Raw genomic sequence first — 265908 nt, 5'->3', positions numbered from 1 at the left:
CAATCTAGGGATCAGGAAATGCCCGCAGTCTCAACTGCCTGGAGAACCACAGAGCTAAAGGTTGCACCCTGGAACACCTGAAGAAAACCCCCCACGTGCTGAGCGCCCTCTGTGTGCTAGGTACAGTTCAAGCGTAGTATTTGTCAGTGACAAAACAGAAAGGTCTCTGTCCTGGTAGAACTTGCATTCTAGTGAGGGAGACAGACAATAAGTTACGTAGTATTTAGAAGGTGATGAGTGCTTGCGAATTTTTTTTTAAAAGGGTAAGGGGAGTCTATGGGTGGTAGTATCACAGTAAGTAGGGTAGGCTTCATTGAAAAAAATGTTTGAAGTGAAGCAGCAGGGTCAGTAGGCAGTGGGGACAGCTAGGAGCTGACGCTGTGAGAGGGGGGACAGCATCAGAGGTGGGGTGGGCAGCCCAGGTCCTGCAGGGCTTCGAAACCATCGTAAGGACTTTGGCTTTATTCTAAGGGAAATGATTAGCTGTTGCAAGTGTCTCTTAGGTTTCAAAAGGCTCCCATTAGCTGCTGGGTTGAGACAAGGGTAGAAGCAGAGGCACCAGTTTGGAGGCTGCTACCCAGGCAACAGACGGCAGTGGCTTGGACCAGGGTTAATGGTGGAGGTGTTGGGAAGTGGTTGGATGCTAGATACTTATTGCAAAGGTAGAGCCACCTCGATCTGCTGATAGAGTAGATGTGGGGTGTGAAAGAGCAGACTCAAACAGCCAAAGCAGTAGGAAGGTGGGCCGTACTTCCACCTCTCAAATCAATTGGTAGAACCTAACTCACACCCAGCATCCTCGCGCAAGCGATTTTGGGAAATGTAGCATCCCCCTTCTAGCCCCGGTAATCCAGGCTGGCACTTTATTAAGTGGTGGTTGATACGTCTATGTTCAACCACATTCAGCAGAGTTGGCTTAAGGATCCAAAATTTGAAGGTAAAGCTTTCTGTGGCCATGTCGTGCTGCCAATACAAAGTTCTCTGATTCATTTCCTCAAAACAGTATACTCCAAATGAAAACACAGTACCTAAAACTGACTGTACTCTGTGACTCACGCATTTTCCCAGGGCAAGATAATACAGGAATTCTTTTGGAAACAGCTCTTACGCTGTACAACATAACATTAATGGCCACATTAGAATGCATCTTTGGACTATCAAAATTGACCCAAATATTCCCTGATTGCTGGACAATTTTGGTTTTTCCAATTTTTCACGATTTTAAAAATGATGTGATAAACAATTTTGTAGTTAAATTGTTTCTGATATCCTCATTATTTCCTTAGGGTGTTTTTAAATTAAAAATGGCTTTTTTGACATTAAAAGTGTCAAATTCTATGCCATCTTTAAGACTTTTGGTAGATAACGCCCTCCAGAATGCTTGCGCCTGCCCACATGCCCAGCAACAGTGTGTAAAAGTTGCTTGTGCATTTGTAAAGTTAACGTATAATCAAGATTCTGGTTTTGAACTATGTAAATGTAAAAAGATGCTGAGTAGAGACCTGACCTGTACTCAGCTGACCTTCAGGGTAGATAACTAATGTTTTCTCTCTTCGCTCTGTCAGGCATCAAAGGGGGTTGATGTGTAAAGAACACGCTGCCCCCGCGGTTTGGTTATATGCTTTCCCAAAGTCAGTTGTGTTTTTCCCAAGCTTGCTTTTGCCAGTTGTGTTCACTATTGTACTTACATAGTTCAGTTAAACATGGTATAAACTAATAAAATATGAGGATTAGAAGGAAGTATTTCTGATGAAAATAAGGTAAGTACATAATTTAAGTATATAAACTGATGAAATATAAGTGCTAAAATAAAGTTCTTACTTCTGTGTAAACCAAGGTAAATGCTTTGGAAAGAATAAACGTGAGTCACTAAATACTACCATTGAATTAAGTTGGGGGGCAATCATAATTATCTAAAGTAATTCTGCATTCACATTTCTCCGCAAGTTCTCTAGTGCTTTGACTTCACATTCTGCTTTTGGAGATATCAAAACTGGTGATCTTAGCAGTGCATTGTAGGTGTGTGTAGTTTTCATGGAATGCTAATCAGTGGACCCATACTCAAAGAAAAGGACTTGTCCCTACACCAAAAGGGGATGACTGTCCATTTATAAGTGTTAAGTTAAAATATTTTAAATAGATACATTTCTTGTATTAAAAATTTTCCCCAAAATATCAGTTAAGATTAGGTTCAGCTAAGAGAAATAGAGCCCCCAAATAACAGTGGCTTAACCAAATAGACTTTTGTCTCTCATAAAAATCTAAAGATGCACAGTCTGAGCTGGTATGGCAGCTCTTCTCTACAGAGCCCCAAGGGTCTCCGCTCCTTCCAGCTTACCTTCCCATGGTGTCTAGGGTGTGGCTCTTATCCTCAACTTCTAAATTGAAACCAGACCTCTGTTCATTGCATCCCCACCCCTGGCAGCCAGATGAATGAAAGGTTTACATACTTCCCCATCCCCCCACCCTTTGCCAGATGACAGGGCATGTATTCAATATTATATCTTCTTTAAGGAAGACACCTAAGAGCTGTCCCATAACGTTTATGATTACAGTTGACCCTTGAACAACACAGGTTTGAACTGTATGGGTCCACTTATGTGGGGATATGGAAGGGACTTGAGCTGACTGTAAGGGACTTGAGCATCCATGGAGCTAGATATCAGCAGGGGGTCCTGGAGCCAATTCCCCTGGGATATGGAGGGGTGATTATACACACCGTTGTCCAGAAAGTAGTGACATAGCCTCAGCCTCCAAGGAGGCTGAGAAATGTGGTCTTGATCTGGAATGAGCAGGTACCCTCCTAAAAATCAAGATTCACTGTCATGAAAGAAGGAAACTGGATACTAAGGATCAACCAGCAGCCTCTGGCACATCTATTTCACTTACTTGGAGAATAACTGAACATCTACTGGTCTCAATTGTGACAGAGAAGAGCTTCCAATTTACATCACTTGTGTAAGCAAACCCTCAACTGCCAGCACAGATATCGTGTGCTGTTGTTATAACCACTTCCTTGTATACACTCTCAGTGTCCTTGCCCCTCTCTCCTGTTTTACTCATAGGACAAAAGCCCACTTCTGGGTAAATCTACACCTCTGCCTACTCTGCATCTCTCCTGAGGGCTTAAACCTGGCTGGAGAAGCACCTGACACCAAGCTGAATCATCTCACTTTAAGACCAATAATCTAGTACATTTTCCTTGTCCATTTACTCCTCCCACTCCCCAGAGAGTACTGTGCTCTCACACCTCCAACACCTCTCCTCACTCTCAGCTGGTGACCCTGCTTCTTATCGCAGTAAGAAAATAGAAGCAGTCAGAAAGAACACCACGTGTTCCCACTACTGCATCTGTCTGCAGCTGTGTCCAGGTGCACAGTCTGGCCTGTTACTATGGATGAACTGTCTGCCCTCCTCCAGGAGATCAGACCCTTCACAGGAGCCCTAGATTCCATCCCTCTTACCTACTCAAAGGTTAGTGTTCCAGCAACCCCCTACACACACATCTATTTCCCTGTATTAGGTCAGTCTCACATGATCAAAATAGGCTCTTAGGGATCCATCTTGAAAACAAATTTTCCTTTGAGGTTGCATTCATCTCCAATTATCTTCTCTTTTCTCTACTTCCCTTTGCAGCAAAACTCTTTTGTTTTTTTAAAGATGTATGTATTTCTAATTATTATTTATTTATTTTTTTGGCTGTGTTGGGTCTTTGTTTCTGTGCGAGGGCTTCCTCTAGTTGCGGCAAGCGGGGGCCACTCTTCATCGCGGTGCGCGGGCCTCTAACTATCGTGGCCTCTCTCTTGTTGCGGAGCACAGGCTCCAGACGCTCAGGCTCAGTAATTGTGGCTCACGGGCCTAGTTGCTCCGCGGCATGTGGGATCTTCCCAGACCAGGGCTCGAACCCGTGTGCCTTGCATTAGCAGGCAGACTCTCAACCACTGCGCCACCAGGGAAGCCCTTTTTTTTTTTATACATTTATTTATTTATTTATTTTGGCTGCGTTGGGTCTTCGTTGCTGCACACGGGCTTTCTCTAGTTGAGGCGAGCAAGGGCTACTGTTCGTTGCGGTGCACGGGCTTATTGCGGTGGCTTCTCTTGTTGCGGAGTATGGGCTCTAGGTGCATGGGCTTCAGTAGTTGTGGCATGCAGGCTCAGTAGTTGTGGCTCGTGGGCTCTAGAGCGCAGGCTCAGTCGTTGTGGCGCACGGGCTTAGTTGCTCCTCGGCCTGTGGAGTTTTCCTGGACCAGGGCTCGAACCCGTGTCCCCTGCATTGGCAGGCGGGTTCTTAACCACTGCGCCACCAGGGAAGCCCTGCAGCAAAACTTCATGAAAGAGTTGTCTTTGTTTATCTCCACTTCCTCTCATCCATTCTCTCTTGCACCCATTCCAATCCGCCTTCACCACTCCTCCCAACGGCTCTTCTCAAGGTCACCAGTGCCGAACTCAATAGTAAACTTGCCATCCTTATGTTACTGAATCTATTATCACATTTGACATAGTTGATCACTCTTCCCTTCCTTAAATACCTTCCTTTCTTGGCTTCAGGGTCACTGTCCTAACTGTTCCTTCTTGTCTCACTGGATGTGCTCTCCATCTCCTTTCCTGGTACCTCCCCATCAGGCCTTAGAGCGTTTCTCTTGCCTGTCTACTCTCGTTCCCTCAGCCATCTCACTTAGAATCATAGCTTTAAACTCTCCATGCCTATGACTCCCAACTGATTATCTGCAGCTGAGACCCCTCTCCTAACCTTATATCCAACTGCCACTCCCTCATCTCTTCTTGCATGTCTGGTAGGCAATTCACCCCTGACTACCAATTTTGGGACATACAGGGACAAAGAAACATATTAAAATAACCCATGAGAGTCCCATCAGCAAAGCCTTGAATCTGTGGGACAAATGACTCAGGTCCTTCGACAAATTGTAAGGGAAAAAAGAAGGATGAAGGAGGAACCTACAGATAAAATGAGATTTAGGACATAATGTCAATCGGTTGCAATGTATGAACCTTATTTGTATTATTTTTATTTTTTATTTTTTAAAATTTATTTGATTGAAGCATAGTTGATTTACAATGTTGTGTTAGCTTCTGGTATATGGCAAAGTGATTCAGTTATATATATATATATATATATATATATATATATATATATATATACATTCTTTTTCATATTCTTTCTCATTACAGTTTATTACATAATATTGAACATAGTTCCCTGTGCTATACAATAGGACCTTGTTGTTTATCCATTCTATATATAATAGTTTGCATCTGCTAATCCCAAACTCCTAAACTATCCCTCCCCCAACCCTCTCCCTTGGCAACCACAAGTCTGTTCTCTATGTCTGTGAGTCTGCTTCTGTTTTGTAGATAAGTTCATTTGTGTCATATTTTAGATCCACATATAAGTGATATATGGTATTTGTCTTTTTCTGACTTACTTCACTTAGTATGATAATCTCTAGGTCCATCCATGTTGCTGCAAATGGCATTATTTGTATGAACCTTATTTGGATAGCGATTCTGAGAACTGCAATGAATCTCAGCGTGAAGACTCCATTCAAACTCCTGCACTGGGAATTCCCTGGTGGTCCAGTGGTTAGGACACTGCTTTTCCATTGCAGGGGGCACCGGTTCCAAGCTGCATGGCGCGGCCAAACCAAAACAAACAAACAAACAAAAAAACCCTGCACTAAGAGAGTCTCGACCAAACTTTAACATGACTTCTAGCAGTTTAAGGCCATGTCTCTGGGACCACCCAGCCCCTTTTGAGTTCCTGTTTGGAAAAGCTCAGAGCTGTCAAAAAATTTATTGTTTGTCAAAAAAATTTGCTGTTTGTTTTAGCTAACACCTGACATAGTCTCCTGGCCTCCCTTTATTAGAGCATTTGCTCAAAAAGGGCTTATAATTGTGAATCCTTCCTCTGTCCCTTTGAGATGATATGTATCTTCTATAACTGTGGAGTGTCTTGTCTGAAGGACCCGAAAGCCATTCCTTTGAAATGTAATTATCAGGAAGGAGAAGGCTTCCAGTCTCTGGGAGGATAGAATCCTAACTTCCATAATCGCCAGCAGACACTGCTGGCCTAATCACGTTTACAGTGACCAACCCTTTGTAATTTTTCACTTGAGTCCTGTCCCCATTCTCCCTTTACAATTCCTCTTTGCAAAGCAGGATGGAGCTCCACTTTTTCGCCTACTGTCAGTAGTTACTGAATAAAATCTGTTTTCACCATTTTAACTAATACCTGGCTTTGTTTATCTTTAGTATTTTTAACAAATTTTTTAAAAAATCTTGAGGCAATCAGGAATGTTGGCATGTTGACTAAATATTGGATGATATTAAATTATTATTGGGTTTTTTTTGGTGTGATAATGGTGTTGTGGTTATATTTTCATAATAATCATTTAAAAAATCTATATCAAATGTTATCACTTCTTACTACTTATCCAGCATTATTACCCTTGACCAAACTAGCATCCTCTCTTGTGGGATTTTTTTACAATTGCTTCTTAAATGATCTGCCTGCTTCTACCCGCCTCCCCACGCCACCAGTCTGTTCTTAGCACAGCAGCCAGAGACATCCTGGTAAAATGTGCCATATTATACCACTTCCCATCTCATTCAGAGTAAAAGCCAAGTCTGTTCAAGCTACAAGACCTCATGGGATCCTCCTATGATCCCTGTGACCTCGTGTCCAGCTCTTCTGGGTCATTCCACTCTGTCCATTTCTTATGTAAAAGAGTAGGCAGGCTCCAGCTTCAGGGGTTTTGCATTATTTTCCCCCTGCCTAGAAGCCACTTTCCCCAGAAACCTTCATGTCTTGTTTCCTCATTCCCTTCAGGTCTCTGAGACTCTCCCTGACCATCCTGCTTAAATTAGGAGAGTTCCACTCCTGATACTCCTTTTGCCCCTTTCCTTGCTCTTTTTCTCCATAGCATTTATCACCATCTGACATATTATCTATTTCCTTTTTTTGTCTGATATTCCCATTAGAACATAAGCTATGAGAGACTGTTTTGTTCATTACTGTGTCTCCAGAACTTAAAATAGTGCCTTGTACATAATAGACACCAAACAAATGTTAGTTGAAAGAGTGAAGGAGTGACTGCTATTGTGTGAAGGCTGTGTGTGCTAAAGTATAGATAACTGCATTTCTGAGCAAGTGCAAAAAAGACTTTTGTAGTCTTCCAGGCTTCCTCCCAAGGGAAGAATGGCCCTCACTTTTCCAGGGACAAGAAAGGAGCTGGCCAACCTTGTGGGCAGGGCTTTGGGCCAGTTCAGTGGACTGTCCTCGTGGCTTCCGCTGCTGGGTGTGTAATTGACATTGGTGTTTTCCATGAACATTCTGTGAACGCTCATAAACGCCAGGAGGGATGATACCTGTGGGGAGCTGCTGCATGTAGAGAGGTGCTAGTGTCTTTGAGACCCCGCAACCCTATGATCCCTTTGAGCTAAAATTCTTTCTGATTGATCATTTTTCTGATCAGAACATTTGGGAGGCAGCCTCCCCTGGGAGGCGTCCATTGATGGGGTTTGTTGCCTCCCTAATGATGCTAAGAGGTACACCTCTTTTGAAAAGCATCTCTTACCTTGCTCTTGGGTTCTTGTCAAAACTGAACACCCGAGAGTGTTAAACACACATAGCGGCCTTGTGACTGATATTTTGAGGGGTAGGGTAATTGGGACTCAATAACTAACAATGTGGGGAGGGCCCAATAAACCTCCCTTGTCAGATGGAAATGGTGTATTTAGGTCTCCAGCTGGCCTGGCCCCAGTGGCGTTTTCAGCTTTACATGACAGACAGGCAGCCATCCCTTTGGGGGAAATGTTATCCTCCATTCCACAGCCTGAAGCAAAGTCGCTTGCTCAGTGGGGCTTTCATTCCACAGTGGTTCTTCTAAATGCCTGGGCCTGGTTCGCTGATGGTTCAGCTAAAACCCATGGTGTCCACTGGGTAGACACCACGCTGTGGCTGTTCAGCATCCGTGCCATCTACTTGGAACAGAAAACAGACGTGGTCTCTCTGCTCGGTAGGCAGAACGCAAAGCTGTCCTCACAGCTCCAGCCGATACTCCTCGATGAAGCTTGTTATATTTTTGCTAACTCTTGTTTGGGCTGTTGACAATGGCCTAGCCATTTGGTCTGCCACTTGGAAAACTACAGAGTGGCAGATTAAAAATTTCCCTCTTCGGGGCCATCAACTATGGAAAAAAATCATGGCTGCTAATGGAACCATCTGGGTCACTCCTATAGGTGCCCATGGTGAGGACCCATTCTCTGATGGGACCGACTGGAATCAAGCGGTGGATTGAGCCTGCACTGCCCAGGAAGCCACCTTTGCTGCCTGGACCCATCACTGAACCAGACATGCAACATACCCACCACCGTAGACCGGGCACCAGGCAAAGGACTCTATGTTTAAGATGCACACATTACTACTGTGTGCTGGGCCCGCATGTCCTAATAAAAGTTGAACTGTTGGTCTCGGTGAGGGAGGCCAATTGCACAGGGCAAAGCCATTGAACCTGTGCCCCACTCCCGGGGCTCACCACTGTCGACAGTTTTTCAGGTTGCAGTGTTGCTGTCTCAGTACAGTCAGCTGACTCTGCCCAGACCACTGTGGTCCTTGAAACTAATCTTTGCTACATTTCTGGATTTCCAGACGTTTGCAGTCTGATGATGGTGCATCTTTGATTGCAATGGACTCTCAAGCCAGTCAAGGTATTTGATGGACTTTCTGCACAGGCCACCATCCACAGGCAACTGGGCTTGTTAAGCATTGGAAGGGCCTCCTCAAAAATCAACTCAAAGGGATTTCTGACCCTATGTCTATCACCTCTTCCTGATCCGTGTGTGTTAACAAAGCAGCGTGGCCACTAACTATGACTATTCTTAGAAAGCGATCTTTTGTTCTTGGCCACTCCCTGGGTACCAATCAGTATGAAAAGGTGGAGTGTTATGTAGACCTATTTTGAGAAATTGGGATTCCCTTCTATGTCCAATGTTTCTTTCTTTCACCTAATGGCAACCCCAGCAGGCCTGATTGCTTCACCCTCTAGTAGCTGCCCAGCCAAAAGAAAGACCTAGGGAATTCAAACTTAATGCTAAGTTTTTAAAAACATATTAACTCTTTGTGCGATTTGTTGACATTCAAACTACTAAGTAATATCAAGTGTGACAATCTGATTTTGAATTTTTCCCCCAAGAATTTTGTCCCCAAAACTGAATAATAATTCTGTACTAGACCCACAGTTCCTAAACTGTGTTCTGAGGCACCCCAGGGTGCCTCGGCAGCAAGCCCATGGAGCACCATAGAATACAGTTGACCCTTGAATAAATGGGCTTGAACTGCACTGGTCCACGTGTATGTGGGTTTTTTTCAATAGTAAATACTATGGTACTGTGCAATCTGTGGTTGGTTGGATCCATGGATATGGAATCTCGGGTACAGATGGATCACGTATAGAGAAGACTGACTATAAATTACACGCAGATTTTCGAATGTGCAGAGGGTTGGTGCCCCAGCCCCACATGTTGTTCAAGGGTCAACTGTATTTTAAAAGTGCAAGGGAAACACAGTGATACTCATCATCTGTCGGAAACTATGCAAATTACTAGTACAAGGTAGATCATGACTGCAACATTAGATTGTTTTCCTTTTGATAATGTCATATCTTTGCAAAGTTGGGTTTTCTGCAGTTGGTGTGATAAAAAGCAAATACTGCATGAATATCAGTGTGGTACAGGAAATGAGTATGATAGTGCCCAATCTGATTCCAAGGTTTGAGAAGTTGTATGGCACCCAGCACATCCCAGGGAAGTAAATATGATTACAGTAGTCTCCCTTATCCTCAGGAGACATGTTCCAAGTGGATGCCGGAAATCTAAGATAGTACTCAACTTTATATATACTATGTTTTTTCCTATACTAACAGGCAGTGTATACAGCATGAATATGCTGGACAAAGGGATGATTCACATCCTGGTAGAACAGAGCGAGGTGGTGTGAGATTTCATCATACTATTCATTTAATGGTGCACAATTTAAAACTTATGAATTGTTTATTTCTGGAATTTTCTGTTTAACATTTTGAGACAGCAGTTGCCAGAGGGTAACTGAAACTGTAGAAAGTGAAACTGTGGATAAGGGGAGATTACTGTTCTTTAAAATAGAATAAACGTATTATTTTTTTCTTTCAATTTATATGTATTTTTTTTCAAATGGCTACAAAACTGTGACAACATAAATATGTGTTAAGATAATTGGATCTGACAACTTAATAAATGGAATTTTTAGATATTTCTTTTGTCCTGAGTTGCTGTAAAAAATTAATGAGACACTAGAAGCACAACGGATTAAATTTTATTAAAAATACACTTGTCCCTCTTTTACCTGATCCTTCTGAACAAAAGGTCTGGGTGTGACAAATGGTAAATTTATAGTTATTGGAATGGGACACAGTGGAAGGAGAGTACTGACTTAGGTACCAGGGAGGACCACTTTGGTCCCCGGAATGGGGGCATGGGACAGGGAGGGACATTAATGATTTGTCTCTGGAGAATTGCCTCTGGAGATTCCTCAGAAAAGAAGACACCCTGGTTCTCTCCAACTGTGGCAAGCCCTTTAAGTTGACCTGACTGCTGAGTTGGCCATTCCCTGCAAGATGGTTGGACCTTGATTTAATCACCGTTCTCTTTAATCTCAGCTGAGAGCCTGTTGGAAACAGCAGGGCTTGGTCCTAGCTCCTGTCTCTTCTACACAAAACACCCATCAGATCTCACCATCATTCCCCTGGCCATTGCTCAGTCATTCCATTGGTTGGATGAATGCCAGTTGGCTCATAGCAAAGAAGAACTGTTCACCAAAGTCATTGTGACTTGCACTTCCTCCCTTCCTTCTTTCCTTCCTCCCTTCCTTCCTTCCTTGCCTGCTCCATTCCTTTTAACCATTTGACTTGCAGTCTTTCTCTATTATTATGTTTTATGTCTATCTTTTTCTGTTAAACACCATATAGGTGGATTTTGTTTTTAAATCTAGTTTGGTAATCTTTGCCTTTTACCTGGAAAGTTCAGCCCTCTTATGTTTATTGTAATTATTAACACTGTTAGATTTATTTCTACCACTTATTTTGTGCTTTCTCTTTGTCCAGATTTTTCTGTGACTTATTTTTCTTCTTTCTCACCTTTTTTATTTGGATTGATTGAGTTTTTCTCATTTTATTATTTTTTTCCCTCTGCTGATTGGATAGATATGCATTTTATTTCTTTTTAAAAAATTTTAAAATAGAACAACCATATAATCCAGCAATTCGATTTCTGGGTATTTATCCAAAGAAAACAAAAATGCTAACTCCAAAAGATGTATGCACCCCCATGTTCATTGCAGCATTATTTAAATAGCCAAGATATGGAAACAACCTAAGTATCTACTGATGGATGAATGGATAAAGAAAATGTGATACACACACACACACAATGGAATATTACTCATTCATAAGAAAGGATGAAATCTTGCCATCTGTGACATGGTTGGACCTTGAGGACATTATGCTAAGTGAAATAAGTCAGACAAAAACGAATACTGTATGACTTCACTTATATGTGGTATCTAAAAAGACAAACAAATAAAAACAAAAAAACAAGCACATAGATGAAAAGAACAGATTGGTGGTTGCCAGGAAGTGGGAGAAATGATTGAACAGGGTCAAAAGGTATAAACGTCCAGTTATAAAATAAAAAGTCCTGAGGATGTAATGTACAGCATGGCAACTATAGTTAAAAATACTGTATTGCATATTCACATATGTATTCAAATATGTATTGCATATTGCTGCTGAAAGAGTAAATCTTTTTTTTTTTCAGTTAACACATTTAATCATTCCTTACTATGAAAGTAATATATAATCAATATACAAAATTTTGAAACAACAGATTTGTGACTTGCCTAAGGTCATGCTGGTCTAATAAGTGGCACAGTCAAGGCTTAACCTTCCCTGGGAATCTATGCTGTCAACCACAGTTTTGTATGAAACCATTTCCCTATGTTTGTCTCCTTTGGCTGACTCACATACAGTGTCAAATTCATTGTTATTTAACATACTGGCACATCTCAGTTCAGGGCGTTTGTTTGTTTTGCACAGTTCCATCTGTCTTTAACATAGGTTAACAGTATGGAACTTCTCTTGGCCAAAAAGGCAGCCAATAGTACTAGTATTGGGGGATAGTAGTAACATCCCCATGATAGCAAATGTAACTGGAGAAGCTATTGAGGCAAATGGAATGATACATGATAAACTGGCTCATTTCAGAGACTATCTAGTGATCTGAAAACTTACGTCTAGCTTGATGGTAATGCTGTCTTATTATACGCAAATTAGTAAATTTTTGGCATACTGTTTGGCCAGGGGAGGTCCCAGGTCACCTCCTCCTTTCCTTATGTTTCCCCAAGCTCTACTTCTGCTGATGGGGGTGTTTGTTTGCTTTGTTGAGAATCATACTTTAAGATGATGCCTGCATAAATACATCATTGCATTTGTTTACTTGGTAAATATTGGCTTACTTCTCTTTTTAGTTTACATTTAAGTTCAAAGTAAGCCCTATAAAGTGATGGAGAAACTATGTATCAGGGTCTCAGCCCCTTCATCCATAATATTAAGGGTTAGGCGAGATGATAACTGAAGATTTTTCCAACTCTCAGGTTCCTTAAACTTTCCGTTAGTCACAATGGAAGAAATTTCAGGACCTGGGATCACATGAACAAAATTTTTTTTTCAGCGAATTTGGGTGTATTCCAGGAAATGTTGCTAATTCATTTCCTGCCAGCTGCAGAGAGTGGAATTTGTGATTTTCATCAATTGATGAGTGTCAGATAATATTCATGACAAACTGAAATCAGAAGGGAAGCTGACTTTTAGTAAGGACATCAAAATGATCGGAGGTTAGGAACTGGACCCCGTTTCTCATGCGTGAAGTGGAATAAAGTGAAATAAAGTTCTCTGCCACAAACATGTTCAGTGAAGTATACAAAAATCTCCAGTTACAATTTTGGCTTATAAAAATAGTATCGCACTCCTTTCCTTTACTCTCAGAGCCTGAATGGAATGTAGACAGAATAATGACTGTCCAATTAGGCGCCACAGTGGTGCTCCTTTGAGGAGGTGTGGTAGGAAAGGCACAGATGGTAGATGCAGAGAGCCTTCCTTCGATTCTTGATTACCCCTCTTACTGGTGTGTGAGCTTAGTCATGTTATTCAATTTCTTTGAGCCTACATTTTCTCATCTATAAAATGAAAATAATAAAATGTTCCTGAGAGGTTTATTGAAAATATTAAATTTTAACATATTGGTAATGGCTACTGCTCAACCAATCTAGGTCCACAGCTTCGTATTCAAAAGTTTGCAATCTAAAAGTTGTAAAAATTATTTTCTTGAAACCTCCTTGGTGGCAAAACCTCAACTGTCTGATCTGATTTCACTTGGTAGAAATTTTTACCTGATCATGTGAAGCTATTTACAGTCTTTACCCTACTTGAGGTGAATATTCATATATATATATATTTTTTAGACACCAATTGTACTTGAACATTTGTTTTTTTTTTTTTTAATTTTATTTCTAATTAATTAATTTATTTTTGGCTGTGTTGGGTCTTCGTTTCTGTGTGAGGGCTTTCTCTAGTTGTGGCAAGCGGGGGCCACTCTTCATTGCGGTGTGTGGGCCTCTCACTGTCATGGCCTCTCTTGTTGTGGAGCACAGGCTCCAGACGCGCAGGCTCAGTAATTGTGGCTCACGGGCCTAGTTGCTCCGCAGCATGTGGGATCTTCCCAGACCAGGGCTCGAACCCATGTCCCCTGCATTGGCAGGCAGATTCCCAACCACTGCGCCACCAGGGAAGCCCTATTCATATGTTTTACTGCATAAATATGTGTTTGATTATTTGTGCTGTCTCAGACCATTCTAGGGGAGGTATACAATGTACAATTTAATTATCTTTTTAAAATTTAAAATTTCCTGAATTCTGAAATGTACGTGGCCCCAAGGATTTCTGATAAGGGATTTTAAGCCTACTGAGAGAGTAAATCTTAAAAGTTCTCATGACACACAAAATTTTTTGTAATTGTGTAAGGTGATGGATGTTAACTAGATTTATTGTGGTGAGTATTTTGCAAAGTATACAAATATTGAATCCTTACGTTGTGCACCTGAAACTAATATACCATTATGTCAATTATACCTCAATTAAAATATTTTAAATATATATTTAAAAAATTTAATATGCATGCTGAGAGAGTGTAGAGTTAATTATTATTACCCTCCTCCAGAACCTTATAATGTTTTTATTCTAATTACCTCCCTCCTGACTTATATGCTATTTTTCTTAACCTCTTAGCTCTATCATTTTTTTTTTTCTTGAGAAGTCAAGCTTCATTAATTATTTATAATCTGCCTTTCTCCAAGAAGTTCTGACATGTTCTAACAAATTTTGTACTGCAAGAAGACTTTAACAAATATGTAAGGAAATGAAGGTAAAGGGAAAACAAGAGTAGGAACAATAAGTTGACGCCAAGCGGTGAACAGATGAATGCCTCAGGGGGTCACACTCATGACTCTGAGTTTCCGGACCACCACGGCAAGGCAGTTAGCTCTATCATTTTTTAAAAAAATTTCACTGTATTGGACACCTCTTATGCTCCATTACAGATCCTCTTGGTCTTACCTGTCCCTTTATATAGCCAGTACTATGGTGAACAGTTTTCTGTGAGCACTCACCAGGTCTACAGGGATACAAGCTGATAATGCCTAGCCTCAGGCTTGCCCTGTGCACCTCCTGCTTTCTGCCCTGAGGCTTCTGTTTTTGTTTTGTTTTTTTTTTTAATTTATTTATTTATTTATTTTATTTATGGCTGTGTTGGGTCTTCGTTTCTGTGCGAGGGCTTTCTCTACTTGCGGCAAGCGGGGGCCACTCTTCATCGCGGTGCGCGGGCCTCTCACCATCGCGGCCTCTCTTGTTGCGGAGCACAGGCTCCAGACGCGCAGGCTCAGTAGTTGTGGCTCACGGGCCCAGTTGCTCCGCGGCATGTGGGATCCTCCCAGACCAGGGCTCGAACCCGTGTCGCCTGCACTGGCAGGCAGATTCTCAACCACTGCGCCACCAGGGAAGCCCGAGGCTTCTGTTTTGATGCCAAGGCATGGAGTAGCATGGGAACATCGTGGTGCACCTAGAAAGTATAAGGGGTTAATACTCCTTGAGGTGAGCCTTTGACCAAGGGAGAGGAGAGAGTCAATGGATACATGCATCCCCCCAACTCCCCCAGGTAACATCCTGCAGGACTAGTAGTCTTTTTTTTTTTTTAATATTTATTTATTTAGTTAGTTAGTTGCGTCGAGCCTTAGTTGCGGCTTGTGGGCTCCCCAGTTGTGGCTCGCCAGCTCCTTAGTTGTGGCATGCGAACTCTTAGTTGTGGCATGCATGTGGGATCTAGTTCCTGGACCAGGGATCAAACCCAGGCCCCCTGCATTGGGAGCACGGAGTCTTAACCACTGTGCCACCAGGGAAGTCCCAGGACTAGTAGTCTTGACGTGTACTTCCTATGGCTTCTCAAATGGTCCCCAGAGATGGAGCAACCAGAACTCTGTAGCGGTGACAAACTTGGGAATCTTATTTTCCTGACCAGGGATCGAACCTGCGCCCCCTGCAGTGGAAGTACAGAGTCTTAACCACTGGACCACCAGGGAAGTCCCGGTAATGCATCCTTGAATGAATTTTCTCTCCCTCCCTGCATCATTCTCTCTCCCTCCATTCCTCACTCCTGTTCCTTGGGATCACACTTTCCAATAAGATCCTTGTGCTAAACCTTTGTCTCAGTCTCTGCCTCCTGAGGAATCTAGGATAAGCCATCCTCCTCTTATACATTATTATTATTACTTTATTCAATCAACTACTTTACTTACGATTCCTTTTTTCATCTCAGACTTTCCCTCTGGGGTCATTTTTCTTCATTTTAGTGTTTGGAAAGTCCTTTACAGAGGGTTTATTAGAGGTAAATCTCTGTGTTTGTCCAAAAATGCTTTATTTTACTATTGTTCTAGGAAGAAAATTTCACTGGATATGCATTTTCTAGGTTGACAGTTCTTTTTTTCCCTTAAACTTTCAGGCCTGTGGAGATGTGTGTGTGTGTGTGTGTGTGTGTGTGTGTGTGTGTGTGTGTGCGCGCGCCAATGTCTTCCAGGCTTTTTCTTTTTCTTTTTAAAAAATATTTATTTATTTATATTGGCTGCGTCATGTCTTAGTTGCGGCACACGGGATCTTTTGCCGTGGCATGCAGGCTTCTCTCTAGTTGTGGTGCACGGGCTTAGTTGCCCTGTGGCATGTGGGATCTTAGTTTCCAGACCAGGGATCGAACCCACATCCCCTGCTTTGGAAGGAGGATTCTCAACCACTGGACCACCAGGAAAGTCCCCAGGCTTTTTCTATTGAGCCAGTTTTCATTCATTTATAGGAAATGTGTTTTTTCTCTGTGATTGTTTTTTTAAATCTTTTCTTTAGCTTTGATATTCTGCAGTACAGCTATGATGTGCTAAGTGTAGATTTCTTTTTACTTTTCTATTTGAGATTCACTGGGCTTCCTGATTCTAAAGATTTGTATCTTTCACTGATTCTGAAAATTCTGTTATTACTTCTTTAAATATTGTCTTTCCTCTTTTCTCCATATACTCTCCTTCTCAAACTCTATGGGACCTTTTATTCTAACTCTATTCTCCATGTCTCTCAACCTCTTTTTCATATTTTACTTTTTTTTTTTTTGGTACCTCTGTTCTACAGTATGGGTAAATACTTCAGATTTATCTTTTTTAAAAAATTTATTTTATTTTATTTATTTTATTTTTGGCTGCGTTGGCTCTTTGCCGCTACGCTCAGGCTTTTCTCTGGTTGCAGCGAGCGGGGGCTACTCTTCGTTGTGGTGTGCAGGCTTCTCATTGTGGTGGCTTCTCTTGTTGTGGAGCATGGGCTCTAGGCACATGGGCTTCAGTAGTTGTGGCACACGGGTTCAGTAGTTGTGGCTCACGGGCTCTAGAGTGCAGGCTCAGTAGTTGTGGCACATGGGCCTTGTTGCTCTGCGGCATGTGGGATCCTCCCAGACCAGGGCTCGAACCCATGTCCCCTGCATTGGCAGGCGGACTCCCAACCACTGCACCACCAGATTTATCTTCTAATTCACAACGTCTTCCTTCAGCTGTGTCTTTTTTCTTGTGTAACTTTTATTCTGAATATTTAATTTCAATTTTTATATTACTCATTTGTAGAAGTCCTATTTTGGTTCTTTTTCAAATCTGCCTAGTCAATTTTGATAACCTTTGCTCTTACTCATGGTTTTAATTGCCACCTTTATTTCTTAAAATGTATTCAAGATTTATTTATATTCTGGGTCCAGTGATTCTTTTTTTGAAATTTTTGTGGATCTGGTTCTATTCACTGTATTTTCTGCTTGTTTGCTAATGTTTTTAAAGGAGGTTTTATTAAGATCTATTTTACATATCATAAAACTTACCCTATTAGAGTATTCAATAATTTTTGGTAAATTTAATGAGTGGTATAGACATCACCACAAATCAGTTTTAGAACATTGTTATCACCCTAATAAAATCCCTCAGGCCCAGTAACAGTTCATCCTCATTCCCACTTCCAGCCCCAGACAACCACTTGTCTACATTCTGTCTCTATATATTTGTCTTTTCTAGACTTTTCATATAAATGGAATCATACAATATATGGTTTCTTGTGTCTGGCTTCATCTTTTAACATAACGTGTTTTGAGGTTCCTCCATGGCATAGCATAGTAGTTTGTTCCTTTTTAATGCTGAATCTGTCCATTGTATGAACACACTACATTTTGCTTATCCATTCACCAGTTGATGAGCATTTAATTGGTTTTCAGGTTTTGGCTCTCATAGAAATTGATGCTATGAATGTATGCATGCAAGTTTTGTGGGAGCATATGTTTTCATTCCTCTTAGGTAGTTACCAAGAAGTGGAACTCTTGGTTCCTAGGAAATTTTTTGTTTAACTTTTTGAGAAACTGCCAAATGTTTTCCAAAGTGGTGCACCCCCTAACCTATCTGCTTATATGACCTGAGCCACTGCTGTGGCTGGACTGGCCGTTGGGTTCTTATTATGACTGCAGGATGCACCACAGCAGCAACCATCAGGGAACTTTGAAAAATCAAGTGCTGGAGGGTACATGGCATGCCTGAGGGCCACACAGCAAGGTCATGGGGAAATATATACATATATATATATATAGAGAGAGAGAGAAACAGAGAGACAGACAGACAGACAGATAGAGAGAGACAGAAGAGAGAGACAGAGACAGAGACAGAGACACAGAGAGAGAAAGACAGAGACACAGAGAGAGAAAGACACACAGAGAAAGACAGAGACAGAGACACAGAGACAGAGAGAGAAACAGAGAGACAGAGACACAGAGATACAGAGACAGAGACAGACACAGAGACAGATAGAAAGTGAGAACCTGCAGTTCTGCCTTTATTAAGGTTGAGAGTGGGGTGGCTAGGGTTTTGCAGGTTCACTCTTCATTGGTGAATTTAAAACCTAAGAGCATGGACTCCCACAGGAACCTGCAGCAACAGCAGACATGGTGGGGGGTGCACCTGGCCAGGCGCTAGCTGGGTGATGCACTGGGGGAGCCTGACCCCCTCCAGATGCCCACCTTCCCAGCCAACTATGGCTTCCTCAGGTGCAAGGAGCATGGGATGGTAGCCCCTCAGCTGCAGGTGGAGCAAGGCGCAGCTGGTGCTTCATCAGCATGACTACTGCGCTCACTAGCTCACTAACTCATCGGGCTTCTCAGGTGTAAGCTGTCACATTCCCCGACTTCCTGGCCTGCAAGCACGACAGCACAGCTGGGACTACTGCGAGCACATGGACTACGGGGAACGCATGAAGGAGTTTGAGTCAGAGCCCCGGCTGCTCCAACAACAGCAGGAGCAGAAGAAGGCAGACACAGCCAGAGCCAGGGGCCCGGTGAGGTGGCCTGTAGTGCAACTTCCTACCACCCCGTGGACCAGTCAAGAAACAAAACCTGCAGGCCCCGCCACCCAAAATAAATGAGTGAATGAATGAATCCCAAGAGCAGGAATTAGGGCATGGGGAGGAAAAAGCAGGAGCACTCAAGAGGTCAGCATCACCCAGGGCTTTCTACAAGGGGAACTTCGTGGGTGGAGGTGTCCTGGTTCCTTATCTAGTTATTTAGATGGCAGCATGTTTATTTGAGATGGACGTCTTTGAAACGGGTGTCTTGGCAATGAGAAGCTTAATATCAGGCACTTGAATTACAATGAAAAAAAAGCTTAATGTCAGGCACTTACAGCACAACATCCTTGCTGACTTTATTACTGCATTAATCAGCTAGGGCTGCCATTACAAAATACCGCAGACAAGGTGGCTTAAACAACAGACATTTATTTTCTCACAGTTCTGGAGGCTAGAAGTCCATGACCAAGGCGCTGGCAAATTTGGTTTCTGGTGAGGGCTCATCTTCCTGACTTGTAGACAGCTACCTTCTTGTAGTATTGTGTTTTCACATGGCCTTTCCTCTTTGCTCACAGGGAAAGAAAGAGATCTCTGGTGTCTCTTCTTCTAAGGACACCAATGCTATGAGATGGGCCCTACCTTATGACTTCATTTAACCTTAGTTACCTCCCCAGAGGCCCTGCTCCAAATACAGTGACGTTGGGGGTTAGGTTTCAACATATGACTCTTGGGGGGACAAAATTCAGTTCATAACATCCTGCCCTCCGGTCCCGCCAAATTCATGTCCTTCTCACATTCAAAATACATTCACCCCATCCCAATAGCTCCAAAAGTTTTAACCTACTCCAGCATTAATTCCAAGTCCAAAATCTCATCTAGACATCATCTAAATCAGATATTGGTGAGACTTGAGGTATGATTCATCCTGGAGCAATATTCCTCTCCAGCTGTGAAGCTATGAAGAGGAAATAGCTTTGTCACATAGGCTTGTGGTGACAGTGGCAGCACTGGTGATGGCTGAATCACCTTTGGGGTTATTCTTCCCTTTTCTTAAAGGATTAAGCATGTTGAATCGCTCTATTGTCCTGTCCTGTAGAATCCCAGAAGTCCAAAAGCCATCCTTTAGAAAGCCTTCCTTTATTTCATCCAGTCTCTGTTCCTTTTGGTCCAAACTGGCAGTGTCTCTGCTGCTGTTCAACATAATCTTATTTTTGCTTCTAGCTTCTGCTGAGATAGCTGATTAACTCCATAGTTAACCATGGATAATCTCCTAATAGAGCGATTGTCTAGCCACACCCTTGGGTGTTCTCTCCAGAACAAACTTTCTCACTTTTGCACTATAGATAGGCTGAGAACTTCCCAAATCTTCAAACTCTGATTCTTTTTTGCTTAATCTTTCTTTCAATTTATCTTTCTCCTCTTACATTTTACTATAAGCAGGAAGGAGAGGCCAGGTCACGCCTCAACAGTTTGCTTAGATATCTCCTTAGCTACATATCCAAGTTCATTGCTTGTGAGTTCTACCTGCCACAAAGCACAAGACTACAATTCAGCCAGTTCTTTCCCAGTTTATAACAAGGATGACCTTTCTCCCAGTTTCCAATAACATGTTCCTCATTTCTGTCTGAGACCTCACCAGAAGCACCTTTAACATCCATATTTCTACCAAGAGTCCCTTCAAGGAAATCTAGGCTTTTTCTACCATGTACCTCAAAAGTCTTCCAATTATACCCATCACCCAGCTCCAAAACCACTTCCACATTTTTATGTATTTTTTACATCAGCACCCTACTTCATGGTACCACAGTCTGTATTAGTCAGGGTTCTCCACTGAAACAGAACCATTAGGAGATTATATATATATATATATATATATATATATATATATATATATATATATATATACACACACACACACATACATATATTTTTATTTATTTATTTATTTATATATACATACACTTTCTACTAAGGAATTATAATATGTGATTATGGAGGTTGACAAATCCCAAGATCTTCAGTGGAGTTGCAGGAGAGCCAATGGTGTAGTTCTAGTCCAAATCCAAAGGCCTGAAAACCGGGAGAGCCAGTGGTGGTGTTCCAATCTGAAGGCTTGCAGACTTAAGACCCAGAAGAGCCAATGCTTTCGTTTGAGTCAGAAGGCAGGAAAAAGGTGATATTTCAGTTCAATGGCAGTCAGGTGAGAAAAATTCTCTCTTAATCCAGAGAGGGTAAGCCTTCTTGTCCTAGTTAGGCCTTCAATTGATTGGATGAGGCCATCCACAATAGGGAGGGCAGTCTGTTTTACCCCGTCTCCCAATTCAAATGTTAATTTCATCCAAAACACCTTCCAAGAAACACAGAATAATGTCTGACCAAATATCTGGGTACCTGTTGGCCAAACTGATACATAAAAGTAACTATCATAGTTATTATCTGTCCTATTTATTATAGCCATTCTAGTGGGTGTGAAATATCTTACTGTGTTTTTGTCTGTTTGCATTTCCGTAATGACTAATGGTGTTGAGCACATTTTCATGTGATTTTTACCCATTTGTATATCTTCTTTGGTGAAAGATCAGTTCATATCTGTTGCCCATTTAAAAAATTGTGTTGTTTGTCTTCTTATTGAGCCTAATGTGTGTTTTTAAAATTAATTTAAACAAAACAACCCAACAAACAATCAAAACAGTTCACCCATTTTATTGACCCTAATGTGTTTTGTGATTTATTTTTTCTTGTGAGTTCCTGTGCGGAAATTTTGAGTGCCAGGTGGAGGGTGTATTTCTCCTGGGAGGATCTGTGTTTACCTCTGCCTGGAACCCAGAGGTACTATAAATGTAAGTCCAATTTCAATTAAATCCTCCCTGTAGTTTCTAGGCCAAACAGGTAATGTCATTTTCTGCCATTAGTCTTGCTGTGGCTCTGGTGACTTTATTTTCTCAACAACAATAACAACAACAAATCAGGATTTATGGTCAGAATGGAAATACTTACTGGGGACAAAGGGCCAGACTCTTTGATGTCATGACTACCTGGGAAAATCCAGATTGTATATAGTGACAGGGCCATACTCACCCTGAATTTTAAAGCCTGGCAAGGCCAAGTGGACAGAATTTGGCGTTATGAAAATATCATCTGTAATTTAATTTTAAATACTTTAAACAGTACAATATGTGTGTGCTCTTTTAAATCAATATCCTAGGTATGGTTAATTAACAACTGAAGTGTCCTGTTGGGGAATGTAAACCCAGGAGAGGTTGATTAGCTTTTGAAAGCTTCTAAGCAGATGTCCACACTTTAGAGAGCTTCAACTATCTTAATTTCCAGTCAACACTGAGACTATGTGGATTTTCCTTTGGTGAAATAACTAGTATTCATTATGTGTGGGTTGGTTAGAAATATTGTACAGGGTATTTCTCTATCCTGTCTACTCTTGCATGACATGTATAGAAATCTAGGGAACCCAATGTGTATATCCTTTGTAATGGTGCTGGGTTTAGATTCAAAAACTGACAGCTTCAGAAAATTACCTGAGAATTGCTGTTGTAAAGAGCTGCTGAAATATTGTTTCCTAGGTATGGAATTAATCTTTCATGCAAGGTTTGGTCAGAGTACATATAAGGACAGGGAACTGGGACTTTTATCAAGTTTACAAAACAGTTTGTATAACTATTTTTGAGTGCACTTGCTACTAAATGTTGGCATGAACAACAGAATTCAGTATCCATGTTATTATAACATAACATTGTAACATTGTAAAGTAGGAAGGCTGTGAGGTAGAAGAACTCACATATAATGTTAAACAAACAACATATACAAAGAGGGAAGGGCTATCCCGCCAATTAGATTCCCGCTTTGGAAATTATCCTGCTCCAATGATTTTCAAACTATTCTGTTTTGGGAAGGAGAGGAGAGTCCTTGATTGTATGGATTAAAACGAGGTATGAGATAACTGAGGCTTGGAAAAGCCGCGTCTAGCCCTATTCCATATAGAGTATTTACATATCTCTACAACATCAGCCAAGGTCTCTGGAAGCTTGACCCCAACCACCTCAGAAAACTTGGGGTTGGAGAGTGGTGCAGTTATTTGCCAAAATGATTGGAGAGGGAGAGAAATCTTTATTTATTTGGAAAATATACCGTAGCTGCAGAGTTAACCACCAATGCTTTTACATAGTTTGAAGAAAGCTCTTCTTGGCTCACAGATTCAGGCATCAATAAATAATAACGATAGGCAAAATTTATTGCAGGCAATCTTCTCCTTGTGCCAGGTATTTTACACGCATCATCTCATTAAAGTATGTACATTTCCATACAATCCTATGAATGGATGATTTTCTTCCAGTTTTATATATAAGTACAGTGAGGCTTAGAGATCACGTAATTAGGTGTTTGAACGTCAACTCAAGCTCTTTCCTATTCATCAGCCACATCCTTATATCCTCTAACTGGGAAGGATGGGGCAAGTCAATCTCTACATGAGCGTGTAAGCTAACTCTGTTTACAGGAGTTGCCCACGGCATGGGAGTCAGGATCTTAAAAACGTAACACATTTTAATGCTTAGCTTCACTCCTAGCTTCTGGACCCCGACTTGGAGCACCCCTTTCGGATGAACCTAGTGATAGAGCGAAGCTGCTGGAACGGGAGAGGGAGGCACTCTTTACAGAAGAGCCAATGAGACCGCTGGCTCTTGTGAGTGGCACGTTGTTTGGCCAATGGGTTCAGCCCCTGAGGCCCCGCGAGAGTACGGGAACTTGGGGTCTGGAACATGTGGGCCCGTAGCGCTGCGCGAGCGCTGAGCGCAGGGTTCTCTTGAGGCCCCGCTGAGCTGCGCGAGGGCTCGAATGCTGGTGAGAGGAGGGGACGCAGGTGTGGAAGGCCGGGGAAGCCGAGGTCGCTCTGCTACAGGCCAGGTGCGCTTTCGCTCAAGCTCTTGGTGGTGAACGGGGGCCCCTCCGGCCCACTCGGACCCTCCCCTGTCTTCTCACCCCATATCCCTGGGTAGCCGCGAGGGGCTGTGGGCCCCTGGGTGGAGCCTGGGCCTGGGGCGGGGGCGGGGAGTGGTTATTTGAAGCTGGGGGGTGGGGGGGTAGGAGGAACGCAGGACCTCGGAGAGGTGGGAAGGTGGTGCCTGGGGAGCGAGGGGACTCTGATGGGGAGAGGGGTTTGGGCGGGCGTGAGTGTTACTCGCGCACAAGGGGTGGGCAGGACGCCCAGGGGAGTTTTGGTTTGGGGAATGATGCTTTCTCCAGGGTGGAAGGGGTGTAGTATTTGCCTTCAGGAACCTCTTTTCTGGTTAGGCCCAGTCTATATGCCCCAGCCCGGAGCTTGCACCTGGAGGGGTGGGGAACCTAGGCCTCGCCGGTCCTGGGACCTGCCTGTCCTTGGACTCTCCTCGCTTGTACCTTATAGTCAGCCAGCCACCTGCTAACTAAGCAAAGGAGAAAATCCACATTAAGGGAGGGCCTGAATCTGTAGAAGTGATGGTGGAGGTGAGGAGGGGTGGAGAAAGAAGAGGATTCCAGAAATCCTGTAATTGGTAGGTGTTACAGTGCCTCTCAGTGTGTACCAGTTAGGCTACTGATTGTTCTGGTTTCTTCCAGTGGTGGCAAGAAGGTGTGAGTCAGGAGGCCAAGCTAACTGAAAAGGAGTTTAAACAATTAAAGGGGAGAACTGTAGTAGCCTTTGAGTAAGGGAGGCATATCCTCCCATTTTAGTGTAAAAGATAATAATTTATTTAAAAAATTTTTGCCAGATCCTGAACTGCCTTCACCTATAGTTGACTTAGGAATTGTGTGTCAGTCTTTTCCTTATACGCATGGCCTGATTTCTCTGTAGCTAATACTTAAGACACATTTGCAAAAGTTAAGAAGAGGCTTACTTGTTGGTTACAAAAGATTCTTCAGGGATCCGGGGTGAGTCCAGACAATGAAGGGAGCCCCTGAAAGAAGGAGTCCTGAAGTCTACAGATAATGAAGTGAGTTTGAAGAAGCTTAGTGAGTCTGAGACTTGAGGGGCGAGAAGAGCATCATCCCTGGTTACCTTGGGGGGTGGGGGGAGGTGTTAAATGTCACCTGTGAGACTCAGCAGGAATCATAGACTCAAACCAGAAAGGGTCTGTACCCTGGAGACCTCAGTTCTGGTAGAGTTTGAAAGAAGAGTTTTATAGAAAGGAATTGGATAAAGATTCAGAGAAGCAGCTAAGGAACCAAGGAGGAGATGGAAAAGTTTAATGTGAAAATAGACTGGAAAAATATTAGGACTCTGGTAGAAGAGTGGCCCAAAACAAAGCAAAACCCATAAATATTTATGGACAAAAAAATTTTATGATATGGCTATGTTAACTATAAGCTTACTTATAAAGCAAAATCATGCCCATACATAAAAAGCGTTTCCGTCTACAACTGGTAGTTAACTTACAGGACTGAGTTCTCTAAGAGGCCGTTTGGGTAGAAAATATAAGTAAATTCAAGGAGGGCTTGGCCTTTAAGAGATTGCTGATGGAGAGTGTTTAGAATATTCTGGGCTAAACAGAAACTTTTGAAGTGAACATAATATAGGAGGCTGGTAGTATCACTGCTCTGATCCAAAGTAGCTTTTTTTTTTTTTTTTTTTTTTAAATGCTTTGTGAGTCTGTCTTGAAGGAAAAGGAAAACAGTTGGGAATCATTTAAATTATAAAATGATGGCAGATAATTAACCAGAACAAATGGACACCTGTGTCCTCTGCAGCCTTGCAATGGATCCTGTCCGACCACCCTTCAGGGGCCCGTCTCCTGTGCACCCATCTCAGTCTGTGCGGATGCCGGGCTCTTGGCAACAGGCTCCAAAACCTTTGGACCCAGCTCTGGGCAGGGCAGGACCTGCAGGCAGAGGCCATGTATTTGGAAAGCGAGAGGAGCCAGGCCCACAGAGTGGGCCAGTGCAAAAGGTAAGACTGTGTCTGCCTACATAGTAGCAGCATACAGCTTATCATCAGGGCAAATAAGGGATTTCAAGGTACTTAGGAAACTGGGAAGCCCTATATGAAAGCAAGGGTTTGTTTTTTTTTCCCCTTGAACAAGTGGTCGCCTCTTGGAATATATTTCAAATTCTTGAGTTGCAAGTCTAGAAAAAGGGCCTCGTAATGAATGTTAGATGGACCTGGGTAAATGCCTTAGTTCTCTAGCTTCTATAAATATAAGTATATACATACATAAATGATAGGTTTAAAGGTACAGTCTTTTGGTTTTTTGTGAGTGTTTAGATTTCCACTCTGGGTTTGACTCTATGGTATTAGCAGCCACTCTTGCCTCTAAGGTCATAATTGTTAAGAATGGTTCCTTTCAGAAGGCTCTTTGCCTAAATCTTAAAGAAAAAGAGGATCTTCAGCTATTGTTAGTGCTGTGTGTATACTCGCATGGACATGCATTCTTAATCTCCTAATTATATAGTAATTTTAAGAATGGTATTTGTCTATAATTAATGTCAAAGAATAAAGAGTTAGCAAATACAGGAAGAACCTAATAGTGCAGTTATGACAATTTTAAGTAGGTTGACGATGTCAGATGTAATGTTCTGTAAGAAGAAACGTTATTGACAGTAATCCTGTATTTTTACTCAAATGGATTGCTTGAGTCTATATGTGGCAACTCTAATTGGTGTAACAGTAGTGAATTTCCAAGACTGCTACAGGAAAACAGTAGCAAGTTATGTTGAGGTTGTTTAAAAAAAACCCAAAATTCTGATACCCTTAAATGATCCATTTTTTGGGAAAATTTATTAGCCAGTACACTTGTTCTCTCTTACCTTAGGTGTACAGGAAATGAACTAGAAAAATAATTCTGTTGCATTTGTTACACTGTATATCAAATCATGAACTGTAACTGTTTATGCTTGAAAACCTAATATGACATAAGTGGGTTTTTTTTTTTTTACATAAATTTATTTATTTTTGGCTGCATTGGGTCTTCGTTGCTGCACGTGGGCTTTCTCTAGTTGCAGAGAGCGAGGGCTGCTCTTTGTTTTGGTGCATGGGCTTCTCATTGCGGTGGCTTCTTCTGTTGCAGATCATGGGCTCTAGGTGCGCGGGCTTCAGTAGTTGTGGCTTGTGGGCTCCAGAGCGCAGGCTCAGTAGTTGTAGCGCACGAGCTTAGTTGCTCCGCAGTATGTGGGATCTTCCCGGACCAGGGATCGAACCCGTGTCCCCTGCATTGGCAGGTGGATTCTTAACCACTGTGCCACCAGGGAAGTCCGACAGAAGTGGTTTTTTCTAAGACCATAAGGATTTAAACAATTTTTATAAGGTATTTTTATTCTTGTAACATTTATAGAATTTGAAGTGGATGATTTTTATTATTTACCAAGACTTGAAGAAAACCAACAGTGTTTCTGGGGTTTTAAACTACATCTTAGAATAACTTTATTCTTTGACTTTCTGTAGGAATCTGTGGGTTTGGTCTCAATGTTCCGAGGACTGGACCTTGAAACAGTGTCCCGGACCCCTGTGGAACAGGAAATGCCTCCTTTAGGTATGTGGAAAACTAACTTGAGAAAACGTGGTGTTATATATGTTTGCTTTGTTCTTAAATTCACACAGTTTATCTTCAGAAAAATTACTGTTCTTTATAAAATGTTCAGCTCACGGTTACAGCTGGGGTTTGACCCTTCCGTTTAGGTAGAGGCATTTTAGGTCGAGGCTTGTCTACCAGTATGGCACGCAAGGACAAAGAAGAACCCCATCCCACTTTTCTGGATCCTTCAGTGTTGGCATCTGGAGATAGCAAGATGGCAGAGGCCTCCGTTGGTTGGAATAGGTGGGTAAAGTTGCCTTCTTGGGTAGCCATCAAATTCAGGTGAAATATCTCTAAGTCTAGAGAGAAACTCTAAAGTGGGTTGTGTTATCTCACAAAGAAGCAATGCATGGTTTCCTGGTAAGAATGGGTATTTTCCAAGAGTAGTCAGCAGCTACTCATGCAGTCAGTCTTTGGACGAGGGTAAAAGCAGTACTCCACTGCACAGTTCACCACCCTGTTTGTCCTCTTAAGAGTTCAGCCTGATGGTAGTGGTTCTTTAACCCAGGTGGGTCAAACTTCCATCTCAATTTCTGCTATGGAAGTTGGCCCTGAGAGTCAATATTAATAACAATTGATGAATGAGTCATGTTGGCATATTGGATTTGGAGAGAATCCCAATGCTTGGGTCCCTTTTGCTGACTCCTCCAGGAAGAGAGTGTAGATTTGGGGGACTCATTTAGATGGGGCATAGATAGAAGCATGATTGAGAAAGTTCTGATTTGCCTCCTTTCAACATTTCAGAATGCTTGGAAGAGGGAATTTGGATGCCTTTTTACTACCGATGGGAAGAGCAGCTGGTGGTATAGGCAGAGGAGTATACAAGGCTCCCGGTGCTCTCAGCCTGAATCCTCAGGATCCTGCCCAGCTGTCATCTCCGCCACCTCTGCCCCCGGCCCCACTGCACTCCCTGGATCGCCGTCCACTTGGGACTGCAGAACACAAGGAAAAGTAAGTCAGGAGTGCTGCCTTCCCTGCTTGGTGATGATGTGGAGGAGGGCTTCGCATAGTATTGCAAACTCTGTTCTGTTGTGTCTAAAGTCCTCCTTGGGTGGTAGGTACTGCAGGGTTGTTTTGTTTTTTGCCAGTGGGGAGAATGACAGAGGTGGGGCAATTCCTGGTGAGGTGAAATGGGGTTAGTGATGATAGTATGTATCTATCTAGAGTCTACTCATGGCTTTTCATTTCCTTCCCAATTCAGACATAGATAATTCTTTGTCATGTTGAAGATAAGGAAATTATCTAGGAAATACATTGCAGCAGTTCATTTTTCTCTATAGAACTAATTCTTATGTTCTTAGTTAGCTGGCCTAGTTATTCTAGTGATATTACTAGGACAAATAGGGTGACCTTGCTTCTCTAATTAGAGATTGCTAAGAATTTACCTTCTGGCTTTCAAAGCTTCTTTTGTATGTCTTGATTCTTGGTCTGTGTACCTGTAAGCAAAGTGTGAAATACTACTTCCCCCAATCTATCTTTCCTTTCCTTTTCTTTCTTTGTATTTTTGTGGCATGGGTTATTTGTTGTTTTTGGCATATGTGGGTGCTTTTGTTTTTTATTTTTATTTTCTAGAGAGCCTTTTGTGAAGCAAGGATCAAAAGGAACACCTGAATCTTTGGGATTGAACCTTATCAAAATACAGTGTCATAATGAAGCAGTTTATCAATATCATGTGACTTTCAGGTATTCACAGCTTATTTTCCCCCCTGTATTGTTCACTTCTTAGAGAGCAGTAATGAAGTAGTTCCACAGGAATAACTGAATTGTTTTTCTGTATAACTCCTGATGCACCTCCCCCTACAATAATTCATATATTCAGATCCTTGCAATAAGTTTAAAGTTAACATTTTTTGTGTGTGTTTAGCTATATTACCAATCCAGATTTTAACTTAATAGGTGCAATTTTATGCATGAGGTTAGAGGTGGATTTTCTGTGAAGTTAATGAAACTTAAGTTCAGGGCCTTGTACTTGCATAGATCCCTTCATAACCTTTTTAACTTATCTTGTATCTGTAATTTTGTATTCCTCTTCTTAAAGAGACCCCCCCCCCACAGTGGTATCAGATACACACCCCACGATACCTGGATCCTCCCTGCATGAGTGCTGTACCAGCATTTGATGGCTCTCCAGTGATAGTCTAGGGTTAAATTTGAGGGTGAAAAAACCAGAGAAAATAACTTTAATTTTATATCAGTAACTTTAGGATTTATCATACTTCTTTAAAAGTTAAGAATTTATATTAGTCTGTGTTCTTTTTTAAAATCTCAGGGGAGCCATTAGCTGGAGGTTATTAGCTGGAATTGTGAAAATAAATGAGTGTTCTGGAATATTTATGGAGAAAATAGGAAGATGAAAGACTGAATTTTTGAAGCACAGCTATTAAGTGGTACAAGAAGAAGAAGTGGAATGAAAGAGAGAAGAAAGGAACAGTTAGGGGAAAAATACCCTGAAGACAGGTTATAAAGCCAGAAAGAAGGACCCATTTCAATGAGGGGGAGGTGGTTGACTTTGGCCACAGGGAAAAAAGTTATTGAATTTGCTTTCAAGAGGCACCCTTGGTGATTTTCTAGTAGCTTTATTAGTGTTATGGGGAAAAAAACGAGATTAAAAGAACAAAGGAGAGCCTGGGCCATGAGAAATAGCCAGTGGATTGGCCACTTATTTTAAAAGTATGTAAGAGGAATGAGAAATGGAATGAAAATTGCTTTAAAGGTTTCTGTGAGGTAAGAAACTGGAGGTGAACACATATGACAAGTGAAGAGAAGGAGTCAGGAAACTGGGTGAAATTGAACTAGCAAGAGGGGAAGGTGGTGGGAATGGGCCTGTTCTGGAATGTAAGGGATGGAGATGGGTGTTAATGAGAGGGAAGAGTACTTGCTCTGGAAATGGACTGACAACTGATGATGAAACAGAAAGCAGTGTGAGACGCCTCACGGGTCTCTGCATTGACCAGGCTGTGGAGAAGACATGGATTCTATAAATTTCGAGATTGTAGATGGCGGACCTTTGAAGCCACAATGTGAAGAGGATGAGAGAATACCGAGAGGATGTATTACAGTGACTGGTCATCCTGTAGCTTCCTTGACATCATGGGGCTCTAAAAAGACAAATTTAAATATAGTGTCTTGGGCATAATGCCATGTATTTGTGAATTTTTTAGAAGAAGCATTTTGAAATGTGATGTTAGCATGTGAGTGCTTAGTTTTGGCGATGACTATATTGGATTACCGCTTGATTTTTTTGTTGATGTTATCTTTCTTCATGTACTTGAACATGCTTGACCCTTTTTAGCCTTGGATTTGTTTAAACTTCGAAGTTGTAGAATAGGTTGTGTGTTACTGTGATCTAATGGGACAATCATTGTACAAAGTAGCTACTGGACTTTTTCAAAGCTGTAAGATTTGTGACAGTGAATGGATAAAAAGTTGAAATTGCTGTGAGTGAAAAATGGTTAGAGTAAAATCCTATATTTTTTTAAAATATATTTTTAAGAGTGTATATTTCTATAGACGCTAGAGCAGGGATTAGCAAACTGTGGCAGGCCTGCTGGGTAAATCTGGCCCACTGCCTGTTTTTGTAATAAAGTTTCGCTGGAACATAACCATACTTATTGGTTTACATATTGTCTACGAGGCTTTTGTGCTATGTTAGCAGAGTTGAGTAGTTGTAGCAGAGACCATATGACCTGTAAAATCTTTCCATAAAAGTTTTCTGACCCTCTGGTCTAAACTCTCGAAGAATGTACACTGACATGATAAGGCAGTTGTGTTTGGGTGGTGGAATTATGGATTGTTTTTATTTTGTGAGCCAGTATCCTTGGGTCAGAGTTCTATTTTTAGTCAGATGTATTTCAATTTTTTAATGTGACCACTAGATGGAGCAGTAGTCATAAGTGACTGCGTCTCTAACAGACCTACCGCACAGCTGTAAAGTCAAACTGAAATAAAATCGTCTTTATCATTTTCTAGCCCCAATGTGGAGTGCAAAAGGATGAGGTTTGGCATGTTGAAGGACCATCAAGCTGTCACCGGAAACATCACTGCTTTCGATGGATCCATTCTCTATCTGCCTGTTAAGCTTCAACAAGTGAGACCAAATAGGAAGTGCACTTTGGGACGAAGCATGGGTGGTGGGAAATCATAGTGTCCCTGAACATTTGAGTTGTACTTTCCTATTCTGAGAGGAAAGGCAGACTTCTCCATAACAAAGAAATTGCAAACTGAGAAACTTTTACATTTGAGTCCTTTCTAGTCCCTTCTCTCTTAAGAGGAGTGGTTGGAAGCCTTGGACCTCAGTGACAAAGAATAGTTCAAGATTGCAAATTTAAAGAGCTCTATTGCTAGTTCTCCATTGGGTTTCTCTTACCAAATCCTTTCGTAAATCCTACTTGTCATGCTGTGATTTTGTCTAGTGTGGACAGCAAAGTAACAGTAAAGAATAAAACATGTTTACGATATTATAGTGTTCTAGAACACAGTTGGATTAGATTAGCGCTTGGTGGTGTTGTCATTTTTCTTTACTTGCATATGTTTATTTGTTAGGTTCTTGAGTTAAAAAGTCAAAGGAAAACTGACAGTGCCGAGATCACCATTAAGATTCAGTTGACAAAGATCCTGGAGCCCTGTTCTGACTTGTGCATTCCGTTCTACAATGTTGTTTTCCGTCGGTGAGAAACGGCTGAAGTCTTATTTTCTTTAACCTCAGTCTTGTATTTGTAACAAAGCTCTTCAGGAAGCTTGGATGGTATTAAAATATAGTGCATATATAGATGAGTTTGGAAACATTTAATAAATAAATGGATGACATTAAGGCTAACTTATTAAAAGTTATCTCAAGTGATTGTCCAGATTTGGGTATATGAAAGTAGGTTTGAAGTAGCTGGAGAGAGGGAGATAGTTTCCTTCCATTCATTCAGGAACTTTAAAAGCAAATGTTTATGGTACATATTTAATGGTGTCAGTGATGGGGCTACTTGAAGAGGTAGCATGTAAAAATTTTTGCTAGAATTTTTCCCAGTCTTTTGAATTTTTGGATACAGACAGCTCATAATTTTTAAACTTTTCTGCAGACTCCCAAATTTTCATAAAACTGTTATTCCCAAACCACCTTTTTTAAAATGAAACATAGAACCTGATTTCTACTTAGTAAGCTGAACTGCCAGAAACAAACATAACTTCCTATGCCTGACTGATATTCACAAATTTGGAAATGGACTTTCTTGTGCTCTGTTTAGTTAATGGGGAAAAGTAATGTAAATTGAGCTTGGGAAGTCAACTTGATTTTTGGTTACCTAGTTAGTAGAAAAATCTGCAGTCAGTTGCATATACTGCAAGATAAATACTTTGGTAATTTTTATTTTTCTTTTGGCAAGAGTGTTCTCAGCATAAAAGGTATATTGTGCAAAGCATCAACGTTTCTGCTCTTTTAGGCTTCCAAAGGAAAATGTAGCTAAGAGCAATTGAACTTAATTATTTTTAATTCTTCTACTAGAAAACCCATTCTTGCTCTTTATTTCAGGGTAATGAAACTTTTAGATATGAAGCTGGTGGGGAGAAACTTCTTTGACCCTACAAGTCCTATGGTACTACAGCAACACAGGTTGGTGGTGTTTTCTTCTTCCTCACTTTTGAATGTTCTGGAAATTTTCATTGCAATCACCATATTAGTATTTTATGATAGTGAGTACAGTTTATGAGTTAATTATTTTCCATAATTTAGGTTTTTAGTAAGTTCACAATGATGTTGACTTAATTTGTTTCCTGTTGCTTTCTCATTGTTATTGGGGAGGGGCAGTATCTGCTCAAAGTATTGCCTCAAACGGTGGCATGGAAATATCTGTGGTTCTTATTAGAACCGCAGCATAAATGCCACCTATGTCTTCAGATTGCAGATCTGGCCGGGCTATGCAGCTAGCATCCGGAGGACAGATGGAGGTCTTTTCCTGCTAGCTGATGTCTCCCATAAGGTCATTCGGAATGATTCTGTGCTGGACGTCATGTGAGTGGATGGTGGCATCTACGTTTAACAAACTAACAATTTTCTGAGAAGTTCAGTAATAGCTGGTAATAAATACAGATAAGCCATTGTTCCATTTGGGTTTTAAATTGTAGAATAGATTGAGAATGCTGAATTGATGTGCTCTTTCTGTGAGTCCTACCAGAATAGGCATCTGGATAGAGACCTGCTGCACTTAGACTGAGGAGGAATGTATGTTAAGTCTCCGGTTACGAAGACTTGGTTTAATATACACATACCCTGAGTTCTTGTTTAAGTGTATTTCTCTAGTAAATATTTACTGTAGTAAATATAGATGTGTATAATTTGTAATCGTTACATGAAATCCTATCTTATACATAAATCTGTGTGCATCTATGATTTTTTTAGGTTGTGTACCCAAAAGTGGAATTACTTAATGAAAAGGCTGAACATTTTAAAGACTTGAAATATTTACTATAATAAGATGTTTAAATATATATTGACCGATGACCCTCTAGAAAATTTACTTAGTTTATTTTCTCACCAGCTATGTATAACTACTGGGTGTTAGCAAGCTTATGAATCTTTGTTTATCTGATAAATTCATTCATTCCATCAACATATATTTATAGAGCTCCAGTTTGTACCAGAGTTTTGGAACTTATCAGTTAACAAAACAAAGATCCCTCTCCTCATGGAGTTTGCATTGTAGTCAGGCGAGATAAATAGTAAATAATAAGCATGATAAGTAAATTGCATAGGGTACTACAAGTGATAAGAGGTATGGAGGAAAGAAAAGGTAGAACACAGGGCAGGAGAGATCAGGAGTACTAGGGGTGGGATGGAAAGGGGAGAGAGCTGTCATTTCAGTAACATGTCAAGCTCATTTGAACCAACACTTGGAACAGGTGAGGGAGTTAGCCAGGTAAATATATGGGCTAAGGGAATTCTTGTTAGAGGGACAGCTGAGGTAAAGGCCTAAGCCAGAAATATGCCTGGCTCTTCAAGGAGCAGCAGGGAAGCCAGCGTGGCTAGAGCAGAGCAAGTGAGGTGAGGGCAGTGGAAGGATGGAGTAGATGGAAGGAAGAGCTGAGGATACAGAGCTTTGTAAGTCTGTTGGCAAGAGTTTCGGTTTTAGTGTGAGTGAAACATAGGGCTTGTAGCCAACGAGTGACACGATGTGACTTAAGTTGTGAAAGGATCCCTCTTGTTACTTACTGCGTGGAGAATAGGCTTGGTGGGATGGGGTAGAAGTGGGGAGACCAGCCAGGAAGCTCTTGTAGTAATCCAGTGGAGAAATGAGGGGGTGGCAGCAGTAAAGATGGTGAGAAGTGGTTGGCCTCTGGATATGTTCTCAAAGTAGCGTTCAGTCGATTTCCCAACTGGGTGGTGGAGTGTGAGAGAAAGAGAGAGGTTAAGGATGACTCAGACTTTTTTGACTGAGTTTGTAATTATTTATTTTCTTTCTCCTAGACTCTCTCTCCTTGATGGTAGGGACCATCTCTCTTTCTCTCACATGGTACACCCAGACGTAGTTTATTCCTGGCCTATAGTAAGTGTTCAAGAATGTTTATTAAATAAAAATAGATGTCTTTAAATTTGCTCTTTCTTTCTTTATGGTTACTGTCTTTGTTTTTCTACTTAGAAAGGTCTACTTGTTTTAATTTCCAATGTTTTAAACCTTCTGGAACTTGGTGTGATGTTAGGATCATCATGATTGTTTTGGTACGGTTACACAATTTATTGAAAAACATTTTTCTTTAGATTTAAATCACTATCTTTATCAAATGCTAAAATACTTGGATTTATTTCATTTTGAACCACTGGTTAAAACCAGTGTGATACTGTTTTAATTATTGCAGTTTTATTAGGTTTTAATATTTGTCGAGGAATTCTGTTTTCAGAATTTTTATTCTGTACCCCCCCTTACTCTTTCATGTGAAACTTTGAATAATTTAGTGAAAATAAGACAAAAAGTCAATTGGCAATTTGATTGATATTGACTAGGGAGAGTGTTTAGTGAGGCTTCCTATTCATAAATATGGCGTGTCTTTTCATTTATTGAAATTTATTTTTATTAAAGTTTTACTTTTATTAAAGTTTTAGTCATATTATGACTACACAGAAACTACAGGTGAGCTATATAGTATGTACTATGATTATTTTTGTTTTCTGCACAATTACCTTGGATATAAAAGTTGTCTTTTAAAAAATTTTTCTAAGTGCATAATTTTATATGTACTTACCATTAATTCAACTTCAGATTCACATCCATTTGTGTAATCTCACTGTACATTCAGACACTAGGTATTTTGTCAGTTTCATCCTCCCTGTCCCCTCCCCCCTCCCCCCAAAAATCATATTTCTTGGATTATTTAAATCAAATTATATCTAGCTTTGAGCTCCTGTTCTCCAAGACAGAAGTCCTAAGTCAGACATAACCGCATTATGTTACATACGAGACCCTGAGGTGTTCATGGTCCTGGTCCTAGTCTGGCTGTAGTGCCTAGCACTCAGCCTTGGAGAGCATGACTCAGGTGTGGGGCTCTGCACTTCTTAGTTTTCCCTTGCAGCGGTTACACACTTGGGACTTTGCCACCTTTCTTTCCCTGTGCACTTTATGTTGTTATGAACCACTGGAAACCACAGAAGAGCAGTTATTTTCCTGGAAGTTAGGTCTTAAGGCTAAAAGCTGCTGCATTTCTAATCAGGAATGCTTGGCTACCTAAATGTCCATTGAGACATGAATGGATAAAGAAGATGTGTGTGTGTGTATATATATGTGTATACACACGCACATACCACATACACACCATGGAGTACTACTCAGCCATAAGAAATAATGAATTAATGCCGTTTGCAGCAACATGGAGGGACCTAGAGATTATCCTATAAGTGAAGTAAGTCAGAAAGAGAAAAACAAATACCATATGATATCACTTATATGTGGAATCTAAAATATGACACAAATGAACTTATTTACAAAAGAAAATAGACTCAGACATAGAAAACAAACTTATGGTTACCAAAGGGGAACGGGGGTAGGGGAGGGGTAAATTAGGAGTTTGGGACTAGCAGATTCCAACCACTATACATAAAACAGATAACAAGGTCCTACTGTATAGCACAGGGAACTATATTCAGTGTCCTGCAATAAACCACAATGGAAAAGAATATGAAAAAGAATATGTACATATATATATAACTGAATCACTTTGCTGTACACCAGAATCTAACACAACATTGTAAATCAACTATACTTCCATAAAAAGAAAAAAAAAGAATGGTTGGCTTATTTCTCAAAGGGTAATGAACAAAGAAGGTTAGGTTTCATATGTTGCTATTAAGTTCTCAATAACGCATTTAACGACCCACAGAATTCAGTATCATCTTAGAAATCTCTGTGAAAACCTGAGTGGCTTCAGTTTGGACTGGTTGCTCTCCAGCGTAGCTGATAGTTACTGTCTGGGGTTCCCCTTCACTGTGGTGAAGACTCCCTTTCCCTCTCACCACAGGTATCCTGTAGTTCGATTCCATGACGACTTCCTTCTGGTTTACTCTCTTGTTTCTCAGCTCTTACGTGTTTGAAATCTCTTTATTTTACCTTAGTTTGATTGGGCATAAAATTTGAGATTGGAGATAATTTTCCCTTGGAATTTAAAAATCATGGTTCCTTTGTTTTTTTTTTTCTCTTCAGTATAATCTTTATTCATGTTCACATATTCTTTCACAGTGAGACTATTTCCTTATTTAAATTTAACTCTTTGGGTGTTCTCATAGTAACGCTGTATTTGAATACACCTTACTTCTGAATTTTTCCACTTTTTCATTCTGTAGATGAGTAAACAACCACCTCCTACACCATCCTTATATGTTTTTTACCTTACTTGTACCTTTTGAGCAAGCCCAAACTTGATTTTAATATTGCTTCATCCCTTCTTTTTTTCATATTTTAATTTTAGATTTGATATGTTAAATGCTGTGTAGGTACTACACTTCTAAAAAATTATTATGGTTAGTACTATATTTTAGTATTGGTAAGGCAAGTCCTTCCACCTTGCTCTTATATCCACTATCTTCCTTTTTCTTTCCTATAACTATTTTTCACATTTATTTTCCAGATTAATTTCAGAATATTTTTGTTGAGCTCTCCAGAAAATGCCACTGCAGTTTTGCTCCATTTTCTTTTTGCTTTCAGACTTACTGTTGAAAAAAATCTAAAGCCATTCTGATTTCTTTTTTGAAATTAAGTTTATTTTTTATTGAGGTATAGTTGATTTACAATATTATATTAGTTTCAGATGTACAACGAAGTGATTCAAAATTTTTATAGATTATACTCCATTTAAAATTATTATAAAATATTGACTATGTTCCCTGTGCTGTATGGTATATCCTTGTAGCTTATTTATTTTGTACATAATAGTTTGGACCCCCTTAATCCCATACCCTTATCTTGCCCTCCCCCCTTCCCTCTACCCACTGGTAACCGCTAGTTTGTTCTAACTGTGAGTCTCTTTCTTTTTTGTTATATTCACTAGTCTGTTTTTTTAGATTCCACATGTAAGTGATAAAATGCAGTATTTGTCTTTCTCTGACTTACTTCACTAAGCATAATACCCTCCAGGTCCATCCATATTGTTGCAAATGGCAAAATTTAATTCTTTTTTCATGGCTAAGTAGTATTCCAGTGTGTGTGTGCGTGCGTGTGCACGCGCGCTCGTGTGTGTATGTGTGTGTGTATGTGTATGTATGTATCTCAGTTCTTCCTTATCCATTCATTTGTTCATGGACACTTAGGTTACTTCCATATCTTGGCTATTGTAAATAATAATAATAATAATGCTGTTGTGAACAATGGTGTGCATGCATCTTTATGAATTAGTGTTTTCTTTGGATATGTACCCAGGAGTGGAATTGCTGGCTCATATGATATATTTTTAGTTTTTTGAGGAACCTCAATACTGTTTTCTTCAGAGGCTGCACAAATTTATATTCTCACCAACAGTGTACAGAGGTTCCCTTTTCTCCACATCCTTGCCAACATTTGTTATCTGTGGTCTTTTTTTTTTCTTTTTTAAATTTATTTTATTTATTTATTATTTTTGGCTGCATTGGGTCTTCTTTGCTACACGCGGGCTCTCTCTAGTTACGGCGAGTGGGGGCTACTCTTTGTTGTGCATGGGCTTCTCACTGCAGTGGCTTGTCTTGTTGCGGAGCACGGGCTCTAGGCATGCAGGCTTCAGTAGTTGTGGCACACGGGCTTCAGTAGTTGTGGCTCGTGGGCTCTGGAGCGCAGGCTCAGTAGTTGTGGCTCAGTAGTTGTGGCTCAGTAGTTGTGGCACTCAGGCTTAGTTGCTCTGCGGCATGTGGGATGTTCCTGGACCAGGGCTCGAGCACGTGTCGCCTGCATCGGCAGGCAGATTCTTAACCACTCTGCCACCAGGGAAGCCCCATCTGTGGTCTTTTTGATGATAGCCATTTTGACAAGTGTGAGGTGCTATCTCATTGTATTTTCTGTGTTTTTTTTAACATCTTTATTGGAGTATAATTGCTTTACAGTGTTGTGTTAGTTCCTGCTGTGTAACAAAATGAATCAGCTATATGTATACGTATATCCCCATATCTGCTTCCTCTTGCATCTGCCTCCTACCCTCCTTATCCCTCCCCTCTAGGTGGTCGTAAAGCACTGAGCTGATCTCCCTGTGCGATGCAGCTGCTTCCCACTAACTATCTGTTTTACATTTGGTAGTGTATATATGTCAGTGCTATTCTCTCACTTCGTCCCAGCTTACCCTTCCCCCTCCCCGTGTCCTCAAGTCTATTTTCTACGTCTGTGTCTTTATTCCTGTCCTGCCCCTAGGTTCATCAGAACCAATTTTTTTTTTTAGATTCCATATATATGTGTTAGCATATGATATTTGTTTTTCTCTTTCTGACTTCCTTCACTCTGTATGACAGACTCTAGGTCCATCCACCTCACTACAAAGAACTCAATTTCGTTTCTTTTTATGGCTGAGTAATATTTCATTGTATATATGTGCCACACCTTCTTTATCCATTCATCTGTCGATGGACACTTCCATGTCCTGGCTATTGTAAATAGTGCTGCAATAAACATTGTGGTACATGACTGTTTTTGAATTATGGTTTTCTCAGGGTATATGCCCAGTAGTGGGATTGCTGGATCATATGGTAGTTCTATTTTTAGTTTTTTAAGGAACCTCCATGCTGTTCTCCATAGTGGCTGTATCAATTTACATTCCCACCAACAGTGCAAGAGGGTTCCCTTTTCTCCACACCCTCCCCAGCATTTATTGTTTGTAGATTTTTTGATGATGGCCATTCTGCCCAGTGTGAGGTGATACCTCATTGTAGTTTTGATTTGCATTTCTCTAATGATTAGTGATGTTGAGCATCTTTTCATGTGTTTGTTGGCAATCTGCATATCTTCTTTGGAGAAATGTCTGTTTAGGTCTTCTGTCCATTTTTGGATTGAGTTGTTTGTTTTTTTGATGTTGAGCTGCATGAGCTGCTTGTATATTTTGGAGATTATTCCTTTCTCAGTTGCTCTGTTTGCAAATATTTTCTCCCATTCTGAGGGCTGTCTTTTCGTCTTGTTTATGGCTTCCTTTGCTGTGCAAAAGCTTTTAAGTTTCATTAGGTCCCATTTGTGATTGTCCCTTGCTGTGATTTATGTCATAGAGTGTTCTGCCTCTGTTTTCCGCTAAGAGTTTTATAGCATCTGGCCTTACATTTAAGTCTTTAATCCATTTTGAGTTTATTTTTGTGTATGGTGTTCGGGAATGTTCTAATTTCATTCTTTGACATGTAGCTGTTCAGTTTTCCCAGCACCACTTACTTAAGAGGCTGTCTTTTCTCCACCGTATATTCTTGCCTCCTTTATCAAAGATAAAGTGACCATATGTGCGTGGGTTTATCTGTGGGCTTTCTATCCTGTTCCACTGATCTTTATTTCTGTTTTTGTGCCAGTACCATACTGTCTTGATTACTGTAGCTTTGTAGTATAGTCTGAAGTCAGGGAGCCTGATTCCTCCAGCTCCATTTTTCTTTCTCAAGATTGCTTTGGCTATTCGGGGTCTTTTGTGTTTCCATACAAATGGTGAAATTTCTTGTTCTAGTTCTGTGAAAAATGCCATTGGTAGTTTGATAGGGATTCCATTGAATCTGTAGATTGCTTTGGGTAGTAGAGTCATTTTCACAATGTTGATTCTTCCTCTCCAAGAACATAGTATATCTCTCCATCTGTTTGTATCATCTTTAATTTCTTTCATCAGTGTCTTATAGTTTTCTGCATACAGGTCTTTTGTCTCTTTAGGTAGGTTTATTCTTAGGTATTTTATTCTTTTTGTTGCAATGGTAAATGGGAGTGTTTCCTTAATTTCTCTGTCAGATTTTTCATCATTAGTGTATAGGAATGCGAGAGATTTCTGTGCATTAATTTTGTATCCTGCTACTTACCAAATTCATTGATTAGCTCTAGTAGTTTTCTGGTAGCATCTTTAGGGTTCTCTATGTATAGTATCATGTCATCTGCAGACAGTTACAGTTTTACTTCTTCTTTTCTGATTTGGATTCCTTTTATTTCTTTTTCTTCTCTGATTGCTGTGGCTAGGACTTCCAAAACTATGTTGAAAAATAGTGGTGAGATTGGGCAACCTTGTCTTTTTCCTGATCTTAGAGGAAATGGTTTCAGTTTTTCACCATTGAGAACAGTGGTGGCTGTGGGTTTGTCATATATGGCCTTTATTGTGTTGAGGTAGGTTCCCTCTATGCCTACTTTCTAGAGAGTTTTTATCATAAGTGGGTGTTGAATTTTGTCAAAAGCTTTTTCTGCATCTACTGAGATGATCATATGATTTTTATTCTTCAGTTTGTTAATGTGGTGTGTCACACTGATTGATTTGTGGATATTGAACCATCCCTGGAATAAAGCCCACTTGATCATGGTGTATACATCCTTTTAATGTATTGTTGAATTCAGTTTGCTAATATCTTGTTGAGAATTTTTGTATCTACATTTTTCAGTGATATTGGTCTATAATTTTCTTTTTTTGGGATATCTTGTGTGGATTTGGTATCAGGGTGATACTGGCCTTATAGAATGAGTTCAGAATTTGCCTTCCTTTGCAAGTTTTTGCAGCAATTTGGGAAGGATAGGTGTTAACTCTTATATAAATTTTTGGTAGAATTCACCTGTGAAGCCATCTGGTCCTGGACTTTTGTTTGTTGTGAGTTTTTTTATTATTGAAATTTCATTACTGGTAATTGGTCTGCTCAGATTGTCCATTTCTTCCTGGTTCAGTCTTGGGAAATTGTACATTTCTAGGAATTTGTCTATTTCATCTATGTTGTCCATTTTATTCACATAGTTGTTTGTAATAATCTCTTGTAATCCTTTGTATTTCTGTGGTGATGGTGTAACTTCTTTTTCACTTCTGATTTTATTGATCTGGGCACTCTTTTTTTTCTTGATGTGTCTAGCTAAAGGTTTATCACTTTTGTTTATCTTTTCAGAGAACCAGCTCTTAGTTTCATTAATCCTTTCTGTTGCCTTTTTAGTCTCTATTTCGTTTATTTCTGCTGTGTTCTTTATGGTTTCTCTCCTTCTACTAACTTTGGGTTTTGTCTGTTCTTCTTTTTCTAGTTCCTTTAGGTGTAGGGTTAGGTTGTTTCTTTGAGATTTTTCTTGTTTCTTGAGATAGGCTTGTATCACTATAAACTTTCCTGTTAGAACTACTTTTGCCGTGTCCCATAGATTTTGGATCATTGTGGTTTTTTTTCATTTGTCTCCAGGTATTTTTAAAATTTCTTCAGTGACGCCTTTTTTAGTAGCTTATTGTTTAGCCTCTACGTGTTTGGTTTTTTGCAGTTTTTTTTCTCTGTAGTTGATTTCTAGTCTCATAGTGTTATAGTCAGAAAATATGCTTGATATGATTTCAGTTTTCTTAAATTTACTGAGAATTGTTCTGTAGCCTAGCATGTGATCTACCCTGGAGAATGTTCCATATACACTTGAAAAGAATGTGTATTCTGCTGCTCTTGGATGGAATGTTCTATGTATATCTATTAAATTCATCAGGTGTAATGTGTCATTTAAGGCCAGTGTTTCCTTACTAATTTTCTTTCTGGATGATGTGTCCATTGATGTACGTGGGGTGTTAAAATCTCCTACTGTTATCATGTTACTGCCAATTTCTCCCTTTATGTCTGTTCATATTTTTTTTATGTGTTTAGGTGCTCCCATGTTGGTTGCATATATATTTATAATTGTTTTATCTTCTCCTTGGCTTGATCCCTTGATCATTATGTAGTGTTCTTCTTTGTCTCTTTTAACAGTCTGTTTTAAAGTCTGTTTTGTCTGATATATGTATTGCTACCCTGGCTTTCTTTTGATTTCCGTTTGCACAGAATACTTTTCCATCGTCTCACTTTCAGTCTATGTATGTCTGTAGATCTAAAGTGAGTGTCTTGTAAGCAACGTATATATGGGTCTTGTTTTTGTATCCACTGAGCTCCTCTGTCTTTTGATTGGATCATTTGGTGCCTTTACATTTAAAGTAATTATTGGTAGGTATGTACATATTGCCATTCTGTTAATTGTTTTGCGTTGTTTTTGTAGTTCTTTTTTGTTACTTTTTTCTGCTTTTGTTCTTTTCCCTTGTGATTTAATGACTATCTTTAGTGTTATGTTTGGATTCCTTTTTCTTTTTTGTGTATATCTATTATGGATTTTTGGTTTGTGTTTATCATGAGGTTTATATATATGATTATATATATGATTATTTTAAGTTGCTGCTGTCTTAATTTCAAACACATTTTTTTTTTTAATTTTTTTTTTTTTAATGCTATTCTTCTCTGCTTACATTCTTTTTATTTATGTATGTATGTATGTATGGCTTTGTTGGGTCTTCGTTTCTGTGCGAGGGCTTTCTCTAGTTGTGGCAAGCGGGGGCCACTCTTCATTGCGGTGCGGGGGCCACTCTTCATCGCGGTGCGCGGGCCTCTCACTATCGCTGCTTCTCGTTGCCGAGCACAGGCTCCAGACGCGCAGGCTCAGTAATTGTGGCTCACGGGCCGAGTTGCTCCGCGGCATGTGGGATCTTCCCAGACCAAGGCTCGAACCCGTGTGCCCTGCATTGGCAGGCAGATTCTCAACCACTGCGCCACCAGGGAAGCGCTCAAACACATTTTAATAACTCTGCATTTTTTACTCCTCTCCCCCAATGATTACTGTTTTTGATATCATATTTTTATCTTTTTGTTTTGTGTATCACTTAACTACTTATTGTGGATATAGCTGATTTTACTGCTTTTGTCTTTTAACCTTCCTACTAGCTTTGTATGTGGTTGATTTACTACTTTTACTGTATATTTACCTTTACCAGTGAGCTTTCTTCTTTCATAATTTTCATGTTTCTAGTTGTAGCTTTTTCTTTTTTGCTTAGAGAAATCCCTTTAACATTTCTTGTAAAGCTGGTTTGGTGGTGCTGAACTCTTTTAGCTTTTGCTTGTCTATAAAGCTTTTGATCTCTGCATCAAATCTGAACAAGAGCCTTGCTGGTCAGAGTGTTCTTGGTTTTAGATTTTCCCCTTTCATCACTTTAGATATATTATGCCACTCCCCCCCTTTTTTTTTTCTGGGAGAGGGAAGGATTTATTATTACTTGCAGCAAGTAAGGAGAACACTGGGGTTGTTTCCCAAAGCAGTGTCTCCTGTGCCACTCCCTTCTGGCTTGCAGAGTTTCTGCTGAAAAGTCAGTTGATAACCTTACGGGAGTTCCTTTGTATGTAACTTGTTGCTTTTCCCTTACTGCTTTTAGTATTCTCTTTTTATCTTTAATTTTTGCCATTTTAATTACAGTGTGTCTTGGTATGGTCCTCTTTGGGTTGATCTTGTTTGGGACTCTCTGGTGCTTCCTGGACCTGGATGTCTGTTTCCTTTCCCACATTAGGGGGATTTTCAGCTATTATGTGTTAAGATATGTTCTCTGCCCCCTTTCTTTCTCTCTTCTCCTTCTGGGGCCCCTATAATGCGAATGTTATTGCAATTGATGTTGTCCCAGAGGTCTCTTAAATTGTCCTCATTTCTTTTTATTCTTTTTGCTTTTTTTTGGTTCATCTTCAGTGATTTGCACTACTCAGACTTATAGCTTGCTGATCCATTTCTCTGTATCATTTAAGCTACTGTTGATTCCGTCTAGTGTATATTTCATCTCAGTTACTGTATTCTTCAGCTCCTTTTGGTTTTCCTTTATGTATTCTAACTCGTTTTTAAACTTCTCACTCTGTTCATCCATTCTTCTACTGAGTTCTTTGATCATCTTTATGGTCATTACCTTGAACTATTTACTGGGTGGATTGCCTGTCTGCACTTCACTTAGTTCTTCTGGTTTTATCTTGTTCCTTCATTTGGGCCATGTTCCTCTGTCACCTCATTTTGCCTAACTTGCTGTTTTTATTTCTATGTATCTGGTAGGTTGGTTATATTTCCTGACTTCGGTGGAGTGGCTTTTTTTGGAGACATTCTGTGTGTCCCAGCAGCTTGGTCCCCTCTGGTCACCAGAGCTATATGCCCTATGGGTGTCCCCATGTGGGCTGCATGGGTCCTTCAGTTGTGGTGGACTGACTATTGTGGGTGGTCTGGTAGGCGTGGTTGGCCCTGGTCCAGTTGGTTGCCAGGCCCTGCATTGTGCAGAGGCCGCCAGCCTCTGATTGGCATGACCAGTCACAAGGTGGCTGGCTGTGGAACTCCAGGGTGTCCTGGGACGAGTGCTGGCTCACTGGTGAGCACAGCTAGCTTCTGGCATGGGTGTTTGTGAGACTGGTGTTCCCAGATGATTGGGGCTGGTTCCTGACACAGCTGACTGCAGGTTCTGGGGTGTCCTAAGGCCGATGCCAGCCTATTGGTGAGTGGGACTGGATCTCGGAGTGATTGGCTGAAGAGTCCAAGGTATCTTAGAGCTGGTGTTGGCCTGCTAGTGGGTAGGGCTGGGGCCCAGGACTTCCTGGGGCTGGTGTCAGCCTGCTGGTATGCAGGAATGGGGCCCAGGGGGTCCTAGGGGTAGTGCTGGCTCACTGGTGTGTGGAGCCAGGTCATAGGCCATCTGGTGGAGAAGGTCATGTCCAGTGGTGGCTGTGAGCTCAGGCAGGTCTTAAGGTAGCCTGCCTGCTGGTGGATGTGGCTGTTTCCCTGCCTGGGTAGTTGCCAGGTCTGAGGCGTCCCAGTACTGGTGCCTACAGGCTGGTGGGTGAGGTGTGGGGTTGGGTCCTGAGGCTAACAAGCTAGAGGGAGGATTCCAAAGTGGTGCTTACCAGCACCAGTGTTCATGCGATAGAACAAGCTCCCCAAAATGCTGCCAGTGTCCATGTGCCTAGTGTGAGCTGCAGTTGCTTCCTGCCTCTCTGGGAGACTCTCCAGATCAGAAGGTATGTCTGGTCCAGGCTCCTTTCAAATTACTGCTTCTGCCCTGGGTCCTAGAGTATGTGAGATTTTGTGTGAGCCCTTTAAGAGTGGAGTCTCTATTCCCCACAGCCCTTTGGATCGCCTGAATAAGCCCCACTGGCCTTCTAAGCGAAACATTCTGGGTGCTCATCTTCCTGGTGTAGGACCCTTGTGCAGGGAAGCCCAATGCAGGGCTCAGACCTTCACTCCTTGGGGAGAACCTCTGCAATTGTAATTATCCTCCTGTTTGTGGGCCACCCACCCAGGGGTATGGGACTTGATTATATCAGAACTCCATTCCTCCTACCCATCTCATTGTGCTCCCTTCTTTATATTGTCAGTTGTAGAAGATATTTTCTGGTAGATTCTGGTCTTTCTCATCACTAGTGCTCTGTAAATATTTGTAATATTGGTGTGTCCATGAGAGGAGGTGAGCTCAGAGTCTTCCGTCTCTGCCATCTTCCATTCTGATTTCTGATTCCAGAATCTATGTTTCTCCCACATGCTCCCTTGGGAGTTTTGGGAGCCCCTCTTTACTCCAGTATTCTGAAATTTTATTGGTTCTTCATTTCTTCTGCATCTCTTAGGATTCTATCTTATTTTCCCTTTGCTTGAAGAACCCCCTGTAGTATTTCCTTTAGTGTGGAATCTGCTAATGACTTATCTTTTTTTTTTTTTTAAGGTATTATATCTTTTTTTTTTTTTTTTGGCCTTTGGTTTTCAGCAGTCTCGCTATTCAGGCATACATCATTTTATTGCACTATGCATTATGGTGTTTTTCCTTCTTCCCTTCTTCCTTCCTTCTTCCCTCCCTCTCTCCCTCCCTTCCTTTCTGTTAGATTTTACACATACATGAAATCATACAGTATTTGTCTTTCTCTGTCTGCCTTATTTCACTTAACATAAATGCCCTTGAGGTCCATTCGTGTTATCACAAATGGCAGGATTTCCTTCTTTTCTTTATAGCTGAATAATATTGCATTGTGTGTGTGTGTGTGTGTGTGTGTGTGTGTGTGTGTATACATATATATAAATTTTCTTTTTCCATTCATCTATTCATGGACACTTAGGATGCTTCCAGGTCTTGGCTTTTGTAAATAATGCAGCAAATATGGGAGTGCATATGTCTTTTTGAGTTGGTGTTTTTATTTCCTTCAGATAAATTCCCAGAAGTGGAATTGCTGAATCATATGGTAGTTCTGTTTTTAGTTTTTTGAGGACCCTCCATACTGTTTTTCATAGTGGCTGCACCAATTTACATTCCCAGCAAAGTGTATAAGGGTTCCCTTTTCTGCACATCCTCACCAACTCTTGTTTCTTGTATTGTTGATAATAGCCATTCTAACAGGTGTGAGGTGATCTCGTGGTTTTGATTTGCATTTCCTTGATGATTAGTGATGTTGAGCACGTTTTCATGTACCTGTTGGCCATCTGTATGTCTTCTTTGGAAGAATATCTGTTCAGATTCTTTGCCCATTCTTTAATCAGATTGTTTGCTTTTTTTTTTGCTATTGAGTTATGTGAGTTTTTTATATATGTTGGATATTAACCCCTTATCAGATATGTGATTTGCAAATACTTTCTCCCATTTTGTAGGTTGTCTTTTCATTTTGTTGATGGTTTCCTTTGCTGTGCAGAAGCTTTTGGGTTTGTTTTTTTTTTAAGAGAAATGGGTGGGTTTTTTAAAAAAATTTATTTATTTTATTTATTTTTGGCTGCATTGGGTCTGTCTTTGTTGCTGCGCGTGGGCTTTCTCTAGTTGTGAGCGGGGGCTACTCTTCGTTGTGGTGCGCGGGCTTCTCATTGCAGTGGCTTCTCTTGTTGCGGAGCATGGGCTCTAGGCGTGCGGGCTTCAGTAGTTGTGGCTCGCGGGCTCTAGAGCGCAGGCTCGGTAGTTGTGGCGCACGGGCTTATTTGCTCCAGGCATGTGGGATCTTCCCGGACCAGGGATTGAACCCGTGTCCCCTGCATTGGCAGGCGGATTCTTAACCACTGCGCCACCAGGGAAGTCCCAAGCTTTTTGGTTTGATGTAGTCCTACTTGTTAATTTTGCCTTTGTTGCCTTTGCTTTTGGTGTCAATGGATGTCACTTCTGAAGTGAGATTATAAACAGACTATGGTGTCTGTTTTGGGTGCTCTCTCTTGCTGTCTCAGGTCACTCACCCTGGGGAAGCCAGCTGCCAGGTTGTGGAGCACCCCAATGAAGTGAGCTTAGAACCAGATCCTCCTTCAGTTGAGGCTTGAGATGTCTGTAGCCCTGGTTGACACCTTGCTTGCAGCCTTGTGCAAGATGCAGAACCAGAGGCACCCAACTAAGCCACACCCAAATTACTGACCCACTGAAATTGTGAAGTAATTAATATGTGTGATCTTTTTTAACAGCTTTATTAAGACATGATTCACATACCATTCAATTCATCCATTTTAACTGTGGCTTAATATATTCACATAGCTGTACATCCATCTGAACAGTCAATTTTAGAACATTTTCATGGCCTCAAAAAAATCCTAGGGCTTCCCTAGTGGCACAGTGGTTAAGAATCCGCCTGCCAATGCAGGGGACACGGGTTCGAGCCCCGGTCTGGGAAGATCCCACATGCTGCGGAGCAGCTAAGCCTGTGCGCCACAACTACTGAAGCCCGCGTGCCTAGAGCCCGTGCTCCACAGCAAGAGAAGCCACCGCAATGAGATGCCCGCACACCGCAACAAAGAGTAGCCCCCGCTCACCACAACTAGAGAAAAGCCCGTGCGCAGCAACAAAGACCCAACGCAGCCAAAAATAAATAAAATAAATAAATTTATTTAAAAAAAGAAAAAGAAATCCTGCACCCCTTAGCCATCACTTCTTAATTCCCTCATTTTCCCCCAGACATAGGCAACCACTGATATACTTTCTGTATCTATAGATTGGCCTATTATGGACATTTCATGTAAATAGGATCACATAATATATGTGTAATAATCTTTCACTTAGCAATGTTTTCAGGGTTCATACGTGTTGTGGCTTGTATAGGTACTTCATTCCTTTTCAGTGGCTGAATAATATTGCATTGAATGGTTGTATCTTATTTTGTTTTATACATTCGTTTATAGATAGACATTTGAGTTGTTTTCACTTCGGGGGCTATTACGAATAATGCTGCTATGAACATTCACGTGCAAGTGTTTCTTGTAGACTTATGTTTTCATCTCTCTTCTGTAGATACCTACAAGTGGAATTGCTGGATCATGTGTTAGCTTTATGTTTCACCATTTGAGGAACCGCCAGACTGTTTTCCAAAGTGGCTGTACTGTTTTACATTCCCATCAGCAGTGTGTGAGGGTTCCGATTTGTCCATATCCTCATCAACACTTATTATTATCTGTGTTTATGATTCTAATCATCCAAGTGGATAGGAAATGGTGTGGTTTTGATTTGCATTTCCCTGATTATTAATGATGTTGAAAATCTGTTTATGTGCTTATTGGCTATTTGTGTATCTTCTTTGAAGAAATGTCTATTCACATCCTTTGCCTGCTTTTTAAATTGAGTCATTTGCCTTTTTATTATTGAGTTGCAAGATTTCTTTATACATTCAAGATACAAGTCTCTTACCAGATACATGATTTGGAAATTTTTTCTTATTCTGTAGATTTTCTTCAGTTTCTTGATAATGTCATTTGAAACACAAAAATTTTCAATCTCATGAAGTCCAGTTTATCTGTTTTCTCTTTTGCTGCTTGTGTTCCTGGTGTCATGTAAAAATCCATTGCAAAATCTGAGGTCATAAAGATTTACCCCTATGTTTTCTTCTAAGAGTTTTACAGTTTTAGCTCTTATATTTAGGTCTTTTCTCCACTGAATGTTCTTGGCACCCTTGTTGAAAATCAGTTCAACACATGGGTTTATTTCTGGACTCTCAGTTCTGTTCCACTGGTTTATATGACTATCTTTAATCCAGTGCCACACTGTCTTATTACTGTTACTTTGTATTAAGTTTTGAAATTGGGAAATACGAGTCTTCCAACCTTGTTCTTTTTCAAGATTGTTTTGACAGTTCTGGATCTCTTGCACTCTATATGAATTCTAGAATCAGCTTGTCAAACTCCACCAATATGTCAACTGGGATTCTGATAGGGATCTGTTGAATCGGTAGATTAATTTGAAGAGTATTGCCATCTTAACAATATTAAGTCTTCTGATCTATGAACACAGAGTTTTTCCATTTATTTAGATCTTCTTTAATTTCTTTAAACAGTGTTTTGTAGTTTTCAGAGTATAAGTTTCACATTTATTCCTAAGTACAGGTATTTTAGTCTTTTTGAGGATTTTGTAAATTGAATTTTTAAATTTCATTTTTGGATTGTTCATTGCAGGTGTATAGAAATACAGTTGATTTTTGTATATTGATCTTTTATCCTTCAGCCTCTTTGAATTCATTTATTCTAATAGTTCTTTCATGGATACCTTGGAATTTTCTATATAAGAGATCATGTCATCTGAAAATAGAGATATTTTTACTTCTTCCTTTCCAATATGGATGTCTTTTATTTTTTTCTTGCTGAATTGCCCTGCTGGGACCTCTAGTACAATGCTGAATAGAAGTGGTGAGAGTGGACATCCTTTTCCTGTTCTGATTTTAGGGGGGAAAAGCATCCAGTCTTTCATTATTAAGTATGACGTTAGTTATGGGTTTTTGAAGATGCCCTTTATCAAGTTGAGGAAGTTCCTTTTTATTCTTAGTTTGATGAGTGTTTTTATCATGAAAGGCTATTGGATTTTGTTGACTGCTTTTCCTGTGTCTATAGAGATGACCACTTTAAAAATTCTATCTGATTTTTAAATTGAGTTTTGGATATTAAATCAACCTTACATTCTTGGGATAAATCCCACTTGGTCATATTGTTTAATTCTTTTCCTATGTTGCTGGATTTGGTTTGCTTGTATTTTGTTGGGAATTTTTGTGTCTATATTCATAAGAGGTATTGGTCTGTAGTTTTCTTGTGATGCCTTTGTCTGGTTTTGATATCTGGGTAATACTGACCTTATAGGAAAAAATGGGAAGTATTCCCTCCCTGTTCTATTTTTTTGAAGAGTTGTAAAGGATGGGTATTCATTCTTCTTTGAATGCTCAGTAGAAATTCAGCAGTGAAGCCATCTGGGCTTGGGTTTTTCTTTGTGTTCAGCTTTTCAATTACTAATTCATTGTCTTGTTAGAGGTTTCTTCACATTTTTAATTTATTCTTGGGTCAGTTTTGGTAGTTTATGACTTTCTAGGAATTTATCCATTTCATTTAATGGGATCTAATTTGTTGGCATACTTTTGTTCAAAGTATTCCCTTATAATCCTTTTTATTTCTGTGAGGCCAGTAGTGATGTCCCCTCTTTCATTCCTGATTTTAGCAATCTGGATCTCCTTTTTTTCATAGGTGGTCTAGCTAAAGGTTTGTCAGTGTTGTTGACCTCTTAAAAAAACCAGCGTTTGGTTTTGTTGATGTCCCTGTTTCATTACTTTCCACTCATATTTATTATTTCCTTCCTTCTGCTTGCTTTATTTTTAAATGTTTTAAACCTTACTACTACTGGTTCATTATAAAGGGTGCAAACTCAGGAAGAGCCAAATGGAAGAAATGCTTGGAGCAGTGGAGGAGAATAGGGAGTTGGGGGCTTCCATGCTCTCTCCAGGCACACCCACCCTCCCAGCACTTCCATGAATTGAGCAGTCAAGAAGCTCCCCCAAACCCATCAGTTAGAGGTTTTTATGGAGGTTCTGTTATGTAGGCATTATTGGTTAGATCATTGGTCTTTGGTGACCAAGTTCAATCTGCAGCCCCCTCTCCCCTCCCCAGAAATTGAGGGGTGGGGCTGAAAGTTCTAAGTTATGGAACTGAAAGACTAGGTTATGCCTTAGTCTTTCTGGGGACCATCGCCAATCCTGAAGCTACTCATGGGCTCCCAGCCCCCTGTCATCTCATCTTCTGCTTGTTTCAGGTTTAGTTTGCTCTTCTTTTTCCAGTGTCTCAAGGTAGAAGTTTAGGTTATTTGTTTGAGATATTTTTTCTTTTTAATGTAGGAATTTACAGCTATAAATTCTCCTGTAAGTATTGCTTTAGCTGTATCCCGTAAGTTTGATTATGTTGTGTTTTCATTTTCATCTAACTCAAAGTATTTTTTAATTTCCCTTGTTATGTCTTGTTTGACCCATTGATTATCTAGGGTAATATGTTGTTTAATTTCCACATACTTGTGTACTTCCCAAATTTCTTCCTGTTATTTATTTCTAATTTCATTCTGTGGTTGTCAGAGGACTTACTTTGTATATTTCTATCCTTTTATTGAGGTTTGTTTTATGATTTAGCATGTGATCTATACTGGAGAATGTCACATGTGCACTTTGGGCATTTTAACTTTAACTCAAAAAATTTTTTTTTGTATTTACCAAGGAAAGTGCAAGAGTTAGGATTGTAGTTGTCTTTATATCAGAAGCAGGGAGACGTTGAGACTTTGACACTAGCAAACCCATGACAAACAAGAGAAAGAAGCGCTAAGGTCGTCTAAGGATGTGTGTTTGTGAACCGTATCTCAGGTTCCAACCACAGATAGGAAGGGGCCATGAGATCAGTGACCCAACTATCATTGACCCTGGAATTTGAACTAAATAAACAAAGTCACCTTCTTTCACAAATTGACAAGACAAGGAATGCCTTCATGACATTTGAGAAATTTGCTTTTTTACAACTTGGTCGCTGATCTAATGGACCTCCAACCATAATGTCTCAGGAGTAGGTTGGCTTGGTTTCAAGACTTATCTGGCTTATGCCTCTATCCATTCCGTATAGAACACTCCCTTGTACATTTAACAGAGACAAGGAAATCCAGGACAAAACAAAAACAAATGAAAGAAGACTTTATGCATATTGACAAGTAATAGCAAAAGTAAAATAAGCAAATGAAGAATAATCAGTTTAATAGCAAAAATATTTTCAAGTAGTATATCTTCAAAACAAAAAGCCTAAAAACCTTGTACAAAGAGCTAGGTCTAATTATATACCAGGTAATGCACTTTTAAACTGAAAGGTCAATATTATTAAAGCAACCAGAGTCTAATGAAACTAGTTAGACCTCAGATGGTTGTTGGGATTGACTAAATTGGCAGCAGATCTGTAGGACAGTGGAATTAAGCATAAGGGGCCCAATGAGTGCATCTATTGGTTTGAGACTCCCTGGAGTGTTGCCTGGGAAGAGTTTTCACAGTTATCTTGCTGAGACCTCCAGAATTATCAAAGGATGATGAGACCTCTTAGAGAAAGCTGATTTACTGCTTACTACAGTAAGAGACTGTTGATCTTATATAGAGTACTGTATTTGAGAAGTGTGTAGTTCAGGACTGCAGACTTACAACAGGCCAAGTAGGTCAACATCGTCTGTAAAAGCTTTGTTGCTCAGGTGAGACTATCAATTGATTAGCGCTTGGTGGGATGCTTATTGGATTATCATTCCCTCATTTCCAGAAACAAGGGGATGACAGTGGTTGAGTTGGCTTGCAAAAGTGTGTTTTCTGAGGTGAGTTGATGTAGATTAATTAAGCAGGTTTAAAATTGGTTCTTATGACTACTTGTTACCATTACTACAGAACAATCCATCTTTTCTGAAGTTTGTGGGGATTTTTTTTATTCCCAAGAGTGTATGAATATCTGTGTTTTCATCCTGTTTTATTGTTTAATTTTTTACAAATTAATTTTTTAAAATATTTTTAAAATTTATTTATTTATTCTTGGTTGTGTTGGGTCTTTGTTGCCGCATGTGGGCTTTCTCTAGTTGCAGCGAGTGGGGGCTACTCTTCGTTGTGGTGCGCAGGCTTCTCATTGTGGTGGCTTCTCTTGTTGTGGAGCATGGGCTCTAGAGTGCAGGCTCAGTAGTTGTGGCGTGCGGGCTTAGTTGCTCCACGGCATGTGGGATCTTCCTGGACCAGGGCTCGAACCCGTGTCCCCTGCATTGGCAGGTAGATTCTTAACCACTGTGCTACCAGGGCAGCCTCTACATATTAATTTTAAATTCATAAAGAATTTTATTTTTTAAATGATTAGGAAATCATTCTATTTATTTTTTTCTTTTCTTTTTTTAAAATTGAAGTATAGTTGATTTACCGTATTGTGTTAGTTTCAGGTGTACAGCATCGTGATTCTTCTTTTTCGCAGATTATAGTCCATTATAAGTTATTACAAGATATTAGGTATAATTCCCTGTGCTATACAGTAAATTCTTGTTTCTTATCTATTTTATGTATAGTAGTTTGTATCTGTTAACCTCATACTCCTAATTTGTTCCTCTCCCCCTCTCTCTCCCCTTTGGTACCCAAAAGTTTATTTTCTATGTCTGTGAGTCTGTTTCTGTTTTGTATATAGATGCATTTGTATATTTTTTTAGATTCCATATACAAGTGATTTATGTTTCTCTGCCTGACTTACTTCACTAAGTGTAATATTCTCTAGGTGCATCCTTATCGCTGCAGATGGCAATATTTCATTCTTTTTTATGGCTGAGTATTTTTCCATTGTGTATATATACTACATCTTCTTAAACCAATCATCTGTTAATGGGAATTTGGGTTGTTTCCATGTCTTGGCTATTGAAAATAGTGCCACTATGAACATTAGGGTAAATGTATATTTTCAAATTAGAGTGTTTGTTTTTTTCTGGATATATACCCAGGATTGGAATTGCTTGATTATATGGTAGTTCCATTTCTGGTTTTTTAAGGAACCTCCATACTGTTCTCCATAGTGGCTGAACCAATTTACATTCCCACCAACAGTGTAGAAGAGGGTGCGTTTTTCTCCACACACTCTCCAGCATTTATTATTTATAGACTTTTTGATGATGGCCATTCTGACCAGAGTGAGGTGATACCTCATTGTAGTTTTGATTTGCATTTCTCTGATAATTAATGATTTTGAGCATCTTTTCATGTGTCTGTTGGCCATCTGTATGTCTTCTTTGGAGAAATGTCTATTTAGCTCTTCCCATTTTTTGATAAGATTGTTTATTTTTTTCATATTGAGCTGTTTGTATATTGGAAATTAATCACTTGGCAGTAGCATTGTTTGCATATGTTTTCTCCCATTCTGTAGGTTGTCTATATGTATTGTTGATGGTTTCCTTTGCTATGCAAAAGCTTTTAAGTTTGATTAGGTCCCATTTCTTTATTTTTGCTTTTATTTATTTATTTTTTTGCCTTGGGAGACTGATCTAAGAAAATATTGCTACAGTTTATGTCAAAGTTTCACCTGTGTTCTCTTCTAGGAGTTTTATGGTGTCATGTCTTACATTTAGATCTTTAAACCATTTTGAGTTTTTTTTTGTATATGGTGTGAGAAAGTGTTCTAATTTCATTGTTTTCCATGTAGGCCAGTTTTCCCCAACACCATTGTTGAAGAGACTGTCCTTTCTCCATTGTATATTCTTGCTTCCTTTGTCATAGATTAATTGACTCTAGCTGCATGGGGTTATTTCTTGGCTCTCTGATCTATTGATCTATGTTTATTGATCTATAGTCTGTTTTTGTGCCAGTGTCACACTGTTTTGATTACTGTAGCTTTGTAGTATAGTCTCAGGTCTGGGAGAGTGATACCCCAGCTTGTTCTTTTTTCTCAAGATTGCTTTGGCAGTTTGGGGTCTTTTGTGGTTCCATATAAATTTTAGGATTATTTGTTCTAGTTCTGTGAAAAATGTTATGGGTATTTTGATAGGAATTGCATTAAATCTGTAGGTTGCTTTGAGTAGTATGGCCACTTTAACAATATTAATTCTTCTAGTCCAAGAGCATGGGATAGCTTTCCATTTTCTTTGAATCATCTTTTATTTCCTTTATCATTATTTTATAGTTTTCAGAGTGTAGGTCTTTCACCTCCTTGGTTAAGTTTATTCCTAGCTATTTTACCTTTTTTATGACGTAGTTTTAAAAGAGGTTTTTTTTTAGTTTCTGCTTCTGATATTTCACTATTAGTATATGTAATGCAACAGATGTCTGTGTATTGATCTTATACCCTGCTACCTTGCTCACTTCATATATTAGTTCTGATAGTTTTTGTGTGGAGACTTTAGCATTCTGAAAATGGAGTATCATATCATCTGCAGGTAGAGACAGTTTTACTTCTTCCCTTCCAATTTGGATACCTTTTATTTATTTTTCTTGTCTGATTGCTGTGGCTAGGACTTCCGATATTATGTTGAATGTAAGCAGTGAGAGTGGGCACCCTTGTCTTGTTCCTGAATTTAGTGAAAAGGCTTTCAGCTCAATACCATTGAGTATTATGTTGGCTGTGGGTTTGTTGTAAATGACCTTTATTATGTTGAGATATGTTCCCTCTGTACCACTTTGATGAGCAGTTTTATCATGAATGGATGTTGAATTTTTTCACATACTTTTTCTGTGTCTATTGAGATGATCATGTGGTTTTTGGCTTTCTTTTGGTTAATGTGGTGTATCCCATTGATTCATTTGCGTATATTGAACCATCCTTCTGACCCTGGAATGAATCCAGCTTGGTCATAGTGTATGATCCTTTTTATATATTGTTGGATTTGGTTTGCTAATATTTTGTTGAGGATTTTTGCATCTATATTCATCAAAGGTATTGGCCTGTAATTTTGTTTTTTTGTAGTGTCTTTGTCTGGTTTTGGTATCAGGGTAATGGTTGCCTCGTAGAATGATTATGGGAGTGTTCCCTCCTCTTCAATTTTTTTGGAGTAGCTTGAGAAGGATAGGTATAAGTTCTTTATAAGTTGGAAAGAATTCCCCAGTGAAGCAGTCTGGTCCTGGACTTCTGTTTGCAGGGAGTTTTTTAAATTACAGATTCAATTTCACTTCTAGTGATCAGTCTGTTTAAATTGTTTCTTATTTTTTTATATATAAATTTATTTGCTTATTAATTTTTGGCTGCATTAGGTCTTCATTGCTGTACGTAGGCTTTCTCTAGTTGTGGCGAGCAGGGGCTACTCTTCATTGCAGTGTGCAGGCTTCTCCTTGCAGTGGCTTTTCTTGTTGTGGAACACGGGCTCTAGGCATGCGGGCTTCAGTAGTTGTGGCGCACAGGCTAGGTAGTTGTGGCTCGTGGGCTCTAGAGCGCAGGCTCAGTAGCTGTGGGGCACGGGCTTAGTTACTCCATGGCACGTGGGGTCTTCCTGGACCAGGGATCGAACCTGTGTCCCCTGCATTGGCAGGCGGATTCTTATCCACTGTGCCACCAGGGAGATCGCTCTATTGTTTTTTTATCTCTATTTTATTTATTTCCTCTCAGATCTTTATTATTTTCTTCCTTCTGCTGACTTTGGGCTTTGTTTATTCTTCTTTTTCTAATCCTTTTAGGTGGTAGGTTAGGTTGTTTATTTGAGATTTTTCTTGTTTCTTGAGGAAGACCTGTATCACTATGAACCTCCATCTTAGAACTGCATTTGCTGCATCCCATACATTTTGTAAAGTTGCGGTTTCATTTTCATTTGTCTCTATCCATTTTTTAATGATCCTTTTTTTTCTCACTAATTTGAAATGCCACCAGTAATTACTGTGTACTCAATCCTAATCTGTATTTCAGTCTAGTTCTGGCTCCTTTATTCTATTATTTATTTTTTTCACATTTGTTAAGGCACAATTGACACACAGTAAACTGCACACATTTAAAGTATACACTTTGATGAGTTTTGACATATTTTTGTATCTATGACACATCATAATGAAGAAAATGAACATATCCATTGTCGTCTCAAAATTTACTCATGTTTCTTTGAAACCTCTTCTCACTTTTACTTTTCTTCTGCCCTGTGGGCAGCAAATGCTGATCTTCTCTCTGACACTAGAGATTAGTTTTCATTTTCTAGAATTTTATATAAATGGAATCATATAGTATATACTTTTTTTTTTTTGACATGCCACGTGGCTTGTGGGATCTTAGTTCCCCGACCAGGAATTGAACCCAGGCCCTCAGCAGTGACAGCACAGAGTCCTAACCACTGGACTGCCAGGAAAATCCCAGTATGTACTTAGTTGTAGTTGTATGTATCAAAAGTTTGTTCCTTTTTTATTGCTGAGTAGTATTCTTTTGTATGAATATACCATGGTTTTTAAAATCTACTCACCTGTTGTTCCCACTTGTTGGCTATTACACATAAAGTTGCTGTAAATATTAGGGCACAAGTCTTTCAATGGACACATACTTTTATTTCTCTTAGTTAATACCTGGAAAGTGGAATGGTGGGTCATGTGATAGGTGTACATTTAACTTTCTAAGAAACTGTGTTCCAAAGTAGCTGTACCATTTTACATTCCCACCAGCAGTGTATGAGATTTCAGTTTGTTCTACGTTCTCACCAACACTTGATATAGTCAGTCTTTTTTTTTTTTTTTTAATTTATTTATTATTTATGGCTGTGTTGGGTCTTCGTTTCTGTGCGAGGGCTTTCTCTAGTTGTGGCAAGTGGAGGCCACTCTTCATCGTGGTGCGCGGGCCTCTCATTATCGTGGCCTCTCTTGTTGCGGAGCACAGGCTCCAGACGCGCAGGCTCAGTAATTGTGCCTCACGGGCCTAGTTGCTCCGCGGCATATGGGATCTTCCCAGACCAGGGCTTGAACCCATGTCCCCTGCATTGGCAGGCAGATTCTCAACCACTGCGCCACCAGGGAAGCCCAGTCAGTCTTTTTAATATTAGAAAATCTGATCAGTATAGTGGTATCCTGTTGTGGTTTTATTTTGTTTTATTTTATTTCTTTTTGTGGTAAGAACATTTAAGATCCTGTGTTTAATTTTAATGCTTTCTAAAGTTTTTTTTAAAAATTTTTATTTTATATTGGAGTACAGTTGATTAACAATGTTGTGTTAATTTCAGGTGTACAACAAAGTAATTCAGTTATACATATACATGTATCTATTCTTTTTCAAATTCTTTTCCCATTTAGGTTATTACAGAATATCGTGGTTTTAATTTGCATTTCCCTAGTGACTAATGATGTTGAGCATCTTTTCCTGTGCTTATTTGCCATTCATTTACCTACTTCGATGAAATGTCTGTTCAAAATTTTCGCCTATTTTTTTTGGTGTTATTTTTTCACTGAGTTGTGTAACAGTTCTTATATGTGAGAAATATAATCCCTTTATCAAGATACATTATTTGCAAAACTTTTCTCTCAGTCTGTGGCTTGTCTTTTCATTTTTATTAATGGTGTCTTTTAAGGATAGAGCATTTTTATTTTGATGAAGTCTATTATTAGTTTTTTCTTTCATGGATTGTGTTTTTGGTGTCATATCTAAGAAATTGTTGCCTAACTCAAGGTCATAAAGGTTTTCTGTGTTTTATTTTAAGAGGCATATTGTTTAGCTGTTACATTTAGGTCTGTGATCCATTTTGAGTTAACTTTTGTGGACAGTATGAGATAGTGGTCTAAGTTCATTTTGTTGCATATAAATACCCAATTATCATAACACTGTTTCTTGAAAAAGACTTTCCTTTCTTATAATTTACCTATGACACCTTTATCATAAACATGTAGGTTTATTTCTGCCTTTCTTTCTCAGATAATTTAAAGCTATAAACTTCCCTCTGACTGCTGCATTAGCTATAACTCATGATATTTTGATATATTGGTTTTTTTGTTTTCTTTTAGTTTGAGATATTTCCTAATTTCTCTTGTGCTGCCTTCTTTGAATTATTTAGAGGGTGAAGTTTAATTTCTTGATATTTGGATATTTCCTATTCTCTCTGTTTTTAGTTTCTAGTCTTATTCTGATGTATTTGGAGAACGTATTTTGTATTATTTCAGGTGTTTTAATTTTACTGAAACTTGTTTTATGGCCTAGTATAGAATCTGTCCTAGAGAAGGTTCCATTTGTAATTGAAAAGGATATGCATTCTGCTGTTTTTGGGTGGACTTTTTTATATACGTCAGTTAGGTTCAGTTGGTTTAATAGCGTTGTTCAAGTCTTCCATATCTTTCCTCATTTTCTACTTATGGTATCAATTACTAAGAGAGGGATATTGAAATCTTGTCAAGTTGTTTAATTCTTCTTTAAATTTCAGTTTTTCCTTCGGATATTTTCCTTTGGATACACACACACATCTATATTTACATAAATATGTATATTTATAATTGCTATGTCTTACTGATGTGTTAACCCCTTTATCATTGTGAAATGTGCCTGTTCGTCTCTAGTAATGATTTTGTCTTGAAGTCTATTTTGTCTGACATTAATGTAGCCAATCTAGCTTTTTTATGGTTACTGTTTGGTATATATTTTCTGTTCCTCTATTTTCAACCTGTTTATGTCTTTGAATATAAAACGTGTATCTTGTAGACAGCATATATCTGGATTTTGGGCTTTTAATCCAGTCTGACAATCTCTGCTTTTGGATTGGCCTGTTTAATACTTTTTTAAAAATAAATTTATTTATTTATTTATTTATGACTGCCTTGGGTCTTTGTTGCTGCGCACGGGCTTTCTCTAGTTGTGGCGAGCGGGGACTACTCTTCGATGCGGTGTGTGGGTTTCTCATTGCAGTGGCTTCTCTTTTTGCAGAGCACGGGCTCTAGGTGCGTGGGCTTCAGTAGTTGTGGCACGCTGGCTCAGTAGTTGTGGCTCGCAGGCTTTAGAGCGCAGGCTCAGTAGCTGTGGTGCATCGGCTTAGTTGCTCCGCGGCATGTGGGATCTTCCTGGGCCAGGGCTCTTACCCGTGTCCCCTGCGTTGGCAGGCGGATTCTTAACCACTGTGCCCCCAGGGAAGCCCTGTTTAATTCCTTTATATTAAACATTAGTATTTACATTGTTGGCTGTATGTCTGTCATTTGCTATTTGTTTTCTGTATGTCTCCTGTCTTTTTTCCCCTTCATTCCTTCTTTATTGCCTTCTTCTGTGTTAAATATTTTTTAGTGTACCATTTAAATTCCTCTGTTGATTGTGTGTGTGTGTTTGTTCTAAGGACTTCAGTAAGTATCTTACGTGTATCATAGTCTATTTTACATTAATACATAATTCCAATAAAACATAGAAATTTTGCTCCAGTATAATTCCATATTTTTCCCTTCTTTATGCATACACACACACACACACACACACACACACACAGACACACACACAGTATATATGTTATAAACCCAACAGTACAGTATTTTAATTATTGCTTTAAACAATCAATGTAAACAGTCTTATGATTTTTTAAGAAATGAAGAAAAAATATATTCATATATAGTCTTTTTATATTTACCTACACATATATCATTTCCAGTATTCTTCCTTCCTGTGGATCCAGGTTGCCATCTGGTATTGTTTTCTTTTAGCCTGAGGGACTTCCTTTAGTATTTCCTGTAGAGCAGGTCTTCCAGCAATATGTTCTCTTAGTTTTTGTTTACCTGAGAATGATTTTATGTCACCTTCAATTTTTTTAAACAGCTTTATTGAGATTTAACTATATACCATACAGTTCATTCATTTAAAGGATACCATTAATGGCTTTTAGTATATTCATTATGCATCCATCACTACAGTCAATTTTAGAACATTTCCATTACCCCCAGAAGAAACCCTACACCCCTTAGCCATTATCCACCCCTACTCCCTATCAAATTTCCCTCCCTAGTTCTAGGCAACCACTAACCTATTTTCTATATCTATAGATTTACCTGTTCTGGACATTTCATATAGGAATCATACAGTATATGGTCCTTTGTGACTGCCTTCTTCATTTTCATTTTTGAAAAATAGTTTCGGGAGTTCCCTGGAGGTCCAGTGGTTAGGACTCCATGCTCTCACTGCTGAGGGCCCAGGTTCGATCCCTGGTCAGGGAACTAAAATCCCATAAGCCGCAAGGCATGGTCAAAAAAAAAAAACGGATATAGATTTTTCTGTTAGACATTTTTTTTTTCCTGCCCTTTCCTGCCCTTTGAGCATTTCATTACACTGCCTTCTGGCCTCCGTTGTTTCAGATGAGAGGTAGGTTGTTTGTTTGTTTATTTATTTATTTATTTATTTATGGGTGCGTTGGGTCTTTGTTGCTGTGCGGGGGCTTCTCATTGCAGTGGCTTCTCTTGCTGCAGAGCATGGGCTCTAGGGGCCCAGGCTTCAGTAGTTGTGGCACGTGGGCTGGGCTCAGTAGTTGTGGCTCGCAGACTCTGTAGCTCAGGCTCAGCAATTGTGGCGCACGGGCTTAGTTGCTCCACGGCATGTGGGATATTCCTGGACCAGGGCTCAAGCCCCTGTCCCCTACATAGGCAGGCGGATTCTTAACCACTGCGCCACCAGGGAAGCCCAAGAAGTAGGTTTTTAACCATATTGTTGTTCTCCTGTATACGATGCATCATTTTTCTCTTGCTGCTATCAAAATTTTTCTCTTTGGCTTTGGATTTTGGCAGGTTGTCCATGATGTGTTTAGGTGTGGTTCTCATTGTGTTTGTCATACTTAAGATTCATTGAGGTTATGGATTTACAAGTAATTTCTTTAATCAAATTTGGGAAGTTTTAGGCCACTGTTTCTTTTAATATTTTTCTTTCCTCTCTTGTCCGCCTTCTGGGACTCTCAGTTTATTTACGTTGGCACTCTTTATATTGTCTCATAAGATTTTGTGTCATTTGTCTTTAATATCTTTCTCTGTCTTCTTTGCACTGAGTACTTTCTATTGATCTATCTTTATGTTGTTGGCTATTTATTCTGCCATTTCAAATCTGCTGGTGAGTTCATCTTAACAATTTTTCATTTTGATTGTATTTTCCAACTTTACAGGTTCTTTTTCCTTTCCCCCTCCCTCTCCCCCTCCTCCTTCTTCTTCCCTTCCGTTTCCCCTCCTCCTTCTCCTGTTTTTTTTTTTTTTTCAGTTTCTGTTTCTCTATCGAGATGTGCCCTATTTGTCAATTTGTCATATTTTCCTTTAGTTATTTGAACATACTTATAATAGCTGCTTTGAATTCTTTGTGTGCAAAGTCCATCATGTAAACCCTCTTGTATAAGTTTCTGTTGACTGCTTTTTTTCATGATTATTGGCCATGCTTTCCTGTTTCTTTGCACATTTAATTGTAATTGAAAAGTCAACATTTCAGATAACATATTGTAGCAAATCTGGATCTTGTTTTATTTTTCTGAGTTTTGAAAAATTATGACTTGTTCATACTTAAACTGTGGACTCTGTATCCTCTGTGGAGTGCAGCTGCTGATGTTTCTGCTCAATTTTTCTATTCTTATTTTGATATTTTAGCCTAGCTTCCTTGGGATCACACCTTTGTATAGTTTAGAGGTTCAGGCAATAATTTGGGTAGAGGTTGTACCTTATAGGTTGAACCCATAAGGCTTTCATTCTCTGATGATGAATCTATGTGTGGGTTGAAAAACTCAAAGTTATGGGTAGTTCTCACATGTGTCTTGGCTTTCACTTTTAGCAAGTCTCTCCTGGCTTTCTCCTGAGCATATGTAAGTTTCCTAGTCAGCCAAAGATGTGTGGTGAGCTTATCTTAAACCCTTCTATTGCTTTCTGATTTCCAGAATCTATTCGTTAAATTTCTAGCTACTCTGCTCCTTGTACTTGGGGTACAACCTTGGACTAGCAAAACTTTGGTTTTCCCCATTACCATTGGTAGCTGGCTTGCTATCCATTTCCACTCCATCCTCAGGTTGTATTTTCCCACTCAGGCCGGTAAAACTACCCTTTCTCAGTGACTGAAGGGGTGGGATAGAAAAGATGGGGACTGTCTCAGGCAAGGTCACAAATTTCTGCTGTTCTTACCAGAAACTTTAGGTGTTTAAAAAAAAAAAATGCTTCTCAATTTGTTGTCTGTCTTTGGTTGATTTCCAGTGTATTAAAATGTTTGTTTTTGATAATTTTGTCTAGTTTTATACTTGATTTTTATAGAAAGGAATTGCTGACATCTTCATACTGCTGTAATGAGAGGTCGTTTTTTTAATTTCAGTTTTTGTTATTGAGGTATAATTAACATGCCATAAAATTAGCCACTTTTAAAATTCACTGGTTTTTAGTATATACACAAATCACTGTATGTAAAAAATAGTGAAAGCTAAATAAGGTTACTATCTTATTCTAGAACATTTTCATCACCCCCCACAAAAGAAACCCCTTACTTATCACCCCTTTTTATATTTGAAATGTAAATTTTTTCAGAACTTTCAGATTCAGGTTCCTTTACATTAATTTGCCAGCCATTTTTTGAGCTCTTTCAACTGGACCCAACTCTTTCTTCAGCTTTTAAAAAAATTTTCTTTGTTTCCCTTCTGTAAATTATTTTGTATTTATCTTTTATCCCTTGGACTTGTCTTCTGTGTCTGGATATCCTTCATTTTATCATACTCATCTCTTTATTTCCTCAGAGTACTAAAACAATTTATTTTTTTTTTTTCATGGAAAGGCATTTTATTTTAAATATAGCAGGGTGTACATGTCAATCCCAAACTCCCAATCTATTCCTCCCCCACAGCCCTCCACCCTGGTAGCCATAAATTTGTTTTCTAAGTCTGTGAGTCTGATTCTGTTTTGTAAATCAGTTCATTTGTATCTGTTTTTTTAGATTCTGCATATAAGCAGTATCTCACATTTGTCTTTCTCTGTCGGGCTTCACTTAAGTATGATAATCTTCAGGTCCGTCCATGTTGCTATACATGGCATTATTTCATTCTTTTTAATGGCTGAGTAATATTCCATTGTATATATATATGTACCACATCTTCTTTATCCATTCATCTGTCGATGGACATTTAGGTTGCTTAAAACAACTTCTTAAGCCCAATTTTTAATTCATAAATTTGATTTTCTAGGCCAAGATTTGCTGCCTCTGTTACCTTTGCTAAAATTTCTAATGGTTGGCACTCTTGATTTATTTATATTTTTAATAAATTTATTTATCTATTTATTTATTTTGGCTGCCTTGGGTCTTCGTTGCTGTGCGCGGGCTTTCTCTAGTTGCGTCGAGCAGGGGGGCTACTCTTCGTTGCAGTGCACAGGCTTCTCATTGCGGTGGCTTCTCTTGTTGCAGAGCACAAGCTCTAGGCATGCGGGCTTCAGTAGTTGTGGCACGCAGGCTCAGTAGTTGTGGCTCGTCGGCTCTAGAGGGCAGGCTCAGTAGTTGTGGCTTATTTGGTCCGCGGCATGTGGGCTCAAACCTGGGTCCCCTGCATTGGCAGGTGGATTCTTAACCACTGTACCACCAGGGAAGCCCCGCTTTATTTTTCATTAAAGCAATCTCTACTGCTTTCAAATTATTGTCCTTTCATAAATTCAGTAGTCTTTTGAATATCATTAAAAATAAGAATTACTGTTAAAATATTTTTTATTTTATACATGCTTTTTTCTTTTCTAGAAAACTTAGTGTTGAGTTTATTTTTCCCTCTTTCCAGTGTTTGTATTTATGTTTGAATTATTATTATATATTTTTAATTTATTTTTTTGTTTTTCTTTTTTCTTCATATTTTTTATGTTTAAAAGAGTTTAGTTATGAAAAATTTTTAACATTTGCAAAAATAGAGAGAATAGTATAATAAACCCCCTCATTCCTATTTTATAGATTCAACAATTACTAATTCATGAACAACCTGTTTCATGTGGTCTTCTACCACTTTTTCCCACTAAACTTAATTATTTTGAAGCAAATCCTGGACATCTTATTTCTTTCACAGATATTTCAGTATTTATCTCCTAAATTGACTCTCTCTTTAAAACATAACCATAATGTCATTATTACACCTCAATTTTAAATTTCTTATGATCATTATTATATTGTTATATCCATAGGTTCTTCCTGTACCAGATTCTCTTCATAAATCAAAACCAAAACTGGCAAATGTCAGTTCTTTGAGATCTAAAACAATTTGTTTAAAAGTAGTCCTTTGTTTTAAGAACCTTATGTATTTGTATTTACATGGAAGACTATCTAAACTATATTAAGTTAAAAATCAAGTTGCAAAACAGCGTATCTGGTATGATTATACACTTCGGGGGGAAATTATTAGTATTCACAAATTTAAGAAAAGCTGAGGGAAAGTGGGTCTCTCACGAATGGATTACAAACCATGTTCAGTTTCTGTTTTTTTATAGTAACACTTTTATTTTATAAGCAACATATAACACTTTTAAAGCAAAACCATGGTAAAGATTAAAGAAAAACAATGATCCATTAAAAATTGGGCAAAAGATATGAACTGACATTTTACCAAAGAGCTGATTTGTAAGGTAAATATGTACATGGAAAGGTGTTCAACATCATTAGCCATTAGGGAAATGCAAATTATAACTACAGTGAGATACCAGTATGCATCTATTAGAGTAACTAAAATAAAAACTAGTGAAAATACCAAATACTGGTAAGGATGTAGAGAAACTGTCCCTCATGTACTTTGTGTGGGAATGTAAAATGGTTCAGCTATGCCAGAGAATTTTTTGGCAGTTTCTTATAAAACTAAGCATATACTTATAAAACTAAGCATGCACTTAACCATATGACCCCACAGTCACACACTTGGGCATTTTTCCCAGAAAAATGAAAATTTAAGTTCACACAAAACTAATACACAGATAGATGTTCATAGCAGCTTTTATTTGTAATAGCAAAAAAGTGGAAACAACCAAAATGGCCTTCAGCAGGTTAATGGTTAAACTCTAGTACCTCCATACAGTGGAATACTACTCAGCGTTAAAAACAAATGCGCCGTTAATACAACAAACTGAATGGATCTCAGGGGCATTACGCTTAGTGGAAAATGTCAATCTCAAAAGGTTGCATAATAAAGTTCCATTTATATGGCATTCTCAAAATGACAAAACTGTAGTAGAAAACAGATCTGTGGCTTCCAGGGCACAGGGAAGGGGAAGGAGTGTGACCATGATGGGATGGCATGAAATAGTTCCCTTTATGATGATATGGAACAGTTCTGTGACTGATTGTGGTGGTATCTACACAAACCTATCAATGAGATAAAATTGCATAGAACCGCACACACACACAAGTCAACGTGTGCAAGAAATGGTGAAAATGGAATAAGGTCTGCAGTCCAGTTAATGATATTGTAACCAGTGCCAATTCCATACATGAAGTTCTCTGTACAAATTTTACAACTTCCTTTGATTTTATAATTATTTAAAAGTAAGAAAATTTTTTAAAAAGATAATTTTTAATGCCACTAGGCTTTCATTACAAGAATCTTAAAGTTCTAATCTTTTATTTATTTATTTATTTTTTAATTAATTAATTAATTTATTTTTGGCTACGTTGGGTCTTCGTTGCTGTGCGCGGGCTTTCTCTGGTTGCGGCGAGCGGGGACTACTCTTCGTTGCGGTGCGCGGGCTTCTCATTGCGTTGGCTTCTCTTGTTGCGGAGCACGGGCTCTAGGTGCTCGGGCTTCAGTAGTTGTGGCACGCGGGCTCAGTAGTTGTGGTTTGTGGGCTCTAGAGCACAGGCTCAGTCGTTGTGGTGCACAGGCTTAGTTGCTCCGTGGCATGTGGGAGCTTCCCAGACCAGGGCTCGAACCCGTGTCCCCTGCACTGGCAGGCGGATTCTTAACCACTGTGCCAACAGGGAAGTCCAGTTCTAATCTTTTAATCTAGTGATTTCACTTATGGGAAATCTGTCTCAAGCAATTTTAAGTATAGAAGAATCTTTATAAAAGATGTTCATCCAGAATTATTTGTAAGAGTGAAACAATAGAACTATTATTTAAAAAGTAAAACCAGTGAATTAATGTACCCTCCACTTAGTGAAATAGTATTATGGAACCATTAACATAGTTGAAGGTTTTGATTAAAAATACTTATAATTTTTCTACAATGTTGCATGCATTTACTAGACAGTAGTGAGTTAGACAAGCATAAGATGTATTGATGAATAAAACTGTGCAAATAGGAAGCAAAAATTCATGAAACTATCTGAGATAAAATCTCTAACCTTATTTCAAAACAACTTTATGTTCTAAGTGCTTTATGTGTATAAAGTCATGGAGTTCTCTCAGCAACACTGTGAGTTAGGTGTTTTTTTCTGACTCCACTTTCACACAGGGAAACTGAGGCACAAGGAGGTTAAATAACTTGCTCAGGGTCCCACGTGCTGCTATGTGGCAGAGCCAAGATTTGAACCCAGGCTTCGGCTCCAGGGTCTGTAGTCAGTGTTGAACTGTTTCAAGTTTCTGATGGTTTTTCATCCCTTACTGCAGCAAGTTCTGCAGGATACTAATTGCCTACAATGGTAATAGATGTTCAGTGAGCTAAAAGGGAAAAGGGAAGGAGGAGTCTGTGGTTCAATAAATTTGTAGGTAAATGAAACTAAATATGTTTCTCCTTTTTATCAGCCTGATGTGGTAATGTATGTTGTGAACCTCTAAGAAGGGGTTATATTATGCAGAATGGACTCAACTTTTTTGATTGTGGAACCTTTTTCACCCCCCCCCTCAAGACCTCTCAAGGGACCAGTGTTCCTGAAGAATGTACCCTAGTTGACACTGGCCCATAGAAGAGTCCATGCTCTGACCCACAAAGGAATTCATATCTGGTCCCTGTCTGTCTTCAGCCTACACTGACCATCTTCTGACCCTTCTTCACCTCCTTGCTCGCCCCAGTCCCAGATCCCTGATTGTGCCCTGCATACCTACGCCTCTGCCTAGGGTGTTACTTACCAGCTGCCGTGGCGTCTCTGCCTGGCAGGTTGCTCCTTCAAGTATCACCTGCCTCTGTAAACTTTCCTTGACTCCCTGTGCATGCTCAGACATGCTTTCTGTGAGTATCTGTTGTTACCTTGTTCACGGCACTGTTATAGAGGTTGCCTTGAGAGTACATTTGTCTGTGGTGAGTCTTTTCATCTCTTCATATTTAGCATCTTCACCAGTGGTGTCTTCTGATAGGTAGTTGTAATTTCTTCCTTCAGCTAGAAAGGGCAAATATAGTTTAAAGAATGTTTTATTGTTCCTCTGTAGACTATCTCCTAATAACGATACAAATTATTTTGATGATTAGTGTACCTTATTTTAAGGAATACAGTGAATTTTATCAATTTATAGTTGCTGTTTTTAATTTCATTTTTATCCTTTCACTTTTTTTGGGTAATGTTAAAAAGAAAAGAGATGAGGGTCCTATCTCTTCAAAGAGACAGCTGGAGCCTTTTGGTGCTATATAGTTGCGATTGTAACCCTAAAGTACTTATTTGCATCCCCTATGCCTTTCATGCTGCTCTGTGTGTACTGCATATGATCCAAAGGTCTTTTGTCTCTTTCCAAAGGCATGCCATGTACCAACAGAACAAAGAAGACTTCCAGGACGAGTGCACCAAGCTTCTGGTTGGCAGTATTGTCATAACCCGATACAACAATCGTACCTATCGTATTGATGATGTGGATTGGAATAAGACTCCAAGAGATAGCTTCACGATGTCTGATGGGAAGGAGATTACATTCTTGGAATACTACAGGTAGAGGGAAGAGACTGGGCTTGGGCCTGCGGGTTGGGGCCATAGTCTCCTGTTCTCTAGCAGGAGTGGCACACAGCAGGACACTTCAAAAATAATTGGATTGGTAATGGCATCCAAGATTGATGAGCTCATTTGTGGGATTTGACGTGAATTTGCTACCCTTACAGTTTTATTTCTTTCAGTACTTTTTGGAAGTTATTTCATAAATTAATCTCAGGACTTCGAATTGTGCTTCCTTTGCTGTTTTGGTTACAAGTCTGTTTGGAGAGATTAAATTCAAGTCATTAATCATTTGACTATCATTTTGCCTGTCTAGTTACCTAAGCCCTTTAACCTGATACAGTTTTTAAACAAATTCTTTCCTGGACTGTTATCCTATTCCTCCTCTATTTAATTGCAACGTTAACTTGAGCCTGCTTTTTCCAGTTATGTATATGCTATGGTGAGTTTCTGATGGATCCTTGACAAGGGTATAATGCAGATTGTGTACCTCAGTCCTGGTTAACACTTTGACTGTGATGCTGTAAGAGTGGTGATACTGCTTCTGACTTTTTCCCCTGCCTCTTTTCGGCTCTAGCAAAAACTATGGGATCACAATAAAGGAGAAGGACCAGCCACTGCTGATCCACAGGCCCAGTGAGCGACAGAATAACCAAGGGATGGTGAGTTGGAGGTGGGGGGCAGGGTGTCAGGCTGATGCTTCCATCTAAGTTCTCCACCCATCAGCCCCGGGAGCCGTGGGACCTATGATTACAGTGGAGCTACAATTACAGTGTGGTTGGGGAAAGCTGTGTAGGGTTTTGTCTGTCTCCTCTAGCCAGAGTTGCTTTTGCAGTCCCCTTAGTGAGGAACTAAACATCCATAGAGCGAGTTAGGTTAAGGAATAAGGAGAATTTACTGCTAAAGAAGATGAAAACACTGGGTCCATTAGGGAAGTTACAGACATTTTAACAGAACTGGGGGCCAGGGAAAAGTGCCTCAGTACCTGACTCCTCTGTCTTCAGAGTAGAGACTGAAGATCAGTAGGTTAAGATGAGACAGAGACACCAGCTTGATAGGAGGTATTGTCTCAGCTTATCTGGAGGCCGAAGTGGAACAAAACTTTTAGTTTTTCTAGTTTTTTCTCTCCTTTTGACAATTTGAATATTTTTCTCTTTACCTAATACAACAGGCTATCGTGACTTGAGGGAGAAAAGGGTAAAACACTTGTAGTGTTTCCTGCCCTCTTCTCTGGGGTTTTGTGTTCCTTAGTGTGCCAGTGATACACCTGCAAGACCAGCTCTGGGCCTGGGAGGTCTTGTACTGGTCAGGGGAAGAAGATCCTCTTTTACTGCCTTGCTTTCCCTCTGTTCTCTCCTCAAAGCTGCTAAAAGGTGAAATCCTGCTGCTGCCTGAGCTTTCCTTCATGACTGGAATCCCTGAGAAGATGAAGAAGGACTTTAGAGCCATGAGGGTGAGAAGTGCCTGCTTTGAACCGAAGACCTTTTTGATAGCAGATATAGCTAGAACTGGGCCAGGTTTCCACGTCATCTGGGCAGGTTCATTTTTCCTCTGTATAAAGCATAATCTGTGTCCCTTCCCACACACTGTGAAAAAGCCGATCAGAACTTTCTTTGGAATGTTGTTACAATAGTAGAACGACTGAATTATAAGGTAAAAGGAAACAAATAGTTCTGGCATCACCCTCGCCAATGAGATGGATGACTGTAAGCTGGTCATATGACCATAAATGAGCTTCTTTGAGAGCACTGAATTTTTTTAACATTTCTGTAAACCTTCAGTTTATTTGAAGGGAGGAGGAGATAATGTAGCAAAAAGTCAACAAGTGAGAGGATGAAATTGAAGAATAGAAGTTTACACTGTGGGGCTCGGGGTGTCCTGGAAGTCTCATGTTGGGCACAGTCTTGTAGGAAATAGCTGGGAGGCAGAGATGTGTGCAGCAGCGTGGGTCCGGACCCCAAGGGCTTCACCTCCACACTGTCTGCTTGGGGCTTTCCACCCTCACACTGCTCTGCTGCCTCTCTCTCAGTCCTTGTCTGTCCTAGTTTTGGAACCCCGGCCCTGTCTCAGATGCCACGTATTGTTTTTAGTAACATAAAGAGCTAAAGTGAATTTCTGTAAGAAATGTCTTTCATGTTTACCTTCTGATACTTCTGCTTTTAGTACGTAGGTCAAGGCTCCTTCCTTACAACTCTCAGTAACGTAATGATTTTATTATCTATCTATCTATCTGTATAGCCCCGTAGACTCACTGCCCTAATGACTGCCACACAGGGAGCAACAGCTGCACAGTTCATTAGTCCCAGAAGAATGAAGAAAGAACTCACTTACGTGATTCAGAATCTTCATACACACCTATTAGATATTCATTCAACAATAAATATTTAGAAAACACCTATTATGGGCCACACACTGGACCTAACAAGTGTCTTACGGTGACATTAAGTGGCTAGTATCATATGACGTAAAGTATAAGACTGGATGTGTTTTTCCATTCCATTATGTTTGCCTGCATGCCTGGCATAGGGCATTTTCACCCCCCCCCCCCGCCCCAGATATTAAATAGATGTAATCAAGCCCCCTTACATGGCTTTGAGAAAAAGAATAAGATTTAGATGTCATAAGAAAAAAACAATGACAATTTTAAATACTTACTTTTAAGTATGTATGTATATGTATAACTGAATCACTTTGCCGTACAGCAGAAATTAACACAACATTATAAATCAACTATATTTCAATTAAAAAAAGCCAATTCTTTTATGGTTAAAATTTTAACCCTATACTTCATTCACATTCATGAGATATTTATTAAAGTCCTTGGAGATATTTTAAAATTTCTATAGATTTCAATGGGAAGGAGGTTTTCTATGGAAATTTTTTATATACATTAGGGTTTATTTAACCTCATACTGGAGAAGGTAATAACTTAGTATCTCCATTTTGATTCTATTTAGGATTTGACCCAGCAGATCAACCTGAGCCCCAAACAGCACCATAATGCTTTGAAATGCTTGCTACAGAGAATTTCAAAAAATGAGACAGCCAACAGTGAACTGACACGTTGGGGACTCTGTCTGCAGAAGGATGTACATAAGGTAAACCAGAAAATATGATGGTAGGAAACAGCATTAACCAAAGATTTTAGAGCTTTGTGAGACTAGGTGATAACTTCGTATCTTGTCTTTATTTTGCAGTTTTTGCTTTATAATTACACTTTTTTTTTTTTTGGTCCTAGTCATAATACTTGAATTTCCTTGACTTAATTTGCTAGTATCTCTTACAGATTTTCTTTTGTATTTCCCAGGATCTGAGCTGTTAATTTCCAGTCAAGCAAAAGGAATATTGACTTAAAATTCACCTCACTGTTAGTTTTCCAACCCAAATTATTCTTAAAGTTCTCTATGTCTTTTTCCTTTTTTCCCCCTAAGTTTTTCTCTATCTTTCCCAATAATTGTGTTTCTTTGAATATACTACTCTCATTCTTTCCATAGGCATAAAGTCTCAGACTTGTACATTTTAATTTTCGCATGGCCCTTTCTGCCTGCAATTTGCCTGAGTCCATTCTGTTGTATTTTGTGCAGCGTGAGCCATAGTGCAGAGGCAGCATGAGGTGGTGGTGAAGTCCTTGGCTTTGAATCTTAGTTCTACCACTTGCCATCTTGGCTACTTGGAACAAATTGCTTAGTATCTCTTAGTTTCTTTATCTGTGAAATAAAGATAATGATTGAGTTAAAGGAATTAAGTGGTAAAATCTTCAGCATAATATCTGACACATAGCAAGTGCTCAGTAAATATTAGCTTTTATTACTTTTAATTTTCTTTCTAGGTTATACCAAAATAATTAATTCTATCTTTTCTCTAGTTCTCTTGCACTCTGAATTGACTCCTTGTTAAAAACTGTTTCTTTTTTCTTTTTTTTTTTTAAATAAAAGTAATGGAAAGTCAATAAGGAAAATGTGGGTACTGTAGAAAATGTAAAGAAGGAAATAAAAACATCAGTAGTTTCATCACCCAAAGATAATATCTTAGTGATTTATTTTAGACACATAAAAGATAATATTATTTTCAATATATTTTGTTTCCCTAAACTTTTTTTCTGTGAGGATGAATCTTTTCTTTTTTCTTTTTAAAAAAATTTTTTTTATAAGTTTATTTATTTACTTATTTAATTTATTTTTGGCTGCGTTGGGTCTTCGTTGCTGAGCATGGGCTTTCTCTAGTTGTGGCGAGCGGGAGCTACTCTTCGTTGTGATGAGCAGGCTGTTCCTTGCGGTGGCTTCCATTGTTGCAGAGCATAGGCTCTAGGGCATGCGGGCTTCAGTAGTTGTGGCTCGCGGGCTCTAGAGCGCAGGCTCAGGAGTTGTGGTGCATGGGCTTAGTTGCTCTGCAGCATGTGGGATTTTCCCAGACCAGTGCTCAAACCCGTGTCTCCTGCATTGCCAGGCGGATTCTTAACCACTGGGCCACCAGGGAAGCCCAGGATGAATCTTTTCTTAAAAAATTGTGCTTATAACTATATATGGTTTTGCATCTTCTTTTTCATTTATTATTATATCTTGAACATGTGTTCATGTTATTAAATATTATTTGAAGAGGCAGAAAACTTAAGCCAGAGAAGAGAAGAGTTTATCCATAATCATGCTGTATCAGAATAACCACTGTTAACATTTTGGTACATATCCTTCAGTGTTTTTTGTCTGTGTGTATGTGTACGCACACAATCACATGCAGCATGGTTTCCTTTTTTTTTTTTTTTTTTTTTACTCAGTTTATTTAGAATTTTTTTTCCATGTCATTTAATATTTTTCTAAATATTTTAATGGCTAACAGATATTCATTTTATTAATAATTTCCTATTCTTTTACATTCAAATTGAATTTAGTATTTTCCTGTTATAAATAGTGAATCTGTGAACATCCTTGTAACTAAATCTTTGCACATGATGTTTATTTTCATAGTCAAATTTATGGAAGTGTAATTGTTAGGTCAGAGGACATTTATGTTTTTAGTACTTTTTATTATATATTACCAACTGCTTTGTAGAAAGGTTCAGTTTTTTACTTTCATAAGCAAAGGTGAACATTCTTGCTAATACAATTGCTACAATTGCAACAATTGCTAAAGCAATTGTTATTCTTTGTGTTAAACTTTTATAATATTAAGAAAATCATTAAAATTTTTTTTGATTATAGGTAAAATAAGTATTTTGTTACTTTTTGAAGAAAGCAAGGAGTAGAGCTCATAAAAAGTAAAAATCCTACATAATTACATATTCCCCCAGAGATACTCATTACTCAGTGTGGACTCATTCAGTTTTTATAATGCGTACATTACTATTTATTTTTTGCAAAAACAGGATTATATTAAATGCACTTAGAAAGTTATTTTAATAATGGCAAATATCCATCATATTGATATGTCATCAAATTAGTTATCTTCTTATTTTTGGATATTTAGATCTAATTGGTTCATTATTATTAACTTTAATTTGGTCTTTCATTATATTTATGCTTTTTTTCCTGCTTTTCTTTTGTATAAAGTGTAATAGTAGTTTATGTGCAGCCTTATTAAGAAATATTCTCTAATTTTCTACTTAAATTTTTCCCTTAAAATCTTCTTAAAGATTATTTTCCTGTTCACCTTGTATTTATAGGCATTTTGCATGAATTCCCTGGTTCTAAAGAGACAGTGTTTTCTGATTCCTTTCTTGGGGACTATGTTGGAAGCTTCAGTAATTAGAGAGCAGCGCCTATCAAAATTCACCTGTATGTGTGTCCAGAGTTTTATTGACGTGGACTCTTACTGCTAACAGTTGCATTTTTCTACCATTTTCAGAAGTTATGACAGGGACAGGTCTATATGGTAGAGTTGACCAGGCCCCAGAACAGTATCAGCGTTTTTCTAAATAGTGTTTACAGATGGTTCATGTCATAGGCACTTTATTTTCTGTTTAGATTGAAGGACGTGTTCTGCCAATGGAAAGAATTAACTTACGGAATACGTCATTTATCACATCTCAGGAACTAAACTGGATTAAGGAAGTAACCAGAGACCTTTCCATCTTAACTGTAAGTGACTTGTGAGGTGGTAAAGAGAGGTCCAGTATTCCTAGAAGTGTGGAAATTAGGAAGCAGGAATTATTTAGTGTCCTCTTTTTGAGAGGAAGTACCAACTGAATTCCCATCCTGAATTATTTGCTAAACAGAGGTCCTTTGAACAAGAGTGAGTTGATGAGTTGGTAGAGGGAAGCCCTTTGCTTGACCATAGACTTAGGACAAGGAAATAAACTGCCGTGGTAATTCATTCAGTGCCAGCCTATTACCCACTCTCTCTTTGTTCTTCCTTATTCTTTTCTCTTTCCTTCCTCTTTTTCCCTAGGGTTTCCATGAAAGATATAAAATTAAAACAGTTTCCCACCAAGGCAACCAAAGAACAAAATGGTATATAATTATTTTTAAATGTTTTTGGCTCACCTGGTCACTATGGCCATGCATAAAGTACACACATTTGTTTCTAAAACTTTTTTTTGAAATATATTTAAAGAAAAAGTACACTTATGTATATAACTTGATGAATTTTTACAAGTTAAATAAACCTGTGTAATCAACACTGAGGGTTAAGAAACAGAACTTTACCAGTGCCCCAGAAGCCCCACCCCCATGCTCCTAATTACTACCTACCTGGCACCCTTACACAACCCAGAAATGGCCACTATTCTGACCTCTAACAGCACTGATTTTTTTCAGCTGTGTTTGTACTTAATATATACATGAAACCACACTGTATATATTCTGTCATGTCTGACTTCATTTCTTCAGCCTTGTTTGGTAAGTTTCTCCATACTGTTAGGTATAGTTACAGATCTTCGATTCTCATTGCTGTGTAGTATTCCATTGTGAGACTGTGCCACAATTTACTTATCACACACATCTGCATTAGTAATCGGCATTAGATAAGACAGGACTCAAGCAGAGAGAGTGAAAAGCAATTTGTTCTTTAGAATAACATCTCCTGATATGAAGTTGGAGTGTTGGGGAAGTTGTGGGAAGTACTAAAAATAGCTTGTTGTTGCTCCTAGGTCCCCATGCATTTCTGGGCGCTGTTTTACCCAAAGAGAGCAATGAATCAAGCCCGAGAACTGGTGAACATGTTAGAGAAGGTAGCTGGCCCCATTGGCATACGCATGAGCCCACCAGCCTGGGTGGAACTGAAGGATGATCGCATAGAGACCTATGTCAGAACCATTCAATCCATGCTGGGAGTTGAGGTAATAAATTAATTTGAGTAAATTTTCAGGATGTCCATTCTGAAATGCTTGAATACTTGATTTTAAATTATCTTGGGTATTGGTCTGCTGTTGATGATGTCCAGGAATCTGTATCTTACTCATGTGCACGTGAAATACCGAATTAACAAGGTAGTCGTCATGCCCTTTGGTTGGTTTCGCTTCTCTCCTCCTTTGTTGGCACTCTCACTCACTCCAGCGTTCTGTTCCTCACGTAATTGACTGAGATAATAGCTGACTTAACTTCAATTTGTTATCTGTATAGAACATGTTGTGCTCAGAAAGCAATTTCCTGGGCCAGGTGCTGTCTTGCACGATTCAGTACTGAGCTGTCACAGTCTGGTCTGGCTCAAGATTCAAATTGCTCCGGTGATGAACTTGGGAGTGGGCCCATCAGCTTGGTCCAGATAGCCGAACGGGACTACTGGAGCTGAGCAGGTCATAGTGTTCACAACTCAGTAGTTCAGGCCTGCAGTTCTTATCTGTTCGTACATAAAACAGAGGAAGAAGATTAAGGAGGGAAAAAAAGCAGACCAAGGGCTTCCCTGGTGGCGCAGTAGTTGAGAGTCTGCCTGCCGATGCAGGGGACACGGGTTCAAGCCCTGGTCCGGGAAGGTCCCACGTGCCGCGGAGCAACTAAGCCTGTGAGCCACAACTGCTGAGCCCACGTGCCACAACTACTGAAGCCCGCGCACCTGGAGCCCGTGCTCCGCAACAAGAGAAGCCACTGCAATGAGAAGCCTGCGCACCGCAACGAAGAGTAGCCCCTGCTCGCCACAACTAGAGAAAGCCCGCGCGCAGCAACAAAGACTCAACGCAGCCAAAAATAAATTTAATTAATCATAAAAAAAAAAAAAAAAAGGCAGACCAAAAGTTTTTGGAAATAACTAGTCCTTGAATTGAAGAGTCAGTTCTTGTGAGATCAATACTAGAATTAATATTCTAGTATTGACTAGAACACAGGTCAGTCATGACTTTCTCTGTTCATCCACCGCTCTGGGTGTGTCATCTTGTAGCAGCACACTCATGTTCTCTCTTTCTTTGTATTTTCTTCCTGACTTCCCATGCCTTCTTACTCTGCCATGGCCTCCCCCGGGCCTGATCATTGATAAAGTCTGCCCTGCTTTCAAAAGAAAAACCCAGCTGAGTACCTCAGCTCCCCCATCTCATGAGTTGGCCTGTTCTCTTTATGAGAGTGCACTGCCAACAATCTTCACGTAGCATGGGTATGAGTTTCATTCATAATGTTGACTCCTATTGGTCTTGCTATCTCTCTGCCATCTTTAGGGCATTCTGTTTTATTATTCTCTTTGTTTCAGGGTCATAAACTCAGATGTCTACGGGAGTGAAGTGGGCCAGGAGGGGGACTCTAGGGAACTAAAGAGAGTAAACCCCATGACTGCAGATAACAGCCCAGCATTGTCAAATTGATTTTTAGTTTGTTTATTTTTCAATAGAAGCCAAAAGTCTAGATTTGCATATGTGTACACCTACCTATGTTTAAATGTTAATTTTAAAAAGACTTGTGAATCATTATAGGGACTAACCACATCTGTTTCCTAGATCCAGCCCACAGGCTCCCAGCATGCAGCCCATGTTCTGTGTGACTTCGGAAGTTCTTTGATCTGATTGCTGGAACATGTGTCCTCTGAGAAGTCTTCATTTAAAATTAATCTTGATTTGGAATAGCATACTGTTGATTTCTGTTTCTGTCATGAAGCGTTGGCAACTTTATTTCACTTGTGTGCGACTTTTCCTTATTCAGATTTTGAAGGATCCTCTGTTCTTAATATCAGATCTCTTAAGCAGTGAGAGGTAGAAGATGCCGATGTAAGATATTCTGCTGGCAATATCATTCTCTCTCCTAATCAGAAAGTTAGGAAGATCTACTTATGGATTTGGCAGTAGCTTCATTTCCTCTGCATTTGGCTCTGAATCCTTTCTTCTGGTATTGTATCCTGTGTTTCCTAGTTAAAGTTCTATGGCATGAATGTAAACATTATAGTGCATTGAAAGCATCAACTAATAAGAAACCCTTGCATATTTTTAAGCCTGGTTCTTTTCCAGGGATCTTAAGTGTCCTAATAAATTAATCAGGTAATCAGGACCAGCTCTAGGTAACTTACGGTAACATGTTATGTAGCTAAGCAAAGAAGCCTGGAACCCAGCAAATGCTCACTCAGGTTCAAGGACCTTTTTCTCTGTTGGAATGTCCACTATCTTTGTCTCAGTCCCCTCTTTACCCTAAAGGTCCTGTGGCTTTGCAGACTCTTGAACTGCCCCTGACTGAAGCCCTATCAAGGTCCGCTCAGAGTTCCAAAGCCTGACTTATATATACTTTATCTCCTCAAGGGGAAGATACAGATGGTTGTTTGCATCATCATGGGCACACGTGACGACCTCTACAGGGCCATTAAAAAGCTGTGCTGTGTGCAGACTCCCGTGCCCTCGCAGGTGAGTGGAAACTGGGCAGGAGGCACAGAGGGAAACTCTAGCCTCCCTTGAGGCTTGGAAAAGAGGGACTGAAGTAACTATTAGAAGCCAGCATATGTAGACGCATCTGGTGAAACTTTCCTGTTACAGTAACCTGGGTAATAGCAGACGTTCTTTGTAAATGCTGCTTTCATGTTCCCACATGAGCACTTTTGCTTGTTCATAGGTGAGTCGTCAGGTGGTTCACACGACCGGGTTCTGAGAGTATAGGCTTCCCTTTGAAAGGAGAAAGCTGGTTTTCCTGCGGAGGTTAAATTTTTTTTTAATCTGCATGAGATCTTTTTGAAAGTTTTTGTTGGCTCGTTGTTTTTTGGTTTTGATTTGTGTCATGTGGGTGCACACACACACAACATGCCTGACTAGAAACCCTAGAATTAGAACTGTTAGTACAAAGTGTATTATCTGCCAGCTGGAGTTTCTTAAACAAATGTAGTACTTGCTCTAGAATTGTTTACATTGTTTGAAAGGTTGATAGTGTCCTCTTTCCCCTCTATTACAGGTCATCAATGTCCGAACCATTGGCCAGCCCACCAGGCTTCAGAGTGTGGCCCAGAAAATTTTACTCCAGATTAACTGTAAATTGGGTGGTGAGCTCTGGGGAGTGGATATTCCTCTGGTGAGTGATGCTGAGATATGTCTTCATTCAATTCAGCATCCCAGAGAGTCCCACCTAGCTATTTTCGTAATTTTCCTCCTAGAATTTTCCTTATTCTCAGTGCTTATAGTCTGAGTGGTTCATTGCTTGTTTTTGTATAGCCCACAAGCTTAGAACGGTTTTCACATTTTTAAGTGGTTGAAAAAAATAAAAATAAGACTAATATCTCCAGGGCTTCCCTGGTGGCGCAGTGGTTGAGAATCTGCCTGCTAATGCAGGGGACACGGGTTCGAGCCCTGGTCTGGGAAGATCCCACATGCCACGGAGCAACTGGGCCCGTGAGCCACAACTACTGAGCCTGCGCGTCTGGAGCCTGTGCTCCGCAACAAGAGAGGCCACGATAGTGAGAGGCCAGCACACCGTGATGAAGAGTGGCCCCCGCTTGCCGCAAGTAGAGAAAGCCCTCGCACAGAAACGAAGACCCAACACAGCCAAAAATAAAAAAATAATAAATAAATAAAAATAAATTTAAAAAAAAAGTAATCATTTAAAAAAAAAAAGACTAATATCTCTAGACACATGAAAATTATATGAAATTCAGTTTTCAGTGTCCTTAAATGCATTTTTATTGGAATGTAGCCACACTCCTTTATGTACTACTACCTGTGGCTGCTTGTGTGCTGTAATGGCAGAATTGAATAGTTCCTCCAGAGACGGTGTGGCTCACAAAGCCTAAGGTATTTACTTTTTAGTCCTTTACCGAAAGTTTGCCAATCCCTGGTCTTGACGATCTCTGACTTTGTTCATAGCGTTTAAAAAATATCAAGTTGATTGCACTCTTTCTCTTCCTTTCCCAGAACTTATTTTCATATGTTGCTTTGGGGTTCAGATAACAATTAAAGATGGGGTGATGTATTGCTTGGATGTTTTGGTTTGTGTTTGTTTTCTAACCCAGAAACAATTAATGGTGATCGGGGTGGATGTTTATCACAACCCCAGCAGAGGCATGCGCTCCGTGGTTGGCTTTGTCTCAAGCATCAGTCTGTAAGTACCACTCCTGGCTCCATTGTGTTTGGTTACCTTATTTTAATGCCTAATCTAACTGTAAATCCAGAAAAAATTTTTGAATATTTAATATTATAGTAAAAGTATACTGAAATTCTTCCTTCTCTATCTTCCTATGGTATTAATTTGTACAATCTCTTATCACATGTGTAAGTTTGTTCCCTGGCTACAATGTAACCTCTTTGAGAATGGGGTCTGTGTCTTGCTGGTGGTGGGTTTTTTCACCTAGAAATGAGGGGTTTTGTTTGTTTTTTCTGATTGTAAAAATAAAGCACGCTCATGCAAAAATCTCCAGAAATTTAGAAAGTGAAAATTCCTCATGGTCTATCTTTTATTAACCGCCACCAAAGATTTGGAGTATATATATACTTTTAGGTACTCTTTTATGCACATATTAACATATAGGTAGCTGGTATACACATACAAGTGGCACATTACTATGTATACTGTTCCTCATCTTCTTTTATGTACTTAAACTGTATATTTTGGTCATTTTCCCGTATTGATGCAAATAAATCTCCATCAATTCTTTTTAACTGCTGCATGGAATTTATTATATGCTATAGCACTATTTATTTAACTAGTCCTCTGTTGGTGGATATCTAGGTTGTTAAATTTTTTCAATTGGAAGCAGTTTTGTAGCAGATATCCACAATTATGCCTGTGTTTTTATATTCTGTAGCTGGCTTACATGTATCTTTTCCCTACATCAGTGCGTGTTTTTACATGTAACATAAATGTGTTTGCTGGGTACTTATGCATGGAGAAGCCTGTGTATGCTGACATTCAGCTGTGGGCCTTCCTTTGTGAGTGTGTGTTCATCTTTCTCTCTCTCTCTCTCTAACTGCCTCTGCCCCAGCACCCTCACAAAATGGTATTCACGAGTGGTATTCCAGATGCCTCATCAGGAGATTGTGGATAGCCTGAAGCTGTGCCTGGTGGGCTCCTTAAAAAAGTTCTATGAGGTGAGGAGAACAGCAGTTCTAAAGTATCAGGGTTTTTAAGGACTACCTTCCTGATCACTTTAAGAGGAAGTCTGATTTAGTGAGAGGGATCCCAAATCGAAGGTGAGTTTCCTAAACAGACTGACAGGCAGCTCAGAAGGACTGTTTTCAGGCTTCTGCTTGTACAGAGCAGCTTAAAGAGCTCAATGCTTTGATTTGATTTGGTAAGTAATGATTATTTCCCTGGTTGTCAGCCTAATGCCTGTGTGTATAATCTTCAGGCCCTTATCAGGAAAGTCAGGGTAAATTTTAGTAATTAAAGCAGCTTATTAATTTTCTCAGCTTTTTATGGCTGTCATTAGACGCTGGTTCTTTTCATTTAGGTTCAAGACCAGTGCCTCCCTGAAAATCACCCCTAGAACTCCAAAGAATGCTAACCATGGAGAATTGCTGTCATTAAGCTGATATTGGGTGTGGAACAATGAGCAAGCAAGGTACTGGGTTTTGCCTTGGCCAGTACATCAAAGGAAGCACTGATAAGTGGCTTTCATTTCTTAGGGTTCAGTGTTAGCCCTTTGCATAGAGATTAAACAGCAAGAAATTTAATGATTTCGCATGATTAAAGTCAATCTCTAGAACTCCACCTTGTTTCATTTTAGAATAATGTTTCCTGTAGTGTCCTTCCAATAGTTTGGTACTGTTTCAGTATTAGAGATTGTGTAAACCAGAAGTTAAATTTTTGTCCCTATAGAGGTCCATGTGATATGCTACTTTGTTACCAAGTCCCACCCACACCTTCCTTCTTGTTGTTGCTGTTGTTTGCCTGCAAAGTTGTGTATGTCTATTCAGCCCTAGCTCAAAGATTACTTCTGTGAAATCTTTCTCATTTCCCCTCCTCTGCTCCATCCCTTAGCTAGACTTATTTCTTTATGGTCCTCTCCCAAGGCCCTCTGTTAACATTCTGTGTAGTGATTATCACATCCTGCCTTTTATTAGTTGTTTGTATCCTTATTTATCTCTCCCTCTGGGTTGTAAATTACTTGAGCACTGTTTGGTTATGGATGGCTCTGTAGTAAATTACCCTAAAACTTAGTGACATGCAGTGAGCATTTATGATGTTCACTGTCAGGAAGTTGGACAGGGCACAGTGGGCTCCAGTTCCTCTCCATTTGGGCCCCTTCATGTGGTCTTTTCACATGAGCTAGTTTGGGCTTCCTCACAGCATGGTGGCTGGGTTTCAGAGCTTGAGCATTCCAAGAGATTGAGAGAGCCAGGTAGAAAACGTGTTGCCTTGTATACCTTAGTCTTGAAAGCCATGTAGCGTCACTTCCACTGCATTCTGTAAGCCAGGTAGTAGTATCATTGTGGATATGCCTGACTTTTGGAGGAGCCAGTATGAGGTAGAGGTAGACTTAAAGAAACAACTGATATGCTCTATAAGGCCATTACGTATATTCTGATATTTCTGTACTAATTACTCTTTCCCCCCTTCATCTATTATAAGGCACTGTTTGTACCTTACAATAAACTGTGCAAAACTCTTTAGCATAGAAGTTAGCTGGTGGTTAGCTAGTCCTGTTCTTTCTTCAGGCCAGTAATTTTTCCATTTATATTACATCCTGAGGAGGCTATAACCCAATTTCCCAATATATTTGCTTATCAATATTGGTATTATCATAAGACTTATTTACATGGTATAGTTGAATCTTACCAACAAGGTTAGTTGAATCTTACCAACAAGGTCACCCTACATCATGATGCAGGGTGGTAGTAGACCTAACCTGAAATATAAGAGTCAACAGTGGCACATTACTAGAGACCCATGCAGGCATGAATAATTAGTTCAGTTCATCATTATATTGTAAGACCAAAATATCTCCCAGAGCCATGCCACTTAAGTTTGCAGGCTTCCATTCAACATTGTCAGGTTCTGAAAGCAGCAGTTCATTCGCCATTTCAGACATTGGTATACTTGAGCTAACAGACAATGTCATCTCTTGCTCTGAGCGTCTTTTAAGGCACCAATGTAATATTGTATTTTCCTCATTGCACAACGATTTATTCATTCCTTTATCCTCAACTACCATTCTTCCTTCTCTGTATTTATACCCAAACTTTTCCACCTTTAAATGGAACATTAGGTTTAGCCACTGTGCTGGTCTAGGATGCTGCCAGCAATACTAGTCTAGCAATTGCCTCCCCCTCAGTCCACTGCCATCCACACAGGGTAGGATTACATAGGTCAGAACGAGTGGGCTATCTCACCTCCTAGGCAATATAGATGCGTGTCCTGTGAACCTCAATGTTGCCTGAGGGGGTGAAGGCACAGTCCACCCCGTTAGGCCCTTAGGAACTCTAATTACAGTTTCTTGCTTAGGGATTGTTATGGGTTGAATTGTGCCCCCTTAAAAAGATATTGAAGTCCTAACCCCAGTACCAGTGAATGTAACCTTTTTTGGAAAGAGTGTCTTGGCAGATAATCAAGTTAAGATGAGGTCATTAGAGTGGGCCCTAATCCAGTATGGCTGTGTTCTTATGAAAAGAGGAGATTTGGACACAGAGACACACACACATAGAGGAAAGACAATGTGAAGACACAGGGAGAGCACCATCTACCAGCCAAGGAACACATGAGGCCACCAGGAGTCATAGAACGATAGATTCTCTGTCACAGCCCTCAGAAGGAAACAACCCTGCCAGCACTTTGATGTCAAACTTTAGACTCCAGCACGGTGGAACAGTACACTTCAGTTAGTGGTACTTTGTTATGGCAGCTCTAGCAAATGAATGCATGGTTCATCCCAGCTTCTAGCACCCAAAGTTGCAGTCCTGGTCCGAGAACCACTGCATCAGGTAGTGAAAAAGAGGGTTAACGTCATGTGGGGGAAAACAAAAAAAAAGTATTGTCATAGCAGCATCCTTCCCCACCCCTTGTTCTTTAGATCCCCCAGAAAAGGAGAGGAGTTTATCTAGTGGGGACATTCCCTTTGGCCCCTGTCATGTTGAGTATGAGTACACACTCATAAAGTCATGTAAGCTAGCCCTTCACACCTTTATTCCCTTCATTTTAAACAATAAATGTTTTAGTTGCTCATTCTAATTTTCTGTCAAACTGTTACTCTGGGAATGAAAGTGTGTTCCTTGGTCTGAGGAAATGTGACTTGGCAGTCCAGATTGGTATAGTGTCTTCTGTTTTAGTTCTTTTATAGTATTTTGAGAATTTGTATCTACCAGCAGATATGCAAAACCCAGTCCAGAATAGGTGTCTGTTTCTGTCAGGAACAATTTGTAATCTCCTGGAGCTGCAGAGTCAGTCCAATTTGCCACTGTGTGCGGGGCCTTCCCCTCAGGGAATCTGCCCCCAGAGCCATCTGCATTCTCTGTTCTCTTGGCAGACAGAACAGTTTATTGGAATTTTGCACTTCAGAGGGTATGAGAAAAATATGTCTAGATTTAGCCCATTTCTTCACTGCTACAGCCCTCAGTGTCCATTCATTTCATGGACCCAGGTACCGCTCGAGCAGACACACCAAGATATCTGCTTGCTGGTAACTACTTTCTGATCCTGGAAGGAGGTAGTTACTCCCCATTCACCCTTCTCCCTACTTCCTGGTAACATCTAATCTGCTTTCTTTCTGTGGATTTGTGTATATTATATAGAGATAATCATAAAATACATGATCTTTTGTGTTTGCTTCTTTTATTGATCATGTTTATAAGGTTCGTCTAAATTGTAGACTATATTATTAGTTTGTTCTTTTTTATGGATGAATAATGTTCTATTGTATGTTTATCCATTCATCATTGATGGACACTTGTACTATTCCCACCTTTTGACTATTGTGAATAATGTGAATAATACAGGCTGTGAACATGCCTGTATATGTATTAGTTTGAGTACCTATTTTCAGTTTTTTCAGGTATATACCTCGGAGTGAAATTGCTGGGTCATATGGTAATTCTTTGTTTAACTTTTTGAGGAACCCTCAAACTGTTTTCCACAGTGGATGCACCATTTCACATTCCTATCAGCAATATAGAAGGGTTCCAGCTCCTCCACATCCTTGCCAACACATCTTATTTTCCTTTTTTTAATTGTAACTCTTGTGAAGTGGTATCTCATTATGGCTTTAACTTGCATTTCCTTAATGACTAATGATGTTGTACATCTTTTCCTGTGCTTATTGTCCATTTGTATAACTTGTTTGGAGAAGTCCTTTTGAGTCCTTTCCCTGTTTTTCAGTTGATCTATTTGTCTTTTTCTTTTTGAGGTGTAAGAGTTATTGTTTTTGTTTTTACATATTCTGGATACAGAACTCTTGTCTGATGTACGATTTGCAAATATTTTCTCCCATTCTGTAGAGTGTCTTCACTTTCTTGATAATGTTATTTGATGCACAAAAGTTTTAAATTTTGATGGAGTCCCATTATCTATTTTTCCTTTTGTTCCTTGTGCTTGTGGTGTCAGATCTAAGACTGTTGCCAAATTTGAGGTCATGAAGATTTACGCCTTTGTTTTCTTCTAACAGTTTTAGAGCTTTAGCTGTTACATTTAGGTCATTGATCCATTTTGAGTTACATTTTGTATGTGGAGTGAGGTAGAGGTCCAACTCTACTCTTTTGCATGTGGTTATCCACTTGTCCCAGCACCACTTGTTGGGGAGACTATATTCTTTATAGAATGGTATTGGCACCCTTATTAAAGATCAGTTAGCCCTGGATGTTTGGGTTTATTTCTGAACTCTCAGTTCTTTTCCATCGGTCTGTATGTCATCCTTAGGTCAGTACAACACTGTTTTGATTATTGCTTTTTAGTTAGTTTTGAAATTAGGAAATCTGAGTCTTCCAGGTTTTTTTTCAATATTGTTTTGGCTATTCAGAGCCCCTTGGAATTCCATATGAATTTGAGAATAGGCACTTCCATTTCTGTAAAAAGGGCCATTGGATTTGCGATAGGAATTGCATTGAATTTATAGATCACTTTGCAAGTATTGTCATCTTAATAATATTCACTCTTGCAATATGTGGACACAGGATGTCTTTCCATTTAGTTAGGTTGTCTTTAATTTCTTTCAGCAATGTTTTGTAGTTTCCGTGTTCAAGTGTTTCACCTCCTCAGTTAAATTTATTCTGGGTATTTTATTCTTTTGAAGGCTACTGCGTATGGAATAGTTCTAATTTCATTTTTAGATTGTTCATTGCTGATGTATAGAAACATAATTGTTTTGTGTGTTAATCTTTAACCCTGCAACTTTTCTGAACTTAACTAGCTTTAGTAGATTTTTTTCCTCAATTCTTTGGGATTTTTCTATATATAGAATCATGTTATATGCAAATCAAAATAGTCATACTTCTTTTTTTCCAGTTTCAATGCCTTTTATCTATTTGTCCTGCGTAGTTGCTCTGACTGGAACTTCCAGTACAATATTTAATAGCAGTGGTAAAAACAGGCATCCTTGTCTTTTTCCTGATCTTAGGGGGATAGTTTTAAGTCTTTCACCATTGAGTATGATGTTAGCTGTGGGTGTTTCATAGACTCACTTTATCATGTTAAGGAAGTTTCTTTCTGTTCGTAATTGGCTGAGTGTTTTTATAGTGAAAGTGTGTTGGATTTTTATCAAATGCTTTTTCTGCATATTAAGTTTATAACAGTCTCATTCATGTTAATACGAAATTGATTTCAGTAGTACACAAAAAATTTGTTCCTTTCTGGTACTATGGTGTCCCTCTTTCTCTGTGCTAATTTTATTTTATTTTATTTTAATTAATTAATTAATCTTTGGCTGTGTTGGGTCTTTGTTGCCGTGCATGGGCTTTCTCTAGTTGCAGTGAGCGGGGGCTACTCTTTGTTGCAGTGGCGGGCTTCTCATTGCAGTGGCTTCTCTTGTTGCGGAGCATGGGCTCTAGGCACGTGGGCTTCAGTAGTTGTGGCGCAAGGGCTTAGTTGCTCCGTGGCATGTGGTATATTCCCGGACCAGGGCTTGAACCCGTGTCTCCTGCATTGGCAGGTGGATTCTTAACCACTGTGCCACCAGGGAAGTCCTGTGCTAATTTTATATTAGGGTTTCCAGAGAGACAGATCAGTACGGGGTGTGTGTGTCTCTCTCTCTGTGTGTGTGTGTGTGTGTGTGTGTGTGTGTGTGTGTGTGTGTGTGTATTTTGAGGAATTGGCTCATGTGATTTATGGAGGCTGGCAAGTCCAAAATCTGCAGGGTGGGTCAGCAGGTTGGAGACCCAGGGAAGGGCTGATGTTGTAGATCAAGTTTGAGTTTATCCTAATTGGTATGTTTTAGTCTTCTTGAATGTGTCAGTTAACTTAGTTAACTTTTGAATCAAATTTGGGAATTTTTGGTCCACTATTTCTTCGAACACTCTTTTGCCCCTTTCTCTCTCTCCCCTGCTACTGAGACTCCCAATTATTCATATATTGTCATGCTTGATGGTGTCTCACAGGTCTCAGAGGCTGCATTCATTTTTCTTCCTTTTTTTCTTTCTGTTTCTCACACTGGATAATCTTGATTGATTTATCTTTTAGTTCGCTGATTATTCCTTCTGCCTGATCAAATCTGCTCTTAAGCCCCTCTGGTGAATTTTTCACTTCACTTATACTTTCTGATTCCAAAATTTTTGTTTGGTTCTTTCTTACAATTTCTGTCTTTATTGGTAGTCTTTACTTCGTGAGATTTTCCTTAAGGTCTTTAGATGTAGTTTTCTTTAGATCTTTGAACATTATTTAAAAATGGTTGGGGGCTTCTCTGGTGGTGCAGTGGTTAAGAATCCGCCTGCCAATGCAGGAGACACAGGTTCGAGCCCTGGTCCGGGAAGATCCCACATGCCGCGGAGCAGCTAAGCCCGTGCGCCACAACTACTGAGCCTGCACTCTAGAGCCCACGAGCCACAACTACTGAGCCCACATACCACAACTGCTGAAGCCTGTGCACCTAGAGCCCATGCTCTGCAACAAGAGAACCACCACGGTGAGAAGCCCGTGCACTGCAATGAAGAGTAGCTCCTGCTCGCAGCAACTAGAGAAAAGCGTGCGCACAGCAACAAAGACCCAATGCAGCCAAACATAAATATAAATAAGTAAATAATTTAAAAAATAAATAAAATAAAATGAAAATGGTTGGTTTAAAGTCCTTGTCTAATATAACCGATGTCCGGGCTTCTCCCCGTGCAGTTTCTATTAACTACTTTTTTTTCATGTGAATGGGCTGTAGTTTACTATTTCTTGGCATGTTTCATAATTTTTTATTGAAAGCTAGACATATTTATTTTTATGAAAAACAGTTTTTTTGGGGGGCTTCCCTGGTGGCTCAGTGGTTGAGAAACTGCCTGCCAATGCAGGGGACACAGGTTCGAGCCCTGGTCTGGGAAGATCCCGCGTGCCGCAGAGCGGCTGGGCCCGTGAGCCACAATTACTGAGCCTGCGCTCCACAAGAGAGGCCACGATAGTGAGAGGCCTGCGCACCGCGATGAAGAGTGGCCCCCGCTCCCCACAACTGGAGAAAGCCCTTGCACAGAAGCTAAGACCCAACACAGCCATAAAAAAAAAAAAAAGTTTTTTTAAAGCTACATTTCTTTCTTTTTTAAAATATTTATTTATTTATTTGGCTGCCTCCGGTCTTAGTTGTGGCATGCGGGATCTTCATTGCAGCATGCAGGACCTTTCATTGCGGCATCAGGATCGTTCATTGTGGCACGCAGCCTTCTCTCTAGTTGTGGCGCATGGGCTCCAGAGCACGTGGGCTCAGTTGCCCTGTGGCATGTGGGATCTTAGTTCCTCAACCAGGAATCCAACCTGCGTCCCCTGCATTGGAAGGAGGATTCTTAACCACTGGACCACCAGGGAAGTCCCTAGACATTTTTAATATAATGTTGGCAACTCTGCAAATCAAATCTCCACCCCCAGGGCTTGTTGTTGTTGCTCTTTGATGACTTCCTTGGCCCGATTCTGTAATCTTTGTAATCTAAACTGTGTGTAGCCACTGAAATCTCCCCTTAGTTTAGCTTAGTGATCAGCTAATGATAGGACAAAGATTTCTTCAAATGCCTTGAATGTTCTGCACCCTCCAGTGATTGCTAGATTATTTTCAGTTACCATGGTAGTGAGGCTGCAGGTGTCACAGCTACTGCAGAGAAAGGGGAATATGAATAGTGTAAGTTAAAGCACCACAAAGGTCAAGATTCAGCCAATTTTATTGAATAAATGCTGTTCAGATTGTTTTAAGCCTCTGGTTAGTTTCCACAGTTCCAAAAAAGTTGATTTTGACCATTTGTGCAGTGTGCTTGTTGCTTTTATGGTTGAACAGATTTTTGGAGGTCCTTACTTTCTCATTCAAGAAATATTTCTTGAAGAGTGCTTTTGACAGTCTGCTTTTGTTAAGTGCAAGTGCTTTTCTAGGTGGACAGTGATTAGAGTTTAGAACCCACTGAGGATAGATTGCACTAGAAAACCTCCATCATTTTGTTTTAGGGCCCCAAAGGGCTACATTCTAGGAATAAGGGTGATTGAAAGCAAACTACAGCTCATCTTTGAATTATTTTAAATTTTTGAATCAGATATGATGATCCAGCGTGCTAGTGTTTCCAAGTTTCTCATAGTGCAAATACTCCAGACACCTGGAAGAAACAAACTTGAGTCTTCTCCGTATGAACAATATCATTCCAGGCACCATGTAATTTCTATTAACAATACTGTAAATACAAGCATACCTCAGAGATATTGGGGGTCCAGTTCCAGACTACCACAGTAAAGCTAGTACTGCACTAAAGTGAGTCACAAATTTTTTAGTTTCCCAGGGCATATAAATGTTGGGTTTATGCTATACTATAGTATATCAAGTGTGCAATGAACAAATGTGCATGTCTTAATTAAAAAATAATGTGTTGGAAAAATGGCACTGATAGACTTGCTCAACACAGGGTGACACAAAACTTTAATTTGTAAAAAAAAATGCAGTATCTGCGAAGTGCAATAAAGTGAAGCACAATAAAATGAGGTACGTCTGTGCTATGTTTGGCAATTTTTAAAAAGGAATATATGTATATTATACACACATGTATGCACATATGTGTATATATTTTTGAATATATACATGTATATATATGTATATACATATGTACATATACACACATGAGTATACATACACATATATATGTATGGCTACTTGAATTTAATTGAGAAGTTAATGAAGCAAAGAAGAATAAGTAGGTGAAGATACAAAATGACAGAAACCCAGAGAGATGATGAGAGCTGCATTTGGGTTCTTCTTCTTTAGGGACATATGCTAATTCTGGAAGAGGCAGCTGAAACATTGAAAAGCTGTGGAGCACTTTTGAAGTCTTTAGGGATCAAAAGCTGGAGGCCAGGGCCCCCAAGTCAGTGGTAGTCGTGAGTCTTCTCCCCACTATTTGGGCTGTGAATCTGAAGAGCTGCAAACTAGGAGTAAAGAAGAGCTATAGGTAGATCAACTCTGAATGATACTAGTCCTTGCATACGGATTCAGGTGAACTCTGACTGCTAGTTTTACTGCCCACTTGCCAAAAGCAAATAAAAACCCTCTGAAGGAAGATAACATTATCCTGGGTATCAGATTTTTCTGCAATATCTAGCAATCAATAAATAACAACCAAGAACACAAGAGAGAAAATGAAGGGACTGAAAAACTAAGAAAGTCAACAGATAATTGATCCAGATACACAGAGGATTCAGATAGATGAATAGTCAGACACATTTTAAAATAGCTACACTTAAGTTCAGAGAAATGGAAGACAATATTAAGAATTTTAGCAAAGAATTGGAAACTGTGGGGAAAAATTGAAATTTCTAGAACTAAAAATTATGATAACCAAAATTAAACACTTAGTGAATGGGTGTATTAGGTTGCTAGGGCTGCCGGAACAACGGCTTAAACAATAAAAATTTATTTCCTCACAGATCTGTGGGATGGGAAGTCCAAGATCAGGATGCTGTGCTGGCAGGGTTGGATTCTCCTGAGGCCTCTCTCCTTGTCTTATAGATGGCTGTCTTCTCTCTGTGTCACATGGTCTTTACCCCATGTGTGTCTATGTCCCAGTCTCCTCTTCTTAGAAAGACACCAGTCATATTTGATTAGGGCCCACCCCAGTGACCTTATTTAAACTGAATAACCTCTCTAAATATCTATTTCCAAATACAGTCACATTTTGGGTATGGCAGGTTAGGACTTCAACACAAATTTTGGAGAAACACAGCTCTGTGCATAACAGTGGGCAACAGTAGTTTAGACTTAATTGAGGAAATTTCAAGAGACAATTGAAAGATAGGTAAGAAGAAAATAATCAAACTGCACTGAGATACGGAGGGTTAGAAAATACAACAAGGCAACAGACATGGGAGTTATGGAGTTAAAATATATTATACACATAAGTGGTCCAGAAGGAGGTTAGAGAGAGCAGAGGGCAGAAAAACAATGGTAAAGTATATTCCAAAAGTGTTAGAAGACATTAAGTTACAGATATGAGAAATCCAACAAATCCCAAGCAAGACATAAAAAGAAAAGTACACTTAGGCACATTATAATAAAACTGTTGAAAGTAAAGACAAATATATATATATACATATTAAGGCAAGTCAAAGGAAAATAAAAGAGGTTACCTTCAAGGAACAACAAATTGACTAATAGTGAACTAGTCAAAAGAAACAATTTAAGCCACAAGATAATAATAGCTACAAAATGCTGAAAAAAACTACCAACATAGAATCCAATATCCACTAAAAGTAACTTCTAATAAGGTGAAAAAAGACATTTTGTGGCAAATAAAAAATTGAGAACGCTTGTCACCGGCAGATTTGCACTGAAGGAAAATACAAAAGAGCATTTTTCACCTACAAGGAAAATTATCCCAGAAAACACTTAGAAATGGTCAAAGGAATAAATACAGGAATAAAAGTGCCAAGTATGGGGAAAAATTTAAATGAATACCTACCATCTAAAATAATAATATAATGTTTTTGAGTGGGTATATATTCATTTGTGTGTATAAATTTCAAATTGATGACAATAATAGCACAAATATCTGGAAGAAGTAAATGAAGTTCCAATGCCTTTAGTTTCTTGAATTGTTGAGGAAAAGGTGAAAGTACTAATTTATATTACACTTTGATACACTAAAGAGCTATGTTGTAATTTCTAGGGTAGCCACTAAAAGAATAAAAAAAGAGTTATGTAACAATCACGATGAGAGAAGAGAAAATAACAAAAATTTTTTTAAGGAAGAAAGGAAAAGAATGTAGAGCAGGTGAAACAAATAGCAAGCAATACTTGGACCTTGGAAATGTTATGCTAAGTGAAAGAAGCCAGTCATAAAAGACCACATTTTATATGATTCCATTCATAAGAAATGTTCAGAACAGGGAAGTTTACAGAAACAGAAAGTAGGTCAGTGGTTGCTTAGGGCTAAGTTGGGGAGAGAATAGGAGGTGGGTAGAGTGGTGGTAGTTTAAGAGTGTGGGGCTTCTTGTTGAGGTGATGAAAATGTTCTAAAATCGATTGTGGTGATGGTTGTACATATCTGTGGGTATACTAAAAAACATTGAATTTTACACTTTAAATTGATGAATTATATGGTGTGTGGATTATGTCTGAATAAATAAATTTTTTTAAAAATTTAAAGAATCATATAGAAATTCTGGACTTCTAAAATGTAATAAATGAAAATTTCAGTAGAGGGGCCTAACATCAGATTGGATTAAGCAGAAGAAATAACTAGCAAATTTGAAGATAGGTCAGTTGAGATTATTCAGTGTGAAGAAAAGAAAGAAAAAAATAAGGAAAATTAACAGAGGCTCAGAGATCTGTGGGACACCATCAGCCATAGCAGTATAAACATAATGTGATTCCCAGAAGGGGAGTAGTGAGAGAGAACTGGGAACAAAGGACATTGGAAGGAATAATAGCCAAATTTTCCAAAATTAATGAAGAAAGTAATCAATTCATCCAAGAAGCCTAACGAACACTAAGTAGGAAAAACTCAAAGATACCCATACCTAGACACAACCAAGTAAGATTGCTAAAAGACAAAGAGGGCATCTTGAAAGCACCAAGAGAAAGCTGCTCATTATGTTCAAGGCATCTTCAGTAAGATTAAGAGCTGACTTCTCATCAGAAATCATGGAGGCCAGAAGGCAATGGGATGACATATTCCAAATGCTGGAAGAAAAAGAAAGTTGAATAAGAATTGTATATCCAGAAAAGCTGCTGTTCAGAAATAAAGGAGAAACCTTGACAGTAATATTATGCTCAGTGAAAGAAGCTAGACATAAAAAGCCACATATTTATATTATTCCATTTCTATGAAATATCCAGAATAGGAAAATTTGTGGAGACAGAAAAGAGATTACTGGTTTCCAGGCACTGAGGATGCTGGCAGGAATAGGGAGTAACTGCTAATGGGTATAGGGTTCTTTTTGGGGTGTTGAAAATATTATGGAATTAGGTAGTGTTGATAGGTATATAACTTTGTGAGTATACTAAAACCACTGAATTATACTCTTTGAAATAGTGAATTTTATGTGATTTACATCTCATTTTTTTTTTAATGGAGAAAGTAAGACTCTCAGATAAACAAAAACTAGGGGAATTTGTCACTAGCAGACCTGTCCTACAAGAAATACTTAAGGGAGTCCTTCAGGTAGAAATGAAATGACACTAGACAGTAATTTGTATCCACCTGAAGAAGTAAGTACCACCAGGAAAGGTAACTATAGAGGTAAACATAAAGAGAGCAAAAATATATTTTTGTTTGTAATTTTTCTTCTAGTCTGTGTCTTAAGAGACAAGTGCATAAAGTGGTAATTATAAATCTAAGTGGATGTGCATACAATGTATAAAGATATAATTTGTATGACAATAAAGGCACAAAGGAGAGGGGAGGGAATGGAGCCATATAGGAGCAAAGTTTTTGAATAATACCAAAATTAATTTTGTATTGGGACTTCCGTGGTGGTCCAGTGGTAAAGAATTTGCCTTACAATGCAGGGGACGCAGGTTCTATCCCTGGTCAGGGAACTAAGATCCTACATGCCGCAGGGCAGCTAAGCCCACTTGCCACAACTACTGAGCTCACACGCACCTCAACTAGAGCCCATATGCCGTAAACTACAGACCCCATGTGCTCTGGAACCCACGTGCCACAGCTGCAGAGCCCACGTGCCCTGGAGCCTGTGTGCCACAACTAGAGAAGAGAAAACCTGCACGCCACAAGTAGAGAGAAGTCCGTGTACCACAACGAAGAGCCCGTGCACTGGTGCAATGACAGATCCCACATCTAAGACCCAACAGAGCCAAAAATAAATTAAATAAATAAATAAATGAATCATCATTTAAAAAAAATAAATATATTTATTTTTGGCTGCATTGGGTCTTCACTGCTGCATGTGGGGGGCTTTCTCTAGTTGCGGCGAGCGGGGGCTACTCTTCATTGTGGTGCATGGGCTTCTCACTGTGGTGGCTTCTCTTGTTGCGGAGCACGGGCTCTAGGTGCGCGGGCTTCAGTAGCTGTGGCACACAGGCTCAGTAGTTGCGGCTCATGGGCTCTAGAGCGCAGGCTCAGTAGTTGTGGCGCACAGGCTTAGTTGCTCTGTGGCATTTGGGATCTTCCCGGACCAGGGCTCAAACCCGTGTCCCCTGCATTGGCAGGCGGATTCTTAACCACTGCGCCACCAGTGGTTTAAATCTTTAAAAGAATCTTTAAATCTTTTAAATCTTTAAAAACAATTTTGTATTAACTGACCAAATGAGATTGTTATAAGTTAATATGTTAACTGTAATCCCCAGGTGAAACACTTAAGAAAATAACTCAGAAAAATAAAAGAAAAGGAACGGCAAGGGAATTAATATGGTAACTAGAAAATGTCTATTTAATACAAATTAAGGCAGTTGAGGAAGAATAGAGGGACAAAAAAGATATAAGGCATGTGGAAAACAAATAGTAAAATGGCAGATGTAAATCTTACCGTATCCGTAATTACATTAAATGTAAATGGACTAAACACCAAAGGTAGAGATTAGCAACTTGGATTAAGTGAAAATATGAAGATGTGCTTTCTCCAAGAGACATATTTTAGTTTCAAAGACACAGGAGGTTGAAAATAAAAGAACGGAACAAGATAAACCAAAAGAGAGCTGGAGTAGCTATACTAATAACAGGCAAAACAGACTTTAAGATAACAATTGTTACTAAAGACAAGAAAGGACATTTCGTAATGGCAAAAGGGTCAATCCATGAGGAAGTCATAAAATATAAACATATGAAACTAACAACATACATCCAAAAATATATGAAACAAAAACTAACATAAGGGAAAGAAATAGACAATTCTACAGTAATAGATGGAGATTTCAAAACTTCATTTTCAATAATGGATAGAACAGTTAGAAATAAGATCAACAAGCAAATAAAATACTTGAACAACTCTGTGATCCAACTCAGCCTAACAGACATCTACAGAACACACAACAACAGAACATACATTCTTCTCAAATGTGTGTGGCATGTTCTCCATGATAGAACATATGTCAGGTTATAAAACAAGACTCAGTCCATCTTAAAGGTTTAAAATCATGCAAAATGTGTTCTGAAACCACAATAGAATGAAATTAGAATTTAATACGTGAGACATTTGGGGAAGTCACAACTATATGGAAATTAAACAATACTCCCAAGTAACCAAGAGGTCAAAGAAGAAATCAAAAGGGAAATTAGAAAACGGTTTGAGATAAATGAAAATAAAAACAAAACATACCAAAACTTGTGGATGTATGTAAAGAAGTGCTTAGAAGGAAAATTTACAGCTGTAAATAATAAAATAATATTGTAATAAAAAAGAAGAAAAATCTCCAAACAGCCCAAGTTCCACCTTAAGAAACTAGAAAAAGAAGAGCAAACTAAACTCAAAGCAAGAAAGAAGGAATTGATAGAGATTATAGCATAGAGAAATGAAATGGAAAATTGAAAAACAACAGAGAAAATCAATAAACCAAAAATTGATTATTTGAAAAGATCAACAGAATTGATAAGCCTTTAGCTAGACCACCCATGAAAAAGAGAAGATCAGATACTAAAATCTGGAATGAAAAAGACATCACTACTGACCTTACAGAAATAAAAAAAGGATTTTGAGAAAACACTATGAACGGCTGTATGCCAAGAAATTAGATAACCTAAGTGAAATGGACAAACTCCAAGAAAGGCACAAACTATCAAAACTTTTTAGTTATACAGAATATTTAAAGAATTAATACTCTTTCACAAACTCTTCCAAAAAATAGGAAAGGAGGGAATACTTCCCAGTTCATACCATAAGGCCAATATTACCTTGATACTAAAGCTAAACAAAAATAACACAAGAAAACTGCAGAAGACATCCAGACTGGAAAGGAAGAAGTTAAACTGTGTCTGTTTCTATTTGACATTATCTTACATATAGAAAACCCTAAAGAATACACACACACTATTGTAGCTAGTAAAAGAGTTCAGCAAGGTTGAGGATACAAGACTGCTGTACAATAATCAACTATTTCTTTATACTAGCAATGATCAATCCAGAAATGAAATTAAAATAATTCCATTTATAACAGCATAAAAGAGAACTGTGTAGGAAAATGTTTAACAAAAGAAGTGCAAAAAATACTCTGAACACTGCAGAACATTGTTGAAAGAAATGAAGAAGACCTAAACAAAAGGAAAGACAACCCATATTCAAGACTTAATATTGTTAAGATGGTAGTACTCCTTAAATTAATCTACAGATTCAAGGAAATACATATCAAAAGTCTAACATTCTTTTTTTGTAGAAATGGACAAATTGATTTTCAAATTCATATGGAAATGTAAAAAATTCCAGAATAGGCAAAACAATTTTGAAAAAGAAGAAAATTGAAGGACTCATACTTTCTGAATTCAAAACTTACTACAAAGCTAGAATAAACAACACAGTCTGGTACTGAAATGGAAAGAGATGTAGAAATCAGTTGAGAGTCCAGAAGTAAACCTGTGTGCTTCTGGTAAACTGATTTCTGCAAGGGTGACATTCAGCGGTAAGAAAGCATAGTCTTTTCAGGAAATGGCGCAGGGAGTACTGGATATCCACATGCAAAAGAATGAAGTTGGATCCTTGCCTCACACAATATATAAAAAATAACTCCAAATGGATCAAAGACCTAAATGTAGGAACTAAAACTATAAAACTCTAGATGATGGCATAGGTTTATGTCTTTGTGACCATTTAACAGACAACAGTTTATTAGATATGATACTGAAAGCAAAAAGCAAGTAAAGAAAAACATAAATCAGACTTCATCAAATTTAAAATATTTTGTGCTTCAAAGTGCAAGAAAGTGAAAAGACAACCCATGGAATGGGACAGAATCATTCATCTGATATATCTAGTACAGGTATAGTTTCCAGAATATACAACTGAAAAACAAAGAGACAAATAACCGAGCATAAAAACAGGCAAACATTTGAATAGACATTTCTCCAAAGAGCATATACAAATAGATGAGAAGCACATGAAGAGAGGTTAAATCATTAGTCATTAGGGAAGTGGAAATCAAAATCACAATGAGGTACCACTTCACATGAAAACCAGATAAAGGCATTACAATAAAGGAAGCTACAGATCAATATTTCTCATGATTATAGATGCAAAGATCTTCAACAAAATATTAGTAAAGCAAATCTAACAATGCATAAAAAGAATTATACACTGTAACTGTTCTGAGTTGAATACTGCCTCTCCAAATTCATGTCCACCTGGATCCTGTGAATGTGACATCATCTGGAAATAGGGTCTTTGCAGATTCAGTCAGGTTAAGATGAGGTTAGACTGGATTAGGGTGGGCCCTAAGCCAATGACATATTCTTATAAGAAGAGGGAAGTTTGGTCAGAGTCATAGAAGGTCATGTGAAGGAGCAGAGACACAGACACACAGGAGAAGGCACTGGAAAGGTGGAAGCAGAGATTGGAGTGATGTATCTACAAGCCAAGAAACACTAAGGATTGCCAGAAACCACCAGGAGCTAGAATAGGCAAGGAAGTATTCTTTCCTAGGGCCTTTGGAGGAAGCATGTGGACCTGCTGATACCACAGTTCTGGACTTCTGCCCTCCAGAACTGTGAGAGAATATATTTCTGTTGTTCTAAGCAACCCAGTTTGTGGTTGTTACAGCAACCCTTAAAAAGGATACAACTACCAAGTGGTTTGTATTCCAGTTATACAGGGCTGGTTCAGCATTTGAAAATCAATCAGTGTGGTCTGTCACATCAGTAGGCTAAAGAAGAAAAATCCTATCATGTCAATAGATGCAGAAAAAGCATTTGACAAAAGTCAACTCCCATTCGTGACTAAAAAAACAAAAAACAAGCAAACAAAAAACAACAACAAACCTCCCAGCAGACTAGGAGTATAAGGGGAACTTCATAAACTTAATACAGAACATCTACAAAAATGCTGCAGCTAACCTTGTACTTAATTGTGAGAAACTAGATACTTTTCCCCTAAGATCAAGAACAAGACAGTTATTTCTTCTCTCATCACTCCTATTCAGCATCATACTGGAAGTCCTAGCTAATGCAAAAAGACAAAAGGAAGTAAAAGTTATACAGTCAAAAAGGAGGAAAAAAAACTTGGCGGGTAGCATAATGTCTATGTATACATCTCAAGAAATCAACAACAAAAAAACTCTGCTGGAATTACAAGGTTGCAGGATACAAAATAAATATACAAAATTAAATTGCTGAAAAAACCCACAAAATCAATTCCTTTTCTATATATCAGCAATGAACAATTGGAATTTGAAATTAAAAACAATACCATTTGTATTAGCACCAAAAAATGAACCATTAGATATAAGTCTAACAAAGTTTATATAAGATTTACATGAAGAAAACTCTGAAACTCTAATGAAAAATATCAAATATCTAAATAAATAGAGAGATATCCCACGTTCATTGATAGGAGGACTCAATATTGTTAAGATGTCAGTTCTTCCCAATTTGATCTATCGATTCACTGTAGCCCTAGTCAAAATCCCAGCAAGTTACTTTGCAGATATTTACAAACAGATTGTAAAGTTTAAATAGAAAGGTAAAAGACAGGGTAGCCAACACAGTACTTAAGAAGAACCAAATCAGAGGACTTCTGTTACTCAAAGAGTTACTATGAAGCTACAGTAATATAGGTGGTGTGGTATTGACAAAAAGAAAAATAGACATGTCAAGGAAACAGAATTGAGAGCCCAGAAGTAGACCTATACAAATAGATTCCAGTGATCTTTGATAAAAGATCATGGGCCACTTCACTGGAAAAGGAGAATCTTTTCAACAAATGGTGCTGGAACAGCTGCCCATCCACATGCAAACAAAACAGAAACGAAAACTATACCCAGACCATATACCTTTCACAAAAATTAACTCAAAATTATCACAAACTTACCTTTAAAATGCAAAAGTGTAAAAGGTATGGAAGATAACATAGAAAATCTTGGTGACCTTGGGTTTGGTGATGACTTTTTGATACCAAAGCACTATCCATGAAAGAAAGAACTGATAAACAGGACTTAATTTAAAAAAAAAACTTCTGTGAAACTTCTGTGAGAGACACTAAGAGAATGAAAATAAGCTACAGACTGGGAGAAAATATTTGCAAAACACGTATCTGATAAAATACTGTTATCTAAAATATACAAAGAACTCTTAAAATCTCAATAAGAAAACAACCTAATTAAAAGATGGGCAAAAGACTTGAACAGACTTCTCACCAAAGAAGATATACAGATGGCAAATAAGCATATGAAAAGATACTCAATATAACATTAGGGAATGGCAAATTAAAACAACAAGATACCACTACACATCTATTAGAATGGCCAAAATCTAAAACACTGACAACACCAAATGCTAGTGAGGATGTGGAGCAATGGTAACTCTCATCATTGCCTGAGGGAATGTGAAATGGTACAGCCACTTTGGAAGGCAGTTTGGTAGTTTCTTACAAAACTAAACATATTCTTATCATATGATCAAGCAATCACACTGCTTGGTATTTGCCCAAATGAGTTTACAACTTTTGTCCACACAGAAACCTGCACAAAGATTTTTATAGCAGCTTTATTTATAATTGCCCAAACTGGAAGCAACGAAGATGTTCTTCAGTAGGTGAATGGACAGATAATCTGTGGTACATCCAGACAATTAAATACTCAGCAGTAAACAGAAATGAGCTATCGAGCCATGGGAAGATATGGAGGAATCTTAAATGCATGTAACTAAGTGGAAAAAGCCAATCTGAAAAGGCTACATACTATATGATTCCAACTATAGGACATTCAGGAAAAGACACAAAACTATGGACACAGTAAAAAGATCAGTGATTGCCAGAGGTTTGGGAGGGTGAGGAAGGGAAGTATAAATAGGGAGCACAGGGGGTTTTTAGGGCTGTAAAATTACTATAATGGTAGATAAATGACATGCATTTCTTAAAGCCTATAGAATATACAAGAGAGTGAATGCGAATATAAACTGTGGACTTTAGTTAATAATATATCAATATTTATCAGTTGTAACAAATGCACCACCCTAATGTAATATGGTAACAATAGGGGAAACTATGTGTATGGTTGGTGGGGAAGGTGTATATGGGAACTCTGTACTATGGCCTCAAGTTTTTTGTAAACTTAAAACTCGTCTGAAAAATAAAGTCTCTATTTAAAAGCATGCACACACAATGAGATACCACCTCACACACACTAGGATGGCTAAAATAAAAAAGATAATAAGAGTGTTGTCAAGGATGTGGAGAAATTGGAACCCTCATACATTGCTGGTGGGAATGTAAAATGGTAGAGCTTCTTTGAAAAACAGTTTGGTATTTCGTCAGGATGTTAAACATAGAGTTACCATATGACTCAGCAATTCTACTCCTAGGTATAATAAACCAAGAAAATTGAAAACATATGTCCACACAAAACTTGTATATGAATGTTCATAGCAGTATTACTCATAATAGCCAAAACTGGAAATAACCCATACGATCGATGAATGGACAAATGTGATATAGCCTGTAATGTAATGTCATTTGGCAACATAAGGGAATGAAGGACTGATACAACATGGGTGAACTGTGAAAACATTATGCTCAGTGAAATATTTAGTCACAAAAGACCACATATTACATGATTCTGTTTGTCCAAAATAGGCTAATCCAAAGAAACAAAGTATGTTAGTGTGTTCCAGGAGTTGGGGTTGGGGGGGCGATGGGAAATGACTGCTAATGGGTATGAGATTACCTTTTGGGGTGATGTATATGTTCTAAAATTAGATAGCGGTGATGGTTGCAAAATTCGATAAATGTAAAACTTTTGACTTTTATACCTTAAGAGAGTGTCTTTTATGGTATAGCAAATTATAGCTCAATAAAGCTGTGATTTAAAAAAAAGCACCACTCCCAAACATCCGTCTAGCTTACCTACCCTTGTGGAATCAGCAAAATCAACACATGCTGCCGGGGAAAAACAGGTTCAGAAGGCTGGCTTATTTCTCTGGGCCCCCATCCTTCCTCTGATGCTGCCTTCAGGTAGATGTTTTTATATTTTGTCCAGCTTTTCCAGTTGTCCTCAGTGGCAGGGTTTCTTAGAAATCCTGGTCCACCACCTGAAGCCTTGCTGGCAAGCTTAATCTCACCTGTGGTTTTATTTAATATCTGTATTTAGATTTATATTTCTAGTCCAGCAGTTCTCAAATTTTTTGGTCTAAGGAAATCTTTACCTTCTTAAATATTATTGAGTTTTTTGTTTGTATAGGTATACATCAATAATTACCGTATTACAAGTTAAAACAGAACTTTTTAATGTTTTTTAATTTACTTTAAAATAATAAGCTCAATATAGTTAATAACATAAATAACATTTTATTTTATTTTTTATTTTTTATTGTAATTTATTTATTTATTTACTTATTTATGGCTGCGTTGGGTCCTCAGTGCTGTGCGCGGGCTTTCTCTAGTTGCGGCGAGTGGGGGCTACTCTTCGTTGTGGTGCGTGGGCTTCTCGTTGCGGTGTGCGGGCTTCTCATTGCAGTGGCTTCTCTTGTTGCAGAGCATGGGCTCTAGGCGCACGGGCTTCAGTTGTTGTGGCACGTGAGCTCAGTAGTTGTGGCTCGCGGGCTCTAGAGCACAGGCTCAGTAGTTGTGGTGCACTGGCTTAGTTGCTCCGCGGCATGTGGGATCTTCCCGGACCATGGCTCGAACCCATGTTCTCTGCATTGGCAGGCGGGTTCTTAACCACTGTGCCACCAGGGAAGTCCCATAAATAACATTCTAAATTAAAGATTACTTTCAAAATGTTCGGTGATGTTTTACATTTTGGCGAATGGCTTTAATGTTTGGGTTAGTAAAGGCAAGTGAATATCCTACATTTAACTTATTGCAGTGTCACACATCATTTACTTTCTGGAAAATTCTACTGGATATTTATGAGCTAATTAGAGTGAAAATGGCAAGTAATGTAGTAGTAGTATTGTGAAATTAGTTTTGACTCTGTGGACTCCCTAAAACATCTAAGGGGAAGCACTGGAGCCCAGAGCACACATTGAGAATCACTTTCTGGCCCATACCCTTCATCTGAGCTCCTACACCACATCTTCAGCTGCCTGCGTGGCCTCTCTAGTACTTGGATGTCTCATGGGCCACTGAAACCTAACATGTGAGTCTGAGTGCCAGTGTTGCCTTCCACTCATGTGTGAAAATCAGAACCAAGCTACGTTCTCGACACTTGCCTTAGCTTTAGCTCTCATGATTAGTAGTCACTTAATGTTGAGTTCATCTGTTATTTGGCCTGAGCTTTGAGAAGATTAAACTCAGCTGTAGTTAATTCAGCCCCTTTTGCTTCTCCTGTGGCTCTGGCTCTGGCTCTGGCTCTGGCTCTGGCTCTGACTTCATATTGCTGGACTGGTCTGACTAGTGTTCGACCCTGGAGACAGAAGGGAGTGGGCCACGGTATTGCCTTTGGAATCAGAAGTTTCAGGCAGCCAGTTTACAATGTGTGAGAGTATAGGTTCTTTCTGCTTTTCAGTTCCACCTTCACTTCCCTTTTCTTGACACAATTGGGAGGATCTTATGGTGGAGAGTTATCTTGAGCAAGTGATTATTTGGGGACTCTTCCAGACTTCAGCCTGCCCTTTCTGCACCTGCCATTTCTAGTAGCTTGCCTGGCCTCTTCCCTCTTTTTTTCCCCCAATTTTTTTAATTGAGTAAAATACACATAACATAAAATTTACCATCTTAACCATTTTTTTTTAATTATTTTTATTTTTTTAAATATTTATTTATTTATTTATTTTTGGCTGCATTGGGTCTTCGTTGCTGCAAATGGGCTTTCTCTAGTTGCTGTGAGCTGGGGCTTCTCTTCGTTGTGGTTCACGAGCTTCCAATTGAGGTGGCTTCTCTTGTTGTGGAGCACAGGCTCTAGGCACGCAGGCTTCAGCAGTTGTGGCCCGCAGGCTCTAGAGCACAGTCTCAGTAGTGGTGCACGGGCTTACTTGCTCCGCGGCATGTGGGATCTTCCCGGACCAGGGCTCGAACCCGTGTCACCTGCATTGGCAGGTGGATTCTTAACCACTGCGCCACCAGGGAAGTCCCCCATCTTAACCATTTTTAAGTATAACATTTCAGTGGTATTAAATACATTCAAAATGTTGGGCAGTCATCATCATCATCCATCTCCATAACTCTTTTTTTTATCTTGTAAAACTGAAACTCTGTCCCCTTAAAACAGTAATTCCCCATGCTCCCCTCCCCCTAGCCCGTTGCCACCACCCTTCTACTTCCTGTCTCTGATTTTGACTACCCTGAGTATCTCATACACGTGGAATCATACTGTATTTGTCTTTTTGTGACTGGTTTATTTCACTTAGCATAATGTCTTCAGAGTTCACCCATGTTGTAGTATTCAATACATTGCAGTGCTACCTGGAATCCTTTACCCTTCTTGCTGACTGAATTGTCTGCTAGTTCTTTCACTGAGGCATAATATTCACTTTTTCCTCTAGAGAACAAATGTCTTATACTTCTCTGTTCCCATAGCATTTTATTTATATTCTTTGTTATGTTATTTGTAATGTATTGAGAGTATTTACTTTGTGTCTGTCTCCCCAATGTTAATTTGAGTTCCACTAATATTTGGAAGGTATCAAGATAATTTTTAAATTTTCTGAGACTAGCACAGTGGCTCATATCTAGTGGGCATTAAGTGTTTGTTCAGTGAATGAATGGAATCACACATAAAAGAACATCTCAAACTTCCAGCAGATACTTATTTTCTACTTGACCCTCACCGTTGTATTCAGTGCTAGGGATAGCAAGCCAACAAGCACAGTCCTGCTTTCATTAATTTATTGTTTCATGTATTTACCCTAGTACTGAAGTGACTTAATAATGTATATTTAATGTTTATGTTTCAGTATTGTGATTTGTCTCATATTTTGACCCCCCTACATCATAGTCTTATCATTTATGAAATGAGGAGAATGGACTAGATGACCTAGAAAAGTTACCATTGTTGACTGTTATTATTAGATTTGAAAGCTCCTTAATAACAGGAATCATGCCTTTCACTTCTACTGGAATCTTACATAGGGCCAAGTATAATGTCTCACACTCAGTAGTTGGTTAACAGATTTTAAAGAAAGAGGTAATATCAGTGAATACTTCAGACGAATTTGATTCTATTTCTCACTCCATTGATCTTGTTAGATCCCTTCCCTGTGCTTCAGAATATCTGTATTTCCTTGATCTAGTTTGTTCTCAACTTTTGTGTGTAGCTTAAAAAAATTATATACATATACACACACTTTATCCCTCTTAACCCTGAGAAGAAGAAAAGTAAGGTGGTCATTTACATCCATTTTTCAAGTGAGGAAACTGAGTCTTCAAGAGCATAGCTGAGGAGCAGCACATTCAGACTCAGTCCCAGGTCTCCTGACCCCAGATCCAGTGTAATTCTTCTCTGTTTCCTCATCTGTGAAATCAGGTTTTCTTCCAGATCCAAGTGCCTTTGTTACCCACCCTTTTACACAATGTATCAGTTAGGGGTCTTTGGGAAGTCACAGAAATGTGCTAACTTTAGCAAAATGGGGATTAATTGGTAAGATCATGGAGAGTCTCAGAGGATTCGTGGGAAGGTTGAGCGTCAAGCTGGGAAATGGATAGGGTTCCAGAAGCAGGGATCCTGAAGAAGCACCACCACAAAGGGAAAATCTCCAGGTGTTTCTTACTCTCTGTCAAAGAGTCAGAGTGAGGGAGGAGTGTTCTGCTGGGGCAGTTTTGTTCCCCCAGTGGGCAGCCTGGAGACATTTTATAACTGAGAGAGATTGCTACTGGTATCTAGTGGGTAGAGGCCAGGAATGCTGCTAAACATCCTCTAGTGTCAGCCCCCAGTAAAAAGAATTCACTGGCCCTACATGTCAGTAGTGTTGAGGTTGAGAAGCCCTGGATTAGGGGAAGATACCTTGATTAATAATCACACGAATTCCAGTGTATCCTGTTGGAGGCAGGAGGACACTTAAAATGCTCTTACCAAAAAGAGGTGGAATAGATGCTAGACAGCCAAAAACAACATAAAAACAAAAAAGTACAACTGGGGGAATAATTCCAATCTTGGAATGTGAAGGTGAATCACATGTTTGTAAATACAGTACTTGCGGGGTCTCAGAAAAAAGGGACATTTATAAAATATTTGAATTTTAAATTTAAACTCCAAAAAGATGCTAGGTGATTATTTATTATTAAAAAGGGTTCTTTGAAATGAAACTTAAATTTTCATGTAGAGTAACCTATAAAGAATATGTAGTATAAGCCTATCTAATTCAATGATAAGTTAGGGTTTTGAGGGGAATTGTGAACAAAAACCTAGGATGAACCAAAATCAGAATCAAACTGTCACTAACTGAATTAAACCAAAGCACTTTATTTATTTATGTATTTCTTTGGCCATGCCACATGGCATGTGGGATCTTAGTTCACCAACCAGGGATCGAACCCGTGCCCCCTGCAGTGGAAGCGTGGAGTCCTAACCACTGGACCGCCAGGGAAGTCCCTAAACCAAAGCACTTTAAAGAAAACTTCTAGTTTAAAATGAAACAGCTTATTTTTTAAAATTATTGAAGTCACATACAACTAGAACATAATTATATTCTCTAAATGGGGAAAAAATTATTTTTCAAAACTGATTCAAGGGGTTTCCCTGGTGGCGCAGTGGTTGAGAATCCGCCTGCCAATGCAGGGGACACGGGTTCGAGCCCTGGTCTGGGAGGATCCCACATGCCGCGGAGCAGCTAGGCCCGTGAGCCACAATTACTGAGCCTGCGCGTCTGGAGCCTGTGCTCTGCAACAAGAGAGGCCGCGATAGTGAGAGGCCCGCGCACCGCGATGACGAGTGGCCCCCACTTGCCGCAGCTAGAGAAAGCCCTCACACAGAAACGAAGACCCAGCACAGCCATAAATAAATAAATAAATAAATAAATAAATAAATAAATAAATAAATAAATAAATAAATAAATTTTAAAAACCCAAAAACAAAAAAACAAAAAACTGATCCAAGCCAGCATTTAATTTGATTTGGATCCATGGACAATTTACCAGGACTGCTATTTACTTAGTTATATTAAGAATGTTTCACACTATACCTGATGGTAGGATAATATTTAGTAAAGGATCCCCTTTCATTTGTCAGCAACTTTGGATGTTGCTAATACACAGAAACGTGAGGATGGTGGATCTGTGGGATGTGCAGTTATATGTTAGAATTTCTGCAGCAGTTCACCTTGTTTTTTGCCTAGACAGTAGTTAGTGTTAAATCCAAGTAGTAGGAAGATTGATTCAGCCCATAATTTTCCTTCCTTTTAACTTTTTTTCACACTGTTTCAGTATAAGCCGTATATATATGACTCAGAGCTTGCTTATTTGGTTTCATATTTTATAACACCTTTGGTGTACCAGACCTGTTTTACTGCCCTGAGGAAGTCTAGAAATGACTAGAAGCGGCTTCTCCCTGCCCTTCCAACATGATGGCTTTGGGCCCAGCTGTCAAAGGGACCTACTGCCGTGTCTCCAGGTTGTTTGCTGAGTGAGCGTTTCTCTGCCTGTGGTCATTAGCCCCAGGGCCACACAGTTCACCTCAGCAGGGTGTTGTTTCAGGTGAACCACTGTCTCCCAGAGAAGATTGTGGTGTACCGTGATGGAGTGTCTGATGGCCAACTAAAGACAATTGCCAGCTATGAGATTCCTCAGCTACAGAAGTGTTTTGAAGCTTTTGAGAATTATCATCCCAAGATGGTGGTATTTGTAGTTCAGAAGAAAATCAGCACCAATGTGTACCGGTCTTCTACCGAGCGCTGTGTGACTCCCTCCCCCGGGACTGTGGTAGATCATACAATAACAAGCTGTGAGTGGTAAGTGGGCGAGACACAGTTATTTCAACAAGAATAGGTTGGAGAAGTTATCTGTTCCCTGGGTATTGGAATGGGGAGGTTGCCTAGAGAGATGTGGAATGGAATCAGAGATTTTACTGTTAAAAAGTAAAATTTTAAAAACTATTTAAAAACACACAAACCAAGAATGAAGCTTTTACCTCTTAAGTATAAAATATTGAACATACAGTCTTTTCCTAAGACTATGCATGCTTAACCGTCTGCACACAGATGTCATTTCTACCACCATTCTTAAATAGCCTGTTGAGTCAGGAGACCTGAATTCTCAGCCTAGTTTGGTCCTTGTATGTCCTTGATCCAGTCATTTGATCTCTCTGAGCCTTAGGTGAAGGAGCTAGAATGATCTCCAAGATCTTTTCCAGCTCTGGCCAAATCCAAGTCTACCATTACTTTGTACTTTTTCCTCTCTAGGGTGGACTTCTACCTTCTTGCCCATCATGTACGACAGGGTTGTGGCATTCCTACCCATTATGTTTGTGTTCTCAACACTGCACACCTGAGCCCTGATCATATGCAGAGGTGAGCTGACCACTAACCTCCTCCTCACTTGTAAATAATTCTGGCCAGTGAGCTAAGGCTAAGACCTGGAATTTTAAAACCACTGAATTAAACAAACTGGATCACTGGTTTTTGGCTTAATAATTTTCTGATTCTCTTTGGAAGCATTTTGAATTTATCTTTTGAAGTTGGATTTCCTAATACTCATTTTCTCTTATATAATCAGAAAAGACAAATACTGCCCACTGCCAGGAATATTTACCCCTTGAGTTTCTTCTTGTCTTTCATGATAATGGTATCTTTTTGAGGTGCGACTGATAATCCTTGTTGTACACTAAAATTACTTGGAGACCTTTCAAAAAATACACCCAGGCTTCACGAACTCCAAGCATTCTGAGGCATTCGCATTTTTAAAAACTGCTTCTAATGATCATGACACACAGCCAGGTTTGAGATGCATTGCTCTTGTGCTCAGATTATATAAATACTTTGCTGGGGTACTTACCTTTCTGCAGATTTTTCTTGAGGCAAAAAAAAAAACCAAAAACAAATACATGTTCTCCTTGCTGTTTTCCTTGTTTTGATATAAAAAGAGGAGCACCTAAAGTGGGAATTTCCCCATGCCCTCTTGACTTACAAATAGTGGAAATAGATACAATTCCACTTAAAAATAATGATTCCCAAAAGTTGCATCATATATTCCTCAGTCCCCCAGTTTGCTGGTAAGTATGCTCTGTCACACACCCAGAAGTACATAATGTGCTCCAAATTGAAGATGGAAAGTGAAAAGGATCATGTTTTCTTCTTGGCCTACAGGTTGACTTTCAAACTGTGCCACATGTACTGGAATTGGCCTGGTACCATTAGAGTTCCAGCTCCTTGCAAGTATGCCCACAAGCTAGCTTTCCTGTCAGGACAAATCTTGCATCACGAACCAGCCATCCAGCTGTGTGAGAACCTGTTCTTCCTGTGACTGGACAATCAGGACGTGGGCTGGTCAGAGCAATCAGACTTCTGAACTCAGCTGTGAACTCAGCTGTGCAGGATTAACAGTGACTGAAAGGGGTTTTGTGTTGGTGTTTTCCCTTTCACCAGCCCAGTAGAATAAGATATCTTTTTTTCCTTTTCTCTTTTAAACCTGATATCACCAAGAAGCAGGTTCCACCCTAAGGATCAGCTAGAAATTGTCTCGTTGCCTTTGTAGAGCACATGGGGGTAGTCTGCTACTGCGTAGATGGGGACCCTTTAGGAGCCTCCAAAGCCAACTTGAGCTGTAGAAATCCGCAGAAGTAGCGATTGCACTTACAAACTCTGTTTACTAATAAATAGTTCCCATTTCTGGTGCCAGAGGTGATAATGAATGAAGTCTTTGCAAGTTTCTTAAAGTAGAGAGCTACTTTATTTGGGCAACTGGGAAAGGTAAGAAGGCAAGGTTTTTCAAGATATGCCTATTGCTGGAAAATGTGAAAGGCATGTAGTAAAACCAGCTGGTGGGATAGTCAGGTCCTTGCTTACCTAATCTTCTCTAGGGATTGAGTTGATGACACGTGACTTGAGCTGGCTTTGAAAGAGGTGTTTAGCTATTCCTTGGCCTCCTAAGAGAGGCCAAATGCAGTTTTTTCTGTATATTTCAGTTGCTTTATAGCGTGCCATGTTGATTTCTTCCTACCTCCCTCCCCGCCGCATATACACACACTCAGGCACAAAGCCAGCTTTGCTCCAGTTACTGATCTTTAGTAAGTTTCAGTTTTTTAAAAATTAAGCATCAGAACCTGTGAAATTCAGCAGCTTGGAAGGTTCATAATGGGGCATGAGCTTTTCTTGACCCTTTCTCCCCAGTGTGTCACCTTCTTTTCTGTTGATATGTTTGCAAATTGAATCACTCATTTCCGTTGCTCAATACCCTCTTCCCGGCTGTTGGCTCATTTTGTTAGGAATTTTTCTGAATCCATGTTACGATTTCTAGAAGTTGGCTTCGGGAAACATGACACTCCTTCCAAAGTCCAGATGTTTCAGTTTAGAAAGTTGTCACTGTGTCTGTGGGTTTCAGTGTTTTGGGGAAGCACTGTTTTTGTGTGTTTATTTTTCCCCGTTTAAAAAATTTCCAGTCCCTTCAGGGCTAATTCAGTCATATCTTGCTTTACCTGGGTTTTAAAAGACAGTTACATTTAATCTTTTCACATTTGCATTTATTTATTTTTTGGTATGATAGCAGGGAGGGGATGAAGCAGAAATCCCTATTTTATATGACAGTGTGTGAGAAGAGAAACTTCAGCTTAAAAATATTTAGAAGAAAACTGAGCAAGCAATGCGTTCGCAGAGGCTGAGCGGCTCTGGGTGTCAGTGGTCTCAAGTGCGCTTCGATTCTGTTTGGAGTGAGGGACAGAGGAAGGCTGAGACCTGGGATTTAAACACCATGGAGTCAGACACATTGGATCACTGGTTTTTGGCTTAACAGTCTCTGATTCTCTTTGGAAGCATTTTGAATTTCTCTTTTGAAGTTAGATTTCCTAATACTCATTTTCTCTTATATAATCAGAAAAGACAAATACTTGAATATAATACAAAAATTTCACTTTTTATTCCGGTTTTCTTGTCTTGTTTTTTCAGTCTTAATGTGAAATGACTGGGTCATGGGGTGGGAAATAAATAAAAACAAATTTGTATAAATGTGTAGTTGTGTTTGAAATAATGTCATTGACATATGATATTGATATAGTTCTTTTCCTTTGTAGAGCTGTAACACTTGTTAAAATTACTAATTTGTTACTAGGCATGCTGGATGCAGCTCCAGTATTGATTGGTACCCAGGTAATTTCACTGAGATCTGGCAGTAAGATTTCTTGGAAAAGACGCTAACAGTCTTACTTCTGGGACAAATGAGGCAACTCTGTGTGTGTGTGTGTGTGTGTGTGTGTGTGTGTGTGTGTGTTTTGTCTTGTTTTCAAAAATCTCTTTTCCCATCAGACAATTTCTGTTAGCCTAAGTGAGAGCCAGCTCCTAAGGGTGGCCCTCCCTTCTCACCTTTTCCTAATGCTTGCCCTTCTTTGCATGTACCTCTTGGCGTGTATGTAACCTTTAAAAATACCTTCCCAAAGCACCCTGGCTGCTTGCCTCACCACTACGTCCTTTTCGATTTATTTAGAAACTCCATCTTAAATGGTGCAGTGCTTCTTGAACTCATTCTAGAAAGAACCCAATTTCTTTTTTTTTAATTTTTTAAAATTTAAAAAAAATTTCCTTTTTAAAAAATTTTATTTATTTATTTTTGGCTACGTTGGGTCTTTGTTGCTGCGCGGGCTTTCTCTAGTTGGCGGCGAGCGGGGGCTACTCTTCGTCGTGGTGCACGGGCTTCTCATTGCGGTGGCTTCTCTTGTTGTGGAGCACAGGCTCTAGGCGCGTGGGCTTCAGTGGTTGTGGCACGTGGGCTCTAGAGCGCAGGCTCAGTAGTTGTGGCGCACAGGCTTAGTTGCTCCGTGGCATGTGGGATCTTCCCGGACCAGGGCTCAAACATCATGTGTTGATGCTCCACATCATATGTCATTAGAGAATTACAAATTAAAATGAGATACCACTGCACACCTATTAGAATAGCCAAAATCCAAAACACTGACAACACCAAATGCTGGTGAGGATGTGGAACAACATGAACTCATCGTTGCCTGAGGGAATGTGAAATAGTATAGCCGCTTTGGAAGACAGTTTGGTAGTTTCTTACAAAACTAAACATATTCTTATCATATGATCAAGCAATCACACTGCTTGGTATTTGCCCAAATGAGTTTACAACTTTTGTCCACACAGAAACCTACACATGAATGTTTAAAGTAGCTTTATCCATAATTGCCAAAACTTGTAAGCAACCAAGGTGTCCATCAGTAGGTGAATAGATACACTATGGTACGACAAGACAATGGAATATTATTCAGTGCTAAAAAGCAATGAGCTATCAAGCTATTGGAAAGACCTGCAGGAAACTTAAATGCATATTACTGAGTGAAAGAAGCCAATCTGAAAAGGTTACATACTGTATGATTCCAACTATATAACATTCTGGAAAAGGTAAAAACTATAGAGACAGTGAAAGGGTCAGGGGTTAGGGGAGAGGAGGGATGAATGGGCAGAGCACAGAGGATTTTTAGGGCAAGGAAACTATTCTGTATGATATTGTATTGGTGGATACATGTCATTATATATTTGTGTAAACCCATAGACTGTGAAACACTAAGCATGAACCCTGATGTAAACTGGGACTTTAGGTGATTATGATAAGTTGATGTAGGTTCACTAATTGTAACACATGTACCATTCTTGTGGGGGATGTTGATAATGGGGGAGGCTGTACGTATACGGGAAATCTTTACCCTCTGCAAACTGTGCTGTGAACCTAAAGCTATTCTAAAAAATACATACGTATTTTTAAGAATGAGTAAGTGTGGGTGTTCCTTGCTGGTCTAGAGGTTAGGATTCGGCGCCTTCACTGCCCTGGCTGGGGTTCAATCCCTGGATCCCTGGTTAGGGAACTGAGAATCCCCCAAGCTGCGTGGCACAAAAAGAAAGAAGAAGAATGAGTACGGGAGACTTCTGGCAACACAGCAGACTTGAGCTGACCATACTGACGAAGGTTGGCCGAAATAGAAAAAAAAATTTTTTTTATGTTAAGTAGCTGGATTTTCAGGAAATGGAACGAGGGAAGAGAGAGAGATGGTAGGGAAGGAGGAAGGAGGGAAGATACTGAGGCACAAGAAAGAAAGGGAAGCCAGAGTGGTTACAGTTGATACCAACACAGCATCCCAGGGTTATGGACAAAATGCAGGGACAGGAGCACTGAGCTTTTTCATTTCAGATAAGGATAGAAGATGCAGCGTTAGACCTTATGAGGTGCAGGATTGCTGGGGTGAATTCTCCTAGATAGAGAGCTGGAGCCTGGAAGGGGAGTAGAGTAGAAGGTCCATGCCAACCATCCTGGGGCAGCAGCAAGAAAGTTAGACAAAAGGCATTTATGAGAAATCCCCAAGCTTGGGCCACAGACAGGTGTGTGCAGCCTGAATTCATATTAGCATGTGGAGGGACCACATGCTGACAAATTACCATGAAGATTGGCCCAGACTGGTGAGAGCCCAGAGCCCTGGAGAAACAACTAATCAACTGGATTGCAGCACACAGAGGTATAAATGGGAACTATGGAAGAGAAGATATAGGAGAGAATGAGAAGGTCTAATAGGAGTTCCTGCAGGTTAAAATAGAATAAGCCACACAATTATGGACGATATGAAGACAGAGTTTTCCAGAATGAGAGACAAATATGAATCCTCTACCTGAAGAAACTCATTGAGGATAAAGAAAAGCACAACCACTCCTAGATGTACTATAGTGAAACTACAGAACACCAAAGACAGAATCTTTAACATTTTTTTTAAATTTATTTATTTATTTATTTATTTATTTATTTATTTATTTATTTATTTATGGCTGTGTTGGGTCTTCGTTTCTGTGCGAGGGCTTTCTCCAGTTGTTGCAAGCGGGGGCCACTCTTCATCGCGGTGCGCGGGCCTCTCACTATTGCGGCCTCTCTTGTTGCGGAGCACAGGCTCCAGACGCGCAGGCTCAGTAATTGTGGCTCACGGGCCCAGTTGCTCCGCGGCATGTGGGATCTTCCCAGACCAGGGCTCGAACCCGTGTCCCCTGCATTGGCAGGCAGATTCTCAACGACTGCGCCACCAGGGAAGCCCCAAAGACAGCATCTTAAAAACAACCAGAGAGATTGCTTATAAAAGAATTAGACTGGCAGCAGACTTGTTATCAACCACAACAGATGCTTAAGACAAAAGGAATAATAACTTAAAAACGCAGAGTCAACTTGGAATTCTGTTCCCATCTAAACATTCATTCAGAGATGAGGACTGGGACTTCCCTGGTGGCGCAGTGGTTAAGAATCTGCCTGCCAATGCAGGGGACACGGGTTCGAGCCCTGGTCTGGGAAGATCCCACATGCTGCCGAGCAACTAAGCCCGTGCGCCACAACTACTGAGCCCGCGTGCCACGACTACTGAAGCCCGCCTGCCACAACTACTGAAGCCTGTGCGCCTAGGGCCCGTGCTCCGCAGTAGGAGAAGCCACTGCAGTGAGAAGCCCACGCACCACATCGAAGAGTAGCCCCCGCTTGCCGCAACTAGAGAAAGCCTGCGGGCAGCAGTGAAGACCCAACGCGGCCAAAAATAAAAAAATAAATACATAAAAAGATGACCAAAATAACGAAATTTTCTAATAAAGATCAGAGCAGAAATTAATGAGATAGAGAATAGAAAAATAATACAGAAAATCAGCAAAACCAAAAGTTGGTTCCTTAGATTAACAGAATTGGCAAACCTTTAGCTAGATTGGCCAGGGGGAAAAAAAAGAAAAGAGAGGACTACTAACCTTACAGAAATTAAAAGGATTATAAAGGAATACTATGAACAATTAAGTGCCAACAAATTAGGTATCTTAGATGAAATGAACAAATTCCTATAGATAACTTGCTACTGAACCAAGTGTTATTTTTCCCAGTTTTCTTTTTTTGCCTGCTGAAACCATCGGATGATAACAGAAATGACGAATGTGGCTTCTAAAGATGTTTTCTTTTGTCTGACAGAGTGTGGGGTGCTAGTCCTCTGACATGATTTTGGGTAAACTAGAACCTTCACATTCCTTCTGATCCTCTTGAATTCGTTAAGACATGCCGAAACATAGAAAACTCATTTTTCCCCTTAAAGTGTCTTAGAAACCTCGCCATTTGTTTCTCTCTTCAGTCTCTCTAGAGCTCGCGTGATAGCTGGGGGGTGGAAGGGGGATCTTTGCCCCACTCTGCTGATCAAGTTGTCTACCTTGTCAACACACCACAGAGTGGGCTTTGATTTCGAGTCCCCAGTCCCACTTTGTACACTCTGGGCCAGGGTCTCATTTCCCTGGCTTCTTTCTCAAGGCTGTTCCACTCACTTCAGCTACAAGAAATCTGTCTGCATATCTTTTGAAAAGGCAGGCGGCTGTGGCATCTTGTCAGAGGAGAAATAGCAGTCATGAAAATGTCAGATTTTTATGTTTACTTCCTTAACTATTGCCTAACATCAAACTTTTAGTGAGCTGACCTGTTCATTCATCCAACTAATATTTTATTGAGCATCTGTTATGTGCAAGATGTTATGTTAGGGGATGCAGGTATATACAGAAATCTTTGGTAAGCAAGACAGATTAAGGTCCGGTAAAGAGGTTAGAGATGGAAATGAAATAATTTTTAAGGGGAAAAGCAAGTACATAAACCATATAAAATGTTTTAATTCTGTGAATCATGATCCAATGAAATCAATTTAGTGGGTTTGTTACCACTTTTTAAAAATTGAAACAATATAAAATATCAGAACGTTGACTATACTAAGGAAGTTTTGTAAGATTTTTGTTCGCTATGTTGTTATTTGTACTGGAGATGCAGTGTAAAATATTTTTTACTGTGGGTTACAGTAAAAAGAGTTTGAAAAGGTAGGTCAAATACGCTTCAGGAGAATCAAGAATCTTTCTGAAGGGAGGTGGCTTTGAAGAGTTAGAACTTTAACAAGTGGAAATGGGGAAATAAGGGGAGAAAGGGCTATATTAGGTAGAGAGAAAAATAGAATTGGGGCTCCAAACCTGTCACTAGGCAGGAAAGACCGTGGAACAAGGCCAGGACTTTGGGTATACCTAAAGAATTTTGTGTGGGGGTGGCTATGGAGAGTTAAGACCTTTTGATTTTTAGCTGTGTTAATAATTAATTGAATTCCCTAATGGATTACTGATAGCTTATCAGCTCTGGTGGACTTTGGCAGCTCTACCCCTTGCTGGTTGCAAACAAGTGAGAATGCTGTGATAGGGCCTGTGGTGGGGTGTCTTGTCCTGCCTCCCCTCCCGTTTCTCTGAAGGTACCTTCCCCCCTGTTTGTAGTATTGACACATTGCCTGGAAGAGCCTTTGGGATTGCTTTTAGACCTCAGTTTTTTAAGAAGAGTTTAACACCTCTTTGTAATGTGTATTTATGGGCTTCAAACTTTTCAGAGCTCCCTGTGTTAGAAGCATGCTTGTTTCACTTAATCACTGGGTAAGTATCTCATTCCTTTTCCAGAACTTCAAGAAAAGGAAGGCATGGTAGAGACTGGGCCATTTCTGACAGCCCATTGGATTTGGGGTTGAGAGTCCCAAATGAATGACATAATGTCTGAAAAATACTCGAGTTTAACCAAGAAAGACAAATATAAAGGGTTATTACAAAGATGAAGGGGCTCTGAGGGAGATTGTGCAAGAGAGACAATTACTTTGAAATCTCTTGGAAAATGAGAGGAATATCACCCCACCTCTTACTCAACTGGAGCACTGTAATTGCAGGGTGAGGATAATTAAATTTTAGAAAAACCCACGGCCCAGCTAGTCTCTTCAAGAGTGGCATAAACAATCTGGCCTGCTCTGGCTTTGCTTCAGTGCTTTCTCTCTTCTTCCCTCTACTACCTTCCTCCTAAGGAGGAACAGGCTGCCACTGAGGCCTGGATTCTTCCTGCCACCCACTCCAGGGATTGCTTGCTTTTCATCACAAGCACTGCCATCATGGGCCTTCCTTTCCCCAGGACTTGCAGAGTGGGATGTGGTCCCCCTTCCCTGTGCAAATACAGAGACACTTAGTGTCGGCTGAGCACCAGTCATTGAGCTGGAACAGGGCCTTGGGTACTAACAGGCTACAATTCTGCTTAGAAAGCCCTTCCTTTGGGTCCCATAGACCGAGGTGGCAGCTGGCTTAGCTGCAGAGGAAATAATCGTGACGTCCAGCAGAACAGAACAATGGGAATTTAATTGGTGGCTTATTTTCTCAAGAAATTTGCATTTCCGAGGCTTGATATCCATCTCAATAGAACTACTCCACATCAGAAAAGACTCCTAGGACACTCCTCACACAAAAATTAACATTTCTCCCAGCTTTCGGTTAAGCAATATGTGGTGCGACATCTAATTCGAAAGTGAGTATACAATATGGCTTATTTAGAACTTGAACAGGAATTTTTTGTTCTTTCGCCTGGTGGGAAAATGCAGAAAAAACATTATCTATGGGTACGTCCCCTCCCAGGGAGTATTTCAGAATCGAGCTTTTTACATTAATCAGAAGTGTTAAGATATATATATACATATTAGGTGGGTAGCAGTGTTACTCCGAGGAGACGGAGGCCGGGTTGTGAGAACTTCCCACATAAGGAGGGAAAGGCCTTAATGGGAGGTTTCCAGAGGAAGGAGGAGCCTGTGGGATGGAATTCGCGGCAGGGCTACGAGATGAAGCTAGGCTCTCGGCGGGCTAGGCGCAGAAGGGCGCTGGCTCGCCCCGCAAGCCTGGGCGAGCCAAGCGCTGGTCGGGTCTAGCGGGCGGCTGGCAGCCAGCTCACACACGTAGCCCTACAGACAGCCAGGGCCCCACGTGGCAGGCCCTGGGGAGAGTGGGGTGGGGAGGGGGCGGGGGCGGGGCGGGGCGAGAGCGGGGGCGGGCCCGGCCGTGACGCGCAGGGTATATAGCGGGGCATGCGCGCCGCGCGGGGGAAGGACGCAGGCCGGGGGGTGAGGGCAGGCGGCCTCCTTGCGCGGGCACGCCGACCTAGCTGCGCTGCTGCTGCCGCTGCTGCTGTCGCTTCGGGCCGCCCGAGGGCCTGGTTTGTGAGGGTGCGCCGGGCCAGGTGGCGTCCGCCCAGCTTCAGGTGAGGTGGGGAGGGCGTGTGGGAGGGGCGGCTCCGTGCCCTGGGACTGGGGCATCGCGCGCGGCAGCAGTGCGCCTCCGGGGCTCGGGGTCACCGGGTGGGGGTGGGGGTACGGCTGCGCCGAGGACCCCGAGCCCGGCCGCGGTTTCGGAAGTCGCTCCGGCGCACCCGCATGCGGACCGGGACGCTGGATGGAGGCGACACCTGGCTACCTGGCCGCGGTGCCACAACGAGGGTTACTTGGTGGCGAGGGAAGAGAAGGCGCAGCTACGGTCCCTTTGGCTGGAGAGCGCGGAATGTGGGAGCCGGAGCAGGATGTCGATAGCCGCATTAAAAGACTGAGAGGTTTCCTGGAGCCCATGAACTCGAGCTCAGAAAAAGCAGAGAGTAGATGGGCAAATCTGGTGGGCAGCTCTCGGGGCGGCTCTGATGGTGCACTGGTGGCTGGACTTTGCTTTTCAGGAACTGAGTCCCTCACCCCACCCTGGCCAGACCACCTCCCAGCTGGAGATAAATGACCCGTATCTTCCGGCCGGCCCGGAGCAGGAGCTGGAGGATGGCAAAGGAGGGACTAACTAAACTCCGACCTGGCTTATCCCGAGGGCATGGCTTTTTAGCTATTTTTGGTCCCTACCGACTGGGTTAGGTGGTCTGGCTCAGGCTGCCCTCTCTTGGTGGGTTAGGGCAATGGGAAAAAATACCATCCAAGCAGTCTATAGTGTGATCCTGGGGTCCAATTGAGTCAAGAAATTTTCCGCAGCTCTGGCTTGTGGCTTCAGTTTTGAGGATCTAGAGTCCGCTGGGGCCTGGGTGTCCGTGAGTATGTGAGCATGATTTGGAGAGTGGCTGAGGGCTGTCCTGGGGGCCTAAGAAAGGGTGGGGGGAGGAGCAGCTTTGACCTGACCCTTCCTCCTGGAGCCTCCCTGGGCTTGGTTTTGTCTGGAGTCACTCTTTCCTAGGAACCCCAGGCCAGTTAGGTCGGCTGCTGGGAAATGGTGGTGGTAATGTGGTGAGTACTGGCCTGGCTTCCTGGTCTCTGTCCCAGCTCTGTTCCTAACTTGCCCTGTGTCTGGAAGAAGGAGTCAGATTAGATCTGTGGACTCTTACCCATAGCATCTACGATTAATCCTTAACTCTTAAAACAAGAGCCATAAAAACTGAGAGAAACTTGATGAAGCAAGAAAAAGAATGTCGAGAATCATAACTTTTAGCACCTGAAATTAAAAACTGCATATTCCATTTCCTGTTGGAGGCTCAGAGGTGAGTTTTTCATAAATTGTGTGATAGCCACTATATAGACTAGTGGTGCTCTTCCTGGATTGCAGGTGTGACTAGAGGGCACCAAACAGAATGATTGGCCTTGTCATTTAGGCAAGAAGACTACATTGAGGTACCAGGGCCCCGTGGCTCTCAGTATTTCATCACTTCAGTATGTAAATACACAGTGCCTGGTCTGTGTTTGGCTCTGCACTTGACCACTGGAGAGTGCAAAGAGGGGATGGGGCTTGGCTCCTGGAGACACTTGTTGGGGGGGAGAAAGAACATTCATACATAAAGAATAAGACACAAGAGAGGTCACACTGTTGTGTTTGTTCAAGTTCAGAGAAGACAGCACTCTACTAGAGATGGTATAATGTGACAGGAGAATTCCAGGCTTTTGAGCCAGGTAAATCTGTTCACATCCTGGCCCCATCACTCTCCAGCAGGAGACATTTCTTAACTTCTGTAGACCTGTCCTCACTGCTGTGCATCATGTTGTGGTTGTGCCTGGAGCATAGTAGAGGTTTGTGATCATCTACATCATCATTATCATCATCATCTCTGGGATGGAGTGGATTATTTAGGGGGTCCCAGGAGCTGATAGGTAGGTTGGGTTGTAGGAATGGTATGAGCCCAGATGTAGGGTTGATTCGTCACCTCCTTGGGAACATGGATGCAATTTCCATGCCTTTCCGGGTAGGCCTCTTTTCAGTGGCCTGCCAGGGATTGTTCCACATATTCACTGTCCCACAAAGACTTTTTTTCCACCTTTGGTTTTGGGAGCTACTCTGATTCTTTCAGGTAACGGAGATACTCCTTTTCTGGGCTGATAATAGGCAGGAAGGACTAACACTGCGTGTGTATCTGCGCGGATGCGTGCGTGTGTGTTCGTGCATGCGCACGCACAGTAAATTATCAGTCACTGGACTGGTTCGGTTTTCAAACCCTTTCCACCTTCTTCTTCTCTTCCTTACCTGTTCACTCCTCACTCATTTGCAGGAGGACCGTCAATCCATGTCCAATATTTACAGGATCTTGCGATCTAAGTGGTAGTGCCATGAACAGATGTATATGTCTGGAAATTGGGATCTCCTCCAGAATAATTCAGCCTTTTCGTACTTGATGCCTGCAGAAAATAACGCTTAAGCGTTTTGCAGAACCACCCATGATAGGATATTGAACTGGCGGGACTTTGGGAATCTTCGAGTCTAGGCCCTTTGTTTTACAACTAAAGAAACTGGATCTAGAGAGGTTAACTGGTGTTTTCCAAGTCACATTGTTTGCTAGTGGCCAAGAGGCTTGATTGAGAGGACCAAAGAAAGGTGCAGTTTCTATTCCTAAGTGTGATGATAAAATTGCTGATAATCCTAGACTTTTCCTTGAAAACATGAAGAAGAAGGAGCCAGTTGTCCCTGTGCTTATTTGGGAAGTTCTCTGCTTGTGTGGATAGAAATTTCTTCTGGAGGAGTCTTCACCCCTCTCTTCCTGACTCCCTGGAGACATAGGAGGGTGGGGAGTGGCTGAGGAAGGGTCATGATGATGGGGCCCCAGGCAGGACTCTCGATGTCTACAATGGGACTTTGCTGACCTCGAGGCTGGCGGGCTGGCAGAATGCCTGCAGATAAGGAGTCCAGAGTCTACCGCCAGCCAGGGGCCTCGTGCCCTCCTGGGGGCAAGCAGGGCAACCTCACCACAAGGTCTCCGAGGCCCAGCTGCCTTGTTCTCACCCTTACTGTGGCCATCGAGGCTCCCAGGGGGGACCCCTTGTTGGGCCCCAGGTGAGATCCAGAGGCAGAGCCCCATGTGGGAGGGAAGGTGGCCACAGAATCAGCCTGGAGAGAGCGCTTGGCATGCCCCTATGTGGGAAACCAAATTCCCTGCCTCAGATCTGACTGTATCACCGGGCCTCCTAACCTTCCTCCAGCCTCAGGCCCAGGAGAGTCCTGGGGTTTGGTGGAATGAGAATGTGACTGACCCAATTTATTACCATTGGGTCCCTAGAGACTCTTACTCAATGCACTCAGAATTAGTAATTAATAAAAAATGTCAGCTAAACGTTGGGAATTTTTTTAAAAATCCATGCTTCAAACAATTCATTTTTCCTTAAAACATGTGCATGCATTTTTTTCTTCCAGTTTTATTGAGATATAACTGACATACAGCACTGTGTAAGTTTAAGGTGTACAGCATAATGGTTTGATTTATATACAGTTATGAAATGAGTGCCACAATAAATTTAATGAACATACAGCATCTCATAGAGATAAAAGATTAAAGAAATAGAAAAAAATTTGTTTTCCTTGTGATGAGAACTCTTAGGATTTAACTCTCAACTTTCGTATATAACCTACAGCAGTGTTAATTATATTTACCGTGCTGTACATTACTTCCCTAGTACTTATTTTTCTTATAACTGGAAGTTTGTACCTTTTGGCTGCCTTCATCCAATTCCCCCACCCCCAGTGTGCATATATCTTTATTTGCCAAAGCTTGATTTAGGGCTAAGCCTTTTTCTTTGGGTCTCTAGGTCCCCTAATTAAACTTGCAAATTGTTTGTATATAAAAATCACACCTGTGATTTTTTGTTTCTTTTCTTTTATCAAATATTTTTACCATATGTCAATTATATCTCAATAAAACTGGAAGAAAAAAATTTTTAATGGAAAAAAATTTTTTCACTAGGCTATATATTCACATAGTTCAAAGATCAGGAGGATAAAAAAAGTTGAAAAAGCAACCACACATCCCCCCCAACCCCATACAGTGAAAAGTCTCACCTCTGCCCACCCCACCCCATTTTTACAAATGCTATAAGTTAGCATTTTAGGCATTGTTTAGCACCTTGCTTTTTTCACCTAGCAACTATTCTAGATCTTTCTCCATCGGCACAGAAATACTTTTATTATTCCTTTACCATAGCTGCATATTATTCCAGAATAGGAAAGCAAAAGTAATTTTTAAACCAACATATGTTGCCTCCCTCTCTCCCCCAACTTGGGTTGTTTCCAGTATTTTGTCATTATGTACAGTGCTACAGTGAATAACTTTACAAATGGCATTTCCTATGTGTATGACTACAGAAGAAATTCTCAGAAGTGAGATTGCTGGGTGACAGGATATATACATCTGTTAATTAGTCTCCATTAAAAAATAATAATAGAGCAAGAATTTAAGACATTTGCAAACCAGTCCATGTGCAGAATCCTACTTTTTTAATGCACACACTTAATTTAATCTTTTTTTTTTTTCCATTTGTAACACATCTTTCTAGATAAGCAGTTCTCAGACTTTTTGATCCTAGGATTCCTTAATGTCTTTCATTTACTGGCTATATCTATTATTTACCATGTTAAAAATTAAAACATATAAAAAGTAGTTTATTCATTCACTATTTTAAATGAATAAAATAAAGGTCATTACATGTTAACATAAAAGGCATATTTTTATGAAAAATAACTTTCCAAAATAAAAGAAAGTCAAAAAAGTGGCATTATTTTTACATTTTTGTGCATCTTCAGGATTTCAAAATAATGATTTATTAGATAATAATGAGATAACAGGTTAAAATAGGTATAGCATACATTTGCTGGTAAATACTCAGCGGACAAACCGAGTTAATCTCTGAAAACAAACTGAGTTAATCTCTGAGAACACACATATTTATACCCTAAACTTCTACCTTAGAAATTTTCAGAAAACTTAAGACTGCATAGGCACACATTCATCACACTTCACGTAGCCTCAAAAATGAGAGTGAAAAAGCTTTTAACATCTTAATTTTATAATAAAACTAGTTTTTACCTTGCAGACCTGAAACAGTCTCAGTGACCCTAGGTGTCATCTAAGACCACAATTTCAGAATTGCTCTTCTAGATCACTTAGTTACATTTTTGTAGAAATCAAAACTCTTTCTCCATTTATATTCGTTACTATTTAATTAAATTAGAATCATAGAAACAAACAACTGGCATAAAGAAGTTTGGGAATGGACTTCCCTGGTGGTACGGTGGTTAAGAATCTGCCTGCCAATGCAGGGGACACGGGTTCGATCCCTGGTCCGGGAAGATCCCACATGCAGCGAAGCAACTAAGCCCCGTGCAACACACCTACTGAGCCTGCACTGTAGAGCCCGAGCTCTGCAACAAAAGAAGCCACCACAATGAGAAGCCTGCCAACTGCGACGAAGAGTAGCACCCGCCGCAACTGGAGAAAGCCCCCATGCAGCAACGAAGACCCAACACAGCCAAAAATAAATAAATAAATTTATTTAAAAAAAAAAAAAAAAGTGTGGGAAGAGACACCACAGACTCTTGGTCAATGAATCCTGGACTGGTGACAGCAGAGGGGGCCTCTTTGCCGCAGGGATGGGCCCAGCCAGCAGAGCTCAGCTAAGAGAGCTCCCGCTCTGTGAAGACAGGCAAACACTGTCTCTGTTCCAAAGAGGCTTGTGAAATATGTGTGGGGATGAGCTGAGTACATATGGAAACTTAACATGCTATCTGTGGCATTCGTTAAGCTCCATTGAATGGAACAGACAAGAGATACTTAAAGAGGCCAGTAGAAGGCAAGGCGACTGGGGGCAGGAGTGGTCTGGGAAGGCTTCCTAGAGGTGGAATTGAGCGAAGTTTTGAAAGCTAAGAAGAGAGGGAGGGGTCCTGGCCGGGGGAGTTGTGTGAATAATGGCACTGAGATGTATATTCCTGGGGCAGGGGTGGTCACCCTAGGTCAGAGTGGCTGATAGAGGAAAGAGCAAGTGACATGGCTAGAAATTTAGGTTGGATCCAGTTATTTTGAAGGGCTCTGGGGTCTAAGGTACCAGTATTCTCTAAGTCTTAGCTGTTTCTCTATCAAAGACTTGCTGCTCGTTTCAGCAACGGTGTCTTGGGGTCCAGCCTGCTCTTATCCAGAGCAACTCCAGTGGCCCCAAATCTACATCCTTTGCACCAGTCCACTTACTCCATCCAACCTCCTGCCCCTGATTATCGAGAGTAATGCATACTTACTGACAAGTATAAAGAAGTATGGGAGAAGTCTAATCCTGTGGCCCTGAGGCAACCTCTGTTAATCTGCTCAATCATTTCCTTTCATTTTAAACCTTTTTTTAAAAACTAATTTTAGACTTAAAAGTTGCAAAGAATATAGCAGAGTTCCTTTATATCCCTCACCCCATAGTATAATTATCAAGAACAGGAAATCAACATTGGTACAAAACTTTAAACTACGGGCCTTATTTAAATTTTACCAGTATTTTTGCTGATGTCTTTCTTCTGTCCCAGGATCCAGTCTGCCATCCCATGTTGCATTTAGCTGTTATTTCTCTTTAGTCTCCTTCAATCTGTAACCGTTCCTCTATCTTTCTTCCTTAGAATAAGGTCATGCATTTTAGCAAGAATATCACAAAAATGATGTTGCATCCTTTTAAGAGCATCGTATCAAGGCATTTATGATGCTGATGTCTCATTACTAGTGATGTTTTCCTGGATCACTTGGTTAAATCGGGGTCTGCTGGACTTCCACACTGGAAAAGTTACTCTCATGTTGAATCCTTCTCTGGTTCAAATCCCTTTCGCCAGGAGGAGCCTATCACCTGATTAGTTCTGACCCATACAGGATCATTTCTCTATCTTAAGGTCAACTAATTTGGTCAGCTGATACCAGCAAAATCCCTTTTGGCAGATAATGTAACCTAATAACAGGAATGATATCTCATTTTCAGGTCCTGCCCATACACAAAGACAAGGGTCATTGGGGGCCATCTTGGAATTTTGCCAACCATAGCAAGAGAGTCTCAGATAAAAGTTATCGAGCCTTAATTCGAGCATCAAAGTATTAGTTTCCTAAGGCCACCCTAACAAATGACCACACTCTGTGGCTTAAAACAACAGAAATATATTAGATCTGGAGGCCAGAAGGTCGAAATCAAGGGGTCAACAAGGCCACATTCACTCTGAAGGCTCTAGGGGGAATCCTTCCTTGCCTGTTCCAGCTTCTGGTGGCTCCAAGTGTTCCTTGGCTTGTGGCAGCATCACTCCCATCTCTGCCTCTGTCTTCACATGGTCTTCTCCTTTGTGTGTCTCTGTGTCCAAATCTCCCTCTCCTTTATCTTATAAACATAGTAATCATTGGATTTAGGGACTACCCTAAGTCCAAGATGACTTCATCTCTGAGATCCTTAAATCATATCTGCAAAGACCGTATTTTTCAATAAGGTTCCATTCTGAGGTTTTGGGTAGATGTGGATTTGGGGGGGTATTATTCAACCCACTACGCTCAGGATGGGGGGAACTGTCCTTTGTAAACTGTGGTTCACAGAGCTGCAAAAGAGAAGGGAGATTTGTTTTTCGACCAGAGTCAGAGAGCAGGCCTGGCTGTTGAGGAGGCAAGGGCCCAGCCTCAGGCTGCCTGCTCCCCTCGTGTTGACACAGATCTGAGAACCAGGTGGGTATAAATGATTGAGGACTCTGGCTTCAGAGTTCCTACATTCTAGACACTTTGCAATGCCAACAATTCGTCTCTGTGCAAGGAGTTCTCACTGAGTGTTAGTTTCCCTGTAGGAAGGGCAGGGCAGAGATTGTAGTACCCATTTGACAGAGAGGGGGAACTGACTTCAAAGAGTTTCTGTAAATCACAGAGTGTCGGAGCTAGTCTGTGTCTAGTCCAGCAGTCCTGACTAGACTGAAATGTCAGACCAGTGCCCCAGACAAGAGTCAGGTTGATCTGTCAGAACTGCGCGTACAGATACCTGGATCTCACCCAGGAAGCTCTGATTCAGGAGAACTGAGGTGAGGCCCTGCTCACTGGGGCGGCCAGGTTGGGGGACCAGGCACACATGAAGTCCAGCCCACGGCAGATTAGGACTGGAATCCACCTCCAGACTCTTAAGTGAAGATCTTTAAAAAGGGGAGAGAAAAGGCTTCCACTTGGTCATCATTAAGCCTTTCCCAGGCTTCCCTGGTGGCACAGAGGTTAAGAATCCGCCTGCCAACGCAGGAGACACGGGTTTGAGGCCCTGGTCCGGGAAGATCCCACATGCCGTAGAGCAACTAAGCCCGTGCGCCACAACTACTGAGCCTGCGCTCTAGAGCCCGTGCTCCGCAACAAGAGGAGCCACTGCAATGAGAAGCCCGCGCACCACAACGAAGAGTAGCCCCCGCTCTCTGCAACTAGAGAAAGCCCGTGTGCAGCAGTGAAGACCCAACGCAGCCAAAAATAAATTAATTAATTAATTTTAAAAAAAAGGAATCAAAATAAAATAATTTTTTTAAAAAAAGCCTTTCCCATTTCCTAATTGAACTCTAAAATGAACTTTCTTCTTCTTTTTTTTTGGCTGCCCCGCACAACTTGCAGGATCTCAGTTCCCCCGACCAGGGATTGAACCCTAGCCACAGCCGTGCAAGCACGCCAAATCCTAACCACTAGAGCACCAGGAAACTCCCTTAACCTTCTTCGTAAAGTAATGCAAGTTCATTGTAGAAACTATAGACTAATAAAAAGATAACAGAAGTTACCATTAAACCCCACCACCAAGAAATAACAGTTTGTTATATATTTTTAATTTTTTCTATGAATGCATACATTTTAAGGAAAACTGGTCTGCTGTACATAGTTCTGTAGACTTTCTTTTTTTTCACTTAACATGTGAACATCTTTCCATGTTATTATTCCCCCAAATACTTTTTTTTTTAATAGCTCTTTATTGGAGTATAATTGCTTCACAATACCGTGTTAGTTTCTGTTGCACAACAGAGTGTGTCAGCCATATGCATACACATGTCCCCATATCCCCTCCCTCTTGAGCCTCCCTCCCATCCTCCCTATCCCACCCCTTAGGTCATCGCAAAGCACTGAGCGGATCTCCCTGTGCTATGCTGCTGCTTCCCACTAGCCAACTGTTTTACATTCGGTAGTGTATATATGTTGATGCTACCCTCACTTTGCCCCAGCTTCGCCCTCCCACCCCATGTCCTCAAGTCCATTTTCTGTGTCTACCTCTTTATTCCTGCCCTGCAACTAGGTTCATTAGTACCATTTTTTTTTTTTTTAGATTCCATATATATGCGTTAGCGTACGGTATTTGTTTTCTCTTTCTGACTTACTTCACTCTGTATGACAGACTCTAACTCCATCCACCTCACTACAAATAACCCAATTTCGTTTCTTTTTATGGCTGAGTAATATTCCATTGTATATATGTGCCACATCTTCTTTATCCAGTCATCCGATGATGGGACACTTAGGTTGCTTCCATGTCCTGGCTATTGTAAATAGAGCTGCAATGAACATTGTGGTACATGACTCTTTTTGAATTATTGTTTTCTCAGGGTATATGCCCAGTAGTGGGATTGCTGGGTCATATGGTAGTTCTATTTTTAGTTTTTTAAGGAACCTCCATACTGTTTTCCATAGTGGTTGTATCAATCTACATTCCCACCAACAGTGTAGGAGGGTTCCCTTTTCACCACACCTTTTCCAGCATTTATTGTTTCTAGCTTTTTTGATAATGGCCATTCTGACCAGCGTGAGGTGATACTTCATTGTAATTTTGATTTTGTATTTCTCTAATAATTAGTGATGTTGAGCATCTTTTCATGTGCCTCTTGGCCATCTGTATGTCCTCCTTAGTGAAATGTCTAATTATGTTTTTGGCCCATTTTTTAACTGGATTGTTTGTTTTTTTTGATATTGAGCTCCCTGAGCTGTTTGTATATTTTGGAGATTAATCCTTTGTTGTTTCACCAAATACTAACATTTATTGAGCAATTACTGTGTGTCAGGCACTGTATTTATACTCAGTATCTCATTTAATTTTCTCAGTTGCTCTGAGGGAGAGACCTAGTAGCTTTGTTTTCTTTCTTTTTTTTTTTTTTTTAAACTTGGGGAATTTTTTTTTTTTTAATTTATTTCTTTATGGCTGTGTTGGGTCTTTGTTTCTGTGCGAGGGCTTTCTCCAGTTGTTGCGAGCAGGGGGCCACTCTTCATCGCGGTGCGCGGGCCTCTCACTATCACGGCCTCTCTTGTTGCGGAGCACAGGCTCCAGACGCGCAGGCTCAGTAATTGTGGCTCACGGGCCCAGCCACTCCGCTGCATGTGGGATCTTCCCAGCCCAGGGCTCGAACCCGTGTCCCCTGCATTGGCAGGCGGATTCTCAACCACTGCGCCACCAGGGAAGCCCTAGCTTTGTTTTCATGTAGGAGGAAAATAAGTCTTGAAGTAGTGACTTGACTCAAAGCCTTGAAGCTAGTAAATACAGATTCAGGATCCGCACTGAGGTCTGTGCATTCAGACCCTAAACTCTTGATCTCTGACTTGAACTACATATATTTTATTGTATGGATTACCTTACTTTAGCAATCCCCTTCTATTGTATGTTTAGATTGCTTGCAGTTTTTCACTGTTATGAGCCCTGAAGGAATGCAAGCTCCAGGAGGGTAGGGATTTTTGTCTTTTTGGTCATTGCTGTATTCCCTGTGCCCACAAAAGTTTGTACTTGATAGATATTTGTTGTTGAATATATACTTCTAACAAATTCCTTAAAGCTGAATACCCCCATTCAGGATAATTTCCATGGGATGAATTTCCACAGTATTGGGACTTTATAAGATGACTTTATTTATTTATTTTTTTAACATCTTTATTGGAGTATAATTGCTTTACAATGGTGTATTAGTTTCTGCTGTATAACAAAGTGAATCAGCTATGCATATACATACATCCCCATATCTCCTCCCTCTTGCATCTCCCTCCCACTCTCCCTATCCCATTCCTCTAGGTGGGCACAAAGCACCGAGCTGATCTCCCTGTGCTATGCGGCTGCTTCCCACTAGGTACCTGTTTTATGTTTGGTAGTGTATATATGTCCATGCCACTCTCTCACTTCGTCCCAGCTTACCCTTCCTCCCCTCCCCGTGTCCTCAAGTCCATTCTCTACGTCTGCGTCTTTTTTCCTGTCCTGCCCCTAGGTTCTTCAGAACCATTTTTTTTTTTTAGATTCCATATATATGTGTTAGCATCCAGTATTTGTTTTTCTCTTTCTGACTTACTTCACTCTGTATGACAGTCTCTAGGTCCATCCACCTCACTACAAATAACTCAATTTCGTTTCTTTTTATGGCTGAGTAATATTACGTTGTATATATGTGCCACATCTTTATCCATTCATCTGTCGATGGACACTTAGGTTGCTTCCATGTCCTGGCTATTGTAAATAGAGGTGCAGTGAACACTGTGGTACATGACTCTTTGAATTATGGTTTTCTCAGGGTATATGCCCAGTAGTGGGATTGCTGGGTCATATGGTAGTTCTATTTTTAGTTTTTTAAGGAACCTCCATACTGTTCTGCATAGTGGCTGTATCAATTTACATTCCCAACAACAGTGCAAGAGGGTTCCCTTTTCTCCACACCCTCTCCAGCATTTATTGTTTGTAGATTTTTTGATGTTGGCCATTCTGACTGGTGTGAGGTGATACCTCATTGTAGTTTTGATTTGCATTTCTCTAATGATTAGTGATGTTGAGCATCCTTTCATGAGTTTGTTGGCAATCTGTATATCTTCTTTGGAGAAATGTCTATTTAGGTCTTCTGCCCATTTTTGGATTGGGTTGTTTGTTTTTTTGATATTGAGCTGCATGAGCTGCTTGTATACTTTGGAGATTAATCCTTTGTCAGTTGCTTCGTTTGCAAATATTTTCTCCCATTCTGAGGGTTGTCTTTTCATATAAGATGACTTAAAAAGTTTTTTTCTGAAAGAATGAATGTGTAAGAAGAGCCAAGCACAATTTTTAAAAGAAAATAGTGAAGTTGAACTTGCTTTACCAGAAAAAATTAAAAATAAAAAATTAAATGTGACATTGACACAGGATAGATACATAGAACAGACCAGAAACGTCCAGAAACAGACCTCAGTACATGTAGGAATTTAGCAAACAACAATGGTATTATTTATTACTAGTTGTGGTGTGATTTTGAGCAAGTCTTCTTAGCCTCAGTATCTGCATCTGTAAAATGGGATTGATACCATATTTCCTCACTTTTAAAATGCTTTTTTGTTTTATTTTCATGTTTCTGAAATAGGGAGGTGTCTCAGTGATGTGTACATGTAATGCAGTATCTTTTTCTGCTCTGAAAAGCTGTCATTGATACTTATAATTAGGGAAGTACTGTGAAATCTAATAAGGTTGTTGAGAAGAGTAAATGAGGTAATGAAAACAAATTGCTTAGCAGAGTACCTGGCAGACGCCAATAAATCCTAGCAATTCTTATTATTATAAAATTAGGGAAGAAAGGATTGTGGATGAGTTACAGCAGTGTTCAGATGCAAATATCAGAGTCCAGTCAAGGCTGGTTTGGGCAAATAGCATGTAAAGCATCTGGCGATTAACCGTGGGAGGCTGGGTTCCTGCTCAGTGGTGCCTGCAGGAACCCAGGCTGTCTTCAATGGATCTTTCTGCTCTGCCATCCTTAGCACATAGGACTTCCTTCTCGTGGTAGTCGAGCCTGTACCTCTGAGCAGTAGGGAGGAAGGGAAAGAGATGGCACCACAGCCCTGCACTTAGATTTCACCGGCAGAAGAGCCACCTGTGGCCTTTCTTAGCACAAAGGATGTAGTTGACTTCACCTCTGGTTCTTACCTTTTATAGACTCCACAGTTGAGGTTTACAAGGACAATAGACTGTTCATTAAAAAACATTGGGTTAATTGGCTATTTTTTTGTAAGTTAGATTCTCTTTGTCACGCTATGTCAAATTAAGTTGTAGATGACTTAGAGATTTAAATTTTTTTAATGCAATAAGAAATAGGTATATACTTCTGTAATTTCAGGGTGAGAAAGGGTTTTCCAAGCATGATATTAAAAGCAGAAACCTTATAGGAAAAGTGGGATATATTTGACTTTACTTAAAAATTTTGTCAGTAAGACCAGTTAACGAAATTAAAGGGCAAATGACTAATTAGGAAGAGTATCTGTAACATGTGACAAAAGGTTAATATTTTTACCATACGATGAACTCTTAAGTACACCAATAAAAAAAAAAGTTAAATGGGGGTCAGCAAAAATGGGCAAAGGAGAATGACAGGCAATTTGTAAAAGAAGAAGTATAAATGTTAGTAAACCTGAAGCTGTGTTTAGCCACACTGGTAATCAAAGGAATGCAAATTAAAAGAATGATGAAAATGGTTTTTAACCTATTTGGCAAAGATGGAATCCTATTTTAATGCTCAGCGTTGGTGAGACTCTTATGAAGCTGGCATCCTTACCCACAGGTAGTAGGAGTAGTAAATTAGTTAAATCTCAGAAGGGTAGTTTAACAAATTGTGTAGTGAGTTCTTTTTTTAATTTTTAATTTTTATTATTTATATTTATTTTTTATTTTTAAAAAGTTTTGAATTTTATTTTATTTTTTTATACAGCAGGTTCTTATTAGTTATCCATTTTATATGTATTAGTGTATATATGTCAATCTCAATGTAGTAAGTTCTTAATAAATATTTGTTGACTGCAGCCCTGGGGGCAGGGACTGGCCCTGGGCCAACTTGCTCCTGGATCGCACTGATTCCTTTCCTTCTAGGAAGGTCCCCTTCCGCCCTTGGGGTCTTTCCCTATTGCCCTGCTGTCAGGTTGGGCTGGGTGGTGCCAGGAGGCAGCCAGCTCACCTGAAGGCCTTGCATACTAACTACCCCCTGGCTCCCAGGATTTCTGGGTTGTTCTTCCAAAGGCGGGGGAGGGCAGACCCGAACCCAGACCCAAACCCAAACCCACTGTTTTTTTTTGTTTTTTGCATTTTTTACCATCTTTATTGGAGTATAATTGCTTTACAATCGTGTGTTAGTTTCTGCTTTATAACAAAGTGAATCAGTTATGCATATACATATGTTCCCATATCTCTTCCCTCTTGCGTCTCCCTCCCTCCCAACCCTCCCTATCCCACCCCTCTAGGTGGTCACAAAGCACCGAGCTGATCTCCCTGTGCTATGCGGCTGCTTCCCACTAGCTATCTATTTTACGTTTGGTAGTGTATATATGTCCATGCCACTCTCTCACCCTGTCACATCTTACCCCTCCCCCTCCCCACATCCTCAAGTTCATTCTCTAGTAAGTCTCAAACCCACTGTTTTATTCTCACTTTTACTGGAAGCCTGAAAGTTTGGTGTGTATGGGAGAAAGGGAGGTGGGGCACGTGTGTCCTGCTAGTCAGGAGAGCCCTGCAAATCCCAGGGAGCGGGCTCTACTGCCGGCTACCCTCCTCCTTTCCTGGAAACGAGAGGGCTCCCGGCCAGCCCCCGGGACTCGCTTTTCTCAGAGCACAGAGTACGTGAGGCTTGGGGCGAGGTGGAGCCGTGCTGGCCTGCAGGGAAGCTGGCCCGGCTTTCTCTACCAGGGATGAGCCAGCGGCAGAAGGCCCTGGACTCCCTCCCTGCCTCTCCTCCTCTCCCCCTGCTTCCTGAAGGCGGGCCAGTGACATTGATTAGCGTATGTATATTTCAGTGCTGACCATTTCCCCTCTGAGAGGCTGGGCAAGTTCTCAGGATACCAGGTCCCTGGGGAGTTTCCCAGGTTAGCAAGCCACAACTGTTCTCATCACCTTTCCCAGAAAAGCGCAAAAAGTACAAAGTCGCCTGCTCCCCCAGACTCGGGCCACCAGCCAAAGTGCCCTCTGGGACAGCCTGACCAGCCCTAGGAACAGATTCTGTCCCCGTTCCTGTTCCTCCCGCCACGGTCGCCCCCTGCCATCCACCAGACGCCGTGGAGGTGCTTCCCATGGCAGAGGCCTTGAGCATGGGTAAACCGTGGCGTGCACCGCTCTGCTGGCCTGATTCTGCCTGTGACCTTGGCTACTCACACCAGTGCCTCTTTTTGGCAGCGGCCACGAGCCCCTCCCCGCCCCCCGCACTTCAGGATATGTTCAGTTGGCACATTGAGAGAGATTGTGAGCAGCGGGACCGGGACTCAGAGTTTCCATGACCAGCTGAGAAATTCTAGAAGCAGCCTGTACTTGCGGGGTTTCCTTTCCTTTTCTCTCCCTGCCATGGGGAAAAGTTAACGTGGAATTTTCGGCAGGGCGATCAGATGGTCGCCTGTCCTCGGCACGTTTGCTTCCAGGATGGGGAAGGACGGCTGCCTGTCTGTGCCTCTCCCACCACCTTACTTTCGGGTCTCCCACCCCACCTTATGTTCTACTTTATTTTATTTTATTTTTTTACCTTATGTTTTATATTCCAACTCCAGACAGACTTCTCTGGCTCTCTGGGGGTCTTCAGCTCTCTTGAAGCTGCAGGAGAGGGTGTCCCTCCCCCTATAATTGCTAATAGTTCGACTGGGGGTTGAGATCAAAGAACAGTAAGGTTCTAAACTCGGGGGCCCTGGACAAGGGGGTCGTGGGAAGTTAATACATCATTCAGCACATATCCTTTGGGGGCTCTCCCGGTGCCAGGCACTCACTCCTCCAGGCTCAGGGAAGAAAATAGGCGTGAGTCTCCACCATTGTGCAGTTTACAGTCAGTAGGAGGAGATAGATAATAAATATGTAAAAAAAAACAAAACAAAAGAAGGAAGACTCTGTAAAATAGTGATATATGGTAAGAAGAAAATAAAACAGGGTGTTGGGATTCTGAATGACTTGGGAGTAGGCTTCTTTTTTTGAAACCAGATGGCCCTCCGCTTTGAGAAGGTGACCTTTGAGCTGAGACTTGATATGAAGATCTAGGGGAAGGGCATTCTCAGCAGAGGGAACAGCAAGTGCAAAGGCCCTGAGGTCAGAATGCGCTTGGTGTGCTAAAGGAACAGAAAGAAGGCCAGGGTGGCTGGATCCTGGTGAGGTCAGTGGGGTTAGCAAGGGCCAGACCTCACAGTGACTTATAGGCTAGGAAAAGTGGTTTAGATTGGATTCATTTGTTGTTTTGTTGTTTTGTTTTGTTTGGCTGCGGCACACAGGATCTTAGTTCCCCAACCAGGGATCGAACCCGTGCCCCCTGTAGTAGAAGCGCAGAGTCTTAACCATGGACCGCCAGGAAAGTCCCAGATTTGATTCCACTTGTACTGAGAAGCCATCGTGGGTTCAAAGCAAAGGAAGTGCTGTGATCAGATTTGTACTTTAAAAGGGTGACTCTTTCATTGAGCTATACACTTAAGACTTGGGCACTTCACGTGTATATATGTTACACTTAAAAAGAGAGAGAAGGGACTCAGACAGTTTGGGGGTAAGTGCTCAGTGGAAGCTGGAAGCCTGGTTAAGAGATTTTATTTTATTTTAGTATTTTTATTTCAACCAGCATTTCGACATTTCCTTCACTCAGATTTCCTGTCTTCAGATTCAGACAGTCCTTCCAGTCTTCTGGAGGAGAGGTCTTGAGGAATGAATTGGTCTTGTGAGTAGCACCCAAAAAGGCAGTTATTGAAAACTTGTAATATACACTCAGTGCTAATGTTGCTGTAGTTCATTCACTTTGGTTTATACTATTCCAGTGTGAAAGTTCGTAGTTTGTTTATCCACTCTTCTGCTGATGGGCTTTTGGGTTGCTTCCAAAGTTTTTGTTACTGTGAATAGTGCTGCCGCAAGAATTCTTGTATCTGTCTTTTTTTTTTTTTCCTTTCTGTTTGGAGCTGAAAGTCACCCAAACTAGAGGATGTCTGAGTTGCAAGCTAAAAATCAGAAACCCTTTCCAGGTGGCATTCTGATTGCCCCTTGGGGTTGGTGTTGGCAGGAGAGGGTAAGCCTTTAAGTCTGGTTAGAATGTTGATCCCTTTTTAATAGGCAAGCAGTTTGTGGGGGGGGGGGGAGGGGGAGGGCAAGTGGAAATACATCGTGTTGTTAAGGGAAGTCACTTTTGGCACCATGTTGTCTAGAGACTGCTGCCTTGAGGGGTATTTTAACCTGAGAAAGGGGAGCTTGTCCATGTGGGTCTTTTGCTGTCCCTGATCTGTATCTGAGGATGATTGCCTTTGCTCTGGAATCCATCTGAGTGTGCTTTGACAGCCCCTCTCTAGAGCTCTGGCCGGGCAGAGATGGAGAAGCAGAAGGGCAAAGTATTGGGGTCCGTATTGCTGTCGTTAGCACCTTTGGCAAGAGGGAGCATTGAGGAGACACTTGTGCATTCCTGCCCTTGAGCCCTTGGCCCTAAATACTGCATCTCCAGTGCACTGTATCCCAGCCGTCCTGCACTCTCTGGAGAAGTGAGGGTATGTCTGTTTACATACGCATTTGTATTTACATATTCGAGCAGCAAGTATTTACTTAGATCCTATCAACTTCCTAGGATTGTTATGAAACCACCAAGAAAGTTAACTGCAAGTGTTAGGAGTGTCATTGTGAGACAGTACACCATTGAGACAGAGTGGTAGGATTGAGAGGAGGATGGGGTAGGACTTGTGCTGGGGAGGATTTGGGGTGGACCAGAGATGGTGCTTTTTCCTGCAGTTCATCCTTTTTTAAAAAAAAAAACACAACACATCCAGGCCCTTCACACTTGTGGAGAGAGTGCTTGGAACACATTCGGACTACATTCAGCTTTCTGACCGATGTTTCTACCGTATGTTAATCAGCCTTTCCAGTCCTGGTCCTGTGGGCCATGTGGAGACAGGAGGGTGCAGGGGTGAAAGGGAGCAGGGGCAGGCATCTCAGGTGGAGCCCAGGGTCCCGGCCAGAGAGTAGTGGCAGCTGAGGGTGAAAGGTGATGGCAGCCTAGTTGGAGGGAACCTTGCCTGCCAGGCAGAGGGACTCAGCTTTGCTGTTGGGTAGGGGAAGTGATGGAAGGTAGGTATTTTAGCACGATCCTCGGAGGGGACAGGATGGAATGGAGCGGGCGTAAGTGACTAGTGTGGGTGGTGCGCTGCAGTGGTTTCTCCTCCTGAAGCCCGAGAAGAGGGGCGCTCCTGTCACGTGGTGAGGCCCATGCTGAGGAAGCAGAGGATGAGGGAAGGCCTTTCACCTCAGTAATCCCATGATGACTGCCAGGGACCTTGGGCCAGGGAATGAACCATGTGGGAGGTTTGGGAAATGGGAGGGAAAGTGGAGGAATTATGATTCAGGCATGTAATTACTCAATCTCCCTCTGTTTCTTGCCACCTTCCTGTCTCTGGTTTGGAAATACGGGCTTTTTCCTCTTTTTCCCAATAATCCTCTTTCTCCTGAGAGTAGGGCTCGTTTATGACTCATGCTGGGAAATATAAGGCCCAAGATGCAGCCTGTGCCTTCCTACCTGGGCCCTGGCCATGTGCTCATGCGCGGTAACTGAGGGAAGGGGCTGCCACTGCACAGCAGTGGTCCTTGCCCTCTCTGGTGAAGAAATCTGGTAATCTAACAACCTTCCCCGGAGAACAGTGGTCCTCAGACCTCCGTGTGCATCGGGATCACCTGGAGAGCTTCCTCAAACACAAGATTGCTGGACCCCATCTGGAGTCTCTGATTCAGCAGATTCGGGTGGGGCTGAGAATTTGTATTTCCAACAGGTTCCCAGGTGATGGTGATGGTGCTGGTCCGGGGACCACACTCTGAGAACTACTTTCCTAGAGAAATTATCACTCCCAGTTCAGCATCTCAGCTGAAGAGATGGCGCGGTCAGAATCTTTGAGGAGGAGTGGGGGAGGCTTGCGCTGGCTTAAGGATGGGAGGGTTTAAATGGGGGAGATAGTGGTGCAGCAGGACACGGAGGGAGGGGGATGGGTGGGCTGGCGTCAGGGCAGGGAGAGTCTTTGCTGTAGGCAGAGCAGTGGAGCTCTCCTCCGGCCTGGCTTCTAGTAGAGAGAGGTTCCCTGCACCAGGAAAACCAAGCGTGCCTCTGCCTGCTGTAGCCCAGGGTCTTGTAAGGGGTCACTGTCTGGAAAGAGCCCACCTCCCTTCTCAGAGGACTCTTCTTAGCCATTTTGGGACTTCTGGTGAGAGGCCCTCGGTGGCACAGTCTGCCCACACAGTGTTGCTGCCTGGGAGTTGGAGTTGGCATTTATGAATGACCCTCCTGCTATAGCAAGAGAGTTGAGGTCTCAGCCTGATTGAGGAAATGATGGGGGGGGGGGGTGGAGGGCGGTCTTTTCCAACTCGCTCTGATGCTTGTGGTTACCAGGACAGTGATGTGGCTTGTTTCTCTCCTGGTAACCGCTAAAGAAGAGCCTCTGAAGGTCTTTAATGGAAAACTGCGGGGCCAGCAGCCCCAAGGGGCAGGCCAGCACCCCAGGCTGGATCGAACCTGGGGAAAAGAAGCCTTGCTCTTTAGACCAGACTGGGTGCTGTGTTCTCCCACCTGGAACCCAGGGAACCTCCTACCTGGGCTCCTGGCTTCTGTTCTTGCGCACCTCCAGTCTGTTCTCCACACTGCAGCCAGACCAGTATACTAAAAACACAGATCAGGTGGTACCTCTGCTGAAAATGATCCCCACTGCCCTCCAGATGGGGTCTAGCCACCTTCACGTGGCCTATAGGCCTGTGCCTGCCCTGGCCCCTGCCACATCCTCTTGTGCACACCTGGGCTCTTCAGTTCTTAGAGGCAGCTTCTTGGCCGAGGCATTCCACAGGAAGCTGCATCTTTCTGGAACATTCCGCCCCATCCCCACCCTGTCAGCTTCACCTGGCCCACTTTTACACGCCCTCGAGTTCTCAGCTAAAATAATATCTCTTTCTGGAGGCCTCCCCTGACCCCTGACACTAGACTTGACCGCCCTGCTGTGTTCTCCAAGCTTCCTGTGCTCCTCGTCCTGACCTGTGGCAGACGGTTTGTTTGGCTTGTTCCCCAGGCATCCACGCTGAGGCAACCCTGTGGTTTACTCTTGTTGTCCTGGTGTGTTTACTAATAGCGCCTCCTTTCACTATCAAGTGCGTTACTTCGGATAATAAATTATGGTCCAAGCTACTAAAAGTAGAGAATCAAAAAACAATATTTTCCAGACATCCTTTCACTGGAATTCCCAATGTGACATGCATTTTGCCAATTAGCTACACTCCATCTAGTCTTAAATATGTGGATATCCTCTTCCTCAGGATGGACCTTGGGACATCCATTTGCTGGTGTGGATCATGGCAGTTGCGGCATAATCCTGGAGCAGGCAGCTTCCTTGTGCCGTAGCTTCCTGATGGTGGCGGGGGGCAGCAGCTCCTTGGCCGACTGGCTCAGCACTGTGATTTTGGGAGTAGCTCCTGGACACTCAGTCTAGAGTCTGTTTCTTCAGCTCTTCCCATGATTCTCTGGGCCATTTAATATGTTACACAAAATCTCTTTCTGCTTAGATTGCCTAACTGAACCCGGATCAATACACAACCCTTGTCATCATTGTTCTTGTAAGTTGCTTGTTGAATTGTTTGCTTTCCCTGCTCTGTGAGGGCAGGTACTAGGCATTCCCTAGCATTATTCCCGGTATGAAACCGGTAGGCAATGAATATGTATTGAATGAATGAACTCTTGGACTGAGTTTTTTAAAGTCCGGCAGGTGTAGCTAGCCTTTTGTTCAATGAATATAAACAAAATTGAAGGAATGAGGATTGTTTAGTCTAGGGTAATAAGTGGTCTGGACATCTGACTTTGGGGAATGTCTGAAGGCCCCGGGGCGGGGTGGGGAGCTGTGGTAGTGGGTGGGTTAGAATGTCTGTGGAAGGAGGCACTGAGCTACCTGTTCCTCATCAAGCTGTAGGGGCGATGCCAGCAGACATCAGTTAGATGGGAGGTTGGACTTGGCATCTTCCAGCAGAAATTCTCTGCTTCTCCCCACTCGTGTGCCCAGCACTGGTCCAGACACTATGTTATGGGGAAGCATAAGGGGAGGACCCCCTTGCCTTCAAGGAACAAAAATCTGTCTGGAAGGCTCCCTGGGAGACTAGGTCATTAGGAGTCTAAAGTAGCTGGAGATCAGTGCTCAAAGGGTAGTCCCAGAAGGCTTTCTGGAAGAGGAGGTAATCCAAGAATAGGCAGGTTCAGGTCTAGGTGAGGGGATTGGCCTGAGAGCTTGGAGGACAAGGAACAGAAGGAACAGACCTAAGTACACGCTGTGCTATGTATGACCTTTAAGCTCTCTCTCGTTTATCAGAATGCCCCTGAGAGCCTGGACATTTCATAGCCTAATTGTGCTGGGGGCATATGGTAGGTTAAGTGGCAGGCCCCAAGTTTGAACCCAGGCCTGCCCAACTCATCATGCTGTCTGATTTAGCCACTAGATCATACATTTTACTTATTTATTTGACCCTGAATAACAAGTTGGGAAGTTTTGCTTCAAATGGGTGACGTAAGTGGTGGATGTGAGTACCTTGTTTCCCAAGCCACATGCCGGGCCCCGTGGTCTGACAAACAGGAGTGGACTTAGAGGGACAATAGGTCAGAATTTTGCAATGGAGTGTCTGGGAAATGTTGATGGATGAATGAGAATAGAGGTGACTCTTGCCCTGGCCTCTGGTAGGGGGAGTCCTGCAGGCTCCTGCTTACCGGGTTTCCTGACTCAGTTGGTTTTGGAAGGTTTCCTTGCTCTGGCAAGCCCAGGCTCCGCTGGGACGGTGGAGCCTGGCAGATGCACAACTCTCCCCTGCTGGTCCAGCCCTCAGGGCTCAGCATGTGGCTAAATCAGCCATCCCAGCCGCCTGTGCTGGCTGTCCAGGGCCCTGACGCCGCTGGCCTCTGCCCTTCCCAACCTCCCTCCCACGGGCAGTGACTCGCACAATGGGGGCTCAGTAAATATTGGTCCATGAACAGCAGGCTAGTGGTTCTAATTTTGTTCTCTGCTTCTGGGTCACCACTCTTTTTTTTTTTTTTTTTTTAAAGTTTTCTCATCCTGCCTCTCCCAGCGATGTGAGGTTTCATGAGGACAGTATAGTAAGTGGGTCACCAGTTCCAGGTACCCCCACGGCCCTCCTCCCTGCCAGCTCTCCTACGCTGTCAGTGGAAATCTCCCAACTTGGGTGGCCTTTGGTTGAGCCAAAGCCTGAGGCTAAGGTTCTGGAAGTGCGAGCTGGAAGAGGAGAGAGCACATCCTTTTAGGGTATGTGGGAGAGCAGTTAGGAGGGAGGGCCTAGGGAAGCAGGAGAAGAATGGGCCCGTTGAGCCCTGCGCCTGTTGGGCAAGGCCGAGGACTTGCTTTCAGGCCGTGATATTTGCACTATACTTGGGAGGGAGTTTCATCTTGTCCGAGAGGAGAGTGGCATCTTGGACAATGTTCATTTGGTGGGCGGGGAGGACCATAGGCTTGGTAGTTTTTCTCAAAGCTTTTTGGACTCCAGAGAGCCTGTAGGGGGGTATGTACTTGAGTACCATGCTGAGAGACTGTTGGTTTTCTCACGGTGTCTATGGGGACTTACACAGAGAACTGTATCTTTGTTAGTTTGACCATGAGTGCTGGGAGTACACTAATTGTTTATAGAACACTTGGCAGTTTGTGTAGTCCAATTATTAATTTTACAGCTTCTAGGTTTTGTCCCATACTTAGAAAGTTCTCCCTAACTCCCTGATTATAAAAAAAATCACCCATGTTTTCTTATATTGTTGTACCTACACAACCCATTGGGACACATCAATGATGCATTTAAAAAGGTTAAAAACAAAACAAAACAAAACACTCCAAATCCCACCACTCAGAAATAGTCATCACTAATATTAGGTGAACATTATTCCAGACAACCTTCCAGACATGCTCACAGATAAATGCATATAGAGAAATAGATATAAATACTCCAAAACGTAGGAGCAAGTGACAAATTAGGAGATTGGGATAAACATATACATACTACTATATATAAAATAGATAACTAATAAAGACCTACTGTATAGCATAGGGAACTCTACTCAATATTCTATAATAACGTATATGGGAAAAGAGTCTGAAAAAGAATATATATACATACATATATAACTGATTCATTTTGCTGTACACCTGAAACTAACACAACATTGTAAATCAACTATACTCCAATAAAAATTAAAGAAAATACTCCTATAAAAAAGTATTAAAACTTCCCTGAATGTAACCAAAGAAAAAGAAACTATAGTAAAATTAAAGGAATTATTAAACTATGAAGAAATGTGTCTTTCACAAGAGAGATGATTTCCTAAAAGACCCCAAAAAGGCTAAAAAAAAAAGCTTGTGAGTCATATCTATAATTACTTGTTTCCATTTTAGATGGTATTTATTGACTCTGCTATGAAAAATGAGGACATTCGCTTTTTTTTCTTTTTTTGGCTGCGTTGGGTCTTCGTTGTGGTGCGCGGGCTTCTCATTGCGGTGGCTTCTCTTGCTGCGGAGCATGGGTTCTAGGTGCGCAGGCTTCAGTAGTTGCAGCACGCAGGCTCAATAGTTGTGGCACATGGGCTAGTTGCCCGCGGCATGTGGGATCTTCCCGGACCAGGGCTCGAACCCGTGTCTCCTGCATTAGCAGGCGGATTCTTAACCACTGCACCACCAGGGAAGTCCCAGGACATTAGCATTTTCACATTTTTTTCTCATCTCCTTTCTTTCCATCTCTTGATTGTATTAATTATATTATTAAATTGTCCATGATTATAACATTTAGATTCTGTCCTATAACTGTAATCCCCATAGTTTTAAATTATTTCTTATTTGAAGGGTTTTAATGCTTACCCATGGTTTTTGCATTCCTGAGCCTTCATTTTATTTTTCTACTAATTAGCTGCATTTCATTATCATGTCATTTTCTTCCCCCCTAGAAAGGGGACTGAAGTCTCTGACTTATTTCATGCTTGAGAATTTCTGCCTGTTGTCTTTACCAATTTGTACGACATCACAGCTGGGAATAATATTCATTGGTTCATATTTTCTTTCTCTCAGAATTATGTAAACACTGTTGCATTTCTTCTGATGCTAAATGTTGCTATGGAGAAGGTGAGGGCAGTCTGAATTTTCTGCCACTTAAGAGAAGTTTTAGTACATTTCACAGTTTTTGGAAGAAAATATTATGGGACGGGGGAGTTTCTTCTGGATACCTGCAAAAGTCTTCTTTTTAAGTTTGGTAACTTCGCTAGGCAGTGTCCCAGTGTTGAGCCTTCTGCATGAAGTTTTTGTGGAGTACAGTGTATTATTGCAATCATCAGATTCTGTTTTTCCTTTCATTTCAGGGAAATCATGTGTTTTTTATCTTTGAACATATTTTTTATTCCAGTCTCAGGCTCTCTACTTCAGGAACACCAGTTATCCTGGCGTTGGTGTCATGTTGTCACTATGTGCTTTAATTTGTCTTTTCCATCCGCATTCACTGTGCTTATCTCAAACCTTCTTTTGTCAGTATCTCTATTTGAAATTTCTGGCAGAATTCTGTTCTCCGTTCATTATAATCTATGTATTAGTTCTTCAGTGATGTTTCGTTGGTCTTTTTTGGGTAAGCCTGCATCTCCTTTTGTTTTACAGCCCCACCTCTGAGCCCTGGTTTTATTGTGCGCATGTTCTAATTGAGTTATTCCACAGAGTGGGCAGTTTTGAGGGATTGCTGTCTCTGGAGTGATGTTTTCCTTTCCATCGACATCTTTGTCTCCGCATGGTTGGCCTGCTGTTTCTTCTCATCATATTCATGCTAGTGCCTTTTGGCTCTTTTGGCTCTAAAATAAGGCAGTGACTTTCTTCCCACCACTTTGAGGCTGGTTTGTCCCCCACCCCAGTGACAGCAGTGCCGAGTGCTGGGTATTTATGGTGTGTTCTCTGTAGCCTGAGTTGGGGGTGGAGGGCATGGATCGGGCCTGTGTTCTGCGACTGTGGTGGTGGCCCCGGTGGCGGCCCTGGACTGGGGAGGTGCTGTTGGAGGGGGAGGAGGACCCACTGGAATTGGACAGCTTCCCCAGTTCAGCCTGCAGCCTTGCAGCCCTTATTTCCCTCAGAGAGAGTCAGCCCATTGTTCTTGTTCCCCTGCCACCTGTTTCTTTGTTTCCCAGCACCTTTTCCCACTACTCCCCAGTGGAAGGGCAGGAAGACTTGGCGGCAATCTGCCTCTCTTCAGATCTGGGGTGGTTTAGTGAGAATCCTCCTGGGGCCGGGCCAGGGCTGGGAGACTAGCCACGTGTGGTGCCTCCTGCATTCCTTTCCTTGCCTCTGGTTTGGAAGTTATTATACCAGATTATGTCTCTTTCCTTGTTTGCTTGCTGTGGGTGACTATTTTTTTTTTTTTTTTGTCTTGCTTTTTACTATTTTTTTTTTTTTAACTCAAAAGTTAGTTATCAGTTGAAGGAAAAATGCTGCCATTTCAGTTCTCCATCTTAATTCAGAAATCTTTATTTTTATATAGTGTTTCAACATACCTTATCTTTCTTAGTACTCAAAGAAAGCTCTGTGGATTTGTTTTCCTCTTTCCAATATAAGGAAGGCGACCTAGTGAGATCAGTGAGGTACAGATTGGACTTCTCCCACCAAGCCCAGTGGTCCTTCTGTTGCCAGAGCTGCACTTTTCCTAGTTACCAGCACCCACGGCAGGGAAGACAAAGGCCAGGATTTTTGAGTCCTCAGGGCCTCCACCTCCACCCTGAGGCCTGGCTTTGTCTTCGGTCTGCAATTTTCGGGGATTTTTATACACCTCTCCTGAGGTAGGCTCTGGAAGTTGCCCCCTTGGCTCACCCAGACCATGTGTGTCTGTTTTACCCCTCACTGGTTAACCTTTCGTGGGGAGTGTCCACTGGGGAGACATTCCTATTAGGCTGACAGGTCACAGCCTTAGAATGGGGAGGGGATGGGGGCTGGAGGAAGACCAGTCTATTTGACAGTCCTCTGCAGCAATGAGCTGTGGGGAGAGAGCCCCCAGGGGCGTGGCAGCTGCCTTGTGGTAGTTAGTTGGGTACTGAGAGCACAGGTATCTCAGAGACCCCCTGCTGTCTGTCCCCAAGAGGAATATAAGAGAACTTGATGCCTCTTTTTACATCCTTTGGATTTCAAGTGGGGAGGAGACAGTTGAGGAGGAGGCTTAAGATGATTCACTAAGGCCAGTGAGTAGTGCAAACAAGGACTTCGGGAGCCATCATTCATGTCACTGTAGCCTCTCCTTTTCCCCTGCCCCCTCACCTGCACCTCCTTATCCACCCCTCTGACCCCCGTGGTCATTCTCTAGTGTGGACCATCAGTCTTTTCTCAGTTTTAACTCAAGTGCTTTGCAAAAGCCCAATTCAGACTGCCCTTGCACACACACCACGCCTTGGCCTGCCGCTGACTAACATTGCAGCTGAAGAGTTCGAGTCTTCCCATTCACTGTGCTCCCACATAGCCCGTGCTTTGAGGGGGCACAGAGTAGGCATACGGTGCTGCACAGAGGAAGTAGGGTCCCAAACACATCCTTTGCCCATTTCCCGTGACTTACCAGTTGGCCTTGGAAACCGCTGTGCCTCAGCCATGTTTGTCTCTGGAGCGTTAGATCTTACCTTCCGCGTTCCATTCCTCGGCCCAGAGGAATCCGAGAGGGAGAACGGTGGGCTGTCTGGCCAGCTCGTGGTCAGGGAAGAGAGTGGGTGTTGGGAGGCCCAGCGGCTCCCAGGCCCCCCGAGTCTCTGTTGCCTATTCTGCTCACATCAATGTCCAGTCCCTGGACCAGGCATCACGGAAAGTCACTACTCTGTCCCCACGAAGAGAAGTAAATGTTTGCTCATCTCTGAGACAGGGGGTGGGCATGGAAAAAATGCAGCATGGTAAATATAAGAGTAAAGTTATGTCCACGGGACAGAAGTGCCACTTCCAGAATGAGATATTTCTGAGCCAAGTGAAGGGACCACAGGCAGGTGGAATCTGATTTAGGAGCCTCCAAGGTAGGAAGGCACTTCTGAAGCTCCACAGAGGGTCCAGAGCAAAAGCATCTCCTGTCGACTCTCACCTCACCCCGCACCCGACCCCGCCCCGGGGAGGGTTGGGTCTGGCGCCTTGAAGACAGACCTAAGGCACTAAAATAATTTACTTCTTGGAACCTGAGCCAGGTGAACAAAGGGGTGGAGAAGACTCCAGCTTCTCTTTAGTCGGGGAGCCTGGTCCTCTGAGCCAACAGCATACTCGAGCTTTTGTCTGTCGGCAGCTTGTTTTTAATGCCTGGCCCCTTGGGCTCTTCTTACTCCTCCTGGAAGGAAGGTGGCCTTGAGGGCGGCTGGCTCAGCTCCCCGGGGAGAACGGCCCACCCGGGGCCGCCCATTTCCATGGACTTAATAGAACAGGCTTGGGCTTCCTCCTGCAGCTGGAGCTGGAGGCGAGGACCCCTGCCCAGCCTCACCATCCCGCTGCTCCGGAGCTGTATATGTCCTCTTCCTGTCTTCTTTCTTTCCTCCAAAGAATCCCTTATAAACTTTCTTTTTTTCCCTAAGAATGACTTGCATCTCCTTTGGAGCAGAAAGCTCCCCTTTCATGTCTGCCAAAAAAGCCAGGGTCACTTGGATTTGAAGTGTCTTTAACGTGTCCAGGATCCCTGGACCAGGACTCCTTACCGCCCTCCAGCTGTTTCTAGATTCTCCTCTGCCTCTCCGGGGTGGGGTGGGGTGGGCATCGTGTCTGGAGTGAGGGCCAGGTGGGAGGGCTCCGCCCCACCCACTCCCAGCTGCCGGCGGAGGGGCCCAGGGGCCCCTGGGTCACTGAAGAGCACACGCCGAGTCGATGCTTACCTTGACGTGAATGCCTGCCCGGGTACAGCTGTAAGTACCCCAGGTGTCTCGGCCTTGAAGTGTTTTTGCGTGTCTCTTGTTTGTGAGTGTTCTGAAGTTGCTGCAGATGAATTTGATTGCTTGTTTTGTTGAAGTGATTCTGCAGAGGGAACCCTGTAACACAGCCTGTCTGTGTTACACACTTGGGGGGTTTCCTCCACAGGTCTTCAGGGCATCTTACGCCTAGATTTGGGGTGCCTGCTGGGACTGGTAGAAACTGGGGTGGATCTTCCCAGAGACACGCGGGCTTTGGTGGCTTCTGCATGGGACCTGGGGCATGTATGTGTGTGTCTCCACACAGAGGGGACAGTGGCTAAGAGTGCCCTGACTTTAGTGTCATTCAGACCTGCCTTCAGTTCATGAAAAATTCGATTTCTGGTCTACTTGCTGGTCATGGACCACGTTCCATAATCCCCAAACCCCAGTTTCCTCATCTGTTATGTGGGGATAAATGTCCTGCCTTCTCTTAAAGGAATCAGCGAGTGTCAGGTGCTTCAAGTAAGGTCACACTGGGACTGCTAGCTGCTGTCCCCATCTCTTTGCCCCCCCTTTCCTAAACCCATGCAGCCCTCCTCCCCTTTGTTTTAACAGTACAGCACATGCCTTAGACAAGTCACAGTGTGGTCGGGCGGAGAACAGCTTTCTTTGTACAGTGGAGTTTAGCTGTTTTGGATAAGATCCACCCTACTCACTGTAGGTTAACTTTTGGGTCTTGGTGGAGATTCGAGAGTTTTTAGTCTCCAAGTAGCACTTGTACAGACTATCGTTTTGGCTGATGCCTAATCCATTCATTTGTGTGACTCAAAGTATATTCACTGAAGAGTGATGGTATAAACGTCTCCAGATTCTGTGCGTGCCCCATGTGTGGAACCTAAAGCCTGGAATGTCCCGGGCATGCTTGTGGTCGGGGACCTGTGCGATGTAGGTGTGGAGTAAAGTCGGCCACTGTGCTTCCATTGGCAGCTTAATATCTGAGAGGGAGTCAAAGTGGAGGAACCCGGCCAATTATAAGTCTTATAATAATCATAGCCATGTTTTATCGAGTGCTTTCTTGAGTCTAGTCCATTGCCAAAGCTCATGTCGTTAAATCTTCACAAGAGTCCAATGAGGTGGGTACAAATTTTATAGATGAGAAAACGGAGGTGCGGAGAGAGAGGCTACGTAACTTGGCCAAGGTCACTTCTGGGAAGCAGCAGTGTGGAAATTCAAGCCAGGTCTTCCTGACCGTAAAGGCCATGGTACGCTCTATCACCACTCTGGGTGATTGTAGAATGTTGACTCTGGTTAAATAACTCGCCCAAGATCACACAGCTGGTAAACGGCAGAGTCAGGATGCAAGTAAGCCTGCTCTTAACCACTTTGCTCTGGTTCCTCTGTCCCAGGCACGGTCCGGAAGATGGAGTGACCCACGTGAGGCATCATGCCAGAGCCCCGGGTGCCCCGGGGAGGCATGGGAATAACTGCAGTGCCTGGGCTCCTGGGCCTGGATTAAATAGGAGGCTCATTTTCCCCTCCTGGTATTTGTTTATTCACAAATTAAATTATAACTATACTAAGGGAAATGATTAACAAAAGAAAAATCATCCATCCTGCTACTGGAAGCTTTCATTTTTTTCTTTGTTCCTTCTCAGTTCTTAACTCTGATTACATAATTGTTCTGCTTCTTTATTTAACGTTAAACTCACGATTCTCCTTTTTATAGCTGCATACTATTGCGTGAAATTGATATAATCCACTTGACCACAACACATCTTTCTGCCAATAGCCTTTTTATTTTTGGATTGCTTCTCTTAGTGTAAATTCTAGAAGTAGAATTATTAAAGGATTTAAATACATTTATTGTCATATAACTTGTCCAGAGTCATATTATGTATACAGCCCCCAGAAGTATGTTATTCTGTTGTTTAACCTCACTAACATTTGGTTTTATATCTTTTTTAAAAAATGTGTTTTGCTATATTAATAAGTAGCAAAGTAGCACCCTCCATCTTTTAAATTTGTATTCTTAACAAGCCGGGGAGACTGAGTATTTTTCATGTTGGTTCCCTAATTTAGGTAGTATAGAAATAATCCTTTGGCGTGTTTGATGGTGTATATTTTTCCCAGTCTGTTTTTTATCCCCCCTCTTTAAGTGGTAGTGTTCAGGTTTTTTTTTTTTAGATTTTCCTTTGGAGAATTTCAAACATATACAAAAGTAGAGAGAATAGTATCATGGATTCCCACCTACCCATCACTCAGTTCCAACAATTATCAACTCATGCCCAGTCTTGTCTCATCTATACTCTAATGCAAATATCCACTCCTTGGTTATTTTGAAGCAAATCCCAAGTAAGATATTTAATCCATGATGATTTCAGTATCTCTAAAAAGATAAAGACTTTAAACACCCATAGTTTTTCTATACTGTTTTCTTTTCAAATTTGGTCAGACCTATTGAATTTGTTCTTATTTTATTTTCTGTTTCAAAAGAAGGATTTTTCTCAAAAGCTAGGCAGAGGCATTAGAGAAGGAGTGAAGGGTCAGTTTTGATACCAACTGGATTCAGAGTCTGAAGAGAGACCCTTGGGTTTGGAGCGCAGCTGACGGGTCAGGTGTGGAAGGAGAGGATGGGTGTCCTAAGCCTTGCCCTCACCTGGCCTTCTCCTCTTGCAGCCTCACCTGTCACCATGAAGCTGCCGCACCCAGCCCTCCCCAGCTGCCTCCTGCTGGCTCTGCTCGGCGTGTGGACAGCCGCTCCTGAGGTTCACGCTGTGTCCGTGGGGACACCCGCCATCAGCGCAGCCTCTTTCTTGCAGAACCTCATGCATCGCTACGGGGAGGGCGACAGCCTCACCCTGCAGCAGCTGAAGGCCCTGCTCAACCACCTGGATGTGGGAGTGGGCCGGGACAACGTCTCCCAGTCCGTGCAGGGACCGAGGAACCTCTCGACGGTAAGGCTCCTGGCTCTGCCCAGCACCGTCTCTGTCCTTTCAAGGTTCCCAATCTAGTTGGGGGCAGGCGAGCCTTGATGACAGAGCAGAGGGGCCGCTTCTTCCCCCGCGGTCGGGATCAGCTAGTCTGAGTCTCCAGCAGCGCCTCCCGACCTCCTACATGGGTGTTTTGAAGCCCTTAGCAAAGGGCAGCCGTGAAGTAGGGGCTCTCAGCCCTCCAGACCCTTCCTCAGAGCTGCACTGGGATCTCCTGGAACTGCTGGTAAGCTGGAGCTCCTGGGTCAGCTAATATTTCTAAGAGAGTTTCTGCAAAGCCCTTTGCCCGTTATCCTAGGTGAGCCTCAAAGTACCTCTATGTGCAGGTGGCAGATCTTCACTATATCCTGTATATACTGAGATACTAAGGGACCCACAGTGAGTTCTGGAGGGACCAGGATTAAGACTCAGGTCTTTTGGTTCCTGGTTCTCTGTTCTGTCTTCCATAATCATCTTGGCTAATCAGAGTCTGAGGCTGTATGTGGCAGCCAAATATAAGTCAGCCAGCAATGTCTTTATCTGTCTACTTTGTTCCCTGTGCTGAGTGTTGTGAGAAAGAGAGAAAAATGAGTCATGTTTAGGGAGTTTACTGTTGAGATGGGGAGCTCAGCCAACCAAGAACAGAGTTAACTGATATTCAAATGAAGCGCTAGATGCTGTGGCTTGGATAGTCATTATAGGATTCAGAAATGAGAGAAGCGGGTGAGTGTGCACTAGATGGTCAAGGAAGCTTCTGTGTGGGGCGTCCTGGAGCTTCGCCTTGAAGGAGAGCAGAGTTTGGAGAGACCGAGTGGCCAGGCTGGGGGCGCCATGTGGCGTGTATGCAGAACCACGGGGGCGTGGTGCACATCTGAGTCGGAGGGGCGGCTGCCTTGGGGGGTGCTCGTGCAGCCTGACCCCAGAGGCCTTCCGGCTCAGCAGCAGGATCTTGGGGTCACCGAGTCCAGCCCCCAGCATTTTATTTTTTTTTTAAGATTTTTTTGATGTGGACCATTTTTAAAGTCTTTATTGAATTTCTTACAATATTGCTTCAGTTTTATGTTTTTTGGTTTGCTGGCCGCGAGGCATGTGGGATCGCAGCCTCCCTGACCAGGGATTGAACCCGCACCCCCTGCATTGGAAGGCGAAGTCTTAACCGCTGGACCGCCAGGGATGTCCCAGCCCCCAGCTTTGTAGGCCCAGAAACCCTCACTCGTCGGCACTCCCAGAGGGCTGGCTCCCTCAGAGACAGAGCCACGTAAAACCAAACTCAGCGAAAGACCGACGTGTAACTGTCTAATTAGAAGTAAAATGGCAGTGTTTCACGGGAACGGTGTGTGAGAACCACTTAACCTGATGCCTCCCAAGGGAACTGAGAGCTCATGCCCACTGGGTAGCCCACACTTGCTCCGTGGCAGACCCTGAGTCTTCAGATTTCCCCCGCTTCCTTCCCCAATCTCTGCCAACACATCCTGCAGGCTGGGGACATTACTGTATATGGTCCAGGAGACTACTGTTCCCCTTAGACACCTGTGCTCAATAGCTCTGGAGAAGTATGTGAAATCTGCATTTTACTGTAATAGCTCCCTGGGCTGTTGTAATGTGGCCAGATTTGGTATCTGGGAGAAGCTGTATCTTCAGGTATGCACATAGAGGCATGTTTTCCAGAAGCCACACCCTGGTCATAATGATTGGAATTCAGTTGTTCCCAGAACTTCTGGGTAGCCATTTACAGATGGGTGAGTGGAAGGTATGTATGGGTGGCTGATCTCTAAGATTACTTATCAGTCTTTCAAGTTTAGGGACCACTTTGCTCTCATCCTTGGAAATTAGTCTGCAGGTTCCGTGAAATTTGAACAGTTGCATCTTCTGTTTTCCGTCTGGGAAGGCTCATCAGGGGCAAGGTGTGACTTTGGGTCCTAAGAGGCTTTCTGCCCCTCCCACTTGGTTTCAGTGCTTCAGTTCTGGAGACCTCTTTGCTGCCCACAACCTCAGCGACCAGTTGCGGATTGGGGGGCGTGAGTTCCAGGAGTTCTGCCCCACCATCCTCCAGCAGCTGGATTCCCGGGCCTGCTCCTCCGAGAACCAGGAGAACGAGGAGAACGAGCAGACGGAAGAGGGGAGGCCCAGCTCAGTTGAAGGTGAGCCGGCACAGGAAGGCAGGGCCTGGTCCGTGCTTGTCCGCACGAGGACCACCGGGCTGATCAGATAGAGCTGCCCGCTGAATGTTTGGCCGCTTATCATCCTCTTATCATCGGGAGGGGCGAGTTGGAGTAATGACTATACCGGTATCTCGTGTGCTCCCAAGACCAGTCCAGCACATTGCCAGGCCGGGCCTCGTGGCTGGTGAGCGTGCCGTCGTGGGGCTTTTGGACCAGCCTCGAGGTGCTCTTTTTGGTCACTTTTCCGTTTTGGTTTTTATTAAACTACCAGGGGGCCAACACCTTGATTTTTGAGTTTAGCATTTAAGGCCTTTCACAGTCTGCCCTCGGCCCACTTCATCCTCCTCCCCCTCCCCTGCCCGGTACCCCTGCTCCAGCCGCAGTGGTTCACCGTGGCCTGTGTGTGCACACGGTTCCCTTGGGCCTGGATCGACCTTCTGCCGTCCTGTCATGCTGGTGTGAGCGGCCTGGCACTTGGTACCTAGCATGTGCCACCTGTGTCACACCCCACGTCGTTTCCTGCTGTCGTTATTTAACTCCTATGGTCTATAGCCTTTCATGTTTTCATCTGCCCCTCTGTCTGAAAGGTAAGCTGCTTTTGGATAGCAGCTTTGGTGTATATTTTTAGGCTTCTCCACAGCACCCAGCAAGAGGTGGACTCAGCAAACATTTACTGATGGGTTGGCGGATCTCTGTCTGCCCCGATTGCCGCTGAGTTCAGAACGGGCCGCCCCCCGGCAGCAAGAGTACCTCCACCCTCAGTAATGGAGGCCCTCGTCTGTTCTTGTTCCTCCACAGTGTGGGGCTTTGGCTTCCTCAGTGTCTCACTGATTAACCTGGCCTCTCTCCTGGGAGTGCTCGTCCTGCCGTGCACGGAGAAAGCGTTTTTCAGCCGTGTGCTCACTTACTTCATCGCCCTGTCCATTGGAACGCTGCTCTCTAACGCGCTCTTCCAGCTCATCCCAGAGGTGCAGTAGCAAAGAAGCGTGCGCGTCCTCTCTCCCTGGGGCGTCCCCGCCCCGCCCCTGTGCTCCAAGGCACCTGACAGCCGCCACCTGAAACATTAACTTCTTCCTCATGTCAAGGGATGCAAATGACTTCTGCCTCTGGATCTCAAGGGCCTCCTCTCACTCCTGGGGCACCCAGGTTTGCCTCTGGCCTCTTCAGGGGATGTCAGATGCAAGGCTCTCAGCGCTTGTCCCCCATGCTGGGGACCTGTCAGCCTCCTTCCCCAGTCAGTGCCTTTCCTAAGCCCTGTCGGCAGGGCTGGAAAGGAAAGCAGCCGGTGGTGGCTCTCCCTGCCCTTGGTCCTCCGGATCCCTGCTCTGTTCTAAGTAGAGGACCTGGCCATACTCAAGTGTGGCCACCAAGAGATGATCCACCTGGAATGAGGTGGAAGGAAAGAGGTTACCGACTGAAAAGTTGTATTGACCTAAAAAGTACGTGATCCTTTTTTTTTAAGCAGGCCCTAATCCACAGTATAGAGGGCCAAACATAGCATCAAGACTATTTAATGAAAAAAGCGAAATCAAAATTACCAAATTAAGGAGAGGGACCCACCGTCCTTCACACCTTGCATCTTGACTTTTTCCTGATAGGACTGACTTCCTGGTACCCTTACTTGACTGTTCTGAAATGTTTGTTGATTTTGTTCTTTAATTGTAACCACTGAGGAGCTAAAAAAAAAAGACCCAAGGTGACAGTCTGCCCACCTGTCAGCTCAGGCAAGGACGTGCAGTGGGGCGATGGGTGATGTGTGGACCTTCTTTGGGAATGTTGATGGCCGCCTTCCATAAGCAGCTGCCTGCCCTTTCCCAATCAAAAGACTCTATGGGATGCCCAGCCTTGCCTTGCCTGTCCCCTCTTCATGATGAGGGGAGAAATCTGGTTTAAGGTGAACCATCTTGATGCTATATCAGAATTCCACATGAATCTAGCAAGCACTTCTCAGGGCAGGCCTCATCTTGGGCTACTTTTTTTCTCAGCTCCAGAAATTAAATTTATTAATTTTTTTTCAAGATTGGAAATGAAGTGCTGTGTTGCCTGTTGAATGGGAATACAATAATGGTACATACTCCGCCCCTGGGCTCACAGGGGAGGCCTCATCCTGGCTCACTTTTGTCCTGCCCGGAGTGTGTGACGCTGGGAAATGGTAGAGGAAATATTTTTCGACGGGGTGATCTTGGAACTCTCTTCTCTACACTGCAGCCCTCTCAAAGCAAATGGAAACAAACAAATAAAGCAAAACCTGAGGGAGTTCCCTGGTGGCCTAGTGGTTAGGATTCCGGGTTTCCTGTGCCATGGCCCAGGTTCATTCCCTGGTCGGGGAACTGAGATCCTGCAAGTTTCAGGGCATAGCCGAAAACAAAAACAAAAAACAAAACAAGATCATAGGAAAAAAAAAAAAAAAAAGGCAACAAAACCTGAGATGTTAAGAGAATGGATTTTGTGGCCATCGGGCCTTACTTGTCCGTCCCTTCTGCCCTGCACGTCCGACTTTGTTGAGTCCTGCACAGAGCAGACCGGGTGCGGGGAGTGTCCCTTGTGCCTGCATAGCGAGGGTCAGACGTGCCAACACGGCAGCCCAACGATCGATCGGTCTCTTCCCCTTGCTCTGGTTTCCTGTTCCATAGAGCTCTCGAGTCCAAAGTCTGCTGGGCAGCCCCTGGCTAGGCCTGAGCACGCCTCGGCTACGGGCCAAGGCAGGACCTGCCCTGCCAGGCACAGCAGCCAGCAGGTGGGACTCAGCCACCAGGCAGCAGGGGCGAGAGACGCGGGGTTCCAAGGCCACCTCGGATTCCTCCCCGTTTCTCCTGAGCTGATTGAAGGAAATTTCATCGGACTTGAATCACTAACAAATGTTCTGTTTCTCTCTCCCTCCCTGCTTGTCTCTCTGATTTTTCTTGTTTTGCCTCCTTTGTTAATATCCACCAAAACCCCCTCCCACTCTACCTCCCGCCCTCTCCACCTCTCTCCCTGAATGGCGGCGGCTGTGCCGTGGGGCGTTCGCCCTTGTCCCTGTCCTGGGTGGGGCTGGCTCCCCCTCCCCGGCAGTCTGGGGGTACGGTCTCCTCTGTGTGACCGTCATCTCCCTCTGCTCCCTGATGGGGGCCAGCGTGGTGCCCTTCATGAAGAAGACTTTTTACAAGAGGCTGCTGCTCTACTTCATAGCTCTGGCGATTGGAACCCTCTACTCCAACGCCCTCTTCCAGCTCATCCCCGAGGTATGGCAAGCCAGCGCCCTTGCACAGGAGCACGCCACCTCCTGGGGGATGGCGGGACACAGTGGGAGGGCCCTCCGTCTCCACAGAAGGCCTAGAGAGGAGGTCCTCTCCTTTTGGAAAGTGAAGCTAGGACGTAGGCACGAGCGAGGAGAGGCAGCTTAGAGAAGGTTTGAGAGCTGGTTCAAATCCCAGCTCCACCGGCCACAAGTTCTGTGCCCTTGGGCAAGTCACCTGACCTCTCTGTGCTTCCGTTTCCTCATACGTAAAACGGGAAGAGTAATAAGGGCGGACCTCAGGGTGATGCCGTGAGGGTTACGTGAGTTAATGTTTCTTAAACACCTGGTGCTCACTGTCTGTTGGGTGGAGAGAGGTAGTGTAGTTAGGTCACGTTATGGCTCCCAATTTGGAGCTTTTGGCACCAAAAACAGAATCCATAGGTCTCAATGAAAAGCTCACTTCTCCTCCGTAGGGCATTAAATTCTAAAGACAGTCTGTCTTTTGCATCAGAAAATAAGCTAGAGAGGTATGAGGATTAAATAATGAGCTCCTAATCCATGGAAGGGCCTTTATGTAATAGGTGTGCAGTAAAGTTTTGTTGTTGGCAAAAAAAAAAAAGAAGAAGAAAAGAAAGAAAAGAAGCTAGAGAGAACCCACCAGTCTGGCCTCACACATGTTGATGGCACCTTTGCCCCTTCACCTGGGCTAACCAGGAAACCCTTCATGAGAGAGGAGGAGCCCAGTGTCTGTAAGACTTACCAAGGGCCTTGGAGGAGTTTCTGATCCTGTGTGGTCTCTGCGTAGACCTGCTGATGGCAGGAATCCTGAGGCACTTCACTGTGGGTGGTCTGACAGGCCTGGGTGAGCCGGAGGTGAAGCAGAAAGATGGCGCCCTAGGCTCCTTATAGCACTTTGTTTTCCAAGATGCAGTTTTGTGTTTTCTGAGTTGATCCTGAGATCACCTCTGTGATGCGTAGGAAACAAGGAATGTTGTACCCATTTAACAGATACAGAATCTGACCTGCACAAGAGCTCATATCTTAGTGCTTTTTGTGGAGAACTGTTAGTTGCCTCTTTTCACTCCACTTTTCCTTAAAATGATTTGACTCTCCTGGAAAGTTGGCCGGAATGAGAAATTTCTCTTCTAGAACTTGACCTTTAATGTCTCTTAGAAAACTACACGAAGAGATTGCATTTCGTCCCTTTAAAATAGAAAAGAAAAACACTTAGCTTTTAAGCAGCCCGGAGTTCCTGGTACTGATGGTCTTTTATCTGGGACCCATTCATGAGAAGGCTGGCGTTTATTCGAGAGGCCCATTTCCTATCAGAAAACTTAGGAGCAGGTCAGCAGACACTTTCCCAAGGGCCCCCTTCACAAGTCAGGAGCATCACCAAGAATGCAATTCTCCTGATTTCTACTCCTGTCTGCTTCCCAATGGAGTCTTTTTTTCTTTCTTCCTTTTGGCCATAATAAGTGAAGTTTCCAGAAACCAAGACAAAACCCCCAAAATTGACACGTGCAGTCACCCAGTCTGCTTTCTTGGTTTTGTGGTCACTGGGAGGTCTGCGGTCAGGAAGATGCCGCAATTCTTACTATTTAACTGGAGAAAGGATTTCCCATTTTAGAAAGTATAACTGTACCATCTCCCTGTGTGTTTACAGGCAGATCAGCCAGGAATGCTATATAACGATGAAAACAAACACGAGTGTCTCCTCCTTAAATATGGAATCTGCTGGCAGAGTCTGCCCTTGTAGCAAAGCACCAGGAGAAATGAAGACAGAATCCTCATTAAAAGTAGAAAGCCACATCCAAGGCTGTTCTTCCTGAGAGTAAAATTCTAAAAACGATCTGTCTTTTGCATCAGAAAATAAGCTAGAGAGAACCCAGCAGGTCTGGTGATGTGACATTAGGGAAACATCAGGGGCTAGATTTTTGCTGGAAAGGGATTGAGTACATGGCAGAGTTGTCCCGGCCTCTTCCTTTCCTAGAGTCAAGTGGCGAAAGAGACGAGAGGGGACCAGTGAAGATTTTCTATATTCTTAAACTCATTTTGTTTTCTTGGGTCCACAGGCTTTTGGTTTCAACCCTCTGGAAGATTATTATGTCTCCAAGTCTGCAGTGGTGTTTGGGGGCTTTTATCTCTTCTTTTTCACAGAGAAGATCTTGAAGATGCTTCTTAGGCAGAAAAATGAGGTGAGGCCAAATCGTTGGTAAAAGAAGCACCTCTAGGGAGAGCATCCATCTCAGAAATGTGTCCGGTAGTGGTGTTACCTCAGTGCCAATCCAGTGAACTTACCTGGATCCTCCTGCCGTAGATTCAAACCCACAAACTATTTCCTGAGTAGCTATCTCACTTCACCTCAGGAGGGTATTAGCAGTGGGTGAGGGCGAATCATCAGCCATTGCGAGGAGCAGCTCTAAAAGCTCTTTGCTGTGCCTCCTGGCAGGAATGAGTGTTGGCCCTGAGGTCACTCCTCTGAGATCCGTCCCATGGCAGCACCACATGCCCTTCGATTCAGCTTTCTCCAACACCTTGCCCTAGGTTTCTGTCCTATTGCCTGCTTGTGTTTTCTTGGATGGTGGGAGTGAGGTCTTCCCGGTGCTTGGAGCTCCTGCTGGGTGGGTGGTTTTGGTGAGCGTTGCACTGACCCGACCCCTCCCTGTGGTCCCTCCAGCATCATCACGGACACAGTCATTATGCCTCTGAGACGCTCCCTTCCCAGAAGGACCAGGAGGAGGGGGTGACGGAGAAGCTGCAGAACGGGGATCTGGACCACATGATTCCTCAGCACTGCAGTGGCGAGCTGGACGGGAAGGCCCCTGTGATGGACGAGAAGGTCATCGTGGGCTCCCTCTCTGTCCAGGTCAGTGGGCCATCCACTGCTGGGCAGGCAGGGGCCCTTAAGCGGTAATGGCCTTGATGACTCGGGCCTACCTTGAAGGTCCGTCGTCCACCCTTTGACAGGGGGGCTTTCTTGCAGGACCTGCAGGCTTCCCAGAGCGCCTGCTACTGGCTGAAAGGTGTCCGCTACTCTGACATCGGCACACTGGCCTGGATGATCACCCTGAGCGACGGCCTCCATAATTTCATCGATGGCCTGGCTATTGGTGCCTCCTTCACCGTGTCTGTCTTCCAAGGCATCAGCACCTCGGTGGCCATCCTCTGCGAGGAGTTCCCACACGAGCTAGGTAAGTGTGCTGACACCCCGCCCCCCAGCCCCTTCCGCTTGTGCCGACTCCTCCCCCCACTTCAGAACACACATTATAATTAATTAACACATTGTCTATGCTATGTGAAATCCCACCACTAATTCTCAACAGCTGAATTAATAATTGAAAATTGATCATTGGACGGGACTTCCCTGGCTTTCTAATGGTTAAGACTCCACGCTTCCACTGCAGGGGGCATGGGTTCGACCCCTGGTCAGGGAGCTAAGATCCCGCATGCTGCGCAGCGTGGCCAAAAAAAGGAAGAAAGAAAGAAAGAAAGAAAATTGATCATTGGAAATGATGGCATTTTTTACTGGGATGGTTGTTTCCCCAAAGTCCCATAACCTGTGGCTGTTTCCTCACCTCTACACTGGGCTTAATACTGGTACCTTCCTCATTGATTTATTGTAAGAAACAAAAGGAAAAAGTAGTGAAAAGGACTTACTGCGTGCCATACACTATTCTAAGTGCTCAATATAGGTTATCTCTTACATCCTATTAATCTTCCAAAGGCTGAGGTGTATGTTAGAAGTCTGGTGGGTAGAAGAAATAGATGAACCAGGGGTTGGAAGGTCCTTGGTTTTATCAGAGGGAGAGTGTAAAAAGCCTAGACTTTTTGGAGGCTCAGACACTCAAGGTCATGTCCTGGCTTTGCCACTTATCGGCTTGTGACTTTGGGCAAATTACTTTAACTTCTCTCAGTCTCAATTTTGTTTTCGAAAAATACCATTCATTGCAGTTTTGAGGAAGGAAGCTCCTTCTGTTTCACCATCAGTCAAAAGAGAAATGAGGCCATTGCTAGATGGTTTTCTCTTTTGAAAATCCTGTGCATTGTTTTCAGCCTCTAGGCTGGATGTACACTCCCAGCCTTGCAGATGGAGACAGCCCCTCGGCATGGTGGTGAAGGGGGCCCTAGTCTTGTCACCGTGAGCTTCAGTCTGGGGCCATCTTAATTTTCACCCACACTCCATCCAGCGTTTAAGCATGTCCTCATCAAGTTGTGTGTCCCACGACCTAGTATGAATCTTCTGTCCACACCCTCCCCTCTTGTTGTCCCCACCATAGGAGACTTTGTCATCCTGCTCAATGCCGGCATGAGTATCCAGCAGGCTCTCTTCTTCAACTTCCTCTCTGCCTGCTGCTGTTACGTGGGCCTGGCCTTCGGCATCTTAGCTGGCAGCCACTTCTCTGCCAACTGGATCTTTGCCCTGGCTGGAGGAATGTTCTTGTATATTTCTTTGGCTGATATGGTAAGTCTTCCATAGTTTTAATGCCTTGTAGGCAAAACTGGATCGGGTTATGAAATTCATTGGATTGGGAGGACAGCTAAGGGGCATTAGTTAGTTTTTTTGTTTTTGTTTTTTTAAAAAATAAATTTATTTATTTATTTATTTTTGGCTGCATTGGGTCTTTGTTGCTGTGCGCGGGCTTTCTCTAGTTGCGGCAAGCGGGGGCTACTCTTTGTTGCGGTGCGCGGGCTTCTCGTTGCAGTGGCGTCTCTTGTTGTGGAGCACGGGCTCTAGGCACGCGGGCCCTAGAGCGTGTGGGCTCATTAGTTGTGGCTCGTGGGCTCTAGAGCTCAGGCTCAGTAGTTGTGGCACACGGGCTTAGTTGCTCCACGGCATGTGGATCTTCCTGGACCAGGGATTGAACCTGTGTCCGCTGCATTGGCAGGCAGATTCTTAACCGCTGAGCCACCAATAATAACTTTATTGAGGAATCAAGTCACATGCCACACTATTTGTAAATAACAGTGTACTGTTCAATGCCTTTTAAGGGAACATTAGATTTTAAAGGATGAAAGGCCTATGTTCCTTTAGCATATGTCGTTAAAGAAAATGATGTATCTCAACTCCAGGGTCCTTACTTTAAGAATTACAGAATAGAGACTTACAGATAAAGAATGGGGGGGAGGGAGGGAAGGAAGGAGAGGAAATTACCCATAATTATTCTCCCCCAAAACAACAACACTTGGGTTTGTTTCTTTTTCATCTCAGTGCATTGTGTTTGTTTTTAAATAACTAATCACATGGAGTACACAATTTTATACCCTGGTTTCTTTTTTTTTTTTTTTTACTTAATACATCCTAGACATTTTTCATGTGGCATAGTCTTTAAAAGCATCCTTTTCTCATTAGCAGTAGTATTTGGTGAGAGGATTTACCTTCTCCAGGACAAGAATTGCTGGTTCAGAAGGGATGCGTGGTTTGAGGTTTTAATATATATCGCCAAATTGCTTTCTAAAAAGCTTACCGTTCTTTAATTTACATCATTAGCAGTGTCTGAAAGTGTACATTGTACCCGCTAACATTTGGTATAACCATTTAAGTAGTTTTGCGTTTGCTAGTTTAATACCTGATTTGTTGCATCTTTCTAACTAACAAGGTTGATTTCCTTCCTTGTTGGCATGACATGTTCTTTGGCAGGTTTGCATGAATTATTTTCCATATCCTCGGAAAGCAGTTTTTTGTTTTTGTTTTTTAAAAATATTTATTTATTTACTTGGTCATGCTGGGTCTTAGTTGCAGCAGGCGGGCTCCTTAGTTGTGACATGTGGGATCTAGTTTCCTGAGCAGGGAACGAACCTGGGCCCCCTGCATTGGGAGCGCAGAGTCTTAACCACTGCACCAGCAGAGCAGTCCTGGAAAGTAGTTGTTTTTTTTTTTTTTTTTTTTATAACATCTTTATTGGAGTATAATTGCTTTACAATGGTGTGTTAGTTTCTGCTTTATAAGGGAAAGTAGTATTTTTGATGAGATGATGAGAGCACTGACCACCATGGTCCATCCTCAGCCCATGGAAACATCTTAGATTCTCTCCTCCGGTGGGTGGCCCTCCCTGGGGTTAGGGTATTTTTGTCACCTGCCTTGCTGGCCAGCAGCAAGAGGCCTTGAGTCATGGCAATGCTTAGTTCCATTCTATGCTGGCCCCTTACATGGTTGCTGAGTTTCCCAAACAAGTGACAACATTCTGATAGCAAAAAGACCTTCTGAAGTGTTTTTAAAGATCACAGTAATTTTTATCAAAGTGGTTATTTTTAGTCCGCATCTAAACACATCCAGGGTTACATGCATGTATAGTACTTTGTTTCACTTCCATAGCTGTAAAGTAGTGGTAACCACCTTGGAGAAAGGCTCTAACGTTTAAGTTCTAGAAGTTATTGCTGTTGATTTTCTTTGTAAACCAATCGTATATTATATATCTTTATTATAATCATATATTTATACTAATGATTGTGGTGGCCTTATAATATAAAAATATAATAATAGTAAATGTTGTAATAATTGTTAGGTAATATATATATGACTGAATTGTCCTGCACTTAAAGGTTAAGAAAGGAACTGCAGCTCTCTCGTGTTTTTTTCTTCTTCCTCAGTTCCCTGAGATGAACGAGGTCTGCCAAGAGGATGAAAGGAAGGGCAGTGTCTTGATCCCCTTTGCCATCCAGAACCTGGGCCTCTTGACTGGTTTCAGCATCATGCTGGTCCTCACTATGTATTCGGGACAGATCCAGATCGGGTAGGGCCTTGCCAGGAGCCGGCGGGATTGGCAGTCTGGCCCTTGGCTGCCGATCCCTGGCCCGAGGACTCCTCATCCAGGAAGCACCTCGGAAGAGGCAGTTCTATTAAAAACTGTGACATGGAGACTGTATTCCTGCATTCAAATGTTAGCTGTTTTTAAAATGCTGTATCCTAGGAATAAGCTGCCCTGGTAACCAGCCTCTAGGTAGTGCCTCTCTCCCTTTCCTCTTCTTTCTCAGAGTGATTCTGGAACTGAATGCAGCTTAAAAGACAAGACTAACTTTTTTCTCTGGTTACCCTGGCCTCTTTCTCTTCCAACCAGCACTGAGACATTTTGAATCCTTTGCCCGACAATGCAAAAAAGATAGCCAGGGCTCACAACTTGGTTAGAAATATCAGGAGGTGAATCTATAGTTTGGGGCCCATAAATCTAAATGTGTTTCCTCGGCCTCAAGGTGACCCATTTTTAAGCGAATCCGCCTATTTTTACAGAAAAGGTATAGAAGACAGGAATCCCTCTTATTTTTTCAAAATCTGTTCAGTTGCCTATTCTTTCAAAGAGAACTGAAAGCTGGAAACAGATGAGTAGGGCGGGAGGGAGAGGCAAGGATCACCCTGAGATGGGGGTGTGTGTCTTGTCAGGATGGTTACCTGTTCCCACTGGGATGCTTGGCACCGGTTCTGCACCTGGTGTTTCATGGCCGTCCAGGTGAGCCAGCAGGTAGGTTCTGTTGCCTGAACCTCCCCTCCTTTTGGATGAACACTGGCAGACTGGAGGGCAGAGAAGAGAGACCTGTGAGACATCCGTTGGCTTTGCTGTGATTTCTACCCCCCTTTCCCCACCCCCATCTCCTGGGAGACTCCCTGGAAGCACATTCTAAGCACATTGACGATGCCCGTGTCAGAGGGCAGACTGCACAGATTTACCTCCCTGGTCAACAGTTGTGCTGACAGGTGGCAAGCTGACTTACAGAACTGGAGTGCAGCCTGTGGTCTTCTTGACAAGGGTAATCAGAAACGGAATCAGTGCAGGCAACATTTAGGGTTTACTAATTCCATAAGTAACAGTGATAGAACTCTGAGATGGAAGGTCCAGAGCTTGGATGGGGGCATCCCTGGGGTTTGCAGAATAGAGGACCCATGGGTTCTGCTGCACCGTCTGGGGTTCCCCCTTCCTCCCTCACCCCAAGCAAGCAAGGGCGAATCCTGTATCGAATTGAATAGGAATTGTTCTAACTCTCTTCAGAAAAACGGATCGATAGACTTGGGTGTGAGACCGTAGGCCAGCCGCCGGCCCCGTGGAGCCCTCTCCTCAGAGCTCTGGCTTGGAGGGGAGCTCATCTCCAGGTTCACTAGGTGAATTGCTTTATTATTATCATATTGATAATGTGAGATTCTTTAGCCACTCTGGGGAGCCGACCTCTCCAGAAGCCTTCCTCAGTGGTGCCCACAGTCGCAGCCCAGGGGCTGTGTTCACAAACTGACTTGTGCACGTGGCTGACGAGTCCTGGTCCGTCGCCACCACCCGTTAGTTTTTCCGTTCTGACAGGAAAACTTTCCACTCTATGGTAGTTAAAAGCAGCATCTACTCTGGCTTTTTTCCCCGCCCCCGCCCCCCAGCCCCTTGGGAAACATCCGTCAAACCAGGACTATTCTTGAAAAGAACATGAGCGGGAAAACCGCTGGTGATGCTTTATAAGTTTTTCTCATCTTGCCTATTGACTTTGATAGATTTGAGAATGGGCAGAAGAAGAAGGAAAACTCAGTTCTCACGATTCTAGATGAACTATCAGGACAGACTCCTGGTAGGATTATGGTCCAGTTTTTACCAAAGAACCAATTCCTTGAATGTTGGAATCTAATTTTTTATATTGTCATTGTTACTGTTTTAAAACAATTCTTTGTCTTTTCTGTTTGATTTCCCTCAAACTGCTTGCAGGAGCTAGCAGGAAATAACACTCAAACCTTAGGACTTCAGAAGATTTTGCTTCCCTTAATTCACATGGATGTATTAAATTTATAATTTTAGCATTCCCTATAGATCTGTCATTCCTTACAAATACTGTTATTCTTGGAGTAGAATCCTAAGTAAGAGTTAGTGGGTTTCTAGTTTTAGGAGAAGAGCTCAAAAATGTAACCTTGAGCAAATTAAAAAATAAAATACGAAGTAGCAGGGTGCCTTCCCTTCTCTTGCACACCTATATTAAGAACTAACTTTCCTTTCACAGACAGCTGCCTCAAAGGGAAATTCTCTTCAAACTAATTGGTCCAGAGGCCAGTCCTAGTTTGAGCTTAGGGGTGGAGACACTGAAATCGTGCAACTGATTATGTGTTGCCATTGGCAACAGGTTTTCCTCAATTGAAAATGTGGCCATTTCTTTTTGAAGTGTTGGATTTGCTGTTTTAAGCATTTGTACATATTAGAAGTCTGAGGAGTAGCGAGTTCTGAGGACCTTTTTCACCTCTGGCATTAGCATCTTCACCCTCCCTTTTCCCTGCGCGGACCGGCTCCCATTAAGGATAACAAGGAAAGTATGTGTCACGTGCAGGAGCAGTGACCCAGGAGCAGGGGTTCTGCTGCTTCTCACCCTCACCCTGGCTTGCAGGTTGCCTTCTGTCCTTGCCCCAAAGGTTTTTTGTGTCTAGTGTCAACTTAGGTCTTTCCTTCATTGGTCCTTCACCCTGGGTTTTAAAAAGAAGGCTTCTCTGTTCGGGTATCCTAAGACCTGTTTTTAGTAAGTCCTCTTCCACATGGTAATGTGGAGATGGTAATACGTTGGAAATCTGCTTAAAAAACGAAAAGTTGTCTGATTTTTGCAAAAGAGAGAGGTTAGATTTTTATTACTCATATTTCCTTTTACAGTTCTGCAATTCCATCACAGTATTTTTTTAAATAACTCAGGTGTTATGAGGATAAATTAGAAAAAAAATAACTTAAGTTATGTGGACTGTAAATGTTTTTATTTGTAAGATTCTATAAATAAAGCTATATTCTGTAACTGTTGAATTGCAAGTGTCATCTTTGGCAATAACATGGGTGTAATGAAGACTGTTGAACACAAGATGGGGGTGGTGTCTTGCTAACTTATAAAGCTTCATTTTACTGGTCCAGCTTACCTTTGGAGAGGGGTTTTAGAAGGAACCTCAAATAGCATAACATACTCACTTTAAATGATTAACTTATCTTTTAATGGAGCCCATGACTTCATCAGTGATGGAAGAACTGTGGTGTTTCCTAAGAAGAGCTTTCTGTCACACTGTTTTCACTTGTATAAATCCATGATTTGAAACTTGGAGAGTACACTTGGTTCATTTAAACCACAGCTCCTGTATGTCTTATAGGGAAACGTTCTGTCCTGAGACTTAATTCTAAACCTGTTCTTATTTCAATTTATTCAAAGGGCCAGGGATTTGTTGTTTATCTTCGACAACAAAAACGAGCAGTGGGGTAAAAGAATTGATGCCATCTTATTAATACATACACTAGAGATTCCCAAATGCCTGTTGCTCAGTCCTCCCATTTTTTTAAAACTCAAGAATAATATATTAAGTGGCTCCTGTTGGTATTTTATTTTTTTTGTTTATTTATTTTTTTTAAAGATTTTTATTTATTTAAAATTAATTAATTAGTTATATTTGGTTGCATTGGGTCTTCGTTGCTGCGCGCGGGCTTTCTCTAGTTGTGGTGAGCGGGGGCTACTCTTCGTTGTGGTGTGCAGCCTTCTCATTGCGGTGATTTCTCTTGTTGCGGAGCACGGGCTCTAGGCCGTGCGGGCTTCAGTAGTTGCAGCACGTGGGCTCAGTAGTTGTGGCGCACGGGCTTAGTTGCTCCATGGCATGTGGGATCTTCCCGGACCAGGGCTCGAACCCGTGTCCCCTGCATTGGCAGGCGGGTTCTTAACCACTGCGCCACCAGGGAAGCCCCTCCTGTTGGTATTTTAAATTTCATTAAGTAGCTACTATATTGGACTAACGTCTGCTACAGCTGTTCAAAATGATAGTCGCTCTGTCCTTCGGCTTGTGCCACCTCTGGAGAGCCTGCCCAGGCTGGAATTAGTGCCTCCCTGTTCACACCTCAGTTACTGGACTTGCACTGTAATCTCTCTTGTTCTTTATAAACCGAGTTCCTTCTGGGTAGAGGCAATATAGCTGGTTTCTTTCTGTGATACCAGCACCTGCCACGCAGAAAGAATGAATGAAAAGACGAAATGAAATGCCTGCAAGTTCTGTGTTGATGGAAGGGCTCCTTTTCCACTGGCAGCAGTTCCTGTTGTGTTTTCCTGTGTTTGGTGTTGGTTTTGCTAATGCCTTGTTTCCTGGTCCTTCTTTATTTAGAAACAGAAATTTGAGAGGTGAATTTGTGGCCAGTATAGAATAGAGCTAAGCAGAGTAAGCAGGTCACTAAGAAGATTAAAACTTTGATCTCAGCCATCTCTTTGTAATACTGCTAACCAGCTAAGCCATTCAGGACATTTTTGGTGGAAGGTGAATGCCCTTCTCCTATCAAGTTGTTTCTGCACACTCTTCTTTACCATTCAGTGATGCTGAGATCTGATTTGAGCAAAATCCATTTCGAGAAATAATGAAGACACCAAACATGGACACAGGATTTTTGATTCGTGGGAAAACAAAATGCTCATCTATTTTAAAGATTTTTGTACTCTTAATGATCCAGTGCGATACAGGTGGACTTCTCAAGAATGATAGGTTTGAATCCCAGCAGAAGTGAATCCTTTTCATCCTTCTGGAATAAACTGAATTATATTCCATTTAAATATTAAAAAAAAAATGGTGGTTGGAAAAGATCCATAGGTCCTTATCATCTCACAGCTAAGTATGTTTAGATCTGTCAGCCAAAAAAGTATTTTCAACATCACAGTTCTTGCCAGATGTTTCTTCAAGGTTTATTTTAAATGAAGGAAGGGAGTTAACAGACTACCCTTCCCGTATAACAGCAATCTTAGATCCTAGCAGTGGATGGGATCCCGAAACAGTGGCATCAGTTACAGTTAAGGAATAACCTAAAAGTGTTTTAATTCTGGCAATCAGAAGCCAAGAAGTAGTTCTTTCTTCCATTAGGCTCTGGATTTTTTTTTTTTTCTCCATCTGTGGTTTGCTTCTCTATTGAGGTTGCCTAAGAATTAACTTAGGCAATAATCCACAGGTTTTTATAAATATACGTATGTAATAGAAAACCATCAGGAAATTCCTAGCAGAGGCCCCTGGAAAGAAATTATTTGATGAGGTGATTCTAAATGTGAAATGTGCTCTCAAAGTACACGTCGTCCTACATTTGGCTTTTTGTGTGAACTCATTTCATTAAAGAGATGGGGTATTGCTGTCTTTGTGTGAAGGGTGGCAAACAGACCATCAGAGGGCCTTGTGCCCTAGAGTACGAGGCTGTTCCGCCCCAGGCTGGGGGAGTGGGGAGCAGATTGAGGGGACGGGGGAGGTGTGTAAAAAGGGTAGGGGGAAGCTTTGCAGACATCATTGAGACCACAGTCTAGGCCCACCCAGTTAAAAGCAAGAAACGAGTAAATAAAGAGCAACCCTGGGGTTGGGAGATGGGGAAGAGGAAGGCACCAGGGCACCCATGCCCACAACCCACGTTCAGGGCTGCCAGATTCTGGCCAGAGCCTCTTGTCCAGTCACCCCTAGGTACATCCCTGCGTGAGCTAGACCGGGCCTCCATGCCGCTACTGGTGTAGCATAGGCCTCATCTGCTTTAATTATTAAGAAAAGGGTACATTGGCCGAAAATAAAGAATGTCCATGTTAAAAGTAAAGATTAGATGTCTCCCTTCCTGGGACGCCAATGCTGATACTCCTTCAATGATAAGACTCCTTTCCCAGATGCCAAGGTCATACTGACTCGCTGTGTAGTGCTGATCTTTTTTTTAACCTTGAAGGAATGTATCCCTGACTTGTTTAATGTTCTTTGTTCTGACAACATATAAAACTGCTGAAAACCATGCTTCTCTGGAACAGTTATCTCAGTTATCTGAGATGCTGTCTTGAAGCTGTAGTCCTCAGTTTGGTTCAAAAAAACTCTTCTATTCCTGTTATAGATTGTTAATTGATTATTTTCGTTGACACCAGCATAGGCCGCCACCACGACGGGGGCATCGGAGGTCAGTGCCAGGCTCCGTGGGTGCTGCGATGGCTCTGCAGACTTGATACGAGGACAGGAAGGACCCAGAGCCGTGCAACGCCTGGGTGCCGCGCTGCCCTGGTCAGCCACAAGGGTGCTGCTGCTGGAATCCACAGCTACTCCCGTGGGGGCGTTGAACCGCCCGTTGCCCTCCTGTGGGAGCCAAACCTGAAGAGGAACTCTGCCAGCCCCGTCCACCTTCATGGAATGGTTATGGAAATCTATCGCTACAATCTCATTCTTGTTCACAAGATGGGGCCCTGCAAAGTGTTGGTCAGTGGCCTCATGGCCCCCAAAATGGCCAACCAGCTTGCCACTGGGCCAGAAGGTAAAGATGCAGCAACTTGTCAAACACAATGATATGTCCATTCACTTCTATGGCTACTCCCTTGGAGCCTATGAGGCAACCAGCTCCAATCTTGGTCTTGAACTTGCCCTCAGAAGAAAAGATGCTGACCCAATGGTTGTCATAGTCTGCCTTGAAAATGTCTCCATCGGTGTCCACTGCCACACCTATGGGCACTGCAGCTGCCCAGGGGAGGCCTTCGAACCCCATAGTGGAACTTGAACTGGTCCTCATTGGAGAAATCCTGGATACCATGGTTATCGCTGCCTGCACCTAGATGTGGACACACCCTGTAAGTGGATGGATTCATGCTTCTCCCTTCCAGGCTGTCCTTCCTTTTGCTGCCCTTGCTGTGCATGAAGCTGGGCCTCTGCAGGCGGTGGGGATTGGGTACTGGGCTTCACATTGTCCAGGGAAGGTGGCAGGTCCCAAGACGCCAGGCAGACATGCTGCTAGGCTAACATTTTTATATGCACCAAAATCTAAGAATGACACCCAGGCCGGTTAAAAGGAAATTCCTTCCAAAACATGATGTTAACCTCGTGGGTTTTAAGGAAAAGAAAACAACTAATTCAATAAAGGACACATTTTTTTCTTCCTTAAAATAAAGGATTAGGTCTTTAATTATAGATGCTCATAAGGAAAGAAAAAAGTCTCTTTGATCTACTGTATCCTCCCAGAATAGGAGATTCTTTCAAGTGACATGTTCCCTTTAAGTTCCTGAGGTTAATGAAGCAAGCTCTTTTGAAGCTGGTGTCTGGTTGTATCCTACAGGCATACCCTCCCCTTTTTTTTTTGATTGGAGTATAGTCGATTTACAATGTTGTGTTAGTTTCTGCTGTACAGCAAAGTGAATCAGTTGTACATATATCCATTCTTTTTTAGATTCTTTTCCCATATAGGTCATTACACAGGCATGGCCCTTGAGACGAAGTATCTTTGCTGCCAAATTCACATGGTTTAAATGTTTTGTGGTAATTCTCCAAATAATGTAGATCCCCCCCATCCCATTTCTCTTGAAAACTGCATGAGCAGGAGAAAGAGATTAAATTTAGATTTTTCTTTTCTGGGAAAACTAACTTTTAAAAAAATTAGATTAAATTGATTTTTCAGGATAGATGGTTCAGTTGTGTATGCTAATTAAAAGGGTAGGTAAAATCTAAACATTAGAGAGCTCAACATTATTTTCATTTGGTTTTAAGGTGTGCTAAATTTATTCCTGCAAAGCTATTTCCCCAATTATGCTCTACTTAGCTTAATAGAAAACTCTTTAGCATTCCTTTGTTCATACATTAAATTTTTGCTTGAAAACTGCCTTGATCCAGCTGATGATAAAATTTTTTTCATTGAAAATTTTAATGCAGCCTTTTTTTTTTTTTTTTTAAACCTTGGTACATCCTTTACATTCTATTTTTTTATTTTTATTTTTGGCTGTGTTGGGTTTTCGTTTCTGTGCGAGGGCTTACTCTAGTTGCGGCGAGCCGGGGCCCCTCTTCATCGCGGTGCGCGGGCCTCTCACTATCGCGGCCTCTCTTGTTGCGGAGCACAGGCTCCAGACGCGCAGGCTCAGTAGCTGTGGCTCACGGGCCCAGTTGCTCCGCGGCATGTGGGATCTTCCCAGACCAGGGCTCGAACCCATGTCCCCTGCACTGGCAGGCAGATTCTCAACCACTGCGCCACCAGGGAAGCCCTAATGCAGCCTTATAAGCTAGTTTAAATAAGAAAGCCCTTAGAAAAGTGTTTAACTTTGATGTTTTTGAAGCAAATGAAGATAAGCAAGAATGGACTATGTCTTGGTCTTCAGCCAAAAGGGCACAGGATTTTGAGTCCAAAAGAATGGATTTGTGTCAATTCTATCGCTGACTGGCTGTGTGAACTCTGATATGTTTAACCTCTTCACACCTCAATGTCTATCTACGAGGTAGAAATGATCATTTCTATACTATCTACCTGCATAAACGTAATGAGAAGTAAATATATAAGAAAGCGCTTTATAAATTAAAACTCTATACCAGTGGTCATTAACATTTTATTGTCTGGATTCCTTTGAGAAACTGAAAAATATATGCTTTCCTACACATTTCTCACACATACCCCAAAGCACTTAAAAATGTACTCAAAACCTTTATTTCATTTATAGTTTGGACCTGGATGGGGAGGGAATGATTTGAAACCCTGTGGTACAGCAAATGCAAGAGCTCTGGGACAGAAATGAGCTTGGTCTGTTTGAGGTTATTTGCATAAATTGCAGTATATACAGTATAAACAAGGCCACTATGTCTGAATTGTAGTGGATGTAAGGGAAGAGGTTTGAGCTGAGTTCAAAGAAGTAGACAGAAGTCTACTAAGAAGTAGATCACTTTCAGGAAAAAAGGAGACACTTGAGGGTTTTAAGCAGAGGAATGATAAAAATCAGACTGAAGTTGAGAAAGATCTGTTGTATGGAAAAATGGACTGTAGGGGGAGTAGGTTTACAGGATATGGTGTGTGAGGGATTGAGCGTCCCTCTCTGCCTGGCCCCCAACTCTAAATTTGTGGCCCAAGCAACTTGATGAATGCCTGTGACGTTTACCTACAGCAACGAAGGAATGCTGTGGAATGCTGGAGCCCAGGTATGAGAGAGCTATTAAATTCTGTTCTCCTAGACTGTACTGTATTATGTAGCCAGCAATGACTGCCACCATTTTCTCTCCTACTTCTTAAGGATTTAAACAAAAGTAATAGGGGGTGATGGCAGCTTTGGGGCTCCCCAATCCTTGTCACAGTTATAGTATTGGGTTCTCCCAGGAAGACCAAGGGATAACACACTGTTAAGAGCTTTGCATATTACCCCCCAAATGGCCTGAATATCAACCTGTAAATATATATTTACCAGTCAGCAAAACTTTCATTCGCATTTTTTACTTACAAGAGTCTAAAGGGGGGAATTCCCTGGCGGCCAAGTGGTTAGGACTCCACGCTTTCACTGCTTAGGGCCCAGGTTCAATCTCTGGTCAGGGAACTGAGATCCCATGAGCCACACGGCAAAGCCAAAACAAAACAAAAGAAGTCTAAAGAGATTATAAATTTGATATCAGGCTATGATTGGTAGAATGTTGCTTTAGGCCATGTTTTTCCAATTGCAAAAAAAATATTTTTTTAATATGGAGTCGCTAATTTTTTTTAGACCTCAACTGTGGTGGGAGGAGTCCATTCTGAGGTAATTTAATCAAAATTAAATGCACTCATAGGAAGATATGAGTAAAATATAGTATACAATGTCCATACAATATGTATTACTAATAAAAACATTTCTGTAGTGCTTTTTCATATAAAATTAGAGATTATACACTATAAAATACCTTTTGCTATTTTATTGCAGTTTTTAAAATATTCTGCAGTTCTCTGCATTTAACACAGAAGTTTAATATTTAATGGCTTCATACACGTAGAAACTGAAGCCAGATTACTTTTGTACAACAGTGGAAACTAGGATTCCCTGTGCTTTTGTTAAATTAAAAGCATTCGTAATTATTTCTCAGAAGAGTTAGTCATTAATTAAGGTTTATGAAGTGCTTAGGGAGTGTCATAAGGAAATATACCAAGTCTCACAAGCCCTGTAACATGGAAACCTAGATTTGAAGAAATTAGTAGAATTGCCAATTTAGCATGAATCTTGATAGTTTTAAGTAGTCAATTCTGACCAATGCAGAAAGTAAAAGGAAAGAGAATCAAATTCATCAATTAAATGAAAATGCAACTGACCCAGGCCAGGTGGATACCTGTACAAGCTGAGTGAAATAGAACCCTCCAGTTGTTGCCAGGAGCTATTGATGTGATGACTAAAAACATTACCACCACCACCAGTGCATTTAAGCCTTATTCATTTAAAAAAATTGTTTGGGAAGGGAGCTTAATGAGAGTTTTCTTCTTTTTATGTTTTCATTGAGTGGTTCTAGATGTTTTGTTTTGATCAGAGAAGGCTCTCAGAAAGTTCCCCAAATGAATATTTAATGCTACTGGAAATAGGCGTGGACAACAGGCCTTTGAAAGAAAAGAGCATTTAAATATTTTTTTCTCCTAGTTATAAAGTAATACTTTCTCACCATAGAAAATCTGTAAAATACAGAAAATTAATTGTTTTTTTGTAAGTGACTTTTAATCATACCACCAAGAGATGGCTACTGTTAACAGTTTTTTCCTCATCAGCTAATGCTCCATGGTGGTAAGAACTGTGTTGATTTTAGTTCATCACTGTAACCCTACTACCTAGCACAGTGCCTGGAACAGTTGGCACCTAATTAATATTTATCCAATGAGTGAACATATTAATAGTTCCTTCTAGCATTTTTATGCATACATTAGCTTGTCTGTTAATAATATGGGGTCCATACTGTACTTTTTCACTTTTCGTTATCTCCTGAGGCTTTTCTCATGATAGCCAATATCTTTCCATCTAAAGTATGATTTTGCATAAAGCATAATGTTGCATCCAATTTCATACTTCATTTAAACATTTTCCTATGCAAATGAAATCATAGTATGTACTATTTTGTGTCTTGTTTCTTTTGTTCACCATAATGTTTTTGAGATTCATCCATACTGTTGCATGCATCAGTAATTATTTCCTTTTTATTAGCTGAGTAGTATTCTACTGTTTGGGTAATTATTGCTGTTGGGTAAAATACCCAAGAGTAGAATTACTGAATCATAGAGTAGGTGTATATTTAACTTTACAAGAAACTTCCAAAGAAGTTGTAGCATTTTACTCTCCTACCAGCGATGTAGGAGAGTTGCTCCCATCCTTGCCAACACTTCCGTGTTGAGAGTCATTTTTTAAAATTAATTGATTAGTTAATTATTTTTGGCTGCGTTGGGTCTTCGTTGCTGCACGCGGGCTTTCTCTAGTTGCGGCGAGTGGGGGCTACTCTTCATTGCGGTGCGCGGGCTTCTCATTGCGGTGGCTTCTCTTGTTGCAGAGCACAGGCTCTAGGTGGGTGGGCTTGAGTAGTTGGGGCACGTGGGCTCAGTAGTTGTAGCGCACGGGCTTAGTTGCTCCGCGGCATGTGGGATCTTCCCGGACCACAGCTCAAAACCGTGTCCCCTGCATTCTTAACCACTGTGCCATCAGGGAAGACCGAGAGTCTTTAATTTTAGCTCTTCTACTAGGCTAGTAAAGTGGTATCTCAGTATGGTTTATTTTGCATTTCCCTGGTGACTAACAATGTTGAGAATCTTTTCATTGGCCATACATATATCTTCTTTGATTGATACTGCCAAATCCCTTTCCAGAGAGATTGTGCTAATTTATAATTCTACCAAGAGTGTCCCCTTTTTGTTTTCCATTTTGCTATGTGAAAAATACCATCTTGTTTTAATTCTCATATTTTATTACTTATGAAGTTTGGTGTTAAGGAGTGGCTCCAATTTGAGACCCAGGGACTTCCCTGGCGGTGCAGTGGTTAAGACTCTGTGCTTCCACTGCAGAGGGCATAGGTTCGATCCCTGGTTGGGGAACTAAGATCCTGCCTGCTGCCCAGTGTGGCCAAAAAAACAAGGATATATCTGAGATCCGGATAGTTGGTTACTTCTTCCACAACTATTATTGGATAATCCATCTCTTCACATTGGTTTGCAATGTTTTCCTAAACTCTTTGTTTTTAGCCATCCTGTTTATGTTCTTCCAGATGGCTTTTAGCCTCTACTACGCTGCAGGGACCAATTTATTTTTGACCATTAGAAATTTGCTCTGTTTGATAGACGTGTGGAGCTCTGATTACTTCCTAAGTGAAGAACTTCCTCAGGATATCTGAACAATTCTCTTGGGTGGAAGCCTGAAGTCAAGACCCAAGAAAACAGAACCAAAATCTATTCAGCTCCTTCAGGTGCTCCTGCCTTGCTGGGATTGCTATGAATGGCCTTAGGTCAAAACTGCAAGGCATAATTCAGGGTCTGACTCCAGTGTGTATCCCCAGATCTCCTCCCAATACATAAATCTATATTAAAGGAGATTTGGTTTAACTCCTATAATCTTTTACCTGGAAGCTGTACAAAAGAACTTTCTGCTATGATGGAAGTGTCCTATTCTACCACATCCAATTAGTTAGCCACTAGCCACAGGTAGCTATCGAGCACTTATGTGGCTAGTGCACTTAAAGAAATGAATATTTTAATTTTATTTAATTTAAATGTACAGAGCCACCTATGACTACTCATTGGCCACCACAGTAACTGTTAAGACCGGTTTGCCTGTAATTTGCATATACTTCCTTGGATCTCAGTTTCAATATTCCACTATCACGGCTAAAATCAAAATACTTTTGACTTTACCAGGCACTATACTCGATGAGGGAAGACAGTTTCTATTCTAGGCTTACAATTTAAGGAGCGAAAAGGTCAGTTTTTAACCTGGAGAGGAGCCAGATTGCTGACTCTACGGAGACTTGCCCATCGTGTTCCACAGTAAGGATGACCGGGGGAGGCAGGTACTGTGTCACTGCGTCAAAGGGGAAGAAGGGATTGCTTCTAGCTGTGTAGGTGACACGCAGAACTTATGAAAAGGTCAGTTCCTTGCACAGAGGAGGTCTGGCCCAGGGGCTCCATGGAGCTGGCTGCCGTCCCCTTTCTGACAAGTGCAAAGGCAGAGAGGAGGCCACGGCGCCTAGCGGAGGGTCTTATCCACCCACTCGGAAACCGCCCCTCCCCGCGCACTACTGGATTAGAACTAGGATGGACGCGAACGTCCTTCTTACTATACTAACCGCTCTCGACAAATGTGACAACTTAAACCAGGGGTTTAAATGGGTTTGCTGACTGGGGGGAGGGTAAACTGTGGGACGAAGCCTGATCAAATTGATAACGACTCCTAGACAGAGTGGGGGGGAGACCCCGAGGAAAGGGAGGGAGGTCACCCGTGGGGAAGGTCTGGGAGGGCAAGGGCTCCCTGCAAGGTGGCCCCAAGCGGACAGGAGGTGCACTGCTCCGCCGAGAGGCTGCTGGGTCGCTCGGGCCGGGTCACAAGATGGCCGCTGCTCCACTGGGGCTTTTGGTGCAGGACCGAGGGGCCGCTGTTAGGTGCTCCAGGCCCGGGCGGCGCAGGCAGCCGCGAAGGAGTCAGCTGCAGGAGGGGCAGGCAGAGAAGGGAAAACCACTGTCGGAAGCTGAAGCGGAAGGAAGCGCGCGTGCGCGGAGGGCGGCCGCGCGGGCCGAGAGCCTCCGCGCGAAGGGTAAAGCCAGGGTCGCCGACTGCCCGGGAGTGGGAGGTCAGGCGCCCGAGCCGGCTGAGGCAGCGGGGCCGCGCGCTGGGCCGCGGCGGCGACGACGACGGCGGCGGCGGCGCGCGGGCCGCCGGGAAGTTGGGAGGGCGGCGAGCGGGAACGCGCGCGCGTGCACGCGGGGCCGGGCCGCGCACAGCCGCGGCGGCTGGGGTTGCCTCCCTCAACTGCGGTCGCGGGCGCTCGCGATTCCGCGCCTCAGGAGGGAGCGGCCGGTGGGCCCGCATCCTGTCCGTGGGGTTCGAGGCCGGGCTGCCGCGGCCGCCTCCTTCTGGTGCCTGGGCCGCCCTGAGGAGCCGGGCCGGGGCACGGCTGACTGACCGGCCCCGGGGAGCCGAGACCGCTGGAGGCGAAGGCGGAGGCGCACGTCTGGCGGTCTCCTGGACCGGGAGGAGGCCGAGGGGACCATGTCCGGGAGGAACCTCCACCTCTCCACCACCGAACGCGTCATCAAAGGTGCCAAGCGGGCCGGGCCTTCCAGTCGACCCGCGGGAAACGGCCCCCGGCCGGACGAAGGCTCGGGGCCGGAGGGAGGGAGCCGAGGACAGGAGGCGGGAGGGCGGCGGGGTCCCTGGCGGCGCCCATCCCGGAGGAGGACCTGGAGGGGGTGTGGGAGACGGGAGGCCGGGATCCCCACCGGGGCTCCCCCCGCGGGGGCGCCTAGCGTTTTCTGTTGCACCTGGACCAGTAGCTAGCTGGAGATTGCTTATTTATCTCCCGTAGTGTCGGATTTCCAGGCAGGGTGGCGATTTCTTCTCCCACCACCCCCAAAGAGTCTGGATCCACATATTTTTAAAAAGAAACGATTCCTCTTTTCTAGGCTCTTACCTGGGGGAAGCCATCTAGGGTGATGTGGGTAGGGAGTTGAGTAGACGCTTGCAAGTCAGATCTTTCTGCCGCTCCTCTTCTGTAGGATCAGATCTTTCTTGCAACTTCCCCACCCTTTTTTTAAGGATGGATACCACGTACCTTTCAGCCCACTTTCTTCAGATCATCACAAGTCACTGCTGTTAGTAAAAGAAACAATATAGTGAAATAAATGCAAATAAATTCATATTGTGAAATTTGAAAGGGATCTACAGATCTCTTGACATGATTGTTGGTGTTTTATTTTCCTTTTGGCCATAGAGACTTGGAGAATGATGTTCTCTGTTTCAGATGTCCAAAATACACTAAAGTGTTCCTTACTAATACATACAGGGTTTTACATTGTAGTTGTTTCTGCCCTTAAGCTAAGAATAGTGGTTTAAACATAACCACTAATTTATGTGCCTCTTTTGTTCAGACATAAGACAAGTACAAGTCTTCTCTCTGAGTTTTAATACTCGGTTTGAAAGCACTATTTTGTAAGAAGGGAATATACCGAGACCAGGTGTGTTAGTGACCTCTGAATAAAGGGGTTAGTTGTAAGTGGGGAAAACTATTAAAATACTTTTATTTTTTCATTCTGGTAATTAGAAGGAGAAAGGAAACCAGGATTGGTGACAAGAAAACTTTTTTTTTAAGTGGAGAAAAATTATTGAATGTTCAATGAAGGGAGAGAATTTTAGTGTATAACAGGGTTTTTTCCCCCCCCTAAAAACATTAAGCATCATAAATGTTGATTGTCTGCAATATGTAATTTTAGTGTGTAATGTAGTTTTCCCCCCTAAAAAGTCATCATCATAAGTGTTGATCATAAATGTTAATTATCTACACTATACAATATTTACTAAATGTAATGAGGTTTTTGAGATTTATCTACTCAGCATTTGTGTGGTATCATTAGGGATTTAAGAGAATTGTTCATAGAACTGACAGCCCTTTAACTGCTAAATTCTTTTGACCATTTTAATGTCAGTCTTTATAGTATATAACCCATGAAGAGTATATAACCCTCTCTTAAGATTCAGAATCTACTAAACATAATCTTTTTTGATAAATCAAGGTCATTTTGTACATTAATTTCTGTCCTATGCAGTTAATATGGCTGGTGCATTCTGCTGTATAAGGGTGTTGGCAGTTTCCTCCTGTGCTAAAATGACTCCTCACTGCTGTACCAGTTTAGTGCTTTTGTCTGTTCTTAGTTTATCTGCTGCAGTACTGCTCTCTATCTGTCAAAATATGCCCTTCTAATCTGCCACTTCTAAGCTGAAGTAGGCAGGGAAACCAGATAAACCAGAATAGTGTGTCAAGTCAGAATAAATAGGATCTGAGTGAAGCTTAGTGGTAGTCCTCAGACCTTCATGAATCTCAAATTCTGATCGCCATTGTAGTATGTAATTTCTACCGTAACGTGCCGTAAGATATCAAGGAAATTTTTAAATGACCCTTTCAGACCCTTAAATATAAAAGTAAAGTAAAATAAAATGTAGCTAAAATGCAGGTGCTGGCTTATTGCTAGGCATGCCCACAGTTAAGTGAATACCCTCATAGTCTATACGATTCAAATTTGTTTTTTGGTGAAATTTTATAAATTACTGCATATGATAAGATTACCCTTAAAAAAATGAAACATAAATGATTTCAAGCGCTTAGAGTGTGTGGATTTGTCTCGTATGTAAAAACTTTAGTATAAGAACTTGAACACAGCAATTTTGGCTTCTTGGTGACTTAAGTTGCTTTTTTTCTGGGTTTTCCTGAGTTTGAAATATTGAGGTTTATTCTAAGAAAGTAAGGTGTCACTGTATATATAGCTAAGGTCCTGTTGTACTGTACTGGTTTCTAAATCCTGATCTAATGTTATCTTTTCTGGCCAGAGTTGTTTGCATTTATTCACAGCTGGAAATCTTTTTCAGAGGTGAGACCACACCCCAGTTATTCTTGGTTTTGTCATTTCCTGTTAACTTTAAGTTCTACTTAATTGTTTTGCTTGAGCAAATCTTGGAGAAGAGTGGGTGGGTGGGAGTGATTTGTATTTTGTGCCTTTTAAACAGCAACCTTCCTAAAATGAAGGACTAGATTGGAGGTTTTACTCCTACTTTTCTGGCTTACTTGTGACCTTGCCTTTTTTTTTAACCTTGCCTTTTTACTTAAACTCTCTCTTTTTTTGCTTCAATAATCTCATCTGCAAAATAGGGTTAATAATACCTTCTTTGTCAAGCATCTCAGCCACACAAATAACATAACGGATGTGAAAAGCTTAAGACAAGGTAGTATTATGAAACATGATAGTAGTGTGAGAATAGATCAGCTACTTTACAAGTGGATAATAGAGAAATCATTAACATTCAAAAAATATCAGAATCAGAAAGCATATGAAATTATAAGTTAGGAAACTGTTCCCAGTCAGGAAAATACCTCTTCTACAATATAAAGGATATCTGGGTGGAATCCCATGGATAACAGCGTACAAACCAATAATACAGTCTGTCTAGTACTTCCCTGGCAGCTGGTTTCTTCTCTAGCAGTTGAAGGTATTTATTTTGTGTTTAAAAATATAAACATTCTTATGATTTCCCTCATTCATTAAATGTTTATGGAGAGCCATTTGTAATGTACTCCCAATTGGTGCTCATTTGCTTCTTCTTTGTTTTAAAAATTAAAATTTGTGTGAGCCTCCAGAACAGTCCATATACACTGGGGGCATCACTACTCGTATCTGGAGCAGAAAATGAGAAACTCAAATAATTGCATTTTGAAAATCTTTCGGCTTGATTTTTTTTTTCTGGTTTCCAAGTTTCTTTTCCTGTTTGAAGGAATTTTTTTTCTTTGACAGTGATTTTTATAAAAAGTTTATTCTTGTAGGCTGAATCTTTTCGGAAGCAACAAGGAAATTTCACTAGGCATTACATAACAAATATAGAGAATCCATTGTCTGAGTTTGCTCTTTGGTGGCCGAATGGGTTTTTTTTTTTTTCCTGTAATTTTCTGATTATTATTTATTTATTTATTTATTTATTTATTTTTGGCTGTGTTGGGTCTGAATAAAGGGGTTAGTTGTAAGTGGGGAAAACTATTAAAATACTTTTATTTTTTCATTCTGGTAATTAGAAGGAGAAAGGAAACCAGGATTAGTGACAAGAAAACTTTTTTGTTTTCTTCGTTTTCTGTGCGAGGGCTTTCTCCAGTTAAGGCAAGCGGGGGCCACTCTTCATTGCGATGCGCGGTCCTCTCACTATCGCGGCCTCTCTTGTTGCGGAGCACAGGCTCCAGACGCGCAGGCTCAGTAGTTGTGGCTCACGGGCCTAGTTGCTCCGTAGCATGTGGGATCCTCACAGACCAGGGCTCGAACCCGTGTCCCCTGCATTGGCAGGCAGATTCTCAACCACTGCACCACCAGGGAAGCCCCGGCCAAATGGGTTTTAACAGAAGTCAGACTTTTTTTTTTTTTTTTTAAATCATTGAATTGTGCACTTTATTTATTTATTTTTACTATTTAAAAATCTTTATTCAAATCAGATCTATGCTTATTATTTACATTATCTTTCATTTAGGATTAAAATATAATATCCATCTGTAGTTTAAATCATACTTTTAGCCCTTTACAAAATACGAAGTTAAAGTTGTTATAGTTTAAAACTGAATAGAATTGGGGACATTAGATTTTTAAATGAAAATGAAAAATTATGATACATTAGAACATTCATGTACACATACTAGACAAAGAGTGGTAGAACAAGATAAAATATAGTAATTTTCTATTTTTTCTTGTGGCTATTTTCTATATATTATAAATCACATACTTTTAATAAGCATTTAAATAAAACTTTCAATTAATAAATCAAATGCCAAATGAAGGATTACAAGAAAAACATTTTCCTGAACTTTTCTTTTCGCTTACTTAAACTACATGTTTTCCTAGGTTAGAAATTATCCATATTTAGAATATCTTAAAGTATAGATACATTTGATTCCCATATGTTAAACACTGTACAACTGGAAGTTCTCAAAAAAGAGGTAAAGAAAAAGAAAGAAATGGTACTCTCAATTTAGCTTCCCAAGAGTTAGAAGGATGCCCAGTCTGTGCTTAGTTGTCTATATATGAAACAACAATGTTCACACCCCCTTCTTCTTTGTTTATATTCTTGACATTGTTATGATTTATATTACCTGTTTTCTTTCAAGAATGGAAACATCGGACTGCGATCTATCTTCTTTATTAAAATATAAATATTTTCTAGAATATGGACAGATAAGTTTTAATGACAAACAGCAAAATACAGCAACCAATATTCAGTAGGTATTCTGCCACTTAGTGGAGTTTTTCAAGAAAGCAATTCAGTACACCTTCTCAACTTACAAATGTATGTGCACTTTATTTTTATTTATTTTTAAAATAAATTTATTTATTTTATTTATTTATTTTTGGCTGTGTTGGGTCTTTGTTGCTGCGCGTGGGCTTTCTCTAGTTGTGAGAGGGGCTACTCTTCCTTGCGGTGTGCGGGCTTCTCATTGCGGTGGCTTCTCTTGTTGCGGAGCATGGGCTCTAGGTACGCGGGCTTCAGTAGTTGTGGCTCGCGGGCTCTAGAGCGCAGGCTTGGTAGTTGTGGCGCACGGGCTTAGTTGCTCTGCGGTATGCAGGAACTTCCCGGACCAGGGCTCAAACCCGTGTCCCTGCATTGGCAGGGGGATTCTTAACCACTGCACCACTAGGGAAGCTCCAGACTTCTTTTCAGGAGGATGCTGATAGAGTTCTCCCATTCTCTTGGAATTCAAATGTAGAATGTACTGCCATTTGTAGCACACATTGAAGGCTGCTGGTTCTTTAATATCCTGGCACTCGGAATAGTGTGGCTATAGCTTTCTTAAAAAATTTTAGGAAGAGTAGTATGGACAGAAATGGCTATTTCCACAAGTATATCCTGAACCCCATTTCAGTCTCTGGTACCTATACCTCATTTATTTGCCCTCTGTCCCCTCTCTCCATTTTTCATATTATGAGAATGGATTTACCAAGGATTAAAAAAATTTTTTTTCTTTTAAATGTAAGCTTAACCCTGCTAATTATAAAATTTGAAAGGCAAAAGGGAAGAAAACAAAGGCTTCATATTCCTTCCTTCCAGAAACTACTATTCTTAATACTTTTCGTTACTATACTTTCATTAATACTTTTCAATACAGTTGACCCTTGAACAATACAGGTTTGAACTGTGGGTCCACTTATACGTGGATTTTTTTTCAATAGTAAATACTACAGTACTACATGATCCAAGGATGGTTGAATCTGAGGATGTGGAACCATGGATAGGGAGGAACTTTGGGTATGGGGGAACCACCCATGTATGTACAGAGGGTTGATTGTAAGATGTACTTGGATTTTCTACTGTGTGGAAGGTTAGCACCTCTAACCCCCTCTTTATTCAAGGGTCAACTGTATTTCCATCTACTGGTATATTTTAAATTAAAAGGAAAATGGATGACATATATTAAACCTTTTATTCTGCAAATATCTCATATTATTTTAACATAAATATTGTAATTTTACCTAAATTCTTTCATATTGGTTTCAATCAGCATGAAAATGATTTGAAAGTGCTTGTATTCATATTTTGGTCCTTTATATTTTCAATCATTTGATACAATGCCAACCCAGAAGAAACATTTTCAAGTATAACTATTCAATGTGAGCAAGTCATATAGCACACATCTGTTGAATTTGTCAACATTATTTAAGTTATACTTAGTTTACCATTGTAATTAACAACTGCCGAACTATAATATTTATTTTTTAATTTTTTTTGGTGTATACATTTCTTTTTTTTTTTTTACATTTTTATTGGAGTATAATTGCTTTACAATGGTCTGTTAGTTTCTGCTTTATAAGAAAGTGAATCAGCTATACATATATGTATATCCCTGTATCTCTTCCCTCTTGCGTCTCCCTCCCTCCCACCCTCCCTATGCCACCCCTCTAGGTGGTCACAAAGCACCGAGCTGATCTCCCTGTGCTATGGGGCTGCTTCCCACTAGCTATCGGTTTTACATTTGGTAGTGTATATATGTCCATGCCACTCTCTCACTTTGTCCCACCTTACCCTTCCCTCTCCCAGAGTCCTCAAGTCCATTCTCTAGTAGGTCTGCGTCTTTATTCCCGTCCTGCCCCTAGGCTCTTCATGACCTTTTTTTTTTTTTTAGATTCCATATATATGTGTTAGCATACGGTATTTGTTTTCCTCTTTCTGACTTACTTCATTCTGTATGACAGACTCTTAAGTCCATCCACCTCACTACAAATAACTCAATTTCGTTTCTTTTTATGGCTGAGTAATATTACGTTGTATATATGTGCCACATCTTCTTTATACATTCATCTGTCGATGGACACTTAGGTTGGTTCCATGTCCTGGCTATTGTAAATACAGCTGCAGTGAACATTGTGGTGCATGACTCTTTTTGAATTACGGTTTTCTCAGGGTATATGCCCAGTAGTGGGATTGCTGGGTCATATGGTAGTTCTATTTTTAGTTTTTTAAGGAACCTCCATACTGTTCTCCATAGTGGCTGTATCAATTTACATTCCCACCAACAGTGCAAGAGGGTTCCTTTTTCTCCACACCCTCTCCAGCATTTACTGTTTGTAGATTTTTTGATGATGGCCATTCTGACTGGTGTGATATGATATCTCATTGTACAAACTATAATATTTAAACACTGGAAATTGATGCTCTTTGAGATTCACACCTCTGAGTGAAAGTCTCAAACCTCAGAAAGGACATCTTAATTTAAACACTTAATTTTTTTTTTTCCAAGCAGGAATAAGGTGTTCTTTTTTACCCATATGATAATGGTTGTGACTGAAGCCTTATGTATATCAGCCATTTGGAATAAAGCTTTCTTCCATAAAGTAACATTATCACATTTTACTGTAAAATTAAAAAAAAAAAAAAGCTATTGGATTATTGGAGAGACAAGTGCTAAGGACTCATTACTTAAAGTGAATTAAAGAATTAATTAACACAGGGGACTATATTCAATATCCTGTGATAAACTATAATGGAAAAGAATATGAAAAAGAATATATATATGTATAACTGAGTCACTTTGCTGTACAGCAGAAATTAAACACAACATTGTAAATCAACTATACTTCAATAAAATTTTTTAAAAAAAGAATTAAACACTTTTCCTAAGCAGTATTTGGTAATAGAGTATTTTTCCATTAAAGTGACATTTTGGGGAAAAGCTAATTTTTAGACATACGTCTATGAGAGACAGAATTATTCAGCTAATTCTCATATTTGTGGTCATTTCAGAGCTTTGCTGCTACTAATGGCAATAAAGAGGTGTCTTTTAATCTTTTCATCCTTTGGTGCAATCACTAATAGAATATAACACTCTGTTTTAAAGTTTTCATGTTAAATTTTAGCTTCATTTGAAATTGCAAAACTGAGGTCTAAAAATTTCAACCTAACCTAAGTGATATCTGACTTAGTTATCTTTATAGTCTACCTAATTATTCAGATGTATGCAGAGAGAACTTTTAGTTCCCTATATTCAGTTTTATTTTGTTGGCAAACTAGACTTTTATCATGAAATCTTTTAGTTTCTTGAGTCTTTGTTTATTATTAGAAGAGGGTATAACTTGGTAATTAGGCTCTCTAGACTGGGTGACAGAAAAATATGCTATATTAGCTGGCCAAGGGAATGTGTATCTTTGATGATCATTATTAGATTTATTGAATACTAAGAATTCATGATGTTTTTGTGCAGTGTCTAGACAATGTCAGCCCAAGAGAGTGAAATTCTGAATGAAGTAAACACTAGGAGATAATTTAAGAATGCATTCAAGAATTGCCAATGGAATCCTTGCTAAAGATGTTTACCCTGTATCTAGTTATAGTAAATGATCAGACAAATCCAGTTTATGGGACTTTCTACAAGACAAATGGTCTGAACTCTTCAAAAGTGTCAAAGTGATAACAGTAAACATCAATTTTAATGGTAGAATTCTGTGGCATTGCTGTCCAATAGATCTTATAACAATGGCAACAGTGTTCTCCACACTGTCCAGTAGAGTAGGCACTAGTCAAATGTGGCTATTGATCAGTTGAAATGTGGCTAATGGTATTGCAGAGCTATATTTTTAATTTTATTTTAAAAAAATGTCAAAGTAAAAAAAAAAAAAAAAAAAAAAAAATGTCAAAGTGATGAAAAATAAAAAGGCAAGAGGACTATTCTAGATGAGAGAAGATGAAAGAGAAATGACAAGTACAGTGCCAAGCCTGGATTGGGAAAATGAAAAAAGTCATAGAGGACATTTTGGGGACAACTGGGGAAATTTGAATATGGAGTATATATTAGATATAGTATATCAATGGGAAATGTCTTGGGTGTGTGATATGGTATTGTGGTTATAAAGGAGAATGTTCTTATTCTTAGGTAATACCCGATGAAGTATTTAAGTTGAAATGTCATGATATCTGCAATTTGTTTTCATATGGTTCAGGAAAAAAAAAATGTACTTGTTAAGAGAGAAAGCAAAAGTGGCAAAATGTTTACCATGGTGAATATGGGTAAAGAGCAAATGGATATTCATTTTACTATTCTTTCACTTTTTAATAGGGTTTCAGTTTTTCAAAATATAAAGTTGAGAGAAAAAAGAGTACAGTTAAGAAATGCCTTACATAACTAGACTCAGGAAAGGCACTATCATATTTGAGGATTCAGTGGTGGCTTAGTGAAGGCAAGCTAAAGAGAAGAACATGAGTTTTAAAGTATATTATAGCTGATGTGGCGTGGAGGCAACTTGCTTAGTAGGAAAAGAGGTTGTTGCAGCTACATGATGGGTCTTGGAAGAACATGCAGAAGTAAGGATGGAGAAAGCAAGTATACTTGACTAAGGAGTTGAGAGGGTGGGTAAACTAGAAGTGTCAGAGAATGGGAAGAGGTTAAATGAAGAAAAGGAGAAAGAAGAGGAATAGCTGTAAACTATCAGTGATCAGTTGACAGTTGACAGAAAACTATCAGTGATCAGATCCCATTATTAAGGAGATAGCAAGATTATTTTGATGGCTATGTGTTAAAAACAAACAAACAACTGAGGCTTAGTTGGCTTATAAATGTAATCCAAAATTATGGAAAATTCAAACATTACCCAAACAGATATGGTGACAGACTTGTTTTTTGGAGAGATTCAAGTGAGTAAGGCGGTAGAGGAATAAAATAAATATTAAAAGGCACTAATAAGGAGAGAAGATGGAAAGGATTTCCTAAGTATATTTCCCATCCCTGTTAATCATACCACTTACCCATTTAGTCACTGGCTCACATGACAAGCCTGGGAGTCAGGCCAGACTCTCCTATCCCTTTCACTTCATATCCCGTTCTACCAGAATCAGTTCTGTGGACTTCTGGTTTCTGCATAAACTTCTGCTTCATCTCCCTCTCCTACTTCTTGCTTGTACTATTGCAGTAGCCACTTGCTAAGGCTATTTAATCTAATCTCCATGCTGCCATCATGATCTTTGGATAATGTAAAGGATCATTCATGTGCTTGAAATCCTTCATGAACGTTTCCAGCCCATAGGATAAACTGTAACTTTGTTGATGTAGAAGTTCCTTCGTGCTAAACCTCTAGCCTTGTGTTAGTTCCTCCTCGTTTCACACCCCCATTCCCAAACCTACTTTCCTACTCCTTGTGGTTCCCTAGAATGCCATGTCGTGTTGTATCTGTGAATGGGCTCTCTGCATTACTTCTCTGAAGAATCTTGTCCCCCAACTTGACTAGCTCCTATCTATCTTTCAAGATTTAGCCAAGAGGACACCTGAGAAGCTTTTTCTCCTTTACTAGGACGTTGTATGAGTAATGGTTTTAGAACATGGGCTTTGAAGTCAGGTGAACCTGGATTCAAATTCTGCCTCTTTTGGTATCTGTGTGACCTTGGACAAATCACTTAACTTTGTTTTACCTCCGTTTCCCTATTTGAGGAAGAGGGATAATAAAACTTAGCTTGCAGGATAGTTGTAAGGATGAAATAAACTCCACAAAGTGCAGTGACAGGCACATAGTAAGTGCTCAGTACATGTTAGCTGCTATCATCATCAGAAGAAGAATTAGATATTGCCTCCCATGTGCTCCCATGAGCAGTCTCATTGCTTTACAAATTTCTTTAAATATTTTAATTGTATTTTATTTATTTATCTGGCCGCACCATGGGGTGTGTGGGATCTTAGTTCCCCAACCAGGGATCAAACCCATGCTCCCTGCATTGGAAGCGTGGAGTCTTAACCACTGGACCTCCAAGGAAGTCCAAGAACTGTGTGTTCTTAATGTTGAATACAGTGCCTAGCACATATCCGCTTAGTAATTGTTTAAGTGAAAGCATAAGAAGCTTATTTTATTGAAGACGGTGTAGGGAAGAGCACAGGCGCTGCTCATTACTAGTTGTGTGACTTTTGTCATTTGTTTTCCTTGCTTCAAGTTTAAAATGGGAGATAACAGTACCTACCTCAGAATTTAAAGATTGTATTTCATATTGTACAATATTATGTAGAGTGCTTAGCATAGTGCCCATAGTGGGTGCTTAATAAATGTTAGCTGTTCTATATTAAATGAATTCTTCTTGAATCTTGGTGAGATCTGACAGCAGGTCTGTTTGACTTTAAGTGGCATATGTGCAATGATAGTTTAACAGTGTTATATTTTATATTTTCCAACCTTAATCTCCTTAGCTTTTGAAAGGACTTAAACGTAAAATCCTTAATAAAAATGGTGAAAATTTCCTTTTCTATAATATAGATAGAATTTTGGAAATCATGTATTCAGAAACAGATATTTGATGAGTTCCTACTACAAGCAACACGTTTCTGGTTATACTCAGAAGCTTAAATACTGTCTTGAAAAGTACTCAGTATAGCATATGATAACCTCCCAAAAATGTGACAGAAAATTAGAACTGTGGAGCTTCCTATGACTAGTAACTACCGGGAAGAGCAGATGACTAAACCGTAGACTATATCTCGTAAGAAATGTTTGCTCCTTCACTCTATAAATTGATAATCCTTTCAGGTTTAAACTTTAATGGTTGATCAGTGGCCTAAAGAGGTAAGACTTAATTTGTGTTTTTTTGTGTGTATGCCTAGGTACATTTTATTCTTGTGACCTAAGGCTTTGTGGAAGTTTAAAAATAAAATAAGATAGTTTTAATGCATGGCCAGAGTAATAACGGTAATTGGTGGATTTATTCATGAAAGCAAGTTAGTTGTTTTTTACTATTGTGCATTGTTTTATTGAACACATATGATCACTATAAAGTTGTTGTTTCTGTCAGGCTAGTGAGTTCTGTGACTATCAAAGAACAGAGGGAATAATCTGAAAGAGCTATTTCAGATTACTGAAATAAAATTATTTGTTCTGATCAGTTATGAAAGGACCTGAAAGGTACATATGACTTTCACTAATAATATCTAATATAACCTCTTAAGCAGTGTTTAACTGGTTCATGATTGGAAACGCAGGTGAGTAGATTAGGAAATAAGTCTGCAAAAGTAGGGCAGGCTTGCTGGCTTAAAATAGGAATGAAAGCAGGGTTATTTGGAGTGAACAGAGATAGCTATTTAGGTAAATCCTAGTGTCCCGTGAGGATAAGACCACACAGTAATCTAAAAATAATAGCTTATAGGCCAATAACTTTTAAGGGTTATCTTTTATACTTACTGTAGGATTAAAGTGGTCATCACCAATGTGGTCTTTCTCTTTAATGCAGTTCTGCATCAGATGTTAGACGTATGAAAATACGTGTCATTTATGTATTGGATGTATATTGAAGCCGTATACTGAATTGAATTGAATTTGACCATGAAAAGGCTGCAGAATTTCTTCAGTGTACTTTAGGAACTTAGTTTTTAAAATTTATTAAATTTTTATTTTGATAATTATAGATTCACAGGATACTGCAAAGAAAGGTACAGGAAAGTCCTATACATCCTTCCCTAGGTCTGTTCCACAATGTCAGTATCCCACACTACCACAGTACTATAGCAAAATCAAGAAATTGACATTGGCGCAATCCAGATAGCTTATTCAATTTTCACCAGTTATACATGGACTTGTGTGTTTGTGTGTGTGTGTGTGTGTGTGTGTAGCTCTGTGCAATTTCACATGTGTATAGCTACCACCACAATCAAGATACTCAACTGTATCATCACCACAAGACTCTTGTGTTACTACCCCTTTGTAGCCACACCCATCCCCTTCAGAAACTCATTTTTATAGTTTGGTTATTGTTTTGAATCATGTGCAAACCTGATTTGATTAGGGTTTTTGCTTCTGAGTTGGAAGCATTGTAAAATAATTTTTATTGCAATACAGGTAATCTAACAGCACCTGACTCATGGTAAAAACTAGGTTAAAATGTGTTAGCAGTTTGGGAGAACTGAAAACTTTCTTGGCTAAATATATATAGACTTAGAATGATGATTCTGAACTCTGGTTACCAACCAGAATCACCTGTGGAGCTTAAAAAAAACATGAAGAAAACATGAGTACCTTGGCCTCATTCCACATAAATCTGGAAAGCAGTGTTGAATATAAAAATGCAAATTACAAAAGGATACACAGGAACTTCCCTGGTGGCGCAGAAGTTAAGAATCTGCCTGCCAATGCTGGTGACATGGGTTTGAGCCCTGGTCTGGGAAGATCCCACATGCCACGGAGCAACTAAGCCCATGCGCCACAACTACTGAGCCTGCGCTCTAGAGACCGTGAGCCACAACTACGGAGCCCGCTCGCCTAGAGCCCGTGCTCCGCAACAAGAGAAGCCACCGCAATGAGAAGCCCGCGCACCGCAACGAAGAGTAGCCCCCGCTTGCCACAACTACAGAAAGCCCATGTGCAGCAACAAAGACCCAACACAGCCAAAAATAAATAATAAATTAATTAATTTTTTAAAAAAGGATACACAGTATGACACCACATATGTAAAAATTTTAATATTGTGCATAGATATATTTATAACAAAAAATTATATACATGTGGGAAGGATACACAAGTACCTAAAGGTACTAATTACCCCTGGGATGAAGGAAAAGGATGAAGGATCTCTTCAATTATATCTGTAACATTTTAGGTCTTGAAAAATATTTGAAACAGGTATGACAAACTTAATATTTTAAATCTACATGGTAGGTACATGGGTGTTTGTACTATTTGTATAATTTCCTATACCATTTTATGTAAAATTATTTTTTGAAATATTTCATTAAAATTTGTATACATGTAGTATGTTACATATGTGTCTGGAATTTCCTCTTTTCTCCCTTTTAGTATACCTTCTATTTGTTTTATTTTGGTGCCAAGAGTGGAGTGCTTCTATAACAAATACCCAAAAATGAGAAAGTGGCTTTGTAACTTCCAGAAGACCCAGCTCAAATTTCAACTTTCTGATGCCCTTCCTTGATTTCTGTAGCCATCTACTGATAATCCCCTTTATAATCTTCCATACAGTCTGTACCGTACAGTGTATTGCTTAACTGTTCTGTGTTGATATTACATCTTGTTTTATATGAATTATTTTGTCTACTTAAATAGAACATAAATTTCTTTAAGGTAGAATCCATATGTTAAAATTATATAAGCTATACCTTACCTACACAGTATGAGCATGTAGTAGATGCCAGATAAATATTGAATTATTTAACTTAGAATATAATTATCTCCCTAGTATTTTTGAATTTTCCTCAAAGAACCCTTCCAGTTCTTTTTCTGCTATAGATTTCAGGATTTCAGGTTTTAACAAACATCACTGTTATCCAGGATTTTAGGAAGGCTAGATATAGGAACTTAGATCTATCCAGGTATTGAATGTTTTATTTTTCAGTTAGTAACATTGTATAACCATGAATTCTGTAAAATCTAGAATTGTGTAAAATCCTGGATTGTGTAAAATTCTTTTGCTTTTGCTCATATCTTGTGTATGAATGTTATTTGTCTTATGTTATGTCTACGTAGGTCTCATTTGAACTTAAATTTTAGTGGCTTCTCAGAGAGATTATTTTCATTCTAACCTGTCTTATTTTACTTTGATTTATGTATTAAGAAAAAGTATTACAGATTATTTGGTGAAGCACTATAGCAGAAGAACTTAGTCTCTGGAATCAGTTGACATGGGGTCAAATTCCAGCTCCTCCAGTTACTAGTTGTGAGATTTTGGACAACGTTTCTAACTTCCCTAAACGTTGGTTTCCACATCTGTCAAATGGAGGTAGTAATACTTCATAGAGTGTTATTAGGTTAGATGAGACTATGTATGTAAAGCCCTTAGCATAATGCCTGTTATGTAGTTAGCACGCAACCAATAAACATTAAGGTCACTATTATTATTGCGACCCCAGTTACGAAAGTTGAAATCTGAAACCTATATTGAAAAGCATTTTTTAGATACTTTTGACAACTTAGCACAACATAAATAATTTAGCATCAGAGACTTTAGCTAACTTGTATTAGCAAATTTATTAATAAGAAGAATAACACATTATTACCAAGTAGTGTTTATCCCAGGAATGCAAAGTTGTGTTAACATTTGAAAATCAATGAATATAATCTACATATTAACAGAATAAAGGAGAAAATGTATATGATTACTGCAATAAATTCAGAAAAACTTTGACAAAAATTCAACACCCCATTCATGATTTAAACAAACATACCTCTAGAAAACTAAGAATAGGGGAAACTTCCTTAACTGATGATCTTCTATGAAAAACCTATAGCTAATGTCATACCTAATGGTAAACTATTGGATGTCTTTTGCCTAAGATTAGGGATAATATAAGGATGGCCTTTCCTGCCACTTCTGTTCAACATTGTAACTAATAGTCCTAGCTATTGAAATAAGGCAAGAAATTAAACTAAAAGGCACACAGATTGAAAAGAAGTAAAACCATCTCATTTGCAAACTGCAAGATTGTTTATATAGAAAATACAAAGGAATCTACAAAATAATCATTAGTAATTGAATTTAGCAAGGTCAAGGGAAGCAAAGTGAATATACAAAAATCAATTGCATTTTTATGTACCATCAGCAAACAATTCGTAAATGAAATTTTTAAAAATTTTGCTTAGAATATCAACCAAAAAATGTAAAATACTTAGGAATAAATTTGACAAAAATATGTCAGATCTCTTCACTGAAAACCACAGGACATTGCTAGGAGAAATTTAAAACCTAAATATAGGGAGAGTTATATCATGTTCATGAATCAGACCATACAATATAGTTAAGATGTCAGTTCCCCAAACTGATTTATAGATACAATGCAATCTCAATCAAAATCCTAAAAGGATTTTTTTTAAATTAGTTTATTTTTTAATTTTTGGCTGCATTGGGTCTTCGTTGCTGCGCACGGGCTTTCTCTAGTTGCGGCGAGCAGGGGCCACTCTTCGTAGCGGTGCACGCTTCTCATTGCAGTGGCTTCTCTTGTTGCAGAGCACAGCCTCTAGGCGCGTGGGCTTCATAGTTGTGGCTTGCGGGCTCTGGAGCGCAGAGCTGAGTAGTTGTGGCGCACGGGCTAAGTTGCTTCACAGCATGTGGGAATCTTCCCAGACCAGGGATCGAACACGTGTCCCCTACGTTGGCAGGCAGATTGTTAACTACTGCGCCACCAGGGAAGTCCCCTAAAAGGATTTTTTAATAGCAATTGGTAAGCTGATTCTAAAATTTATATGAAAATAAAAAAGGCTGAGAATAAGCAAACCAATTATTTTATTTATTTATTTTTTGTAGGGGGAGGACAATTGAGGACATTTTTAAAAAAATTTTTAATTATAGTTGAGTTACAATTTAGTTTCTGGTGTACAGCAAAGTTATTCAGTTATACATATATATTATGTATATATTCTTTTTCATATTCTTTTCTATTATGGTTTATTACAAGATTTTGAGTATAGTTCCCTGTGCTATACAGTAAGACCTTATTTATCTGTTTTATACATAGTGGTTTGTATCTGCTACTCCCAAACTCCTAGTTTATCCCCCCTTCCCACTTTTGTAACCCTAAGTTTATTTTCTGTGTGTCTGCTTCTGTTTTGTAAATAAATTCATTTGTATCATATTTTAGATTCCACATATAAGTGATATCATATGATATTTGTCTTTCTCTTTCTGACTTCACTTAGTATGATTATCTCTAGGTCCATTCATGTTGCTGCAGATGGCATTATTTCATTCTTTTTCATAGCTGAGTAGTATCCATCATGTGTGTGTGTGTGCATGTACCATATCTTTATCCATTCATCTGTTGATGGGCATTTAGGTTGCTTCCATGACTTGGCTACTGTAAATAGTAAGTAAACCAATTTTAAAAGGGAAGAACGAGGTTGAAGGACTCACACTACCTGATTTCAAGACTCACTATAAAGCTACAGTAATCAAGACAGTGTGGTAAAGGTAAAAGGGTAGATTTATAGATAAATGGAAAGGAGTAGAGTCCAGAAATAGACCCACACATAAATGGTCACTTGATTTTTGACAAAGCAACTCAGCAGTGAAAAGAAAAACTTTACAACAAATGGTGTTGGAACAACTGGATATCCATATGGAAAAAAGTGAAATCTGACACATACCCTACACAAAACTTAATTAATAATGCATCATAGACTTAAATGTAAAAGCTAAACCTTACCATTTTTATAAACTTCTAGAAGAAAACATAGAAGAAATCTTTGTGACCTTGGGGTGGACAAACTTTTCTTAAGTCACAAAAAGCATGAACTATAAAAACTGATAATTGGACATTGTCAAAATTAAAATCTTTTGTTCTTCTAAATATGTTTTGTTAAGAGAATGAAAAGACAAGCCATGGACTGGGAGAAAATATTCACACTCTATGTGTCTTACAAAGGACTTGTGTCAAGAATATATAAAGAACTTACAATTCACTAATAAGCCAACCAGCAGAATTTTAAAATGGACAAAAGATTTGAACAGACAAGTCACAAATGAAGATATAACAAACAGCCAGTAGCATACAAGAGGATATTTGACATCATTAACTATTAGAGAAGTACAAATTAAAACCACAATGAACTACCGCTACACACCCATTAGAATGGCTGAAATTAAAAAGACAATTACCAAGTTTTAACAAGGATGTGGAGTGACTGGAACTCTGAGGCACTGCTGGTGGGAATGTAAAGTTGTAAAACTACTTGGGAAAATTGCTTGACAGTCTCCTCATATGTTAATTATACACCTGTCATACATCCCTGGCATTCCACCCCTAGCTATTTACCCAAGAGAAGTGAAAATAAGATTTATACACAAATGTTTATAGCAGCTTTAGTCATAACAGCCAAAACCAGGAAATAATCAACAGGTAAATGAATAACCATATGGTATATCCTCACAATGGAGTACTACTCAGCAATAAAAAGATACAAACTACTGATATATGCAATAGCACAGGTGAATCACAAAATCATTATGCTTATGAAAAATACCAGACACAAAAGACTATACACTGGACAGTTCCATTCATATAAAACTAGAAAGTGCAAATTTATGTGTAGTGACAGATCAGTGGTTGCCTGATGCTGGAGGCAGAGGAGAGGATTCTTCAGGAGTAATAGAAATGCTTTATATCTTGATCGTGGTTGTGGTTTGACAAATAGAGACGTCAAATTTTATCGAATTGTACACTTCAGTGGATACAGTTTATTGTACCTAAGTACACCTCAATAAAGCTTATTTTTAAAAAAGAAGTTATGGAAGCTGTACCCTAAATTTAACACAGGATTTAGTGCAGATGACTTACTTTGGCTAAAACAAGATTGCAGGTTGATAGACTACTGCAAAATTGAATTGAAAACCTGAAGGAAGGAAATAAATAGAGACTCCCTCTGAACTAGGGATTAGTAGTTTGCTTTAGAAGGATACAATTTACTTTAAAATATTACCTAGAGTTGAAATGCCTCCTTTTAAAAATATGCTTTAGGGATAAAATATTTGCACTTTATGGCTAGCTTCAATACATAGGTGTATTTTTAGTCATCTTTTATACTTATTAAAGTACTGCAAATCACACGGACAAAAGAAATGAGCAAAGGATAAGATGTGTATAGATAATTTATAAATGAATAAATTCAAATGGCCAATGAACATGTGAGATTATAGATGTATGGACAAAGATATTTGTTCCCACATTATTCATAATAGCAAAAATAAAAAATAAGAATAACTGCAATGTTTAATAATAGCAGATTAATTAGGTGAATTATATTATTTCCATGATGCAAACTTTGAGAATTATATTATAGAAGAATGTTTGTTGGTGTGAGAAAATTTTAGTAGTGTAATACAAAATTCAAAAGACAGATTACCAGTGAAGGATTCTGGAATATTTTCCAGAAGACAGATTACTAGATTGTGTACTACAACTGATTATAAAATAATATATTTCCATATTAAAAATATTAAGATACACACCAGAATTTTAACAGTGGTTATCTTTGGTTGATGGCATTCTAAGAAATTTGTTTTTGTTTTTATGGTAGTTATTGTGTTTTGTTCTCTTTCGTTTTTAAAAAATTTTTACATTGAAGTATAGTTGATTTACAATGTTTTGTTAGTTTCAGGTGTCTAACAAAGTGATTCAGTTATATATAATATATATTTATATTATTTCCCATTATAGGTTATTATAAGATATTAAATATAGTTCCCTGTGCTATACAGTAAATCCTTATTTTTTTAAAAAATTTTATTTATTTTATTTTTGGCTGTGTTGGGTCTGTTGCTGTGCGTGGGCTTTCTCTAGTGGCGGTGAGCAGGGCTACTCTTCGTTGTAGTGCAAGGGCTTCTCATTGCGGTGGCTTCTCTTGTTGCGGAACACGGGGTCTAGGCGCACAGGCTTCAGTAGCTGTGGCATGTGGGCTTAGTAGTTGTGGCTCGCAGGCTCTAGAGCGCAGGCTCAGTAGTTGCGGTGCACAGGCTTAGTTGCTCCACAGCATGTGGGATCTTCCTGGACCAGGGCTCGAACTCACATCCCCTGCATTGGCAGGCGGATTCTTAAGCCCTGTGCCACCAGGGAAGCCCTATCTGACTTTTAAGTCATAGTGTTTTTCTGAGTGTTTGGGAGCAATTTGTAGTTTCTGTTTCGATTTTTACTCTTTGCTTCTGATCATTTGTTAACTAAGCCCGAGGATTTACTATTTAGGGTAAGTGATCAATCAAGATCTGTATCTTTGTTAGATAGACTGTGAGTGTTTATCAAGCTTTTGATGGTAGTAATTTTGACCTCTGTAAGCACCAAGCCATTTTTTTCTTTTTCTTAGATGATTGTTTTTTGAATCACCTGGCATGATAATGGCTGACTGCAGCATTTAAGACTCTGGAGATCACACACATGGCATCTGTAGCAGACAAAACCTCAAACAAGAATTATTATTAAAGTTTGAAATAATGTCCCATATATCCCATATCTATCTGGATCTTCCTTTGGTAACCAAATCATTTTTTCCCCTTTAATTTGGATATGGATTATTCACCTTTGCCTGTGTCTGAAGAATTAGTCTTGCATTTGGTGATTATCAAGGATGAAGGTCTTGGTAGTACTAAGAATAAAGGGCAGGGTGTTTATTGACAGTCTAGAATCTTGAACCAGCAGAGAGAGAAGAAATAGCCAAGAGAATAAAGGGCAAAATAATGGAAACTGCATGGTAATCAGTGGCTTCTGGCGTCTGAGAGATTGTGTTCTGTTGATCTTGGCCGTAAATGGTCTATTCACATTATCTTCTGCTTTTGGACCAAAACAATTCTGGAAATCCTAACTCAGACACAGTGTCTGACAATAGCAATGATGTCAGTAATACACATAATTAATTTGTTCTCTGTAGTGTTAATAGTTACAAGTACATGATACATACCTTTACAGAAGTTCTTTTGACACATCTCCACAAGGCTCAATTCTTGATCTTTAGATTTTCACTGGGAGCTTTAGGTGAATGTAAGGAAGAAGCAGAAACTACTTGTTGATGTTGAGTCTGTAGGTTTTAGTTAATTTATTATTATTAACCAGCCTTATCAGAATGGAAGAGAGTGGAATCTTCTGTTAAAGTACATAATCAGTTTTGTAAGGAGTCAGTCATTGATTATTCTGAAAGTAAGAATATGTTCTGAACAGAGGGGACATTGACACACCTCCAGGCCTTTGATTTATCCTATAAAATGTATTAAGAATTTCACCAATACAAGCTTATTTAAACCTAGAGATAAAATCTTTTTGTAGACAGCTATTGTGTCAGTCTTTGTATATAAATGTATCTTTAACCTGAAAGATGTACAAACATTGAAGCATATCTACTTTTAACACATTTTACTTACACATGATTAACTTAGGAAGGCTGAACTCTTTTCATTCATCAGTTTTTTTTTCTTTTTTACCCCATTTTAATAAAGCAAAGAGCTCTCACAATAGTTTGAGTTAATTAAAAGTTGGAGAATGCCAGACAGAGCTAATAATTTCTGTAATCCTTCAAAAATATTTTTAATAAGGTAAAGGATCAAGTCTTTGTGTAACCTAATGGTCATTTAGTGTAAACCCAAAGATATTGTAGGTGTGAGAAACATCTTCACAGTTTTATTATTCTGAATTTGGAGAAGAACAAAATCAAAGAGAATTGTTATGTGACAAAATATTAGCTGTGACTATCCAAAGGTGAGAAGTAGTTACAGGCAGTATCTTTAAAAGCACAACAATAAGTGACAGTGTTTATTAGGAATGTCAACTTGTTTCCAAAAGTAAGGAACTTAAAAAAAAAGATTTATGAGTTTGTCAAAAAGCACAGAGTTAATAGAATATTTTGATGATTTAAGGAATGTCTTCCCTGGGCACAGAATAACTTTGCTCTTTTAACAGAAAGAAAATCAAATTCTAGTTTTACTCTGTTTATTATTCATGAAAGAATTTGCATTAAAAGGGTTTATAAGCCGTTATTCCTTATGAAAAACCCCTCACATCTGACCAGTTTTGTCAGAAATTTTAACGTATTTTCTTTCTCCCTTCAAAGGTTTTTTTTGTTTGGTTTGGTCTGGTTTGGTTTTCGTAGCTACTACAAACCCAGACAAATAAAGTATACTAATTCTCATACTGTCTACCCTTATGGTATGCTGTCTCATTTGTCTTTCATTATATTCTGTCACATTTTGGCACGACCAGAAATTTCTCTTTTTCCCCCAGCTTTATTGAGATACAGTTGACATATAACATTGTGTGAGTTTAAGGTACAATGTGTTGATTTGATATATTTTGCAAAATGATTACCACAATAGCTTTAGCTAACAACGTGTAACACCATATAATTACCATTTCTTCTTTGTGGTGAGACAGACATTTCTTATTTTAAGACAAAATTATTCTCTTTATTTCTAGTTAAGCAAAAACACATCTGATACCATACATTCACATTCCCCTGTCTTCACACACATTCTTTTACATTCATTCAAAATCAATAACGGAAGACATCGTTAAGAGTTAAAGGTTGAGGGACTTCCCTGTGGTCCAGTGGTTAGGAATCCGCCTTCCAATGCAGGGGACATGGGTTCAATCCCTGGTTGGGGAACTGGGATCCCACATGCCACAGGGCAACTATACCCGCGAGCTGCAACTACTGAGCCCGTGCGCCACAAGTAGAGAGAAGCCGGCATGCCGCAACGAAAGACCCCACATGCCGCATTGAAGGTCCCGCCTGCCGCAACTAAGATCTGACGCAGCCAAATAAATAAATATTAAAAATATATATATATAAAAAAAGAGTTAAAGGTTAAATGAGAGGGAAATTCTGAGGGCGTTAGAAATGAGTAATCTCATAACTTCCAGAGAGTTACAAATTGTAAGGGCTTTCCTTGTTTCTTAAGGATTAATTAATCTCTAAATTCTCTTTAGGGTGAGGCCAATTAGTCTTTTCCAGGTTTTGTATCTCCTAGGCACATCAAAATAGGGACTAATTGCTAGAGATCGGGGAAGCCTACATAAGCCTGATTTCTTCAATAAATGTTTTTTCCTGGGGTTTGGGAAGTCTTTCAGGGAGGCACTTTTAGAATTTGAATTGCATTTGGAAGCCTCCTCATATTAAAGAATGCAGACCACTGGGTATTTAGAATTCTGTTTCCTATCTTGTTTTAAGGTGCCTCTCAAATAAACAATTTTGTTCATGTTAAAAGTTCCCCAAGAGGACTCCCCTGGTGGCGCAGTGGTTAAGAATCCACCTGCCAATGCAGGGGACATGGGTTCAAGCCCTGGTGTGAGAAGATCCTACATGCTGCGGAGCAACTAAGCCCGTGTGCCACAACTACTGAGCCTGTGCTCGAGAGCCCGCGAGACACAACTACTGAGCCCGTGTGCCACAACTACTGAGCCTGCACTCTAGAGCCCGCGAGCCACAACTACTGAAGCCCATGCGCCTAGAGCCCGTGCTCCGTATCAAGAGAAGCCCGTGCACCGCAATGAAGAGTAGCCCCCCACTCGCCACAACTAGAGAAAGCCCACGTGCAGCAACGAAGACCCAACGCAGCCAAAAATAAATTTAAAAAAAAAAAAAGGTCCCCAAGAGGCCATTTGTAATTTGAAATTTTTCCTTGGGGAAATTATGCCGTTTATTGAGTATATTCATAATCTGAAAATGTGAAGGAAGCAGATAGAGGAGGCACAGAGGAGGCAAAGATTCAGACTGAGAAAACACCATGTGACCTGCAACGATTGTTAAGGATGGCACTTTTGCAACCACATGTCTCCAGAAGACATGAAGTGACACCAAGGATAAGCCGTCATCAATTGAGGGCCGATCAGAGCCTCAGCCCCAGCTAGACAGAAGTAAGCAAAACACTTCTCAGGATTGTAAGGACTAAGGAAGGTCCTTAGGAAGTTTTAGAAAAATTGAGAGTTTGCCAATGCAGAGTTTGCCTAAAGATACTGGTCTAATGAGACCTTCTGAACTTGTCGGCCTTTGGGGCTGGCTGGAAAATACACTTATTAGGTCCTAGTCTGTCCTCTGCCTATGGGCTTCCTCGTATAGATGAATGACACTCAAGATACTGAACAAGCAGACAGATGATAGGAATGCTGTTAATTAGATAGGAGCCAGATTTCACTCCTGAACAGAACAATCTGATAAGACTGAAAGTCAGAGGACCCATGTATCACGTCAACCCTGAAGTGCTTGAGAAAATTATTGAAGATCAGGTAACTCACTCCAGTAGGCAGCGTGGCCTTGAGCAGGTGGAAATCAAGTGGCCTCATATGTGCACACTGTTACAAAGTCATGGGTCTCCCCAGAAACAAGGTCAGCTGAAGGATTTATTTATAGTTAAAGAAAAAAAAGTTAGGTTTATTTAACTTGCTGCAACAAGCAGAGAGAACTAGAGGAAATAGGGATCTTCTCTATAGGGGGAGGCAGTTAGGAAAGGCTACTCATTGGATACTGTTGTTAGATGAAGGACTATTGTTGGATTTTAGGGTGGAAGTTTGTAATCTGGGCAAGGACTAGTTAGAATTTGTAGACTAGATGAGTTGCTAGAACTCATGAAGTTCTATTGTTAGATCAGATCTAGTGTCTATGCAGAGTTACTGTTATTAGTTTGCCTGAGGTCTTATCTTGAAATATATGGATCTGAAGCATCTGGTATTAAAAAGAATTGGAGCTTAGATAGTCTGTGATGCATGTTGTGGTTTGGTTTGGTTCACTTCATCTGTTTTATGAGTCATAGTACAGTTATAAGTTGGGACTTCTGTTTTGATTCTGAGAGGCTGCTGGTGTTAGTTTCTTATGTGTATAAAAGTATATTTGTAATGAACAGCTTTAGGAAAAAACTTTGACTTCAAGGATTCAGTATTTTTCTATTGCTGTGTAACAAATTACCACAAACTTAGTGGCTTAAAACAATGTCTTTTTAGCTCCTAGTTCTGTGGGTCAGAGGTACATTCATGGCATAGACTTATCTTCTCAGGGCTCAAAGGCTGAAATCAAAGTGCCTACTAGGCTGAGTTTACATGAGGCTGGGGGAAGAATCTGATCTTTAGCACATTCAGGGTGTTGGCAGTTCCTTGTGGTGGTAGGAGTGAAGTCCTTATTTTTAGCTGGGGGCCACTCCCAGCTCCTAGAGTCTGCCTTCATTCCTTGCTCTGTGGCCTGCTCTATCTTCAAGCTAAAAATGGAGAAATTGCACATCAAATCCCTCTCATGCTTCAGCTCTCTGAACTCCTTTATCTGACCTCTAGATCCAGATTAAAAGGTCTTCTGTGATTAGGTCAGGTGCACCTGGACAGTCTCCCTATTTTAAGGTCACCTGATATGGGACCTTAATTATGCTTGCAGACTTCCTTCCAGCAGTACCTAGATGATTGTTTGATGGAGTAACTGGGAGAAGGTGTGTGTATACCATGGACCAGGCATCTTGTGGGGTCTGCCTTCTGCTAACCACAGTGCCTTTGTGTGTTTTGAAGCATAAGCCACAGAATTTCCTCTTTGTCATCTTAGTAACTCTTGGTTGTTTATAGGTGTAACTTAAATTTTAATGTTGCTGGTAAGAGTCAGTTTGGGGTATAGCTCTGCTGATTTGAGAAAAGTCTTATCTATGTATAAAACGGATTAGCATAGGGAAAGTTATTGCCAATGGGACTGCCTCTTTTTTTTGCCCTTGGCATCTGTTACTTTTCTTTTAATAAAGTTTTTAATAAAAACTTGGAAAAATGTAGGGCAGAGCAGATAGGAAAAAAAAAAAGCTGTCTGTAGTCCAAACACTCTTGCTTATACTTTCATCCTTTTCTTCCAATTTTTATTGTTCACTTAAAAGAATATCATTTTGATCATATAGTATACAAAATAATTGTATACTGACTTCTTATATACATTTTTTTCTGATTATAAAAGTGATACAGGGTAATCGGAGAAAGTTTAAAAATAGGCAAGTAGGAAGAATAAGATAATTTAGAATCTTGTTACCTAACACTAATACTTGAGTATATTTCCTTACTGCCTTTTCTAATGCATTATTTAGTCACAATTTAGATCATATTGTATGGATTTATTTTTAAACAGAGTTAAACACTGGACCACTTGTCAATTTTAAATAAAAGGTATTTGGCATATTACTTATCACCTATGAGTTTTTTGTATCCTAACCTTTAAAAGTGACTTCTTTAATTCTGTGTGAATTTTAGATTCATAAATATGCCTTTTATTTTTAAAATTTTATGTGTGTATGTACATATACGTTTATTTATGATCAGTATCTTATGGGGGAAAAAAATAGAGAAAGCATTCCATTGGCTGTTCAAATTGACTCACTGCCTCAGGGTCCCTGACATCTGAGTTTTCACTATACCTCATATTTTAATATCATCAGTGGACCAAGGACATCAGCGTTTCCATTGGCTCTTCTTCCCTCTTGCTTTTTGAGACAAGATACCATGGCTCTGGCCTCCCTGTGGGGAACAGCAGCTCAGGAGAAGAAAATGCATTGAAAAGAGGTCTTTAAAGAACATTCCAGACTTAGAGAGTGAAAGAGAGCACCATGTGCCTCCTTTCCCCTCTTCTCTTGGCTTCTCATACTGACTAGAATGCCAGAATGTCTCAGCTGAAGGTGCAGACTGATATCGGGCAGTATTTCCCTGCTGAAACATTGATAGACTGGGCACTCGCTATATGAATTTTTAAAGAATACAGAAAATCATTATTTGAGTTACTTGGTAATGAAAATAGTTTGTTTTATTACTTACTATCCTTCTGTTTTTGAGGAGAGAGGTGAGGTAAAGGCAAATATTTTGTTTTGTAATGTTCCTTGCAAAGTGTCCAAAATGTGATTTGGATGTGGTCATCAACCATGTCAAGAATTATTCTGTTTTAACAGTGGGGTGAAAAAAATCATTCTAGAAACACATTTCTTAGGATTGGGAAGGAACTGAAACATAGAATTTGCACATGAGTGGAAGTTTGATCTCTGAGTTACATAACCTTCCTTAAATCAACCTGGACTTCTGAGTCTGGGGTTCAAAGTGAATAAAGCTAGACTTGAAAATCTTTGGTATCATGACTTCTGCAGTTTTTTCCTTAATTTTAATTCAACTCTGACTGGGGTCAGCTAGGCTCAAGTGTTTTTGCATTAAAAAGGTTTTTTAAAAATTATTGACGTATCATATACAAAAGTGCACAGATCCTAAGTGTACAGCTTGATAAATTTCCACGAAGGAAACATACTTGTGTAGCCAGTATTCAAATCAAGAAAACAGAACATTACCTACAGTAAGTGTTGAGGTAATTTTCTTTCAAGAAGGCTATGTAGGTGATATATTTTCTGAGTCCCTTTGATTTTGTGAATGTCTTTCTATGACCTTCACATATAAAGTATTTGGCTGAGTACAAAACTTACAAGTTACAACCTTTTCTCCTTAGAATTCTACACATATTCCAGTGATGTTAGAAATCTAATATTCTAGAAAAAAAACTGTAGACCACCATGACTTAAATTTTTTCTTTATCCTTATAATTCAAAATTTTTTCGAGAATGTGCCTCTTGATTAGTTTTTCCTGAAATGCAGCAATTCAGTGTGTTTAAACAAACCTTTCTATATAGCTCAGAAAAGTTTTCTAATTTATTTTGAGTATTTTTCCTGTTATATTTGTTCTAGTTTAGTTTTTCAGGAATATCATTAACCTCTTATTTTGGCTCTCCATCCTCTATTCTATGTATGTCATTGTCTCTCACCATTTTCATATTTGTCCTTTTCCTTTGTATTCCAAAAGAACTTCTCTAGTTTGTCTTACATATTATATACTTTATTTTTATCAGTTTCATTTCTGTTCTTTGCTCTCTCCTAGCGTTCTCCTAGAATTGTTACACAGTCAGTTCTGTTGTAATGATTGTCAAAATTCATTGAATTGTATGCTATGTAAAGATGATTAAGAAAAAAAGCATATATCTGATATAGGACATACTCAGAATATATAAGAACTTTTATCAGTCAATGGAAAAAATATATTGAATAAATTTTTAAATGGACAAAAGAATTGGTTGGTTAGGCATGTCCCCAAAGGAAGATAGCCAGATAGCCAATAAACAAGTGGAAGCGTGCTCAGCATCACTATTCACCAATGAAATGTAAATTAGAACCACAAAGAGATAGAAGTAGACACTCACTATAATGGAGTAAAATTTAAAAGTGACCAATACTAAGTGTTGGCAAGGAGTAATTGGAACCCTCACACCTTTCTGGTGTGAGTAAAATGGTATAAGACTCTGGTGAACTGTTTGATGAAACCTATGCCTACCCCCCTAACCTTGCAGTCCCAATCCTGGGTGAAAGGGGTGCTTACATCCACCATAAGATAGATAGAAGAATGTTCATAGCAACGTTATTCATAGTAGCTCAGAATTGGAAAGGTTATCTAACACATTTTGCTGCCCCTAGGCTTATTAATGCAGTCGTGCTTAACATGTAGCTATCTGCTTTTAGTTTAATATGTGCTATTAATGAAAATTTATGTAGGGTATCCCCCCCAGTTTTCTAATTTTTGAAATGTTTTTCAAATTTCTTAAAACTTTTTTCTTTAAACTAGTTTGATTTTGGAGCACTAAAAGAAAGAATTTGTTGCACAGATAGCCTAGGGCACCAATTATAAAAATGCCAACTTTTGGTCTGCATTTAGCCCAAATACTCTTTTATTCTTGGATCATTCTTAAGTTTCATTAATTTTAACTGCTTTTAGAATCTTACATGTTACTTTCCTATTTGAATGGTGCATTTATTTATTTATTACTCACTGCACTAGTTGTTTGCTCAGATTAACTTGTTAATGCTGTTTCATTTTTTGAATAAATACTATAGAGCAATAATGTCACACTTAGAACATGCACAAGAGAATGAATTAAACAGAAATGCTAACAAAGCCCTTAATTTACCTTCTTTGTGGAAAATGTGACAAAATGTGACATTACTGTGTTAGCTGTACCATCATCAGAAGAAAGTCTTGAATAAGTTGTTTAAATGAAGCTATCATGTTTTTCCTGAAAGCAGACACATTATTTTTTCTCTCTCCACTTAAAACTATCTTTAAATAGACTTAAGAAACAATATGTGGGACTTCCCTGGTGACGCAGTGGTTAAGAATCCGCCTGCCAATGCAGGGGACACGGACGGGTTCGAGCCCTGGTTCGGGAAGACCCCACATGCCACGGAGCAGCTAAGCCCGGGCGCGACAACTACTGAGCCTGCGCTCTGGAGCCCGCGAGCCACAACTACTGAGCCCACGCACTGCAACTACTGAAGCCCACACACCTAGAGCCCGTGCTCCACAACGAGAAGCCACCGCAATGAGAAGCCCGTGCACCAAAACAAGGAGTAACCCCCGCTCACCGCAACTAGAGAAAGCCCGCACACAGCAACAAAGACCCAACGCAGCCATAAATAAATAAATAACTTAATTAATTAAATAAAAAAACAATATGTGAAAAAAAAAAAAAATACTATAGAGCAGTGCTGTTCAATATAACTTTCTGAACTGATAGAAATGTTGTGTATTTATGCTCTCCAATATGGCAGTCATTGAGCACATGAGGTTATTGAGCATTGAAATGTGGTCAGTGCAACTGAGGAACTAAATTTTAAATTTTATTTAATTTTAATTAGTTTAAATTTAAGTCTAAATGGCCACATGTGGCTAGTAGCTACCTTATTAGACAGTGTAGCTCTAGAGTTAAGAAGGATGAATTGAGAAAAATACAAGAATTTAGAATGATATGAAATTAGGAAAAAATGCATTTATCATTTAACTTAGAACATTGGTTCTCAATCTGCACATTAGGCTGCACATTAGGATTACCTGGAGAGCTTTTTGAAACTACCAGTTTCTGGGACACTAATCTAAAACCAATTGAATCCAGATTTCTAGAAATGGATGAGGGCATTATATTTTCAGAAACTCCCTAGGTTATTCTAATGTACAATTGGAGTTAAAAATCAGTAAATTATAGTAGTGCGTCTTAATGTGCACCTGAGCATCTTGTTAAAATGCAGATTCTGATTTCAGTATATCTGAGCTAAGTGAGATATCCTGCATTTCTAACAAGCTCCTGGGTGATTTTGATATTTTTGATCCCCAGACTACACTTTGAGGAGGAAAGAATTTTAGGATGAAAGGTTGAGCAGGAGTTTACCATATCTGAAATGAACATTTGGTGGCATAATTGTAGAATTCAACAGTTGATATCTGGCTCAGACTTAGTTTCTATATGTCTCAGCAATAGTGTGCACATAATATATACCTCGAAGTACTTAATTAGAAATTGATGAAGAACCAAACCTTTTCTGCTGACCAGTGTTTAGGGAAGAGGTTTTGTTTTGTTTTGTTTGGATAAAATAGGGAAGAGATCTCTGAAGAAGTAACACTTGAGCAGAGAATTGAGTAGAATGAAGGGGCTACCATGGCAGGTATGCAGTGGGAGTGATTGAGGTTCATGGCAACCAGCTCAACAGATAACCCAGCAGCTTTCACCACTGAAATAACAAAGATAAGAGTAGAAGTAAGTGAAATAGGGACCAGGAAAACAATAGAAAAGATGAACAGAATTAAGAATTGGTTTTTGAAATGATTAACATAATTGACAGACTTTAGACTGAGAAAAAAAGAGAGAAGACAAATAAATAAATTAAGAAATGAAAAAAGGAGACATTACAACTGATACCACAGAAATATAAAGGATTATAAGAGACTACTGTGAACAATTATCCACTACAAATTGGGTAACCTAGAAGAAACAGATAAATTTCTAGACACATTTAACCTATGAAGACCGAATTATGAAGAAGTGGAAAACTCTGAACAGACCAATAACAAATAAGGAGACTGAATCAGTAATCTAAAACCTCCCAACAAAGAAAAACCCAAGATCAGATGGTTTCATTGGTGAAATCTATCAAACATTTTAAAAAAGAATTCATACCAATCCTTCTCAAACTCTTCCAAAAAATTGAGGGGGAGGGAATGCTCCCAAACTCATTTTTTTTGAGGCCAGCATTACTCTGATACAAAGGCCAGATAAGGAAACTATAAGAAAAGAAAACTGCAGACCAATATCCCTGATGAATAGATATGCAAAACTTCTCAACAGAATATTAGCAAACCTAATTAACAACATGTTAGAAAGATCATTCACCACAATCAAGTGATATTTATCCCTAGGATGCAAGGGTAGTCAACATATGCAAATCAACAAATGTGATATACATCACATTAATGGGATAAAAGATAAAATCATAGGATCATCTCAATAGATGCAAAAAAAGCATTTGACAAAATAACATCTTTTCTTGATAAATACACCCAACAAATTGCATATAGAAGGAACATACCTCAACTTAATAAAGGCCATATATGACCAGCCCACAGCCAACATCATATTCATCAGTGAAAGGTTGAAAACTTTTCCTCTAAGATCAGGAGTAAGACAAGGGTGCTTACTCTCACCATTCTTATTCAACATAGTACTGGAAGTCCTAGCCAGAGCAATCAGGTAAGAAAATCAATCAGTCAATCCAGATCAGAAAGTAAGATGTAAAATTGTCTTAGTTGGCAGATGACATGGTCTTATATAGAGAAAATCCTAAAAACTCCACCAAAACAAAAAACAAACAAAAAACTGTTAGAACTAATAAACAAATTCAGTTGTTTCAGGATACAAAATCAACATACAGAAATAACTTGTGTTGCTATACACTAACAATGCAATATCTGAAAAAAATAAAACAATTCCATTTACAGTAACATCAAGAACAATAAAATACTTAGGAATAAATTTAGTCAAGGAGGTGAAAGATCTGTACACTGAAAACTACAAGATTTTGATGAAATTGAAGAAGACATAAACAAATGGAAAGACATCCTATATTCATAGATCAGAATAATTAATATTATTAAAATGTCTATACTACCCAAAGTTGTCTGGAGATTCAATGCAATTCCTACCAAAATGCCAATTTTTTTTTCACAGAAATAGAAAAAACAATCCTAAAGTTTGTGTGGAGCCACAAAAGACCCTGAATAACCAAAGCAATCTGGAGGAAGAATAACAAAGTTTGAGGCATCGTACTTCCTGATTTCAAACTATACCGCAAACCTCTAGTAGTCAAAACGGTATGGTATTGGCATAAAATAAAAACAGACACACAGGCCAATGGAACAGAATCAAGAGCTCAGAAATAAACCTTCACATATACAGTCAACTAATATTTGACAAGGGAGCCAGGAATACTCAATGGGGGAAAGGATAATCTCTTCAATAAATGGTGTTGGGAAAACTGTATAACTACAGTGCAGAAGAATGAAATTAGACCACTCACAAAAATTAACTCAAAATGGATTAAAGACTTAAACATAAGACCTGAAACTGTGAAACTCCTAGAAGGAAACATAGGGAAAAGGCTGTTTGACATTGGTCTTGGTGACAATTTTGGGGGTATGACATCAAAAGCACAAGCAACAAAAGCAAAAATAAGTGGGACTACATCAAACTAAAAAACTTCTGCAGAGAAAAAGAAACCATCAACCAAGTGAAAAGGCAACCTACAGAATGGGAGAAAGTATTTATAAATCATATGTCCGATAAGAGGTTAATATCCAAAGTATATAATAAACTCATACAACTCAATAGCAAAAAACCCAAACAATCCAATTTAAAAATGGAAAGAGGAACTAAATAGACATTTTCCCAAAGAAGACACTGCAGATGGCCAACAGGTACATGAAAAGGTGCTCAACATCACTAATCATCAGAGAAATGCAAATTAAAATCATAGCAAGATATCTCCTCAGACCTGTTAGAATGACTGTTGTTTTTTTTTTTTTTTTAATGTGGATACACTTTAAGTGGCCTTTTCTAGCACCAATCATCTTTGAGTAACAAGAACCTCCTCTACTCTTAAAAAAAAGTACTGTAGTTTTATAACCCCTAAATTATCACATTTCTGGATAAATGGCCTTTTGATTCATAGCCAAAAATATTTTTAACTCTATGCTCGTGTTTTGAGATTCTTTAATCCCTCTGTTAACCCTACTTTCTTGTTGGTAATGATTATAGTTTATAAAATAACATGCCTATATTAAAAATGAAGAAACCAGGAACCGCAAGTGACAATATGAAGAAACCAATAAAGCAGTAACTTGAGCACTGACACTACTGACATTTTGATTCTTTTATTAAAAATGCCTATTTAATTTTTTGAACAAATAAAATGTCTGGAATTGCTTATTAGCCTTGTAATCACTTGAGTACCTTTTCTTTGAAATTTGAAAAATTGTGCTAAGACATGATTTTGGAAGGATGACAGCTTTATAAATGGAATATTTAAAGAGGCAACACACAGCCACAGAAACGAAGGGAAACTTCCGTGTGTGGTGGTGAGTGGTTTATTTATAATTTGAAAGGATGCAAGAACTGAACCTCTGTGTTACAGTTCAAATACTTCATAGTTTAAAGCATGGGTAAGATGTTAGAAGCTACAACTTCAGAGTCCAGGTGTTTAAGCTGTATTTCTTATTAGTGAAATCCTGTGTGCCATTAAAGGCAGTTTGAAATGAACTTGTCAGAGATTTGGGTTTAGAAAAAGATTATCATCCACTGTGAAGTGAGTAGTGAAGCCAGTTGAACATCATCTTTTGTATACATTAGACATAATAAAATCTCCAAACTTGGGCTTAGAGACATGTATATACATAGTGTTCAAGTTTTGATTCTAGTCTTATTCTTGTTCCCCCAAATCCACGTTTATCCAAACCCGTGTTACTCAGAAGTGTGGTCCGTGGACCAATGTCTGTCCACGAATTGTTACTAACTGCAGTAAATACAGAGAGTGAGCATTTAAAAACTTTTATAGCAGCTTGACATTGGCACAACATCTATGCATGTGATCATTTTTCTAGTAATTTATTTTTATTGCATTTTACGAAGTATAGTTTTCCACTTGTTGGTGCTGGGGTGGGGGCATTTCCAACAGACAGTTTACAAAGCACTACTCTAGATCCTCTGTTTTTCACTCAGAAATTCTGAACTCCATGTATTCATGTGGCCACATAGGGGCTGGGGCAAGGGACATGAAGACCAGTAAACTATGACTATGTGATGACTGGGAATGCAGGTGCTGATTATCTGAGATTAGTGGGCATGAGAATTGCCTGGGGTACCTGTTAACCATGCGGATGCCTGTGTAGATCTCCAAAGATCCTGATTCCACACGTATGAGACCTAAGAATCTATGTTCTAAACAAATGCCTCTGATCAGTTGATTCTGATTAATTTTGTTCCTGGATAGGTTGTTTAAATCAGGATACTTGAGAGTAAAAGGAAGCATTATTAATAATTACATCAGGACAAAATAAATAAACTAGGATACTCAGACATATGGTCATTCTGTGTCTGGGGCATATATTTTTAAACAGAGGTTTAAAGTTTACTTGGAAAGTTTCTACTGTTTCCTTTCATTAGCAAACTTACCTCGATTTCCTTTAGTCTTCTCTGGATTGTGGCTCTTCCCAGTCTTCTGTGAATCAATCTCAACTATCGTATGTATAGAACTATCCAGTACAAGAAGGGAAATGGAATTCAGGGCTCTAAACATAGCTAGGGGTAACTTGGAGGGAGGTAAGACCCACTCCTTTAAAGTTGAAGATTCTTTTTTTCTGATTTGAAGGATATTGATTTTTAAAATAACCCTTACCATTTATGATAAAAACTCTCCAGAAAGTGGGCATAGAGGGAACCTACCTCAACATAATAAAGGCCATGTACGACAAACCCACAGCAAACATCATTCTCAATGGTGAAAAACTGAAAGCATTTCCTCTAAGATCAGAAACAAGACAAGGATGTCCACTCTCACCACTATTATTCAACATAGTTTTGGAAGTCCTAGCCACGGCAATCAGAGAAGAAAAAGAAAAAAGAGGAATACAAATTGGAAAAGAAGCAAAACTGTCACTGTTTGCAGATGTCATGATACTATATATAGAGAATCCTAAAAATGCCACCAGAAGACTACTAGAGCTAATCAATGAATTTGGTAAAGTTGCAGGATACACAATTAATGCACAGAAATCTCTTGCATTCCTATACACTAATGATGAAAAATCTGAAAGAGAAATTAAGGAAACACTCCCATTTACCATTGCAACAAAAAGAATAAAATACCTCGGAATAAACCTACCTAGGGAGACAAAAGACCTGTATGCAGAAAACCATGAGACAATGATGAAAGAAATTAAAGGTGATACCAACAGATGGAGAGATATACCATGTTCTTGGATTGGAAGAATCAATATTGTAAAAATGACTCTACTACCCAAAGCAATCTACAGATTCAATGCAATCCCTATCAAATTACGAATGGCATTTTTTACAGAACTAGAACAAAAAATCTTAAAATTTGTATGGAGGCACAAAAGACCCCGAATAGCCAAAGCAGTCTTGAGGGAAAAAAACAGAGCTGGAGGAATCAGACTCCCTGACTTCAGACTATACTACAAAGCTACAGTAATCAAGACCATATGGTACTGGCACAGAAACAGAAACATAGATCAATGGAACAAGATAGAAAGCCCAGAGATAAACCCACGCACCTATGGTCAACTAATCTATGACAAAGGAGGCAAAGATATACAATGGAGAAAAGACAGTCTCTTCAATAAGTGGTGCTGGGAAAACTGGACAGCTACATGTAAAAGAATGAAATTAGAACACTCCCTAACACCATACACAAAAATAAACTCAAAATGGATTTGAGACCTAAATGTAAGACCGGACACTATAAAACTCTTAGAGGAAAACATAGGAAGAACACTCTTTGACATCAATCACAGCAAGATCTTTTTTGATCCACCTCCTAGAGTAATGGAAATAAAAACAAAAATAAACAAATGGGCCCTAATGAAACTTCAAAGCTTTTGCACAGCAAAGGAAACCATAAACAAGATGAAAAGACAACCCTCAGAATGGGAGAAAATATTTGCAAACGAATCAATGGACAAAGGATTAATCTCCAAAGTATATAAACAGCTCATGCAGCTCAATATTAAAGAAACAAACAACCCAATCCAAAAATGGGCAGAGGACCTAGATAGACATTTCTCCAAAGAAGATATACAGATGGCCAAGAAGCACATGGAAAGCTGCTCAACATCACTAATTATTAGAGAAATGCAAATCAAAACTACAATGAGGTATCACCTCACACCAGTTAGAAAGGGCATCATCAGAAAGTCTACAAACAACAAATGCTGGAGAGGGTGTGGAGAAAAGGGAACCCTCTTGCACTGTTGGTGGGAATGTAAATTGATACAGCCGCTGTGGAGAACAGTATGGAGGTTCCTTAAAAAACTAAAAATAGAATTACCATATGATCCACCAGTCCCACTACTGGGCATATACCCAGAGAAAACCATAATTCAAAAAGACACATGCACCCCAATGTTCATTGCAGCACTATTTACAATAGCCAGGTAGGTCATGGAAGCAACCTAAATGCCCATCGACAGACAAATGGATAAAGAAGTTGTGGTACATACATACAATGGACTATTACTCAGCCATGAAAAGGAATGAAATTGAGTCATTTGTTGAGACGTGGATGGATCTAGAGACTGTCATACAGAGTGAAGTAAGTCAGAAAGAGAAAAACAAATATCGTATATTAATGCATGTATGTGGAACCTAGAAAAATGGGACAGATGAACCAGTTTGCAGGGAAGAGTTGAGACACAGATGTAGAGAACAAATGTATGGACACCAAGGGGGGAAAGCCGTGGTGGGGTGGGGATGGTAGTGTGCTGAATTGGGCGATTGAGATTGACATGTATACACTGATGTGTATAAAATGGATGACTAATAAGAACCTGCTGTATAAAAAATTAAATAAAATAAAATTCAAAAATTCAAAAAAAAATAATAACCCTTACCTAAAAACTTAGGACTCTCCTGGAACTTTCTTTTATGCATGTTGTCCCAAGCCAATCTTAATTCCTCTTAGTGTTCCTGGCTCAGCTGTGTCCCATTTCTCTTAGCTAGGCATAATCCCCTTGATCCATTTCATCCTTACTTTCATTTAACTGACTTGTTTACTTGTTTTAAATAAATTACAACTGAAGAATTTGAGAGAAAGAAAAAATATCTTTCTAAATTTCTTCCTCAGGAGCTCTTTAGGTTGTTGTCACCTCTACTTACATAACTTCTATGATATATAAGAAAAACGGGTTTCCTGTTTTGTAAACTGTTCTCTGATTACAAATGAGATAGGAAGAAAATGATTTTTATTAGTAAGTAATAATACTACTGGTAGAAGTCAAATAATTTCTGTGGATCTCTTGTCTCTCATACTACCTCTGTTATGATACGTTATTGTCATTTCCAACATATTTGATTTTGTATTATTTCATCTTGTTTTTAGTTTTTTGACCAATTTCTTTGATTTACAAAGTGGGCAATTAAAAACAATTGAGTAAAAATTTAAGTAAACTTGTTCAGGACTAACCTTCACCCTGTCTTATACACTCACCAGATGAATGAATAAAAGACTCATAATATTTTATTTTTGTCTTATTTTAGATTTAGATTATCCTACTAAAATAGTATATTGATATTCCATATGAATTACACAAATTAAGACTAATTTGTCCTTTAAATTGAGACAGTTTTAAGAGGGAAAGGGGATGCTATTAACAATTATACTAGGAGAGCAGCTGAAATCTAGGACTGTCCTAAGTAAACTGGGATGTATATGGTCCCCTATCTCAGGATAATATTTGCTGGTTGGATAGCTACTATGATATTTTCAATGGGCTTTGAATAGTCAAAATGAGTCAAATTATAGCTAAGAACATTACAAAACTTATCATAGGACTTTCTTTACTTGTAAAAAAACCAAAATGGAATGGCTAGATCAACTCTAAAATTGTTTAAGTGCCTGTAGATTTCAACTTGGTTCTTAATAATACTTCCATAAAGCTAGAAGTGGAATCACCAGACAGTAACCACAAATTGAAATGAATCCCTCCTTTAAAACTTATGGTTTATAGACTTGTGGCTATTAGGTCACAGGGAATCTAAAATAGACTACATTATAAGATAAGTAAAAGAAGAGGTGATAGCCAATTTTAAAATGTCAAAAATTTTTTTCTCTTCAAGTTGCTAATTTACCATGATGTTGTATATAAACTTTATATCCAGTGTAGACTGAAGTTAGTTGTTAGCATTTCGAGATTAGAAAACACAGGTAGACCTCCCATACCTATTTTTCTCAAGTTTATGCTCTGTTACTATAGCAAGTAATTCTGTGGAAGAGCTCCATCCTGTTAGTTGTGTTCTTGTTATCAGTAATATTTTAAGCAACTACCTTTTAAGAATACATACGTACATACATAAAAAACATCTATGATTCCCTTGATCAGGAACTGAAGTCAAACTTCCAAGACATGGTTTCATTAGGTCTGTTCTTTGGAAGAAATAAATGCCCTTTTAGTGTTGTGATTTCTTTTCCTTCATTTTTTTAAACCATAGTTCCATTTTTAACACCTTTTCCATAGATAAAAGATACTCATATCATCTAGTCCCTTGTCTCACTTTTAGCTTATCTACTGAATCAACTTCAAGTCTTTCATCTTTATATGTATAACATAATTTATACACACACACACACATATATCTTTTAAATGACTTTGACTTTAACTGTGGCCTTTTAAAAAATTAGAATCGATCATCTATAATATATAGTATCTTCGATTTTTTTTCCCATGTAGTTCTGGTGCTGTGGATGTGAAATCGTGGTGATGCATTAGGTGTAATTTGTCACATAAAAGTAATGTGTTTATGGTTTTTCTCTATACCTTTAACTGTTTAAAATTTTTTTTTCTCTCTTTCTAGCTGTCCCCTTTCCTCCAACACAGCGGCTTACTTTGAAGGAAGTATTTGAGAATGGGAAACCTAAAATTGATGTTTTGAAAAACCATTTGGTGAAGGAAGGGCGACTGGAAGAGGAAGTAGCCTTAAAGATAATCAATGATGGGGCTGCCATCCTGAGACAAGAGAAGACTATGATAGAAGTAGATGCTCCAATCACAGGTATGAGAGTATTCGCATGGTGGTACTTAGATTTGAGCTAATTTGAGAAGTGATTACAAATAACCAACTAAAATGTGTGATAATTATTCTAGGAATTGTGAACAGTCTTAGGATTATTTAGTATGTTTGTTATTCATTGAAGAAATACAATTTAAAATGTCTAATATTTCCAGTAGGACTATTTTGTATTGATAGATTGCCTGCAATTATCGAGCAGTCCAGCCAAAAGTAGACTGATTTAAGTTAAAAGTTAAACTGTGGTCCTATTGGTGTAATGCCCTTTCTCTTCTAAGACATAATTTTTCACCTCACCCTAGGTCTGTTTTTTTTCCTAGTATGTGGTGACATTCATGGACAATTTTTTGACCTGATGAAGTTGTTTGAAGTTGGAGGATCACCTAGTAATACACGCTACCTCTTTCTGGGTGACTATGTGGACAGAGGCTATTTCAGTATAGAGGTAAATATTAAACTGGATGTATTGGAACTATCATATTATCTTTCTAAAAAAATTTCTTTCCATTCTTCAGTAGAAGAAATTAAAATGAGAACACTGGCAGAATTTATAAACTTTGTTACTTTCAATAATTAAAGTGATAGAGATACGTTTTAATTGATATAAAAAGAACTATTCCTTTTATTAGCCAGTAAAAATCTGACATATAGAAGGCTATGTTAACCCTGCTTTGCAAATAACTTAAGTGTTTACCAACCTTTCCTCTTTGTAGATAGTGTACAGGCTGTATATAAATGACATAAATTGCTATTCACCCTAAGTGGGGTTTGGGTTAGCTCACCTTAATTATAAAACTATAAGCTGCTGAGCTACATTGAATGCTTAGATTAACTGCCAGTGCTGAATAATCAGGCACTTAGCCTCTTGTAGGAATAATTTATGATACCGTTGCACATAAGAAGTACATGTTCATTGAAGGAAAAAATGATTACAGTTAGTGAAGTTAATGAAAACTCACAATTTATGTATTTTGAAAATTGTATGATGACAGGAAAATGGTTAGATTTAAAACAAAGTATAAGCTTTTATGTACAAAAGATAAAACTATTTCAAAACCTAATGGAATGACTTGAGTACAGTGGAACTACAGTACATTCATATTTAATGTCCGTTGATTCAGCTGTACGTGCTTGGCAAATAAAAGAGAAGTAACTTTTGAAATAGTGCAGGTAATCGAATTTATAATATCCCCAGAATAAGCATGAGATGAGAAACTGAGTCTGCTTGCTGTTCTTGCAGTCTTTAGTTCTGCCTCTCCCTCATAGTGTGGGACCCTCACTGTACTATGTGTGTTTCTGGTGGTTAAAGGTTTATTGTTCATGCAGCATCACTCCTAAATACAAGTCAACTATCTCACCTGGTACTCAACCAAAAAGCAGCTGTGGTACTAAAGCTGCCAGAAAAATAAACGACAAGAGAAATATATCTTACTCTTTAGTTAGATAGACAGTCTAAATTCATGAATCAGAAAAGATCAGTGTTATCTTGCCAGTGTCTCAAATTCATTTAGTGTCATCTATGAGGACGAAAGTTAATGATAGGAGCTAAGGGAATAAGCACATTCTCCCTGCTGCTCAGTAAATTCCCAAGATCTCTAAATAGGTACCTGGGATGGGTGGAGATCATACTTGCAGACTGTAACATTAAAAGCTTCCCATATTCCTATCCACATCCTATTTTAATAGACAGTATGTCAAAAGTATGGGTGTTTGAAAGACACATTGAATGCTTAGTTCTTTGTGTGTTTAGTAGCATGAGGAAGTTTTAGAGGCTGAAGAAAAGAATACAGAACTTACTGAATTTTTAATTAATTTTATTTAATGAAATAACTTTTTAAAAGGATAAATATTGTGCCAAATCATCCTCTGATTACTAACTCACATACTTTAAAAATAGTTTCAATGCATCAATATATTCACAATACACACACACACACACAAAAACCCACAATGATTTTTGTACACATATGCCATATTCAGAATATTTTGTGTTAACGTATTTTTTCTGTCACTCATCAACAAATGTTTCCTGAGTTCCAACTGTATGGCAGGCTCTGAGCATCAAATAATGAGTAGGATTCATGGTCTCTATGGGAGCTGACAGTCTAATAGAAAAGATATACTTATGAATAGATCGTTCAGTACGATATGAAAATACTTATTTATTTATTTATTTTAATATTTATTTATCTATTTTGGCTGCGCCAGGTCTTTGTTGCAACATGCGGGATCTTTTAGTTGTGGCATGCAGACTTCTTAGTTGCAGCATGTGGGCTTCTCAGTTGTAGCATGTGAACTCTTAGTTGCGGCACGCATGTGGGATCTAGTTCCCCGACCAGGGGTCGAACCCCGGCCCCCTGCCTTGGGAGCATGGAGTCTTACCCACTGGACCACCAGGGAAGTCCCCGAAAGTACTTATTTAATTATTAGCAATATTCTTCATATTAGGACTGAGCACAGTGCCTGACACATAGTAGGCACTCAATATTTGTTGACTGAACGAATGTTAATAAATCATAGTTTGTATTTGGCTTTATCCTGTTATTTGATGTTTGGCTAACAAAGCGTTTTTCTGAAACAGCTTAAGAGATAAATGAATCAAAACTTTAAATTGACAGTGCTGTATTATACCAGTTTTAAAACTGAACTGTAGGATATATCTCATGTTAGTTGGAAGCCACTTACAGACCACTAAGATTATAGATTTCTGTAAGCTACAACTTAGTCTAACATGATACAAGTATATACTTGAACAATAAATTTTTATCAATGTCCTTGATAAGCATGAGTGTGATGTTTTTGTCAAACAGATGAAAATAAGGTAATGGGGTCCCTATTATAATTTTTTGTTATAAATAGTCATTTTTTTGTAGAAAAATTGGGAAATGCAGAATCTAAGAAAACAAAAATTCTTATAAATGAAGTTGTAAATGAATTATAATGAAATTACTGTTAACATTTTGTTATATTTCCTCAGTCTTTTTCTTCTTTTACATGTGTATATTTTTTAAAGAAAGTTGAGATCGTTGTGTGCATTCTCTTTTGTAGTCTTTCCCCCACCCCACCATCATTGTACTGAGAGCACTTTTCTCTATCATTAAAATTTCTCCAAAAGCATGATTAATGGTATAAATACTGTAATTTATTTCACCATTTCTCTTTGGATAATTTGGTTTGTAGCAGGTACTGCTTATTTGCCTACCTTTTTTCTCCTTCTTCCTTACTATCAAATCCCTGTTTTGTTCAGATAAATGGGATTGGGGGTTGTCAGGGAGAACTAAATAGGTACCTGGGATGGGTGGAGATCATACTTGCAGACTGTAACATTGCAGACTGAACCTATTTAAAAGTTCTCAAGGAGAACTTTTAATTTCAGGAAGGGAAGGCCCTTATCCCAGCCCAAGGGAATGAATTCTGGTTGGTTTGAACTAGTCATGGCAATCCATTCCCTGTTACCAGTGATTAATCCAGGATAAACATGAGATCCTCTTTTGCCCAGTAATATATAAAGGGACTTCTGCACGTTGTGTTGTCGTTGTTGTTTGTGTGTGTTGTTTTGAAATTTTTTCTTTCCAGATGAAAAGACTCTTGCAAGGTGAAAGCTTTTGGACCCCCATTCCACTATGTCATGTCAAATGTGGGTGTGTGTACTGTAGCAGCCATTTTGTGACCATGAGGAGGTGCTATAACTAAGAATGAAAAGCAGACCTGCTGTGAATAGCAGATCAAAGAGGGAGAGAGGGCATGATTTCTTGGTGAAGATGTTGAGCTGGTACACTAAACCTAGACATCTTACCCCCAGACTGCTTGTTTTCTGAGATGTTTAAATGTCTTTATGGCTTAAGCAGCAGTTAATTGGATATTGTATCACTTGTACTGTAAGTGGTACAAGGTTGTTTTCCAGTTGTTTCCATTCTGCATATTGCCGCAATTAACATCTTTTTGAATACATCTTTAATAGCATTTCTGATATTTCCTTAGATTGGATTCTTATAACAAATGAGCATTTTTAAGAGTGTGAGCATTTTTAAGACTTTTGATATGTATTGCCAAATCGTTTTCACAGAACTTTATTTTCTCTTCCATACTTAATAATTTCTCTTTCCTTGAGCCTGTATGAGAGAATCAAGGCATGATGATTTTTTTTTTTTTCCATGCCCAGAGCAAGCATTGATCTTTCCTGAAGCAACGTGGGCATTGGTAGTATACCAGGGACTGGTCCAAATGTGACTGATAAAACAGAATAGTAAAGTTTCACTTTTGTCTGAGCCTTTTGATATTCCTTCTTCATTTGCATCCATTATAAAGTACTTCCTCTGTGGTAGGGGAAGCTAAATTTTAGTTTCCTTTCATTGATTTTGTAATATGAGAAAGGATTAAAGGGAACATTTTCAGCATAGGATGTGTTGTACTAAATGCACAGGAGCCACCAAAGAGAAAATGTTATCAGATGTTTAGGTGATGTAAATGTTATCAGATGGACAACTAATGAACAATTGTTGACATATAGAAATGATTCTTGAGATGGAGTAAAAATTCTCTTCACATAGAAATACAAAAGGTAATTGAGTATCGAACAGATCTTCTGATAATCATGACCTTTAATTGATGTGTACAAGATAATTGTACAGTTGCATCCTGATGTATAATACGAGGAAATAAAACTTGAGATTAGAGGCTCAGAAGTATATCAACCAAATTACACTGTAGTGTGGATGAGCATTATACCTCATTACTTCAAAAAGGTTAGTTGGTCATTTCAGGAGGCAGAGATAAAGACCAAATAATTCAAAAGATATATCATGTTCTTGGTTGGGAAAGGTAAGTAGGAAAAGAGAAAGTGCTTTCTATATTTATATATGAATTTAATGTAATTTTTCCTTGGAATATTTTGTGAAATTTGATATGTTGAAAACGAAAGTCAACACAAAAAAGAAAAAAGCCATCCAATTATATTTGTATGTGTCTATATATTTACATTTTATAATGTTTATTTTGCACGGTCTGTCTCAAAATGTACATTATTTTGATCCAACAATTTCATTTTTGAGAAACTATACTGCAGATGTACTCATAATTATGTACAATGACATATGAATGGTTTGTCACAATAATTGTGAAGTTCTACTGGCATTTAATGAGCAGGGTTCAGGAATACAGAACATCCTGCAACAAAGAATTATGCTTGTTAATAGTACCTAAGTTGAGAGACATTGTTAAATTCTGGGGATGTGGAGATAAACAAGCAAAGCCAAGTCCTTTATTGTTCTGTTTTTTAAAAAAAATATATTTATTTATTTATTTGGTTGTGCCGGGTGTTAGTTGTGGCAGGTGGGCTCCTTAGTTGCGGCAGTCAGGCTTCTTAGTTGTGGCATGCATGTGGGATCTAGTTCCTGACCAGGGATGGAACTCGGGCCCCCTGCATTGGGAGCGCGGAGTCTTAACCACTGCGACACCAGGGAAGTCCCTATTGTGTTTTCTAGTGAGAGAGATGGCATCTTATATTTGCTTAGTGTCTATGAAAATCAAATCAGGGGAGGGGACAAAAGGGGGACAGGAGTAGCTAATTTAGTTGGAGATCAGGGAAGTCCTATCTGAAGAGGTAATATTTGAACGAAAACTTGAATGACCTGAGGGAATGAGCCATGCGTAGATGGAGGGGGGGGTGAGTACATTCCAGGCAAAGGGCATATCAAGTGTAAAAGCTCTGAGGAAGGAGCAAGCCTAAGGCAGCCCAGGAATAGAAACAAGGTCAGCATGGCTAGACAGAATGAGTAAGGGGAAAATGTAGACAGTGTATCAGAGACATAGGCAGGGTTTACATGATGTCAGGCCTTGTAAACCCTGGTAGAGTTTGGGTTTTATTCTGAATGCAGTGGGAAGCCATTAGAGCTTTTTTGTTTGTTTATTTGTTTGTTAAGCATGGCAGTGATATATTCACATTTATGTTTTAAAACAATTACTCTGGCTGTTACATGGTGGACTGACTATGGGAGCCCAGAAAGACTAGTTAGTAATCTCATCCAGTAAGCATAGGCAGGAGATGTTGGTGACTTAGAGTAGGCATTTTGAGAAGCATTTGGATTCAGGATTTTGAAGTCTTTCCTTTCAGAAAGGTGGGAAATCTTGGTTGAATTAAGCTCTTAAGGTCATGGCACATTTATTACTAGTCTTTTCTAAGTCCCTCTATTATTTTGTTTTGTTTTTCTTATCTGTGACCTCTATTTTCCTTACTCCCTCTCCCAACTATACATGTTTCTATTGTATTTAGTATATGCCTCAGAATACATATATTATTATTAATTTTTTAATATATAACATTTTTGTGGGAAAATATTTTAATTTTACATAAATGTTATGGTGCTATTCAGTCGTTCTCAAACTTTAGCATGCATCATAATTACCTTCAGGGCTTGTTCAAAAACAGATTGCTGGACCCCACCCCAGAATTTCTTTAGGTCTGGGATAGACCCTGAGAATGTATATTCTAACAAGTTCCTGTGTGATGCTGATGTACCACACTTTGAGATGAATGTGACCACCCTGAGAATCACTGCTGTAGCTCTCTTTCTGTTGATTTAGGTTTTTACATATCAGTATGTTTTTAAGATCTATCTGGGTTTCTGTCTGCTCCATAGTATCCCATAGTATACATCTATGACATTTTAGTTCTCTGTTCTCAGTGGTGGACACTAGGTTGCCTCCAGTTTCTTTCTATCATGAACACTGCTGTGAGGCACACCCTTATATAAATCCACTTATGGTCCCATGTTTTAGTTTCTCTATTGTTTATGAACAAGAGTGGGATTGCTAGGGAAAAGGGTACTTACCTTCATATAATACTTGAACTGATTATTGCAGATCACTCTTCAGAACAGCTGTACCAGTCTATACTCCTACCAGTAGCACCTAAGAGTTCATATTTCCTCATGTCCCTCTTCCAGAATTTGGTTTTATCTCATTTTCTAATATTTACCAAAATGATAAAGTAGTATCTTATTGTCATTTCAATTAATATTTCTTTAATTACTAATGACACTGAGCATCTTCTCATATATTAGCCATTCCACCCATACAATCCCTGTTAAGAGTTTCCTGTATGACATTTCAGAGATAGATTAAGCATATACAAACATATTTGCATATCTGTTTTAAAAAATAAATGTACTTATTAATGTACATTGCCCTTTAAGTGCTGCTTTATCTGGGTCCCACAGATTTTGACATGTATTTTTTTTATTATCATTCAGCATTTTTTAAAGAATTATCTTTAAACCCTAAGACAATGAAACAGTATGTTTTTTGTTTCCAGTCATGTGGGATTTTTTTTAGAGTTAGTATTTTGTTACTGATTCTAATTAGTGTAATTTAATTAGAGAACATAATCTGAATAATATTCATTCTTTGGAATTTATTGAGACTCCCTTTGGAATTTATTGTGGTACCCAGTAGATATTTGTGACTATCCCATATATACTTGAAAATAATGCATTCTGTACTTGTTCACTTGTTCTCTATAAGTTTGATTATTTTTGTTTGCTTGAACTATGATTTACTTTTGGGTTTGCGTCAAAATCTCCAGCTACAGTTATTGATTTATCTGTTTCTCACAATAGTCCTGTCAATTTTTGCTTATGTTTTGAAGCTGTATATGAATGAGATATGTATATTTCATGATTAGACTATATGATTGATTTTCATTATTCACGGATTCTGTATTTGTATATATGCCTCCCTACTAAAATTTATTTGTAATCCCCAAATCAATACACATAGTGATTTTGAGGTCCTAGGCCCTCTCAGCAGGAGCTAGGAGATATATATGTATGCGTGTATATATATATATATATACACACACACACACATACACTATATATATATATATATATATATATATATATATATATATGTATGTATGTATCTTGGTTATATATAGTGTGTGTATATATATATATTATATATTATATACATATATAACTTGGTTTATTCTCCCCCATCCCGTCCCTTTCTTTGTTACTTTGTTATCCGTTTATAATACAGTTAGGCTCATTTGTTACTGTTCATATTATATTTGGGGTTTCTATCACATACTGGTTGATTTAAATACTAATTTTGAGTAATTTTAATACCCAAATAATTTTAATTACTGTGGTTCTAGAGGTCAAACCTATCCAAAGAGGTATGCTTTGAGAAGTGTCACTCCGGCCTCATCCCTCCTAACCTGTTCCCAGTCCCCACTTCTTTCCACCCATTTCCTCTATGCCTGCTCTAGGTAACCAGTCTCTTTAGTTTATGATTTATCCTTCCCTTATTTCTTATGCACAAATGAGCAGCTAATATATGTTTTTCTTATACCCCTTCTTTATTACATAAACAGTAGCATACTGTAGATACTCTTTCATTTTGCTTTTTTCTTAACAGTGTATCCTAGAAATTGCCCCAAATCAGTTTATAGAGAGATCTTTCTCACGTGTTTTTTCATAGCTTCATAGTACTTCATTGTGTGGATGTATCATAATTTGCTCAGCCTCTCTCCTTTGTATGGTCATTTAGGTTGTTTCAAATATTTTGCTGTTACTTACAAACAACACTGCAACCTGTGTGTATGTATTTTCTTATTGTTGGAAGTGTATCTTCAGGGTAGGCTCCTAGATGTGGTCAAAAGTTAAATGTATATGTGGTTTTGTCAGCTCTTGCCAAATTGTTTTATACCATGCAAATTATTTTTATATAGTCAAACTTACCCATCTTTTCTTTTTTTGCCTTTGGACTTTTAGTCATTAGTTTTAAAGTTTTTCCCTACACTAAGGCTAAAGAAAACTCACCTACATGTTTTCTTCTAGAACTTGTATGGTTGCATTTTGATATTTAGATCCCTTATCCATTTGTTATTATTCATTATGTGAGATATGGATGGAACTTTTTTTTTTGAAATAGCACCAGTTGTCCCAGAGACATTTATTAAGAAGCTCATCATTTCTCCAGTGATTTAGGATGCCACCTTTCTTATATCTCAAATTTTTATATGTACGTGCATTAATTTCTGACGCATTTTATTCCACTGGTATGTTTATCTACATATGTGCCAGGACCACTATTTTAATTTAGAAAGTTTATAGTAAGTTTTAACCATCTTTTTCAGTGTTTTTCTGGCTGTTTCCTGGCTGTTCTTACATGTTTATTTTGCCATATAAATTTTATTATCAACTTGTCTAACTCCATAAAATAGCTTATGGTATTTTTATGGGAAATGTAATGGGTTTATAAACTAGGAAGAACTGTAATCTTTTCTTTTTTCTTTTTTTTTGGCTGCGCTGTGCAGCATGTGGGATCTTAGTTCCCCGACCAGGGATGGAACCCTCGCCCCCTCCAGTGGGAGCGCAGAGGCTTAACCACTGGACTGCCAGGGAAGTCCCAAGAACTGTAATCTTTTAATGCTGAATCATCCTATCCAAAAACAGGGAATGTCTTTCCATTTGTTCATGTCTACTTTTGTGTCTTTCAGGAGTGTTTTTTTTAACTTTTTCCTGGTATGAGTTTTGTACATTTCTTGTTAAATTTATTCCTGTGTAGTTAATCTTCTTTGCTGCTATTGTAAATGGAGTTTTGTCTACCATTGTGTCCCACTTATTGTTTGTGTATATGAAGGCTACTGATTTTGTATGTTAATTTTATATCCTTCCATGTTACTGGATTTTTTATTAGTTTAGTTAGTTGTATCATTGATTTTTCTGGAGTTTATCAGGTATGCTATTATATCATCTGCAAATAGAGATAGTTTTTTTTTTTCTTTACTCATTCTTAAGCCTCTAACTGATTTGTCTAATTCAGTTGGCTAATACCTCTAGTACAGTGTTGAATAGTAGTGGTATTAGTGGATATCCTTGCCTTGTTCCTGATTTTAGTGGAAATGTCTCTACTGTTTCTCCACTAAATAAAATACAGGTTTTAGGACTAAGGTATGTGTGTGGGTGACTTTATCATAGAGATCTAGATATTTGGATGGAACATGGGAACAGAAATTAAGAAGAGATTTCTATGAAGGCTACTCTCTTACATTCTTTCAAATTCTAGGGCAGGGAGTTCCCTGGAGGTCTAGTGGTTGGGACTCTGAGCTTCCACTGCAGGGGGCACGGGTTCAATCCCTGGTCCGGCAACTAAGATCCCACATGCCATGTGGCGCAGCCAAAAAAAAAAAAACCCACAAAACCAAAAACAACAAAAAAGACAAATTCTAGGGCAACAGCACAACACACTCAAAAGCTGGAATTCTTCATGTTTCAACTTGGGAATGTCAATGAGGTACGCCATTATAACAAGTCATTTGAATCTGTATAAATTGTCTTTATGTGCTATTGTGGTCAAAAATAAAAATTTTATCCTTGTGTTTGTCTTGTAGTGTGTGCTGTTTTTATGGAGTTTAAAGATTAATCATCCCAAAACATTGTTTCTGCTTCGAGGAAATCATGAATGCAGGCATCTTACAGAATATTTCACCTTCAAACAGGAATGTAAGTATAATCACTCCTCCAGAACTTTTTAAGTTATCCTTTAGCCAGTCCCAGCGAATTAAACACAAAGAAAAGAAACTAATGGACCTCAAATGCTTCCTGTTCTGTTTTTGTTTTGTTTTGTTTTGTTTTCTGGTGAGAACCTAGATTCCACTTTTTAACACTTGTTTTGAAAATAACTTTTGAGTATCCCCCCGGGTCTATAAGTAATACATTTAGGATATTTGGAAAACGTTAAGAAGTCCAAAGATATGAATTGTCCACAATTACACCACTTAAAATTAATCACTATTATCTCACTATTTGGTATATAGTCTTCTATTCTTTTCTGTATACATAAAAACCTATCATGAAATAGTTCAGATATATCTATATCCATACAATCCTCCCTTGATGTCCCAGGAATGGTTCCAGGACCCCCACAGATACCCACATCCGCAGATTCTCAAGTCTCTTATCTAAAATGGTGTAGTATTTCCATATAACCTTCATACATTCTCCTGTATACTTTAAGTCATCTCTAGATTATTCATAATACCTAATACAAATGCTATGTAAATAGTTGTAAATACAATGTAAATATTATGTAAATAGTTGCTGGCCCACTGCAAATTTAAGTTTTGCATGTTGGAACTTTCTGGAATTTTTTTTCCCCCAAATATTTTAGTTCCTCAGTTGGTTGAATCCATGGATGCAGAACCTGTGGATATGGAAAGCCAACTGTATATATTTTTGCAATAAAATTGGGCTCATAGTATATGTACTGTTTAATAAATTGCTCTTTTCATGTTATGTAATAACATTTTTCCATTTTATTAAATATTTTTTAACATGACTTTAAAATATAATATTAATGTTTTTAAAGTATTCCATCTTGTGAATGTACTATCATGTGTGTGGCCAATTTAGTAGCAACTGTAGGACACTTAGGTTGATTCCAACTATAAATAATACTAATAGTAAAAAAAAAATTTATTATTATTATTATTTTTTTTTTTAAATAAATTTATTTATTTATTTATATTTATTTTTGGCTGTGTTGGGTCTTCGTTTCTGTTCAAGGGCTTTCTCCAGTTGCGGCAAGCAGGGGCCACTCTTCATCGCGGTGCACGGGCCTCTCACTATCGCGGCCTCTCTTGTTGCGGAGCACAGGCTCCAGACGCGCAGGCTCAGTAGTTGTGGCTCACAGGCCCAGTTGCTCCGCAGCATGTGGGATCTTCCCGGACCAGGGCTCGAACCCGTGTCCCCTGCATTGGCAGGCGGATTCTCAACCACTGCGCCACCAGGGAAGCCCAGAATTTATTATTAAAGGTAGAATTTTTTTGAAACTCAAAACATTACAAGCTGATTTAAAAAAACAAAAACAGGGAATTCCCTGGTGGTCCAGTGGTTAGGATGCCGTGCTTCCACTTCCACTTCCACGAGGCCCAACTAAGATCCTGCAAAGCCTCAAGCCGTGAGGCAAAGCAAAAACAAAAACAAAAACGTCACAGATTTCTTTGACCAGAATCTAGGTACTCACAATTGGCTCTAAGTAACATGCAGCATGATGGTGACTATATTGGGCTTGTTTGGGAGAACTTGCCTCAGGACATTTGCACTTATCATCTTGTTTCCCCAGGTGTCTATCTGCTTAGAAGACCTACATCCTTACTTCATTCGTGTCATAGCCTCAGAGATTTTCTTCCCTGGTTGCTTTTTCTAAATTAAAATCTCATCACTTTATTCTCATACCCTGCTTTTTTCCCCCATAGTATCTATCAATACCTGAATTTTTAATATATCCTATATATATAAAATTTATATATTTTTAATATATTTATTTATTTATTGTCTTTCTCTCCCACCAGAATTTAAGCTGCATGACAGCAGGGACGTGTTTTGTTCTCTGTTGTTCTTCCAGAACACTATCTATCTAATAAGTCATAGTAGATGCTTAACAAATATTGGTTGAATTAAATTGTTGAATGAATGATCCTTTGTGATTTATATCTTTAGGATAGACTCTCAGAAAAGAATTACTAGGTGTCAGGGCATGAACATTTTAAAGACTTTTGGTACATACTCTAGCACTCAAAAAAATTATATATCAGTTTATACTACATGGAATTTTTGTATTGTTATAGTGAAAGGAAAATACTGAAATAAAAAACAGAATTATACCTTTTTTGATTTCTGAAGTGTTAGTATATTCTTTATAAAATAAGAAAGCTAAAATAATCTCTTGTCAAGCTCTAAAGTCTACCTCTTTCCCCCCATAATCCTGAATATATAAAAATGCTTTGGGACTTCCCTGGCGGTCGACTGGTTAAGACTGCACTTCCACTGCGATGGGGCAAGTGTTCCATCCCTGGTCAGGGAACTAAGATCCCACCTGACATGTGGTGTGGCCAAAAAAAAACCACCTTTATTGTTCATATAATTGATATTTTGATCATGGATTTTACTTTGTGTCCTATTCAGATTTCTCTTCAGATTATCATCTTGGAGGAATATATTATATTTGAAGTTTTATTACCAAAAGAATATTCAAAGTTGATAAAAACTTTTAAATTTGTTTTCAGAGACTCAGAGTTTATTCAGCTGCCACAAAATCCCTCTGCTTACAATTTGAGAAACGATTTGAGAATGTTCCCAATGCTCATATTAACTCTTGTTACCAGTAGCTTCCTACATTAGAGTTAGCAGTTGTGATGACAGCCTTCCTCCTAGTAACGCCTGGAAGGAAAGGTCTTTCTTACTGAAAGAAATTTTAGAGTGTGAACACTTAAAACTCCCTCTGAGAGAAAAGTCAGCTACAAATGGGCAAGATATAGATCATTCCAGGCCTTGGAACTTATTGAAATAAACACTTTAAATCAGTAATTAACCAGGAAGTTTAAAAAAAATTAGATCTACTGTTGGTGAGTGTTTAAATTGGTGTAAAATAGTTGAAGAGTAATTTTGGAATATCCGTAAAAATTTCTGACCCAGCAGTTTGGCTTCTAAGAATTTATCATGCAGATTGTATCTTTTTTTTAAAAATTAATTTATTTTTATTTTTATTTATTTTTGGCTGCGTTGGATCTTTGTTGCTGCACCCAGGCTTTCTCTAGTTGCAGAGAGCGGGGACTACTCTTCGTTGCGGTGCACGGGCTTCTCATTGCGGTGGCTTCTCTTGTTGTGGAGCACGGACTCTAGGCGCGTAGGCTTCAGTTGTGGCGCACGGGCTTAGTTGCTCCGCAGCATGTGGGATCTTCCTGGGCTCGAACCCGTGTCCCCTGCATTGGCAGGTGGATTCTTAACCGCTGCACCACCAGGGAAGCCCTGTATCTTTTTTTTTTAATACTGCATAACAAATTACCACAAATTTAGCTGCTTAAAACAGCACATTTGTTATCTCACAGTTACTGCAGGTCAGAAGTCCAGGCACAGTATGGCTAAATTTGCTGCTCAGGGTCTCACTGGGCCAAAATTAAGGTGTCACCAAGGGCTGTGTTCTCATTTGGAGCTTGGTGTCTTCCAAGCTCACTAGTTGTTGGTGGTCCTTATTGACTGTGGGATTAAGGTCCCTATTTTCCTGCTAGCTGTTGGCTAGAGACTGCTCTCAGTTTCTAGAGCCCAAATGCATCTCTCTGCCTTCCTCTTCTGTGATCAGCGAGCTGGAGAAAACCCTCTGCTTTTCAGAGGCTCACCTGATTAGGTCAGGCCCACCCAGGAGAATCTCCCTTTTGCAATAATGATACATAATCATGGGAATCTCAATGTATTTCCAAGTTCCACCCACTCAAAGGGGCACAGATTATACAAAGGTATAGGTCATTGCAGGTCATTTTAGAATTCTGCCTACCACACTATATACTCAAAAAGATAAGAAGATACGGATGTTCATTATAGTGTTAATTGTAATAGAAAAAAAAAAAAAAAAAGAATCTAAATGTCAATAAAGGACTGCTTAAATAAGGGATAATACATCTAAAAAATGGAATGCTAGGCAGCTGTTGTAAGATCAAGGTGGATCTAGATGTACTGATATGGAGAGCTGTTCAGATATATTGTTAGGTGATGGAAGCCATTTGCAGAACACGTATAGTGTGATCTCCTTTGTAAATTAAAAATATATAAGGTGCAGAAGTACTTGGGACCAGTGATTACCTGTGGGGAGCTGGATCAGGAGGACTAGTACTTTTAATTTTTTATCTTCCCATAGGACTCCTTGAATTAGCTTTTCATCACCACTATGTAATACTGTTATAACAATTTTTTAAACTGGTAACTTTCAAATTATCCATTTGGGGCCCAAGCATTTAAAAGGCTTTTTAAAGCATCCCAGGTAATTCTGTAGCACACTGCTGGTTAAGAACACCTCTTCCAGAGGCTTGGAAAGTATCTACTGTTTGTCATTTGAGAACCACTTCACCAAGTACTTTAAAAATTGGAAATATTTTGCATTGTTTTTCTAAGCCAAATATTAGGGTGGTCCTCATTACACCTCTATTTCTTTACCTGGGAAAATTAAACAGTGCCTATCAAGCAGTTAACAAAGGCCCTGGAATGCTCAATATTTAGCAATAGATAAATAATGAAGAAAAAGCTGTGAATGGATGCCTCTGAATTAAGATTCATGTTTTTTCGGTAACATTCTATCTAATTCTTCCTCTGTTTTTTCAGAGTTCTTTTTTTGATTAGTATAATTGGTTCAGACTGTTTTCAGAAGATAGAACAATAGGTTTGGGAAACATTTTGAGTGTGTCATTTTGCACAGGATTTCTTTTTTTTTTTTTTTTTAAATTAATTTATTTATTTATATTTATTTTTTGGCTGTGTTGGGTCTTCGTTTCTGTGCGAGGGCTTTCTCCAGTTGCGGCAAGTGGGGGCCACTCTTCATCGCGGTGCGCGGGCCTCTCACTATCACAGCCTCTCTTGTTGCGGAGCACAGGCTCCAGACGCGCAGGCTCAGTAGCCGTGGCTCATGGGCTTAGTCGCTCCGCGGCATGTGGGATCTCCCCAGCCCAGGGCTCGAACCCGTGTTCCCTGCATCGGCAGGCAGACTCTCAACCACTGCGCCACCAGGGAAGCCCCTGCACAGGATTTCTTATCTCAGGTTTTTCTTTGCTTTTCACATGCTTTAATTTAGTTAAACCACGTTTCTTTCTTTTTCTCGTATCTGCCAAGATACTCCTGTTTCATTCTAATGCTGCATCTGAAATGTTAATAAATCTTGGAATAAGCACACAAATTCAAGTACAATTTCAAATGTTGTTCCTATATAAGGAAAGAGCATGTGTGCCACTTTGCATGAGTGTTTTTACTGATAAGCTGATCTTTCTTAAAGGGCCACTGCGGCATTTAGAATCAGCACCTTATAATTACTGTTAAGTGATGCTTAGTTCCAAATTGTGCAGCTGCAATCTTGTTAATATTTCTAGGAGGGGCAGGTGGAGGCTTTTCTTTTCTTATATCAAGTTTTAAAGTGCTTTATATTGCAGAGATTTTTTTTTTATTTCTTTTAAATCCAGAGATAATTTGAGTAGCAAAGTATAACAGTTAATTTTTGACATATCATTTATCTTTGCAAAAACATTTCTTTATTGTTATATACTTGGAAAGCAAGAAACCTAGTGGTTTTATGATTCCATCTCATAGCTCTGGGTCCATATTTCTAAAGTAAATTAATTTCTTATTTCCAAGGGCCTCTTTTTTGATGTGTAGTTAAACAGCTTACTGAAATTACAGGAGGTTCCAGAAACTCCTGTAATTTTGCTAATGAAAACAGTATTGTTATGACAGGTTGATTTTTTGTTTTTTTTGAAATAAATGTTTGCCATTGTTCATTACTTATAGTAGCAAGAGATTGGTGTGGTTAGATTGTGGTATATCCATAAAGTGAAATATTATATAGATACTAAAAAAATAGCAAAACTCTTCATATAACAATGTGGCATGATCTCCAAAATATGTTAGTAAGTCCAAAAAACGGGAATTCCCTGGCGGTGCAGTGGTTAGGACTCCGTGCTCTCACTGCCAGGTGCCTGGGTTCAATCCCTGATCCGGGAAATAAGATCCCTCGTGCTGCACAGCACAGCCAAAAAAGAAAAAAAAAGTCCAAAAAGGGGCTTCCCTGGTGGCGCAGTGGTTAAGAATCCACCTGCCAATGCAGGAGACACGGGTTCGAGCAGCGGAGCAACTAAGCCTGTGCGGCACAACTACTGAGCCCGTGAGCCACAACTACTGAAGCCCGCGTGCCTAGAGCCCATGCTCTGCAACAACAGAAGCCACCGCAGTGAGAGGCCTGCACACCGCAACGAAGAGTAGCCCCCGCTCGCTGCAACCACAGAAAAGCCCGCGTGCAGCAACGAAGACTCAACGCAGTCAAAAGTAAAATAAATAAAATAAAATAAATAAATTTATAAAAAAAGAGAAGTCCAAAGAGCAAGTGAAAACAGTGTACATATTCTACATTTATCTAAAAAAACAAAAGAATGTTGTGAAAATGGAATAAATATACATATCTGCATATGTATGCGTAGAATATCTTTATAAAGACACCCAGGAAGCTAGTTACCTGCAAAGAGGGGGAGGAGGCACTAATTCTGAACCTTTCTTTTTTTTTGAACCTATTACCTTTGTTTTAAAAAAATAATGAAAGCAAATAAAAATTAAAACAAATATATCATCACTTTTTAGACCGGGTCATGGTTTCCTGCAAATAGTGCTGACTCTCAAAATTACTTTCAAAGAATATTGTTGAGAATTTTGTTTTGTTAATGTTATATTATTGATACTAGTTAGAACTTGTATCAGTGTGATCCTATGACTGAGGTGCATGTTTCCTTCATTATGGGATATATCTTACAATTTATCATGAAAATAAAACACTTGAGTCAGCTAATTTAACCTTTGGTAATTATATATTTGGCTCTTTAGATTCTCCTACTAAATATTTAATTTAAAAATAATGATTGGGAGGAGTATTGCATCATGTTAAGAGCATGAACAGGTTCAAGTTCCAGTTCTGCCACTTACTAGTTGCACCTTTGGACAAGTGAGCCCAGTTTCCTCAGCTTTTTAATGAAAGTAATGTACCTACTTCACAGGGTTTCAGTGAGGATAAAATAAGGTAATTTTATTGGTTAACACTTATATAGAACCAACTTTGTGCCACACATTATTCAAAGCATTTTACATACGTGAATTCATTTAATCCTCACAGCAACCTTGTAATGTAGGTGGGTATTATTATTAGGCCTATATTATAGATGAGGAAGTAAAGGCACAGAGAGTCAAGTAATTCGTCCAAAGTACTATTGCTAGTAAGTGGCGGAGCTGAGGTTCGAATCCAAGCAGTCAGGTTCCAGACTCCATTCCACTGTGTTGAACACTTAACTCATTGATGGCACAGGTACATTGTGAGCCTTCAACAGATTTCAATAATAAAGGTGATATAATAATAAATATTACTATACAAGGATTATATATCCATCCTAGAAAATACAGCTAAACTAAGTCATCTTCAATCTAATCCCTCAGAAAATAAAAATGTTGGTATTTATATACATATTCATAAACTTTAAGAAAATAAAAATGGTAACATTCTGTAACCCATGTTGGTTGTGTGCTTTGTTTAATTTGATTTGTGACTTCCTGTTTTAATTTACAAAATGGATTAAGACACTGTATTACTTTCTGTCTTTCTCCAGACTTGGTAGACTTCTGGAAGTAGGCTAAGGAACTCTTCTGAGTCATTCTTTGGGTTGAAAGGCATTTTATTGATGTAAAATAGTATTTGGAGCATGAATTAATAACTAATTAAAATCCCTGCCTATATGCAACCTTAGGACGCTTACAAAGGAATTCCTTATTGATGTTGGCAACAGGGGGAACTCTGGCTCCATGGATTTACAGGAGAAAAAGTCAATCACTGGCCACAAATGAAAGGGTTTTTTTCCCTTGATTTTTTTTCCTTTAACACACTTTTTTGGCCAGTGCTGGGTGTACTTCTGAGATAGCCAAACGTGTAGTGCTCAGATACAAAGCAGAATATAAGCATGTAATTGCAAGGAGATACGAAGATGCAGAAGACATGGCTCTTATTAACTTGGATGTCATAATAGAGTTAGCATATATTGTGAAATAGATGATCTTAACTGCCTTTGTGGTAATACAGAATGCTCTAAAAGTTTATAAAGGAACTCACAGCCTCCCTTAATGCCCTCAAATCCTGATCAGCATTGGCAATAGACAGTCTTCACCTTCAGGGATGAAGCACCTTAAGTGTGGTCCACTGATTACACCTTCCCTTTAGGGATCTCTCTCCAGTCATTCCTGCTACCCATGTACTGCACTCTGGCCCAAATCTGGACATATCACCCTTCATATTATTCCCCAAAGCCTTGCCAAGACCAGGCTCTGATACTTGAACATGTCTTTTCTAAAAGCATGGAGATTACAAGAAGAAAATAAACACAGAAATAATTACCAACTAGATAATCTGACTCACTTGCTATAGTGTTGTTCTCTGGGCCCTGTAGGCTTTGTCTCATCTTCACAGAATCTTGGAAGAGAAGGAGCTCACAGTTCTGTAGGGCTGCCCACCTGTATAACTTGTGGCCGTCTCCACCAATATGCACCTCCTAGCATATTGGCTTTTTGAACCCAAGGCCAAAGAAGAAAACATTCCCTTTCTCTTTAAACTAAAGCCATCTGCCAACTATTATTTCATGACCTGTTCTTTTTAGATAATTGTGGAAACCAACCCACTGTCTGCCCACTGGAGTGTTTTTTTGTTCTGTAGCCTCAAAATGACAACCACATCAAAATACAGTTCACTGAGATGAACGTTTTTACATAAAATAAAATCTGGACATAATTTGCTTGAAGACCTTAAAAATCATGAGCAAAAATATTATTGACATCTTATTGATGACGCCCAAAACTTCAGTTTCTATTTATATATCTTCATTACCACCAGGAAGTCTTTTTAGACCCAACAAAATATTCAGACTCACGAGAGACCATGGGGCATACATGGCATCTGTCCTAGAAGAGTACAGTTCAGGAAGGGCAGCATCAGGCATCCCTTTTCATGGAATAGTCCTCATAGAAGCACATGCCACAGCCTGGAGCTCTTCTGCCTTTTGCCTCCCTTTCTCCCACCCTCTCCTAGTCACAGCTCAGGTGCAAGGAAACAGTATCCACATTGGGCAGATTAGGGAGCTACCCTGGCTTAGAAGCCTCATGCATCACAAGTGCCAGTATCTCTTGTAAAAGCTTTATTGGCATAGCTTCCAGGGTCCCACGAGGGACATACCTTACGAGTCACCGCACTCAGAGAAGCCCAAAGCTATAGCTTCCGCCAGGTAATTGGGTAATTTTTGCCATAAGAAATGTTGCCTAATAACACAGCTGATTACATTCTTCTTATCAGGTTTCCAGGACAACAGAGCTAGAAAGTTAATCCAAGGTCACACTTGTAGAAAAAGAGGGAGATTTTGTCTGCCCTTTATCCACAACTTTTCAGAAATATCTTTACAAAGATGATTGTGTTTTCAAATTTGCCTGGAACAAATGGCTTTGGAGTAGCTTCATAATCAACTGGAATATATCCTTTTTCATGTATGATAAATTTTAACTCTCTTCCTTTGTTTTTCCTTTTTTGATAGGTCGAATCAAATATTCTGAACAGGTATATGATGCGTGTATGGAAACATTTGACTGTCTTCCTCTTGCTGCCCTCTTAAACCAGCAGTTTCTGTGTGTACATGGAGGAATGTCACCTGAAATTACTTGTTTAGATGACATTCGGAAAGTAAGTAATCTTTCGTTAGTCTCATGGAGTAAATATGCTTTTAATTTTGTTTTTTATTACAGTCAACTAATATGTCTTTATTGCTGAAAATTTTAAATACAGATAATTAAAAGTAAGAAAATGGAAATCACCTGTGATCTTGTCATTGGGCAATAACTACTGTTAACATTTTCCTGTATATCTTCCAGAAAATGTCTAATTTTTTTTTAATAAATTTATTTATTTTATTTATTTATTTTTGGCTGCATTGGGTCTTAGCTGCTGCGCGTGGGCTTTCTCCAGTTGCAGCGAGCGGGGGCCACTCCTCTTTGCCGTGCGCAGGCTTCTCATTGTGGTGGCTTCTCTTGTTGCGGAGCACGGGCTCTAGGCATGCAGGCTTCAGTAGTTGTGGCATGTGGGCTCAGTAGTTGTGGCTCGCGGGCTCTAGAGCGCAGGCTCAGTAGTTATGGCGCATGGGCTTAGTTGCTCCGCGGCATGTGGGATCTTCCTGGAGCAGGGTTCGAACCCGTGTCCCCTGCATTGGCAGGCGGATTCTTAACCACTGCTCCACCAGGGAAGCCCAGAAAATGTCTAATTTTTAATGAAGTCTGTGCTTTTACCAACTAGAAACATATTTTGAGTATAACCCTGAAACTTTAAATTATGCAGCAATAAGGAAGGAAGGAAGCCAGGGTTCTAATCCCTGTACTGCCATTAATTGTGTAACCTTTACCAAATCACTTAACCTCTTAGAATTTCTTCTCTGTAAAATGAGGACGTTGAAATGGATGGTCTGAGGACTCTCCCAGCTCTGAAGTTCATTGACTTTGACATTTCAGATGATAGAGTTTAATTGCTACACTTGCCTTAGTTGGTAATTATGACTTTCAGGATTGTATATCTTCATGACTGAGAAAAGGTGATCAGTCTTTTTTCACTTATATTGTTCTACATCACCATCTTCTCTTCTCTACCTTGTATTCTCTTACCTCTCTTATATAGGTACTGAAACTAAAAAATTTTCTGTTTGTAAAACTGTTTTCTCTGAATTAAAGTTACTATCCTCAAGGTAAGAGGGTATGCCTGTATGCACAGCCTTTTCTGCTGCCGTGTTGTTATTAAATAAACAACATTTCTCTTTTACATAGTAAATCTTGAATTTTACAATTCTGAATCAATTGTATTAATAAAAAGCTCCCCTTTCACTTAGTAGAGGTCCTCTTCTTGGCATTCAGTTATCCTAGTTACTTGTTTTCTCTTGGTTTTCATGCGTTAACCAAAGCAGCAGTGGCTAAAGGCTTGAGTTAATAACTTATGTTGAAATGCCTCCGCTGAATAGAATGGAAAGGATGAAAGCCTTTTGCAAAATAAAACTAGCATTCTTTAAAATAAAGAAATCTCCATTGGAATGAGATAAACAATGAACAGAACCATTGCAAAACCCTTCCTGCTCTCATGGTAACATTGGCTCACCTAGGCAATTGAAATAAACTTTACAGGGTCTTTCTAATAAATAGTGTATTTCTATAGTGATTGATTTCACATTCAAATTAAATGAGCACCGCTTATAAGATTAGGATGTAAGGAGGTCCTTTTCTACTGTTGGGATAGGGATATTTATTAAAATTTAATACCAAAAACAAATAAAAATTGTATCTACATTCATTAAATGTTCATTTTCTTCCTAAAGGAAAATTCTTTAGGGGCTTACTGCCCACTCTCCTAATACATTCTTATGGGTGGAAGGGTGTTTTTTGACCCATACCATTTTCCAAAAGCTCTTTTGCTTTCATGATTTTTCTTCTTTTGGCTTTTATGTGTCTTCTAGTTAGACAGGTTTAAAGAACCTCCAGCCTTTGGGCCAGTGTGTGACCTGCTTTGGTCTGATCCCTCAGAGGATTATGGCAATGAAAAGACCTTGGAACACTATACCCACAACACAGTCCGAGGGTGCTCTTATTTTTACAGGTAAGCTAATCCTCAGTTAGAAAATTAGAAAAAGGAAATTGTAACATATTTTATCAAATTATTTTTAACTACATATTTTGTATCTTGAATTTGTGTAGCTCAGGGGCTTCTATTTAATTTTTTAATTAATTGAAAGCAGAAAACTCTGTTTTGTTTTTTATATTTTACTAGGTGTACTGAACACGATTGAATAAAACATCTTGCAGTGCTTAAATATTGTTGTCTGACTCTAAATGATCTAGCTTATTTGTTCCCAAACATCATCTATTGACTTTTTTTTTTTAATTATTTATTTATTTATTTATTTATTTTTGACTGTGTTGGGTCTTCGTTTCTGTGCGTGGGCTTTCTCTAGTTGTGGCAAGCGGGGGCCACTCTTCATCGCGGTGCGCGGGCCTCTCACTATTGCGGCCTCTCTTGTTGCGGAGCACAGGCTCCAGACGCGCAGGCTCAGTAGTTGTGGCTCACGGGCCCAGTTGCTCCGCGGCATGTGGGATCTTCCCAGACCAGGGCTCGAACCCGTGTCCCCTGCATTAGCAGGCAGATTCTCAACCACTGCGCCACCAGGGAAGCCCCCTGACTTTTTTTAAAATAAAGATTTCTTGGCTCTTCCCTCAGAGATTCTGATTCAGTAAGCCTGAGACAAGGGAATCCTGTTATTTTTTTTAAAAAGCTCTCCAGCTTTTGGAACCACTGGTATTGGCAAAGATATAAAAAGAACAGGACATTGTGAACTAAGCCCAGGACATTTCCTGGAAGTTGGTTGTTGTCTTAAATCTCATATGTGAGCTTTCATTGTGCTTTGCCACTCCAAACTAGGGAGATTCAGGGAAGTTTGAAGCCTGAATTTTTAAAAAAAATCCCAATATTTTATTCTGATAAATAATACCTGTATTTAGTACCCTGAAAAATCTTTGATAATTGCCTAAGATAATGCATTCATTAAATGAAATCCTGCACACAAAAGGAAGCCTCAGTTTTGCCATAGTTTTAACATTCTTCTAAGTAAACTTTTTTCATTCCATTCTGCCAACTTTAGCAGTGACTAATATGATGAAGTCATTTAAATTTTACTTCTCTTTACATTGCTTAAAATAAAGAATATAAAACTTTTTTATTTTTAGCACATTGTAAACTGGTGCAATTTCTATGGCAGTGAGCTTGACAACATCTCTCAATTATAAATGGCCATGGCTTTTGTTCCAGAATTTCTACTTCTAAAATGTAATCCTGTGGCTATACAGTCAGTCCTCATTATTCACGAATTCTAAGTTGCAAATTTGCCTAGTTGCTAAGATTTATTTGTAACCCTGGAATCAGTACTCACAACACTTGCAGTCATTCACAGACATTCAAGTGTACAGAGCAACGGAAAGTTTGAGCCACCCTATGCACGTTCCAGCTGAGGCTGAACGTGCAGCGGCTCTGCCTCTTGTTTCAGCTCTCACACTGTAAGCAAGTATTCTTTTTGTGGTCTATTTAGTGAAACATTTCCCACATTTTTTGTTGGTGTTTTGCTGTTTAAAATGCCCCAAGCATACTGCTGAAGTGCTATCTAGTGTTCCTATGTGCAAGAAGGCTGTGATGTGTTATATAAGCTCCATTCAGGAATGAGTTATGGCACTGCTGGCCGTGAGTCCCATGTTAATGAATCAACAATGTACATTAAATAAGGTGACTTTACACAGAAACACACATAAAACAAGGTTATGTGTTGATTAGTTGACGAAAACGTTGTGACCAGAGGCTCACATAACCGTAACCCTGTATTTCCCCTAGGAGCACTGGTTCAGTATTCACTAACTCAGTTTTTGCAGCAACTTTATAGAACACAGCTACTGCAAATGATAGGAATCAACTGTACTTGAAAACATGTAAAATGCATGTACAAGTTTTTCATTGTTGCATTATTTATGATGATGATTTTAAACAACCTAAACGTTCAATAGGAGACTAGTTAAATAAATGCTTGTACATCCAGGCAATGGAATGTACCAGACAATGCAATGAGGCTGTTTTTTAAAAATGAAAAAAAGAAAACAAATCCTTTATATACTGATTGGAATAATCACTAGTTTAAAGTGAAAAAAAAGACATAGTAAAAAGCTATGTGTACCATCTGATGACATTTCTAAAAGGGGGTGTGTGCATGTGTGTGTGCATAATTGCTTGAAATTGAATATGGTATCTCTGAAAGGGCACTCAAAGAAACCAAGAACATTGGGTGCTTCCAGGGTAGCTGGAAGATAGAGGTAAGATGGAGGGAGACATTTCACTGTATAACTTTTTATATCTTTTAATTTTATGCCACGTGAATGTGCAGCCTATTTTAAAACTTATTTTTTTCTAATGAACATAATAAGAAAGAAAGATTAAACATAAATTAAATAATTAACACTTGGTTAATTCCAGGATAATTTTGTATTCTGCAGTTCTTTGTATCAAACATTTGCCATTCAGAAAGGTACTAGTGCTAAAAGAATACGATAGGAGAGATGCAAATATCATACCTTTCATTTGAATAAGGTTGGATATAGTATTTGTATTTGCTCCTGAAATATTCCTGCATAATATCATCTTGATATTGATATTACCTGTGAAGCTATAAGTAGGTTCTTTAACTTTTCTAACAGTTTGACAATTTGAAAATTGTGTGTTGTTTTTAGCACCTACTACACACACACACACACACACACACACACACACACTGCTGTGATACTTTTTTTTATATCAAGGTACCAAGAAAAGTTTTGGTGTTGTATTATTATTCTTGTGGGTTAAGAAAAAAAAAAGATGGGGGAGCTCTGCTTCTGTCCTAGGGTTGTCTATTATCTGTGTCCTTGATCTGGAATGAGGAATATCAGTGACATGGAAAAACAAGAATGATGATTGCTAAGCTATTAATAAAAGTTCAGTGGGAATGAAAACCTATAATTTTGAAACAAATTCAACTCATTTCATCTTGACTTTTCCCCTTCCTCCTATTAAAAAACAAGTGTTTTAATTCTGGATTTGTGTTTTCTTTTTCAGTTACCCTGCAGTTTGTGAATTTTTGCAGAACAATAATCTGTTATCAATAATCAGAGCCCATGAAGCCCAAGATGCTGGGTAAGTTATATTAAAACTGTACCATGACTTCCCTGGTGGTCCAGTGGTTAAGACTCCACGTACCACTGCAGGGAGGCACGGGCTCAATCCCTGGTCAGGGAAGTAAGATCCTGCTTGTGGTGTGGCGTGGCCAAAAAAACAAACAAACAAAAAAAACAACCAACTGTACCAAACAGCACTGCAGAGTTTTTGCCTTTAACATCAAGACAGACGGGCTGTCATTTCTCTTCCAGGTATCGAATGTACAGGAAGAGCCAAACGACAGGCTTTCCATCACTCATTACTATTTTCTCTGCCCCCAATTACCTAGATGTCTATAACAATAAAGGTAAAGGAGACCAGCAATATTTGAGTTTGAATTTGTGAGTGAGTAAATGTGAGCTCTAGTTTAATATGTATGTGCATAGGTAATTTTCTGAATATATATAAATTTTAAATAAGAAAAAAAAGGGTCTTAATTGAAACAAAGGCCAAGAAACTTAGAATTTAAGCTTCTGCTTGGTTTTCATCTCCTAAGGATTATTGGGCTCTTTGTGAGTATAAATAATGATTACAATAGGTCTGATTTGTACTACTGAATCAAAATATAAGAAGAATAAATTACTTCAGGTTCAGGTTAGAACAGTCAGCATAAATTATTGGTTTTGGTGAATTTAATTTACTTATAACAGTACCTCAATAAAATGTCACTGTTTACTGTTTTAATGTCTGTCCGTTAAGCTGTTTTTGCTCTTAAGAAATGATACAGTTAGAATGAATACTCTACAAAAAGTCAGAAAAATCTTCATTTTAGTCCAAGCCCTGTCAGAAACTAATAGTGTGACTTTAGGTCAGTCATATCATCTTTCTTAACCTCAGTTTCCCATATAAAAAAAGATAATTGGATATACACATGCCTTTTGATCCAGAAATTCTACTTCTAAGACTTTTAGTCTATTTTAGTCATTTTTTTAAATTTAACTTTTATGATTCCTAGTTCATAAGTTTTGTATCAGGGCAGTGGTCTACTTAAAAACTTCCTCTGTAACATGCCTCTGTAACTATTTTGTTGTATGACTATAAAATAATAGAACTTTTAAACAAACATGCCAGAACAAATATATCCAAGTGAGTATTGTCCCTTCAAGGTAGTTACCTTGGGAGGTTATACACTTATTCCAACAATGCTGCCCGTTGTTCAAACATTTTTGGAACTCCTCTTTTGGCATTGCCTTCAGAGTCTGCGACACATTCTTTTGATTATCCTCAATGATGGGAAACCTTCGTCCTTTGAGGGTGGATTTGATTTTTGGAACAGCCAAAAGTCATTCGGAGTCAAGACTGATGAATAAGGTGAGTGATCAAGCTAGACGATACCATTTGGGGTCAGGAACAAGGTATGATTATAAGGTAATGAGACTGGTTTTTCTTGTGTTGCTTATAAAATGGCTCTGGAGGCAATTCCAAAAGAGGAGTTCCAGAAACGTTTTGAGTGATGGCAGCATCTTTGGATTAAATTTACAGTAAGGCAGCAAGGTATATTGATAAGAGCACCGAGCTAGGAGTCAGAAATCCTAGTCTAGTCCTGCTTCACTTTTAAATTCACAGTTAATGAGATACTTCTCTGAGCCTCAGTTTGTCCTTAAAATAACTGTGATATAGGCTTGTTGGAGATAAGTTGGAAAAATCAAAATGAATATTAAAAGCATTGGTCAAAATATAAATTGTTCTACTACTATAACATTCTACTGTTATTGTGCCTGGTGTGATTACAGCAAAGGACCACACTCATCTGATATATAAGGTCTGGTGTGTTTGTCGTTGGTGGTTTCTTAAGTCTCATTACTTTATAGTCATATCTTGTGTATGCAGTTTGGGAGAGAAGTTTAAAAGAGGTCCACAATATATTTACTACTTCCTCTATTTCAGAGTAGACTATGAAATGGCACATCTCATTTCAATCTGTTCTGGAACAGTTATCTCTGGATGTCCTTAGTGACTTGCTATCCATTTTAAAAAGGCATTTCTTTGACTTAAATTCTCTTCCAGTCTTATATTTTCTTTTTGCTACTCGTCAATCTTTTCTGAGTCTTAGCTATCCTATAATACTCTGCTTCTCCCTAACTCCATTCTTTCTTATTTCCTTTTTCCTAATATTTCCAATACATTAGAGACTTAGTTTTTGTTCTCGTTTCCTCCCTTATGAATGGTATGTGCCACTTATGTTGTCAAACTTCCTCAAGGACAGTGTCCCTAGTCCTCTTATCTATGATGAAGACTTTCCCTTCTTACTTCCTTTATTAACCTTACTATTAAAAGTATCTATTGAGGGAATTCCCTGGTAGTCCAGTGGTTAGGACTCGGCGCTTTCACTGCCAGGGGCCTGGGTTCAATCCCTGGTCGGAGAACCAAGATCCTGCAAGCTGCATAGTTGGCCAAAAAAAAAAAAAAAAAAAAAAGTGTCTATTGATTGCCCAGTGGATTTATCAGTGTGCTAATCTGAAACATGTCATCTAAATCAGCAATCACTTTACTAACTTACTAACTGCCAATTCATTCTTTGCCATATTCTAATCTGGTCTTGTTCTTGATTATTCCTTTAGTAAACTGTTAAAGTCACAGTTGATTCTGAGGTTTTTGTTGGCTTTGACATAATTGGTAACATACTTTACCTTGAAACAATCTTATTTTCCTTGGTTGTTTCTTAACCTTTGGCCGGGGGGGAGGGGGGATGTGGCATCTAAAATCATCTCTGGTGGTACTCAGTTATTCACCACACAAGTACCTCTTTTCTTGAAAAAGGCAACTCTATCCCCCTTTCCTTCTTCTCTTTCTTTTACTGTTGTTTTTCTTTCTTGTATATTCTTTAGACTGATTGGTACCAACAGGCATTTCTTAATTCCACTGGTTACATGAAAGACCTTTAAGTCATGATTTTTAAACATCTCTATTTCTATTTTTGTGTCCATCTCCCACCTCTTTTTCTTGTGTAGATTGAGGGAGTTGTTGAATATTTATATATTCATCTAACCTAAGTAAAATACATATACTTGAAAATAATGGGACATGTACATTGTAACCAGTATTAGAAGCTTCTTAAAAGCTGAAAATCCTATTTTCATATATCTTTATAATCTATGGTGTACATTTTAAACATCCAGTGACTTTAATTTTGAGAATACTAGGCTATCCTGCAATAAGCAAAGAGACAGGAATCAGGAGATGACCTATAACTGTCATTTCTAGAGAACTATTATACCCTATTCTATTTATGATCATAGTAAGAATAATTAAGAGAATAATGCAAACCACATTGCATTGCTGGTGATGAAAACTAAGGGATTGGATTTTTAAAAGTTTTAAATATAAAGGAAATCAGTTTGGTACCAAAGTATGTGTGCCATATATATGAACATATATATATATGAACTGGTTAATATTAAACATTTATAGAGTGTGAGCAATATACTAACTGTGTATAGGAGAGACGGGCATTTTTTTCTTCACATACTGTATGCAGAGATGATTTAATCTACTTTGAACCTTATTAAATTGCTCCAAGTTTACCATCTATCTGTATCCCCCACTATGAATTAATAACTGCTATGTTATAAACTCTTAAAAAGTTTATAAAATCTTTGGCTCTGGCTAATGACTAGGAAAACAGGCTGTGTTCATTTAATGAGAAATGTTTGCCCTCAGAGGAAAGTTGTAACTGTAACCACTTGGCCTATAAAGGGAAATTATGATGAAATTTTTCTCATGTGGAATCTGAGATTTCTATAGATAGTTACTGTGCAAGACCCTTTGAAGTTTCAGAGCTTAGTTTCTTTTGTACTTTTATTATATATAAGAGCTCTTCGGGTAACTTTGTTTCTTGGGATAATTCTTAAAAGAATGAGCTTTAAGATTTTCCATCTGTCTTGAATTTATAAATGGAAAGTAAGTTCTTGAGTTCTGTGTAGTAGGTACACAGCTGTACAAAGTGTACCAGTTGCCATGTCATTTTCCTCTGTGCCAGACTTTCCTCCTTTTTCCTTTTTAGCTGCTGTATTAAAATATGAAAACAATGTCATGAATATCAGGCAGTTTAACTGTTCTCCACACCCATACTGGCTTCCAAACTTTATGGATGTTTTCACGTGGTCTTTGCCTTTTGTTGGGGAAAAAGGTAAGAGAACTAAAGCATCTGGACCATCAATTGTCCTAACTAGTGACTGAGCACCCTTATATTTGCATGAGTCCCCTGATGGTTCAGAAATGTTTTTCTTAAAGTTATCAGAAATGTTTTCTATTTTCATTGTTCTCTACAAAGATTTTTAAGTGGCACTTAATTGGTTTTTAAATTGTAATTCGAGTTGATTATGCTTTTCTTATTCTAAATATCAATTTAAAGTAGCTGTCGTCCTATAATCAAGATGTTAAAATAACATAAGTAACAATAAAATAACCATTCCTTCAGTGATTTCTGCAGCGATAAAGAGATTTAAATAGGAATTATTTTTCTTGGAATTTTATTTGTGCACCTATACAAATAAGCTATGCAAATACATAAGCCTGTTGTACATAGGCCTGGTGGCTTAACTTCTTTGTAAAATGGGAGGAAATCCTTTCATATGCATATCAGTGAAGAAAAGGCTCTGGCAGCAGTCTAATGAAATCAAGTAGTTATGCAATGGAATCGTTAAAGACTCCATACTTTAACTGGAGCAAGTAATCTCCCCCAAATCTATATAAACTTGAAGGTCTGCATTTAATGCTGTTCCTTACAGCTACTCTGAATAGCAAAATGACAAATCATTTTTATCTATGTTTATTTAACATGTATGTATATATATCCACATCATTTTAGAGAAAGTACCTTATTAATTATATAAAATTTTGGTTATTTTGTCTTATCATCTAGTCACAGAGATGCTGGTTAACATTCTCAACATATGCTCTGATGATGAATTGATTTCCGATGATGAAATTGAAGGTAAACTTGCCTTTTCCTCCTTTGAATCAGAAACGAAGAAGTTTTGGTTTTGGTTTTAGTTTGTTGTGAATAATTTTCTTTGTCTAATTAAAAAAAGAATTCTGCTCATTGTAGAAAAATAAAATTTGAAAAATACAGGAAACCATAAATAAGAAAAAAAAGTCACCCGTAATCCTACCATCTCATAGATATCCACTGTTAACATCTTGATATAAATACTGTATTAGTGTCTTTTTTTCCTTTTTTCTTTTAAACAAAGATGAAGTCATGTGATAGTTTCACAAACATTTCCTGGGTTTTTTGTAGACTACTTTTTAATGGTTACATAGTTATCCATGTGAGTCATTCTTTGTTTTATCCAATCCCCTGCTGTTGGATATTGGATTTTTTCCCAATTTTCTTTTAAAACCCCACAGTTTTGAAATTTTTTATAGATAAATCTTTGCCTGTTCTGTTCAACAACCAATGTTTATTATACGCCTTATATGTGCCAACAATTGTATAGGTCCTAAGCTCTCAAAAAGCTTATATTCTGGTGGTGGGAAAACAAACAAACAATGCATATGAGTCAAGTATTGATATGTGGTATGAAAGAAAGGAAAACAATACTAGGAAATGAAAATTAACACTTTCTTGATTATTTCCATAGGATAAATTTCTAGAAATTGAAAATTTGTGTCAATTAGTACTTACAGTTTTAAATTGGATACAGATGACCTAGAAAAGCTATAACAGTTTATATTTTGTGTATGTGATGCATAGTTCACAGTGTTCTCTCCAATACTATTTACTATTATTTTTATAGTCTGCTGTTTTTTTAACTTAAATATTTATTTTTATGATGACTAATGAAGTTTTTTTCTTGTATTTATTGACCACTTTTATTTCTTTATTATGAGTTGTCAATTCATATATTTTGCCCACTTTTCTACTGTTACGTGCATGTTTGTTTGTTTTTCTTCTTATTGGCCTGTGAGAGATATTTATATAGTTACATTTTGTGGTATACATAGCCAAGTATTTTTTCCCTAATATGTTTCAGGAGGTTTGATTTTAAAGATAGGTCCTAACTTATCTGAGAATGCAGAAGATTCTGGAGAGATGGTAGCACCTTAGCACAAACCTCTGACCGTCTCATTCTCCCCAAGCTTATGCTAAGGTGATTCACTCAGCTGTGAGGATGAGCTATGTACATAGTGGAGAAAGCCTAGCTTACTTTGAGAATATAGACGAGAGTCCTATACGTACTTATGCTTCAGATTCCACATTGAAGGTGCAGAGCAGATGGAGCATAGCTTGTGTTTGCCTTTATGAATGGGATAGGAGATCACTGCAGGGAACCAGTTCTTGAGAAAATAGTGCAGCCAAGTGAAAATTAAAACAAAGAATTTAAGTTAGGAAAGGATGAAATATGTAAGAAATACATCTAGTAAATTTTTTATTTAAATCTAAGTGGAAATGGAAATTATTGTGAACTCTATTGTATGTATTAACTCTATTGTGTGTATGTATCCTTGATTATCATAAGGACATGCTTACTAAATTATGCCCAAAGTTATATATGGATATATTTATTGAAGTATCATCTGTAGTAGCAAAAGAGTCAAACAATCTAAATATCCCTCAGTGGAGACCTGGGTAAATCAATCACGATATATCCATATGATAGATTCTCCACATGGAATATTATTTCCCTTCTGTAAGCCTCCTTTCTTCTCCCCTTCTCTTCTAGTTAGTTCCTATTCAGCTTATTGTAACTTCGTCATGGAAGATATTTCTGATCTCCCTGACTAGATACAACACCCCTGTCATGCTCTCATATCAATGGTGCTAACTTCTTAGCATTTGATAGAGTTGCAATTTTACATTTATTTATACTGTTACAAGATTAATATATTAATGTATTTAATAAGTGACTTAATACTGTTAAGTCACTCAACAGTAAATTCCCTGAGTGCTGGGATAAAATTCGTTCTTGCTTACCATTATCACCTTAAAGCCAAGTATAGTGCAATGAGCATAGTAGGTAAATATTTGTGGTATGAAGTACAACTATTAAAAAAATAAAAGAATGGAGTAGAGCTGTTGGTGCTGCTATGGAAAGTGTATTAGATGTTAAGTACAAAAGTAAATGGATAGAATCCTCTTATTCCCATTTTTTACAAGGTGTGTGGGTATAAGCTGATATAGGATTTTAAAACTTTTTTTCTGAAAGGAAATGAAGAATAACCTTTAGGTTAAGTGAACACTTAGTGAACACACTTAGTGAACACTTAGTGAACACACTTCTAGTTCCATTCCTTCCTGAAACCACACTAAAACTACAGTACAATTTTGGTTTTATCTAAGTGATATAAACTAAGGATTTTCACTTTAGTAATGCCAGACAGATAGTTTAAATCAATCCTGACTCTTAAGACAACTAGAAAAGCTAGACAAAATATTTTAAAAAGTTGCTTCAAAGGCATTCAGAAAACTAAGAAAGTAATAAAGAATTACCAAGTAGAGATCTGGAAAAAGGCATAAATCCAGAGAGGTAAGACATTTGGTTACGTGTGGGACCAATTTTCTCCTAAAGACATTCATGAATATCAAAAGAGGGGGCTGAGAGGTTGACCAGCCCTCTTGATAGAAGCTAAAAAAAGTTGGGGTTCATGACTTGCCAAAGATGAGTTGAGTGCTGGTAAGCTTCTGCTCATTGGTTTGGGACCCCCAAAGGTTGCATCTATGTAAGAGTAAAGATGAACTGGAAATAGAATGCCCTGGAAGGGACTACAGCCTGTCTTCAAGTCATTTCAATCTCTGAAATTTAAATAAGGTAGTCCCAAGCATCTGGCAAAAGCAAACCTCTTTAGGCTAAGATAACATTATGTAGAACTTTAAACTACTGCAAACTGTCTTTCAAATATAATACATGGCTCACAACCAAAAATAACTAGGCATATGAGGAGACATAACAAAATGAATGAGAACCAGCCGAAAGAGCAAAAAATAAAAACAGACCCTCAGGTTCTCCAGACACTGGCTTTATCAGACCAAACTTTAAAATAACTATTCTAAAAAATAAAACAATGCTAACTGTTCAAGAACATAAAAGACTAGATTAAAAATTTTGGCAGAGAACTGTGAATTATAAAAAGGGATGTAGCAGAGTTGATAAAGCACAAAAATAAAATTCTAGGAATGAAAAATAAAAAACACAGCAGATGAATTAACAGCAGATTCAGTAAAGCTAAACAAAGAATAAATGAACTAGAATATAGGTCAGAAGAAACAACCTAGACTAAATCACGAAGAGAAGAAATAAAATACCCCAAAAAGTATAAGTGACATGAGGATATAGTGAATAGATATCACCTGTGTGTTTGGAATCCTAGAGAAGAGACAGAGAATGGGGTAGAACCAGTATTTGAAGAGATAATGGATTGAAATTTTTCTAAAACTGACAAATTAAGCCACAGATTGAAGAAGTCCCCCAAACCAAAGCAGAATGAATACAAAGAAAGCACTATCTAAGCACATCATAGTAAAAGTGCTTCAGATGAAAGACAAAGAAAAAAATCTTAAAGCAGCCAGGAAAAAAATCGATTACTTTCAAAAGAGAACAATTAAACTGACAGTAGATTCTCAGTGGAAACAATGGAAGCAGGAAACCATGGAATGACATATTCAAAGCACTGAAAGATAATAATTGGTACATCTAGAATTCTATACCTAGCAGAAATACCCTTCAAAAATGAAGAAGAAATAAGCATTTTTCAGCTATTCCTCCCTTTAAAAAAGGTACTAAGAGAATTACCAGGAGACCCACACTAAATGAAATTCTAAAGAATATTATTCAAACAGAAGGAAAATACCAGACGGAAGCTTGGAGAGTCAGGAAGAAATGAAGAGTACAAATAGTAGAAAATATGTGGGTAAATCAAGTGAATTTAGACCTTATTAAACAATAATAATTTTTGTTGGATTTAAAAGACAGAATTAAAATATATGACAATAATAGTCGGCAGTGGGATGGAGTTAAAGTGTGTGAGGACGCTATATTATCTGGGGAGAGGAGAAAAGTACCTGTTAACATTATACTTTGATAAGTAAGAGATGCATGGTGTAAGAGTAATTTTCAAGAAAGGAGGGCTTTTTAAAAAGTATGTAACCTTTAAGTTATAGAAAAAATGGCATGATAAAAAAAATAACCTAGAAGGCAAGAAAGGAGGGAAGGTACCTATAACACTAGGACAAATAGAATAAATTATGTTGATAAATTTATCAGCAACTTCATTAAATGTAAATGAATAAAAGACAGATTGTCAGGTAAGATTTTTTAAAAAACATTTTATGATGGTTTATAAGAGACAGATCTAAAACATAAAGATACAGAAAATTTGAAAGTAAAAGGAGAATAAATATATAGTCCAAATACTAACCAAAGAAAAGCTGTTGTAGATAGATTAATATTAACATGAAATAAACGCTAAAACAAAAATAAGATGGGGAATTCCCTGGCAGCCCAGTAGTTAGGACTTCACGCTTTCACTGCTGAGGATGCGGGTTCAATCCCTGGTCGGGGAACTAAGATCCTGCATGCCACATGGAGCAGCCAAAAATTAAAATAAAATAAAATGAAATGAAGTGAAATGAAATACCCATGGGTCATATATCCCAATGAAAATTTCAAAATATTTTGAACTGAATGAAAATAAAAAGCAGTACATATTAAAACTTGAGGGCAGGCAGTGCACCAGGCAGGCCTGGGTTTGGGGCTGGAACCAGAACCTCAGCAGATGTTCACTGGTTGACAGCAGAGGAGAGGAACCGAGTTATACTTGACCTTAAAGCAGCAGGATGGTCAGAATTAAGTGAGAGAGGTGCCATCTACAAGGAGTTCTCTTTCAAATATTGTAATCAGGCATCTGGCTTTATGTCTCAAGTTACTCTACAAGCAGAGAAGATGAATCATCACCCAGAATGGTTCAGTGTGTACACCAAGGTCCATACGCCCCTCACCTCACATGTCTGTGGGGGACTGACCAAAAGGGATGTGAAACTAACCAAGTTTGTTGAAAAAGCAACTGTTTCTATGTGATTTCTTCCAAATGTATGTAAAATTTTATACACATCTTAGCTGCCATGTATTTTGAAGGCAATTTACATGAACAAATTAAGTTGTAAATTTAGTTCACCTTTGTACCACATTTTGTAAAATCAGTGCTTAAATACAAAATGCTATAAATTGAAAGAAAAAAATAGAACAACAAAACTTGAGGGATGCATCTAAAGCCATGCATAGAGGAAAATTTATAGCCTTAAAATGCATAAATTGGAAAAGAAGAAAGGTGAAAAATCAACATCTATCTCAGGAAGTTAAGGGAAAAAAAAATGGATAGCACATTAAACCTAAAGAAGGGAGGTGGAATGAAATAAAACGTTAAGAGCAGCATAAGAAAACAGAAAATAAAATATAGGGAATTCCCTGGTGGTCCAGTGGTTAGGACTCCACGCTTTCACAGCTGAGGGCCCAGGTTCGATCCCTGGTCGGGGAACTAAGATCCCACAAGCTGTGCGGTGCAGCCCCCAAAAATAAATAAATAAATAAAATATAGTATAGAGGAGCAGTAAAACCAGAATGTACTCTTTTCAAGAGACTAATAAAATTGATAAATCCCTGGCAAGACTTATGAAGTAAAAAAGATAAGACAAAAATAACCAATGACAGAACTGAAAAAGGAGACATCACTATAAATCCTATAGATATTAAGAAAAATAACAAGAATAAATTTATACCAGTATAATTTAAAACTTAGATGATATGGGTAGATTTCTAGAAGAATATAACTTACTCAAATAAAATGTTTGAAGATTTAACATTCAAAATTCATTCAGCATATACTAATGTAAGATATTAATAATAGTGGAAACTGGGAGAGGGTACTAGGGAGTTCTCTATGCTATCTTAACGTTTCTATACATCTAAAACTATTCTAAAATAAAAAAATTTTATTTAAAAACTCAGTCAATCAGTATAATTCACTACATTAAGAAAAAAATGGAGAAAAATCATTACCTCATCAGATGTAGAAACAGCATTGGATAAGATTCATGTTTCATTTACAGTAGATCTCTTAAACTAGGCTTAGAAAGGAATTCTTTAATCTGACAAACAAACATATCTGTGAAAATCTATAACGAACATCATATGTGAAATATTGAAAGCTTTCCTTAGTGACTGGGAATAGACAAACATGCCAGCTATCCATACTTCTTTACAATATCATATTAGAAGTTATAGCCAGTACAATAAGGCAAGAAAAAGAAATGCAAGGTATAAAGATTGGGAAGGAAGAAACAAAACGATCATCATTTATAGACAATATGATGGTGTATAGAGGAAATTTAAAAGAGTCTATAGATATTTATGTGAATCAATAAGCAGATGCAACAGAGCTGCTGGATACAAAGTCAAAAAGCAAAAATCATTTGTATTTCTATTTACCAGCAACAAACAAAATGAAATTTTTAAAAAGATGCCATTGACAATGCCATTCCTAACAATAAATCTAACAGATGATGTGTGATACCTCTAAGCAACAAACTGTAAAACATTATTAGAAAAATTAAAGGACATCTAAATAAGTAGAAAGAAATAACATGTTCATAGATTATTGGAAGACAATATTATAAAGATATGTTATTCCCAAATTGATCTACAGATTCAATACAAAGTCAAATATTAACAGACAATTTGACCCTAAAACTTATATGGAAATACTAAGGATAGTTTCTGAAATTCACATGGAAATAGTTAAAGTCTTACAGAAACATAAGGTGAGAGAACTTGTTCTATAGGATATCAAGATTTATTACAAAGCTAAATTAACTAGAATTGTTAGTGCAAGTACAGACAAGCAATGAAACAGAACAGAGAATCCAGAAATAGATCCACATATATACGGACACTTGATTTACACTAGAGGTGGCACTGCAGAGTAATAGGAAAATGATGGTATTGGTATGGTTTGGGGATATCTAAACCTGACCCCTATCATATTCCAAACAAAAATAAATTCCAGATGGATTAATACATTCAAATATGATAGGCAAAACAATAAAGCTTCTAGTATTTATAATATAGAATGTGTTCATGACCTTGAGATAGAGGAAAATTTCTTGAACAGGACACAAAAAGCACTAACGATACAGGAAACTATTGGACTACATTAAAAAAGTAGAACTTGTATTTATCAAAAGACTCTATTTAAAGAGTGTGAAGGGACTTCCGTGGCAGTCCAGTGGTTAAGACTCTGTGCTTCCATTGCAGGGGGCACGGGTTCGATCCCTGGTCAGGAAACTAAGACCCCGCATGTGGCGGGATGGAAAAAAATAAATAAAATTAGATTAAAATTTTAAAAAAGAGTGTGAAAAGACAAGCTACAGAGTGGGAGAGGATATTTGCTACATAACCAAAAAATGGCTCATGCAGAATATATAAAGAACTACAGATCAGTGAGATGAGACTTGAATGAGCACTTCACAAATAAGGATATCCAAATGGCCAGTAAAAATATGAAAAGTTATTCAACCACATTAGTCATCATGAAAGTGCAAATTAAAACCACAATGGATGATTCTACACACCTACCAAATTGGCTAAAAGTGAAGATGAATAACATCAAGTGTTGGCCAGAATGTGTAGCAACAGGAATGCTCATATATTGAAGTGTAAATTGGTACATCCACTTTAGTAGATAATGCTAAACTGTTACCCAGAGTTGAACATATACATACCCTATAACTGAGCATTCTAATTATAGGAATGTACTTAAGAGAAATATGTGCAGCAAAGAGAAATGCACTGGAATATTCACAGCAGCTGAATTCAACATAGCCAAAAATTGGAATCAGCCCAAATGACCACTGACAGTAGAAAGGATAAATAAGTTGTGGCATATTCATATAGTGGAATTGTATACAATAATGACAGTGAACTACAGGAACAGGGAAAACATGGATGCGTCTTACAAACATAATGTTGAGCAAAAGAAGCCAGACACAAAAATACATTATTTGATTGTTCCAATTACATAAAATTAAAAAAAAATTAAAACTTGTACTTGTGGATACATGCTTAAATGATAAAACTATAAAGAAGAGCAAGAAAGTGATTTCAGTAGAAGTCAAGAGAATGATTTTCTTTGGGAAGAGGGAGACTCTAATTATTAGGAAGTGCCCAAGGTGGGGAATCTGGGGTGCTGGCAGGGTTCTGTTTATTGTCCTGACTGGTTATATGGCCATTTGCTTTTAATAAATCATTGAGTTATACATTTGTTTTGTGTACTTTTCTGTATGTTTATCATACTTCACGATAAAAGAGATTTTTACAAATTTATAAGCCTACAAAAATGTGGAGATTTCTGTAGGGATTTTGGAAGCTGGAAAACAAATGAATTAGTATTACTGACTTGGCTGATTCAAGAAAGCTAAAGCCCGGTTTAGTAATGGGGAATACCGAGTTCCAGTACAGAATCCTCAAAAAGCAAAGGAATTGGTAGCCTACACCAGTTGCTAGAATTGGGGACCTTGAGTTGAGGGGAGGAGGGAGATGGGGGCTGAGCTAAAATGAGTAGGTAAAAGCTGTTTGAAAGGCAGCTAAAGTCCTAGCTGCCTCTTCTCCAAGACTGGAGGCTAACCTCTAAAAAGCGTAAACCAAAGAATTTCTGGACCAGGATACAACTGAGGGCATCGATACTTTGCCAAAAACAGGTGAATTAAGTGACCATATGCATCCTCAGTACTGATACAGAGAATTCCCTAACAAAGACCCACCCTGGTCATTCTGTGTATGTAAAGCTCCAAGTCAGCAGCCCACCTACCAACTCTGAAAGCTTTCTAGTTCCTCATTCTTAATGAGGAGCAGGCACCAAGGATTATAGGACTCCTCGGGAAAGTCTCTAAGAGAGACAACAACAAAAACAGCAAAAAGCAACTCAAATGAACTTGAGATTCTGAAGAAAATATAAAACTTAAAAATGGAAAAACTGTAATATCTCTAGAAAGATATGAGAAGATATTGAATCCATTATATAAAAACATGATGCTCTTATTAAGAGATTTGTAAGCTGTTCATTCTGTCCTTTGTTTTTATTCATTGTTTTCAGCATTATTTGTTCCACAAATAGTATCTTTTTCTTTGTCTAATTTTATTTTCATGATCTATGGGGATAGAGTATGTTGGAAAATAATAGATGTGAATTAATGTAAAACTTTTAAGAAATAGAAAAACTCCTGGCAAGAAATCTGTAATTTAATATTCTATCATGATACCAAGGATATCTCTTCTGAGCTGATAAAGATAAAAGCCTGCTTCTCTCATTGCATTTTGCTTTGATTTTTTCTTTTCTCTCTTCCATGCAAACTTAAATTTCTCTTCCCATATTTCTATTTTCATCTCCTTGTTTCTTGGTGTCTCTTCTCCCTGAAGATCACTACATTTCAAGCTATCAGAAAGGTATCTGACCAAAATGTGCTATGAGCTTACTACTTGCTGTCTGTCCCACCACAATCTATTAATTAGACTTTTTTAGTTGTAGTTGAATAATTTCAGACAGGCCCTCCATCCTCCCTTTCTGTTTCAATGTATATGTTTCCTCTGAACCCTGCTGTATGATCCTGCAGGATATTTAGAGCTGGGGGGCGAGGAAGGAGAGGCCACATTTCTTAGTTTCTGACGTTTGAATGCGGTCACCTGATGCATGCCTGGACATTGGCTTCTCATGTGTGAGCTGTTTCCTAAATCTTGGATGAGAAAAGGCTATAAAGTCTTAACGTTAACTTTTTTGGTGTTGCTTTATAAAATACCTTACCCATCATCGTAATTTATACTGCACAGTTGTCTATGGTAGGAAATAACTCACCAGTTTGTAAGTGAGGATTTTAAAATGAAAGCAGCTCTCACTAAGTTCAGGAGAGCTAGCTGTGTGTTGTGTTTACATGCAGAAGACAACTGCTCAAGTCATCACTTGCCATTTGGCAGGCCAAACCCTGCATCCTGAGGTGGCCCACAGCATTCTCAAAAGAGATCTTTGCTGTAGCAACTGTCTTTGTTTATATGTGTGTATTTCATTCTTCCCTGTGTTCTACATTTCAAAACCACAAATAAGTTCCTACCTCATAGATCCACTCAGTCTGTCTTTTTTGTGGCCCCTCCATTTTTTACATCATCTTTTTTTTTCTCTCTTCTGGGTTATTATTTTTTTTCTCTTGCTCCTTACAACTTCCTGGGACTTTGGTTTGTTTAAACAAACTTAGGCCTTGATTTCTTTTTTAAAAACAATTTATTTAACTTAGAAAGACGCTTCATCCTGCATTTTTTAAAACTAACCTGTTAACATATTCCTTTAACTCACTTATTCTTTGTATTCTCTAAGGAGGCACTACAGTTCGAAAGGAGATCATCAAGAATAAAATCAGAGCCATTGGGAAGATGGCACGGGTCTTTTCAATTCTTCGGTAAGGATAACTCTGTCATTACAGTGTGGGATAAAAGCATTTTGAGAGTAACTTAGAAGTTGATTTCAGAACAGTGTTTTTAGAATTGGAGTTCGGTCTCTGGGTTGAGTACAGTTTGCATCAGACCTACATGTTGAAGTGCCTAGAAATGCCTGGCAAACATTTATTTGGTACGAGCTTAGATACAGCACAGTGAGTGCAGTGATTTAGTGTGGGCTCTGGGGCCAGGTCGCCTGTGTTCAGACCCTGGCTCTGCATCTTCTCAGCTGTGTGGTCTTGTGCCTCATTGTCCTGGTCTGTAAAAGAGTGAGAATAGCAGATCTGCCTTACAAGGTTCTTTGGAGGATTATCTGGGGTACTATATGGAAAACATTAGAACAGCACCTGACTATTAAATGGCTTTAATTGAAAAGCAAGACCTGGCTAATTGTTGTTAATTGGAATATTTACAGAAAACATCCCTTTCTTTGGGTCAGGGAAGGGGTAGGGAGAAGGAGAACCTATCCTCCATCTCTGCGCACCTTTTCTTAACTCCTTTCAAGTATCTTTGTAGGTAATGAGTGGTAGACACCCTAGCATTAACCCAGGGCTTTGATCTTCCTTTGCAGGGAAGAGAGTGAGAGTGTGCTGACTCTCAAGGGCCTGACTCCTACAGGTACGCTTCCTTTGGGTGTACTCTCAGGAGGAAAGCAGACTATTGAGACAGGTGAGTATGAGAAATGCTCCTTTCGTGGAAGGTGTGCTCCCGTTACCTAGCAGTCAATGTCAAATTGAAACTTAGGGCTTCTTTCAATAAACGGTACTAAAGCAATTGGATATCTATCTCTGGGGGAAAATGGATCTCCGTACACAAAAACTAAATCAAAATGAATTATAACTTAAATGTAAAATCTAAAACAGTAAAACTCCCAGAAGAAAGTATGGAAACTAGGCATTGGGGTAGATAAAGAGTCCTTAAATATGACACAAAACATACTAACCTTAAAAGAAAAATTGAATTAATGACTTTCATGAAAATTAAGAACGTGTATTCACAGAAATTCATGATTAAGAAAGGAAAAAGACAAACCATAAACTGGGAGAAGATTTTTGCAGTACATATGTCTGACAAAGGACTTATATTCAGAGTCTATAAAGAACTACAACTCAGGGACTCCCTGGTGGTCCAGTGGTTAAGACTCCACGCTTCCATCACAAGGGGCACGGGTTCGATCCCTGGTCGGGGAACTAAGATCCCGCATGCCGCACACTGTGGCAAAAAAAAAGTACAACTCAATAAGAAAAACACAAAACAACCAAATTTTTTTAATGGTCAAAAGATTTTAACAGACACTTCACAAAAGAGGGTATTAAAATGGCCAAAAAGCATATGAAAAGGTGCTTAAAATAGTTACTCATCTGGGAAATGGATATAAAACCACAGTGAGATACCACTACATATTCTCTAGAATGGCTAAAATTTAAAAGTGTGACAATACCAAGTGTTGATGAGTTTGTGGAGAACTAAAACTAGATACATTGCTGGTGGGTTTGTAAATTGGTTCAACCACTTTGGAAAACTGTTGGGCAATAACGCAAAACATATGTCTGCCCTACAACCCAGCAATTCCATGCCTGTTTTTTTTTGTTTAGTTTATTTTATTTTTGGCTGCGTTGGGTCTTTGTTGCTGCGCGCAGGCTTTCTCTAGTTGCGGCGAGCGGGGGCTACTCTTCATTGCGGTGCACGGGTTTCTCATTGCAGTGGCTTCTCTTGTTGTGGACCACGGGCTCTAGGCGCGCGGGCTCAGTAATTGTGGCTCACAAGCCCAGTTGCTCCGTGGCATATGGGATCTTCCCGGACCAGGGCTCGAGCCCATGTCCCCTGCATTGGCAGACAGATTCTTAACCACTGTGCCACCAGGGAAGCCCCCATGCCTGGTTTCTATCAAAGAGAAATTAGTGCATATGTCCACCGAAGGATGTGCATAAGAATGCTCACCTTAGCTTTACTCATAATAGTCCAAAATGGGAAACAACCAAATGTCCATCAATAATAGAATAGATAAATTGTGTTATATTTATACAATGGAATTTACTCAGCAATAAAAAATAACATTATGAATACATGCAAAAACATGGTTGAATCTCACAGACATCATGGTAAACTAAAAAAACTACACCGAGAAGAGCACAGACTGTCTGATTTATATGATGTGCAAGAACAGGCAGACTAACATTTCTGGGTGGGATCAAAGTGAGGCGGCGGGGCAGCAGCCGTGGCGTATATGGGCCTCGCGGTGCCTCTCATTATGATGCGCGTGTTCTGGGGCTTCGTCAGCTTCTTGGGGCCCTGGTTCATCCCTGAGGGTCCCAGCTGGGAGTTATCATCACCTTGTCGGTGACCTGTTCAGTTTGCGGTTATCTCTAGTCATGAAGAGATGTTAAATCACCTCCACACCTAGACCACCTTCCTTGACTCGCCTATTTTGGCCATCAGCTGCCTTAAACATTCACAGCACATTTGAACATCTTATTCTACAATGCAGTATTTTTCCCCGTCACCTTTTCTATACTTTGATGAATATGTACCTACTTAAGCTGTGCAGGCTCCATAAAGCGTCTGTGCGCTGTTCTGAGAGAGACAATGCTGATCTTCTGGGGCACGTGTGACTCTCTCTATGGAACCTGTGGATGTGAAGGTGGCTCCTGCCTGCTCACTGCATGGGAATCAGCAAAGTGTTTAAGAACTGTTACAAGACAGGAAGACTCCAGTGGGGCGGTCAATAGGAGAACATGTTCAGAGGGAAGATCTGTCCCACTAGAATTATGCCAAAGTATACTTTTAGGATGAATTTATTTCTGCTATCTTTTGGAATAAATTATTCTTCTGTTTTCAAAAAAAAAAAAAAAAAAAGAACTGGGACTTCCCTGGTGGCACAGTGGTTAAAAGCCCGCCTGTCAACGCAGGGGACATGGTTTCGAGTCCTGGTCCAGGAAGATCCCCCATGCCGTGGAGCAGCTAAGCCCGCGAGCCACAGCTGCTGAGCCGCATGCTGCAACTACTGAAGCCCGCGCGCCTAGAGTCCGTACTCCGCAACAAGAGAATCCACCGCAATGAGAAGCCCGCGCACTGCAGAGAAGAGTAGACCCCGCTCGCCACAACTAGAGAAAGCCCCCCGCACAGCAACGAAGACCCAGCACAGCCAAAAATAAATAATTAATTTTTTATTAAAAAAGAGCTTCACCGTATCCCAGGCACTGAAATGAAACACTCGATAGGTATTTGTGCTTTCTGTTCTCAGAAACACAAGCAACAACAACAAAAAAAGGAACTGGCAAGCTCATCAATGGTAAAAGAAGTCAGAATGGCACGTCCTCTGGTGGGAGCATATGGACCCAGAAGAGCACAGGGGACTTCTGGAGTAGTGGGAAAGTTCTATATCACTATCTAGGTGGTAGTTACACAAGTGCATGCATATATAAAAATGTATTAAGCAGTACACTTCAGATTTATGCACATCATATGCCTCACTTGTGTGTTTTATACCTTAATTTTGGGGGGTTAGAGTTTCTCAATCAGAAAGGGAGTTTGCCTCTTTGCCTGCACACCATATCCTACAACAGTGCCTCAGTCACCTCTTCAACCAGAGTGTCAGTTCTGAAAATTACGTGGGCATTGACTTTAAGGAGAGGGCTTTATGGAACCCAGGAATGAAAAGGTTGATATTTGTCAGAATAAACAGATCTGGTCAAGCAAGGGGAAGAAATGTGAGATCAAATCATTGGATGACTAATTCTAGGCATGAAAACTGGAGTTGAAGCATTAACAACTTAAAGTAGAGTTTCACTGCTTTTTTGGCCCCCTTGTTTTTTGAATTGCTTCTACTTAAGTTTTTCTTTTCCTTGTCACCCTGCCTCTTATAGGAATTCTTTGCATTTTGTGAACATTCCAGGGCTATTGATTAATAGGAACAGCCCCCTTTCCCCCTCTTCTTTTTATAGGATTGATTTCCTCCTTCTCTTTCAAATTGAATACTGAAATATTAGAGTTTAGTTATTTATAAGGAATAGTGAACATTTTCTCCTTGGAAGTATAGAATTAATTTTCTTAACTTCTGTAGTTTCATAGGAAGAATCAGTAAACTGTTTCAGATTGAATTTTTCCTCTCAGATGTGCAGTTTCTTGTAAGCAAAATACTTTTGTCATTACTTTGCTTGTTAGTCATGTGAAATATTCTGAGAGCAGCTCTGACAAAGCATTTTAGAGTTAATGGGTAGTAATATGGGTAAAGAAAAAAAGGAACATCCTATACATCCTTTCTTGAAAAGTTTTGGAAATTTGCTGATTCACAAAGTTGTTGTTTTAATCTGAATGAAATTTTTCTAGACCTTGATTTGAAAGAGTAAATCTGCAAATCTGGGATAAGTAGCAAAGAGAATTTTATGGATGTGTTATTTGGAGATTTGTTGTTTATAATCCTTGGTCTATCTTCAGCCAACTTTTTAGAGCTTCTTATTCTCTCTTATTGATTGACAAGAACTGAGTTTATTTGTCATTTTCTCATCAGAGTCTCAGTTCCACAGGTTCACTAGCAAACTGGAGCATTAGCTGGAAAAGATCTTTTATTGTTCATGTAACTTTACTTGGAGAGCCTTCAACCAACAATATCCCATCCTATATGGCCTTATAGCCTACATTCATTTATACCCTTATTATACCTTGGTATACCCATTATACCTTGGAACAAGGTATTATACCAAGGTATACCCATTATACCTTGGAACAAGGGGGATTTGAGTAAGTTACAGTATACATCTAACACAGTGAAGGGAAATAAATATGCTTGGAAATTGGAGCACAAAGGAAAACAAACCAGTGAAAGCCAATAGTCACAAATTTGACTCCAAGTTTCCTAGTAGCCAAAATAAAGAGGAAAGACCATAAGATAAAAAACAGGTCAGTTATAAATTGGACTCCATCAAAAGTTTTAAAAGTTTTGTGCTGAAAATGGAACCATCAAGAAAGTGAAAACACAACCCACAGCATGGGTGAAAATATTTACAAAGCATACATCTGATAAGAGACTAGTATCTAGAAACTGTAAAGAATTCTTGGAACTGAATAATAAAAAGGCAAATAACCCAATTAAAATGGGTAAAAAATTGAATAGACATTTTTCCAAAGAAGACATACAAATGGCCAATAAGCATGTGAAAAGACGTTCCACATCATTAGACATTAACCACAATGAGATACCACTTTAAGCCCACTGGATAGTTGTAATCAAAAAGGCAGATAGAAACAAGTGTTGGTGAGAATGGAGAGAAATTAGGACCGTCATACACTGCTGGTGGGGATGTAAAATGGAGCAGCACATTGGAAACCAATCTGGCAGTTTCTTAGATGAGTAAACATACAGTTAATCATATGACCCAGCAGTTACACTCCTAGTTACATACCCAGAGAAATGAAAACATAGCCACACAAAAACTTGTACACAAATGTTCATGGTAACATGCTCTGTAATAGCCAATAAGTGGAAACAACGCAAATGTCTATCACCTGATGAATGGATAAACAAAATGTGGTATATTCATACAATGGAATACTATTCAGTCATAAAAAGGAATTATGTACTGATACAATCCTCAACATGAATAAACCTTGAAAACATTATGCTAAGTGAAAGAAGCCAGTCACTAAAACCACATATTATATGATTCCACTTATGCGAAATGTCTAGAACAGGCAAATCTGTAGAGACGGAAAGTACTTTAGTGGTTGACTGTAAAGTTAGGGGAAGGGATGAGGGAGGGAAACGGGGTTTTGGGGGGTGATGAAAATGTTCTAACCATAGATTGTGGTAATGGCTGCACAACTCTTAAAATCATTGAATTATACACTTTGAACAAGTGAATTTTATGGTTATGTGAATTATATTTCAGTAGAGAAATCTCATTCAGTAAAGAAAAGTATATTTCAGTAAAGAAAAAAAAAAAACAGTTTCTCAGTTTTATATGACTGTTTCTTATAAGGAATGTCCTTCAGTGCAGGCTATCTTAATACCCAATGCAAAAAGCAATTCTAGGAGGACCCAAAACAATGTGATACTAGTACACATTTTGCCACAGACATAGCTTTTAAATTCTAATTAAACCAACACTGTGTATACAATTTCAGGTAAAGCTTTGTTCTCCCACTTCTTAACAGTTGCTTTTGTGATGTACTGTTTGAAGGCACTATAATTTTCTTGTGAAAGTTTGTTTGTTCTATGCGAGGAGATTTGAGAGGGTGTGACATTGCTTTAACACATGCCAACACATGGTTGACAAATGTAAGCAGTTGATAAGTTGATTCCAAGTTTCCATTTTCCCCATTGCCTTGGGAAGTTAATTTTCAGTTCTTCCAGTTTCTCCTCTCTGATTGATATAAAAAGCCTCAGGAACAGCAAACTGTTACTGTTCATTATTCTTCCCTGCCTTCTTTTAAAAAATTAGTATTGGAGGAACTAACAGGGTTCTCCTAATAAGATCTTTCTTGCTACAACTGGTAACCTTTTCATATGTTAGCGCTTTTACTCTCTCAAAAAGAAGATGCAAGAAAGTTTACCTGTTGATACTAATTTTTAAATAGCTTCCTTTTCCAAAAGTGAAGGAGAAGAGGGCCTTCTTAGTAACTGGCCTGCTCTCTTGCACAGCGAATGGAAGCCATGTGGGTTGGAAATGTCAGCCTCTGCTGTGTCTCTCCTCCCAGATGGTACATGAATTTGTATTCAGAATTGAATAGATTTTTGCCTTTGCCAGCTTAGTACTCCACCCCCGGAAAAGAAATAACCCCTCACTTATAACCCATTTTTCTCTCCTTCCAAATGCCAGTCTGTTATTCAACGGCCACTCTTTTTCATTAAGGACAGTTGGACCCCACACAAGTTGCTTGAAATCATTAAGAAATACTTTTAAATAACTTTTTTTAATAGGACACAGCAGCTACTCATCTAATACCATCTGAACTATCACAAACTAAAGAACAGTTGTAATATTAAATGATTTGACTGGACATATTTTGATACGTGAATGTTAAGACGTAAATTAGCAGCTGGCTATTTAAATTTTTTTTTTTTTTTTAATTTATTTATGACTGTGTTGGGTCTTTGTTTCTACACGAGGGCTTTCTCTAGGTGCGGCAAGTGGGGGCCCCTCTTCATCGCGCTGCGCGGGCCTCTCATTATCGTGGCCTCTCTTGTTGCGGAGCACAGGCTCCAGACGCGCAGGCTCAGTAATTTTGGCTCACGGGCCTAGTTGCTCCGCAGCATGTGGGATCTTCCCAGACCAGGGCTCGAACCCGTGTCCCCTGCATTGGCAGGCAGGTTCTCAACCACTGCGCCACCAGGGAAGCCCCAGCTGGCTATTTAAAATGAGGAAAACGTCGTAACTCTTTGTTTCTTCTAGTCAGCTTGATTGGCCCCATTGTCTTAGCTATGGATGACATTAGCTGAAAGGCTCTAGTGCCACTCGCAATGTGAACAATCTTAGAAACTCTCCCCACCTCATATTTCCCCCCAATTTAGTTTTTCGCAGTAATCCTGTCGCTTCTCTAACTAGTCGACTTTTATTAGGGACGGGAATAGGCTTAAAGGTGGGACGCCGGGATGTCTGTGCTGGCAGCGGTGCTGTTGGTTTACTCACTCTTTTTCTGCCTTCATTTTTGCATGCCACTGCTCCTGCCTCTTACAGCCACAGTAGAAGCGGTAGAGGCCCGGGAAGGTATGGCCATATTCCTATGATAGATGTGATCATGTGTCTGTCTACTAGTTTTAAAAGCTTTGTCAACATTCGAAATCTTTTATTATTGCATCACCAGAACTGTAACAGTGAGGAAAGGGAGAGATATCTCTAGGCGTGCTCACAAAGTATTTCCTTTGTGTCCTGTACTTGCATTAATTTAAATGACCTTCTCCACAGCTGAAGTCCTTTCTGGGCTCTCTCAGTTTTAATGCAATGACTGAAGCTTAAGCAGCTGGTCATGGGGGTTCAGATGGTGTAATCTCATAGCCCTTCCATATCCAAGAGGCATCCATTTGATTATCAGAAATTCAAACCATCAGCCTCTTTATCTAATGATTCCAAAGGACATCAAAAGTGGAGGCAAAAGTAGATAGGAGTTAGTTTGATTTTGCCCTAAGTCAGTCAAGCTAAATTATCTTTGTTTCTATGAAAACAAATTTTAAGTAACAAATTATCTATGAATTCTGAGGATGAAAACCATTGGAATCGATAAACTTGTGTTATAAATTTAATCGTTCTGTTAGATAAGATGGTTCACAATGGGAATGCCTTTCCTTGGTGACACAAAAGTTCAATCAGAAAGAAAATATCTAGGAACTATTTTTTAGATGGCTTTTAACTTACGTTCAGCTCCTGGTTGTGCAAGATAAAAAGCTCTCCTTCTAAACAAACTTTTTTGTGTGGTCTGTGTGATGTTTGTGTTAGAGCAGCTACTCTGCTTAACTTGTTCTGTTATTCTAGTGTTGCCTTTTTTCTCTCTCACTGAGCACGTTTCTGGCCCATAAGAGACTCTTTCAAATGTATTGGGGCTTTTTGTCAGGTCTACTTCTGCTATGATTAATTGAGCTATGAAAATGACTTTCACAGTTTCCGTGGCCCTTTGGGCCTTAAGGAAGCAGTAGCTTCAGACCAGGCTAATTGAAATCAAATATTGCTCAGTCCCTTCACCAGACATGTGCTCCACAGCCACCCTTCTGTATTTTTCTCTAGGAGGTTGCTGTATGCTAAGAAACTTAAAGCTGGTCGCTTTACTGTCTAATTGAGCTCCTCCCTTTCCTGTTTTTCTGTAGCCATCAGAGGGTTCTCGCTTCAGCACAGGATCCGGAGTTTTGAAGAAGCCCGAGGTCTGGACCGAATTAATGAGCGGATGCCACCCCGCAAAGATAGCCAGTACTTTGATGGGCCGGTGAAATTGGTCCAACCAAACGCTGCGCACAGGAGTGACAAGGGGAGAAGAGCCAGTAATGACTCAGAGCCCTGCTGTGGCACAGGTGGATCCAAGACTTAACAATCAATTTTATTTATTTATTATTGGAAAACAAAACAAAAACAACTGAAACAACTTAAACCTGGAGGTGCATTCATAATACACTCTGCATTTACTCTGTAAGAAAGGTGACCATTTTATAAATTCTTTTAATTTATGTTTAATATATACATAAAAAGTGAATGTGTTTTGTTTTTCCTTTTTTTTCCCCCCTAATTTTTAGGAACTGATCTGATTGTCTGATACATAGTGAAGTCTTGTGCTATAAAGGGAACCTTCCCCTAATAAAAGGGCCTTGGAAACCTCTACCCTGGGTTTCTGACTTGAACTAGCCAGCCTTTTCTCTTGTTTTTGGAGGGTAATATCTTTCATTTCAGACTAATCATTTTTCAAACACAAAAGGGTTTTTTCTTTTCTTTCTTTTGGTTTTTTTTTCCTTTCTACAGGGTACCATTGAAGAAGATCTCTTAGATTTCAGTGGCTAAAACTTCTCTTCTTATGGAAAACTTGATTATAGTAGAACTCCTAAGTGAATAACCCAAACCCAGTGATTTTAAGGGCCAAGGGAAATGTTTTCCATAATAACCTACTTTCTTCTGGATTCTCAATTACTCAATGTATTCTAGTACAGCGAAATAAAAAATAATGAGGGATTTTCGTAGAATTACTTAAAATTTGTTCATCTAACCGTGGGCATGATTGGTTTAAACTTCGCTTAGAACTTTGGAGGTTTCTTAACTGTTGCCAGATCGTTTTGCTTTTATTTTTGAACAGTAGGTGATTTACCCCATCTGCAAAGGAAGCGACATTTCTAAATATTTTATAAATGCCCTCTGTAGAACCTTCGATGGTAAGAAGTGTTTATGCCCTTCTGTGTTACTGCATCAGCTCTCACATCTATCCTCCCCGTCGTCCGTCTGTTTTTCTGTGTCAGCATTTTTGAAACCAACTGGGGTAATGGAAACTGACTAGGTTAAAATGGTACCCCTGTGAACTGGAAGTCCTGCTAAAGGGCATGGGATGAGTGAGGATTTCCTGTCTATCAATTACTGGAATGTTCCTCCATTTGTCAACACTCATTATGTTGAACTGTGTGTCAGTCTCTGTCAGCATATTTTGGAATACAAAAACAAGTGATCAAATACAAGGTTTGAATAATCTTTCCTTAGTTTTTCAAGTCGCAACCAACTAGTGAAGGAAATTTCAGGGATCCTTAGACTCCCGTTTTTGGTTTAGCCTGATGACAGGTGCCATGTCATAATACTCATTGGTCAGCCTTGTAGTGAATGTGCATGTCTGGGCCACACTACACCAAAGGGCATATTTGTGGAATTCCTTAATGTCATTTGGGATGTAGGAGTCCAGCATTAAAGCAAGTATCCCAGACAGTAGTACTTTATGTTTGGAGCTTCAAGGACACCAGAAACCTTTTTTCAAAAAACGTAATTTCAGGGAATTCCCTGGCAGTCCAGTGGTTAGGACTCTAGGCTTTCACTGCTGAGGGCCCAGGTTCAATCCCTGGTCAGGGAACTAGGATCCCACAAGCCGTGTGGCACGGCTCAAAACAAAACATAATTTCATTAGAAGAATGAGAATTTAGCCCATCTTTCTCTGTTTTCCTGTGCCTTGCGAACAGTTCCCAATTTGTTCATGACAGAGATCACAGCACTTTGGAGATTGGAATCTGGGGGCGTAGATTGCTCTGTTAACAAAAAAGATAGGAAGGATATTGGGAAGGAGATAAAAGATCTCTTATTGGGTTGTGAGTAAAACCTTTGAAAGAGGAGAG

The 265908-nt window shown here is 39.8% G+C and overlaps 3 protein-coding genes and 1 pseudogene across 8 annotated transcripts; 3 read left to right on the top strand and 1 right to left on the bottom strand.

Annotated features, from left to right (window-relative positions):
- Positions 1-23878: 23878 nt before the first annotated feature.
- PIWIL2 (piwi like RNA-mediated gene silencing 2) lies at positions 23879-109850 on the top strand. The gene is made up of 23 exons (XM_059926255.1): positions 23879-23972; positions 25791-25989; positions 27481-27568; positions 27715-27853; positions 28355-28561; positions 29183-29293; positions 31580-31697; positions 32153-32277; positions 33129-33209; positions 33495-33608; positions 69277-69465; positions 70043-70127; positions 70829-70918; positions 72423-72563; positions 75423-75536; positions 76547-76735; positions 79106-79207; positions 79746-79862; positions 80797-80885; positions 81766-81871; positions 108087-108340; positions 108791-108898; positions 109694-109850. The coding sequence occupies exons 2-23, from the start codon at positions 25798-25800 to the stop codon at positions 109848-109850; spliced, it is 2916 nt and encodes a 971-aa protein (XP_059782238.1). The 5' UTR covers positions 23879-23972; positions 25791-25797.
- Positions 109851-118472: 8622 nt separating this feature from the next.
- On the top strand, positions 118473-164443 carry SLC39A14 (solute carrier family 39 member 14). 2 transcript variants are annotated; one of them, XM_059926931.1, is made up of 9 exons: positions 118473-118613; positions 149093-149370; positions 151340-151526; positions 154602-154771; positions 156840-156962; positions 157445-157633; positions 157751-157958; positions 159045-159229; positions 161356-164443. In XM_059926931.1, the coding sequence occupies exons 2-9, from the start codon at positions 149107-149109 to the stop codon at positions 161500-161502; spliced, it is 1473 nt and encodes a 490-aa protein (XP_059782914.1). In that variant the 5' UTR covers positions 118473-118613; positions 149093-149106; the 3' UTR covers positions 161503-164443. The 2 variants fall into 2 exon arrangements, with proteins under 2 accessions (XP_059782914.1, XP_059782915.1); XM_059926932.1 differs by lacking the exon at positions 154602-154771 and adding an exon at positions 152346-152515.
- Positions 164444-166870: 2427 nt separating this feature from the next.
- LOC132367701 (tripartite motif-containing protein 3-like) lies at positions 166871-168206 on the bottom strand (annotated as a pseudogene).
- Positions 168207-174969: 6763 nt separating this feature from the next.
- Positions 174970-264772, top strand: PPP3CC (protein phosphatase 3 catalytic subunit gamma). 5 transcript variants are annotated; one of them, XM_059926925.1, is made up of 15 exons: positions 174970-175201; positions 214063-214260; positions 214596-214720; positions 224675-224786; positions 234428-234573; positions 236381-236520; positions 239551-239628; positions 239862-239956; positions 243653-243778; positions 244514-244585; positions 254061-254087; positions 255007-255088; positions 255697-255794; positions 262802-262831; positions 263923-264772. In XM_059926925.1, the coding sequence occupies exons 1-15, from the start codon at positions 174997-174999 to the stop codon at positions 264138-264140; spliced, it is 1752 nt and encodes a 583-aa protein (XP_059782908.1). In that variant the 5' UTR covers positions 174970-174996; the 3' UTR covers positions 264141-264772. The 5 variants fall into 5 exon arrangements, with proteins under 5 accessions (XP_059782908.1, XP_059782909.1, XP_059782911.1 ...); XM_059926930.1 differs by lacking the exon at positions 174970-175201 and adding an exon at positions 175372-175705; XM_059926926.1 differs by lacking the exon at positions 254061-254087.
- The last annotated feature ends 1136 nt before the right edge of the window (positions 264773-265908 follow it).

This window comes from Balaenoptera ricei, chromosome 6, assembly GCF_028023285.1.
Source record: "Balaenoptera ricei isolate mBalRic1 chromosome 6, mBalRic1.hap2, whole genome shotgun sequence".
NCBI classification, from domain to species: domain Eukaryota; kingdom Metazoa; phylum Chordata; class Mammalia; order Artiodactyla; family Balaenopteridae; genus Balaenoptera; species Balaenoptera ricei.
Note: the sequence above shows the minus strand (reverse complement) of the source record. Positions and strands in the feature narration are given on the sequence as shown.

Bases quoted from the DNA above. Each gene is read 5' to 3' on its own strand.
- SLC39A14 (XM_059926931.1), top strand. From the start codon at position 149,107: ATGAAGCTGCCGCACCCAGCCCTCCCCAGCTGCCTCCTGCTGGCTCTG. The intron at 149,371-151,339 runs GTAAGGCTCCTG...ACTTGGTTTCAG, and splicing joins GACCGAGGAACCTCTCGACG to TGCTTCAGTTCTGGAGACCT. The intron at 157,959-159,044 runs GTAAGTGTGCTG...TCCCCACCATAG, and splicing joins GGAGTTCCCACACGAGCTAG to GAGACTTTGTCATCCTGCTC.
- PIWIL2 (XM_059926255.1), top strand. From the start codon at position 25,798: ATGGATCCTGTCCGACCACCCTTCAGGGGCCCGTCTCCTGTGCACCCA. The intron at 70,128-70,828 runs GTGAGTTGGAGG...CTCTCCTCAAAG, and splicing joins GACAGAATAACCAAGGGATG to CTGCTAAAAGGTGAAATCCT. The intron at 79,208-79,745 runs GTGAGTGGAAAC...CCTCTATTACAG, and splicing joins AGACTCCCGTGCCCTCGCAG to GTCATCAATGTCCGAACCAT.
- PPP3CC (XM_059926925.1), top strand. From the start codon at position 174,997: ATGGCCGCTGCTCCACTGGGGCTTTTGGTGCAGGACCGAGGGGCCGCT. The intron at 214,261-214,595 runs GTATGAGAGTAT...TTTTTTTCCTAG, and splicing joins AGTAGATGCTCCAATCACAG to TATGTGGTGACATTCATGGA. The intron at 234,574-236,380 runs GTAAGTAATCTT...TGTGTCTTCTAG, and splicing joins GTTTAGATGACATTCGGAAA to TTAGACAGGTTTAAAGAACC.